Below are 288,358 nucleotides of genomic sequence, written 5' to 3'. Positions count from 1 at the left end.
ACTCCCCCAGACAGAATACCAACACAGATATGAACGAGGCCTTAGGTTTGCCTTTTGTTTGCTAGAGGGTGTGAGTGGTCTGGGTGAATCAGTGTCTAATATAAGTGGTAGGTGGAGGCAGCTAATTGTGTAGATGCTAGGGGTTCACTTTGCTCCTTTGTTTCCACACTGACCTATCACACTACAGAGTCCCTCTTTACAGTCACACATACTTGTGTAGTGAGTTCAGTTCCATGGCAGGTATACAGGTTTACCAACAAAAACTACATGATCAATATCAAAGCAGCAACCACTCAGAGTGCCTGTGATGAAAGGTCACCGATTGTCCATGAAATCTGTCTCAGTACTCTTCAGAGAGTCTAGATGTCAATGAAGCATTGGTAGAAGGAAAGATTGTTGCCAAAATTATAGGACAAAAGCATAGACATAGATTATTTACATGCTGCGCAAGAGATCAAAGTGCTTTTTCAAAAGTAAGCTACATTACTGATGACACACTCAGATATATGTTCAGGAAGAACATACTGCACAGAATCAATGTGTCTGGTTTTGTTTGCTACAGTAGTGGCTAGAAAAGGAATGGGAATTCTGCTCAATCTATTCCTGACTTTGGCTCAAAAAAAGCTAGCAACATCTGCAATAAAAAAAGCTGTTTTATTGCAATATGGGACCTGGATAACTCCTTTAAGATGTGACTCTTTACTACCCACCAAACACGGCACCATACATTGTTTAGTGACGGTGCTTGGTATTGCAATTCAGCCCTAGTCCTTTGAACAGGATTGAGCTGCTGCATGGTCATGTGACCAAAGGATATGATTTCACTAGTCTAAGAGGTAAGGGCACTTAATAAGAAAGACAAACATTTGTTAGGCAAGGAAGGAGGTAGAGATATAAAAAAAAGTAAATGGGAAAGAGAATTAAATGAGCAAATTATGAAAATTATACTTCTATTAAAGGTTGTCCAGAAAGTAGCAATTTTCTTGCCCTGTCCCAGAGGTTCTGGCAACGTCACCCCCGAGCCATGTGATCGAATGCAGTGTTTGCACCCCCACACAACTGATCTGAAAGGTATTCTATTATTTGTGTTATACTGGCTGAGTGACTATAGTAAAGTAATGAATTGCCATTGAGATCAGGGGAAGAAGGGCTGAAGGACCCGCAGAATGAGTGAGTGAGTGTGTGTGTCCCAGATCACATGACCCATCACCAGCAATCCCTGGGATCAGATAAGTAAACTACTACTCTGTGGACAACCCCTAAAAAATGGGTTGTCCTATAGCAATGAAAAGATGAATATCAAAGTAATTTTCAATTTTGGGTACAGGAGGTAGTTTGGAAAGTACACACTAAAAATAGCGCAAACAAACAAAATCTCTGGCACTCGGGGCAACACGGTGGCTCAGTGGTTAGCATTGCAGCGCTGGAGTCCTGGGTTCGTATCCCGCCAGGAACAACATCTGCGAGTTTCTATGCTCTCCCAGTGTTTGTGTGGATTTCCACTCATTCTGCAAAGACATACTAATAGGGTTAAAAAAAAAAAATAAAAAAAAAAAAAAAAGTGCATTGTGATCCCTATAGGGTTCACAATCTAAATAAAAAAAAAATCATCTCTGGCACTCAAAAATCTGTAGGTAAATTTAAAATTATGATGGGAGTATAATATCAGTAATATATCTTTTACTGCAAAAATCTAAACCAGGCTACCCTGTTGCAAGTTGCTCAAGATTGTTTACTGGAAATCTAAGGAAAAGAAGTCTCAATGCTCCTAAAAATAAAATCCCTGCACCTAAATATAGTCATGAATATATAGTAATGATTTAAGTTGTGAAAGGCTCAGGGATTCCATTAACATGAAAGTCTTTTCAAAAACCATAAACTATCCCATGAAATATTTGTTATCTGCAATAAAAACATTGACAGATATAGCACTGCCTTTATATATAGATTCGATAAACATCTCAATGTACATAAATAAGGAATAAATAGACTGGAGTGTAGGTTTATTTTGGACAGAACATAGTGTAAAAAGACTAAGACCTCATTTTACATACTAGCTGAATTTACAGCAACACATGCTCAATTCTTCCAACACATGATGACTTTAGGTGCACAGAAAGGATGAAATCGCTGACATCGCTACATGGGACTATGAGAAGCCACTGTAAACTAGTCTTGTGTTCAGATTCCTTTTTTTTTTTTTTTTTTTTTTTTTTTTTTTTTTTACTCTGCAAAAGCTGAAAAAAATATTTATTTTTAGAGCACCATTAATTCTATAGTGATATGCATTTGAGACGGGTTTACATTCAAAAAAAAACAAACACAAAAATACATAAAACAAATATAATGCCAACAGTGACCAACTGGGAAAGAGGTCCCGGCCTGCAAGTGCTTATAAGGGAAGGGGGATAAAGATAGCAAACTCTGTATACGCACCTCTTCATTTGGCCAGTGATTGAGTGTTCAGGTCCCTAGTGTTCCTGATCTTTGGGCCAAACAGGAGTGATACAGCCGATCAGTGGCTTAGTAGTGATGCACTATTCAGACAGAGTGCCGCTATTCAGTCAGTGATAGGCTGATGCAGTCATGTGTAAGTGCAATGTCATGAAAGACTGGGGATCGGACTCTTCACTGGCACCCCAGAAGAACAGAAAGGGGAGTAGGCAGAGTCTGTAATTTTAAGCCTCTGAAGGGGTTCAAAATGGAATTGGAATACCTCTTTTATGACAGTCTAAGTCTAGATATGCAGAAACAAAGAACTTGTGCACACTTACAGGAAAGACACTGCTTTTTTTTTTTTTTTTTTTTTTTACTATATCACTTATCTTGAAACAACACTAATGATAAGAATATGTTCAGTATGAATACAAGTGGAATATGAGGGATGCTCAATCGAATAAATAAAAACCTAAAAATAGTAACTACATCCCATTCATTACAGACAGTTCCTTCATTTGCCAAATGAGTTACAGAAAATGTGTAACTGGAAAATGATATAGCCCCTTTAAGACTGCTTAGTGTATGCAGATTGTCTTTAAGGGTTAACACAGACACTACAAAGTGAGTGAAATAGTTGTGTTAAATCGGTAAACTAGAACTATTCAAATGGTTTAGTTACAGAAATAAACTCCGCACACAATAACATGTAATAAGTTATTTCTGGATCAGCACGGGAGTCATGTAGAGCTAATGTTTCCATATCATGGCACAACAGATCATTTCTTTACTTTTCTTTATATTTATCTTGTGTCACTACTTTATCAAATGAACCGAAAACCTTCCCTCACTTCTGCTTAGGTGGGTGTTGTATGGGAAATACAATGTGACTTATTTCATATACACAGCAGGCATGAGCTGAACATGTGGCTTGTGCTTCTCATCTGGTAGAATTTGGTTTATTGTTCTTAAGAGAAAACAGAACATAACTGATGTTTCCATCTCATCATCTGAACTTATTTGATTTCTGTGACCCCTTCCATGTTATTCCTATATCTTTATGACAGTGTAGAAGTCACACACCTCTGCCGCATTCCCTGAATACATAGTTGTACTTTACTGTAACTCTGGAAAGAATATTTACTGAGACCGAACGGGTAATATAAATGGTTAACAACTTATTGTGCAAGATTTTTCATTTAGCCAATATAAGAATTGCATCACTTCTATTTCTTAACACACCTTCTATGGAATTATGTTGCTACACTGAATCCACTATTTCCAGTAAATTTTGTAACTCAGATTTTAGAACAAATATGTATATTAAGTTAATATTTTTTATAAAGAAATTATATTGTGTAATAATACTTGGTGGATTGAAAGACAACTGCACACTTGGTAAATGTCCAATAGCCAACAGGAAGAGCACATGGCTTCTATTCTAATTAATGGACATGACAATACTTTCCGGGTTACAGAGGCCTGTCTTATCCAGAATGGAGTTGTGTCTACCCACAGTGTCAGAATGGGAGAAGGAGTATGGCTGGATAGTTCTTTTAAGAAATCTACGCACTAAAGGAGGACATGCACAACAAATACGAGATCAGTCATAGTGGCATTACATGCTTCAAGGAATAAGTTTAAAAACCAAAAATATAAATATGCTGCATAGTCTACCGGACACTAGCTGTCCGGTAGGAGGTTCTCAGGTTGCCTTAGAGAGTTCAGACACACAGCACCCTGATATATTCACGGAAAAATACAAAATAAAATATTGGTCTTATGGTTTGATTTACTTTGAATGAGTTACAGAGTTGAGCGAGTACTCCCGTTTCGAATAGCACGCACCCATAGGAAAGAATGGAAGCGGCCGGCATGCAGTGGCAGCGGCTGGCTGCGTCCATTCATTCCTATGGGAGCATGCTATTCGAAACAGGAGTTTTGAATAGTACTCGCTCATCTCTATATAGGATTATATTATATGAGTGGTTAAAGAGCGACTATATTATTTGAAAGAAAATCAATAAAAAAAAAATATTGGTGTGGTCGGAAAATCATGGACTGGTTTGTGAAACGCATTTTTTTTTTTTTAAGTTTGGAAGTAGTTTGTGTGGAGGGATAAGGGTGTCCTGTCCCTTAGTCATATCCTAGATAACGGGATATTTAAGACCTTCAGAGTGATTTTTCTATACCCCAGGTGTGGTTCTATCAGTATCTTCAGCTTCATCATGCCTTCCATGTTCAGACTAGACGTACCCCCCTGACAGTTGGACTACACCCCGCACTGCAACATATGCTTATGGGATCTATTACTAAGGGAATGATATCTACACTGTACCGACAGTTATTAATGGCATACTTGGAGGATTTCCCGGACAAGACTAGGGAAAGGTGGGAGGGAGATGTTGGTGTGGTGGATGAGGAAACCTAGGGAAATGTGTTAGCCCTAACCCCAACACTGTCCCCTAGTGAAGCACAGAGACTGTCTTCTCTAGTGGAATTGATATCTAGAGTTAATAATACTATTAGGTTGGAGAGGGGCGTATATATACAGAGAAAGGCCCAAACTAAATTTGAAAAAATTTGGGGAGCATGGTTGGACACACCTGGCCTTCCCTCCCCGTCTCTGATTAGGAACAGATCTCTCACTTCAACTTTCTCTGTTTCCTTGATTCCCTGAGTGCTATTCTTTACATGGAAATCAAAGGAGGTTCGGGAGATTTAGCAGGGGGTCCTAATGGACTTCCCCCCCTCCCTCTTTATATGTCGGATTGTGTCTCCATATTTACTTTGAATTGTTATTGTGTTGCTGTTCTTTTGTCGATTGTTTGATTTTATGTAAAGAAAAATTTGTTAATAAAAATTATCTGATTAAAAAAAAAAAGGAAGTAGTTTGTGTGTATTGGAAAAGTTATAAGTAAAACCAAATGGTGATAAGTAGAGATGAGCGAGTACTGTTCGGATCAGCCGATCCGAACAGCACGCTCCATAGAAATGAATGGATGCACCTGGTACCTCCGCTTTGACGTCGGCCGGCCGCTTAACCCCCCGCGTGCCGGCTACGTCCATTCATTTCTATGAGAGCGTGCTGTTCGGATCGGCTGATCCGAACAGTACTCGCTCATCTCTAGTGATAAGTCCTCATTTCAAGCAGTAAATAACGGAAGCCCATAGCTTCTGTGACGTGACCGTGAATTCCAGTACTTGAATGGGGGGAAGGGGGGGGGGTAAGCAAAATAGCATGGTATAAGTCATGCACTATGGTGACCCTGTCATCTCTCTCCGAAGCAAAGGCCTGATGAATACGTTGCCTGAGGATGTATGAATCACCAACCTTGAAGGTCACACAACCTCAATATTGCTTCATCCAATTCCTCCAATTAATTCAAGCATCTCCATTTCTATCCCATTTATTTCAGTTTTCATGGTTTTTATTTTAATAACCTGATCCACAAGAAGATAAACATATTTCATAACAGGGGAAAATAGGATGAATTCAGATGTCTGGTGGTGTGATTGAAAAGAATTACCATCATATCCCATAGCTATATGTTGTCGAAATTAAACAGAACCAGGATGCAATGTAATTTAAAAGAGTTTTCCAGCTTCAGAATACAAATCCCCCAACCTCATAACATCCCTTTAGTGAGGGTAGATCCAGACAAACACTATTTACACAGTGTTTTACTGGGATGTCGGCCAAATTCCAAGAGAGGCCTGACACAGCTATTCTACAGCCCTTAGTTTCTCGGTCTCCTGCTATAGATACCGTATACATAACACTAAGGAATACAGAAATTACTTCTATTAATTGCATATTGATAACAATTGGCTTTTGAAAAAGAGAAAGAGTCCTGATCGTATACATTACATTTGATAACAAATGGAGTACTAAAGCTGCGCTGAAATACAGCATTACATGTATTCTAATGTATAAGCAAGGAGAAGTTATGTCTATGCCAATCCAGAAGAAAGGACTCCAGCACTTGTGACTTGCAAGGAACTCATATGGTGCCACTAATAAGTGCAACGTTCTGGCTTGTAAAAAGCCTTTATTGTCATATAATGGCTAGGGGTCAGAAACATGTGCTGTGTACTGTACAGTCATGTGAACAAGTAACGCTACCTCATGTATAGCGTTTAATCTACAGCATATACGGATATACTACTAACTGATCTTCATTAAAGCAAGAGATAAATATAAATTTGATGGATCGGTATAGCAAAAAAATAAAAATAAAAATTGGGGGGTGGGGGGGTGTCACCGCAGAAGAAGACAAGCAGGCAGTCCGATACCGGTGACATCACTCTTTCACCAGTTTCTGCCTGCCCAATCCATAGCAATGACCATGCTCATGTCTGAGATAAGGTTCCAGGTGGGAAACGGGGTGTCAGACTACCAGTACACTCATGTTATCACAGAAATGGGGCAGAGGTTTGAAGTCACATTGACTATAGTTACAATTGTGCTGGTGGCTTTTAGTGTCTGGATCAGTCATAAAGAAGAAAAAAAAATGTGAGGACTGGAAAAGCTATTCAGCCCTGACATCATATGTAAAATAATGCTCTGTCTGTATTATCCCTTTAATTTGACATAAGAAAATATAGACTTACATAAATATAAAAGGAGATTGAAAATAATGTATTAATATACACATATGCACGTGAATCTTTACTCAAGTGTGAAAATATTCCTCCCCTTGTTTTCACAGTTTCCATAGAGCCAGACCTATGTGACACTCACTGCTCTCACTGTTATCTACAGCTCTGCTTGACAATCAGTTCAGCTAATTGCATTTGCTGATAAAGTCCTCTCTGTTATCTCTCTATGTAAACACACAGATAACACAGAGTCTGTTCTCTACAAGCATCAGATTTCCACTAATCATAAGTATTGTAATACTTCATAGTGTCTTATTGAGCAAGCTGGGGGGGGGATACAGGAAGTGAGAAGAGGAGACAGCAGGCAAAGCTGCCGAAACAAGAGGTGTGAAAACGCCTTTAACATCCAAAAAAAAACAAAACAAAAAAAAACCCCACACCTTTAAAACCACATTACTTACCATTTTCGGGATGAGTTTTCTTAAGTGAGTCTATGAGAGTGCTTACAGCTTTTAAAACAAATATGATCTCTGTTACACGTTGCCTGAGAAGAAAAAATATAAAACCTACATTAAAAAATGAATAGTCCTAGAACACTACAGTGTATTACAATGCACAAACTGGGTAAGAATATTTTTTCTAGCACAAAGGTAACAGACTATTAATAGCTATACATTTTTTTTTTCCTTAACCATATCATTTTTATGTTTAGTGCTTCTTTAACCCAATTTACCATAGAAATTCTATTGCTGGAACTGCAAAATACAATGATTGCTGCGATTAAATAAAACCTTAAAGGGATTCAATCATTAAAATTCTATTTTTTCTCCCTAACACTTAGGAGTAGCCCTAAGTAGAGATGAGCGAGTACAGTTCGGATCAGCCGATCCGAACAGCACGCTCGCATAGAAATGAATGGACGTAGCCGGCACGCGGGGGTTAAGCGGCTGGCGTCAAAGCGAAGTACCAGGTGCATCCATTTATTTCTATGGAGCGTGGCTCATCTCTAGCCCTAAGAAAGGCTATTCTACTACTACCTTTAGATGTCTTCTCTGCGCCACCGTTTGGTAGAAATCCCGTTTTTCTTCTGTATGCAAAAGAGTTCTCTTGCAGCACTGGGGACGGTCCCCAGTGCTCAAACAGCACTGGAGGCGTCCTGACTGCTGTGAGAGAACTCTCCAGCGCCGCCTCCATCTTCAGGAATGGGCTCTTCACGCGTCTTCTTCCGGAGCTGGCTTCAAACTTCTAGGCATGTTCGGTTGGCTCTGCCGTCGGGCCTCAGGCAGGGCCGACTGCTCAAGCCTGCGGCCATTTTCTTGTGGCCGCTTACCCCAGCTTACTGTGTAAGTAGCCACAAGAAAATCGCTGCGGGCATACGCAGTCAGAGGCCCGACGGCACACCCGACTGCGCATGCCTAGAAGTTTGAAGCCAGTGCCGGAAGAAGCCGTTCCAGGTGAAGATAGAGGCGGTGCTGGAGAGTTCTCTCGCAGCATTAGGGATGCCCTCAGTGCTGTTTGAGCGCTAGGGAACGCCCCCAGTGCTGCAAGAGAACTCATTTGCATACCGACAAAAACTGTGATTTCTATCTAAAGGTAGGAAAAGAATAGCCTTTCTTAACTCCTTCCCGCCAATGGCAATTTTTCACTGTGCAGCCAAAATGACATGCCCCCTGTATTGTGTTTTGGTACAATTCCAGGGATTCTAAATTTATATGGTTTTATTTACATTTTGACCCCTTAGAAAAATCCAAAACTGTGTTAAAAAAAATTCTTTTCTAAAAGTCGCCATATTTTGACAGCCGTAACTTTTTTGTACTTCCGTGTACAGGGATGTATAGGGCGTCTTTTTTTGCGGGGCCGAGTGTACTTTTTAGTTCTACCATTTTCGGCAAATGCTATTGCTTTGATCACTTTTTATTCAAATTTTTATCAGAATCAAAACAGTGAAAAAACAGTGGTTTGGCACTTTTGACTATTTTTCCCGCTACGGTGTTTACCAAACGGGAAAAATATTTTTATAGATTTGTAGAGCGGGTAATTTCGGACACGGGGATACCTAACATGTACGTGTTTCACAGTTTTTAACTACTTTTATATGTGTTCTAGGGAAAGGGGGTGATTTGAATTTTTAATACTTTTTTAAAAATTTATATATATATATATATATATATATATATATATATATATATATATATATATATATATATATATATACAGTCCTATGAAAAAGTTTGGGCACCCCTATTAATTTTAATCATTTTTGGTTCTAAATATTTTGGTGTTTGCAGCAGCCATTTCAGTTTGATATATCTAATAACTGATGGACACAGTAATATTTCAGGATTGAAATGAGGTTTATTGTACTAACAGAAAATGTGTAATATGCATTAAACCAAAATTTGACCGGTGCAAAAGTATGGGCACCTCAACAGAAAAGTGACATTAATATTTAGTAGATCCTCCTTTTGCAGAGATAACAGCCTCTAGTCGCTTCCTGTAGCTTTTAATCAGTTCCTGGATCCTGGATGAAGGGATTTTGGACCATTCCTCTTTACAAAACAATTCAAGTTCAGTTAAGTTTGATGGTCACCGAGCATGGGCAGCCCGCTCTCAAATGATCTGAAAACAAAGATTGTTCAACATAGTTGTTCATGGGCAGAATACAAAAAGTTGTCTCAGAGATTTAACCTGTCAGTTTCAACTGTGAGGAACATAGTAAGGAGATGGAAGACCACAGGGACAGTTCTTGTTAAGCCCAGAAGTGGCAGGCCAAGAAAAATATCAGAAAGGCAGAGAAGAAGAATGGTGAGAACAGTCAAGGACAATCCACAGACCACCTCCAAAGAGCTGCAGCATCATCTTGCTGCAGATGGTGTCACTGTGCATCGGTCAACAATACAGTACACTTTGCACAAGGAGAAGCTGTATGGGAGATTGATGAGAAAGAAGCTGTTTCTGCAACCACGCCACAAACAGAGCCCCCTTAGGTATGTAAAAGCACATTTGAACAAGCCTGTGGACTGTTGAAACAAAGATTGAATTGTTTGATCATACAAAAAGGCGTTATGCATGGCGTCCAAAAAAAAAACAGCATTCCAAGAAAAACACTTGCTACCCACTGTAAAATTTGGTGGAGGTTCCATCATGCTTTGGGGCTGTGTGGCCAATGCCGGCACCGGGAATCTTGTTAAAGTTGAGGGCCGCATGGATTCCACTCAGTATCAGAAGATTCTTGAGAATAATGTTCAAGAATCAGTGACGAAGTTGAAGTTACACTGGGGATAGATATTTCAGCAAGACAATGATCCAAAACACCGCTCCAAATCCTCAGGCATTCATGCAGAGGAACAATTACAATGTTCTGGAATGGCCATCCCAGTCCCCAGACCTGAATATCATTGAACATCTGTGGGATGATTTGAAGCGGGCTGTCCATGCTCGGCGACCATCAAACTTAACTGAACTTGAATTGTTTTGTAAAGAGGAATGGTCCAAAATCCCTTCATCCAGGATCCAGGAACTGATTAAAAGCTACAGGAAGCGACTAGAGGCTGTTATCTTTGCAAAAGGAGGATCTACTAAATATTAATGTCACTTTTCTGTTGAGGTGCCCATACTTTTGCACTGGTCAAATTTTGGTTTAATGCATATTGCACATTTTCTGTTAGTACAATAAACCTCATTCCAATCCTGAAATATTACTGTGTCCAGCAGTTATTAGATATATCAGACTGAAATGGCTGCTGCAAACACCAAAATATTTAGAACTAAAAATGATTAAGATTAATAGGGGTGCCCAAACTTTTTCATAGGACTGTATATATATGAAGAGGCGCTAATCTTTCGGAGTGTGGAACTATGTGTAGACGCGCATACCTAATCCTACTGCATGTGGTACTGTGTGCAGACGCGTGTATCTAATCCTATGGCATGTACAACTGTGTGCAGACGCGCGTATCTAATCCTCTGGAGTGTGGAACTGTGTGTAGACACGCGTATCCAATCCCCCGGCATGTGGCACTGTGTGTAGACACGCGTATCCAATCCCCCGGCATGTGGCACTGTGTGCAGACGCGCGTGTCTAATCCTATGGCATGTGGTACTATGTGTAGACGCGCGTATCTAATCCTCCCCCGTGTGGTACTGTGTGCAGACGCGCGTATCTAATCCTCCCCCGTGTGATACTGTGTGCGGAGACACGTATCTAATTCTCTGGCTTGTGGTACTGTGTGCAGAGGCATGTATCTAATCCTATGGCGTGTACAACTGTGCGCACACACACGTATCTAATCCTCCCCTGTGTGGTATTGTGTAAAGAGGCGCGTATCTAATCCTTCGGCGTGTGTCACTGTGTGCAGACGCGCGTATCTAATCCTATGGCATGTGGTACTATGTGTAGACGCGCGTATCTAATCCTCCCCCGTGTGGTACTGTGTGCAGACGCGCGTATCTAATCCTCCCCCGTGTGATACTGTGTGCGGAGACGCGTATCTAATTCTCTGGCTTGTGGTACTCTGTGCAGACGCGCGTATCTAATCCTCTGGAGTGTGGTCACTCCTATTTTCTGTTGGCCAAACTGCAAGGTAAGATTTACAGATAGGCCTCAGGGTGAGGATCAGTAGATCACAATGTTAGGTTACCATTAAAGACCATCTAACCTGTCACCTAGTTTCAATGCAACAGCCTCACTGCACTCTTATATGGGGCTTGTATGAACCGTTCAGCACGACTAGTTGGTTCTTGTCTCGTGTTCTCTGACCACTAAGTAACTACCCTTGGCTGGCATGAGTGCAATGAGGGCTACTGCTGCATCTGAACAAAAGGGGATGCAAAATAATTTCATCTACAAAACTCTGCCCTGTAATGTACGTCTTGTATAGCACGTATGCTGTTGCTGCTTGGGGTGTTTTTTTTAGCCATCTGGAAGAATTGGGATCCTCCTAAATATTATGATAGAATAGTAAATAGATCACTTAAAGGATGAAATCCGGTACTGAAAACCTCTACCTGTGTGTGGTATATGGCCTCTATAATAAGGTCTTTGTAATACAAGAAAAGCTCAGTGTAGCACCTTCATTATATTTCAGGTCTCTAAAGTCTCCATTCTCTAAACCATTGGATTAACAAAACAAATGTATCTCATTATTAAGCTGTAATATTGTAATATTAGCTCACTGGTCTGAAGTGTTGAAAACTTTTTTTTGTGGATTCATATGTTACTTGCACAAGGGAATACATCAAGATGAAAATTTTTGCTGCATAATTTATTTTCCTGATACTCCTAGCAGGAATATATATTTATATACCTTGGCAGAGGACATTTCCCGCTTAGCCTTTCATCATCTATGTAGCGATGGAGGACATCTTGGGATCTCTTCAATAGCACAGAAAGTGCCATTCTGGAAATATATCCTTCCTGTGGTGTTGTTACTTTATTGCTAAATGAGAACTGAAGCAATGTCTCAAAGCACACTTTCGAAAACTCTTCTCGCATCCTAATGTCTATTTCAGCCTCTGTAAAACAGACACAAAGGATTTAGTGGCAATGAGAAAATAAAAGCAACTCACGACCTACAATTAGAAACAAAAATCAATTACTTTTGCACTACGGGCTCAGAGTACTAGAAAGGAATTGCAATGGAGTTATCATACTGTGAAAAGAATTCAGACAACCCAGCCCTTGGCAAACAGACAGAATGTGGCTGGAAATCAAACTTGCTTCAGATCAACATTTCTAAACATGTTTGCTACAAGGTATCGGGAAAAGAAGCCATTTATTTGTTTGTGTTTAGAAGGTTAATACAGGGAATGTCATATCCTTACACAAACTGAACAAAAAGAAAGATAAACCATTCATCACCTATCAACTAGACAGAGAGAAATGGGCCTGACTGCTAGAGTACGGGAACCTGGTTCACCATTTTCCTTAGCCATAGGATCAAACATGCGCCTTGCGGCATGGCCTAGCATTTGATGGTGGGGGGCATAGTGGTCTTATCCTTCCCAATACAACATTTATCATCCATCCAGTGGCTAGCTAATAAATATTTTGGGCTAGAATATCCCTTTAGACAATGTATGCTTACTGTATTTTATTGCTGTTCAGTAACAGCTAAAGATGATGCAACATTCCGAAAAAAGATCTATGCCCACAAGTGCAAGGACATGTAACCCTGTTTATATAGTATTTCCTAGCTAATATTAATGTATCCTAAGTTTTTATCCTAGACAGTGATATGTGAGATATATATATATATATATATATATATATATATATATATATATATATATATATATATATATATATATATATATATATATCCTACTAATATTATAAATGTGAAAGTTTGTGTGTTTGGATGTTTGTGAGTTTGGATGTTTGTTCCTCAATCACGCTAAAACGCCTGGACGGATTTGCGTGCAATTTTCCACAAACATAGTTTTCCCTCAGGATTGAGTCACAGGCTACTTTTGGTGCCACTAAACAACATGGCTTCCTAGCAGGAGACTCACAAAAGCAGGACTCCTAGCCCCAGCTATAGACTAAGGGCTAGTTCACACGTAAAAACCTCCTGGCTTATTTTGGTCCTGAAAAAAAAACGCTTCCTAATTAGGAAGCTTTTTTTTGACATTGCCAAGCTTTTTTTGGAGCTTTTTTTTGTAAAAACCGCTTCCAAAAAAAGCCAGGCTGTTTTCCCCTCCTATATGAGTGAATGGGCTGAAAAAACCGTAGCGTTGCTTATTTTTGCAAAAAACGGCGCGGGAAAAAAACCGCGCGGTTTTTGCCACCCATTCACTTCTATTGCTTTCTTCAGGCGGAAAACGCCTGAAGAAAGGTCATGTCGCTTCTTTTTTCTGCTAGCTGAAAAATAACTAGCAGAAAAAAAAAGGGTACTATTCCGTTATCGGGCCAGCAGCAGCGCATTTCAGCACCAGCTTTCGGGACAGCAGTTCAGTTCAGCAGCGGGAATTACAATGACATCCGAGGACTGCTGGCCCGATGCTTGTGCCCAGTAGCCAGTACATCAATGACCCCCCCTCCATCTCCTCCTCCTTCCAGTGCTGCCCCCCAGCTCTCCTTACATCTACCCCGTACCCTCTCCCCGCCACATGACTAAGCCGATGCTGGCCCGATGATAGAGGCCGTGCTTGTGTGTAGTAGGCAGTACATCGATCGATGCCCTCATCCTCCTCTTCCTTCCAGTGCTGCCCCCCAGCTCTTCTTACATCTGCCCCGTACCCTCTCCCTGTAATAGGCCTCACCGTAAATCTTGAGCAATGAATGCTACTAGATAGCCGCCGGACGCTGCAGAAAGTTTGTCCCTCCGGCTCGCTGTAGCTCACCGTTCCTATAGTCGGCGTGTTTCTTGTCAGGGCCTGGATTGAGCCCCGGTGTCTTTCCTTTCGGTCTCGGTACTAGCGCTGAGGTGAGGCCTAGTCGTGTGGCGGGGAGAGGGTACGGGGAAGATGTAAGGAGAGCTGGGGGGCAGCACTGGCAGGAGGAGAAGGATGGGGGAGGGGGGTCATCGATGTACTGGTTACTGGGCACAAGCATCGGGCCAGCAGTCCTCGGATGTCATTGTAATTCCCGCTGCTGAACTGCTGTCCCGAAAGCTGCTGCTGAACTGCGCTGCTGCTGGCCCGATAACGGAATAGTACCAAAAAAAGCTAGTGGAAAAAAAAAGCTAGCGGAAAAAAAAAGCTAGCTGTTCACATAGGGCTCCATTGTAAAGGGGCTGATTTTGAAGCGAAATCCGCTGTCAAAAAACTCCCCTTTGCCCACGTGTGAACTAGCCCTAACACACACTGCCTGGCATTTCCTGCCTCAACCTGCCTGCACACTCCTTACTGTCTCCTCAGGAGTAGCCCTCACTCTACTCACTCACATTTACATATAGCTTTCCACTATACATACACAATACAACACATCACATTGTAATTACATGTATCTCCTATCACTGCTATATACAGTACCTGATACATATATACTCCTGTACACAGGCTGTATATACTATATAATTACATGTATTACCTATCACTGCTATATACAGTGCCTGATACATATATACTCCTGGACACAGGCTGTATATACTATATAATTACATGTATCTCCTATCACTGCTATATACAGTACCTGATACATATATACTCCTGTACACAGGCTGTATATACTATATAATTACATGTATTACCTATCACTGCTATATACAGTGCCTGATACATATATACCCCTGTACACAGGCTGTATATACTATATAATTACATGTATCTCCTATCACTGCTATATACAGTACCTGATACATATATACTCCTGTACACAGGCTGTATAACACATCACATTGTCTGTATCACAACATACACAATATAACACATCAAATCACATTTGCTAGCCCCCCAAACTTTTTAAAGCACTTTTACAGTTTCACACGTCTGTGTCTGCCCAATACTCAACTCACCGCAGACGAAGTCGCGGGTAAAAGCTAGTATATATATATATATATATATATATATATATACACACACACACACACTCACCGGCCACTTTATTAGGTACACCATGCTAGTAACGGGTTGGACCCCCTTTTGCCTTCAGAACTGCCTCAATTCTTCGTGGCATAGATTCAACAAGGTGCTGGAAGCATTCCTCAGAGATTTTGGTCCATATTGACATGATGGCATCACACAGTTGCCGCAGATTTGTCGGCTGCACATCCATGATGCGAATCTCCCGTTCCACCACATCCCAAAGATGCTCTATTGGATTGAGATCTGGTGACTGTGGAGGCCACTGGAGTACAGTGAACTCATTGTCATGTTCAAGAAACCAGTCTGAGATGATTCCAGCTTTATGACATGGCGCATTATTCTGCTGAAAGTAGCCATCAGATGTTGGGTACATTGTGGTCATAAAGGGATGGACATGGTCAGCAATAATACTCAGGTAGGCTTTGGCGTTGCAACGATGCTCAATTGGTACCAAGGGGCCCAAAGAGTGCCAAGAAAATATTCCCCACACCATGACACCACCACCACCAGCCTGAACCGTTGATACAAGGCAGGATGGATCCATGCTTTCATGTTGTTGACGCCAAATTCTGACCCTACCATCCGAATGTCGCAGCAGAAATCGAGACTCATCAAACCAGACAACGTTTTTCCAATCTTCAATTGTCCAATTTTGATGAGCTTGTGCAAATTGTAGCCTCAGTTTCCTGTTCTTAGCTGAAAGGAGTGGCACCCGGTGTGGTCTTCTGCTGCTGTAGCCCATCTGCCTCAAAGTTCGACGTACTGTGCGTTCAGAGATGCTCTTCTGGCTACCTTGGTTGTAACGGGTGGCTATTTGAGTCACTGTTGCCTTTCTATCAGCTCGAACCAGTCTGGCCATTCTCCTCTGACCTCTGGCATCAACAACGCAATTCCGCCCACAGAACTGCCGCTCACTGGATGTTTTTTCTTTTTCGGACCATTCTCTGTAAACCCTAGAGATGGTTGTGCGTGAAAATCCCAGTAGATCAGCAGTTTCTGAAATACTCAGACCAGCCCTTCTGGCACCAACAACCATGCCACGTTCAAAGGCACTCAAATCACCTTTCTTCCCCATACTGATGCTCGGTTTGAACTGCAGGAGATTGTCTTGACCATGTCTACATGCCTAAATGCACTGAGTTGCCGCCATGTCTGTCTGTCTGTGCTCTAATGCGAACCAAACGACTGGACCGATCTTCACCAAATTTGGTACAGAGATACTTCAGATATCCGGGAAGGTTTAAGACGAGACTCCAACTCACTCGGACGTACCGTTGCTGAGATACAGCATTCCAAACACAGTGCCCCCCCTTAGCCAATACAAACCTGCAAGACTTTCACTCATATTCCAACTGCAATACACACGGTCACTCCACATAAACAATACAACACTGATATCCAAACTGAGATACACACATCACAGGATTAGATACACAGATCAGCACACAGTACCACATGTTAGAGGATTAGATACACGGGTCTGCACACAGTCCCACAGATCAGAGGATTAAATACGCACTTCTGCACACAGTTCCACACAGGGGAGGATTAGATACAGGTGTCTTCACACAGTTGTACACGCCATAGGATTAGATACACGCGTCTGCACACAGTACCATATGCCGTAGGATTCGATACGCGCCTCTTCACACAATACCACACAGGGGAGGATTAGATACATATGTCTTCACACAGTTGTACACGCCATAGGATTAGATACGTGCGTCTGCACACAGTACCACATGCCGTAGGATTAGATACGTGCCTTTTCACACAATACCATAAAGGGGAGGATTAGATACACGTGTCTTCACACAGTTGTACACGCCATAGGATTAGATACGCGCATCTACACATAGTTCCACATGCCGAAGGATTAGATATGCGCCTCTTCACACAATACCACACAGGGGAGGATTAGATACGTGTGTGTGCACACAGTACCACTCTTTGGAGGATTAGATACATGCCTCTGCAAACAGTACCACAAGTCAGAGAATTAGATACGCGTCTCCGCACACAGTACCACACGGGGGAGGATTAGATACGCGCGTCTGCACACAGTACCACACGGGGGAGGATTAGATACGCGCGTCTGCACACAGTACCACACGAGGGAGGATTAGATACAAGCGTCTGCACACAGTACCACACGGGGGAGGATTAGATACGAGCGTCTGCACACAGTGCCACACGGGGGAGGATTAGATACGCGCATCTACACACAGTACCACATGCCATAGGATTAGATACGCGCGTCTGCACACAGTACCACATGCCGGGGGATTGGATACGCGCGTCTCCACACAGTTCCACACGCCGTAGGATTAGATACGCGCCTCTTCACACAATACCACACAGGGGAGGATTAGATACACGTGTCTTCACACAGTTGTACACACCATAGGATTAGATACACACGTCTGCACACAGTACCACATGCCGTAGGATTAGATACTTGCATCTAAACACAGTACTACATGGGGAAGGATTAGATACAGCTTTACTCCAGGTATCCATAACAACTGATCACAGGTTTTTCACTGACATTCAAAATGAGATACACAATCACATGACGCTTATGGACATACACACAAACCACATACAAAATACACCAATGCAAAATTGGACAATTCTTATGGGGCCACTACACAAACATAACATGTAATATACCCGTGCGAAGCAGGGTCCTCCCTCTAATATATATATATATATATATATATATATATATATATATATATATATATAGCATATGCCATATCCATAGAAATTGCCCACCACTAGATTCCTTAATGATCAGTAAAATTAAGGTCCCCTATGAGGGCACAGTGGCTTGGTAGAAGTTGGATAATACAAAAACTTTTCATGGAAACTTTTACTTGCATGCATCAAGACAGCAGAAGTGGACACTGGGACCAGTGCTGTTTATCTGTGGGGGACTCTGCAGTTGAATTCATGCACAACTCCCTTCAGACCATACTAAACTATCCTTAGAACATGCCATAGAGGTTTTTCACCGAATTACTAGTTTAAAGAGGATGTCCATATGTCCTATCAGATGTCAGATGGACTCATTCTACAAGACACAGGGGAGAGAATATCTGTAAGGCTGAGTTCACACAGAGTTTTTCGGTCAGGATTTTGAGGCCGAACTCGCCTCAAAATCCTGACCAAAAAGACGGCTCCCATTGATTTCAATGGAAGCTGGTCATTTATTTTTTCCGGGAGCTGGAACAAACGACATGCTCAATCTTCAGGCGGATTGTGCCTCACGAATCCGCCTGAAGACACTCCCGACTAGGCCCATTCATTTGAGCCTAATCCAGATCACAGTGCTGCAACTGGATGCCGGTGCAGTCGCGGCTGCCCCGTACTTTCGACCGGAACCTGAGGCGGCCTCCGCGTCAAATTCCGATCCAAAATACTCCGTCTGAACTCAGCCTAAGAGTAGCTATAATTGTGACAAAATTAAACCGCCCTGCTTTATCTGGCTGCCCTATTTTTTTCCAGGATTGAGGAGATACAGATAAGCAACGATCAGCCGATTCCAGTTGTAACTAGTATACTATAAAAAGTGTTGTCTGTGACCCCATTCAGCAGTTATTGGGCACTGGCCATGTAATGAAAAAAAAAAAAACAGGCACAATTGTTTTTTATTGCCTTTTGGTCATTGAACCCAAAAAAGAGACTGTACAACTGTTTCCTGAGAACACAATATTAGGACATTAGCATCAGTTTAGAGGACAGGTTACTTTATTGGTACAAGTTTTACAAGCTCATTTACAAAATGTTTGCAATCAAAAAATGGCAACAATTTGGATGTTTGATTTTTACATTTAGGAGGTAAAGGAATGCATGTAATTCTACTTGGCAGTTGTGGAGGAACAAGGACATGGAGGAGACAATATCTGTCATGATTCTTTGGGGAAAAAGGGAAGTAAGTGGCACGAGAAAGATAAGTGGTAAGGGCAAAAGGGGCAGTGCAGTGGGATGATGTTACTAGGAAGGAGGTAAAGGAAATTATAATGTAGCAGCTCTCTGAGAGACAGCAGAAATAGAGAAATCGCTCAGTGGGGCAAGAAGAAGGGGACACAGTAAGTGGGTGATAGCTCTGCTGGAGAGGGGGCAAGGGGAAAAGGCAGAAGGCAGCCTGGACTCTGAGGTCAGAGGGCAAAGCATGACAGTTTGTGGCAGGGTTTCTGTTGAGAATTATGAAGGCCTACATTAAAAATCATTCCACGTTGCTGCTTGTATGCCACTTTCTTCCTCCATAGGCTACATGCACACAAATGTGCCAATCATTTCCTGAACAGGCAGGAATAGCCCCCATCGTGATTATATGCCCAGAGTTTACTCCACCTCCCATACACGAACGGCTACAGAAATTATTAGTTCAGTTTGACTGACAAAACACACGTTCATGGGCATGGAGGGTTAGTGGTGCCCTAACTTTAATCTGACCCTGTTTAGACAGTAAAAAAAAACCTTATAGATAAAAAATATGTATATAGAATTTAAGGCCAGTTGAGGAATTTATACTCTCGTTCTACCCTACTTCTCTACATTATTCATGCTGGATATATTTGATTAAAAATAACAGATTGATCATTGATGTCCCCACTATATTATAGTCAATACTTTACAAGCTCCTGAAAAAGGAAGATGTAAGAAAGATAACACCTCAAAGGAGATCTCTACATGGAATTTAAAAAAAAACACGCCAACTGATTCCACAGTTCCAAGTCTAAGAATACCACTACTGTTCATCCTTAGTCATTTTTAGATTTTGACATTTTTCCATCTTTAGTCATTTGTTCCTCTTAGAGAACAATGGTTTGTGTGATCACAGTTTCTAGGCTTGGAAAGATTTCTAACCTCTCTATGAGGAACATACTACAAAAACTCAGAATTAAACTAGATTATTTATGTAGCGATAGGACAGCTAGCTCTTTTGTGTCACCTCAATTTACTGAAAGAACATTTTGTAAAGCAGAAATAATATGCATGGTGTTTTCCCTAAGGGAAAATAAACCCGTTACAATCCTATAATGGTGAAAGTAGACGATTACTCATCTTTTTCCTTTGAATTATCAGAATCTAATAAACATTCTTTTGTATTATTTCCAGGGAAAAAAAAGATTAACCAAGTTTAATTTGAAGAAGAACTCCCATAAAACCACTTTTTCATAATGGCACGCACCATCCCATTGTCTATCATGTCAGACTTGTTTTACGTACATTGTACTCAATGCTATGCAGATCAGCCTCCTGCCTGCTTCCCATGAGATCACCTTGGTTTTAGATGGTACCTGTTTTATCTCCCTCAGCTGGAGCCAGTATCATCTCAGTCAGCTGGGACGACAATGTAAAACATCTTTCTCTTTATATTTTCCTATATCATCTAAGAGACCATAACTAGACGGCCTGCACTGTCATGTCCTTTATTTCAAGTGAGATGGGGGACGTCTGATTATTAGTAGTAACTGGCAAGAGTTTGCACCCACTTCTAACCCTGTGGAAAACCGGTGGGAACAGATACAGATGGTTTGTTAGGAATTACTATCTAGTCTTCTCCTGTTAGGAAGGACTCATTTAATGCTGTAGACAGCCTCATGACACCTTCCTTCTCTCCTTCCACCCGTCCATAGACTGTATTGTAAACTAATCTTTTTGTGTACAGAGTATTGACTAAAACTACTCAGTTAAGAAGTAAATGCAGAACTAATAACTAACACACAGGCATCTTTCTTTAGTGAATCATATTGCAAATTTGTTCCCTTCACTTCAAAGAAATGTGCAACAGATCTTCAGTCCAATTTAGTGAGTAGTTTTTTTTTTTTTTTTTATGAGTGATCGCAGATTTGGATACTTATTTTCCTGTAACAGAATGTGTATTTAATTTAGAATAAACTTTTGTCACAAACTAGACCAACTAATAAAGTGGTCTAAAGTGGTAATTTTTAGACAGCCAGTCTATGCCCAAGACTATACAACCTGGCTATAGTCATAAATCTGGTGCATCTTTTTCAAATAATGGCAAAAAAAAAAAAAAAATAGAGATAGATCGGCATCACTCCGGGAACAATATTTAAGATTTAACTTTTAATCCATATTATAGTAAAATACAAAAAAAAAAAAAAAGATACAGAAAGAGGTGAAAAAAAAATCCAACGCGTTTCAAACTAAAGAACAGTTCCAAAATGCGTTGGAGTTTTTTTAATATGTTTTTTTCACTCTGTTTTTTTCTTTGTATTTTACTATTAATATGGATTAAAAGTTAAATCTTAAATATTGTTCCCGGACTGATGCCGATCTATTTCTACTTTTTTTGCCATTGTTTCTACGCTCCTTGGTCCAGGAAGCTGATCGTGTACCCCGAAGAACGCATCACATTATTCACGGTGAACTCCAAACTTTTCGTTATGTATGGACATTTTTTCAAATGCCTAACTTTACATTGCCAATCACTGTGTGGCCCAATGTGTTTATTTCTATTTAAAATTAAGTTATTCACTTTTACTTGGGTGGCTCTAATGTGGAAAAAACACTTTTCTCCTATTTTATCTATACAGTCACTGCAGCTGCAGTGCGTTCTTTATGATAAAAATTATGTATTATTAAAGTTTTCAGGAAGTGATGCGGTATATCATTCTCCCTTCCCTAGTGAGTAAGTGGGGATGCACAGAGTGTTTTTTCTGTGTATAAAATGTTAGTGTTGGTATCCTGCCTCGCTCACGCCTCTAGCAGTACATTCAAATATATCCATACCCTTCCCCTCTGGTAAGGCCGGGTTCATACAGGGTTTTTTGGTCTGGAATGTGAGACAGAGGCCGCCTCAGGTTCCAGGTTCTCTCGCACTCTGCTCTGGATTAGGCCCAAATGAATGGGCCTAGTCGGGAGGAGAGATTGTCTTCAGGCGGATGTCCTGAGTCGACTCTGCTTGAAGAATGAGCATGTCCATTCTTTTTTTCCGGAAGCTGGAACAAACCGCTGCCGGAAAAAAGAACTGACCGGCTCCCATTGATTTCAATGGGAGTTGTCTTTTGGTCAGGATGTTGAAGCGAATTCAGCCTCAAAATCCTGACCAAAAAAACTCCATGTGAGCTCAGCCTAAAGTCTCCTACATTTACAAAGAATTGACAACAAGTGAGATGCAGAAATGGGAAACATTAACTTATTGCATCTGCTCTAGCAGCCAGTGTGAAAACTTGAATATCTAAAGATTTTTTTTTTCATGGATAGGCATAGAAAACCAAAAATAAAAAACAATTAAAAATGATGATAATAAAAATTTAACTTCTATAATATACTTCTGATCATACACGCCCCCTAAACAAGGCATTAAAGGGTTTTTTTTTGTTTGTTTTTTTACAACATGCTAAGGATAGGCCATAAGTATCTGACTAGTGGGGTCCCGACTAGAGGCACCACATGCATTAGCTGTTTGTGGCCGCTTCCAATGTCCATACTGTAACACAGCAGGAAGCTGGAAGTAGTTGGCTCCATGCTTTGTATAGTGGCTGGGCGCTGTCACTGCAACTCTGCTCACATTGGGATCTGAACCGCAGTGCTATTTGGCCACTATATAGGCACCGAAGCCAACTGCTTCTGGCTTTGTACTGTGTCTATTACATACATCAAAAACAGCCTTGAACAGCTGATCTGTTTAATCCTGTTGGCTCCACCAGAAACCAGATATGTATGGCCTACCCTAAGAGCAAACCATAAAAAATTCCAGCCCAGCTTCTTTAATAATGCAAAGTTGTGTAAGAAATTTACAATTTGTTTTCTATCATTTTGTTTTACAATATAAGAAACCAGTACATGTGAAAAGTGCGCAACTGAATCATTAGAAGGAGCAGAATATTTTAGTAAAGCTGTACAAGATATCTTATGCAGTAAAGTGGGTTCAGAAAGGCTGTGTCTTCAATGCATATAATAAAATACATGTATGTTTTGTTTTTTTTGCCCCCACTGAAAGCAGATATAATAATACCCTGTATAAAAAAAAGTTTCTGTAACTCTTACTAATTGAGTATCCATCATATAACCACAAAGGAAGTAAAACAGTAGTACATTTTGTGTAATTACCAAGTAACTATATTATAATCGAGTAATTATACTCGAGTATAAGCCAAATTTTTCAGTTTTTGTGCTGAAAAAGCCCCCCTCGGCCTATACTCGAGTCAGCAAAGAAATTTTTTTTTATTTTTTTTTTTAGGAGGTGGGGTCTATGACCAGCCACAATATTAATGTATAGAATCTCCCATAAAATAGTGCAAAAAAAAAAAAAGTTCTAAATCCCTCCTTTCCCTAGAATACTTATAAAAGTAGAAAATTACTGTGAAACACATTCACATTAGGACATTAGGTATTCCTGTGTCTGAAAGTGCTCGGTCTACTGAATATAGGGGATCTGCAGTGCTCCTGTTCCGTCGGGAAGGGGTTAATAGGAGCACTGCAGATACCCTATATTCAGCTACACTGAATTCCAAGTGGGAGGGGGGGGGGGAGAAAAACCCAGTCCTCAAGCTCAGGGAAGGGGCAGACAGACAACCAAGGCACCCCCTCCCCTTTCCCAGCACCTACTGCACCCAAAAATACCGACCATTTTAATTTTTGAAATTTTCCAGTAGCTGCTGCATTTCCCCCCTACCTAGGCTTATACTCGAGTATATACGGTAATATCATATTGAACAGTCATTTGGAGGTATGAAAAAGCAATGCTGGGAGACAATTTTATCTCATGGAATGGAATGTAGGAATGGAAGGTTTCTCTGGAAACATATGTGAATTCTCACAATTCAGACAGTTTATACCACTGCACACACAGATACATAACTCACAATAAGCACATAACACAAACATCCTCTTTGCAGTTTTGTCTGGGTAAGTTTAGCTGCACGAACACAGAATAAAATTCTAAACTAAACAAAAGCATGATCCACTTTGTAAATCTCAAATCTATATTAGTAATGGTTTGTTGTGGGTTATTTAATGTGTGTTCATTTGGTAGTATACAAGACTTATTTCACCTAGCGCCCAAAATGCTACAGCCATGTAAATATTACAATTTAGTAAATTATGCCAAACACTGCATTTTACTATTCCTGATAGTGGAGGTGGATTTTCTAAGGAAAAGAAGAATATTGTAACATACATTATTAGCTGGCATGTTTGATTTTTGAGTATCAGAATTGGAAGTTCATAAACTATATTTTCAGTATTATTGTGCCCTAAAGACACAAAAAACAGTGGCTGACAATGTACAAAACTGAAGTACCAGTCTTATAAAAGGATCTTACTATATTGCTCATCCCCCAAAACTGCCAGCATATTGTCCCTTCTTACCTCCTCAGCTGTTTCAGTGTGCAGTTTCATCAGAAAGCCAAGATGGTACATAAGCTGTAATATATGCCCAGTCTCACTGTTCATGTAAGTCTCTTTTCATGTGTATCAGCTTGGAAAGGCACTAGACACGGTGGCTCAGTGGTTAGCATTGCAGCTTTGCAGCGCTGTAGTCTTGGGTTCAAATTCTACATAGGACAACATCTGCAAGGAGTTTGTATGTTCTCCCCATGTTTGCGTGGGTTTCCTCCGGGTACTCCGGTTTCCTCCCACACACCAAAGACATACTGATAGGGAATATAGATTGTGAGCCCTATATGGGACAGTAACTGTCAATGTCTATAAAGCACTGTGGAATATGATGGCGCTATAAAAATAAGCATAATAAATAAATAAATAATAATAGGTATTACATCACTCTTAGGACAGTGGTCATTTTAAGTTCCCACGATGATTATTGCTTAGCGTCTTTTGCCAAGAATAAATATAGGATTTTCTTTTAATAATTTTTTTTTTTTAATGTATGTTGTACTCACACCTGGAGTACTCCTTTAAGAGGAAGCCAACACTAAATGTTGAAGATATACACAAATAAAAACCCAAGGAATTTATCTTTCAGCTTTCTACCCTTTTTGTCCCGCCACAGCAGACAAAACTATTAGAAACAGATAAAGAATTTGTATGTGTCCTTTCTCTCAACAAACTTCATATGGTCGCGTCCGCAGACTGTAAGGCAGCTGAATCTATATGAAGCCCCTCCACACAGATTTAATTTCTGCAGTAGGAGACAACACACAAACCTCCCCCTTACTGAAGCCCCAACCCTCAGCCTAAGTATGAAGAATATATACATTTTTATCCTGCAGTCTTAGGGCGGGTTCACACCAGCGCCCGGTCTCCACTTTCAGGTTTCCGTCTTCTGCCTGAGAAACTGGTCAGGAGACAGAAACCGGCAGTCACTTTTCAAACCCATTCATTTGAATGGGTTTCCAACGTGTCCTCCCATGAGTGTCTTCTGCCTCTCCGCGGCAAAACCGGTTTGTTTTTTTAACCCTACACAAAGTCCGACATGCAGGACTTTGTGTCCGGATATAAAAAAATAAAAATAAATAAAAGGTTTTGCCGCGGAGACCAGAAGGTGCTCACGGGCGAACACTAACTGCTTACCACTAGCTAAGGTTGTAGTAGTGCCACTCAGTATTTGTTTCTTTTCATATATACATTACAGATCTATCCTATTAGGGCTAGTTCACACGGGGCACAGGACCACATATTTTGGTCCCGATTTTGATGTGGGAAGCTGCGCCAGAATAGGACCAAAATGCGCCTGCCTCAACTGTCGTGGCTTCCCGATCCGGAGCAGGCCCAAATAAATGGGCCTAATCCGGAGGATGCTGTCACAAGGCGGATACCAGGGCTGAATCAGATGCAGAATCCACCTGAAGAAACGGCAGCTCACTTCTTTATTTCTGTGAACTGGAACATACTATTCACAGAGAAAAGGAAGCTAGTGGTCTACATACACCTCTATTGTGAGGAGGCGGATTCTGAGGTGGATTCGGCGTCAGAATTCGCAGCCTCTTGTCCGTTATGAACGAGCCCTAAGTCTACGGATAAATCCAATTAGTCTGTAGAGGGGGTTGAATTGTGTCTATGCAAGGACTCATAAATCCAGATGTGAGACTAACTCCTTTTTACAATGACCTGAAATTTATCATCAGATTTTTATAAATCAACCCCCTCCATCTTAGGACTCCAAAAGACACCAAACCACCCCCTCTGCAACTCCTCAGCAGTTCATCTGGACAGCGTGGCTCCTAGTATTGTTTACATGCCGGGGGTTGTGCTGTTGACTCACTAGAAAAACTGAAGTACCAATTTTAGGTACTGCAGCACTGCCCCATTGAACTCTATAAAGTCTAAACATTACCGGGAGCCATGCTATTCTGATGCAGATAATTTATTGGATTCCGGGGGTCAGACACTTGCAAATCTAATACTGATAAACCTATCTGGAAAGATGGGCCATCAAAATTTTAAAGTGAATAACTCCTGAGAATGTATAAATCTATTAATTCCAGACATAATCTACCGTACCTTTTGATCTGCAGTATAACTTAGGGCACCCACTTTCCATGCTGGACTGCTGCTTCCATAAAGGAGTTATCAGTGATGATAGCACACAGCACCATCAGACCTTAGTAGCTGCAGGGGTTTAGCGCCTGTGAACGCCATGCTCTCTAAGAAGCACAGAAAACTTGAGAGTCTTCAGTAGTCGATACCTTTTTTAATGGCTAACTAATAATGATGACAGATTACAATGTTTCAAAGCTCTCGGCTTCTTCTTCAGGTATATCTACAAACTATTTCTGAAGGATGCATATTTATGTACAGAGGGACAAATAGGAATAGAATTCTAGGGGGGGAGGGTGAAAGAAGGTTATTGTTACATACAACTAAACAATTCATCAGTTTGCAATGTTCTTATCAGTTGACAGTGTGTCTTTACGGCTGGCTGTCTCAGTTCAGTGATTTCTGTAGGATGCCATGAACCCATGTGACCAATGTTAGCCTTTAAAAAAGGTATCAACTACTGAAGACTCAAGTTTTTTGTTTTTATATTTCCTACCCACTGGCTAACACGGTACAAAACCATACATTTCCCTTATAGAAAGCACAGAGCAGCAAGTTCATAGGCACTAAATCACTGTAGCCTGGAAGCTTTGATAGTGCTGTGTCCCATCATTACTGCTCTGCTCTTATACATTGGGGAGTCCACTAGGGAGTGTTATACTGTGTGTAAGGATCATTAGGGTGTATCATACTGTGTAGAATCCATTAAGGGAGTATTATACAGTGTGGGGTCACAGTGGGACTGGTGGGGGCAAAAGGGACAAAATTAGGGGCCATGTATAAATTTGCCCATAAATAAAATATGGAGGGTGTGTGTAGCAATCCTTTGTAAAATATGTAGGGGTGTAGCCTAGAGAACTTTGCATTATACCAGATATACAAAAGGCTGCACTATTCTGTCTGGATTTTTGACCTGTAAATAGGTGGCACTGCATTTAAAAAGGGGCAAGAGAAGTAAAAAGGGCATGGCCTAGAAAATGTGACATGCACATTGTTCCAAATCTTACTTTCCAATTGCGTCTGAGAGGCTCCCAAAAATAGGGAAGACCTCCTGGGACAGCTAGCAAATCTCCTAGGTGTCATAAGAAGCCTCCTTGAGCCTTAGGGGGTCTTGTCTCTGTAAAAGAGGTTTAAAGACTGTTTGTCTACTAAAAAGAAAATAGCCGTGGGGTTTCTGAAGTGATGGGGTGCAGTGCTATGTTTGGGGAGTCTCTCCTGGTCCCCAGAATGAAAAACAAATCATGGACAAGTTTCCAAGTACACATAGCTAGACTAGTATAAAACTAGTGATAAGTCACTTCCTTTAGTTCTTTTCTACTTGATACTGAACTTATACTAGACAGGGAATTCTAAAATCCTTACACATATGCAGTATTATCGAAGTCTCATACATATACTGAGTCATCTAAAGTCACACCCTTGCCTGGAAAGCCAGTCTTGTGAAATCTGCTTGTTGAATTCCCTGAGTAGTTTGTTATTTTTTCAGTGGGGGAAGCAAATCAAGCTTACTTTATTTAAAGAGGACGGCCATAAGGTCCACAGCAATATTTATTTTTCTCTGCACTGTGCAGGTTAAACTAAGCAAAAACTGAAGTAGACCTGAATAACAGGGGTCTATGTGCCCAGCAGTAAAAATATTTCTTATTGGCAAGCTAGCAAGCTTTCCCATATATAATTTGAAGGGAAGGGAATGCCTAACTATAGTGAAATATCAATGTACATCTATCTATAGGAGAAGCCCAATCATATCACCCTCATTCTATCCTCCCTCTTTCCCGCAGCTATATAACCAAAAGATATTTTCCCATACTCCGTAAATAAAAGCGAATATGAGGACAGAGCAAAGTTAATGAATGCTGAAAATCTACTGACTGTACAAACTTCAAGCCCTGCTTTTCAAGGAGAAAAAGTTCCAGAATAACAAACTTTTAATCCTCTATTAATGGTGTCAAAAATGTTATTATTAGTGTCAAATAGATCACAGTGTGTTATCTGTGACAGTGCGGAAGAGGATACAGACCAGGAAATGTGATCAGAAAATGGCCAACCACTTCAAAGGCTGGCTATAGACATGTAATTGCCATATGAAGGGGCCGACAGCTATTTCTCTCAACCGCACTATAAACAAGCAATTTCGGCCAATATTTCAACAGGTGGTGGGGATTAAGAGATTACAAGACTCATCTGGCATCAACTTATCTACTGCATAGGATAATACTGTGTGGGGGCCATTGTGGAGTATATAATACTGTGTGGAGACCACTGTGGAGCGTATAATACTGTGTGGGGACCACTGTGGAGCGTATAATACTGTGCGGGGACCACTATGGAGCGTATAATACTGTGTGGGGAGCACTGTGGAGCGTATAATACTGTGTGGGGAACACTGTGTAGCACACTGTACAGCTTGAGGACCACTGTAGGGCAGATTGTACTTTGTGGGGTCCCTTCTCTATTTATCACATAGTATCTGTTTTATAGCAGACGTGATATTAGTACAGGCTGTAATAACATTGCACGGTCAGTATAAAACAGATCCTGTGTGATGTAAATAGTGAACATTAATTGTTCAAAAGTACCAAATGCAAACTATTACCTTTCAGTACAAAGTTGTTTGTATCAATGAAAGGTCTGTAGAGCGCCATTCACATATAACTGTATTTTAAGCATCCATAACTGTCCGCAATTGTGGATACACAAAGTATTTAAGGCTAAATTGCCGTGTTGGCACTTTGTGATAATTTAAAGAGTTGCAGTTTGGGCACTCCGTCTCTAAAAGTTTCGCTATCACTGATCTATAGGGAGGTACCTTCCAATAGGTGGCGCTAGGAGCAAATTCCTCTTTTTCACCAATAAGATCTTATTTGTATTTCTTACCCAGAATTCTTAGCAAGGAATACAAGGTCTAACAATACTGTCTTGGTTACTAGTCCAAGATCATGCCCTTCGGTTTCTTTGAAAACAATGTATTAATCTATAGATTAACCTTAAAATAGGTGGTGCTAGGAACAAAATCCTCTTCTTCACCAATGAGGAATGATTTGTATTCCTTACTCAGAATTCTTAGCAGGGCCTGCATGGTCTAATAAATCCTGTATCAGTCTTTTCCTAAAGAGAGACATTAACCCTTCTTTATGTAACACCTAAGTGCATTACTGTGCACCCCGAATATAGCTTGTTCAGAAACACTAACTTCAAACGGCTCTAACTTTAAAAAAAAAAAAAAAAAAAAAAAAAAGGCCAAAATCATGTCTGTAGCCCCCATAGATTTAGTGTTTTGATCAGTAAGCAGGAGAACACATGCACATGCACTGTCAGCACAGTGCAGGGAGAGGAGAAAAAGATTTTATTATTCTGAGAGTGTGAACAGCAGACTATATTGCATGCAAAAAAGAGGGACTTAAGAACACTGAAAAAAAAAATATGTATTTTCAAAAACATATATAATCAGTTACCTATGTGAACACTATTCCTTTGGTGGCATTGAAGTTTGTGCAAAACTCATTTAATAAAATATTCCAGGGCTTTTCGGTTGGTCAGCTTTCAATAGAGGTTTTTAGTAAACTTACCAGTAAACGAAGACGACTGTGAGTGTATAGAGCCTTTATTAAGCATGGTCATGATTTTACCAACAAAGTCCTTTGGGATAAAGTTGGCATATGGCAGTATCTCTGAACTGATCAACTGGACAACCTAAAAAGAAGAGTAACAATTTGTGACTTCAATCGATGCAGTGAATCCAGTAGCTGTAAGCCCTGAAGCACTTCTATGTTACATAGTTAACCTTAAGCAGGGTTCACACTAGCGTCGGTGTCTGACAGCTAGTGTCCAATGCTAATGTCCACGCAAAATCTTGCGTGGACATTAGCATTGGACACTAGCTGTGCCCGTTACATTTTGCATTATTTTAAATGGGACATCATGCAGTGTCGTTTACTGTCCATGTCTGTCCTTAAGTGTCCATTCACAAAGATGTCCGATTTTTCAAGTGAACAGCTAAATCCTACATGTAGGAAAATAATAGGGAAAAAAAAAGAACATTGTGAGCCCTATATCACGTTCACAATCTGCATAAAAAAAAATAAAAAAAAATAAAAGAAAAAAATGCCCAGCTATTCCTGTACTTGATGCTCAGGTCAATAAGAAATTTCTTTATGAGTTCTATAGTGATCATCATAATCCAGTACTTATGGTTATTGCAGGCATCGGCTTAATTCACTGAAGTTCTATATTTGCACATGAAATTTTGTAAGCGTTTGCTTGAGTTACCAGCAAGAGAATATTGGCATTTTTCCTTCCCCTGCTCACACAGATGCTATTACAAAGAGCTCTCTCTCCTTGCTCCACTCACCTCTACATCAATACTCTCATTTCTTTGAAACTCTTCAATTGAAAGATTATCTGGAGGTGAGCTAGAAAAAGAAAACAGGGGGAAAACAGTATTACTCTAGCGGCAGTTCCAGGAAGGAAAGCGATGCTTTGTGTAGAATAACATTTCAAAGTTATGCATACATAGAAAGTCTCCGGATTCCAATCCGAGCCTTTGTGTGAACATCATTTCACATGTCCCGGTTAAATACAAGATATTAAAATATTTTGCAGCCCAAATAAAAGGAAAGGTTAGTAATACAGGTCTGCAAAGGGACCGAATGCACCTAAGAAAGCAGTGTGTTCTTCTAACACGACACAGGCCACCTTGCAGAAAGCCACAGGTAACACAACTAGCTCTCTCTAAACACCGACACTTTTCTCTTTATTGTAGACGCTGCCCCTACTTCATAAGGAAATATAAGGAACTGTAGTATATACAAATAATGAAAAACATATGGAGATAAAAAAAAAAACATCTGCCAAGATCACAAAAGCCTTTAAAATGATATACACATGCAAAATGCTGAATAACTAAACCATCTTCTGTGCACCTTCGAGAACGGCATATAAAATTCTGACACATCTCAGGGCTCAAGTGCTGTTGGTCCCTAAAGACAGTTAAAAAGGGTTTATCATTACAGAAAGTGTTAGAATATTGCTAGGATATACCATCATGAACGTGGAGACCCACACCAATCATGAGAACACAACCCCCCACATAGCATGCACTGCTTGTGGCCACTGTCTATGCAGGAAACAGCAACACCACTCTAATCAAACCAGAGGTGAAGAAATTCACATAAATAGCTGTAAAATGCAAGTGTTGGAATGGATGGCATTAAAGTGGTTTTATGTGCAAAAAAAAAAAAAAAAATTGAAAAAAGGTCTGTTATTGATAGGTTGATAAGTGCAACCAAATAGCTTTAGGTGTGTTTTCAGTGATTTTGGGGTTTCTTCTGGAGCTCCTGGCATCTTCTGCATTTGTTTATATGGGTATCTTCCTGTTCAACTACCATGATGCTTTGTGCTTAAATCAGAGGTGACTCACACTACCCCCTTCCTTTTTCCCTAGCTACCCCGAGCACTACTAGTCTTAGTAGTTTGTATGGTAAGTATGAAGGGGTGGGGAGTTTAGTATAGGAGACGTTCTGTTTCCGGAAATAGGGAAAATCCGTTACCAGAAAATCTGAAAATGTGCGGTGGGTAAATATACATTTTTGTAAACTACGTAAGTTAGAAGGTTGGAGGGGGGAGAAGGTGAGGTGGTGTTTAGCTCATTGTAGAAATAGAATTTTATCCCAGACAACCCCTTTAAGTTAGTTGCACTAAAATAAGAACCCTCACTGTGTAAAGCTGTCTTAACCCTTTAATACAAACCAAATTTCAAATTTCAGGACAAGGCATACTTTTTCGCTTTTTTCATTCCTGCCTTCTAGAAGCCATAACTTTTTTTTTTTTTTTTCCCCACTGATGTAGCTGTATGACTGCTTAATTTTACCAAGACAAGTTGCAGTTTTAATGGAACCAGTTTGGATAAAAAATAAATTAATAATCTTTTAGACAACTTTTGATTCTCTGCCAGGATTTATGTCATTAATTATGTACTAACTTTATTAAAAAAATTTGGATCCTTTCTGTAAAATCCTACCTTTTTTGCCACTCTCTCTCTCACTGAATGTTAGGCTGCATTCACACTACGGAACGCCAGCGTGTATCACAGCCGTACACGCCGGCGTTACAGCAGGGCTGCCGGACACTTCCCATTCATTTCTATGGGGAGCGCTCGTATGCCGGCTCCCATAGAAATGAATGGGAAGTGTCCGGCAGCCCTGCTGTAACGCCGGCGTGTACGGCTGTGATACACGCTGGCGTTCCATAGTGTGAATGCACCCTTACTGTGTATGGAGTACAGGGCTGTGTAACATGTACAAAAAATGAGGGGAGGGTCACTTCAAACAACTATATTCCGGGCATTATAAAATGTACAAACTTGCTTTTGGGGTCATATGAAAGGAGATTCTCAACACAGTTGGGATTAGGATTTTTATATTACCTATATTTTCTACAGCTATATAAATATCCTGACTCTGACTGTGTTTTCAACCAGTGATATTTCTAGAAATAGCATTGTAACCTTAGTGTCATATGTGTCCCTGGAGATAGCAATGTACCCTTACTGTCACCCCAAAAGCAAGTTTGTATGTTTTATAATGTCCTACATTTAACCGTTTTAAGTTACCCTCCCACCCACCCTCATTACATAGTCCTGTACTCCATACACAGTAACTTTAAGTGAGAGGCAGAAACCGCTCTCAATACAGAATCAAGGGAACGAATGAAAAAATACTTTTTACAGATTTTACAGAAAAGATCCAAAATGTGTTAATATCTGATGCTTTCATTTCAAGATGGATGAGAGCAATGGACATTAATTAATGGTAGTATGAATATACCCCAATACTGACAATAACAAATACACATTCTACAAATGTACCAAAACCTACATACTGATAATGATACTTGCAGACTATACATTTATATTTGCATACTTTACCTTTTTGTAAATAAAAAGTCTTCAAATGTGTTCGCCAGTTCAGGCCACATGCTATCAAACTTTCCAGAAGACGCATGTTGTCGGGCGACTGGTAACCCAACTGAAAGCACCTTCAAGAGGGATGCGACAGCCAATTTCCATGTGCTTTCTGATGGGCAAGCATACTTTAGGCTCAATGGAACCCTTAGAGTCTGAAAAGTCAATAGGAAATGTATTTAAAACGTAAATAACACGTACTATGAAAATGAAAATATATAGGTTATAAAACCATAAAAGAGTATTTGTGGGCTTTTTTTTTTTTTGCTTGCATTGCTATGTTGCTCGTACAGTAAATAGTTTATCAAAGGTTTAAGCTGTAAAGTAACTTCATTTGGTGCTGTAGCATAGACTAAGATATCAAAGTTGCTTTTAGTGACATCTGGTGGTTAAAAGAGTTTTTACATCAAATACCATTTATTTTAGGAGTCAAATTTAGAGTTTGGAGAACAGAACTTCACTAATAGTGCCATCGTTTTACTATAACAATAGATCTCTTCACAAGTGATAGAGCCCTACATCGCTTCACTAAAGCAAACATTTAGTTAAAATATCTGCTATGTCACCTCCAGTGGGAAGACAGCATTGGAGATTTGCAAAATGAACTTGTCAGACAGCTACATAAGGCACAGGACTGGACAAATCTCCACAGCTATGTGGGCAATACTCCAAAAATATTGTTAATGAAGACAATACTGAGATTATTTTCTATAGCAGTCTATGAAAAGTTCTTATTTGTAGCTTCCAAAGAGTTGGTTACTCATAGACTGTAACCTCTTGCAATCGGGGCCCTCAATCCCATTGTGTGAATTGACTATTTCTCTGTAATATATCTTTTTATGTAGATTGTGAGCCCCATATAGGGATCACAATGTACATTTTTACCTATCAGTATGTCTTTGTAGAATGGGAGGAAATCCACACAAACATGGGGAGAACATACAAACTCCTTGCAGATGTTGCTCCTGGCGGGATTTGAACCCAGGACTCCAGTGCTGCAAGGCTGCAGTGCTAACCACTGAGCCACCATGTTGCCCCTCTGTAATATATCCTTTTGTCTGTACTTGAACCCTACATTTTGTAAAGTGTTGCAGAATATGTTGGTGCTATATAAATAAAATGTATTATTATTAATGTTACTGATGTAGTGTACCTGGATTCAAGATTTTACATTATTCTAGCCTCATAAAGAACCTTCTTTAGGGATTTTTTTTATTTGACACTCTCTCTACAGCTAAGGCCTCTCGTTGCGGAAACAGCTTTTTTTTGCTGCAGTTTATTTTTTTTAACCAAAGCCAGTAATGGCTACAAAAGGAATGGAAAATATATTGGAAACACTTGCACTTCTACCTTCTCTTCAATCCACTCCTGGTTCAAAAACCGCAGCAGAATGTGCAACAAAAAAAGCTTTCTCTCTGCAATGTGGGGCTTCAGTCTAAAGGGGTTTCCATGATTAACAAGCGATAGAGGTATATGTGATATTCTGACTGTTGGGAATCGGACCACTTGGATTTCTACTGAGTATTACAATAAAGGAGATCCCTTTATAACTTCCAGCCTGTAACAAACATAAAATCGTCCATACCCGAATGATATTTTGAAGAACCTTTTCATTCACTACAGCTTTATGACATGCGGTTTTCTGATACAGGTCAACCATGACTTCCAAGGATTTTTCAGCAAAAGGTACATAATTTAAGGCAACCCACTCTGCCTGGAAGAAATGAAACATTATACATGAGTGTTCAAAACTTAGAACTAAAATATCCACCTGCAGTGATAGGAACTAGGCATTATCTGCATGCTTGGTGATCTTGTTGGGAGTCATCCGAAGAGTTAAAAAGAAAGCAGAAACAAGCACATGCCCAAAGACAAAAAGTAGGAAAACCCTCCATACAAGGAAATACTATTTTCCAATGCACAGAGGGAGAAGTTTATGATTGTTACTAGTTCTATTATTTACTTTTTTTTTTATTTTTTTTTTTAAGGTTTGTCAGGACAGGGCAATTTTTAAGGAAATGTCACTCACCGGTGCAAAAAGTTGAATCTATTGTGATTCCATTTTGTTGCAGAATAAACAGAACGAGAGAAGTTAATTCAGATAGATTTACAGACATATGCATGTTAATTTTAGATGAGAGCATAATGCAAATACATTAAAGAGGACCCGTCAGCTCTCCTGACCTGTCTTGTTAAAAATGTATATTACGTATGAAACAAAAACCTGGAGCATCCCTACTCCTAAATCTGCATCGTATTGCTCCTATGTTATTCAGATTTTTTTTTTTTTTACTTTTAATATAGATTGTGAGTCCCATATAGGGCTCACAATGTACATCTTTTCCTATCAGTATGTCTTTGGAGTATGGGAGGAAATCCACACAAACACGGGGAGAACATACAATCTCCTTGCAGATGTTGTTTCTGGCAGGATTCGAACCCAGGACTCCAGCGCTGCAATGCTAACCACTGAGCCACCGTGTTGCCCCTGATTTTTTTCTTTTGTAACAAACTGATAACTGGGCTTTTCCATCTGCCCTGTCAATGGCATGGTCAACACTGACTGGGCAGTGCCAGAGTATATAGAGACACAGCCCAAATGGTAACCCCCATAAACAACTAGCAGTAGTAAATGAGAAATGGCAGAACAGACACTTTCTGGGTCAGACGCTCCAGAATTGATATTTACTAAAATACATGTCTAGGAGTGCCGTCAGGTCCAGTTTAAGGTCTTTAATTAAATTAACTAAATTAAAAATAAAATTATTTTTTCCTTTTATCAAGTAATTACTTTTAGTTACTAGAATTAACAAAGTCAAGACCAGGTTCGCTGGCTACACAAGAGTCAACCAAGTGGAACAACAGGATTGTCCATTTCTGGCGACCACAACTATTAATGAAGATGTGGCCCCTGAAATCCCTCCTAGCTCCACGTTGGTCTTTTTATAAGGATCTCCTCAGAAGTCTCAGACTAACTGCATCCTCCAGCATGCTAGATAATAATACGTTGGATTTAATGCCATGTGCAATTTATTCAATACAGCTATTATTATCACAACATCTGCTGCCTTCACAATGCAGGAGGCTTTGGACTGTAAATAGAGCTTATATGGGGTTTGCTGTGCAAACAAATCTAAATTTATAATATATAAGATACTGTAAGTCATATAAAGAAGATGTACTGAAATGGTGCTGCAATTAGAAAAAAAAATGCTATTTAATGGGTTGTTATACCAGGACACGCCATAGCCACCTATGACCCCCTTCTATGAGTCAAAATGAAAAGTGACTAACAAGCAGCGGCTTTCAATCTGGCAGAGCTGAGCCATCCATGTATTATATGGATAGCAGTTGTGCTGTACTACAGGTAGAAACAATGAGCAGCAAGTTGCATCTTCTAGCAAAGATCAGATGTTTGCTGGACAGCTCAGGACTGGCTCTCACATTCAAGGGGTTGTCTGCTTTGAAACAACCCATGTAATGAGAACTGCGAATGACAAACTATGCGGTGGTGACACAGAAGGTAAAAAGGGTGGTGTGATGGAAAAGGATGGGCAGAACATCTGCAGTTTGCAAAAGCGACTTGATTGTACATACCTGATTGTATTTGGCATTAGCAATGTGCTTTGTTTCTAGTTTGCCATACTGAGGAGGTTTACAAGAAAACTGTACAAATGCAGAGAGCTGGTCAAAAATTGCTGGATACATTATCTGCATATTTTCTGGTCCTACACAGATGGCCTAGAAGGAAGGAAGGAAAGAAAGAAATAAGAACGACGTACAAAAAAAAAAAAAAAACACAGGCAGCAGGCTTCTAGCACCATCAGATGGCAGTTAGATGTTTCAGGAGAGGCTTGCAGATTCAAAGGGTTGTTGCGAAATAATTCCTTTATTCCTTACTGGGCACTAGAATATTAAAGATCTGACTACTGTATAAGCAATGCTACCTCTGATGCCGCCCCTGCTACCTCTTGTGTCACCCCCTCTACCTCATAGATTGTAAGCTCTTGCGAGCAGGGCCTGACTATTTCTTTGTAATGTATCTTTTTGTCTGTATTTGAACCCTACAAATTGTACAGCGCTGCGGAATATGTTGGCACTATATAAATAAAATGTATTATTATTATTATAGGTGGTTATAGTTAGGATTAGAAAACATGGTTTCCTTCTTTCAGAAAAAGCTCCCCTTTCTCTTCTCTGGCAAGGAAACAAACAGATGGGACTGCCAATGTCATTGCTTAAGAAAAGGAAGTGGAGACCAGAAATAACGAAAAGAAGCCATGTTGTTTTCTAATCCTGGATATCCCCTTTAAATATTTCCTAGCTTCTGTATACACTTCTCATGCAAAAAAAAAAAGTTCTCCATGGTAACAGACTACAAACAAAAACTGTGCATTTTGAACCCTGCAATCATACTGCCTTCCCTGTCTCCCATTCTACTGGCTAAGCAATGTACTGAGGAAATAGGGGATGGGAAGGATGCATGACTTTAGCATCACACTCCACAACATTTGCTTGTTTTCTGCAACCATAGAGGTACACAGATCTGCAAAAGACATAATGAGTGGTAAATATTTGCTGAGAATTTGTGCTAAACTTTTATTTAAAAAATCATGAATAAATAGTACAGTGGAAAACAGGAAACTGTGTAATATATTTCAGCAAAGAAATATGCTTCACTCTTTCTTAGGCTGGTCTTAGGGGCCCTTCACACAGCGTAAGCGCGCTGCTCATTTAGACACGTGTCCGAGCGTGGCGCTTCAAAACAGAGCCCATTGATTTCAATGAGTGGCACACGTATATCTGCATATACACGCGCTACCCATTGAAATCAATAGGCTCTGTTTTGAAGCGCTGCGCTTGGACACGTGTATACGTATCTAAATGAGCGGCGCGCTTACGCCGTGTGAAGGGGCCCTTACACGACCGTATTGATTTTACGGTCCGCAAGTTGCTGATCAGCAACATAGACACTGCAGACGCCCGTGTCCTGCCACACACGCCCATAGAGTTCTATGGGCAAGTCCAGGCAATGCCATGAATTCACGGCCATTACGGACCTGCTCTATTCAGTGTGGAGGCCTGATGTAAGAGGCCGCACTGAGTATAATGTGTCTGCGAATGGTCCACAATTGAAAACCCTCAATTGCAGACCATTTGCGGACTTACATTACGGCTGTGTAAGAACAGCCTTAGTCCCTTTCCCCCACCCCTTAGCACTGATAATAGTTCCTGAATTTACTAATCTAATCTGTAATCAGCAAAAGTAAACATCTTACAGCTCTAGCCCATTGAAAGTCTAGGGAGGAGGGGAGGAGAAAAACAGACAGGCAGAGGGAAGACGGCTAACAAGATGTAGCTACCACATCTAGTGAGAGCTTTATCTCACAATAGAGTTGAATTATCAAATGAGTTTGTGTTCAAGTCTGTCATGAGAAAAACACTCGCTGGATGGATTAGCTGATTAGAGGCCATTGTGCTCCAGTGACTAATAAGTTAATCAGTCAATGGCAAACTCCCAGAAAAGTATAATAATTAATTAGTTTAAAGTTATTCATAGCATTACATAAGAATATATTTAGTTATGTAATTGTAATATTAATTTTAAATATTCCCAATTAGCTGTTTGTTAAAACATTGCGTTATTTGATTTAATGTTGGCTTTCAGACTTTGAATTACTGAAACTTTTCTGTGGCATCATGTAAAACTGAAAAAGCCAAAAATGTGCAAGTGAAGATGAGACTGACAGTCACCTTTTGTAGGACATCCAAAGCTGTAAGCACAGATTCTTGCAGGCTTGTCAACACTGCTTCAGTATAAGAGGGGAGGATGAAAGGAGAGGCATCCGAGCTTATAGGCACTGACACAGCCCCATGTAATATAACCCCAAGCTTTTGTAGGTCATCCATGTTAAAAGCAGTTTTGATGTGCTGATAAAGAGCTGGGAAAATCTGAATTAAAGCTGTCAGGAATGGCTGACTTGGGATAAAAGTCAGTTTGTCACATGTAGTTGGAGGCTTTGTACTTTCTGAACCAATCCTATACCAGGTGTTCCAGGCAGCCCACCACAGAGCTGAGTCTTCAATCTCATCTGTGGCTATGGGCTGCTCAGTGCTACTGTATCTGTTAAGTCTTTCTCCAGCAGAGTCCGCTCTTGTCAGCGGTCTACCTGGTCCAGCAGCTGTAACCGATGCAATAAGAGCAGGTACAGTTACTGAAATACCAGGCAGTGACTCTGGCCTATCCATTTCTCTGGTTGGACTAACAATCTGCAAAATTTCCTGCAAGCTTTTGAGTGCTGCTAAGGAAACTTCATTGTTCTTGCTGAGAGCTGCAGACTGAATGTGATCCAGAAGAACATCCCAGGCCTTTGAAAAGTCACCTACATTGAAAAACAATAGAAACAGAGGAAAGTAATGAAAATACATGTAAGACTTAAGGCACTGGAAAAAAAGATCATACAATGAAAGACAGACTTTCAGCCAGGTCTTTCATGTGAGGAACTATGAGAAGCAGTTTGCTCAACATTGGTCTATAAGCCAGACGTCTGGCTACAGGTGCTGCACTGACATCACAGCACCACTCTCAAAGGCTATCATGGCGCTTATCAAGACGACAATGGGCCTGAAATGGAGGTCTATCCTCTTTAGTGTTAGGCCCCACCAGTGTCTCTTGACGCAACAACAACTGTGGGCAACACCTTTCACAAGTGAATACCACACTGGTCTTACCCCCAGAATAATGGTGTGGGGTGACATAAGGTAGCCAAATCCTCTAGTCTTCATTTCAAGCACACTGACTTGGATGTGAAAACTGTGATACAGTCAATTCTTCCAAGTTTTGAAACCAAAAGCTGTTAAAATCAAAATGTGATCTTACCTAATGGCTGTAAGAGGTATCGTCTAGTGTTAAATATTCGGGCTACACCAGCTAGGGTTAATACCCAGGTTTCTGCCCACTGTTTCTCAGCTGTGTCCCTGGAGTGATGTATGAGGATGTTACCACCTCCCGATTCAATCTTCTCCTTATCAGCTGTTGTAGAAGACTCTCGAACTTGATCTAAAAGGTGAAACAGAACCTAGAGAAGGAAAAACAAAAATGTTGTTCTTGAATAACTAGATATGAAAGTATAAAGATAAAAATTTCATACATATACAACGCTGTATAAGCAGATTCTTAATGGATGGGAAAAAATATGTAGCAGCAAAATAATAGAGCTGTACAGTGAGGAAAAAAAAAAAAAGCCTGTAAGATAAGTGCCATGCTTCAAGGTAAAAGACCACTTGACCATATAATGTATAAATCCAATTGAAGAAGCAGCACGAAACAATCCAAACAGACACTTATTCATCCAATGTAAGCAACAGCATTTCACCTTCTCAATGAAGGCATTTTCAACAATGTTTTAACTTTCTCAAAGAAGACACTTTAATGCTTGAAAATGCCTTCTTGGAGAAGGTGAAACATTGCTGCTGTGAACATTGAGTGAATAAATCACTGCTGGATTGTTTCCTGTGGAGTGTGACTTCAAGTTATAGGAACATTATGTATGTAATAATATATATAAGACCTTCGTTTTTATGCTGTCGGGTAGCTTGAGTCTAATGGATTGCAGGCTAAACTGGTGAAAATATCAGTAATATCAGGCTGTCGACCACCTAGTACTCTTGCGAACAAGTCAAAATGTCAGCGGAAACACTGCAAAGGGATTAGGAATATTTTACTCCGGCCAAGATAAAAGCTGAACCGATGGACCTGATATAAAACTTATACTGGAATGGAAGTACTCTTTAGAAAACCATTCCCTAAAATCTGCACTGCCATACCTTCCAAATGACAGTATGCCATGTTTGATGCTGCAGTAACGTTCCATGTGCCCCAATTGTAGAGAATAACGTCTGGCCAGCGCTCTTCCTGACAGCAGGGCGCATGTCAACACAAAGTTCTCCCAATTTGGCATAGAGACAAAGCCACAAGCAATCGAATGGGGGTGCAGGGTGGAAGGGACGATTTAAAGTTACTCCTTTCTCTTTTGCCTGCATCTGAAGCAGATCTTCCTCTCGATTCAGTTCTTTTTCTATAGTTTCTCCTCGTTGAAAGAAGTAATCTGAGATATTCCACTGCAATACAGAAAAATAGGTTTACTATAGTAAGGAACAAACTATTTATTTACACTAAAGGTCTCTTTAAAGAGGACCTTTCACCTCCTGGGGCACATGCGGTTTAATAAAACGCTAGAAAGCCAACAGTGTGCTGAATTCAGTGCACATCAGCTTTCATGTTCTATGCCCCCTGGTGAAGAGCTATTGGTGCAGATACCGTAGCTCTTCACTGTCAGAAGGGTGCTTCTGACAGTCAGTCAAGTACGCCCTTCTTCACAGCAGCGCCTATAGCACTGTACTGTGATAAGGGGTGTTCCTTACCACCCAGCATGACGCTGAGCAGTGAGGAACGCCCCCAGTACTCATCTATGGTTCCTCACCACTCTCACAGTACAGCACTATAGGCGCAGCTGTGAGGAAGGGCATTGCTGACTGACTGTCATAAACACCCTTCTGACAGTGAAGAGCAATGGTACCAGCACCGATAGCTCTTCACCTGGGGCACAGAACATGAAAGCCGATAGTGCACTTAATTCAGCACACTGTCGTCTTTTTAGCGGTGTATTAAACCGCATGTGCCTCAAATGGTGAAAGGTCCTCTTTAAAACCATCTGGACATGTATAGCATATATAGCAAATGTTTTTCACATCATAGAGACATTTAATAACCCCTGAGATGTGTCCACCACCATTCTTTAGAATGAATGAGTTACTGAAATGCATTCCAATGGCCTGTCTTTATTAAGCCTCTTTTGATTTTACACATGATAGATACAATTTTTGTTAATGTCTGGCAAAGTTGTGCGAATTACAAGTTGCACAATATAACTGATTTACTAAACCTTTTCTGCCACTTTTCTTGCCATAACCCTTAAAAAGTTACATAGTGGAATAGTGTACATGAATTACAGTACCATTTTGTACTGCCATACCATGTAGTGGCACACTAGTGTTAGTAAATCACTACCCAGACTTTTATGAACAATTCTCTTTATTTCAGTCATAATGTCTGACCACAATGCTTAGATAACAGCAACCCAAATCCTGTGATCTAGTAGATCTTTAAGCATTGTGGTCAGTTAGTGATCACAAACATTATGTCGAAGTAAATTAAATGAAAGAAAAAAAAAAACGAAGAAAGTAATGTATCTATTTGGCAAAACATGTTTAACAGTGATAACACTGAATAAGTTCTATTCAACTAAACAGTAAGAAAGTAAATGTTTGGAGACCATCGGTGACATAGAATATACAAGGCTCACTCACCAGCAAACCAATAGATGTTAAACTAATATTTAACTCTTGATTCTGAAGTCCAAAACTTCCAGCCACTTCTACAACTATCTGCAGGCATGTGCAAGGCATTGTGGGAAGGAAGTCTGTCACAACCAACTGAAGGCACTGAAAAGCAGTCCGTATTAAAGACTCCCTTAAAAAGAATAGGTTTGTGTAAGAAAAGGGACAATGCAAGTGTGAAGACATATAGACTATTTCTTTGCATGCTCACCCCTGATCATTTCTTATTGCTCCGATAACACCTAAAACCAGCGGCCATCCAGGTCCAAGACTATCGCCCTGGTTCTGTAAAATCTGTAGCACACATTCCAGCTGCTTGTGGCGGATATCGTTGTGATTTATCGCAGAAAGCTCCTTTAAAGGGTTCAAGAGAAGTAACTGCAGCCTCTACAAGAGAAACAAGACTGCAATAGTACCTTAAATATACATTACAAAAAAACGCCAAAAGATATAATAAGCCACCTATCAGTTACATAAATGTAGTATAAGTGACTGGACCACACCAAAGATATAGGAGGGCAAAGCGATACCTGGTTTTGAGAGAGTTCTGGCTCATGCTTAAAGGCCAGCCCAGATTTGATTAGAGATGTTAAGGCTTCTGCTCCCCATTCTCTCATTCGACAGTTTGGATGCTGGCAAACCTGTGAAAGAAATTTATATTAAAGCTTTTTTTGTATCAACTGGAGAAAAGGAATTAAGGGATATCCCCATCCTGTAAAGTGACAGCATATTGGCAGGATATGTCAGGTAAAGATCTGATCTCCGAGACCCCACCAAGCTTGAAAATAAATGAGAATCCTTCACCGTCTGGCCACCCACTGTGCAAGGAACTCCACAGGTGAATGGAGCTAGCTTCAGTTTCTTTCACAGCTGGGTGACTGGGGGGGGGGGGGGGGTGTGAGTGTGTGTATATACACACACATACATATTATCGTGTGTGTGTGTGTGTGTGTGTGTGTGTGTGTGTGTGTATATATATGGGTGTCCTGAAACGCGTAAGCTGTGCTTCCTTTTTTCTTGTTCCTGGAGCATGTATATGTTTCTTTTTTTATATTTAATGAAGTAAAAGTTACATTTTAAATAATCTGATTGCCGGACGAAATCCTTTTTGAATTATATATATATATGGGTACTATGAAGTATTATATCCTAGCAGCATGTCATTGCTTTACAAAATGGGAGCAATCCATATTTAGAATGAAGCAAATTACGTAAATATACCACCATGATCAGTCACACTTTATGTATTCATAGCATAATCGATCAAATGGCTTTCATCCATTACTATACTGTGTTAAACCTAATCGTAAGCATATGGTGGCATTTAAGTCAGTCACTGATCTTGCAAGATTACACACATTACCTTCACCAAATCCTATTAGGACACTGCTGATCCACAGCTGGTTAGAGCTAATCTTGTCAAAGTATGGCAGAGCAATAACCAATATTTTCAAACTACACAAACATATAGCATTAAATTTGCCCATTATTTTCAACATGCCATAGAATGAAAAATCCCATTATATTAGTATAATCATTGAAACGAACACACTTACACATTCTGATGCTGTGGAGCAGCTTTTACTGCTCTAGAATGTCAATAAGCAATTACTATAAGCAATTGGGCTACATGTTATACAATCATGTATTCACCCAATTGGCTTGCATAGTGTGGATCAATAGCAAAATAAGTACCAATTATTCTTAGCACTCATGCATTATACTTCATTTAAAGGAATACTTAAGTGGTCACAAACCTTTCAACAGACTTTGCATAACCAAAAGTGCAGAGTGTGAACATGAGCACTGACACAGATTCTGGCAATTATAGAACTTGTATTTGACATTTTTGAGCCATTTTCTCTTGTGTACCGTATTTTCCGGACTATAAGGCGCACATAAAAACCTACGATTTCCTCAGAAATCGTAAGTGCGGCTTATAGTCCGGTGCGCCTTATATATGGATGGAAGCGGCGGCAAAGTCTGCGTGCCGCTTCCATACATACATAAAAGGCACCGTAAGGGGGCATTCACACTACGGAACGCCGGCGTGTATTACAGCCGTACACGCCAGCGTTACAGCAGGGCTGCCGGACACTTCCTATTCATTTCTATGGGAGCCGGCATGCGAGCGCTCCCCATAGAAACGAATGGACAGACACTTCCCATTCATTTCTATGGGAGCCGGCATGCGAGCGCTCCCCATAGAAATGAATGGAAAAAAGCAGTCCATTCATTTCTATGGGGAGCGCTCACATGCCGGCTCCCATAGAAATGAATGGGAAGTGTCCGGCAGCCCTGCTGTCACGCCGGCCTGAAACAGAACGTGAAACTTACCGAGCGGTGCAGGGCGGGCGGGCATTCAGGCCTCCTCTTCCTCCGATGTCCTGACCACTTCCTCCGGCGCTCGCGAACTGATAATGGCCTGGGCACATGCGCAATATCATAATGCTTCTACTACGGCTACTGCGCATGCGCCCAGGCCATTATCAGTTAGCGAGCGGCGGAGGAGGAGGACGGAACATCGGAGGAAGAGGAAGCCTGAATGCCCGCCCACCCTGCACCGCTCGGTAAGTTTCACATTCTGTTTCAGGCTTTTATTTTAAAACGGGGGGGGTAGTTTAATCTAACTTTTACGGTTGGGCTCTATCAGCATGATTTTGCTGATAGAGCCCCTCCTCGCCTGCCGAGCGCTTCCAATAGAAGCGGCTGGCACGCGGGGGGTTAAGCGGCCGCTGGCAAAGTCTGCCTGCCGCCGCTTTCAAGAACATATAATGCGAACCGGACTGCGGCTTATAGTCCGGTGCGCCTTATATATGAACCGAGACGGACTATAAGGCGCTCATGGGCAATGCGCCTTATAGTCCAGTGCGCCTTATAGTCCGTAAAATACGGTAAGTTCTCCATGAGCTGATGGGTGGAGAATCTGCCTTCTAATATTCACTATGTCACAAACAGCAGCAGGATCATGAAGGACATATACAAAGTAGTATAGACCTCTACAGAGGCAGCTAAAGAATATGCGGTGTGACAGAAAGTTCCTAATAGCTGCTGCTCTTCTTCCCCTTTTCAAAAACCTCTATTTACAGCTGTGATTTGATGCTTCTGTGAGTAGCAGTCTGTCTTGTGACGGATTCAGCAGATATTTCAGAGCGAATGTCAGTTCAGGAGGGAAAGAGGAGGAGAAAGTCTAATTGTAAGGCATTATTAGGATATATTGAAAACTTTCTAATGTTCTCGTCCACAATTATTTTATAGAGTTTGCTGAAAAGTTAGTGGCCATTTAATTATTTTGGCGTACATTTGGAATTGGTCCATCATACAGAAATGATATTGGTAGATAAAGTCCAGCTGTTAAAAATCCATGATTATTCATCAGTGTATATACCGCATAAATTTTTTTCACAGAGAGATTAGACACAGAGTAACGTAAACAACATCTTCCGGTCTTAAAGGGATTCAATCATTAAAATGCTATTTTTTCTGACTAACATGTAGGAATAGCCTTAAGAAAGGCTATTCTTCTCCTACCTTGAGATGTCTTCTCCGCGCCGTCATTCAGTTGAAATCCCAGTTTGCTTTGGTATGTAAATGAGTTCTTCTGCAGCACTGGGTGGTGTCCCCAATGCTGCGAGAGAAATCTCCAGTGCCACCTCTATCTTCTTCTGGAATGGCCTCTTCACACGTCTTCTTCCGGCGCTGGGGGTCAAACTCCTACGCATGCGCAAGTCGGCACTGCCATCGGGCAGAGCCGACTGCACATGCGGGCAGCCATTTTTTTGTGGCCGCTAACGCGAGCATACGCAGTACGCTCCTGTAGTTCAACGGAGCTATGAGAGAACTACTGAAGAAAACCAGGATTTCTACCAAACGGTGGCATGGAGAAGACATTTAAAGGTAGGAGAAGAATAGCCTTTCTTAAGGCTATTCCTACATGTTAGTCAGAAAAAATAGCATTTTAATGATCGGATCCCTTTAAGTAGTTGTATGCTGTTAAAATGGCTTACTTAAAATTCTAAGGGTCTAGATGGAATTAAACTTTTGCAACAGCAAGCCTTCAAAGTAACAAGCATGCAACATGAAAACAAGGAGACAAAAAAGTGTAGCACATTGTGCACACAAGATGCATGCAATGCAAACGTACCTTCTGAGCAGGACAAGAGCAAGCAAAGGAAAAAGACAGAACAGCTTAGAGAAACAGATAACAGGAAACAACACAAATACACAGTCCTAAGAAATTCATCTAAAAGTACTATGTTAGAACCACAAAATGAAGTGACACAACAAATGACTTTTTAGTTCATAAAATAAAAGCTGCATAGCCGCTTTCTTTTTTGACTTATTGGTGGGGGTCCTAAAAACTACTGCACTTGATAACTACAGTAAAAATCTATTTTTTACAATAAAATAACAATAAAGAGACAAATTATTGATTTGACTTCACATGTAGTGAAATAAAAAGTGAATACAAAAAACTCCAAATAAAACGAGAACAGAGGCAAAACTAAAAATTTGCTTAGAATTATCCCTAATGTAGGAATTTTCTATTACGTCTTAAGAGCTGGCAAAAGAATTGCAGGAAATGACACAGTAAACAATCCTGGAATTTAAAAAAAAACAAAAAACATTAATTGTTCACTGCCTGCAGGTAGATCTGGACAATCAATCGCAAAATAATGTCAGATTGGTGTGAACTTTCTCCCATTGCTTATTCTGCATCCATGCCTTCCTGTCTCACACGATATGTCACTAGCTGTATGCAAGTCAACCAGGACTGCTGATACGTGAACACCCGAAACCAAAATTCAGCGGCATGGCATGTAAAATAGGGGGTGGCATACAAAAACGTCCTAAAATAATTGCTTATTAATTGCAACTGAAGAAAAATTTTCAATTTATCATGATTTTGACTTAGAACCCATTAAAACCTATGTCATAAAACGGTAATGGAAAAAATTAAAATAGCAATACATTGTGATATCTATTTAAAGCTTTAAGGAAGACTTTACCTCAATTAGATGTCCTGTCAATGGCCGCCACAAGATTTCAATTCTGTGCATATTCACTAATCCAGTTTCCAGTAACTTAGCAACAGCAAAGAGAGATGGTTCCTATTACAGAAAGAAAATTCGGGAATGACATTTATATACATGCAAGGGAAGTTGGCAGTATATTCTCTGTCAGCTAATATGGAGGTCGCTACAGGGGCAACGTCCCTTCGAGGATATTTGACTCAATCACTATAACATGTTTTTCACATTTTACTTTGGAAACTACATAAAATAACTTCTATTTTAATGTGAAATTCTACCACCAATCTAAAGCAGGTTGATAAAGAAGATATATTTGGCAAGGATTTCACACTAAGAAAATGAAATTCTACAGTATGTGGGCAATCTATCTTCCTAGACAGTGCATTGGGTATAGATGGATTAGTAATTCTCAATATCAACATGCCCGTTTCTCAGTTCGCCAGAGACACAAACTATCTAATATCCTCAACTACAAAAGAGATGTGCACAAGTGAAATAAAGCTTCAGATCAATAGGATGTATCATGATGAAGTTACAACTTCATTTGTCACCATGTAGATCTTTTAGCCTGTAGATTATCACCAAGAAAGTGGCCTGAGCTTTCGGCAGCAGGGATCGCTTTAAAACAAAAGGAAACTTAACAGCTTTGATCTCAATACTAAAGCGACAGAATATTACAACACAAACCAATGCTTTGAACACAGGTAGTGTAATTCTAGCAAGACAAGATCTGAGCTGGTCGCAAAAAGTGACCATGATACGGTAAATGATTCCAAAATAAGCTGTCAAAAGAAGGAAAACCACTAGAAGATGTCTTACCTGTACCCTCAATCCCTGTAAAGTAAATCAGTAATTTCTGAAAGCTATATAAGATTTGTGCGCAATCGCAGGCCTGTCCAAAGTAATACTCAAAATATATAGAGCTTTACTGTATCCAGTGCATGGCTGGATACACCTTCGAAGGTATACATTGCATACCAATGAAGGATGACTCTAACATAAGCCACTGTACAGGCAACAGTAAACCATCCTTTGTAAAACACTATGCAAAAAGTGACCACAGACAATACCATGCATTCCCATAAAAAAAAAAAAAAAATAGATTTTTTTGTCATATGTGTTTTAATCTGTAATATAGATAATAAAATATCAGAACATGGCAGTTGAAAGACAAAACTTCTATTTGGGGTGCTTATTTTAACCGGTTAAGGACCAGGCCCAAAAGTATGTTAAAGACCAGGCCTCTTTTTTCAAAACTGACATGTGTCACTTTAAATGGCAATAACTTTGAGACGCTTTAACTTACACAAATTAATTTGAGATGGTTTTCTCGTAACACATTATACTTCATGTTAGTGGTAAACACTAATCAATATTTTTGCATTTATTTATAAAAAAACTAGGAAATTTGATGGAAATTTGAAAAAAATTGCAATTTTCAAAATGTGAAATTCTCTGCTTTTCAGGCGGATAGTCATACCATCCAAATACATGAATAAATATTATCTCCCATATCTCTGCTTTATATTGGCATCATCTTTTGATTGTCTTTTAATTTATTTTGGACGTCACAAGGCTTACAAGTGTAACAGCAATTTTCCAGATTTACAAGAAAATTCTCCAAACCAATTTTTTAGGGACCACTTCAGTTCTGAAAGTAATTATAAAGGCCTGTATAATAGAAACCCCCATAAATTACCCCATTTTCAAAACTGCACCCCTCAAATTATTCAAAACAGCATTTGGGATGTTTGTTAACCCTTTAAGCATTTCATAAGAATAAAAATAATATGGCAGTGAAATTTAGACATTTCATTTTTTTTCACTAATACATTCATTTAGACCCAAAATTAACACATTCACAAAGGGTTGAAGGAGAAAATGCATCTGACAGTTTATTGTGCAATTTCTCCCGTGCACAGAAATACCCCACATGTGGGTGTAAACTGATTTTTGGGCACACGGCAGTGCATGGAAGGGAAGGAGCGACACTGGGTGTTTGAACAGCAGATTTTGCTGGAATAATTTTCAGCGCCATGCCTTATTTGCAGAGACCCTAGAGTACCAAAACAATGGAAACCCCCCAAAAGTGACCCCATTTTAGAATCCACACCCCTCACAGAATTCATCAAGGGGTATAGTCAGCATTTAGACCCTACAGTTGTTTCACAGATTTTACTAACATTGGGATGTGTAAATGAAAAATTACTAAAATGTCACTTTATCTCCAAAGTTTTCATTTTCACAAGGGGTTAAAGGAGTAAAAGCCCCCCACAGTTTGTTAAACAATTTCTCCTGAACACGGCAATACCCCATATGTGGCTATAATCTGCTGTATGGGAACATGGCGGGGCTCAGAATGGAAGGAGCGCTATTTGGCTTTTGGATGGCAGATTTTGCTGGAATAATTTTAGGTGCCATGTCGCATTAGCAGAGCCCCTAGAGTACCAATACAGTGGAAACCCCCTAAAAGTGACCCCATTTGGGAAACTATACCCCCCACAGAACATATTAAAGGGTAGAGTGAGCATTTTGACCCTACAGCTGTTTCACAGATTTTATTAACATTGGGCCATGAAAATGAAAAATTACTTTTTTTCCAACAAACTGTCAATTTAGCCCCAAATTTTTAATTTTCACAAGAGGATAAAGGAGAAAAAGCTCCATAAAGTTCGTTACACAAATTCTGCTGAACACAGAAATGCCCCATATGTGGTCATAATCTGCTGTATGGGAACATGGCGGGGCTCAGAATGGAAAGAGGGCTATTTGGCTTTTGGAGGGCAGATTTTGCTGGAATATTTTTCAGGTCCCATGTCGCATTTGCAGAGCCCCTAAAGTACCAATACAGTGGAAACCCCCTATAAGTGACCCCATTTTGGAAACTACACCCCTCATAGAATTTGTCTAGGGGTAGAGTGAGTATTTTGGCCTCACAGGTGTTTCACAGATTTTATTAACATTGGGACGTGAAAATGAAAAATTACTTTTTTTCCCAATAAATCGTCCATTTAGCGCCATAGTTTTAATTTTGCAAATAGTTTAAGAATTAAAAGCCCCCCACAGTTTGTTACACAATTTCTTCTGAACACGGCAATACCCCATATGTGGCCAAAATCTGCTGTATGGGTACATGCTGGGGCTCAGAATGGAAAGAGTGCTATTTGGATTTTGGAGGGCATATATTGCTGGAATAGTTTTGAGGTGCCATGTCGCATTTGCAGAGCCCCTAAAGTATCAATACAATGGAAACCCCTCAAAAGTGACCCCATTTTAGAAACTACACCTGTCAAGGAATGTATCAAGGGGTATTATCATTTTGAGCCTAAAATGCTTCCCAAAAATTAATGTACAAAATGAAAATTGAAATTTTTAAAAATATGCCATTTCGGTGCCCAATACGTTGCACCCACTTTGTGTTGTCAGAGACCTGCACTCCTAAAACTATTAAGTGGGCCATCCCGGGGGTCAAAAAATTATATATGTGGGTGTAAACTGCTGCTTGGGCACACAGCAGGGCTCAGAAGGGAAGGACCACTGTGCGTTTTAGCTTTTGGGATACAGATTTAGAGGGACCCTCTGGGCGCCATGATGTTTTTGCAGAGCCCTGGAGGTTCCAGTAAACTGGAATTCGCCAAGAAGTGACCCCATTTTGTAGGGGCAATTTTAGGGTCTCTGCAAATGTGACGTGGTGTCCAAAAACGAAGAATCTAAATCTGCACTCCAAAAGCACATATTGCTCCTTCACATCTGCACCCTGCTGGGTACCCAAACAGCAGTGTATGCCCACATGTATGACACTGGTGTACCCCGGATAACGTACTTAATGCCATATGTGGGTAGAATCGGCTGTTTGGGCACAACCGGGGACAGAAGGGAAGGAGCGCTATTTTGGTTTTTGGAGCACAGTTTGGTTTTTTTTGCCACTTTTGCAAAGCCCCTGAATTGCCAATAAAGTGGAATCCGCAGACATGTCACCCTATTTTGGACACTACCCCACTGATGGGATTTATCAAGTGGTGTAGCGAGAATTTTTAACCCTTGAGTGTTGCATTTATTTAGTTTCCAGAAATGAAATCGCAACTGATAGAGAAGTTAAAAATGAAAATTTTACAGATTTGCCATTTCAGTGTGCAACATGTTGTGCCCGACTTATGTCAGCAGAGACACTCCAAAAACTGTTAAACGGGTATCCCAGGCACAACAGCTTTTAGAGCGTTCATCTCTGATACAAGGTGGGCACAACATATTACGCACTGAAAGGACGTATTCCTGGAAAAATGGTCATTTTCACCTCTCACAATCCACTACAGTTATAGTTATATATATATATATATATATATATAAAGTTATAGCAACACTTGGGGGTTAAAAATGCTGTCTGTACCCCTGGATAAATCCTTCAGGGGTGTAGTTTCCAAAATAAGGTAATTTATCAGGGGATTCCAAATTACTGGCGTTTCAGCTCTACAAAAGTGTCATGGCATCCAAAAACCAAACCGTCTGTGCTCCAAAAACCAAATGACCCTTCTTCCCTTCTGTGTCCGGCTGTGCCCTAATATCAGTTTATACCCACATATGACATTATGTCCGTTATCCGGGGGTACACCAGTGTCATACATGTGTCATACATGTGTCATAAACTGCAGTTTGGACGTACAGCAGGGTGCAGAAGGGAAGGAGCGCTATGCGGCTTTTGGAGTACAGATTCAGATGTTTGGTATCTGGACGCCATGTCATGTTTGTAGAGCCTGTAAGGTACCAGAAAAGTGGATTCCATGGGGTACCAGGAGTGACCCCATTTTGAAAACTGCACCCCTCAAAGAATTTATCAGGGGGTGTAGTGAGTATTAGTATCCCGGACGTGACTGCACAGCGGATGGCGAAGAGGGAATGTATAAGCTGTGCGGAGGACATTGCAAACACCAAATTCCCTACTATGTCCCCGTAGCTCCTATGATTGGGGGAGTCACTCTGGGGGTCACTTTAGGGGTCACTTCTGGTGTCTGTTCCCTCATAAGCTGTAAATCTGGGGTGTCCCCTGATATCCGCTCACACAGCTTATATATTCCCTACATGACGCACCCAGTTGTGTTCTAATAATTTGGCGATTTTTGAGGGTTTTTGTCTTCACATGGTGAGATGCTATATTTTCTTTATGTTTCTGGTGACGCGGCCATATAAGGGCTTATTCTTTGCGGGATGAGATGCATTTCGTAATGACACCATTTTTGGGTGTCTACATCTTATTGAATACATTTTATTAACCCTTTTTTGCTGGATTTAAAAAAAAAAAATCAATCCTGGCATTGAGTTTTACTTTTTTAATTTTGCGCCATGCAGCGTACAGTATAAGTAACATGTTCCCTTTATTCTGCGGGTCGGTACGGTTACGGCGATACCTCATTTATAGTATTTTTTTATGTGTTACTAGTTCTGCAGAGGAAAAACACATTTGGGGACATAAATCAATGTTTTTTGCATCGCATCTTCTAAGAGGCGTAACATTTTTATTTTTCGGTTGACAGAGTTGGTTGAGGGCTTATTTTTTGCGGGACAACCTGCGCTTTTTATTGGTACTGTTGTCGGATGCATATGACTTTTTGATCACTTTTTATAGCATATTTTGTATGGTGAGATGGCGAAAAATCATTACTTCCGGCGAGTTTTTTCCGTTTTTTTTTTCCGGCGTTCGCCGTGTACATTAAATATTATTTCAGTTTTATTGTACAGATTGTTACGGACGCGACAATACCAAATATGCATTGTTTTTATTACTTTTGAGTTCTTTTTTTATATAATTCATTTTCTATTGAGAAAAAGGGATTTTTGGGCTTTATAACTTTATTAATTTTTTTCATACACTTCATTTTATTTTTTTTACATTTTTTTTTACTTTTTCATGTGTCCATTTAGGACACTTCAATCAGCAATACTTTGCTGATATAGAATGCCATGTGAGACACAGCCTGCAGGTGTCCCACATGGCATTCCGTAGCAGGATGTCAGGCTGTGTAGACGCACAGCCTGACATCAGAAGGTCCTGGCAGGATCACCAGGTATGTGGGGGCTCCGGGCAGTCTGGGGTCACTGGCCAGACCCCAGACTACCTTTTACTGCTATCGGCACCCTCCGATCTCGCCGCGGGGGGTGCCGATCAGCTTCAATTGTCGGCGGATGCCTTTCGATCGCGCCGTGATGTTTCACGGCGCGATCGAAAGGGTTAAAACGTCCAGTCGGACTCAGTTCCGACTGGACGTTATTGAGGAAGGGGTTAGGTGTTAGTAACACCTAACCCCCGTCCTCCCCGCACCCCTCCCCCCGCGAAATAGGTACCTAAAGACAGGACGTATTTTTACAATAGTCCGGTCTTTAGGTACCTGGACCGCAGGCCGTAAATTTACGTACGGCGGTCCTTAACCGGTTAAGGACAAACAACATGTTAATTCCTTAATAGCGGAAACAGTTCTGAAAAATACCACCACAGGAATAGTCATTGGTTTAATGCAAAAAAATAATAAATCAATGGGCTAGTATAATGTATGCCAGCTATATAGGTAATCCTCCACACATAAGGAAATTTTGTCTCAGAGGGCAGCAAACATACATAGATGAAAGGAATGGGATATTATATCAGTGTACAGTCATGCATAGATCATATAAGATGGATGAATAATATATGCGGTTTAAACTTCGATATTGATTAAAAAAAAAAAAAAAAAATTTATATAAGTGCAATGTATCATCTCTGATCACTTTTTTTTTTTTTAATGTAGATCGTGAGCTCCATATAGGGATCACAACGCTGAGCTGATTCTGAACGTAAAACACGTTCAGAATGAGCGCGTACAAAGCAGATCCCATTCATTTCAATGGGAGCCGGCATACGAGCGCTCCCCATTGAAATGAATAGGCTGCTTTTTTCCCTATTGGTTTACGCACGTATCACATTGAAACCAATAGGGAAAAAAGCAGCCCATTTATTTCAATGGGGAGCGCACGTATGCTGGCTCCCATTGAAATGAATGGGATCTGCTTTGTACGCGCTGATTCTGAACATGTTTTACGTTCAGAATCAGTCAGCGTTTACTCAGTGTGAATGCACCCTTACTGTCATTTCAGAAAAAAAAAAAAAAAAAAAACTTACTGTCATTTCAGGATAGACTGTCACAAAGATGGAAGCAAACACTTGCAAGTAATTCACAGGTCTTCTGCACTTTTGTAAACCTACCCCTTCTCCAAATCTGTGTACAGTGGTGGTTAGGTACCCTGACATATGAGGGAGGAAGTTTTTTTTTTTTTTTGAATGAGGACTTTGAGACAAGATTGAGAAGACAGGGTATGTGGTAAGATCAGTCCTGATACCACTATATTACATCAGATTTATACTGGCATAGAGCTCAAATATAAGGTCTGTACTATACTATACTAAATCACACATTTATTCCAATACTGGTAATTAGAGATGAGCGAACACTAAAATGTTCGAGGTTCGAAATTCGATTCGAACAGCCGCTCACTGTTCGAGTGTTCGAATGGGTTTCGAACCCCATTATAGTCTATGGGGAACATAAACTCGTTAAGGGGGAAACCCAAATTCGTGTCTGGAGGGTCACCAAGTCCACTATGACACCCCAGGAAATGATACCAACACCCTGGAATGACACTGGGACAGCAGGGGAAGCATGTCTGGGGGCATAAAAGTCACTTTATTTCATGGAAATCCCTGTCAGTTTGCGATTTTCGCAAGCTAACTTTTCCCCATAGAAATGCATTGGCCAGTGCTGATTGGCCAGAGTACGGAACTCGACCAATCAGCGCTGGCTCTGCTGGAGGAGGCGGAGTCTAAGATAGCTCCACACCAGTCTCCATTCAGGTCCGACCTTAGACACCGCCTCCTCCGGCAGAGCCAGCGCTGATTGGCCGAAGGCTGGCCAATGCATTCCTATGCGAATGCAGACTTAGCAGTGCTGAGTCAGTTTTGCTCAACTACACATCTGATGCACACTCGGCACTGCTACATCAGATGTAGCAATCTGATGTAGCAGAGCCGAGGGTGCACTAGAACCCCTGTGCAAACTCAGTTCACGCTAATAGAATGCATTGGCCAGCGCTGATTGGCCAATGCATTCTATTAGCCCGATGAAGTAGAGCTGAATGTGTGTGCTAAGCACACACATTCAGCACTGCTTCATCAAGCCAATACAATGCATTAGCCAGTGCTGATTGGCCAGAGTACGGAATTCGGCCAATCAGCGCTGGCTCTGCTGGAGGAGGCGGAGTCTAAGATCGCTCCACAACAGTCTCCATTCAGGTCCGACCTTAGACTCCGCCTCCTCCGGCAGAGCCAGCGCTGATTGGCCGAAGGCTGGCCAATGCATTCCTATGCGAATGCAGACTTAGCAGTGCTGAGTCAGTTTTGCTCAACTACACATCTGATGCACACTCGGCACTGCTACATCAGATGTAGCAATCTGATGTAGCAGAGCCGAGGGTGCGCTAGAACCCCTGTGCAAACTCAGTTCACGCTAATAGAATGCATTGGCCAGCGCTGATTGGCCAATGCATTCTATTAGCCCGATGAAGTAGAGCTGAATGTGTGTGCTAAGCACACACATTCAGCACTGCTTCATCAAGCCAATACAATGCATTAGCCAGTGCTGATTGGCCAGAGTACGGAATTCGGCCAATCAGCGCTGGCCAATGCATTCTATTAGCCCGATGAAGTAGAGCTGAATGTGTGTGCTAAGCACACACATTCAGCACTGCTTCATCAAGCCAATACAATGCATTAGCCAGTGCTGATTGGCCAGAGTACGGAATTCGGCCAATCAGCGCTGGCTCTGCTGGAGGAGGCGGAGTCTAAGATCGCTCCACACCAGTCTCCATTCAGGTCCGACCTTAGACTCCGCCTCCTCCGGCAGAGCCAGCGCTGATTGGCCGAAGGCTGGCCAATGCATTCCTATGCGAATGCAGACTTAGCAGTGCTGAGTCAGTTTTGCTCAACTACACATCTGATGCACACTCGGCACTGCTACATCAGATGTAGCAATCTGATGTAGCAGAGCCGAGGGTGCACTAGAACCCCTGTGCAAACTCAGTTCACACTAATAGAATGCATTGGCCAGCGCTGATTGGCCAATGCATTCTATTAGCCCGATGAAGTAGAGCTGAATGTGTGTGCTAAGCACACACATTCAGCACTGCTTCATCAAGCCAATACAATGCATTAGCCAGTGCTGATTGGCCAGAGTACGGAATTCGGCCAATCAGCGCTGGCTCTGCTGGAGGAGGCGGAGTCTAAGGTCGGACCTGAATGGAGACTGGTGTGGAGCGATCTTAGACTCCGCCTCCTCCAGCAGAGCCAGCGCTGATTGGCCGAATTCCGTACTCTGGCCAATCAGCACTGGCTAATGCATTGTATTGGCGTGATGAAGCAGTGCTGAATGTGTGTGCTTAGCACACACATTCAGCTCTACTTCATCGGGCTAATAGAATGCATTGGCCAGCGCTGATTGGCCGAATTCCGTACTCTGGCCAATCAGTGCTGGCCAATGCATTCTATTAGCTTGATGAAGCAGAGTGTGCACAAGGGTTCAAGCGCACCCTCGGCTCTGATGTAGCAGAGCCGAGGCTGCACAAGGGTTCAAGCGCACCCTCGGCTCTGATGTAGGAGAGCCGAGGGTGCACTTGAACCCTTGTGCAGCCTCGGCTCTGCTACATCAGAGCCGAGGGTGCGCTTGAACCCTTGTGCACACTCTGCTTCATCAAGCTAATAGAATGCATTGGCCAGCGCTGATTGGCCAATGTATTCTATTAGCCTGATGAAGTAGAGCTGAATGTGTGTGCTAAGCACACACATTCAGCTCTACTTCATCGGGCTAATAGAATGCATTGGCCAGCGCTGATTGGCCAGAGTACGGAACTCGACCAATCAGCGCTGGCTCTGCTGGAGGAGGCGGAGTCTAAGATCGCTCCACACCAGTCTCCATTCAGGTCCGACCTTAGACTCCGCCTCCTCCAGCAGAGCCAGCGCTGATTGGCCGAATTCCGTACTCTGGCCAATCAGCACTGGCTAATGCATTGTATTGGCTTGATGAAGCAGTGCTGAATGTGTGTGCTTAGCACACACATTCAGCTCTACTTCATCGGGCTAATAGAATGCATTGGCCAATCAGCGCTGGCCAATGCATTCTATTAGTGTGAACTGAGTTTGCACAGGGGTTCTAGTGCACCCTCGGCTCTGCTACATCAGATTGCTACATCTGATGTAGCAGTGCCGAGTGTGCATCAGATGTGTAGTTGAGCAAAACTGACTCAGCACTGCTAAGTCTCTGCATTCGCATAGGAATGCATTGGCCAGCCTTCGGCCAATCAGCGCTGGCTCTGCCGGAGGAGGCGGAGTCTAAGGTCGGACCTGAATGGAGACTGGTGTGGAGCGATCTTAGACTCCGCCTCCTCCAGCAGAGCCAGCGCTGATTGGTCGAGTTCCGTACTCTGGCCAATCAGCGCTGGCCAATGCATTCTATTAGCCCGATGAAGTAGAGCTGAATGTGTGTGCTTAGCACACACATTCAGCTCTACTTCATCAGGCTAATAGAATACATTGGCCAATCAGCGCTGGCCAATGCATTCTATTAGCTTGATGAAGCAGAGTGTGCACAAGGGTTCAAGCGCACCCTCGGCTCTGATGTAGCAGAGCTGAGGGTGCACAAGGGTTCAAGTGCACCCTCGGCTCTCCTACATCAGAGCCGAGGGTGCGCTTGAACCCTTGTGCAGCCTCGGCTCTGCTACATCAGAGCCGAGGGTGCGCTTGAACCCTTGTGCACACTCTGCTTCATCAAGCTAATAGAATGCATTGGCCAGCGCTGATTGGCCAGAGTACGGAATTCGGCCAATCAGCGCTGGCCAATGCATCCCTATGGGAAAAAGTTTATCTCACAAAAATCACAATTACACACCCGATAGAGCCCCAAAAAGTTATTTTTAATAACATTCCCCCCTAAATAAAGGTTATCCCTAGCTATCCCTGCCTGTACAGCTATCCCTGTCTCATAGTCACAAAGTTCACATTCTCATATGACCCGGATTTGAAATCCACTATTCGTCTAAAATGGAGGTCACCTGATTTCGGCAGCCAATGACTTTTTCCAATTTTTTTCAATGCCCCCAGTGTCGTAGTTCCTGTCCCACCTCCCCTGCGCTGTTATTGGTGCAAAAAAGGCGCCAGGGAAGGTGGGAGGGGAATCGAATTTTGGCGCACTTTACCACGTGGTGTTCGATTCGATTCGAACATGGCGAACACCCTGATATCCGATCGAACATGTGTTCGATAGAACACTGTTCGCTCATCTCTACTGGTAATCTCTCTTTTTTCGTCATATGCCCTGACAGCTATAAATTTCACCCATTTTCATATAGTGACAAATCTTAACAGCCATGACTTGACTTACCTTGCTATTTCCATATGCCATGTCCATCGCTTCTAGAGATAATGAGCAAAGTGCATTAATGAGATGGTGCAGAGACACATCATCCAGGTATCTGAAATAAGAAGAAAATCTTAGAGAACCGAGGCTTGCCATCATGGGAAGCACACACAGGAAAACCTAAGAATATTGTGTTAAACATTTAGTCAATTTATGAATGTTACTTTTGGAAGCATATTCTTAAATGGTCACACAATTTTCAGACAATTTAGTTTCATTTCATGAAATATGGGATTCTGGACAAAAATGTAAGTGTGCTTTAATTTAAAAAAAAATGTAGTTTTCTGTATAAAAACCTCTTTAAAAGTTCCATGCCCTAGGTGTCTCCCTTCTAGCTAATCTGGAGTCACTTCCTGTTGCTAGTCAAAGTGCATCCATAGATACACTGGATAAGAAAGATGTTCACACAGTGAGTTGAGGGGGATGTTCTGTTCTGTCTTCATGGAGAGGGGAGGGGTTGATTTTCCTCACAACCTACACACACACATCTGTAAACTGCTTGCTTAGCCCTAAGGACTGGAATTTCTGAAACTCTCAGGTTACAAGTAAGAATAAGAGACTTCTAATTTACTTGTATCTACTTCTGTGTCCACTTTATCTTCTCAGGCAGTGACATTATGTCTATTGGTTACAAGGCCATGCTACAGCCCAAGTCCCATTAAACCCCTTTAAGAACTAAAAAATAAATAAAATAAAAAAAAACACCATATAACCGCTTGACTTCCAAGAATGTATGTTTTATTTGATGACTAAGAGTATACTGCAAATAGAAAATAAGTTTCCAAATAATGCCAAGATCAGATTGCAATTTTCACAATAGTGCAATTTTCACAATACAGGATGTAAAGGTTTTACTTCCTGGTTATGTATCTGTTGTGAAAGGTAGGGGCAAGAGATCGGATCCTGCCGGTAAACATTTAGGAGAAAGAGCACTATTATTGTCACCATTCTCCCTATGTATAGCCTTCCAGGAAGCTCTGGTAGTGCGATACTAAACCCTCATGTTATTAATAATAACATGATAACTTATAATACCATGATATAATAACTTATTATACCTTCTTACCAACCAGGAATGCTCTTTCATGCATTGTTTTGTCTATAGGCAGTTGCATATCTAATTTCCTCTTAGTCATACAAGTCTCCATCTCTTAGGCCTCTTGTAGGCAACCGTGATGTGGGTCAGTGTGCTATCTATGCATTTCAAAGATAGCACACTGACCCATTCTTTTCTATGGACCCGTACACATGACTGTGATTTTCATGGTCCCGTGTGCAGACTGACAGTCTAGGCCAAATCAGATAGGACAGGTCCTTTTCCTGTCCTATTTTGCTGCCTGCACTTTCGTGGCTCCTAATGAAAGGCATGAAGCATGGCCCGAGCACAGGCAGCACACAGGGATATCCCCGTGTCCCCCATGTGCAGCCTGTCATTTAATTCACAACAGGCCGGTTGCAGCACGGTCACCTGCAACTGTCCATACAGAGATTTTTCATTTCTTCAACTTTATTTTCTGGATCGCTAATGAACGGGTAGCAGTTGCAGCATCATTCCTATTCAAGTAATAGGAGCAATGCAACAGTTCTGGGTTATGGCAGGTATAATATGATTTTATTTTTAAAATACATATCTGAATTAGTGTCTTACTGGGAGCTTTCAAACAGTCGCGAAAGGATTGTGGAAATTACAGGCAAATCTGTCATGACTGCAGTGGTCAAAACCTAAAAGAATAAAATCAAGATTGTATTAGGAAATGCATCTTCCATTAACATTATACATAAATGCAAAAAATATAAAGCAGATACTTACTGTACTAGGCCCCTCAACTGCCCTCCCAGGTTTTAAAGCACCGCCACTGCTGGGTTTCAAGCCAAGGATCCACACCAAGTGCTAAAGAAATATAAAAATAAAAAAATTACACATTTACAAAGAAACATTGCAAAGTGACATACTAATAGAGACATAGATATATAAGTTTGAACAAGATACACATTACCAAGAGCAACAATAAAACGTTACAGTGCAGGTTCACATAGTATTACTATTACATACATACCTGAAGAGTTGCAAGTACAAGTTGCCAAGATGTTCCCAGATACCCTCCATGACAATGTGCCAAATTAAGTAATGTTCGCATACACTGTATGTTCTTAGCAGTAAGCTGAAAAACAAAAAAGGAAATAAATATGTAGCAAATAGATTCCAACATTACAATACAAAGTTTAGAACAAAAATTAATTCATTTACAGTACCATAACAGTTCCTTGTGGCTGAAGAGCAAGAGGTTGCCCGACTGCTACTACTTGCTGGTGAGAGTCACTTGATGGGCTGATCATCTGCACACTCTGCCCCTGAATTGAATAAGCTGCAAAAAATGAAGAATAACAAACAATTTAACAAAATCAAATAAAACTGAACATACTTTGTATTATACATTTAAAACTGTTCAATAAGTGCAGTCTGTAATGACCAATATAGTTGTCATTTTTCCAGAGCAGCGACATTGAAGTAAAAAAACTAAATAAATACCGGTAATATAAAAGCAGAAGGACCTTTCAAGCATCATAAAAAGAACATATTGGGTTTTTATAGAAAACATACATAGTTTCTACATAGAACCATTTTACAACCCATGGAAATTGACTTGAGACACCTGGACAGTCTACCTACTTTAAAGGGATATTCCCAACTCAAGGATCCTATCTACTGCTAGGTTATGTAAATTGAAGAGTTTTCTTAAATATATTGCTTTAGCAATTCTGATTTGTTTTCCTGCTACATGAAATTATTCCTTCCAGTGTTTACACCGCGTTTCCATAGAGCCGGACCTGTGTGATAAGCCAGGACAGATGACATCACTCACTGCTCTCACTGTTATTTACTGCTCTGCCATTCAGCAAATTGCAGTTTGTTGATAGAAAGACACTTCTATATCACTGTAAACACACAAATAACACCGAGTCTGTTCTTTAGAAGCATGTGCATATTTTCTGAATAGCATTTATGTTAGATTTCTATTTCTAGTAATCATAATAACTATTGTGATACTTCATACCGACCAGTTCAGTAAGCTGGCGGGGAAGGGGACTGTTTGATAACGAATACAGAAAGTGAGAAGAAGAGACAGCAGGCAAAGCTGCTGAAAGAGGGAGATGGGAAAATCCCTTTAAAGACAATACAGGATCTATTTCAACATGTTAAGATGAAGCTTTTCAGAGTTGAGATACAACGGCTTACTACTGACCAAGGCACTAAAACAACCTAGAGGTATTTAAACTTGTTAAGATGTAAAAGTTCTTACATTTGCTGCCCAGAGCAGCAGATGAACTGTTCAATACTGTGAGGGCGTAGTGTGGCGGTAAGGAGCCTTTACAAATGGCAGTAATGAAGGCATCCCTGGGAGTGACAAGTCCTAGTTTTCCACACAGAGCTGCCATGGTCATTTCAGCCTTCAGTATGTTTTCTGTTGCAGTTTCGTCAGTGCTGGAAGTGAAAAAAAACAATATATATATATCTCAAATAAAATAATCTTAAACATTTAATTCTAACCACATTGTCTATTATAAATTGATGTATTGAGTAATATGAGCAGTAATAGAATTATCTACCTGCAATCAGTCACAGCATTAAAAATTCAAGAAACGGCAGTCAAACTGTTTGCAAAAATACAGTCTGCTGTAAACTACATCAGGCTCCGACTGCCCTTTAAGCCAGGTATTGACAGACTGCTATGTACACATAGTAGCCAGTCAGTCACTGCAAATGTAGGGTTGGGGAGGGGGGGGGGAGTTTGGAGAGGCAAAGACAATCCCTTGTAAGTATGGAAGACTTATCAATAGGAGTCTGCTGTATCCTTTCAGCGCTTTCGCTTACACACAGTAGCAGATTTATCTGACAGATCCACTTAAAATTATTGTTTCCTAACTAATGGCTCTTTTACTTTCAATGAAAAAGCCATTAAAGGTGCTTTTACATCAAAGCATCGTATTCCCTATTCACAGGATATAGGATAAGTTGCAGATTGCTGGGTTCTTACTGCTGAGAGCCACTTCAATCAAAATAATGGGATGCCATATAACTCAGTCTGAATGGAGAACTGGTTGGGATGACATACCGCTGCTGCATTCATTTATATGAGACCATCAGAAACAATCAAGTACTGTGCTTCAACTAGGTCAAGTGGTCCCACTGAAATGAAGAGAGTGGCAGCTAGTCTGCCCTGCACCACACCAGGCTCTATACGGACACCTCCAAACATAAGTAACCAGATAGTAGGGCCTGAACCACTGTGCTTAGTGATAAACTGATATCTACTGCCTATACTACATCAATAGGGCTTGTTCCACTTTGTATCAAAACTTCCACATAATGGAAGTCAAAAGGGATGCTATAAATTCCACTCGGACTGAACTTTAATTCTTATTATTCTAGTTTAGGTAATTTAATGAAAACATCTAAAATGTCATGAGAGAACAATTATTCACATCGACAGGAGCATGTAAATAATTCACTTTTCTCCTTACCTTGCATCCAGAAGCAATGAGAGGGCTGCGAGAAGCCCGCACCAACAGGCATTGATCATCTCTTCCCAAACTGTTCTGCCAACTTAAATGAACAAATACAATTATTAACTGTGTAAAAGGAAATGCAAGGACGCTTGCTAAATACTTAAAGGAATTTTTCCTAACAATGTATAATGTAATATGCAAATACATATACCAGATATATACCTGTGATTGAAGCTATACAGTCTTCAATGTAAACTTTTTTTTTGCAGTAGGCCAAAAGATATTTGTCAACACAGACTAAAGTGACACTTTTTAAGCCTCTGTTGGGGCTTAAGGTGCATGACACTTAGAATGAGTGTCAGGAGCAAGCAGATGTGAACCTAACCATAGATGTACATAGTGTATATGTCATCGATATACATAGTATATAGTTCCGTGACTGTAAATATAAAACAGCACTGTCAGGGAATATTTGCATTTATATTGATGAAAGAACCAATTAACATTAAAATAAAATTAAAAATTACTACATAAAAGATGGCTGCATATGCAACGAAATATCACAGTTGAATTCTCTAAACAAAGTCTAGTATTAGAATATTTGAGAAATAACCTGGTTCCTCCTCGGGCGGATCTGACACAGCTCTAACATCTTTCTGTTCAATACTGTGTAATGGAGGCTCTTCTGCTGATATTTGCGAGTCAGTTTCAGCCTGGCCAATCTCTCCCTCAATCATGGTAGTGATGCCTCGCACCAAATCTAACAAGCAGTGAAATGCAACAGACATGGCATAGCCCTCTGGGATAGTAGGAGGTTCCACTTTGTCAAGCATTTCAAGACTACAAAAGAGAAGGAATTATGCAAGTCAAATGATGAAGAGTGACAGATGCTGTAAATATAAAAATCATCATCTTATCAAAGAAAGAGAGGAAAAGAAAAAAAAATTTCCCCATTGTAACAAACATTGCAAACATGGCTCACACTACTGCTCCTCACTAAGAACAGGCGAGGGCAACCTACCACCATCTCTATCAAAATCTGGACTTGGCACCAAAACGTTGGATGAGAGATTAGAGAGCACAACCAAGAGATAAAATATGTTGGCCCCACAGGCACCACACCACCAGCAAATTTCTGGGATAGTAGCATTAAAAGAGAGAAGCAAAGGCCGGGGTTTGATTCCAATGGAGAAGCTTCTTCTAAATAAGCTCCTTGAAAATAATACAGCGAGAAATCTTGGCAGCAAGTCTCCAAATGATGGTCCAAGAGAAATCCAACAGAATTTCTCTCAAGCAACCCTCCCATCACCTCATATACAGGTGTCACCTCATATACAGAGAGGAGAGATGGAAACGCAGAGCCCAGGCACCCCATACATTGCAAGTCAGCCATCGGGACCAAAAGAAAAAAGGAGGGAAATGAGATGTATCGGGACTAACCAAAGTTTCTCTATTTCCATCCACTAAACCTGGGTCCTCCAATAATAATACAAGGACTAAGTTAGGTGAGTGACAGACCACCTTTATGTTTCGGGGTCATCACAATCAATCTAGAAATTTTATGTCTCCCTTTAGCCCAGACAAAACACAGTACAGAGGAGGCTCTTTTTATTGATAGAGCGCCCCATATTTCCACCTCAGGGGGTCACTCTGATGACTCTAATGGTGAGAAGTAGTATTTTATTGTAGGGCCAGTATGAAGTTTCTTTGTGAACGGTGTCCAAGTTGTGGATAACTACAACGGTCCGGGCTCTTTAAAATAGCGCCTATACGCTTTGGTTATTTACAGTCTTGAAGACATTGTTTTATAGTTTACTATGAGACTCATGATTATCTTGTGCTAGGAAAGAGCCACTTCTGTTGGATAACTTGAACTGCAGCTAACGCATATGATAATTACGTTGTATTTATATTCAAGACATTATCTATGCTAAAAAAAAAAAAGTTTGTAACCTTTTATGTTCATTGTTTTTATTTAGAAAATGAAAATAACTATGTTAAAAAAAAAACCCATAGAACATAGAACTTACTAAGTTGCTTTAGCGCTGCCTTGAACAGAGATGGTCATGATCGGAATCCAGGTGCCCCGGTACTCAAAAGCAGGAAGCACACTTGTATTACCAGCTGCCGCTGCCATCCCTGATGCAGCCTGGTTTGTGGCAGGGGCACTGGCGCTAGATCCAGCTGGAAATCAAGCAAACATTTTAACACATTTCTAAAAGAAAGACGATACTGAGACATTTATTTCTATATATAATGCAGAAAGTATGACAATCTGACATTTATTTTCAACTTAGAACCAGAAAATCGGGCAGAAATAAAATAGGAGACACGTGTGAGTGGGAGAGACACAGATACAGAGCAGGACAGTCTAGGAAAAATTACCATTGGGGATGGAAGCTGTAGAGGCAATTCCAGTACTTGGTATGAGGAAAAGTGACTGAATAAAGGACCCCAAAGCATTGACAATGTCACGGAAAACTTTAGTGGAGTGTTGTTTCATATCATAAGACTGGCAGAAAGACCTGGATATTAAGATATAATTAATACTATTATCTTTAAATATAAATAGAATAAAAAATACAAAGACATTTGCCAATTACAGAAAAAAAAAAAAAAAGTTAAGTTTAAAAAACATACCTGAGCAGCTGGGGCTGCACGCAGAGTCTGTGTATAGACTCTACCGCCACAGCTCGGAGCCACTGTGGTTTATCAGCATCCAGAAATTTTACTAGTAGTGACAGAAAGATCTCACACTCCGTCACCTACAAAAGAAACAGGACTTCAATATTCTTGCACACAGCAGTGTCCCCCAAATCATACAGTACAGGGAGTGTGCATAAAATGCTCAACAGTAAGAATGCTTTGCAAAATACAAGTCTTAATAGTTTATTTTTGTCAATTAACAAAAGAGAAATCTATGTAAAATTAATATTTCGGGTAATCACACCCCTTTGCCTATCACTGCCAAACTGACGGTAGGGAGGCTAAAAAGCACATCAGGTACTGAAACTAACAGCACTTCTTGTTTAGGAATGGCGGGGGCTACAGAAAAATTCCAACTGCATTGCAATCAGTGGAGCAGAGCCTATTAAATAATGCAAAAATATGGACTTAGCGATGGTGGTGAAAGGTCCTCTTTAAATAAATTAAATGTAACTGTACAAGGCAATCCATCTTCAAAGGTCAGTGTAAAGCTACAAGAATTCAATTCAAAGGGCCTAATGAAGATGATACCCTTACATATGCTGAATGACTACATGTCCTACTCAAAAGGACAATAAGGACTGGCAGCACAGCTTTATTAACATTTCTAATCAGTCCCATTTGAGTATCAGATAGGTTATAGAGAAATATTGGCCCACATTGGTGAATGATCCAAATCTCAAAAAAAGAATACACTAACTAAACCCATTCCTCATGTTCTGCAGACTGAAGATATTTATTATACTTCCTTATCTCTACTCTGTTTACAATTTTCTACTTTTAATCCCCTTATCTGTCCTCTAGGGGACTGACAGCGTTTGCTATCAGCATAAAGAGGTGTCAGTATACAATCAGTATGTGCATCAGTCCGTTTTTAGTCTCAAACTGAATTCAAACAGATGGATGACATACCGATGTGTGAACCAAGCATAAGACTAGGTCATTAATACTTTAGTCCAGGAAAACCCCTTTAACAAGTAATGGTAAAAGTATTTCTACTTTTTCATAATCCAACAGAAAATTCTCTCATTTACTATACAGTATATTTAGATTTTTTTAAAAAAAAAAAAAATCTGTGGAAGGGGGAAAAAAAACCAAACCATATAAAAGGAGCATTTCTTTACAACGAAAGGAAATGGTAAAATTAATTTATCTTACCAAAAGGCCATAAAATTGCTTGATAAGTACAGACACAACCCGAAGAAGTCTCATACAGATTGGAAAATAAGGTTTCTCAACAGGAGCAGGAGAAGAATTACTAGTGGATCCTTGTCGGAATTTAATATTTGGCGAAAAGAGTTTAATCACAAGAGGACACACCCGTTCCTTTAGTAGGAAGCTAAATTCTTGGTGCTGAAAAACAATAATTAAATACATAAGTAAATAAAATAAAAACATAGACTTTCCTCAAAATTTTTGCGGCAGTTTTAGACACAGAATCCCTACAAAATATTTGCAGTTATTGCATTACCTGCAAGAATACTTGTGGGAAATCATTAAGGACCGATTCCAGAAGTTCCAATCCAAATGTCCTTGTCATCTCAGTCATTCCTACCAGCCAATAGGGAGCATCGGCATTAACCAGCTGACACAAATCCTAAGGAAATCAGGGTGACCCATTAACCAGCAGAAACTAAACTGAAGAATTACACTACATGCCAAAGCAAAAATTCTGTAAACTCTCCATCTACAGAGACGTGGCTAGAACATCATACCTGAAATAGCATATATGCATCTTTAGCGCATGGCTTCAAAGTACTGACAGATCTCCTATTACTGTTTCCGGTGACAGGCACAGGTTGCTCCACAACATCTGCATACAATAAAGTGATACACTGTAATCTTTCAAGATAACCGTGAAAAATCTCATGCTTTGATAATATTAACAGGCAACATATGGACACCATTAGAAGAAAACCACCAAATACATCACTTGACAAATAAAAATGAACATGATCTTAGAATCATCAAATAAGAAGCCATATATAATCACATGGTCATAAAGCCTTAAATAGCATGCCCTGTATTTCACATCATTAATAGATAATTAACGTTTACCTGCCCAGCTGTGCAGATAGAAATATATACAGATTTACTCACTAGCAAGTACTAAAAGTACAGTTTACGGTCCCACAACTTAGTTTTAGTTACTTTTTTAAATAGTAAAGGGGGTTGTTACACAATTAACTGTTACATTTCCATATATGTCAGCTCTCCGAGAAAGTCTGGGACTCCAGAAAAAAATAGGAAACCTACCAGGAACAACTGGCAAATTTCCCAAGAGCAGGGACAGTCTTCCACTAAGCAGCACTCCACATATATTTTATGCAAGTGAGGTCAGGTTGCTGCATCATTAGAAGCATCCTTGGATTGGTCATCAATAAAAGATCACTGGGGGTCCAACACCTGGGACCCTGCTGATCAGCTGTTTGAAGGGGCCATTGTGCTCCTTGGAGTGCTATCACCCCTTCACATCACATGCTAGTTGTTTCATAGAAGCTGTGCGATGTAATGACAGTCTTATTGCATTCACATCTTTTGGCTGCTATGAAACATAAAGGTGTGATAGTAAGGGCGGGTTCACACCTGGGCCCGGTCTCTGCTTTGCAGGTTTCAGTCTTCTGCCCGAGAAACTGGACAGGAGATGGAAACCCGGCAGTCACTTTTCAAACCCATTCACTTGAATGGGTTTGCAAAGTGACCGCCCGTGAGCGTATTGTGCCCGTCTGCGGCAAAACTGTTTCTTTTTAACCAGACACAAAGTCGGACATGCAGGACTTTGTGTCCGGTTTAAAAAAAACGGTTTCGCCGCAAGTGAGGCACAAGACGCTCATGGGCAGACATTGAGTGCCAGGTTTCTGTCTCCTGTCCAGTTTCTCGCACAGAAGAGGGAAACCCCAAAAGTGTAGACTGGGCACAGGTGTGAACCCGCCCTAAGATGAGATGTAAACAGTGAAAAGCTCACAGCATGTATATGTGCTGCAGCCCCTTCGTACATCTGATCTTCTAGGGTCTCAGGTGTCAGGTCTCAGGTTGATGACCTATCCTGAAGTCAGGTCACTAATAAAGGAACGGGAAAAGCTTGTTTAACTAAAAATAGATTTTGTCTCTAAATAATATATTTGTCTCTCTGGACACTAACTTTCTGTTGACCTGAAGTAGATGCCACTACGGCATTAAAATGCACTGTCTATTTATGTGTTCAATTGGAACAAATAAAACTTTAACCAGATGCCAATACTACAGTTGGTTATCACTAATCTTTTGAGCAGAACTCAAGCTTTTATCCCAGATTTAAAAAAAAAAAAAAAAAAAAAAACAAAACTTATTTTCAAAAATATAAACAGGAGGACCAAACAGATGATGAGGACAACCTTTATCCATGAAGTATATAACAATGTAATATACACAGCACGTTTACCTTTGTGCCTCTCATCTTCAGCCACCATTCTCTCAAACACCACAGTGACGACTTGCCGAACTGTTGCTGCTGCCGTATTATTTGTTATGTTGTCTTTAGTAAAGTGCAGCCTGAAGCATAGAACGATTGCCTGCAAAATAGAATCCAAGTAGGAAGAAATAGTAAATGCAAGAAAAGCTAGTCCTTAAAGAGGTTGATCCAAAAACTGGAAAAATACTACTTGAAGTGATGCACACCATTATGGTGTTGTTATTCTGCTAAACCGTGTCACTTTAGCCATTTACACCTCTTACTTTACCCTTCTACAGATCTGGCCCATTCATTTTCTGTAGACAGGCACAACTGCATCCCCTAAAACCTCATTGCAGTAGGGCTCTTGCCAGCTCCCCCTCCAATAGTGTGAGCTCTATATACTACTCTAGCATATAATCCTACATAGAAGAGATGAAAGTGAAAGTCAAACCAGGCAGCACTTCGAAGGGACTTGCAGTAGAATGGCGCAGAAGGGTGGACAAAGTGTGTGCACCATCTCACAGCTGTTGATGTTCATTACTATGGAAACCAGGAAGTATTTCACACCATGGGGGCATAGATGATCATAGATCTAGATTATATGAAATTACAATTCCCAATATGCTCCATTCACTTCCAAGGGAGCCCCAAGAATAGCTGAGCAAGTATGCATGCTGGGAGTTGTAGTTTTACAACAGCTGGAGTGGACGGTTGCCTATCCCAGTTCTACACAACATAAAGAGATGTGCAAAGTTGTTACCTGAATGCTGTGGTCTTATCAAACAGCTGATCTGTGAGGGTCTCAAGTATCATCAGATCCCCACTGATGTGATACTGATGAATTATCCTAAAATCCTAAGGATAGGTCATCAATATTATAAGCCTGGAAAACCCTTTCATCCGTTTCTGAAAATACATAAATTCATTCAATAAATAGAATCAATCGATCCGTACAGCACTATTACCTTTGATAAAGCATCATCATGAACCACGGTGTTAGTTGTTAGAAGCACCAAAACAGTCTGCAGAAGCTTCAGTTCTTCTAGTCCATTTTCCATCAGCTGCCATAACATGTTGATGATATTACCAGCAGCGGCCTTGTGAGATAAAGAAATTTTTTTTTAATAAAATGTGCAATATATGGACTATAAGTGCTCTACAGTACATTAAAGGGATTCTGCACATGCCCACAAGAAAATGGCCGCGTGGTTACCGTGTAAGCAGCCATTTTTTCTTGTGGCCCCAGGCACGCGCAGTCGGCTCTGCCCAAAGCCTACAAGTTTCACCGCCTGCGCCGGAAGAAGACACGTGAAGAGGAAGTTCCTGAAGAAGATGGCGGTGGCACTGGAGAGTTCTCTTGCATCATTGGGGAAGCCCCCAGTGCTGTTTGAGTGCTGGGGCCCGCCCCAAGTGCTGAGAGAGAACTCATTTGCATACCAGCGAAAACCAGGACTTCTACCAAACAGCGGCACGGAGAGGACATCTAAAGGTAGGAGAAAAATAGCCTTTCTTAAGGCTATTCCTACGTGTCAACAAAAAAAAAGGGTTTTAATGCTAGAATCCCTTTAAATGTAGATTGTGAGCCCCATATAGGGATCATAATGTACAATTTCATTTTTTTTTTCCTATCAGTATGTGTTTGTAGAATGGGAGGAAATCCACGCAAACACGGGAAGAACATACAACCTCCCTGCAGATGTTGTTCCTGGTGGGATTCAAACCCAGGACTCCAGCGGTGCAAGACTGCAGTGCTTACCACTGAGCCACCGCGTTGCCCCTATTCTTTTGCTACCTTTAGATGTCTTCTCTGCGCCAGCGTTCGGTATAAATCCTGGTTTTCTTCTGTATGCAAATGAGTTCTCTCGCAGCACTGGAGGTGGTCCCCAGTGCTCAAACAGCACTGGGTGCATCCCCAATGCTGCTAGAGAACTCTCCAGCACCGCCTCCATCTTCTTCAAGCTGGATTTAAACTTCAAAGCCTCGTGCAAAGCACACTGCGCATGCCCACAGGGCACAAGAAAATGGCTGCTTACAGAGTAAGTGTTTTCTCTCGCAGCATTGGGGACACCATCAGTGCTGCGAGAGAACTCATTTGTATACAGATGAAAACCAGGATTTCTACAGAACGGTGGCGTGGAGAAGACATCTAAAGGTAGGAGAAGAATAGCCTTTAAGGCTATTCCTACGTGTGAACAAGAAAAAAATGTGATTTTAATGGTAGAATCCCTTTAAAAGGTATGCCCAGCGCATCATAATTTTTTAATGACACAAATACTGCCAGAAAATCAAAAGCTGTCCGAAAGCTTAGTTACGTTTTAAGTTAATACATATAACTTAAATTACCAGCTTTTTTGGGAAAAAATTTTATTACTCTGCTGACACTTGACATTTGGACAACTCCTTTAAAAGAGAACTATCTCAAACTCTGCAGAATACAGACAGGTACTCCCAATTCGACCCGATCAGAGGCTGTACAAAGACTGGGTGAGCATAGTAAACTTTGCCGGAAGCCCACTACTGCTGGCCATAAAGGAAGGGGGGAGCAGCTGGGGTGCTTTTTTAATCTATATTAAATGTTTAGAAGTTTGTTAATTCTGAGGGTTGTTTTTTTTTTTTTAGAAGTATGGTTTATCACATAGTAAAAGGATAGGATCCCAGTAGATTGTAATTCACATACCTCCGAAACCACTTCATGTGACATGAGCCTCTGGATAGCAGCAAGACAAAGTTGGGTGATTTTCGGTTCTTTTGTTCCACAGCCCATAAGAAAAGGTTGGACAACGTCCAAACTGTTCTCCTTCAATGCTTCATGAAAGAAAAGAAGCAAAACAACGTTGTAATTTTTCAAAAATAGCCAATGCCCAGTTAATAACACTACCAATTACAAAACAGATTAACAGTGTATCTCAGTTTTTGAGAATTAAAATAATCTGGCGTCTTGAGAACTCTTAGAGAGCGTTCACACTACTGTCGGTGTCCGACAGCTAGGGTTCGATGCTAATGTCCGCACAAATTCTTGCACTAGCTGTGTCCGTTACATTTTGCATTGATTTAAATGGACATCGGGTGCGTTCTTTTACTGTCCGTGGTTGTCCTTAAGTGTCCGTTCACAAAGATGTCCGATTTTTCAAGCGGACAGCAAAAACCTACATGTAGGTTTTTGCTGTCTGCTTGAAAAATCGGACATCTTTGTGAACGGACAGTTAAGAACTTCCTTCAGGTGGATTTGCCTCGCGACATCTGCCTGAAGACACTCCCTCCCAACTAGGCCCATTCATTTGGGCCTAATCTGGAGCGGAGTGTGCGACTGGATGCCGATGCTTTGTATCGGCATCCTGTCACAGCTACCCATATTTTGTTCCAGAACATAATGCAGCCTCCACCTCAGGTTCCGGACCAAAAAAACCCTGTGTGAACTTACCCTTACTAACACAGTATTGCAGTCTGCATTTTCTCTCCCTCCACTTTTGTGTGAATTGACCTACTACTCTGTAATGCCTCATTTTTCTGTACTTGAACCCTACAAATTGTAAAGTGCTGCAGAATATGTCGGTACCATATAAATAAAATGTATTATTATTGTTGTTCTAATGAATAGGCTAGGTATTTATTTTTTTATGTTGTAAGATTTTTACTTACATGTAAAATTAGCTATTATAATATATCCTAACAGGGACTTATTCAGGACAGGCCAGAACTTCCACTTTAAAAACATACATATCACTGATCCTGACAATCCACAAGCTTATGATACCACAATGGCTAATGATCATGGCATCAGAAAAAGCACTGTGACCCGAGGATAACAATGTTGTAAATGAATAGCACTGGGACAACCCCCTACCACAGAATATATTTGGGTTTTGTAGATTTTAAGTAAATAAATGTCATTGATGTTCTATGTCCAAGATCTATGCTTCTTGTAAACGATAGGATTCATTGTCATACACTGACAATCCAGTGCATGCAAAGTACTAAATTTAGATACAAGATATACTCCATATAAAAATAAGATCTTTGTACGTATATCATTCTTATTTCTACAGTGACAAAAGTAAAATAAAACAAAAAAAGGAAAAAATTAGACATTTACTGACAATACAAGCAATGTTAGTCAAAGGTGGAGCAGCATTCTCTGTACGGCAGAGGTAAACATCAGCAGAATTACCTGTCAGTATATCAGTGTTCCGTGCAGCTATGTTTTTTACCTTCACTATCCCGGATTCTGCAGCCTGGAATATATAAAGCGAGAGATAAGACCTTAAACTGGTAAATTATTATACAGTCATGAAGAACATATTTCAAAGCAAGTTAAATCACTGATAACCCCTAGAACTTTATGTAGTGGTTCACACACACAGCAACAACAAAAAAAAAATGACAGCATATTAATCCAACATGCTATACATGTCTGATCGTTGGGAGTCTGACATTAGGTAACAACATGGATCATATTGGGTAGCCTAGCCTCTACCCCCAGCAGAGGGATGACCATCAATAAATGTAATCCTCCCCTACAGTATTTCAAAGTGTGTGAAGCAGCTAGAAAGGAACACCAACTTGCAGGGAAAAAAAGCAGGCCATTGGGGTACCTGAAGCAGGCCGCCACTCATTACAAAGGGATAGCATAGTCCATTAATATGTTATCACTTTATTAGATGGTAATAAACCTTAAACCTGAAGCACACTGACTGGACTGTCCAGTACTTCCAGCTTTTCAACCAGTTCAGTGCCTCATCCATGCAGACAAAGAGAGGTGTGTGCATTAAAAAAAAATGCAAGTCACACTATACTGATGGGATCGGCAAACTATTTAGGGACTACAATTTGATTCCCTTTGAAACACATTACGTAAATCATATACATCTCTAAGATATCATAAAGAAGGGATCCACAATGCTTGGACTAAATTGCATAACCAGACAGCGAACCTCTAGCTCAAACAATGAATATATAAAATACTTAGTAAAACTACCTGGGTGTCGTTCATATAATTCCTATTGCCCTCTCCATTTTTCTAAAAATCAACCACCTTCTCAGAATGCTCTATGTAAATGGTGCTTTGATCATTAAGGTATGAATTTTGTTCTACTTATCGATTTTTGATGGCAGACCTGGTAACCTGTTTCCCCGAAAATAAGTCAGCTCCCGAAAGTAAGACATAGCAGAGGTTTTGTTGAATTGCCTAATATAAGGCACCCCCCGAAAGTAAGACATCCCCCAATAATAATAAACTTTCTGAGCAAAGACTGTATGAAGAAAAACATTGCTGAACACTTTGTGCGATGTTCCGTGTGCACAGGTATGCCAGCTGCTGATGCCGCTGCGATACGGTGTATCCACTGTTCCTGCTGCTGTCGGATGAGCTGGGAGATGCCGCTGTGCATACACTAAGCATCATATGTAGTGTGTGGGGGGGGTCCAGTCTCCCAGCTCATCCTACAGCAGCAAGAACAGTGGATACAACGTACGGTATCACAGCATCTTTATGAGCAGTGGTGGCAGCAGCATACGGAAATAAAATAAGACATCCCCTGAAAATAAAACTTAGCATATCTTTAGGACCAAAATTTAATATAAGACACTGTCTTATTTTCGGGGAAACATGGTAGTTCTGGGCTAGGTCTGACCTCTGCTCATGTGATTGTAACCAGATCACTCAGCCTCTTCCCTCTTTAGTCACCTGTGCTATGGGAACTAACAGACCATAGAAAAGCAAACCAAAGCACAAGTAATTGTGAAAATTGGAGAGGAGGGAGGAGGCAGAGAAACATGGGGCCTAGGTGCTGGATCTAATTACGTGACGCAGGGTTGAAAACAGCCCGACACCCCAGTATAAAAAAAGAAAAAAAAATACTCCCTAGACAACCCCTGGTTACCGTATGTAGCGAACACATGGAGCTGGACATGGTCAATCACTATCCACTATTAAGAGGTGAAAGCAACACAGTGGTCAGAATGTAACGTCAACCACTATGAACTAAGGTGACACCAACTCTAAGCATAGATTGACAGAGGAATATGCAACAGGAACCCTCTACTGTGTTATGTGAAGTGCTAGGAGGAAGGTAATGGCAGTGTAACAAAAGGGTTAACTCATGTAAATGACCACATAAGCTTTACCTTAACGGGTTAAAAGGGCTATTGTCCAAGCTTTTCCATAGCTAGTATGCATTTTACTAACAGCAGAGACTATACCCATGCTACCAGTGTATTCCAATGATACAAAGGAGAAAAGTTACTCTCTATCTTTTTAAACTTTATCCCACTATGGTCTGGGATTGGTGCAGTATATACTGTATACTTCATTATGTATCGCAGGTCGATAGAGCGTGTATAAATCCATTAATGAATTGTATCCATACAGTAGAGTTACTGACAAAGTGGGATCATTCACATGAGGATAACCTGCAGACTCCATAATGCACATCAATAGAAGGGAATGCATTCAAATAAATGAGAAAAACTAACAATACGGGGAACAAAAAAAAAGCACATCGGAAATCTGGATATATTTCTCCAGGATCTTATAGCTCTGCTGATCAAGAAGTCACTGCAAGCACGAACTATTGCTAGCTTTCCATGGCAACTGGCGTGAAGGCTTTCAGCTTGGGAATTGCTTGTTTTCCCTGTCAGCAGAAGAATTGGGATGCTTGTTCTCTTTATTGAACATACAGGAGTCATGCCAAAATCATACAGCTCCTCAATGACTTGTACCAGTCTCTACAGCTATACACAAGTGGAGCCTCCCATATACTCTGAATGATGCTGCTCAGCGATATCCCGCAGTGTTCAATACTGGACTGTGGAAAAAGACTTTAGAAAGCCATTGTACTAAAAGTATTTCTGTCCTAGGCAGGGAGCAGAGTCTCAGGACTAGGCAGCATTCGTACACGCTTGGTTTTTGATCCATAGAAACGTAATGCATTTCATCCGTATTCACATGCACTTAAAAAAATGAAATCAATCTAAGCCATTGAAAAAGGGCAGAAGAATACACATATGCAATTGTCAAAGCCTGTAGATACAGTTGATGTAGATGCCATTCATGTGCTGCCCATGTTTTACTCAGACATGTTAAAGGGGTTGTTCGGCATAAAATAAAACTTTAACACTAAGCTAAACCCTCTTCCCCTCCTAACTTCTAATTTACTCCCTGTATATGTATATTTACCCATATGCCCGAGGCCGCCCCAGCTCCTCTCTCCCCATAATACTCACCAACACTCACTTCCTCTTCTTCTGCTGGGCGTCGCTTCCTTCACAAGAAAGCAGGAGTAACAGAACGCTGGCAGAAGCAAAGAGAAGCAGTGGTCTATTGCACATGCACGGTAGGCCCGCTGCTCCTCTTCTGCCGGCGTTCTATTACACAGGCGCCAGCTCCAGCTCCCAGGTACGGAAAGAAGAGGGGACAGTGGCACCTAAAAGTTATCTCCAGGACGAGAAGACAGTTAAGTATGATGGGGTGGGGGTTGGGGGACTGAGGTAGTTAGCTAGGTAGGGCTAGTAGCCTGCAGGCTAGCTAGGGAAACAGGGTGGGATGTGAGGGAAGAAGTGAGGGGGGGGGGGATCTGAGTGAACTGCAATGCATCATGGTAGTTGTAGGATAAGACAGCAGGAAGCTACTCATGTAAACAAATGCAGAGGATACCAAGAGCTCCCAGAGAAAGCCAGAAAACACTGCTAAAGGTATTTGGGTGCACTTATTAACCCATTACTAGTAAAAACAGACCTTTTTAAAAATATTTTTTGCCCCCAAAAAAACATTTTAAGGCTAGGTACACATCTGCATATGGGTCCAGAGATGTGAACCTAGTCTAACGTTCAAGGGTATTTAAAAAAAAAAAAAAAACAAAACAAAAAAAAAAACACAAAATCGGTTCTATCTTGCTGTGGAAAACACTAATAGCACAATACGAATCAGGGCTTTAGAGTCACCTGGACAAACCAATGACTCCGAATCCTCTATTTTACTGGAGCCCGACTCAGGCTGCCGCTGACTTCTTCATAAATGAATCCTTTACCAATTCATTAAAGAGCTAGTGACTGAATACCTAAGAAAGCAAATAAGTAACACACCAAGCTTCTAATTAATAATAATTGCATATTATTATTAAAATAGAATTCGTTCATTTATTATGAAACTGGAGTCAGTAACTCATACTTCACAGCCATAGGCCAAATACCACCGACGTGTGAATAAGTCCTTTCACGCACAGCAGTGTTTTGGTCAGTTTGCATCAATGACTGCAAGCCAAAACCAGAAGCAGTCTGAAAACACAGAACAGGAACAATTCTTTCTATTATGCCTTACCTCTGTGCAGTCTCTATTACTGGTTTTGGCTTTCAATCAGTGATGCAAAACACTGACCCGACATGTGAATAAGGCCCAAGCCCTTATGCTGACATCAGTGCTAAAGTTTTCCATTACTCTGATTCATCAGAGAAAGACTCACCCCATCTGTATATGTATTCTACGGGCTTTACTTTATGACCCCTTACATCTCTATTTTCTAATTTTTGTATTGTTTTATTATAAATTATTAGATAGGTGCTTAGCAATTTCCATTACACAGGTATATTTTTGTTTTATGATTCAGTGCCCTGTTCACTCCAATTATATCCCCCCCCCCCCCAGAGGCGACTACACTTCCTTTAGACTCGGTTCACATCTGCGTTCGGTATTCCGTTTGGGGAATTCCCCCCAATGTAAACCTACACTCATTAGAAAGCAATTAGCTAAGAAACCACATGGACCCCCATAGACTATAATGGGGTCTGTTTGGTTTCTGTACGAAACATGCGGAGAGAAAAGTGCTGCTTAATTTGCCATGTGATTTGTGCGGACACCAAGCGGAAACCACACAGACCCCATTACAGTCTATGGGGCTGTGTGGTTTCTTAGGTAACCGCTCTTTAATGCACTCCGATTTCCGTTTGGGGAGTCTGCTTGGGGAGATACCGAACGCAGAGGTGAACCAGGCCTTATTGTTTGATTTTTATTTGTTTGTTTGTTTTTTTAACAAGGAGGTTAGAAATCTAATTTAAAATAAATAAATTAAAAATAAATAAATAAATAAAGAAGATTCAACAAAAAACTTTAAAATGGTGCAAATTTGTACCAGTCTTTAATCAAATGTATAACTGTGTGAAGGAGGTGGTATTTAGGGGTATGGCTTAAAGGGGTTGTCTGGGATAAAATTAAATCCCTACACTAATCTAAACATCCTTCCCCGTCTACTTTCTAAATAACATTATTTATCAAAAAATGGATATTTACTGATATCCCTGAGCCGTCATGTTACTGCCACAGGGACACTTGCTGGTTATCCAGTGACGATCCATTTCCAGAAATAGAAAATCACTACTACTCCCTTCCCCATCCACTCCATCATACTTACCTATCTTCTTCCTGCAGGATGACAACTCCTCAATCTGTGATGTCTGCCCACGCTATAGTCCCAGCGCTGCTCGGTGCACCCAATAATCCACCTCTACTGCGCAGGTATGGGAGCAGCATCAGAGATCTGTGCAGTAGCTGGAGATCATTGGCTAGAGAGCAGCGCTTGGTCTATACACGCGCCAGCAGTCAGAAAAGGAGGAAAACTGGAAGGAAGAGGGGTAAGCATATAATGGAGTCGATGGTTGAGCTGAGTAGGTAGGGAAGGGCTATTAGATGTGAGTGGGATAGTTAGAGAGACAGGGAGGGGGTGTACGGGTGGGAAAGAGTGAGGTGACATGGTAGATAGCATGGAAGGTAAATAGCAGGAAGCTGAACCAAGTAAACAAATGCAGAAGATACCAGGAGCTCCTAGAGACACTCAGAAATCACTCAAACCACTGCTAAAGTTATATTGGTGCATTTATTAACCAATTAAGAGCAATAACAGACCTTTTTTTAAACAAAAAAAACACTTTTGTCTGGAAAGTCGTATTACACAGTCAGATCTCAGCCCCTGAGGTGCCGATCAATGACAAACAATTTGATATCTGTCATTTACATCAGCCTTATGCTAACTGAATGGGGGAGGAATAATCCCCATGGAGTATCGGTGTCACTGTCCTGAATACACAGAGCAATTTGCATGTATGATGCGATCAAGTGTTTGCTCACTAGTCAGCTGATCGGCAGCTATTATCGGCAACAAGCATTGCTAGGTGTGCTTATAGCCATGAGTACCGGTCTGTCTGATAGGGCCTTTTTGATGTGAGTGAGCTTAGCACTGCGTTGATGTAGCGCCAATCTCCAACAACTCCCCTGCTCTCCTCTCATGCATGTAGTAAGGTGACATTGTTCACCCCATAACAGCCAATAGTGGTGCTCAGAGGCTCCCAAAGGCAGGCTAAGAATTAGACTTGTCCATCATTGTAAACCAAGCTGGTGTGCTGCAGAAGGATGATACCCAAGGTAACCAGATCTCAAAACGAGAAGCTCAGTTTCTAATCAGACAGTATTAACTAGATCTGCAATAATAAAAGATTTTATTTAACAGGAAAATCCCTTTAACAGTTATATTAGTTACTTTCCATTGCTCTTTTACTCTTTAACAGTGCAGTATGTTGCGGTATTCTATTGAATGAAACAAATCAAACCTATTAAATGGTCATTGAATTTTCAGACAACTTAGTCTTATTTGATAGCCAAGTGTCTCTGGACCAAAATATAATGAACATGATTTAAAAAATGTTGTAGTTTTCTGCCAGAAAAACCTCTCTAAAGTTCTTGCCACTAGGTATCTGTCTTCTTGCTAATTTGCTGTTCACTTTCTGTAAGGCTCCATGTATATGAACGTGAGCATTGTCAGCGTGCTAGCCACATTTTTCACAGCTAGCCCACTGACCCATTATATTGTAATGGCCCCATACACATGACCATGTATTATCACAGGCCCTTGTATGGATCATAAACCTGAGACAAAATTCAGGACAGGTCCTATACCTGCATGTTTTGGGGTCCTGAAAAAAAAAGTGAACGAGTTTGTAGAGACATGGACAACACATGGACATCATCCATGCTTTGTCTGTGCTATTCAAACACGGACCCGACACATGGTCATGTACATGTAGCCTTACTAAGTAAACACCTTCTTTTGAATCCAGCAGGCTTAAGACAGTAAATAGTTAGTAGAGGTTCTCTTCATAACCTCTACATGTCTAAACAATGTTTTTTCTGCCTACACACTGCATAGAGAGGATTCTGCAGCTTCAAATAACAGTGAGTGTCAGGAAAGTCTATGTACTTCAGACTGGTTGCTTGTGTTATTAGGCCTGGTTCACATCTTTGTTCGGTATTCCGTTCAGGGAATCCACTTGGGGACCCCTTCCCGAACGGAATGAAAGCACACGGACCCCAAAGACTATAATAGGGTCTGTGTGTTTTCCACGCGGAACATGCGGAGAGAAAAGTACTTCAGGAACTACTTTCCTCTCCTCTCCTCTCTTCATGACTCGTGCGGACACCACACAGACCCCATTTTAGTGCTTTCATTGCTCACTGCTTGTCAATGCATTTGGTATTCCGTTCAAGGGGTCCCCAAGCGGACTCCCCGAATGGAAGACCGAACACAGATTTGAACCAGGCCTTACTAATGAGATGTTAGTCATAGACAACAAGTAGCTTACCTCATTGTGCTCAGATTTTTCTTTTTCTGTGTAAAGGATCTTTTTAGATGCACCATAACCTGGATTTTAAGTCCAATGTCCCTGGATCTCCTAAATTACTTGCCTTTTCTCAGCTAATTGATTACCATTTTACAGTTTCTTCTAGCAAAATTATGTGTGAAGCAAACAGCTGTAATAATAATGGATAGGGAAGGAACGACCACTGCTCTGTATTGTATATGCATCAGAGACTAAAACACAGTGTGCTACCGCCATAATGGAGCTATTAGCCTAGAGATGAGCGAGTACTGTTCGGATCAGCCGATCCGAACAGCACGCTCGCATAGAAATGAATGGACGTAGCCGGCACGCGGGTGGTTAAGCGGCCGGCCGCCGTCAAAGCGGAAGTACCAGGTGCATCCATTCATTTCTATGGAGCGTACTGTTCGGATCAGCTGATCCGAACAGTACTCGCTCATCTCTAGTTTACAGTCATAGATGAGAGTACCCTGCAAGAACCTGCAGATATTTCAACTTTTGCTTTTAATAGTAATTTTAATAGTTAATGGGGGGAGAGCGAGAACTGATTCTAATACATCATAAAGAGTCCATAAGTCAAATCGCTATTGATCCATAATTTTAGTTGAAGTGGAAGCCATGATGACAGTGTAACAGAGCTTTAGCTGCAAATGGAACCTTTTGTTACATCTAGCTCTATGTCTACTAGCAATAAAAAACAAGAACTCTCACACCTCCAGAGAGAAAACAATACTAGCTAAATTCTTTTTGTATTCATTACAAACAGGAAACAGGTTGAAGAACCAAATAGGCCGCCCTGAGGTAAATCCAACAATAACAATAGCAAGAAACCTTTTCAATGTTAGGCCTGAAACAAGAATACGGTAGTCATTGATACCATTTTTAACGTCAATGTTTTCAGAAATATGTTCAAAGTTTACTTCCCTATACAAGTTTCAATTTGAGAAGTTTACTGCTCTTTTTTTAAGTAGCATATAAGGATGGGTTCACATGTATGAAATTTGCTGTGGATTCTGCTCCTTAATTCGTGGCAGATTCCACCCTGAATCTGCCTCCTGTTGTTTTCAATGGGAGACAGAGATCACAGTGGGATGCATTAAAAAAAAGTCAGAAATGGCACATCTTTGTCATAAAAAAGGCTTTTGCACCAAAGATGTGCCACAATTATTTCCATCTACATCTAGTAGATTCACTCCATTGACCATAGGCTTAAGTAGTCTGCAGATGATTCATTGGGGTCAAATTATTAAGCCTGGGGTTTCAATACTGGCAACCTATCCTTAATCTGGCCATACACATTAGATTTTTGTCTGCCATGAAAATACTGCGAATGTCTTTGTAACAGCAGACTTTAGTCTGTCAAAAATAATTTGGCTGTGCTGAATATTTTAACAAGCGGTCACCAAACTGGACTAAATCATGTGGGTTTTTTTGTTGCAGATTTTATTGTCCAATTACAGTGAATGTGACACAAGAGTCACCCTATACGATGTGGAGAGTGAAATCAGGGGTGAAAATCCACAGCATAAAAGCGAATGCTGAGTTATCATCTGACTGCAGGTCAATTTCCACTCTGAATTTTATGGCTTGGTAAACTAATCCACTGTGCTATTACAGCAAATGCTATGGATTTGCCACACTCACTTGTGGTGGCCATAAACTAAATTCCAATACATTTTTGTCCCCATTGGAGGAGTTTAGTTATGTGCACCTGACATCTGTGCAGGGAGTGGTAATTACAATGTGGCTGACCCAATACTTGGCCTGCAATAACGTGTGTCATGACACTACCAGTCACTGAATACTAAAATGTCGAATGGTAGCAAATAACAGGGTGCACAAGATCTTTAAAATAAGGAACACTATGGCGTAGATTTCTCATTGTATTTACACTAGTGTCGCTGGTAGTGACTGATGCACTGTGTATACTTCACATCAGAAATAAATCTATACCAATGGTTATAGGGTGGTTCTGCTTTATTATAAATAATTCTTAAACTGTTCCCAAGTCTTAACCCCTCGAGAGAGACTTGAAACATCCAAAATGTGCTGCTCTATGCTATTCCTGTAAGGCCTGGTACACATCTGTGTTCGGTATTCCGTTCGGGGAATCCGCTTGGGGACCCCCGTACTGAAACCTATACGTATTAAAAAGTGGTTAGCTAAGACTCTACACAGACCCCATAGACTATAATGGGGGTCTGTGTTGTTTCTACACAAAAAATGCGAATAGAAAAGTGCTGCTTGCAGTACTTTTCTCTCCACATGATTTGTGCAGACACCAAATGGAAATCACATGGACCCCATTATAGTCTATTTTTTATAGGTTAGTTTCTTAGCTAAACACTTTTTAATATGTATAGGTTTCCATTTGCGGGGGTCACCAAGCAGACTCCCCAAATGCAGATGTGAACTGGGCCAAACTCCCAGAGAAGAATGGGAGACACAGAAACAACACAGAATAGTTGAGTTACATTGTTTCCATAGTTTCACAGTTACAGCAACACTGTAGCAAAATGTAGCATCTACCCCTCTTCTCTGCTCTACAGTGGAGGAGGGGACAGATGACTGTGGCCATATTGTATATACCAGACACAGTGATGGATATTCAGTGTTGCCATCAATACTAGTGACTGAAATACAAATTCTAAGAGCTAAGTCATCAGATTTCCTGAGAATACATGGATGATCTAACTTGTGGAATATTTTCTACTGACGTGTATAGGGGGGGTTTCCACAAAGGACAGATATGCTGCGCATTCTCTGGTCATAGACAGGTGGAAAATACAAAAAGTATTAAAACAGCTCATTCACACACTGATGGAAATGAAGAAAGAAAGCAGAAACTGACTTGGATTTCTGTAAATCCACAGAATATCACCTTAGTCTGCATTTTTCAATGTGGATTCCATCCTTTGTATTACACAGAATGGATTCTGCAACAAACACACAGAAAATCCTCAACAAATCCACACAGGTAATACAAGTGGATATTCCTGCAGATTTACCACATCATCCATTGGTACGTGGGCAAGGGTCCTGAAGCCTTCAATTGCTGGGCCTTCAGTGGTTTCTGCAGTGATGGACAAGACCTAAACTACATGTAAGGCCTAAGGAGCTCCAACACCTTGGGGAGCCCGGGGGCTTCCACCTCCCTGTTCAGGATGGTTCTCACAACTGATGTGACATGTGATACATGTGTATGGCTCTCTGTACTAAAGGAGTCGCTGACATAGCTATTCCCATAGGCTTTAGTGCACCATGCTAGGCACCTTCATTTAACTGGCTGCAATAAGAGGTGAGGGTCCTATAGTGAGGAAGAGACCCCCGCACTTTGTCTAGTGGGATAAACCCTGAATGGCTCCAAATCCCACAACACAGCTCCTGTCTGTAGAGTATCATTGGCTTCAGGTTTCACCGCCGTACAGGGCACACACAGGGGCACAGCCAAACTTCTGCCACAGATGGGAGGAGTTACCTCTCCTGGCTAGGCTTACCTCTTTGACAGGAGGGAACTTCTTCTTGCACTCCATGGAGAGCCCCCGCAGGTCACTCTGCATGTTCTCCAGGAGCTTCTTGATGGCCTCGGGGCTGCTGGTGGAGGAGGACATGTTTCCAGATTACTGCTGGGTACCGCTATGGAGAAGCGGGACTAGAAGCTATCGCTGGTGCGGAGCTGGCGGCCACCCTTCCGTTCAGGCTCCTAGAACATGTCCCCGGCTGAGCACGGAGCTGTCAGCCCTTCGGCTCGGCCATCAGCCGGACTCCCAGAATCCCTCGCTCTCCGCACTGACACGTAACAGCCGCTTCCGTAAACATAGGCTAGAAGCTGGGAGAACATCCGCGCAGGCGCAGTGTGACATTCCCAGAGCCTGGTTAGCGTCATCTCCCAGTCACTATAGCGCCGTGTAGTCCTTGTGAGGAGGAGAGTCCGCGGCTGTCTATGCAGGTGTTATCATGTCAGCTGTCTTATAGTGTACCTATAGGTCTGAGGAGTGTAGTGTATCCATCCTTATATAGATATCTAGTATACATTATACGTTCTGTATTCACATAGCCACGGATCGTTGTTATTTTTCTACCCCCAAAGACTGCAGGGCTAGCTGTTCCAGATGAGTAAAGAAATCCCAATTCTTCCTATTATAAGAATGCATCGGACGAAACATTGTTTAGCTATAAATGGAAGTCTTGATGCTAGTGTGAACAATGACTTGGGGATCACCACATGGCAGGCTGCAGCAAAAAAAAAAAAAAAAAAAAGCGCTGTGGGAAAAACCAGCATTGTTTTTCACAGAAAGGGTCCATTCACATGGAGTAACGTGCCGCGTGATGTGGCACGTATACGGCATGTGAGACGGCGCGCCGTATACGCTCCTATTGATTTCAATGGGAGCCTGGATCGTATACACCGCGTTATTTTGCGGCCGTGAGTTTCCTCCGCGGACTTCCTGCTTCTATTATTCCTATAGGGAAACCGACAGCATTTCTGTAGGTAGAATTGAAATGTTGAGATTCCCAAAAAGCGCAACGGTTTTGGAAATCTCAGCGTTTCCTCTGTGCATATTTTCCTGCAATGTGTGGGTGGGATTCGATGGTATGGGCATATACGCCATGCGGGGCATCACTAGTGTTGCACTGCCATAGTGGTGTCCGTTGTTTGATCTTATAACATCGCTGTTAAGGAGGATGGATACAAACATAAAGGGTTGTGACTAGAGATGAGCGAGTACTGTTCGGATCAGCCGATCCGAACAGCATGCACGCATTGAAATGAATGGAAGCACCTGGTACTTCCGCTTTGACGCCGGCCGCTTAACCGCGTGCCGGCTACGTCCATTCATTTCAATGCGTGCGTGCTGTTCGGATTGGCTGATCCGAACAGTACTCGCTCATCTCTAGTTGTGATAGATCTGAACAATGGACTTTGATGCCAGTGTGCAAGACTTACACTAGACATGTACAGTACTCTGTGAAATCCTTCTTTCAAGATATTTATAACGCACCAACATATTTATTGCACTGCACACATATTGTCATTACACACATCAGTCTATATTCCCAGTGGTGAATACCGCAGGAATAACTGCAAGGAAAGCCAATTCAGGCTAGGTTTATATCTGTGTTGGAGTCTCCGCAGGTAGATTCCTACACAGAGGACTATTCTCTCCACTGGTTTCAGAGAACGGGCTTGGAGTAGCACCTGTGTAAGGCCGAGTTCACATGAGGTTTTTTGGACTGGATTTTGACGTGGGAATCCACCTCAGAATCCGATCCAAAAAACACCACCCTCGGCTAGCGCAACTGTTGCGGCATTCTGCCCCGGATTAGACCCAAATGAATGGGCCTAGTCGGGAGGGAGTGTCACACCGCAGCCAGAAAGTACAGCTCATAGCGGTTTCTTTCTGCTCGCAGTAAAAGGAGGTGAACGACTCCCATTGAAGTCAATGAGAGGCGTTTTTTTGAGGCAGATTCCATGTCGAAATCCAGTCCAAAAAACCCAGTGTGAACCCAGCCTTACATGAAGAATACATGAGGGTAGGGAAGGGTCATTTTAAATAGTAAGGGTAAGTTCACACGGGGTATTTTGGACTGGAGGCCGCCTCAAGTTCCGATCCAAAATACGGGTACGAGCAAGAACAGCTCTCAATACTGAAGCAAAGAGAAGAAATAAAGAGATGCAGAAGTTCACAGAAAGGAGACATTTGTTAATAAACTATATTACACAATGTATGTTCCTATCACAAAATAGAAAATGGAAAGATAGGCGTAGAAGATGGCCGATATAGTTGTATCCAGTGACTCACAGGCGATGTGTTCTCTGATTAGAGCACTTCACATTGCTTTTCTTTTCCTTATGGCTCAGACCAGTATGACAACTTTTCCCAAACATGGTTAAACTTGCCTATGTCCACCTTAAGAAATAAAAAAGGTATTAGGGTCAGTTCACACGTGAACTGCCCATGCAGGTTTTGACACCGAGAGAGACGCATGAGCATGTCGTTTCTTTTCTCCGCTAGCGGCAGCCCGCCGCTAGCAGAAAAAAAAAGCCCGGTGGTCTACATAGACCACCATTGTAAAGGGGCGGATTTTGAAGCGAAATCCGCTGTCAAAATCCACCCCTTTGCCTACGTGTGAACTAGCCCTTAAAGAGGACACTACGTCCAACACATCCAGCATTTTACATAAATAATAGCTCCTGCACCACTGATTCTGGCACAGTTGGAATTTTTTCTCTACTTTCCACCATTCCTGAGTAATCAATACTGTTATTTTGGTCCCTGATACGCTACGTATTGTCAGGTGGGCAGAGTCAAATAGGAGCAGACATATGGTATGATTCTGAGCTCGGATACTGGATTGGAGCTCTGAATCTTACCCCTTACATGACTGCTTTTCTGACAATACAGAAACTAAATAGCACATCAGGCACAAGGAGGACTCTTCTCTCCATTATAGTCTATGGGGTGTCCTCAGTTAACTACTTTTAAAGAGCCGAAAGCTAGTATGAACCTAGCGCAGTGATGGCAAACCTTTTTGAGACCGAGTGCCCAAACTGCAACCCAAAACCCAATAAATTATCGCGGAGTGCCAACACGGCAATTTAATCTTAAAACTCTGTGGATCCACAATTGCAGACCCACACATTACAGTTGTGTGAATGGGGGAATGGGGCTTTACAGAGCTTGTACTAAAAGGTAAAGGTCTGTGCATTTGGTACTTTTGAACAATTAATGTTCACTACTTACATCGCACAGAATATGTTTTACTAGCTAGTACCCGCGACTTCGTCTGCGGTGATTGTAGAAGTGGGTAAATACAGGCGTGGGTAAGGTTTGCGTACTGTGTATAAGGTATGGGATATGAAATGTAAGTTTGTATCTTGTTTTTGCTGTAATTCAGAGAATACGTGAGACTTTTGTGTTGAAGTTAATTTGTATTTGAGCTGCTATACGGTGTTGTGAGAAACTTTACATAGTGACTTTGGGACAGAAGTATTTGAAGTTAACCCTTTCCCGCCGATGGCATTTTTTGATTTTCGTTTTTGACTCCCCTCCTTCTAAAACCCATAACTTTTTTATTTCTCCGCTCCCAGAGTCATATGAGGTCTTAATTTTTCCTGGGACAAATTTTTCTTCATGATGCCACCATTATTTATTCTATATAATGTACTGGGAAGCAGGGAAAAAATTCAGAATGGGGTGGATTTGAAGAAAAAATGCATTTCTGCGACTTTCTTACGGGCTTTGGTTTTACAGCGTTCACTGTTCAACCAAAATGACATGTCCCCTGTATTCTGTGTTTCGTTAAGATGCCGGGGATATCAAATTTATATGGTTTTATTTACATTTTGACCCCTTAAAAAAATCCAAAACTGTGTTAAAAAAATTTTTTTTTGAAAAGTAGTCATATTCTGACAGCCGTAACTTTTTTTTTACGTGCGTGTACGGGGATGTATAGGGCGTCTTTTTTTGCGGGACCGGGTGTACTTTGTAGTTCTACCATTTTCAGGAAATGTTATTGCTTTGATCACTTTTTATTCAAATTTTTATCAGAATCAAAACAGTGAAAAAACGGCGGTTTGGCACTTTTGACCATTTTTCCCGCTACGGCGTTTACCGAACAGGAAAAATATTTGTATAGCTTTGTAGAGCGGGCGATTTCGGACGCGGGGATACCTAACATGTATGTGTTTCACAGTTTTTAACTACTTTATACAGTCCTATGAAAAAGTTTGGGCACCCCTATTAATCTTAATCATTTTTAGTTCTAAATATTTTGGTGTTTATAACAGCCATTTCAGTTTGATATATCTAATAACTGATGGACACAGTAATATTTCAGGATTGAAATGAGGTTTATTGTACAGAAAATGTGCAATATGCATTAAACCAAAATTTGACCGGTGCAAAAGTATGGGCACCTCAACAGAAAAGTGACATTAATATTTAGTAGATCCTCCTTTTGCAAAGATAACAGCCTCTAGTCGCTTCCTGTAGCTTTTAATCAGTTCCTGGATCCTGGATAAAGGTATTTTGGACAAACAATTCAAGTTCAGTTAAGTTAGATGGTCGCCGAGCATGGACAGCCCGCTTCAAATCATCCCACAGATGTTCAATGATATTCAGGTCTGGGGACTGGGATGGCCATTCCAGAACATTGTAATTGTTCCTCTGCATGAATGCCTGAGGATTTGGAGCGGTGTTTTGGATCATTGTCTTGCTGAAATATCCATCCCCGGCGTAACTTCAACTTCGTCACTGATTCTTGAACATTATTCTCAAGAATCTGCTGATACTGAGTGGAATCCATGCGACTCTCAACTTTAACAAGATTCCCGATGCCGGCATTGGCCACACAGCCCCAAAGCATGATGGAACCTCCACCAAATTTTACAGTAGCATGTGTTTTTCTTGGAATGCTGTTTCTTTTTGGACGCCATGCATAACGCCTTTTTTTATAACCAAACAACTCAATTTTTGTTTCCAAAATGAAGCTGCCTTGTCCAAATGTGCTTTTTCATACCTCAGGCAACTCTATTTGTGGCGTACGTGCAGAAACGGCTTCTTTCTCATCACTCTCCCATACAGCTTCTATTTGTGCAAAGTGCGCTGTATAGTTGACCGATGCACAGTGACACCATCTGCAGCAAGATGATGCTGCAGCTCTTTGGAGGTGGTCTGTGGATTGTCCTTGACTGTTCTCACCATTCTTCTTCTCTGCCTTTCTGATATTTTTCTTGGCCTGCCACTTCTGGGCTTAACAAGAACTGTCCCTGTGGTCTTCCATTTCCTTACTATGTTCCTCACAGTGGAAACTGACAGGTTAAATCTCTGAGACAACTTTTTGTATCCTTCCCCTGAACAACTATGTTGAACAATCTTTGTTTTCAGATCATTTGAGAGTTGTTTTGAGTAGCCCATGATGCCACTCTTCAGAGGAGATTCAAATAGGAGATCAACTTGCAATTGGCCACCTTAAATACCTTTTCTCATGATTGGATACACCTGGCTATGAAGTTCAAAGCTCACTGAGGTTACAAAACCAATTTTGTGCTTCAGTAAGTCAGTAAAAAGTAGTTAGGGGAATTAAAATCAATAAAATGATAAGGGTGCCCATACTTTTGCACCGGTCAAATTTTGGTTTAATGCATATTGCACATTTTCTGTTAGTACAATAAACCTCATTTCAATCCTGAAATATTACTGTGTCCATCAGTTATTAGATATATCAAACTGAAATGGCTGTTGCAAACACCAAAATATTTAGAACAAAAAAATGATTAAGATTAATAGGGGTGCCCAAACTTTTTCATAGGACTGTATGTGTTCTAGGGAAAGGGGGGGTGATTTGAATTTTTAATCCTTTTTATTTTTTTTTAAACTTTTTTTTTTTGCATTTATTAGACCGCCTAGGGGTATTGACATGGGTGGGCGGTGTCCCGGATTGTCAGAGCGGTGGGGGTCGGCAAACATGGCTGCTCCGGAGCGTTAAAGAGAGCCTCCTGGAGTATCGTTAAGGTGAGGGGCAAAGTGGTAAAGTATATGTATATGAGATTGTGTGGGGTTAGGGGCTAGGCTGTAGAGGGCAATATGAATTTTGTGGCTTGCTATGGTCCAAAGTGTGTGAGATTGCAGAGATGGTGGTGTGAGTTCGGGTTTTGTGGGGGTCCTGGCACAAACGTATGTGCGCTATTGTGACAAAAAGTAGCCTATTGCGCAATCGGGTGTATTAACTATGTTTGTGGAAACTTTCAGCCAAATCGGTCGAGCGGGTTTTGCGTGATTGAGGAACAAACATCCAAACCCACAAACTCACAAACTTATTAATAGGATAGTAAATGTGCAATGTTATTACATCCTGTACTAATATCATGTCTGCTATAAAACAGATATTGTGTGATATAAATAGTAAGGGGACCACACACAGGACAATCTGCCCTGCAGTAGCCCCCACACACAGTGTAATCTCACCCGCAGTGGCCCCCACACACAGTACAATCTGCCCTGCAGTGGCCTCCACACAGTACAATCTGCCCCGCAGTGGCCTCCACACACAGTACAACCTGCCCCACAATGGCCCCCACACACAGTGTAATCTGCCCCGCAGTGGCCCCCACACACAGTACAATCTGCCCCACAATGGCCCCCACACATACAATCTGCCCCGCAGTGGCCCCCACAAAAGAGTATACACCTGTATATTCCACAGTAGCCCCCCTCCCCACACAGTATTAAATGCTCCACAGTATCCCTTCTCCCCACACAGTATTAAATCCTGCAAAGTAGTTCCCTCTCCCCACACAATATGAAATGGTCCACAGTAGTCCCTCTCCCCAAATAGTACACATGCAAATATACTTACCTGAAGAGCCACCGGGCATCCTTTCTCCTGTTCACTGCAGGCACTGATGACTTATGCTGTGTGGTTTTGAGTCTCCCGGATCCATCTTTGATAAGGGCAAGCAAGTATTAGGATTTGCCCTTTTGTCATAGACTATACGGAACAGGGATATTCTGATAGCACATGCGTTGCATGTTTGTTGTAAACCTGTGAGCCATCTTTGTTAAGGGTAGGTGGGCTCTTCCTTCTGCTCTTTTACTACATATTATGCTGTATGAATACAATCTTATAGACTATTAGCGGTTTTTCTCTTTTCAGGCGGAAATTTGCATTGAAGCATGTATAACAGTTATCTTCTTTCTTCCTTTCTTCAATGATGATTTTTTCCTATTGGAGTTTTATTTCAAAGTTGTTCCCATATAAAAAAAATTTCAATTGTAGCACTTATCTTTCTGGTGAATGCAAAATATATATATTTTTTTAATAAGATATGTACAACATCATTGTGGATTCTAAGATCACTCATATGGGTGAAAACATATATTTTATTGTTGTTTTTATTCATATTATCATCAGTTTAGTACATCTTTGTATTGCTCCATTTGGGGCTTCAGGTGTTTCTGATTTAATTCGGATAGCCTGAGGCCTTTATAATGGAGGTTTATGTGGTATTGTGTCAGGCTACGACTAAGAGGATCATTTATCCTCGAAACGTGTCAGTGGATAGTTCCTGATATGACTTGTACTAATGGAAAGATGCGATGATGTATGGCTTTTTAACGTCTGAAAATAAAAGCTAAGTTTTAAAGAAAACGTCACGTTTGGTGCTGGATACCGTTTGTATACTGATGACTTACGTCATCACACTCGCGCCGATGCAGAGGTCACACTCTACCGTAACACGTAGCCTACACTGACAGCTTTCTGTTATGTCAGTCCAGGTAGCTGCAACGGGGCTAAGGAATAGCAGTAGGGAATCTCGCCCTGCACTACTCCCACTAGCTATCCCGGTCCCTGCCTCACGGGTGTGGGTCGGCTGTTCTCAGGCTAAGCCTGACCCCGACAGCTCCTCTCTCACTGATACCGTAGGCCTAGAGGAAAGTGGGAGAAGGAATGCCCTATAAGAACTCTAGGGACTGGAGACTAAAGGGGGTCACCCCTAACGAACAAGTGAAGCTGCTACTGACAGGGACTGACAAGGGTGTGCGCTGACTAACAATACAAGCAGCACACAGGAAAAATGTGGGAAAGGATTCCCCCAAACCAATATGGGAAGGTACCTTACACTAGGAAACAAACACAGGGAAACGGAGTAGAAATCAAAGGATAAGGCAATTCACTCACACAGTCAATTATACACAGAGGGAGGATTGGTGAACACAGAAGGGAAAACTCACACACCAACTAGTTCACCAAACCTCCCAAAAACCAACCACGGAACTTCCTCTATCCCAGATCACCACCTACTCCTCCTGCTAAGGCCTAGCACTGTAAAAGAGACACTCAGCACAGAACCATGGGAGGCATGGGTTTAAATACAGAGTAGACCACTCCTCCCAGGTGCAAATGGGAGGACAGACTAATCAACCAGGAAATAAAGCTGCCTACCAGCAGTGCGCGCGTGCAAGTCAGAAGGTGTGCACCAATACCCACGACAGGACAACCCCGCAGCGCCAGGATGCCACCCCAGACACTGCGCAGCCAAAAACTCCCCAGGTAAGAAAAATAGAAAGCAATGAACCTAAATACTCCTAACACTTTCAGCTGAAAGCAGCGATCACTCACTAATGGGGAGTCCTGTACCGGATTTCCCGTTAGTACAGAAGGGGCTCTGCGTGCGCTCTCTGGCACGCATGCCATAGGTTCGCCATCACTGACCTAGCGTAAGAAATATTGAAACACAGAAAATATAGACTATTGTGAATTGCATTACTGCTGAATTTACCATACACATAAATATAGGGATTTTAGTATACATTTTGATTTAAATTGTATGTGTCCATCTGCCTTGTTAGAGGAGGCGTTAGGAATGCTTTTCCCCCCCCCCCCCCCAAGTACTCATCCATAGACTAATACTGGGGGGCATTCCTCACAGCTTGGTGTCATGGATAAGCGGTAAGGAATTTCCCCTTCGACAGTACATGGCTATTTATGGGTACTGGGTTCCTCACAGCTCAGCTAGACTGTCAGAGACGCCTTTCTGACAGTGGGCAGAAATTGATAATGGCATCTCTAGCCCCGGGGCACATAACAGGAAAGCCAACATTAATACGTTGGTGAGAATAACTACTCCCCTTCCTAGCATACATTTTAATGATATCCTTTAGTAAGTCTATTCACATTACAACTCTATGGTGGTCATGTTGGTTTATCGATAATCCTTCAAGGTAAGGTTGTGGCTACATTCAACACATCTTAAGTATGGTACATACTGTATGTTACTATAGTGAATGGTCTACTCACTATACAACTTTATGGTGCATAAGAATACCCTGCATCTGTAGATTTTGGATTTCTTAAATTCTATTTCCATCACCTGCAGTTTCTGAAACAACACTAAAATATTTTTTTAAGTGTCGTGTTTTTGTCTTTGTAGATGTGAAAGCTGAATGTACTGCATGAAGAACATCAAATAACCCTCTCCTTACCACCATTTAACATCCAGCTACAAGACCATAGGTAAGTTCTATTTGGCTTTTTCTGCAGCTGTTGTGAGCAAGGATGTAGTGCCTAAAGATGCCCTTTTCATTGTTATGTCGAGGTATATGGATTATATGTTCCGCCATTATGAATTCAAGCCATCGTGTGCTGATGGAGGGGTTGGTGGAGGGTACTAGTGGTAGATGGCTATGTACTCATTAGGTTTTGCCTTCATCCTCGATATGACCTTAAAGGGGCAAAACATTTTAAATTAAAATGTGTGTGTTAGTATTACTAATGGGTTAATAAATGCATCAATATACTTTTTAGCTTGTTTTGAATGATTTCTGGGTGTTTCTGGGGGCTGCTGGTATCTCTGCTTTTGTTTACATGCTCAGCTTCCTCCTATGTAACGTCCTCACTAATCCTTTCACCTTTCTCCCCCCTCCCATAGACCCCCTCCCTGTCTCTCTAACTATCCCGTCCTTCCCTACCTACTCAGCCCAAACCCCGACCCATATTGTATACTTTCTAGAGATGAGCGAGTACTATTCGAAACTCCTGTTTCAAATAGCAAGCACCGATAGGAATGAATGGAAGCGGCCGGCACGCAGGGGGTTCAGCTGCTTCCATTCATTCCTATGGGTGTGTGCTATTCGAAACAGCCGTTTTGAATAGTACTCGCTCATCTCTAATACTTACCCCTCCACCCTTCTTCCGGCAGGACGGCCCCTCCTCCTGTACTGCTCCCGTGCTCCTCATTCTCTGTATCGATGAGCCACCTCTACTGCACAAGCAAAATCTCTGCTGGTAGTCAAACCTCTTTTCATACAGTATTGGCAGTTTGCTGTCGGGTTAACACTAAGGATTGTCAGAAACTCAGTCATAGGTAACTACATAAGGTCCACATGGCTTTCGGGCAATCGGTAACAGACCCTGAACAATGTAGCTGCGTTCTTTCTGAGATGCAGTGTGGTGTATGTGCTTCAGTGACCCCTTAAGTGGAAATCCTGTCCAGATAACACCTGGAGGAAGATGGCAGTGACTTCTGTAGTATATAGGCAGAACATGTTTTTACAACTTTCAAAGGACCGAAAGAGGGTCATAATGTGTGGAAAATTTAGCTCCACCCACTTCTACATTGACTCCGCCAATTCTCACCCATTTTTCTTTGTGCCCCCACACAGTATAATGCTTCTACAGTTACCCTAGCATTATATGCCCCCACATTATAATGTTCCCCTCCAATTGCCCAAGTCCCTCTCTTCAAGCCCCACTTTAAACTAGGAGCAAATAGAGGGGGGGGGGACATTAAACTGGGGGCAAGTAGAGGCAGACATGTCCCCCTCCAGCTACCTCCATGGTTTAATATCCTCCTCCAGTTTACCCCAGTTTAATTTCCACTCCTCCATCTGTCCTTAGTTTAATGTCCCCCTCCATCTTTCCCCAGTTTAATGTTCCCCTTCACCTGCCCCAATTTAATTGTCCCTTTCATCTGCCACCAGCTTAAAAAACCCCTTTAACTGCCACCAGTTTAATATCCTTCTCTATCTGTTGTCAATTTAATGTCCCCCCTTCATCTGCCACCAATTTAATGTCCCCTCCTTCATCCGCCTCAAGTCTAATTGCCTCCCTACATCTTCCATTAGTTTTATGTCCCCCTTTATCTCTCCCCAGCCTAATGTTCCCCCAAAATTTAACATAATAAAATCACTGATACTCACCTTTTCTTGCTCCCCTGCTGCGCGGTCCTCAGTCTCTTGTCCCGAACTGTTCAGGGAGCAGTAGGCGCAATGTGAGTGACGTCATCACATCACACCTACAGCTACTGGAGCCGGACCACGAAAGGGAACAATGTTGAGGCAGGAGCTGTTCGATCCTGTCTCACCACTGTATTCAACTCATCTGCATCCTCCTCGGACACAAATTAGTTGAATCCGGGACACACCTTCTGCCAACCGGGACAGCAGGACACAACCCACGATGTGGGACAGTCCCGCAGAAACCGGGACAGTTGGGAGGAATGCTGTACAGTGCCATACAAGGCACCACATATTGTACGGTGTCATACAGGACCCACATACTGTACAGTGCCATACAGAGTCCCACATACAGTACAGTTTTATACAAGGCCCATATACTGTAATAGGATCCATATACTGTAAGAGGGTTATGCAATACTTAACTACTGCTAAGCAACACACAAATGACATCACATGGCATGAGTAAGGGAGGTACACTCCCGAAACGCATAGGCTGCTGTGAACTATGCCGCTGTACACACATGTATTTTAACTTCTAGCAATAAAAGCTGTGTTTTATTATAACTAATCTGTGGTTTTGGAGGGATGCTGGAAAAAAAAAAATTCTCTTGTTTAAAGTGTCTTCAGGCGGATGTCGCGAGGCGAATCCACCTGAAAGAATGAGCATGCCGCTTCTTTTTCTGGGAGCCGGAACAAACGGCCCCTGGAAAAAAGAACTAACCGGCTCCCATTGATTTCAAAATCCTCACCAAAAACCCTGTGTGAACTTACCCTTAGCGATCTGGCTCTTGATCGTTCGGGTCACCTGATGGATCTAAACAATGTGCGAGTAAACCTGGCGCACATGTGATCCTAGCTTTATTCTAGTAACCCCATCACATGAGGCGACAGTGGCTGGTTTATTCCATGAGAGCAGGTAATACTAGACCGGGACAGGTAAGTGGGTGGAAAGGGGTGGGATTTGATAACCAGTGTTTTAAAATAAATAAATAAATAAAATGGTTAATGAGGATTGTGTGGATGGTTTTAGTTCCATAAAATGTATATTTGTTTAGTAATATGACTGTAGGTGGAGCTTATTATAAGATATAGGCCCTATATTGACTAACCTGTACAGAATACACAGAGACTATGAACCTACCTGCAGCAATTCCATTCTAGTCAATTCTGTAGTGAGACAGCTAGAATTGAGTTGCTGTAAGGAGGACCTATCTATCGCAACTACAGAATATACCTAGACAATGAACCTACCGTATGATATATATATTTATTTTTGTATTGTTTCCTTTTGTTGCTGCACTACCTTTTTGAGTAAAAATAAATTCTACCTTTGTTTTGGACTAAAAGAAACTGGACTTGTGTGTTTTGTCTGCGGGTTGTTGGAATGGATGATCCGCCTATATTCAGCAAATTGCTGCCGTCAATGGTTTGCCTGCTCCAACGTTTTGGCAGCTCTTAAGCTGTCCTGCTGCTGAACTTGTTTCTCACAGCATGTCTGTGATTGTTCCGGCAACTCAGCAGCTCGCTGGGACGCCATATAATGAGCGTGTTTTTGGCGTTGATGATCCACCTGCTCCGGCATTTTGGCAAAGCACTCAAGTTGGCCTGGCACTGAAGTTATTCTTTGCACCGTGCCTGTAATTGTTCCGGCATCTCAGCAGCTCGCTAGGATGCCATATAATGAGTGTGTTGTTGGTATCAATGATCTCCCTCAGCTTTGCTTGAGGAGGTCTGTGACTTCTGGCTACTTTCATAGCTCTCGTTGTTTGCGACAAATTAGATTCTCTTTTTCCAGGCATATTTAAAATTGACAAACTGCCAATTTGGGTTAAAGCTGTTTGCCCATGTCAGTTTGTCTGCACTGCCTGGAGCAGATCAGTTAATATGCAAATGTCTGTACTGAGGGTTAGCATGTGTTTACACAGAGAGATAACAGACCTGGGACCTGAGATAAGGCTGCTGCAGGCGCAGTGTAATATAGTATGTGAACATTAAATTCATAACAGTCGTGTAGCCATGTCATTCACCAGGATAAAAAGTCACCTGTTTTAATACAGGTTACAATCTATCTATGTGCCAAATTTCATTCAAATCCGCTCAGCTGTTTTTGTTTGATTGAGGAACAAACATCCAAACACACAAACGTTCACATTTATAATATTATAATATATAATACTATAATAATACATCTTGTCTTGTCGAGCTATGAATCTTGCCGATAGAAACTCCACTCTAGCTGATCCTGTAGTGAGTTTCTGGCGGCAGCTCCTGTAAGCAACTCCAATGTAGTCACCTCAGTAATAAATTGACTAGACTGGAGTTGCTGGAGGGAGAGCCTATCAGGAGCAACTCCATTCTAGTCGCAACCGTATGCTACTGTACGTTGCTTTATGCTTCCGTTCCCACAAGTAAAATGGCGCCTCTAGGCAGACCTAGCATGTTCTTTAAACGCATTAGCGTATTACGTCACTGCACGTAGAGCACGCTAGCCCCTGATGAGTGGATGCGGAGAACCCGTACTTCCTTTTCTCGCTACTGCCCAGCACGGAGAGGTGAGGCTCTTGCGCTCCTAGGCCTAAATCTCCAGATAATATAGTTTGCTTCACCCGGTAACCGCCTGTTCTCCCGCTCTCTCCACAGGAACATGCCGGCGAAGGGTCCCCTGCAGTCCGTCCAGGTTTTCGGACGTAAGGTGAGTGTTTGTAGATGTCCGGGGTGAAACCTCGTGTGGTGCGCGGCCCTGCCTGATGTGCCGGCTGTATCGCCATAGCCGCTCCTCGGGTATTAGCGCTGTTGCTATCGGTGTGAGAAGCGATTAAAAGGCGGTAAAAGTTGTTCCAGACCTGGGTAGTTGTCCGGAGCTCTGACGCTGTGTAGTAGGGTTACCCATAACGTGGCCGGCTGCCGTGCTCGGCTACTCGTGCAGTCACTTCTCACCATAATGCATCTATGCTGCAGCGTGTGTGTGTGAGAGTGGCGGTAGCCATACTGTGAGTATACATCAGAAGCCCCAGCTATAAGGCATGTGCTATGTGTGTGAGTGGCGGTAGCCATACTGTGAGTATACACCAGGAGAAGCCCCAGCTATAAGGCATGTGCTATGTGTGTGAGTGGCGGTAGCCATACTGTGAGTATACACCAGGAGAAGCCCCAGCTATAAGGCATGTGCTATGTGTGTGAGTGGCGGTAGCCATACTGTGAGTATACACCAGGAGAAGCCCCAGCTATGAGGCATGTGCTGTGTGTGGTAGTAGCCATACTGTGAGTATACATCAGAAGCCCCAGCTATAAGGCATGTGCTATGTGTGTGAGTGAGCTCCTGCTGCACATGTATCTATGGGCCTGTGCATGTGTCCCTTTCTTCACACAGCTACTTTGGGCCTTGTGTAAAAGAAGGGTAGAGACTCGCCTAGACTGATCCATTTCTCAGTATACTGTCTGATATAGCTGCACAGGGATTGTTGTCCTATTTTTTGGACTCTTCCATGGTTCTTGGTGACTCAAATGGTTATGTGCATAAAGCCTGAGCTGGTAGGGATTGCCCAAGATTTTCAGTAATTGTAGGGAGCAGGTTAATGGGTGGTGTAATAACGACCCCTTTGCCAGTAGCTACCTGGCACTATTGCCACTGATCAGTACATCAAAATCTACCCCCTATTACCCTTCACCTCCACTGCTGGAGCTGTCCTATTTGTATGACAGCCAGCATTCTTTGAAAAATAAGAATACTTATCCCATATGACCACTGTAATGGTAACAAAGATCTAAATGGACAAATCACTGTTTTGCCTTCAAAATAAAAGTTAAGGAGTAAGATGTGATGACTATCCCCAAAATAGTATAAATAAAAACTACATTTTGTACAGCAAAAAAAAAAAAAGCAGTTTATAACCATTGTTTTAGCAGACTGCCTCTGTTGTCTTGGCCCACCGACTGACCCATATAAAATGAAAGTGAGCCAGTGAAGGTTATAGTAATGGTTTCACTGCTTAAACCGTGACCTCTTAGCTTTATTATCCCTACATATCATTTATTTCCATTACTGAAAACTTCATACACCTCTTTGGCTACAAATACTCCTCAAAAGTAACGGTACATTTACTCTTCTGGAAAAAAAATGTAGTATGACCTGTGAACAGCTGATCACTGGATTCAGTAGTAATGCCTTTACGGCATGTGACCGATGAGGCCAGCGATTGGCTTCAATCGGGAAGTGAATGATGTATGTGATGTCCTCTGCTGGACCAGTTGAGTATTAGGATTTCTTTGTATTACCTGCACTATTTTAGTGTTCCTAACGCCCTTTCTAATTCAATAGAACAGGACCACAACTTGCACAGCCAGCTTTGTCATATAGTTGCTGTTTTTTATTGTAGTCAGAGCTGTCATTGTATTGTACGTGTATTTATTTTGTATTTTTATACATAAAAAATGTAATTCTCTTTTCGGTGCAAACTTTGGTAACTGTTTTTTGCATCTGAACCACATTCCTGGTTTTTGATGTTTATAGTGGTGCAAAATTCTGCATCATCTATACTAACATTTCATGCAGTGGCTATTTGGTAGCATTCATGGGGCATAGTATTTTTTTTATTAAAGTATAAAGGACTGAGTGTCAAGGAATGGAGTATTGTGGTCACAAGTTAACACTCTCCACAGCCATAGGATATGGGGTAACAACTATCTGATTGGTGACGGTTTCATTGGCGGGGCCCTTAATAATCACAAGAATGAAAGTGTCTTGCACCCCAGTTTGTGTGGAGCATCAATTGCGTTCCAAAGTACAATGCATGGTGGTCTCCAGCAGTTCTGTGGATAGGGGCTAACTTGCTGTAATGAGAATACACCTTTAATTTGATAGTAAATACTATTCTTCTGACTTTATATGTATATTTGAGATGAAAAGCTTTAAGGAGGTTATCCTGATTACCAAAACTTCCACTATTGTAATACTGCAGGAGGGTCCGCTTGTATGTTTGCTTCATCCCAGTCAAACCTATGCCAAGCTCTCAAAGGATGTCTTGTGTGTCATCTCTTTCTGGTGCGCTGACCCTTGGTCACGTGACTGACTCTACTCTGAGGTGTACAGGAAGGGAAGTCACATGACCAGTAGTTCACACGTTGAAAGGTTGGGCCAAATTACAAGACTTCATTACCCAAGGCAGTCTAACAAGCTAGGTATCAGATATATATATGTAATTTGGACCTTCTGCATAATGCCATACAATGGTGGAAGTTTTAGTTTCCTGGCTAACCCCCTGAAGCCCCATCTATCTGCAGTGGCCTTCCTACCTTAGCGTCTACCTAGATTTGTAGTGGTATTTTATGAGCTTGAAGTTGGCATACAGTTTATAAATTGGCGGACCTGTGATGTTTTCACCCCAATCTTTAAAATGTTTAACTCTTTTGTTCGTTCTTTGTTTCCTTTCAGAAAACAGCCACTGCTGTTGCTCACTGCAAAAGAGGTAATGGCCTCATTAAAGTGAACGGAAGACCTCTGGAGATGATCGAACCCGCAACTCTGCAGTACAAGGTACAACCGCAAACAATACATGACCAGATCCTGCTGAAAGGCTCTTCAGGAGTGTTGTACTGTCTTGCATGACTATGAAAAGGTTGTTGAAGTCTTTCTAATACTGCTAGAACAGTTGTGTTTAAAGATTGAGATTCCAAATTGGGCTCCATTCAGATCACGTTTTCATCGGATGCAAAAAAACTTGTGCTAACGGATGGCCATCCATTCCCTTGGACGTCAGTGTTCTTTGTTTTTTTTTAAACTTCTTAAAAAAACTGAATGGACCCTTACTTGGGTTTGGAATTTTTCTGAATCTACAAAGCTGCCTCAATGTAAGAGTATGTTCTGGTATTAATGAAGACCACAGCTCAACATTGCATTTAAACGCCAATTGTAAAGTTAATGGTTGTGTGATCACTGAATGTAGTGAGATTTCCAGTGATCATACCTTTATTAATACTGTCGATAGGTGATACATTTATGGGGAACATCTAATAATCTCCCATATATATTAAAGCGACCCTGTCACCATGGAACCACATGATGATGTGAAGGAAGCAGAACTGGACAGGGATAGGACCCATCCTGAGTTTTGCGGCCTGGACTGTCAGCCCACACACAGAACCGTGTAATACGCAGTCATGTGCGTGGGCTGACGGAACGCTGACCCACTCATTTATATCTGGATTCTCTCTCTCCCCCCAAAAAAAAAAAAACAAACAAAAAAAACTGTAAATTGCTACATACTGCATGTAACTTTTTTGCTGTGTATACCAGACTATATATAAACAGTCTGAGTGAATGTAAGGAGGCTCGCAGCTTAATAAATGTAAAAGGAAACTTGTTTAAAACTTGCTCCCCCCCCCCCCCCCCTTATAATTGGAGTTACATTTTAATTCTTGGAAGCATCCAAACATGGGTCTACAGTGTTTCTTTGGAGCTATGGGTACAGTGTATCTAGTTGTGCTACTCTGCCTTGATAACTCTCAACCATCCTAGGGCGGTTGAAATGGGAATGACTTTTTTTTTTTCCTTTAAATACTTTATGTACTGTATCAGTATAACTCGTGTCATTTTTGTTTTTTAGCTGCTTGAGCCTGTTCTTCTCTTGGGTAAGGAGCGATTTGCTGGTGTTGATATCAGAGTCCGTGTGAAGGGTGGTGGACATGTTGCGCAAGTCTATGGTAAGCATAACATTACTTTATATAGAGGGGAAAAAAAGCTTTCAAACACACTTTTTTTGGTAAAATACACTAAAAGTGTTAAGAGCAGAGAGATCTACAATTGTTCATGTGCCTCAGTTTTGCAAAATATCCATATATCCAGCTGTTAGCAGTGTCCTAGATCATGAGCGGTCCATTTGACAGGGCTTTCCTGTCTTGGAATATCATCATTGCAATGTGTGGAGGGGACTGGCGTATTTCAGTAAGCTAAGCCAGCCCCTTCTCTCCACAATTGATGCATTGGGTTGAAGGCTTAAATTTTTCTTTTTTTAGGTAGTTGGACAACCCTTTAATGACACAGTCCTGCTAACATAGCCGTAAACGTATCTATTAAACAGGACATATAAGCCTTAAGTGTGGATTTAAACAGGTTCTTTATTAGGCTTTTTTACAGTAATAAATTTTTTTTTTTCTTTACAGCCATTCGTCAAGCCATTTCCAAATCTCTTGTGGCATACTACCAAAAGTGTAAGTGTTTATCACATAATACGATAGATGGCAAAGTACTTCAATTATGAGTCTGATAGTGGCTGTGTATTTATGTGGGGCTTTGTGGATCTGCATGTAATCCATCTGTGCTGCATTGAAAAGCTTTTAATTGAAACAAATTGTGGGGGGGGGGGGGGGGGAGAACTTCCTTGGAATGTGGCTTGTCACTTGAAAGATCTGTTTTAGGCTAAGGCCTCCACAGGAAGAACTGCAGTAATAAAGCGCTGTGGGAAAAACCACAGCGGGAACGCATCGCAGTTCTTCCCACAGCACTTTAAACAGAAAGTTCAGAGTTTTCCTCTGGACTTTGTTACAATTATATTGTATTATATGTTATTGTATATTATATGTTACTGTATATTGTATGCAGTTGGCATGCTGCGGTTTCCAAAACTGCGCCTCAGTTTTTACTGCAAAGTAGGCATGAGGTTCACAAGAATCCCATTCACTTTGCAGTTACTGTACAATACTGCGATTTTTCCCACTGCGTTTCTGGCCCATGGGGCCCTGGCCTTAAAGATAATTGACTAAATCCTTCTAATAAGTGCTACAATGGTGAGAACACTGCTACATTGGATTAAATCCACCTTTTGTAATGTGCTTCTACTTTTTATTTTAGATGTTGATGAGGCTTCCAAGAAGGAAATCAAGGATATTCTCATTCAGTATGACAGGACTCTTCTAGTTGCAGATCCTCGTCGTTGCGAGTCCAAAAAGTTCGGTGGACCTGGAGCCCGTGCTCGCTACCAGAAGTCTTACCGTTAATTGCATTGTACATTTTTCTTTCAATAAACCGTTGGAAAACTACAATCTTCGAGATTTATTTTCCTGAGCATTGGTTTATGACCAAGTCATTGTTCAAGGTTGTTTATTTAGGCATAATTTCCTTGATCATTGAGCTAATCTTCAAGGGAACCAGTCCTGTTGATAGAGAAGTTTGTGGGAAAAATATTATAACTTGTTTTATTTAGATCTGCGTACGTCCTATGTCTGCCTTGTGTATGAGTGCACATACTGTGACTGCTACTCCTATTACCAGAATGAGCAGAGGTTTAAATGAACTACTGCTCCTTTCACCTCCAAGTTATATATGATGTGCTAAGCTTCTCATGCTTTGTAACACACTGCCTGCAAATCGGACCCAATGTTTGACATGACGGTTTCCCTCTAAAATGTTGCCTAGGAGTGTACTACTTGATGTCACCAAAGAAAAATTCTTCAACAAACATCACATACAATAGAATGACCACAGGGGAAAAAAAAAAAAATGTGAAAACTTAGGGCTAGTTCACATGTAAAAACCTCCTGGCCTATTTTGTTCCTGTAAAAAAACTCTTCCTAATTAGGGAGCAGTTTTTTGACCTTGAGGCCTTTTTTGGAGTGTTTTCTGGAGCAGTTTTTGGTGAAAACTGCTTCAGAAAACGCCAGGCGGTTTTCCCCTCCCCTAAAGTGAATGGACTGTATAGAAAAAAAAAAAAGCTAGGCGTTTTCAGTCGCTGTTTTTTGCAAAAAAAAAAAAAAAGCTAGGCATTTTTTGCCTCCCATTCACTTCTATTGCTTTCCTCAGGCAGAATCCGCCTGAAGAAAGGTCATGTTGCTCTTTTTCTGCTAGCAGAAAAAAACTAGCAGAAAAAAAGGCTAGCAGTCTCCATAGACCACCATTGTACGGAGGCAGATTTTGAGGTGAAATCTGCTGTCAAAATCTGCCTCATTGCCCCTGTGTGAACTAGCCCAAAGCAGTTCAAAAATAACATTTTATTAATGCATATGAAATGTATATATTCAGACATCTTTCAGGTTACTTTGTGAAGTGTTGAATAGATATATTTGATCACTCACCATAATCTAATTTACCTAGCTCAGGTACAAACTAGGGCTAATTTCTTAGTAAGCCAATGACTGTATCAGTATGTTTTCAAAGTACAAGAAAACCCATACAAACACACTGAGAACCTAAAAAGACCACACAGCTCAGTGTCCCTTCAAGCCATTAATTTCATTAATCTATAACGCGTTGGCGTTTTTTCAGGTTTTTTTTATTTGTTTAATGGATTCGTATTAAAAGTTACATTTTATATTTGTCTTCGGAAGAGTAGCCGGCGTTTTTTGGTATTTTTGCAAAGTGTATAAAATAGTGGTTGCCTTTACTGTTGTAAAGATGAGCAAATAGTATTCGACACTATAGCCGCTCCATTTATTTTTTTTGGAACAGGGTAATTGAAAATAGTTTTGAATACTATTCGCTCATCAAAATAAGTTACCGTAAAGTTGAGCTTTATAGGTGACCAAGTACTTCTAAATGAGTACAGTGTTGCAGAAGAAAATGACACTAATACATTTTGGGAATTGCAAATAAAGGGATTCTACCATTAAAACAATTTTTTTTTTTTTTTTTTTCTTCTTGACACGTAGGAATAGCTTTAAAGAGGACCTTTCACCATTTTGCCCATAGGCAGTTCTATATACTGCCGGAAAGCTGACAGTGCGCTGAGTTCAGCGCACTGTCGGCTTTCCCGATGTGGGCCCGGTGTGAAGAGCTTACGGTCCCGGTACTGTAGCCCTTCTATGGTCAGAAGGGCGTTTCTGACAGTTAGCCAGAGACGTCCTTCTTCACAGCACAGCCAATCGCGCTGTGCTGTGAGAGCCGGGAGGAACGCCCCCTCCCTCTGCTCGCAGTACTCGTCCATAGACGAGCATTATCAGGGAGGGAGGGGGCGTTCCTCCCGGCTCTCACAGCACAGCGCGATTGGCTATGCTGTGAAGAAGGACGTCTCTGGCTAACTGTCAGAAACGCCCTTCTGACCATAGAAGAGCTACGGTTGACGTCGCTGTGGCGAAGCTGTCAAGGCGCACTGTCCTCCCGACAGAGGACGGGTCGAGTCTCAAGGATCCGATGGATCGTCAGGTGGAAGGATCTCTGAGACGAGTCTATTCGGCCTCCTCAGCCCAGGCCTCCCTGGGCATGGTTGCGAATGAGATGGCCACTGGTCTGCGGGTAGAGCTCTCGTCACTTGCCAAGGACATAGATTCTGGAGTGGATCGAGATGACCTCCTGGCAGCAATGTCGGACATCTCTCTGCTGGTGGATCATCTGACGGAGGCGACCCATTTTCAAACCCGTCTGGCCGCCAGATCTATGGCACTGGCTACTGCTGCTCGCCGGCCCTTGTGGCTGAAGCCCTGGAAGGCTGACCTCACCTCCAAGAATAGCCTGTGTGGTCTCCCCTGTGAGCCGGAACGGCTGTTCGAGAGGGAGCTCGACCGGATTATGGAATCTCTGGCTGACTCCAAAGGCAAGAATTTGCCACAGCCCCTTGAAGGTCAGAGTCCCTACTTTCGAGGAAGAGGCACCTCCAGAAGAGGAACTAGAGGCCAGCGACGATCCGGCAGAGGTAGAGGTCGGGGCTCCTCTCGTAAACATAAGGGCACCTCCTTCTAATCCTTCCACCTCCCCTCTCCTCACCCCCCCCCCCTCCCCCAGGGTGGGCGGTCGTCTTTCCCACTATGTGGATGCCTGGCGCCAGAATATTCGGGACCCCTGGGTCATCCAGATGATCCAGGAAGGCTATAAAATTAATTTTGTTTCCCAGCCGCCAGAGAAGATGGTAAGAACCCGCCCTTTTCAGGGCCCCAAACAACTTCATCTGGAGAAATTGATTCAGGAGTACGTGGACAAAGCCGCGCTGGAGGTGGTTCCTCGCGCAGATCAAGGCACAGGCATCTATTCTCCAGTCTTCTTGGTCCCCAAGTCATCAGGCGAGTGGCGTATGATCATCGATCTCAGGTATCTGAATCGCTTCATCCGCAGGCTGTGGTTTCGCATGGAGACCATCAGGTCAGTGCTACCTTTCATGCACCCTGGAGATCACTTTGTCACTCTGGACCTCAAGGATGCCTACCTCCACGTACCCATCTTTCCGGCACACCGAAAGTTCCTGAGGATTGCCGTATACATAGAAGGGAAAGAGGCGCACTTCCAGTTCGCAGCCCTCCCGTTCGGCATATCCTCTGCCCCCCACACCTTCACAAAGGTTATAGCTCCAGTCGCTGCCGCTCTGCGCCTTCAAGGCATATTCATAGTCCTGTACCTGGACGGCTGGCTTCTGAAGGCTCATTCAAAGGAGGTTCTTACCACGCAGGTGCAGACCGTCGTAGTTCTACTAGACAAGCTGGGGTGGCTGGTAAACTGGCAGAAGTCAGTAATGGTGCCATCAACACGAGTTCAGTTCCTGGGACTTATTCTAGACTCTCTCAACATGACTGTCTCTCTACCCTCTCCTCGCAAAAGGAAAATTGCTTGGGTAGCACATCATTTGTCTTCTACACGGAAGGTCACCATCAGGATGGCTATGAAGGTCCTTGGATTGATGTCCGCTACCCTAGATGCAGTTCCTTGGGCCCTATGGCATATGCGCTCTCTACAGAACGAGATCTTGAGAGTCTGAAATCACAGTCCTTCAGGTTTACAGAAGCCAATCCAGTTAACCATCAGCACCTGGCAAACCTTGCCCTGGTGGACCCATCTGCGAGATGGGAAGTCCTTGGTCCAGCCCGCCTGGACCCTGTTGACTACAGATGCCTCCCTCACAGGCTGGGGAGCTCATCTGGGGGAGACCCCGGTTCAAGGTACATGGAATCAGCGGGAGAGGACGCACTCATCCAACTGGCGCGAGCTTACCGCAGTTCATCAAGCCCTTCTGTCATTTGCACCACTTCTACGAGGGAAAGCTGTCAAAGTAAGATCAGACAATCTGACGACAGTCCACTATATCAACAAGCAGGGAGGAAGCAGGTCCCCCTCGCTCCTGCAAGTCACCAACCTGATCTTCTCCTGGGCAGAACGGAACTTCTCCCAGCTGGCCGCGGTACATATCCAGGGCCGCCTGAACATCCTAGCGGATCAACTCAGCAGAGGCCGCCCGACCGCAGGCGAATGGTCCTTGAATCAGGACATCTTCCACTACCTGACCAGGAGGTGGGGTCTCCCCGAGGTGGATCTGATGGCCACCCAACACAATGCCAAAGTAGAAAGGTTTTGCTCCCTGTACCGGGAAGACAACCCTTTGGCTGTGGATGCCCTGTCAATACCATGGAGGTTCGAACTGGCATACGTGTTCCCTCCCATCCCGATGATCCCAAGGACATAGTTTCGCATTGGCGAAACTCAGGCAGGACCAGACTTCAGCAATAGTGATCATGCCATTCTGGCCAAAAAGGGCATGGTTCACCGACCTTATCCTTATGAGTCGGGGGAACTACTGGAGGCTTCCACCAGTCAGGAACCTGGTGTCACTGAACAGTCAGCCGTGCCTGGGCCTAGACAAATTCAACCTCACTGCCTGGAGGTTAACCTCGCCATACGCGCAGACAGAGGATTGTCCCAGGGAGTGCTAAGTACCTTAGCCCATTCAAGAGCAGAGGCAACCAATCAGAGCTACCAAAGGATCGCCCGGATATTCCGAGATTGGTGTACAGGCAGCCACCGCGATCCAGACAGAGATGCAGTCCTAGAGTTCTTACAGAACGGCCTGGAGAGAGGACTAGCACCTGCCACCCTCAAGGTTCAAGTGTCAGCTCTATCTGCTCTCCTGGAGACACGGTTATCACAAGATCCTCTTGTCAAACAGTTCCTTAGGGGGCTGCCAGGCTCCGCCCCCAGGTACGGCCCCCTGTCCCCAAGTGGGACCTGGCCGCGGTTCTACAAGGGCTATGTGCGCCCCCCCTTCGAACCATTATCTGAAGTGAACTGGAAGTACCTGTCATTTAAAGTGACCTTTCTGCTGGCAATAACCCCCGCCAAGAAGGTTGGCGAATTGCAGGCTCTAGCAGCCTCCGAACCTTTCATAACCTTCTTCCCTGACAGGGTACAGCTAAGGTTCGTTCCGGGATTTTTGCCAAAGGTACCCACACTTCAGAACACCAATCAAGTGATCACCTTACCGGATTTCTTTCCCTCTCCTACCACGGAGCAGGAGGAGAAGCTACACACACTGGATCTGGTAAGAGCACTACATATTTACCTAGACCGTACAGCACCGTTCCGAAGATAAGAGAATCTTCTGGTTAATGTGTTTGGCCATAATAGAGGCTCTAAAGAATCAAAGGTAACCCTGTCTAGATGGATCAGAGAAGCCATCACCTGTTCCCTACGGGGCCAGAATCTTCCTGTTCCAGATTTCCTACGAGCCCATGCCACCCGAGCAGTGGCGACATCATGGGCAGAGACACGGTTCCTCTCTCTAGAGCAGATATGTGCTGCAGCCTCTTGGAGCTCACAGCTGACTTTTGCCAAACACTACAGATTGGACTGGCGTACGGCCGATGCTACAGCATTTGGGCACTCCGTCTTGGCATCAGCCTGCCAGGAGGACCCGCCCTAGGAGAAACAATACTTGCTAAATCCCCAGTTGTACTGCTGTTGGGCGTAGGGGGAAAGAGAGATTATGAATGATAATCTGTTTTCCCTTAGCCCAAACAGCAGCACAAGGCTCCCTCCCTAGGAGGTACTGTTGTACAGATTTTGTGTATGTGTGTGTAGCTCTTGGCATAAATTGCTCTCTGTATATCATACTTGTTACTAACACAAGGGAGGAGCATGTCTTCCGGCCTCTTATAGGGGAACAGCTCATAGGGGCAGAAATACCCCAGTTGTGCTACTGTTTGGGCTAAGGGAAAACAGATTATCATTCATAATCTTTCTTTCTTAAGGCTATTCCTACATGTCAAAAAGAAAAAAAATGTTTGGTAGAATCCCTTTAAATGTCTGTTTTATGTTTACAGCAGGTACTATGATATTTGCCGTTATATTCATTTTGAGACAGTAAGCTATACTTTAGAAAGGCTATTCCACACCTACCTTTTGTATGCTAATTTTTGAATGAGCCTGCTTTTATTCAAATGCTAATTAGCCTCCAGCGTGCACTGTCTGCTATGTTTGTGTGAGAGCAGGGAGGCTGATGCGTTAGCAGCAGCAGTCTGTGCTGTACACATACATAGAGAATAGCACAGAGGAGTGCACGCCGGAGGCTAATTAGCATATGGCTAAAAGCGGACTCATTCAAAAACTACTGAGGCGATTAGCATATAAAAGGTGTGCATGGAATAGCCTTTCTAAAGGCTGTGCAAGTATGTGCTTAGTTAAAAAGGTCTTTTCGCAATGATAGAGCCCCTTTAAAAAGAAGCCTTTAATAGGTACTTTCTGAAATTGGGTAACCTGGATACAGGACTAAAATTACAACTAACTTTATTTCCCCTTCACCATGACAAAACCACTAGAGAGAGGGCCTGCTACAGGGTCAGAAAACCTGGACCTAAAATAAAGCTGCCCCTCCTATACCTCAGTGGTTTCCTGCCCCTGCAGGAGACCTGGAGTAGGTCAAGTTATGTTTTATCTTGCTAAGTGTCCATTACCACTAAAGTGTGGAAGAAGTCCTAGTATCTGAAGGGAGAGGTGTAGTTACCTGACAGGATCCTGTATCTGCTGGGGGTGTGGATTGACCTAGACAGCATGGAAGCCCGCAGTACTTTCTGGAAGTTGGGGATGCTTACAACCAGTCAGTTATCGATTCTGTCAGATCATTAAAGAGATCAGTGGCTAGACCAGTGGTAGGGAACGTACGGCTCTCCAGCTGTTGCAAAACTACAACTCCCAGCATGTGTGCTTGCTCTGCTCTTCTTGGAACTCCCATGGAAGTGAATGGAGCATGCTGGGAGTTGTAGTTTCACAGCAGCTGGAGAGCCGAAGGTTCCCTACCCCTGGGCTAGACTAAGATAAGATAATCCTTTAATAGTCCCACATTGGGGAAATTTCAGCGTGTTAAAGCAGCATAGTAATACAGATACAGGATAATACAGAGTAATATATTACAGACGTAGACACAGATAAGCTGAGAAGAGAAGATATACTTAGGAGTCCATGGCAGCTAAGGAAAAACAGAAGAGAAAGAGGAAGACTTCATGGTCATCCTCATAATCATTAGTTCTCTGTGCGGAGTGATCTTCGTTTGGTCTGATGTAGATTATACAGCCTGGTCGTGGTTGGAAGGAAGGACCTGCGATAGCGCTCCTTCTCACACTTGGGGTGAAGCAGACGGTCACTTACAGTGCTGCCAAGTCCCATCAGAGTCCCATACATGGGGTGGGATTTGTTCTCCCGCATGGAGGTCACCACAGACAGTATCCTTCTGTCACCCACCACCTGTACTGGGTCCAAGGGGCTCCCCAGGACAGAGCTGGCCCTCCTGATCAGCCTGTCAAGTCTATTTCTGTCCCTGGTTGATATACTGCTTCCCCAGCAGGCCACACCGAAAAAGATGGCTGAGGCAACCACAGAGTTGAAGAAGGCCCTAAGAAGTGTCCCCCGGACTCCGAAGGCCCTCAGCCTCCTGAGCAGGTAGAGTCTGCTGTGGCCCTTTCTGTGCAGCGCCTCCAGGTGATCAGCCCAGTCTAGTTTATTATTGAGGAGCACGCCCAGGTACTTATAGGTCCAGACTAACAATGAGGGGTGAAGACTCTGGCTGGCATGAAGGTATTGGAAGGTGTTTTGTATATGTGTCTGGCAGTCAGACACCCCCTGAGGTGAGAAAACTCCATCTAAAGACCTCTTAATACTCTTCATAATAGCAAGAAGTCAGACCCATTCTACATACCTATATTTTTGTATCTGTAAAGGTTTTCTGGATTGGCAAAGGATAATTCTATAGATATTGATCAGCTTAACACATGTCCCTCGGACATGGACACCCTGGGTAAAACTGGAGTGAGGTGCTGTGAATTGTTGCGGTTATTCACTGATGTAACATAGTTTTTGGGATGTAAACAAAACAAAAACAGTCACTTGCTGCATAAAAATATTTCAATAAAAAGTGACTTATTGTCACTTGTCAATTATTGCTGCTGACTTTTCCTGTGGATTTCAACCTTTGCAATGTGAAGATTGAAAGTCGCAGAGAAATCTGCAGGTTAGCCACAGCAAAAAGAAAAAAAAAAAATCGCACAATTTCAGTTGGTTTTGCAATGGAAATTTGGGGCTAAGTGCCCACATAGTGAACTACAGTCGAAAAATGCTTCTAAAAAGACCACATTGTGTATTTTTCCGGAGCGTTTTTCACAGTCACTCAGTAGATTTTTCCGCTGCAGACTTTCTGCTTCTATTATACCTATATGGAAAATGCCAGCGTTTCCGCAGGTACAATTGACATCCTGAGATTTACAAAAACGCAAGTGTTTTTGAAATAGCAGCATTTCTGTTGTAGATTTTTTTCTGCAATGTATGGATGGGATTAGCCAGAATCCCATCCACTTTGCAGGTATTGTAAAATGTGGCGTTTCTGCCAAAAACACTGCGTATTCGCAACGTGGGGCTTGGCATTAGAAAGGAAAACGAGTTTCTCTACGGACATACAGCAGCATTTTTGTCGTGCATGGCTTTAGCTTTACCTAATATTCACACTACAGTGAATATTGACCCTGTGACGAATACTTTGTAACGGTGATCACACAACTCCATTCATTTCATTGGGAGCTATTCACATGATTAATAGTTTGATGGTCCGTAGTAATGGCTTGCTGAAATTCCAGTCACATTGGGTTTCAAACTTCTCTTGACTTGTGCAGTTGCTAGCTCCTCTCGACTCCTCTCCTCCCAGTAGGACATATGGCTTAAAGAGGATCATTCATAGTTTGGGGCACAGGCAGTTCTATATACTGCTGGAAAGCCGACAGTGCGCTGAATTCAGCGCACTGTCGGCTTTCCCGATCTGTGCCCCGGGTAAAGAACTATCGGTGCCGGAACCGTAGCTCTTTACAGTCAGAAGGGCGTTCCTGACAGTCTACAGGTACGTTCTTCTCCACAGCAGCGCCTATCGCACTGTACAGTGTGAGCAGGGAGGAACGCCCCCTCCCTCTGCTCACACAGCTAGTCCATAGACGAGTATTATCAGGAGGAGAGGGGTGTTCCTCCCCGCTCACACTGTACAGCGCTATTGGCGCTGCTTGTACAGAAGGACGTACCTGACTGACTGTCAGGAACGCCCTTCTGACTGTAAACAGCTATGGTACTGGGACCAAAAGCTGTTTACCCGGGGCACAGATCGGGAAAGCCGACAGTGCTCTGAATTCAGCACACTGTTGGCTTTCCAGCAGTATATAGAACTGCCTGTGCCCCAAACCATGAAAGGTCCTCTTTAACAGGACACAGGAGGAGCATCTCTACTACACAATGTGGTATAACAGACTCTGCGGAGCCTGAATCATCAGCAATAAACATGGACAAACATCCCCCAAAAAGGGGTATAGATGAAAGGGCAATCACTCCTGCATGAAGCGTACTATCCACTCATCCTACCCTTTCATTTTATTTGTAATAATAATGAGTTGTCTAATGTGAGGATGTATTGAGGCATTGCACTCCTGGCTAGTATGGTTTGGTGAAGGCCTTGTCAAGTGTACTACACGCCTTAAGTGTAGGGACACTCTTATACCACAGATCCCTGAGACATTATGAGCATAGGCAGCTATGAAGCTTAGATAGTGGTCTCGCTGCTACTTGGTAGCACAGCTCTGGCTAAAGCCTTAGATCAGGTGGACCCCACATTAGTGAGAGCCACCGTGGATAGGTCATCCGCTTTGGGTCTGTGGGGCTCCAAAACGTGAACCCCACGTCTTTTCCATCAGAGAATGAGTATGATATATTTTGATCAGTTGGCAATAAATGGTGATAGTCAGGACACTTCTACCTGCTCTGTCAAGTGTCCTCATGTAACTATCATCATACAGGGCCATTAGTATAGGTCCAGTGGTGTTTGGGATATAACTGGTTATTGGTACAGACTTGTAGAGCTATGCCACCGGACCACGGACATAAAACAACTTATGACCTTATAATATTTTAACAGTAGTCCTATCATTTTATAAAATGTGATATTTTTTTGTTATACAAAACACATATTATGAACATTTACTAAAAAAAAATTGCGAATACAGTTTTATTTCAGTTCCATTACACTAAGACGGTGGATTTATGCACCTGTCATATAGCATTACATATTATTTGGGTGGTCAAAACGCATTCCTTCAAGAATGTGTAAAAGAGACAGGACGACATTGTCAAAATCTCACAAGTCAGAAGCTGATCTGGGGTGCTTAAGATTTTTTGGAGGCTTAAAGGATAAGAGGCTTAACTGAAAGTATTGCTTCCAAGAAAACAAAGTATGCCAGGACGTGTGCTCTCTAAATCAATACGAAATTTGTCTCAACTTTCTACTGTAGGCCAGCATCTCTGGGGCTTTCTCTCTCACAAGATGTAAATGCAGCCATTGTGTACATATAGAGAGGACTTGTATTTCACTCACTACTCTCTTCTAGCATCCCAGTTTAAGGTTACATTTTAATTTATTCTTCATTAAAAATAGAAACAATCATCTATTATTACAGAAATAAACAAGTCTTCTTTTCTTGTATGCCAAGTTTCTGTGGAGGAGAGCAATTACTGTATATGTTGAATGATTTTGTGCCACTGTAAAGAGTCAATAGGCAGGAGAAAGCTGTTTCTAGAACCTATTGAGCTGGACAGGGCTATCACAATTACCAAGATTAGCATTGGATTCTTGGTAAAAATTGCTTTCATTTTGCCTTCACTTTAATACAGCTTATACAGAGGCCTATAAGTCACCATAAAGATAGTAGATAAAGCTGAAAACCTGAATTGTTAAAAGAATAATACTATCAAAATATGAAGTGTCTACAGCAAGACATATTAATTTTTTTTCCCTATCTTTGTAGAATGGGAAGAAATCCACGCAAACGCGGAGAGAAAATAGAAACCCCTTGCAGATGTTGTTCCTGGCAGGATTCAAGCCCAGGACTCCAGCGCTACAAGACTGCAGTGCTAACCACTGAGCCACCGTTTTACCCCCAGAAAGACATATGTTGATAAGTATTGGTAAAATTACAGAATATGCAAATTTATGATAAAAAAGCAAACAGTCCAATTAGTACTAATACAATATACAAAGGTGTATTAAGCAAGTAATTAAGTAAGGGCGGGTTCACACCAGCGCCCGATCTCCGTTATGCAGCTGTTTTCTTTCAGCTGAAGACGGAAACCTGTATTCAGTGTCCGCCCGTGAGCATCTTCTGCTCCCCACGGACACAAAGTCCTGCATGTCTGACTTTGTGTCCGGTTAAAAAAAAAACGGTTTCGCCGCGGAGAGCAGAAGACGCTCACAGGTGGACACTTTTCAAACCCATTCAAATGAATGGGTTTGAAAACTGACTGCCGGTTTCCGTCTCCTGTCCAGTTTCTCAGGTAGGAAACGGAAACCTGCATAACGGAGATCGGGCGCTGGTGTGAACCCTCCCTAAAAGAGACATTACAAAAACTGATGGATACAATAAGTCGCACCATGTCCATGTAACTTTACTATAACTATCATTTACCTTTTTTCTTGGATCTAACCAGGAGCTTTACTGCATACAGATTTGCTGATTTCACTGAGAGATTTCTCATTCAGTGAGCTCCCTCCAGAGGTGTTTGCAGGCAACCAGAATATTATCATTTAATTCTGTGGTATTTTGAAAGGAAAAGGAAAGTTTTTATGAAAAAAATGAACGCAACCCTCTTTAAGGAAATATCAAGCAGCACAAAATCTGCATTATATAGGGTACATTTAGTCTCAGACTGGCCAGTGGGAAGTTAGTGAATACTCCAATGGGAACCTGGACCAATCAATTGGACTCCCTTTACACCCCAGACATATTTCTGCATTTTGTGGTTTGTGTGAAAATTGGATAAATCTTTGTGAGAAAGAAATAGCATCAGGGAACAGTTTATATAAGTAATAGGAGAAATGGGAAGTAGTCTGTGTGAGAAATATGGGATCAAAGGGACCAGACTATCAGGGCATGCATTTGTCTGATCGGTGATCTGAATTTCTTTATAGGTTCTTGTGTGACATTTTAATTAACTATAGGGTCTACTGTCTGTATTTAGGAATCTAGTCTGGAGTCTGAAATAATGTAGGGGGCTGGTTGCTATATAAATATAATATTGTAAAAAGTATTAATATTAGTCTCCATTGTAACTGCATTGAGTCTGTGTTGTCAATGACTCCCCGCAGACACAAGCCGCATCTTCATTCAGTAGAAAGGACTCATCATGTAGTGAGAGCCGGAGCAGCTGCGGTGCAGACAGGAACCAGAATTCTGGCCTCCCCACAGCCCTCCACAAAAGTAATGCACGTGGTTCCAGGATACCTGTATATATACACATTAGTATTATAGCTTAACCAGTATTGCAAATAAGTTTTATTACTCCACCAATAACCCCTTAAGCTCACCGAGCATTGCCAGAACTGATACACTTGTATCCGACACATGTTTGCTGCCTCTGAATGTATATCTGAATACTCTACAAAAACATTGACTGCAGAACTTCAAAAACAGCAGGAAATTACAAAATTATATACAAGATGTTACCGTGTGAACTTCTAGATTTTCTTTTTGGTAGTCAATAAGAAATATATCCAAGAGTATTTGTTTGGAATCATTCACACAGTATACTTATTAATCTATATGATGAGAAAAAAAAATGAATGTGTTAACCTGATGGCAAACGTTTGTAACATATACATCAAATAGTTACAGAAATTGTGTGTTTATGACTTTTATGATAGTATACATTTGCTCGTTTGAACCACTTCAATACTGGGCCAATTTCTCTGACCCATTTTCAGGTTTTATTGTATGAGCGGTTTTGAGGGCTATAACATTTTTAGTATATGGGTTATTCAACTAATTTTTGCGTCTATGTTTCTGTGACACATAGGGCTTTATTTTTATATTATTTTTTATTCTTGCATGTTTTAATATTTAATTTTTTTTTAATGTGCTACTAAAAACTTCTTATAATATTTTTTCCCCTCTGTCACGGTAATTTTTATTTTGTATTGTCGTCGGAGGTGGGGCTAGAACCTGTGATATGGGTGTGGTATTGGCATATTATTTATTTTTATATATATTTTTTTTTTCATTGTGTCCCCATGAGGTCATAATATACCTTTGGGGGAAACTGAGCACTACTTTTCTGGTTGAGGAGGCTGATTTCCTCTGTAACTGGGGCTGATACCTTACCCCAGTTACAGGAAGAATATAGCCTGCTGCCCATGACTGCTGGGCTGATCTGGACCCAGCATCTCTAACAGTCTTTGATCCTGGTGGATCACATGACCGCCGGGCCAGAGAGGAGCTGTATTATAGCGGCTCCCATAGCTGTATATACAGTGCTCATTAAACACTGTGTACACAGCAATTAGGAAGGCTGGGATAGTAATAAGCCATCCCTGCCTTCTCTAGAGGAGCTCTGGCTGTAGTAATAGATAATGAGACAGATGGTTCTCTAGAGAGAGCCTTCAACTTCCTGGAGCACTGCTCTTGCCTCTCTGATCCCTACCATCTCCTACCTGAGGATAGATCTTCCCTCTGCTATGACATTACTCATCCTAGTTAAGCAGCAAGACCAGTGTTCCCAGGGCTGAAGACCCCCGCCCTGTGTAGCAGCTGCCTCATTTGCATAAGACATCAAAGATGCTTTTCTCCAAATTTGCAAAAGTGATATACATAACATTGGTATGATGTTTATCATGGTAATCGGTTATGGAAGTGACAGTTTAATATTCTTGGTCAGAAGCAGTAGATTCCTTTTAAACGATAGACTAAGTTCACATGGAGGAATTTTGAGCGGATTTTGAGCTGGATTTTGACTCAAAATTAGCTCCAAATTTGGCCAGAATCCACCTCTCATTGTTTTCATTGATAGACAGTGATGGACACTTCTGGTTTTCCCAGCAAGCTGAAAACTAGAAGAGTTCTGCTCAATTTGGTTGTGGATTCTGCAGCTGATTCAGTCACAGAACCTTCTGAATGAAGTTCACATTGATTCAACCCATTGTATCTGAGGATAATCAATATACAAATCTGTATCGGAAAGCTAAAACTCTTCTTTGGCTTTCCACCACAAGTTTCACAGGGATGGTATTTAGAGAGGAATTTGAGGCGGAAGACCATCTCATTTTCATGACACTACACCAACTTTGAGAGCTTTCCTCAAGTTCTTTATGTGTTCTTAAAACTTCAACTCCCAACTCCTACTGCTTCCATATTTCATAGGCTTGAAGAGACTTGGAACTCTCACTGGTTATTAGACTATTTTGTCCTGTTGCACCAAACTTCTACTAGTAAGCAATGTCTAAGACAAGCTTCAAAGTCCTGGTCACTTGGTATACGATCTAATTTCATGGTGGTTAACCACTTTTCATGCACTGCCACCACTTCTGCCCTATTGTTTGTTCACTTGGTAGATAAGCCTCAGTCGGAGGTGTCTGGCAGCAGGTTACTTCCCACTTCATATTGAAATGAAGATGTACATGAAGCTGAGCCAAGTATACTTCTTTAGGTCATATTTAAGTTCAACTGAATCAGCACTGGATTATTAACTTGGTGTTTTGCTCCTTAGCCCCTACCTAATGCCAGCTATGTCAACATCTCTAAACGCCTAAGGTTACTTCTGGTTGGTATTGGGGTTGACCTTTGAGTCGACACATTTTCTGACTACTTACTCTATAGTTACCTAAACTTTCTTGTCTTCTTTGTACTGTGTGATACAATTTATATGTATGTATATCTACATCTCTCTATAGCTCTCTTTAAGCCTATGATCATAATTCATTTACAGGTGTCCTATAATAATTATATTAAAATCTCATCCGAATTGCAACCAATTATTGGCCACTATCTCTATATAAATGAGTCTTGCAAGCCTAGCCCTGTCAGTACCAATAATCTCTTATGTCAAAAAGCTATTGTGTCCAGTAGACTACTCACATGATTTCTGTGCTCCCTGTTTCTTATGGGCATATCAAATACCAAATACACATGCCCATACATGTACAATAAAGGGGAAGGATAGAAAATGAAAAAAGTGGAAGAGGTACAGAAAGGTTACGTATATATACACATTAATAAAGAACACTGCACGGCTTAATACATAATTTGACATATTAGGAATGACGCATTAATCATTAAGTATTTTACAGGTTTTTTCTAACTAATTTCCTCACTCCTAGACCTTCAACATCTTTCCACCATTTCTTGATTTTCATTTTTGACTCCTGCCTTCCAAATCCCAAAACTATATTGTGTTTGTCATAGCCAGATGAGTCTGGCTGCCTTATAAAGGACCTTTCATCATCTGGGGCACATGTGGTTTAATACACCGATAGAAAGCTGACAGTGTGCTGAATTCAGTGTGCCCATGGTGAAGAGCTATCGGTGCCAATACCGTAGTTTTGGGTTGATTGAATGGTTTACTGATTGAACCTAATTTTGCTGTATTTTATATATTTCATGCTCTGAATATTTCCACTGACGCAGATATGGATGCAAATTCCTCTTTTTGACGAGTAATGGATTCATTATTCTTGTCTGCAGAAATGCAAATAGGGAACTTGCTAAATAAAGGATAAATGGAAATGTGCTAGGCAAACTTCCTTTTACCATATGTATAACTTCTATTTAAGTGTGAATATGATTGGTTAAGCTATAGCCTATAAAGGGCACAGCCTCAGGCCTGTACTATAAATAAACGCATGTCAGAAGCCTGGGGCCTGAGACTGCATCCTCATTGACAATACCTGAGTGTCAGTGTGTTGCTTTCTCCCTGGCCAGCCAGTGACTCTCCCTTGGCCAGAAGTCTCCAATATAAATAGATAGATAGAGGAGCAAAAAAAAAATGTTTGTAGGTCAGCATATGCAGATTCTTTGAAAACACAGTCCTTAGGGTGCACGAGGCTTCTCCGGACTTAGGGAGTAGTGTAGAAAACTTAGTATTGATGATAAAAAGCTGGCGTCTCTCCAAGGTAGTACTAAAATTTAACTTTTAATCCACGATACGAAAAATAAAAATATAAAGACATAGGAAAAAAGAAAAGAAAGAAGAAAAAGCCCTAAAAAACACTGAGCTTACGCGTTTCGAGACTATATGTCTCTTCCTCATAGCTTATCATCATCAATACTAAGTTTTATACAGATAGATAGATAGATAGATAGATAGATAGATAGATAGATAGATAGATAGATAGAGATATTTATGTATGAATAATGTTAGGGATATTCACACTAAATTTATTTATTTTTATTATTTTGCTGTTACACCCCAACTACAGGTGAAAAAAAACCTTGCCGCACAGTGACAACAGTCATTTGTAAATCTTATCTGGCTCTTCTAAGGCACAGCAGCTATGCCATGCCGAGGGCTACCTGGCAACCACCTGATCATCAGTACCAGAAGAAAACACACCACTTCTGTCTTCTCTTCTGCATCTCTGGCTGTCTCATCTCTCCTGCTGTATGGCTCAGGTTTAAAGCCCAGGATAAAGCACTATACATTAGGGCTAGTTCACACGTAGTTAATGCGCGCACATTCTGGCACGTATACACGTGTTAGAGTGTGAGCGCTCAAAACAGATCACATTCATTTCAATGTGTCGTTACGGGCGTATAACGCGTGCAAAATTACGCGCGTTAGACGTCCGTAACGACACATTGAAATAAATGTGATCTGTTTTGAGCGCTCATACTCTGACACGTGTATACGTGCCAGAATGCGTGCGCGTTAACTACGTGTGAACTAGCCCGTACAGTGTTTGGCCTTTATGAAGTTAAAGGGATATGTTATTTTCAGCAAAAAAAAAAAAAAAGTTATTCTATGTGTAAGTAAAATTGTCATTTTCTAATACACTTTAGGTATTGATACATTTCCATTTTAAGATCTCTGCTCGCAGTCATGGAAACTTCCATTAACCCTATTCATTTTCAGTGGATAAAAATCCATCTCAGCCAGGAGACCATTGCACAGGTGCAGGACTGTTACAGTTACAGTAACCAGAGCCGGGCATTGTAACAAACCATTCTCCTGTGTGTCCTATGTGCCATTTTATCATGATAGTTTCCTTAGGCAATGAATGTATTATACAGGAGGTACCCCATGGAAAAGATTGGTTCTGTTTCCTGGGAAAAAGAAGACTATAAGAATTATTTCTCATGTTCATTTAAAATCCTTGCACATTGACATGGTTTACTGATTTCAAAACTAGCTAAATGGCATAAAATCCAATTTTTTTCCATGTATTTTGTTGTGGACTTTTGGTGCAAAATTTACGCTAAAAATTTGCAACAAATCTCATACATCAAAATGTGTTTTTCCTTGAAAAACACAGAAAATATAACACAGTCATGAAATTCCTCTCTGTTGCTCTGAGTTCCCATCAGGTCCATTCAGCAGAACAGGTTTGAGTACCGTATTTTCCGGACTATAAGGCGCACATAAAAACCTACGATTTCCTCAGAAATCGTAAGTGCGGCTTATAGTCCAGTGCGCCTTATATATGGATGGAAGCGGCGGCAAAGTCTGCGTGCCGCTTCCATACATACATAAAAGGCACCGTAAGGGTGCATTCACACTACAGAATGCCGGCGTGTATCACAGCCGTACACGCCGGCGTTACAGCAGGGCTGCCGGACACTTCCTATTCATTTCTATGGGAGCCGACATGCGAGCGCTCCCCATAGAAATGAATGGACAGACACTTCCCATTCATTTCTATGGGAGCCGGCATGCGAGCGCTCCCCATAGAAATGAATGGAAAAAAGCAGTCCATTCATTTCTATGGGGAGCGCTCGCATGTCGGCTCCCATAGAAATGAATAGGAAGTGTCCGGCAGCCCTGCTGTCACGCTGAAACAGAACGTGAAACTTACCGAGCGGTGCAGGGCGGGCGGGCGGGCATTCAGGCCTTCTCTTCCTCCGATGTTCCGTCCCTCTCCTCCGGCGCTCGCTGATAATGGCCGGGGCGCATGCGCAATATCATAATGCTTCTACTACTGCACATGCGCCCAGGCCATTATCAGCGAGCGGCGGAGGAGGAGGACGGAACATCGGAGGAAGAGGAGGCCTGAATGCCCGCCCGCCCTGCACCGCTCGGTAAGTTTCACAACATTACGGTTGGGCTCTATCAGCATGATTTTGCTGATAGAGCCCCTCCTCGCCTGCCGAGCGCTTCCAATAGAAGCGGCTGGCACGCGGGGGGTTAAGCGGCCGCTGGCAAAGTCTGCCTGCCGCCGCTTTCAAGAACATATAATGCGCACCGGACTGCGGCTTATAGTCCGGTGCGCCTTATATATGAACCGAGACGGACTATAAGGCGCTCATGGGCAATGCGGCTTATAGTCCAGTGCGCCTTATAGTCCGTAAAATACGGTAGGTGTGAAATTAAAATATTTAGACCTAATATTTAGACCTATACTCAAAATCATCCAGAAAACCTACCAATAAGTTACTTACATTACATTGTCCAGTATTCCCTCTGAACTTTTGTAGTTTTGCATTTACAGTATTGCACTGTTTAAAGGGGTTGTCCCATCACAAGGATCCTATCTACACTGCTAGTTTATGTGGATTTAAGACTTTTCCTAAATACATTGCTTTATCAAAACTGCTTTGTTTGGCTGCTATCTTTATTTATTATTTTCATTGTTTACACTGCATTTCCATAACCACCAACCTGGGGATGAGCTTATCTCCTCGGCTAACAAGTGATGTAGCTCCCTGCTCTCAGTAGGGAGGGGGAGCTGAGTGCTTCATGCTTGTATTTATGAGCTGTTTATCTCCTGCTCTTCCAGTTATCAGTCGGTTAATTGAACTTGGCTGATAATGGCTGAAATAGGGAGTCCGTTACCTCTGTATGTAAACACAGACCTAAAACAGTTTATTGCAATCAAATCCAGCTCTGCTAAATTGGCTTCATATTGTGCATCTTCCAGTGATACTGTGGTAATTTATGTACAACCATCCCTCATTACTGACTGCAAACATGTACTGCTATGAAGAGAGCTGTGAGACAGCAAGTGAAGCCTCTCCCACCAATGTACCGAAAAAACTAGGAAGTGAACAGAGCACACAGCCTGCAGGTTGCTGAACAAGCCAGTTGGGAATACCCCTTTAATGCTTGGAAAGGTCTACATCAAATAAATATAATAGGCCAGGTGTATATAGGGCCACTCAGCATTCAGACATTATTAAACAGTATCTATGTTTAACATAGTGAAGCTTATTATCTGAATCCCTGTGGTTTATGTGAAGGGCTTAATGTTGGCATCCCTGGGTTGTTTGTTCATGTCAGCATCCTTGTTTATCCAGGTCATGGTGTTCCTGCTGGTCCAGGCCAGTGTAAGAGCTAATATCAATGTTCCTGGTAGTCTCTTGGGCACCAAAGAGGTATATATCAAAATCTCTGATGATCTAAGGAGGTGAATGATGGGGCTAGTATTAGTATTCATATAAATAGTAGTCATACTAAAGTAGTTTATGAGGGGATCTCTAGTGGTCTTAGGCAGTGACAGGAAACCAGTGGCATAATTTATACATATTCCCAGAAATGTCTGTGCGGGGTGTTGACTTTCCTGGGTAGGAATATCCTCTGAGTTGTGTGACTGAATAATAGGGCACTAAAATACACCTGTAATACATGTGCTGTACTACTCTTTACCTGTGCTAGTTGTACTGTATTGCTGTTTATGATACATTTTACTACAAAGTGCTGTACTGCTATCTATCTGTTGCTCTCTATCTCTGCCAGGACTAGCCATTCCTTTACATACCAGATTAGAGAAGCTCAATTTAATTTAATATTTATATGTGACATGAAAAATACGTCATGTATGGTAATGTTTTAAGTCAATTTTGAAAGGGAGTCTGTCACATCTAAAATACCTTTCAATCCCAAACCAATATTAGTGCGTAGAGAGGTCTTTCATAGCAGCAGAAACTTACCTTTCTGGCCAAAAAACATTGAGGCAACGCTGAGAAAATCATCATATTATGGATCTTCAAGGTGGGCCTGACTTGCTATATCTACTTACAGAGAGCTGCAAAGGCTCTTCTTTGGAATCACAACCCAATGATGCCCCTGCAGATCTCAATGACCTTACTTTAGCTTCTGCCCAAGTTATAGCTGTATGTAGGTAATCTCTCAAATTGGGACCCCCAATTCACTTTTTAATAATTCCTCTGGAACGCCCTCTCCGAGCGTACTGTGTAAGCGGTCACAAGAAAATGGCCGCAGGTATGTGTAGTCAACTGCGCATGCATGCCATTTAAAGCCAGAAGAAGCCATTGGAAGAACACGTCGCGGAGAGGGCGTTCCAGAGGAAGAAGAGGCCGTCGATGGAGAGTGCTGCAAGAAAACTCATTTGCATACCAATGAAAACCAGGATATCTACCCAACGGCAGCATGGAGAAGACATCTAAAGGTAGGAGAAGAATAGCCTTTCTTAAGGCAATTCCTACATGTTAGGGGGGAAAAAAACAGGTTAAATAATTGAATCTATTTAATTTTTGTACCACCCACATGGAGTGAGATTGACTAATTTCTGAATACAGTACACACAAAGTGTCCCTTATCAGATAATTAGGGGAAATTTATGATTAGAGGAATTGGAGTTTATTTTTGCAGTCTGCGTTGCTGTCTTTTGCTCCAGGTTTCATCTAAGTGTTCCAGAATGTTTGATAAATGTGGCACATTTAAAAAAGAAATAACATTAGTTTTTACACTTTCCTTACCAAGAATACACCATAATGTGCAACATTTTAAAAAGTCACCAATGATTATTTGGGAGGACATCTTCCTTGCCAGTCTATCCAACCTCACTAACCCACCCACTTTTCAAAAATGTCACCAGGTGTGTGCCAACTGTACAACTTTTTTTTGCCAGAATACTTGCATATGATAATTGCTAAATTCTTCCCATTATTTTTAGTAATGTGTGCCAAAAAAGTTTAAGAATATTGGTATATGATGACCATGTGGTTCTCAACATGTTGTACATGTAATCCCCCATGGGTCCGCACCACAGCGAGGCACTGTCCTCCCAATGATGAATGCCCATTGGTGCTAGGTTTACTTTACAGACGCAGTGAGTGTTTCCATTAGTACTGATAGAGGTGTTCATTGCAGTTACAAGCACCCAGGGAATGGGGCAACACGGTGACTCAGCGCTGGAGTCCTTGGTTCAAATCCCGCCAGGAACAACATCTGCAAGGAGTTTGTATGTTCTCCCCATTTTTGCGTGGATTGCCTCCCATACAAAGACATACTGATAGGACAAAAAAAGTACATTGTGAGCTCACAATCTACGTTAAGAAAAAAAAAAAGCACCCAGGGAGCGAGTGGTAAGCTGCATTCAGTACTCACCACTCTGCCCCCCACCTCCTCTCTGCTCTAGGTCCTGGTGTAACAGATTGGAGAGTACTGAATGCATCTTAATACTTCCTTATAATGGAAGGGTGGTGCCTGTGGTTGTTCAGAATAGCCATAGAGTTCAGCTTACCACTTGCTCTTTCAGCATCACTGTGTGTGAGAGCACTGTGGGGATCTTTATAAGTGAAGGCAGTGTGATGATAATTATGCCATATGTGGAGCACTGTAGGGGTTGTTATATTACATGCAGAGCATTGCGGGGGTTATTATATTACACACAGAGCACAGTTATGTCCATTATATTTCATAGTGGCAGTGTGGGGCCACTATATTATATGTTAGCTACTGTGGGGTCATTACATAACATCTGGGAGCACTGTGGGGCCATTATATTATACTTTGGGGTACTGTCGGGCTTTATATTGCATGTAGAGCACTGTGCGGGTTATTATATTACACACAGAGTACTGTTATGTCCATATAACATAGTGGCAGCGTCGGGATCAGCCACTGTGGGGGTCATTACATAACATCTGGGGGTATTATGGGGCTTTATATTACATGTGGGGCACTGTGAGGGGCTTCAAATTACAGGTGTGGCAATGTGGGGCCATTATATTACACTTTGGGGTCCTGTGGAGTTTTATATTACATGTGGGGCACTGTGGGGATCATTATATTACACTCTGGGGTCCTGTGGAGTTTTATATTACATGTGGGGTGTCATTATATTACAGGTGGGGCAGTGACAGCGTCATTGTACTTTATGTGGGGGCACTAAGAGACCATTACATAACTGTTGACTGAGGCTCCACCTGAAGCCTTATTTTGTTAGCATTTTTAAGTGATCACTACGAGTACTAGGGGTACTCAGTTGGGACATTTTCTGACTGGGGGGGGGGGGGAGTTACTTGAAAGGGTTGAAAAACACTGCTCTTGAGGACCTTAAAGAAGCTCCTACCCTCAATATAGAAAGTGTTCCTCCAGTTTTTATCTTCATATTATTTCAATGTACTGAATAGGAATAGGTAAGTAGATGAATAGTGTAGATACCACATAAAGTGAAGATAAAATTGAACTGTATTTTTTTTTTTTTTTACATATAGACATAAGTAGAATTTATCTATAGCAAAGGTGTTTTACCACAGCTTGTAATGAAAGGGTTAAAGAAGGATAGTGAAAAAATATAGAGTCATCTTAATATGACACCTTATCTTGTGTCATTCTCCACAATAGTTATAAAAGGATAAATCCGCCTTGAGCAGATGACAACGTGCCAGTCTGCGTGAGCATGTGCAACTGATACAGACAAGGCTTTATCATGCATCACTAATGAGGAAATCTCAGCCAAGGAAGTTGCTAGCAATTTTTCTAAAGCCCCCACAGCAACTGAAGATTAGACAGCTATGTTTTGTCCTTGCAGCCTTGAAATGGTAATAACTTGCATCCAATGAACAATCTAAAAAACCTCCAAAGAAACTTATTTCTAAGATGCCATAATAGTAAAGGTCAGTTATTTGGATGCAGTTCTGGATACAAAGTTACACTGAGATGAACATTGTGAGAAATCTCCAATTGATGAAACCTGGGAACACTTTCTTCTTGTACGCATTCCTGTTCTCCATTCTAGGTAAGTCATTGCTTTGTCTACATTCAATCACATATTAAGTAATTTGATATTAAGTGATTTCATTACATTGTATTACTACTCAAAATCGCAATGTATGAATTGTAATGAAGTGTAATGTTCATCCTTCTGCCTATCACATGAATATGAAATGCATGTAGACACGTCCAATTGTACATTATATGTAAGTAGAACTGTAGATGTATCAATATATTATTGCTATATCCCATATTACGTGTGCAGAGCTACATTGGGATTGTTAAATGTCCACTTTCATGGGTTGTTTTGCATCTACCGTTATCAGTCTTTGACTTGTGATCCTCTAATATCTGAGAATATTTCAGGCTTTTACATCAAGTGGTAAATCTAGGATGAAAACATTTATACATATAAACTAATATGAAAAAACATGTTATAAATAATGTAAATCAATGTTTAGATGAAGACTGACTTTTGTTTTACTTTATAGGATTTCTGTACTCATCATCTGGTCTAAAACCGAGAACATCCATGTGAGTTGAAATTTATAGTTAGGTAACATGACAAAATTGTATAGCAGGTTAATACATTGTTATTTGTCATTTGTGTTATTTCTAATGATGTCATTTATGAGAAAATTCTAGTGACTGTTCAGTGCAAAATCATTTATTATTATTATTATTATTATTATTATTATTATTAATTTATTATTATATTTATTTATTGTAAGTAGGTTAAAAGTGTGTTTTGTGAAGATACATTCAGTAGGGGTTAACTTAAAATATATTGTAGTACCCTTATGGACTTAACTACTGTAAGATGTAGAAAAAAATATCAGCTTTGACTCAGTATTTTACTAGATGAAGTTCTGATTGAAGGTAACAGTAGATCAGGTTTATTATATTGACAACTAAATATTAAACCATTCCTCTATTAAGAAGTCTATAGTTGCATTTGAGCATGTTCTAAAGTTCAGTCTTTGCAATGTTTTACAAATAGATACAGCATGGAGACCGGACTAATACATTAAAATGTGACATAACTATTAAGAGTATGTGTAGAAGATAATATGGAATGTTACAGTGATAGGCAGGAATTTATATATTTATTTATTTTTAAAAGGGAAATATATATATATATATATATATATATATATATATATATATATATGTATACTGCTGTTGCGTTATTTAAAAAAATTCACTTTAAACTAGAGAGAGACTCAGTCTCAATGAAATAAAACCTGCAGGGTACTTTCCAAAGGCAAGCAGTTCATTTTCAGGCACACAGATCTATAAAGCTCTCGTCAATTGTGTAAGATGAGATCACGCACATACAAGTTACCTTTTAAATGTTAACCCAAGAAAGGCCTCTTTGATAGGTGATGGAAATCAGAAAAAAACCTTTCCCCTAGGAATAGCTTATTCAGGTTGCTCCTGGACCTTTGCAAATACAAGATACTTTTTGTTTTCTTCCAGAAACGGGTTTAATGCAATTCGCCAGAAAAGAGATCTCTTAACAGCAGAGGTAGGTTATACCTTCGAGAGAAAAACTTGCCTCTGAAATGAGTCTTACACTGACAATGGAGTCTTTGTCATAAGAGAAAATGGTAAAAGCGCGGGTAGGATCAATCTCTCTTGTGATACCTACTTTCCTGTGATTCTGTAGCTTTGACTGTCTCACTTATCAGGCTTGCCTGAACTCATCTCATTCTCACACAGGCTCTGCATCATCAGATAGAAAGATATTCCTATTTATTTGCCAATGAACGTTAAACATCTCCAACAGATCCAATGTTTCTGTAAAATGCTAATTCTAGACTAGATAACACATTGGCTGCTTCATATGAAATGCTTCCATTTATGGTTTACTCTGGATACTGTACCTACAATGCTCGTATAAATTATTAGGGCGCAATGAGAAGTTTAGAGTATTTTGGGATTTAATGTGCAGGGTATAACATGAACAGCAGTGATTGAAATGAAGTGTTCACTTGGTATACTGAATTTTACTTTGGTTTTTGGACAGCCCATTTCATAATTTATATACCGTATTACAACATAATAGTGGCTATAAATTTCTGCCTATGGGAATTCCTTACTTTCCTGCTCTTTGCTTTGGTATCTTCTGCTCCAAGAGGGAGAAATTCCGTTATGAGAAATATAATATAATTTCTACAATCTCCTGATGATCTTCTAAACTAGATGTATTCTTCAAGGCTGTGTTCCCTCTAACAGGGGAGATCTTCCTCCCTTCTGTTTCCATTCACCAAAAGTGGGAATGGATAACAGCACAAGAAAGAAGGGAAACATTCCAGAAGTTTTCCTTTGGGAATGTTTATCTTAATCCATGTGCTGGGATCCATTTCTCTGTTAGGTGAATGGGGAGGATGCATCTCCTCAGTGCTAGTGAGAAAGCAACCTAAGATCAATGTCAATCTTTTAGCGCTTTTTAATCAATGTAAAGGTGGTAACAAAAAAGTCACTGTTAGGATAAAAAGCCTAAAAGCTGTGCAGATCGTCTACATTATGCATTATCGTAATTTCAGCTTAATACTTATTCATGTTTTACAGTTTGCTTATAATGAATACGACATATTAAATATAATCTATATGACTGTGTTATTCACGTATTGTACAGCTGCACAATGTAATTGAGAATCATGAACCATAAGGGGAATTTGTTAGAGATAAGCGCAATTTGCAACTCGATCAGGTTTTGCCATGATCCACTTGTGATACTGCTATTATGATGATTGAGACCAATTGAATAGAGAGTGTTTACATGTAGCGTGTGTCAATAGCATGACAATGATGTATTTATAACATTGATCTGACTGAGGAAGGCTATTGCTATACTGTTAACAAAAAGGATTCCTTTTTTTATGGGCTATCTCCGATTTGTCTTGACGGACGGTATAAATTGTTACCTTGTAAAAAATAATTATAAGTTGTTACTTCAAGTAATTTACAGGTTTTTATCATCTCTAGATATGGCTGAAATTAATAAAACTGTATACAACATCCTAATGTATAAAGTAGACAAGTACATGATACATTGGCACCATATGTGTAATTTTTTAACTTTTCATGAATTATTTTATTATCAGTAAAATATAGCTGAAATCCATATATTTTCATTCCTCTCTGAATCTTATTTTTTAATGTTTTGGCTCCTTATATACGTACTGTATATATTATTTTAGAAGGTCTCTTCAACCTATCCATAGATGCTTCTGTTTTTGTTCAGTTGCCCTTTAGGGTATAATAACACAGACCATTGGGGTGCTGGATGTTATACATTTTTTTACCTGTAAAAAATGATACGGCTCTAAACAGCATTGCAAAACTGTTAAAAAGAGGGCAATTCTGCTTCTTAATACCGGCCTCTGTAATTCCAGTGTAAATAGTCTATAATCATTAGAAGCCTGTTCAGACTTTCTGAATATTTATTGGGCACTGAGAATGGTGTGCAACTTTTTGTACAAATATTGTCACAGCCATTTACTGTTACATTTTCCATCAGAATAGTAATCCATTCTAAATCGGTGCTAGGCTTCAAAAGAGTTTTTCCAGAAAAAAAATAAAAATTCCATGTGAGCTGCCAATTGATTCTGCAAGTTGCCAATAAGTCTTTATGGTAGTGGGAAAAATTCATTCATGGATTCTGAAATGGCAATCAGATTGAATACCTGGATGAAACCTAATCTTCGAACTTCAGATAGTCTGTTTTCTAGAAGAGGTAGGCACCTTCATTGAATCCATTAGAGGAATACACCACCTTGGCAGTCTCATACTTTACTGTTCATACGGTGAGAGCACCCTTTCTTTGCTGGCATATTTGAAGGATGACAAATAGCCCTGTATAAAAAAGAGTGTTGGAAATATTGGCATATAGACCGTAGAAACAATTTTATTTTTTAAGATATAAGTTGCTCCCCTCATACTCGTCACACTCGCCATATCCTTTCCTGTTGATCTAATACAAGTGGTTCACTGCTTGAGGCCCTTTGAATATAGAGAATACAGATTCGTGTCAGTTCTTCGGAAAATTAAAGGACTTAATTGATATAAAGAAAGTCCATTGATTTCAGATTTCAGTGAGCTTCAGTCAATGCTATTAAAAAGGAAATAAAAAAAACATTCACTCAGTTCATATTCACAAGTCTTCATGAAATTTTCTGGAGACAAACAAGATATTAATGGTTGTCCAAAGCAGACGAATCACATTAACTGACTTAAATGATGTCCTTTATACATCTCAGGGGAGAAGGCAAATGTTCAAGGGGTGGCCAAATAGTCACCAACTGTTGGTTGATACTGTAAAAAGGGTATATGTGGGGAACATTGATATATGGGGCATCTGCAGCTTATACTGTATGTGAAGAAGAATCTGTGAATGACACACCATTCTAAAGGGCATCTGTGGATGACAGATTGGGAGACATTAGTGAAATTGTCAAAAAGAATAACGGACCACAGCAACCTTTCACAGCAAAGTCTTTTTTAGTTTTAGAGTGCTATGGCCAACAAAAAATGTTTCCCCCTACGCCCAAACAGCAGCACAAGATGGGGTATTCCTGCCCCTGTGTACTGTTAGGACAGGTGGAACTTTTAATAAACTAACAAGTTCCCTCCCATAAAAGGCCCAGGAGACCTCCCCCTCCCTGTGTTTTTTTCTGTCCTGTGGACCAGGACAGGTGGAGGGAGAGGTCTCCTTTCCTCTCCCACAATTTTATTTTTTTTTTAAAGATTTTTCCTCTCCTTTTGGATTTTATGTTTCCCCCTCCCCCTCTGGGTTTTACCTGGGGCAGGGGGATTCCTTGCGGCTCCTCTTGCTTCTGCTCCCCCCCCCGCCTGGGTAATGGTGCTCCGGCGGCCGGGGGGGGGGGAGTGAGTCTTGCGGCGCATCCTTCGGACTGCTGTCCTGTCCCGCCGCGCTTCCCCCGCCGCCTGGATGTGCAGGCTCTGGCGGCCGGGGGAGGAGGAACCTCGCGGCGCTCTACATGTTTCTGCCGCGGGCACTGTCTGGTGCGCCGCGGACTTCCGCTTCTCCGCGCATGCGCGGGGGAGTTTGCTTCGCGCATGCGCGGCTTTGCCGGTTCGCGCATGCGCAGTCCAGGGCGCTTCGTCTCTACGCTCTGTGCCTTCTTAGAAGGCCGTTTCAGGGGGACAGGTTCCCCCCCCCCTGCCTTAGTTTGCTATTAGGTTTGCTGGGGGAAGGTTTTGTAATCCCCAGCCATTCTGGGGGGCAAGAGGGTAGAGAGGGCGGAGTTAACTTAACTCCGCCCCCCCCCCCCCTTCTCCCTTATTTAGCTCTGGGTTGCCCAGTGTAGGTTGCCTGTCAGCTCTAGCTTGCAGGTTCCTACTGTTCCTGGACACCCAGAACCAGAAGGCTGAATTTCCCTACGTTGGAGATTTCTGAACCATAACCGAGGTGATGTATGCCCCCTGGTGGGGCCTGAGGGTAGAAGCTTTAAGGTAAGAGGAATAATGAGCAATATATTTCTCTTTAGATGTCATCTTCCTCCTCTATTGCGGAGAATCCTAGGAGGAAAGCTTCTAGCAAACGGCGTCACCTTGCTTGTGCTAAATGTGAGGTGCCTTTACCGGACGGCTACGCCTACCAGTGTTGTCGCGGATGCCGAGGTCCCCCTTCAGAAGACACTTCTGTCCGTGACGTGGTTGGTTGGGTGAGAGAATTTGTTGAGGAATCAATGAGAGAAATCAAGGTCTCAATCTCTCAGCTGTCTAAAAGACCGCGCATGGAGTCATCACCCCCTTCGCTTCCACCTATGGAGGCGCTGCAGATTTTGGACGAGGTTTCCTCAGAAGAGGACAACCTGGACCCAACTAAGCCGGTCTTCCCGGTGGATAGGATGCCTAAGTTGCTTAGGGTCTTACGGGCCAAGGACGCAGAGGAGGCCACGGAGGAGACTCCGTCCACCTCCCTCAAAACCTTTAAGGCCAACCCTGATATGGTCAAGAGGTTTGAAGCTGAATGGAGGTTCCCTGAGCGTCCATTCAATGCTTCTAGGCGCTTTAGGGCGCTCTTTCCCTTGGCCGAGGCCCAGTCCAGCTCCTGGGGCCCCCCGCCTAAGGTCGACATAGCGGTCTCCAAATTATCTAAACGCACGGTGGTGCCAGCGGAGGATGGCTCTAACCTCCAGGATGTGATGGATCGCAGGGTGGAGGGGTCCCTGAGGCGTATTTACGCCTCTTCCTCAGCTCAAGCTTCGGTGGGCATCGCGGCTAGTGAGGTAGTCGCTAAACTGCGATCGGAGGTCTCAAATCTGGAGAGGGACATCGACTCCGGTGTCCATCGGGACGATCTGTTAAAGGCTATGACAACCATTAGCCTCATGTCCGACTACCTCTCTGAGACCGCTTTCTATCAGACCAAGCTGGCAGCGAGAACCATGGCACTGTCTACCGCCGCGAGGCGCCCCCTCTGGCTCAAGCCCTGGAAGGCAGATAACGCCTCAAAATTCAATTTATGCGCCCTGCCCTTTGAGCCAGGCAGGCTATTCGGGAGTGAACTTGATCGGCTAATGGAGGGGTTGGCCGATTCGAAAGGTAAGAACCTACCTCAGTCTACAGGATCCAGGCAACGATCCTTTCGTGGCTACGCCCCCGCGAGAGGCATGTCAAGAGGCCAGTTTCGAGGGCGCCCCTCTGGCCCTAGAGGCGGTCGAGGTTCCTCCCGTGGTGGTGGAAAAAGATCCACCTTCTGACTATCACGATTCCCTCGCCTGCAGGGCCAAGGTGGGGGGTCGGCTTTCCTTACATCTAGCCGCCTGGCACCATCATATCCAGGATCCATGGGTTCTCCAGCTTTTGCGGGAAGGCTACAAAATAAGCTTCCTATCCCCCCCTCCAGACAGATACAGGAGGACCCGCCCTCTTCAGGGCACCAAACAACTTCATCTGCAAAGATCCGTGCAGGAGTATGTGGACAAGGCTGCGTTGGAACCCGTCCCTCCAGACGAACAGGGTCAAGGCGTTTATTCACCCGTGTTTCTAGTACCAAAGTCCACCGGAGGGTGGCGCATGATTATCGACCTGAGGTATGTAAATCAATTCATCCGCAAGGTCCGGTTCCGTATGGAGACCATAAGATCGGTTCTCCCCTTTCTGCAGCCAGGAGAACTATTCGTCACCTTGGATCTGAGGGACGCATACCTCCATATCCCCATTTATCCTCCACACAGGAAGTACTTAAGGATTGCCACGTATTTAAACGGAAGATTACATCACTTCCAGTTTACAGCTCTCCCGTTCGGTATATCCTCGGCCCCCCACACCTTCACAAAGGTAGTGGCTCCGGTCATAGCCGCCCTGCGCCTCCAGGGGATATTTAGTGTCCCTTATTTAGACGACTGGCTGATAAAAGCTCAGTCAAGGGAGGTCTTGGCCACACAGTTGGATATCACAGTGGCCTTTGTGAGCGAGCTGGGCTGGCTGGTAAACTGGCAAAAGTCGGTAGTGGTTCCATCAACCCGGATTCAGTTCCTGGGGTTCATGTTGGATTCTCTCAGTATGATGATCTCCCTGCCCTCTCCTCGGAAGGAGAAGATTGGTCGAGCGGTTCACTACCTATCCCGAACCAGGAAGGTTACAATCAGGACAGCGATGAAGGTCCTGGGTCTCATGTCCGCAACCATCGAGGCAGTTCCTTGGGCACTATGGCATATGCGCCCCTTACAACTCGAGATCCTGAGAGTATGGAACCACAGTCCTTCGGGACTTCAGAAGCCTATCCAGCTTTCCATCAGTACCCGTCGATCACTGGAATGGTGGTCTCAACTCAAGGACGGGAGGTCCACGGTCCAGACTTCCTGGACCCTGTTGACCACAGATGCCTCCCTTACAGGCTGGGGAGCGCATCTGGGGGAGACCCTAATACGAGGAGCCTGGAACCATCAAGAGAGAACTCGCTCCTCCAACTGGCGAGAGCTTATGGCAATTTATCTGGCACTACGGACTCTGACTCTCCATCTTCAGGGAAAGGCTGTCAGAATAAGGACAGACAATTCAACGGCCGTCCAATATATCAACAAACAGGGAGGCACCAGGTCTCCCTCCCTGATGAGGGTGACCAACCTGATATTCTCCTGGGCGGAGGAGAACTTGTCCCGGCTGTCAGCGGTGCATATCAAGGGCCACCTCAACGTCCTGGCAGACCAGTTAAGCAGGGGACTAATAACAACAGCCGAATGGTCTCTGTCCCCGGAAGTGTTCAAACAACTCACCAGGATGTGGGGTCTCCCCGAGGTGGATCTGATGGCCACCCAACACAACGCCAAGGTGGGACAATTCTGCTCCCTGTATCGGGACGGCAATCCCTTGGCGATCGATGCCCTGTCAATACCCTGGAGCTTCAAACTAGCATACGTTTTCCCTCCGATTCCAATGATTCCCAGGGTGTTGGCGAAACTCAGGCAGGACCAGACTTCGGCCATTGTCATTATGCCGTTCTGGCCGAAAAGGGCATGGTTTACCCACCTCATGGTAATGAGTCGAGGGACCTACTGGAGGCTTCCGTGTGTCCAAAACCTGGTAACTCTAAACAGTCAGCTCTGCCAGGATCTGGACAGGTTCAACCTCACTGCCTGGAGGTTGACCGCACCGTACGTGGAGACAGAGGATTGTCCCAGGCCGTCTTAAGAACATTGGCCCACTCTAGAGCGGATTCGACCAATCGCAGTTACCAGAGGATTGCTCGAGTATTTAAGGACTGGGGGGCCAGAAGACAGTGTGATACATCGTCCATTGAATCAGTCCTGGAGTTTTTACAAGAGGGATTGGACAAGGGATTGTCCCCGGCCACCTTGAGAGTGCATGTTTCGGCGCTATCCGCTCTATTGGGGACTAGATTGTCTCAGAATCCTCTCATAAGGCAATTCCAGAAAGGGGCCTCTAGGCTCCGACCCCCGGTACGGCCCCCGGCCCCCCAATGGGACCTAGGTGCGGTCCTACAAGGACTATGCGGCCCTCCATTTGAACCCTTAACAGAGGTGGAGCTCAAATACCTCTCATGGAAAGTAACCTTTCTTCTGGCAATCACATCTGCCAAGCGAGTGGGAGAACTCCAGGCTTTGGCGGCATCAGAGCCATACACGACCTTTTTTCCGGACCGAGTCCAGCTTAGGTTTATTCAAGGTTTTCTGCCTAAAGTTCCCTCAGTGGAAAACATAAACCAGGTTATAACCTTACCTACCTTCTTCCCCTCTCCTTCCTCGGAGTGGGAACAGAAAATGCATAGTTTGGATCTGGTGCGAACTCTGCGAATATATCTGGACCGGACAGGTCCATTCCGCAGGTCAGAAAACCTACTTGTCAATTTTTTTGGTCACAACAGGGGTAATAAGGCGTCCAAGACTACTCTGTCAAGGTGGATCAAAGAGGCCATCTCAGTGGCCCTTCAGACACAGGGGCTGCCGGTCCGAGAAATTTTGCGAGCCCATGCTACCAGGGCGGTAGGGGCGTCTTGGGCAGAGAGGCAGTCCCTCTCAGTAGACCAGATCTGTGCGGCTGCATCTTGGTCTTCCCACTTGACTTTCGCCAGGCACTATAGATTGGACTGGCATACCTCCAAGGCGAAGTCCTTTGGTTACTCAATCCTGACCTCGGCCTGTCAGGATCGCCCTCCCTAGAAAGGGCATTACTTGTTAAGTCCCCATCTTGTGCTGCTGTTTGGGCGTAGGGGGAATGGAAGATTATATAGATAATCTGTTTTCCCTTAGCCCAAACAGCAGCACAAAGCTCCCTCCCTTGGCTTGTTAAGATTATATGTGGTCTTATGCTATATGGTACTTGGAGACTAACACAGGGAGGGGGAGGTCTCCTGGGCCTTTTATGGGAGGGAACTTGTTAGTTTATTAAAAGTTCCACCTGTCCTAACAGTACACAGGGGCAGGAATACCCCATCTTGTGCTGCTGTTTGGGCTAAGGGAAAACAGATTATCTATATAATCTTCCATTCCTTTAGACATTTTAATAAACTTGCCCCATTAAATTCAGTGGGTCATATACTGGTAGGAGAAGGCATCTGCACTCAACACACTTTTTTCGAGGTCATATGTGGATAACCCTCCATCATACAGCATATCCACGGTGCTCAGAATGGTTTGGTTGCTTTGCTGCAAAGAAAAACATATCTGTATTATGAAACAGCTTTACACTTTAATTGTACTATGTATAGTATGAAACACAAGGCGAAGGACATGTCATATGCTATGTGAAGGTCTCATGTACTTGCATGCACCTTCTGGCTTCCTACTAAATAAAATTGCATGCATTTGATTTCCTTGTTGATATTTCAATCATAGGATAATGGAGATCCATTCTCTGGAGCACGCAGGCTTCTTACTGAAGCAAATATTCCAAAGGCAGGTAAGACATATTGCAAGGTATATTGAACTTAAAGGGCTTTTTTCTGGGCTCCTTTGGATAGGTTATTGGTTGAAGATTGGTGAGGGTCTGACACCTGGGACTAGTGGATCAGCTGTCTGTAAGCACCGCTGCTGCTCAGCAGGAATACTGACTGTTGGACCTTTGTTGATTTTCAGTTGATGACCTATGCAAAGCCTTTATTATATTTTATCTTTCATTAAAGCACCTATCACATAAGACAGAGACACGTTAAGCACAGATAACTAGAACATACCCATGAAAAGTGTACAAATCCAAAGTGACAAATCCAAACTCAGGGCCCCTTCACACGGCTTTACGCGCGCTCCCATTGAAGTGAATGGGAAGTGTTTAGAAGCGCTCACGTGTACGGCTCGGAATGAGCTGAGCGCTTACGCCGTGTGAAGGGGCCCTCAATTGTAGCTGACCATAGTTAGCAAATGGAATTTAACTTGATTTTGCCATTTTTGATAACTAAATTCCTGATAAATGTTTTTCATTCCTGGATTCACCAATAAATTAATAGATTTCTATACAAAATATCAATAGATAAGCACACGTTGTACAATCAGTAATATTAGGTATTTAACTTTATTTCTAGGTTCTTGCCCACAAGGATGTCTTAATGGAGCACTTTGTACAGAAGCTGGTTCTTGTGATTGTGAGACCTTTCAGGCACAAGGAGACCGATGCCAATATGGTATGACAGAGATTTTTATTTACGTAGTGAAGTCACTCCATTTGAGAACTGTATTTGTTATAAATTAATTTATAATACACCTTAGGAGAAAACTTATATTTTTGAAAATAGTGCCTAAACAGACTGGCATCTTTGATCACTAAATATGAGCTACTTCAACATTTTCCATAGCAAATAGGTGTCAGCAAATAGGTAATTTTTAGTAGAAGGTATGGTCCTAGAATAGCTGATTTGTCTATTATTATTACTACATTGGAATATGAATTCATACATTTACTATCAGTCCTTGCTTGGATAATACATGACAACATACTGTGAAATAGTCACTGGCCCCTTGTTCACTAATTCTACCTAATTTGTAGCCACAGTAAACATAGGGGCAGATCTGCTAAGTTTACTAAGTTCTAGACTGTCTAGTCTAACATTACACCACTTAGTTGACTTAAAGAAGACCTTTCATGTCCTCTGGCTCTGGCGGTATTATAAACCGCTAGAAAGCACCCAGGTGCAGGAGATATCGGTGCGGTTAATTGTGGCACCAATATCTCTCCACTGTCAGAAGTGTGAGCATTACTCCCTAGCATCATCACTGGGAGGAGAGGAACGTATAGCATTGTACTGTCAGCGGGAGCGTTCCTTACGACCCAGCGATGACGCTGCACATTAAGGTCCTGGTGCTGAAACTAAGGGCGTGCGCCTACCGTCAAAGCTGACAGTGTGCTGAATTCAGCTGTATGTAAAACCACCAGTGCCAGAGAACGTGAAAGATCCTCTTTAAAAAGGTTTGGATTATTTTTGGCGCAAAGAATTTAGGCCATGCCCTTTTTCACAAAAGGCCACACCCCTTCCCCATAGGCTCAGGCTCTATTTCATACAAGCTGTAAGAGCATCTAAAAAGTGTCCACAAAGCTTGATAAATGTGGTGCACAGCATGTAAGAGAGGTTTTTGTGCAAATTATGCCAGAATTCAGACACATTTTGATAAGTCTCCCTCATAGTTTTAAAAGTTACAATAAGTACAATACTAATAGAAACAGCGTGACATCACTGCTGTGTGTGCGTGTGTGTGTATGTTTGTGTATGTTTGGTGTGTGTGGGGAATCGCTCAGGTAGATGCTTGGTAGCAGTGCAGGAAACAGACACTGGGTTGCACACAAGTTCAGGCTTTATTCACTTGAAGTGCATTAACTGCCTTTGCAAAGGCACAAAATAACCAAAAACAAAAACCTTCTCAGCTGAAAACTCACTTAAACATAAGGAACTTTTCCCTGACTATACAAGAGACTGGTTACCAGACTCACACCTTGGCAACAACAATGGGTGGCACAGTACCTTCTCTATAGATTTGGTCTGGCCAGGTCAGTTCTGTCAGTGTGGTGCCACATTGCTAGTCTTCACACACAGACTATTATCAGGCCTTGAATAGTCAGCTGACCTCCCTGGTGTGGGCCTTTACCATACACCCTTTAGGTGCCTGGCTGGAATATACCTGTTTTCCCAGACCACACCCTTCACTCTCTCACAGTGGGTATATATATGTGTGTATGTGTGTGTGTTTGTAGCACTAGGGAAGGATTCTAAAACTATGGAGATAAACGAGTGTCTTATTCATGGAGGATTTTTATTATTGAAGTTCAAGGAAACAACACAAAAAAACAAGACACCCATCAGGGCTAGATGTGTTACTGCTATACCATACTTCATGATGTGATTTTTAAACTAAGTTATTACTTCTAACAGCCAAGTCTTTATTCTGTTGTATTATCAGTGCCAAACACTGGGAAAGAAAGAGATGCGATTTGCAAAAGCTGGGGTCAATACAACTTTGAAACATTTGATGGCATCTACTATTACTTCCCTGGAAACTGTTCATACATATTTGCCAGAGACTGCAGCAACCCAGTGCCTTTGTATACTATATGGGTAAGTAGCCTTGACTAGGAGACAAAAATATGAGATGTCACAATAAGAAAAAATTGTATCTTATGTTAACAGATGTTTGAAAGCCTTAACTTGTAGAAAAGTTACTAATTCTCCCAATTACTCTTTTTTTTATCCTATATACTACATATAATAGGGAGGTATTTAAAGGGTGTTTCCAGGGTGAAGCTGAATGTTTAAAAACAGTCTACACCACTTTATATACACTCCCTGCAGTGTCCCACATATCTGTTTTTTTTTTCCATTTTTATAGCCCCATGATTCCGTTAGATTCCCCTCCCCCACACAACACTTCCTGCAGTAGCTTACAACTAGATTTACGCTATTGCCATCCCATCCCCATATATTTATTCTGGGCAGTGTACTCTGGTATCAAATGTTGGGTATATTAGGTCAGGGATCAAGGTGGGCCAGGCCCGAGAAAGCTGGTTTAAGTTATACCTGAAATCTACACCAGTATCAATAAATTCTTGCTATTGTGTCATTGTTTATCATTTGCATACCTGTTTATTAATGTGAGTGCCATATTAATGAGTGCTGGGATCACAGATTTATATATCCACATGTGAATCCAATGCCATGCCTAGCTTTCATGTTGGTCAATGTCAGTAGACCTCCAAAGGGCTCATTTACATACATAATTATTTGGTTGTTCCATGAATATGTGATGTCCAATTCTATCATTATTCTGTGAGAGCTTGTTTATATAATGGCCAAAAGTCCCCTATCTCTAAATTTACAGAAGTTTGGCAACCTTGGTCATCTTATCTTATCATCCTTGTTTATGTCTTCATGTATGAGTGTAGAACCAACACTTAAACCATTTCCTCATGAATAAAGAGACCACGTATAAAGCAAACACCTGAACATACCATAGAAATAGTGGTCAAAAAATGAATCCAATACAATATCTATAAAATATATAAATGTTATTAAATAAATACTAAAAATTCATTTCAGCAGGGCAGATGGAAAAAGCAAATTGAACCATACAAACAAGAAAAGTACAACATAGTAATACAGTGTATGTACTAAATAATAGATCTAACAGAATATCTAGGATGAATGTACAGACACAAATATCTATGACTACACACCAGGTAACATGGCATATGAGTATATCAAAGGGTAACAGGTAATAATATGTCAGGGGGTATAATCAACAGTCAAAGTGACCTCTCTGACAATATCAATAATATATGTGCAATACTGAGCTAGAAATTGTACCACAAAATATGTGCTGGACCGAAGCAACAAATATATAAATGACCCACTGACTATGATAACCCACTGACTCGTAGCTAGTATAGACTACAACAAACCAATACAGGTATACAGCATATCCCACAACAATATATCAGCGCAACATAAATAGTCACTGCCACAAATTAAAGACAAGTGGTATACCTGTAGCCATGGTGCATAGAAAGCAAGATGCAGATCTCAAGTACTGTGTATGAGTGTAGGTCTTAAAGTAGCAATCAGATTAACAACTGAAATAATAATTTACTTTCTCCCATGGTTTCTTGTAAGGTTCACAACAGTCCTAAGTGCGAGGGATCTGTGTATACTTGTCCACGTTCCATCAGTATGTTTTTCTCAAGCCAAGAGGAAATCACCGTTTCAGGTTATGAAGTGAAGAAAGGAGATATGAGGTAAGACAGCAGAACCCTCGTCATTGAAGGTTTATGTCCATCCCAATTCATCACGAAAGGTCTTGAAATAAGAAATGGTGGCCTTCCATGGTCATACCGTATATACTCGAGTATAAGTCGAGTTTTTCAGCACATTTTTTTTTTTTTAGGGGGGAGGGGGTATGGGTTCTATAACCAGCTGCAATAGTAATGTATAGAATCTCCCATAAAATAGTGAAAAAAAAACAAGCTTTAAAAAAATATAATAAAAAAATAAATAAAAATTCTAAATCATCCCTTTCCCTAGAATACATATAAAAGTAGAAAGTGACTGTGAAACACATACACATTAGGTATCCCTGTGTCTGAAAGTGCCCGGTCTACTGAATATAGGGGATCTGCAATGCTCCTGTTCCGTTGGGAAGGGGTTAATAGGAGCACTGCAGATACCCTATATTCAGCCAGGCTGAATTCCAAGTGTGTGTGTGGGGGGGGAAACCCAGTCCTCAAGCTCAGGGAAGGGGCGGACAGACAACAAAAACACCCCCTCCCCCTTCCCAGAACCCAGCAACTACCTCACTCAAAAACTCCGGCCATTTTAATTTTTGAAATTGTCCAGTAGCTGCTGCATTTCCCCCCCTCGGCTTATACTCAAGTCAATAAGTTTTCCCAGTTTTTTTGTAGTAAAATTAGGGGCCTTGGCTTATATAAGGGTCGGCTTATACTCGAGTATAAAACTCGAGTATAAAAACTTTGTATGTCTACTAGTACTGTTGCATTCTGTAAATGTACATGTGTGTACTGAGTTCAGTAGGTTCTTTTTGGGTTGACAATAGGGCTGTTATGTGTGTCCTGTTATGTCTCTTCTGCTGATCTGCACCTGCTCACAATATCAGCAGACACATAGACAATGAAGCCATATCTCCCTCCTCCCTTTCTAATACTTCATGTATTAATATAAGACAGTTATTTGGTGATTGGGAAGTATTCTGAATATTTACAGAATCCACAGATAGACAAAGGGGAAGTACAGGGTCCTGGGAAGAGACCCCTAATATGACCTAATATGGCATATTGTAATGTTTTATGTATTCACATGTTTCAAGCAAAATTATAATGCTAGGTACACAATAACGTAGTCCTCTATCTATATTTAGTTGGAAAAAATATTTGACACTGTGTATTGCAAGGATGTAGCATTCCTTGTGAAACGTGAATTAGGTGTATGGTGGGTTTCATGTCTTATTTTTATTAGGGCCTGTTCCTTTTATTTCCATGTATAGTATGTTTCCCCATATGCTCTTATCTGGGGTTCTCAATTGGATTATTGTTCCATTGATGTGTGGTACTCTATTTCATTTGGTTAAATTGCACTTTAAACTTTTAATATACGATTTAAAAAAAAATATATATATATATTTATATATATCATTTTTACTTTTTGTATTTTCAGTCCTGCATTTTTTGTGTGTATTTCGCATGCACTTCATTCATCTAGGATGTGTTACGTACATACAGTAAGGTTTCTAATCCATGTCGATTACCCTTTTCAGGTTGTCGCTCCCACAGACAGTAGACAATGTATTTATTGAGAGACTAGCTGACTATATTTTGGTGAAGACAACCTTTGGATTTTCTCTTGCATGGGATGGAGGCTCTGGAATATATATCAAGCTAACAGAAGATCATAAAGGAAAACCCTGTGGCTTATGTGGTAACTTTAATGGGAACTGGTCAGATGATCTGATCATACAGCACAGTAAGTTTCCCAAACTCTATGTTTTTTTCTAAGCATATCTAGTTTGTGTGATATGGCATCCTATGGGTGCAATAGATATTGCATCCATGAAAACTGACAACTGTTGCTGTATAGCGATATTCTAATTAAAGTAAATATGTGTACAGAATGGCCAGAGTTATATTGAGACTGTATATGCCACGATTATATAGGCACCATGACTATCACTATGGCTACATTGGGAATTCTTATTTTACGCTGGAAGGTTCTGTTACTTTATGTGGGTACTGCTTTGGATTGTTATTTGAGGATATATTACTTGTTATCTGTATTGTGCTTGGTAGCATTATGGGAGTGATATTGTCATTATATAAGCCCTATATCGCAGCATTATGTTGTCATTCTATAGCTGTGTTTTTTGGGGGGGGGGGGTTGTATCAGCAACCATATACTTAGTTGCCTGTTATAGGCTTGTAAAAATCATATACTTGCATAAAGAAATTGATATATGTATTGTATTGAATTACTTTCCAGTTCTAGACGGTCACTTAATATAACAAACCTTCATCTCCTGTTCCAAAGCGTTTTTCATAATAAAATGGTTCAGCTTTGTTTGTATCAGACTGAACAACCCTGTTAACATTGTGCCTTTATATGCATAAGCTGTGCGGCTGACTGTGTTCATGGTATATCATCAGATACTTCAATAATATCTTCTAATACCTTTCTTCTTATGTAGTTTTGAGAGAAACCTGTTACTATTATTGATTTTGAGATGGTAAACTTCGGACAATACTGATATTACTACCTATTTGGAATTATTATAATGCAGTATGGCAGCTGGCATGTAGAGTAACACTCTCTGGTGTTACAATCCTCTGTGTTCATGTAGCATTATTGTCCAAGGAGGTTGTCCCTAACATGTGGCTTCCTAGGTGAAACTACCAGCCTATCTTGAGACCACTTGAACATGGCTGTACCTTAGTCAATATTTTGCATCAGCATTTGTTATTCAAAACAGAAGTTGGATAAAATAGAGAAAAGTATGATAGAAATATCTGCACCTTTTCTGTGTATGAACACCCCCTTACAAATACTGATACAAGTAACTGAAGCATATAACATAGAAACATGGAAAATTGATGGGAGAGAAAGACCACATGGTCCCTCCAGCCTGCCCTCATAGTATTATTATTATTATTATCTTAGAATTGATGTGCAACTTTGACTTGAGGCCTAGGAATACTTCTTCATAAATAACTATATTTAATAACACAGTAGTGAGGGGAAGTTTTCTTATTCTGACCAGATCTGCCAGGTCTAAATATTTGAATGTATTTTTTTTTGCTTTTTAAGAAACATAAGAAAGGCACTTGAGGGTCATTTAAAATATAAAACAAAAACAAAATATTGTTTAGCTTTGTGTAATTATAATACCATGTATGACACTTTTGGACACGCTTGTGGATATAATGTTTCCCTTTGACCAACAGGTGTCAGGATTGCTATAGGTGATCCCACAAAACAGCTTAAAGAGGTTATATACACTTTGATAAAATTCAGTTACAGAAATGTTTGCTACTCAAAATTTAGTTTCAGGAATTTCTGCAACTAAAAATAAATTTTATGTATATGAATGCAATAGTTCCTGCAGCATGTACATGGATTTCTGCCATATACAAATATATATGTATATCCAAATTATCATAAACGGAATGTTTATAAAAATGTGATTCATCCTTCAGAAAACGAATGGAATACAAAATTATGGCTTTTAAAATACAGAGGGGTACACAATGAAAAAAAAATAAATAAATCACCCCCTCTTAAAATCCATATTAGGATGTATCGTTAAAGGGAACTTGTCAGGTGTTTTTTCCCCCCATAATCTGGCCCCGGGAGATGCAACATCAAGTAATGCCCCTTGTCCTGAGAGGACACTGAGCCTAGGAGAGGTGAGTATATGTATTTATTATTTTAATTCACCTCCCCTGGTCTAGTATCTATTGAAAAGGGGCCTTACAACATGGCGGGGCCCCTTTTTCATTTACAATATATATAGCGGTCAGGGAACCAGGCTTTCCCCAACCGCTGTCATGGTGGTACTGGGCCCCGGCCATCTCCAGCAGGCCACGGACCCTGTACCTCGCCGGGCCTGGTCACACTCCCTGCGACCACGATCGTTACGCCTCTCGTCAGGAGATAGGTAGGGTATCAGACTAATGTCAGACACTGAACAATATGCCCATTGCGCCTCATAGGGTGTGATTTTGTATGGCAACTGCAAGGCTGGATGAATCTGCTCCTTGCCCCTTGTGACTAGTTTTGATGAATTTGGATATACCTATCTTAGGTCCTAGAAGCTATAACTTGACTTCTGCAATAAAAATAGTAGTGAGAGGCCCATAGGAAACATCATTACTTGATGTTACACATGTTGGGGTCAAAAAACACCTGATAAGTTCCCTTTAACAGGTTAAAATCAGTATATAATTTGAGAACATTTGCATTATAACTAGAGGTGTTCCTATCCTGTATGCTGCCTGAGGAAAAAAGCAAAGTCAGATGTGAACTCCAACCTTCAATTCTCATTTCATAACTATTAAACTATTCCTTCTCATAGCCAGATGGACATTGCTCCTAGTAGTACCTGCTCATAGTAGTGCCACTATAGTTATAACCATAGTTATGGCCTCATAGTATTCACTACAGTTCTTTCTAATGACCTATACTACTGCACTTAAAGAGATCTATATAATCCTTTTTGGGACTATTGATAGGATGAGATAAAATGCTCTTTTATAAAACCATTCTGCAGTTATTATTTTTAATCTGAAATATCTGGTGCATATACACAATGATAACTATATTATCTAAGTATATAAAATATCTGTATTACTTGCATTGCCTATACAGCTGAAGAAACTACAGAAGACATAGCTTTGTTTGCAAATAGCTGGTATATCCAAGTTCCAGACGAACCACTATGTGTACCCACAGTCTCTGAATACACAAACCCTTGTTCTCAGGAGTCTGTCCATGAGGTAGGTTCTTTCTGGAATACAATGGACTCATGCATAAAGTGAACTTCTTATTGTAAGCATCCTTTTAGTGCAGCCATAATTTTGGTACCTCCACTATAAGTATTATCTGTGATTTGGTGCTATGGGTAGGTAACTCTTCATGTGACCATAGATGTGTTAAATATCAAGTATTTTATAGCAGATTTCATCTTTTGCATTGTAAATTTTCTACCATAGAAGGAGCAGGCTGCAGAATCGAAACATTGTAGTATTCTCATATTTACTTGGGGATTTTTTCCACTATTTGTGGAAGGGGTTTTAACAGTTCATCTGCCTGCTGTGCTTTCTACTATGAATTTACATGAAAGCAATCTGCAGCAAATATCTACGGCCATCTCTGAATGTAACCTAGGGCCTTATTCACATAATAGTGAAAGACGACTGTTTTAATAAACATGAACTTCTATTAATCTATTCACATTTTTTTGACAAACTTCTTTTCATTCCATCAATAAAACTTACATGCTCTATCTTTGTCCATTTTGAAAGACATAAAGATAGCCATCTCAATAGATCTATAGGTATATATAGGTTTTAAGATGGCCATATGATGGCCATTCAAGAAATAGTCATCATATGTTAGTTATTGACAGACATGTGAATAAGCCCTTTCAATGGACTTTAACAGACTGACACAAATGTTAGCTCTGTTGTGTGAATAAGGCCTTGGTATTGATATACAAAAAAGGTGGAACACAGCAGTCGGCTCATGTTCTTTTAATATGTGAGATCTTGTAATTAGTAAAATCTGTTATACAAAGACCATAATAACTAGGCTACATGTGGAAAAAGCTTTTCTTGTGCTCAGATACGTCAGATAACATCTAAATATTCTGTCAGAAGCTGAACATCAACAGACTACACAGTGGCAGATTGCGTTACTTAAGGCTGGGGCCCCAAATTGTGAAAATACAGTGTTATGGCTGCCATGAAAACGCTGTGGCAAAAATGCTGCATTTTACAGTAGCTGCAAGAGTGAATGAGATTCTGGCTAATCCTATTCACACATTGCAGAAAAGAATCTGCAGCAGAAAAACTGTGTTTTCAAAAATGTCCATATTTTTGAAAATGGCAGCATGTCATTTATATCTGCGGAAACGCTGGCATTTTCTGTATAGCTATAATGGGGACAGAAAGTCCACGGAGGAAAGCTATGCAGACTTTCTGTGAAAAAGCTGCGGAAAAAAATGAGGCGTTTCCATGTTTTACATGCGGCCTTAGATTAAATGTCATGTGGCAGGCCCTAGCAAAAATAATAAAGTCTTGTAACCTTGTGAGATTATATTCTCTGTATATGTCGCATTCACTGTATATTGTTTGCTATCTATCTATCTATCTATCTATCTATCTATCTATCTATCTATCTATCTATCTACAGTATCTATCTATCTATCTATCTATCTATCTATCTATTTAATATACTTTATATTATTTGTAAACAGGCAATGTTTCTCAAGTGTCAAGTGCTGTTACAGTTCCCTTTTCTGAGCTGCCATGAGACTATCGACCCATATTCTTTCATTGCTAGCTGCATGAACGATCTTTGCAAGTAAGTGTTAATGAACTAAAACGATTCACCGCGCCATCTAGCAAATATAATGACTTTTCTGTTAAGAGTACTCTAAGTTCTTATCTGACATTAAGAGTGTGTTGATCCAGGTCAGAATGGGGAAATGGGGAGAAGGGGGACTTTAAGAAATCAATGTACATCCTACAAATACAACCCTATTTACTTGTATGGAATGGATTTTTATATTATATTCTGTAGCAAATTTGTCATGTGTGAATGTACCCTTAGAGTACACTGCAGAATTCACTGTAGAATCTATAACAAAATGTGTAGTAGTTTACAGTACAAAATCTCCATCCACATGTAGTGGACATTCAGATTTATAACCTTGTTCGCCAGAGTGTGATATACTCTTTCACAGGTTCCCACGCTCTGGCAGTGGACTTTACATTGGCCCGAGGAAAACACTAGACCAGCGTCGAAACACGTAGCCTTCTTTTACCTCTGTCTTTGGAACCAATAAAGTGATTTTATTAACCTACATCCACTCAGTGGCGCTCTCATACCCGGTTTTTACCATTTTCACTCTTTCACAGTGGCTTTCCACTCTGGCACACAAAGGAGTTCCCTAAGCAAGGGACATAGAAAACAAAGACAATACAAGTCTTACACTCCTTAACATTTAAAGTGTAACAGTGAGAAAGACAATCCTTAAGCTATATTCACATGACAGTGTGACAGCAGCATTAAATTCAAGTGTATGGGCCCATTCACATGACCGTTATTTTGATGGTCCATTATAGCAGACTGTCAAAATATAGGTCATATCCAATTTTTGTCTGTTTTCATGGTCCCCTCCATACACTAAAATGTATGGGGGATTTGTGAAAACTGATGTCCCTCAGTTGCAAGACATCCGTGAAAAATGTATGTTTTTCACAGCGGTTTTGCCCCTCGACTGTGTGAATGTAGCCTTAAGGTTTTAAGGTTTTAATTTTTAAGCTGTGAGCTCTAACCTGTGGCATGTGAAAAGGGTGTGAAAATCAGACTGAAAGCAGGATTATGTGGATGTGGGATGATTGTGTCATTCCTCCTGTTCGTGAATATTGAGTTAGCACCACTTGTCTTAAAATGAGAGGGACAGAATCCTTGAATTGAGAGACTGTGGTTTATCACTCTGTCGGGTGGCTACTAGGCCGAGATGTCATCATTATTCAATATTGCATGTTCTGGTAGTTGTGAGAACAAAGACGAGTGTTTGGAAGAATGGCGCATAGTGATTCTGTACAGCAATTGAAAATGGATGACATATCCAAATCTCATGGCAGCAAACAGTATTGACATAAACTATTGGAAGTTGTTTTTACATTGGGCTACAAGTCAAAGCTACAAAGGTTCCATTGACCTCCTGCTAGAGCTATTATAATGTGCAGTATGAACATAATGGAGACTGCAAAGGAGGCTTAGGGATATTGATGACCATGTGGGAAACACCATGAAAAGGCTTTCACAAAGGAACATCATACCAGGCTCCATTATGGAATTATGGTCTGGGGTGGAATACTATTTGGTAGCTGCCCCTTTTAGTCTTCATTTCAAGTACACTAACAGCTCAGCATTACACTGACTTGGCCATGGAACCAGTGACACAGCCATTTCTTGATAGTGTCCCAGGAGCCATTTTTCAACAGGATGAAGTCACGCTGCATGTTGCTTGTGCTATTATAAGCAGCCTGCCTGGCTCAAATGTACTACCATGGCCTGCAGAATCTCCCGACTTATCTGCGATTGAGGATACCTGGCAGGTCATTGCAGCCAGTCTTGATGATTTGCAAGTAATACTAAGAAGAATAATATGTTGGTACATGACGCTCTAGCTATCAGTAAATAACAAAAGACAAGTTTAACTAACTCAACTACTGTCTCTATCCCCCCTTTCCTCATACACTGTAAGCCCTTGCGGAAAGGACCATCCGTTCTGCCGTACCAGTTGGTCACTGTTAGTGTTGTACTTGTTTTGTGCATTGTATGTAAACCCTCAAATATACAGCATCATGAAATTAATGGTGCTCTGAAAATAAATAAATAAATAATAATAATTAACTTTAATCTAAACATATTTCCTTAGACAAGATGATGAAGAAACCTACTGTCGTACTGTAATGGAGTATGCGAGAGCGTGCTCTCATTCTGGCTTTCCCATACGAGACTGGCGAGATGACTTCCCTGCATGCAGTAAGTGTCTTATTATAGTAATAGTAGTATAAATGCTGTATTGTTATGAGTCTCCAAATACATATAACTGTAATCAAATATTACAATACAATAAAGAATTGTGAGCTGAAGTGTTACATGATAATGATTGTACAATGGGAGAGCACTAGTAAGTCTTGGAATATATGGTAGTAGCTCAGTGTAGCATTGTTTCTTTTCCAGCAGTCTTCTTCTCATCCCTCCCTTTTTCCATAGTCTTCTAGATAAGAAGTATTTCTCACATGTTTAAAGGAAAAACGATTTCTTTAAGATATATGACATGTACATGTGGATACAAGTTTTCTTGTATCCACATGTACTATTCATGTATGAAAAGTTGTATAATATGGTTTAGATATAGTACATTTTAAGGATATGTTATTAGTATTTAAGCTCAGGAAGACCTTCGTACACCAGTGCATGTCAGATCAAACGTGAAACAACTTTGTATAAGACCTTGAATAAAAATCTTCTACAGCTCCCATGCATATCTATGTGTCTCCATGATTACAGAATACAAACAACCACTATGTAGTCTGATCTGACACTCTTCCACCCTATGTGCATTTGGGAGCTTAGCAAGAAGGCTACAGAAAGTTTATCGATTACTGTATTAGTCTTCACAGGAGTCTTAGAAAAGCACAATAGGACATTTCTGTAAGCAGATTATCTGGTACTTACTTTATATATGTTATCTTACATACAAGTGATTCATTGTCTTTCAATGAAATACTTTAATTATGTAGGAAATATATGTAATATAAAAACAATGTAGAAAATTGTCACAGATCCCAGTGGGGGAAGGGGTTGGGGGGAGAAAACCTTCCTAATGAAATACTTTATCCTTCCTCATCTAATGGGGTCTCTCTTTCATTCTCTTGGAGTGATATTTAGATCAGTCTTCAAGCGACCCTGATAAGGAAATTTCATGGAGGGAATCAGTGAAGAATTTTTAGATATTTTGTAACTTTTTTTTTTTTAACTGTGTTTATCGTTATAAAAGAAGGAACAAATTGATAAATAAAATAATAATTATATTCTTTACTGATAAAATTCAGATTACCCAGCATTAATGAATTACAGGAAAACATAGGTAAGCAAATAACCTTGGTGGTGAGTCTCCTTAGTTACTGTCAATGGTTCACCAAAGGTCATCCGGGCACGTAGATATAATTAAGGATACCGTCAACCTTAAGTGGGTGCAGGTATCATAACAACCCCCATAAAGTTCACCTAAAAGTTATTGAGCCAGATTTTAAGTCCAAATAACTTCTTAACACAATATGAAATTCAATCAGAATGAAGAAATGGGTAAAACCAAACAAGAGAGAAGGGAAGTGGTATAAAGGAAAGGGCAAGGCGGGGGAATGGGGGTGCTGTGGTCCACTCCAGTGATCCCCAGGAGCTCCATGTCAACATCTTGGTATTTAATCTTAATAGGGGGTCTCCTGATATGTCTCTGTTCAAATATCAGGTAGTGTTACCAAATATATCTTTTAAAGTCTGTTAGTTGATACTGAAACAAATGACTCCAATATCTTACTTTACTGCAACTTTTTAAGCAGTCATGAAGTAGTACAGAGGCTGCATAATGTTCTAGGACACTGTGTATAAATTAGTATTGCATAGTGCAGTTACTGTATGAGCAATTTATCGAGAACAGTAAATGGCAGGATGACAAACATAAGACATGGCAAGCATCAGATTCTAACACTGAGTGTATTAATGTCATTTATTTTCTATTTCAGCTGAGAAATGTGAGAACAATTTTGTTCACCGAGATTGTATAAGCTGTTGTCCGCCAACATGTACTTATGAGAAAGAATGTCTGGGAAGTAATCTGCACTGCCTGGATGGATGTTACTGTCCAGATGGTAAGAGCCAAAAGAGAATGAGAGATTACAATGTAAAAAAAAATAAAGCTTCAACCATTGTAGTTTATATATACAAAAGTAAGCTTCAATGTAGTCAACCATTACATATAGTTGTACATACATAAACTGACAGTGATCAGAATGTCTTACCTTCTGGGTGTCTTCTCTACACACCTATAGTAGCTCTCCTGGTTCCTTATTGTATTTCCTAATAGCATGGTTTAGGATTCTATGACTGTACGTCCATGATTTATTTGATCTCCTTCTGTATCTCCTGCATAGTACAGTATATTTCTTGAAAGATGTACAGATATTTGCTGAATGTTATATGCATTGCCATTATAGCTTAATAGGTAATGGCTAAATAGCAATTGCTGCTCTTTAGTAACATTGCAATGGTTTATTGAGTTTCTAAAATGTCTGGAATGAGGGGACAAGGAAATCCTACCTGTGGTGTCACTTGTGAGCCTTAGCCTAAAATAGCTTCAGGTGACCCTAAACAACAATTTTCTTCTTCACTATGTGTGGCATGTAGAACAATTGGATGACTAGTAAGCACAGATTGTCCAATATAATATACAATAGATAAAATATAACATTTATTGAGTCTCAATAAAAAGTAGCCTCATAGTCAACAAAAAAGGTGTGTTAAAAATAATGGAAAATTCTTAACAGTTCCAGTAGGTAATGTAGCATCATACACTAGGATCACACAGCTTATTAGCAGCAAGGGGAACACATTGAGTGCTGGAGAACAATACTGAAACATCCTGTCACCCCAAAAATAGACCCCCCAAAACTGACCCTAAAAGCCCTATTTGTCTCCCACCCGACGTGTTTTGCATAAGTGCTCATCAGGGGTTATCTATAAGAAGGACCCGGAGATCCAAGCTGCAAAGCTGCAAGCCCTGAGAGGGGGAGCTCATAGTAACCTCACAGTGCAATGTGTTTCCCTTGCTGCTGATAAGGCACCTACTGGTAAGAATGTTCCATTATTTTTAATACACCTTTTTGTTGATTATGGGGTTGATTTTTCTATTGAGACTCAATAAATGTTATGTTGTATTTCCCCCTACGCCCAACAGCAGCACAACTGGGGTATTCCTGCCCCTAATGAGCTGTTAGGACAGGTGGAATTTTTAATTACCTAACAGCTTTTGACCCCTATAAGAGGCCGGAAGACATGCTCCTCCCTTGTGTTTTTTTCTGTCCTGTGGGACAGGACAGGTGGTGGGGGAGCAGGGGTTCTGACCTCTCATAGGGGTCTGCTACTCTCTCTCCCCCCTCCTTCTTACCTGACAAGCGGAAGACTTTGCTATATTTTTCCTTTCTTTTTGCTCTTCTGAGCCTCTGCTGCTTCCTCCCCCGCCGGGGGGAGCCCGCTGGCTCATGCGTGCGCCTGGAGTGCTGCCGCGCCGGAGCCGGGCTTCCCGGCACGGCTAGGACCCTTTCTCCTGGGAACCGTTTTTTTTTGGTTCCCCGGGTCCTTCGCCCTACTCGTCCGCCGTACAGGCACGGTATGCGGTTCGTGCGGCGGGCGAACGAAACCCCCTGGAGACGAGCGGATGCCGGGGTTCCTGAGGAGGGGGCCCCCTCTGTGAGTTTTTGCCTTTGCCCCCCCCACAAAAAAAAAAAAAGATTGCCCCAAAGAAGGAAGGGGCGTGCCCTTTTTTAATCCCGCCCCCTGGCCTATATATCCCCTCCAAAACCATGTTTCAGTGCCTGTTGCTCCGGTTACTGCCACCTCAACTAGAGAAGCTCCTTGGTCAATTTGTCCTAGAAAGCAGCTCCGTTGATTCAGGTTTGGGGGAGGCGGCCAGGGGGAAGGGGTGGTAGCGGTTCCCACTATGGGAGGGCAAAGGTTGTTAGTATTCATTTTCTTTGTTCCTTCTCAGAATGTCTTCTTCTTCCTCCTCTACTGTTCCTCCTCGGAGGAAGGCCGTGGCAAAGAGGAAACATCTTTCATGCGCTACTGCCTGACGACTCCCAGTTTCATTTTTGTCCAGGATGTAGAGCCCCCCCTTCTGAAGCAACCCCCATGCGGGAGATGGTATCCTGGGTGAAGGGCTTCGTCCAGGACTCCATGAAAAGGATGGAGTCCTCAGCCAAAAGACCACGGCTGGACTGCGAGTTGTCCCTTCCGCCTGGAGAACCTGCGCCTTAGGGACGTGGAGTCATCATCCGATTCTGAGGAGGAAAAGGAGATCTTCCCCTTAGAGAAGATGTCCAGGGTGTTCAAGACACTTAGGATCAGAGACCGGGAAGGTGGTGAAGGCCCAAGTCGAAGGTCTCGTACCTTCAGACCGTCCTCGGAAATGCTTCGCCTGATGGAGAGCGAATGGAGGCACCCGGAAAAACCCTTTGCGCCATCCAAGCGATTTAAGACCTTATTCCTGGTCCCTGAGGGTCAGCTACAGGCGTGGGGTCCTCCGCCGAAGGTTGACGTCGCTGTGGCGAAGCTGTCAAGGCGCACTGTCCTCCCGACAGAGGACAGGTCGAGTCTCAAGGATCCGATGGATCGTCGGGTGGAAGGATCACTGAGACGAGTCTATTCAGCCTCCTCGGCCCAGGCCTCCCTGGGCATGGTTGCGAACGAGGTGGCCACTGGTCTGCGGGCAGAGCTCTCGTCACTTGCCAAGGACATAGATTCTGGAGTGGATCGAGATGACCTCCTGGCAACAGTGTCGGACATCTCTCTGCTGGTGGATCATCTGGCGGAGGCGACCCATTTTCAGACCCGTCTGGCCGCCAGATCTATGGCACTGGCTACTGCTGCTCGCCGGCCCTTGTGGCTGAAGCCCTGGAAGGCTGACCTCACCTCCAAGAATAGCCTGTGTGGTCTCCCCTTTGAGCCGGGACGGCTGTTCGGGAGGGAGCTCGACCGGATTATGGAATCTCTGGCCGACTCCTAAGGCAAGAATTTGCCACAGCCCCTTGAAGGTCGGAGTCCCTCCTTTTGAGGAAGAGGCACCTCCAGAAGAGGAACTAGAGGCCAGCAACGATCCGGCAGAGGTAGAGGTCGGGGCTCCTCTCGTAAACGTAAGGGCACCTCCTTCTAATCCTTCCACCCTACCTCCCCTCTCCTCGCCCCCGGGGTGGGCGGCCGTCTTTCCCACTATGTGGATGCCTGGCACCAGAATATTCGGGACCCCTGGGTCATCCAGACGATCCAGGAAGGCTATAAAATTAATTTTGTTGCCCAGCCGCCAGAGAAGATGGTAAGAACCCGCCCTCTTCAGGGCCCCAAACAACTTCATCTGGAGAAATTGATTCAGGAGTACGTGGACAAAGCCGCGCTGGAGGTGGTTCCTCGCGCAGATCAAGGCACAGGCATCTATTCTCCAGTCTTCTTGGTCCCCAAGTCATCAGGCGAGTGGCGTATGATCATCGATCTCAGGTATCTGAATCGCTTTATCCGCAGGCTGCGGTTTCGCATGGAGACCATCAGGTCAGTGCTACCTTTCATGCGCCCTGGAGATCACTTCGTCACTCTGGACCTGAAGGATGCCTACCTCCACGTACCCATCTTTCCGGCACGCCGAAAGTTCCTAAGGATTGCCGTATACATAGAAGGGAAAGAGGCGCACTTCCAGTTCGCAGCCCTCCCGTTCGGCATATCCTCCGCCCCCCACACCTTCACAAAGGTCATAGCTCCGGTCGCTGCCGCCCTGCGCCTTCAAGGCATATTCATAGTCCCGTACCTGGACGACTGGCTTCTGAAGGCTCATTCAAAGGAGGTTCTTATCACGCAGGTGCAGACCGTCATAGCTCTACTAGACAAGCTGGGGTGGTTGGTAAACTGGCAGAAGTCAGTGATGGTGCCATCAACACGAGTTCAGTTCCTGGGACTTATTCTAGACTCTCTCAACATGACGGTCTCTCTACCCTCTCCTCGCAAAAGGAAAATTGCTCGGGCAGCACATCATTTGTTTTCTACACGGAAGGTCACCATCAGGACGGCTATGAAGGTCCTTGGATTGATGTCTCTATGGCATATGCGCCCTCTACAGAACGAGATCTTGAGAGTCTGGAATCACAGTCCTTCAGGTTTACAGAAGCCAATCCAGTTAACCATCAGCACCCGGCAAACCTTGCCCTGGTGGACCCATCTGCGAGATGGGAAGTCCTCGGTCCAGCCCGCCTGGACCCTGTTGACTACAGATGCCTCCCTCACAGGCTGGGGAGCTCATCTGGGGGAGACCCCGGTTCAAGGTACATGGAATCAGCGGGAGAGGACGCACTCATCCAACTGGCGCGAGCTTACCGCAGTTCATCGAGCCCTTCTGTCATTTGCACCACTTCTACGAGGGAAAGCGGTCAAAGTAAGATCAGACAATCTGACGACAGTCCACTATATCAACAAGCAGGGAGGAACCAGGTCCCCCTCGCTCCTGCAAGTCACCAACCGGATCTTCTCCTGGGCAGAACGGAACCTCTCCCAGCTGGCCGCGGTACATATCCAGGGCCGCCTGAACATCCTAGCGGATCAACTCAGCAGAGGCCGCCCAACCGCAGGCGAATGGTCCTTGAATCAGGACATCTTCCACTACCTGACCAGGAGGTGGGGTCTCCCCGAGGTGGATCTGATGGCCACCCAACACAATGCCAAAGTAGAAAGGTTTTGCTCCCTGTACCGGGAAGACAACCCTTTGGCTGTGGATGCCCTGTCAATACCATGGAGGTTCGAACTGGCATACGTGTTCCCTCCCATCCCGATGATCCCAAAGGTATTGGCGAAACTCAGGCAGGACCAGACTTCGGCAATAGTGATCATGCCGTTCTGGCCAAAAAGGGCATGGTTCACCGACCTTATCCTTATGAGTCGGGGAAACTACTGGAGGCTTCCACCAGTCAGGAACCTGGTGTCACTGAACAGTCGGCCGTGCCTGGGCCTAGACAAATTCAACCTCACTGCCTGGAGGTTAACCGCGCAATACGCGCAGACAGAGGATTGTCCCAGGGAGTGCTAAGTACCTTAGCCCATTCAAGAGCAGAGGCAACCAATCAGAGCTACCAAAGGATCGCCCGGATATTCCGAGATTGGTGTACAGGCAGCCACCACGATCCAGACAGAGATGCAGTCCTAGAGTTCTTACAGAACGGCCTGGAGAGAGGACTAGCACCTGCCACCCTCAAGGTTCAAGTGTCAGCTCTATCTGCTCTCCTGGAGACACGGTTATCACAAGATCCTCTTGTCAAACAGTTCCTTAGGGGGGCTGACAGGCTCCGCCCCCAGGTACGGTCCCCTGTCCCCAGGTGGGACCTGGCCGCGGTTCTACAAGGGCTATGTGCGCCCCCCTTCGAACCATTATCTGAAGTGGACTGGAAGTACCTGTCATTTAAGGTGACTTTTCTGCTGGCAATAACCTCCGCCAAGAGGGTTGGCGAACTGCAGGCCCTAGCGGCCTCCGAACCTTTCATAACCTTCTTCCCTGACAGGGTACAGCTAAGGTTCGTTCCGGGATTTTTGCCAAAGGTACCAACACTTCAGAACACCAACCAAGTGATCACCCTACCGGGCTTCTTTCCCTCTCCTGCTACGGAGCAGGAGGAGAAGCTACACACACTGGATCTGGTAAGAGCACTACGTATTTACCTAGACCGTACAGCACTGTTCCGAAGATCAAGAGAATCTTCTGGTTAATGTGTTTGGCCACAATAGAGGCGCTAAAGCATCAAAGGTAACCCTGTCTAGATGGATCAGAGAAGCCATCACCTGTTCCCTACGGGCCCAGAATCTTCCTGTTCCAGATTTCTTACGAGCCCATTACACCCGAGCAGTGGCAACATCATGGGCAGAGACACGGTTCCTCTCTCTAGACCAGATATGTGCTGCAGCCTCATGGAGCTCACAGCTGACTTTTGCCAAACATTACAGACTGGACTGGCGTACGGGCGATGCTACAGCATTTGGGCACTCCGTCTTGGCATCAGCCTGCCAGGAGGACCCGCCCTAGGGGAAACAATACTTGCTAAATCCCCAGTTGTGCTGCTGTTGGGCGTAGGGACAGCACAAGGCTCCCTCCCTAGGAGGTGCTGTTGTACAGATTTTGTGTATGTGTGTGTAGCTCTTGGCATAAATTGCTCTCTGTATATCATACTTGTTACTAACACAAGGGAGGAGCATGTCTTCCGGCCTCTTATATGGGTCAAAAGCTGTTAGGTAATTAAAAATTCCACCTGTCCTAACAGCTCATTAGGGGCAGGAATACCCCAGTTGTGCTGCTGTTTGGGCTAAGGGAAAACAGATTATCATTCATAATCTTTCTTTATTGTATATTATATTGGAGGACCTGAGGAAGTTAATGCTATTTTAATTTTTGCACTTTTTGATTTAAAACAAATGAATGCCATCGGAGATAAACCATATTCTAGCTTGGGAATTATTCTATGATTCCCTGATGGAGTGATACAGCTTGGAATTCAATGAAGAGATTTTCTAATATCAATCATCTAAAAGGACAGAACAACTGATAAACCGACTTAAAGGGAGCCTATCACCTCCTGCAAGCATATTCCACCTGCCATGAGGCAACCTGAGCCAATGGCCTAAGGTGGCACCTAATGGCATAAACTGGGAAGTGGCATTCTTTTTCAATCGGCAGCAACTTATTTGATTAATCTAATAGGTTGCAGTCGATGGTTTACTCACCCATCCATGCTCCTGTCCTGGCCAACCTCCATTGCGGCCTCTAAGCAGTGCTGCACATTACTTCACTGAAGAACATTAGGACGTAATGTCCTGGCACTCTTCAGAGTCAGGTACAACATAGAAAGGGGGGTATGTGAGCCAAAACAAATGGGGCCATATACTGTGTGGGGAGACCAAAGCAAAGGGGACTATATACTGTATGGTACCCCCCCAAAAAAAGGGGGGGGTATATACTGTGTGGAGGCCAAAAAAGGGGCCATAATATGTGTTGAAGGTCAGCAAAAGGAGGCAATATACTTTTTGGGCCTGTTAAAGAGGTGTTGTACAGTGTGGAGGCCAGTATATACAGGCACTTATAAAGGGTACAATAAGAGAATTTTTGATCTGTAAGTAGTGGACGTGGCTTAGAATTTTAATTAGGAGGGCACTATCATGCAACCAAAGATCGTCAAACACCTTTCTATAGTTCGCCTCAGGGAGCAGAGAAAAGCTAAGTTTGGAGGAAAACAGCTTTCAAGTCTTATATAATTGAGGCAGTTGGTTCACTTGGAGTGCACCTTCAGCTGTGGGAGCGCTACTCTTGCTGCTCAAGTAGGGTGGGTAATGTCATAGCTGTGGGAGGGTCAATGCACAGGTTTGAGCAGATAAAAGATGGTAAGCTTCTAAGTGGCAAGAACAGTGCTCCATTGATCTAAAGGTTCTGTAGGTATAATTGACATGCTGTGATTAACAAAAACGCAATGGTTTCTGAAATCTCAGCATGTCCATGCAAATGTTTTTCTGCGATGTTTGGATGGGATTAGCCAGAATCCCATCCAATTTGCAGGTAAAATTGCAACGTTTACGCTATTTTAAGCCCTTGGCCTTATAGCGGATTTCCAGGATTTTTTCTGGGGCCTATCCTTAAGACAAAATATCTGATCAGTGGATAACCAACAGCTGTCCCAGCATGGATCAGCTATTTAGGGCTATGTCCGATTGCCATACAATGTACTGAGCCGAAAGCATGTAGCTCCATACAGTGTATAGTGATTGGATAGCATTACTGCAGCTCAGCTACAATAGATGTAAGGAACAGGATATAACAGAAAATCTTGGTCAACACCCTTAACAAGTTCAATTATGTTAGCTGGTCATTTTGGCTATTTCCTGAAATGCTGTGTTGTAGCCATTTCACTATATATATATATATATATATATATATATATATATATATATATACACTCAACGGCCACTTTATTAGGTACACCTGTCCAACTGCTCGTTAACACTTAATTTCTAATCAGCCAATCACATGGCGGCAACTCAGTGCATTTAGGCATGTAGACATGGTCAAGACAATCTCCTGCAGTTCAAACCGAGCATCAGTACGGGGAAGAAAGGTGATTTGAGTGCCTTTGAACATGGCATGGTTGTTGGTGCCAGAAGGGCTGGTCTGAGTATTTCAGAAACTGCTGATCTACTGGGATTTTCACGCACAACCATCTCTAGGGTTTACAGAGAATGGTCCAAAAAAGAAAAAACATCCAGTGAGCGGCAGTTCTGTGGGCGGAAATGTGTTGTTGATGCCAGAGGTCAGAGGAGAATGGCCAGACTGGTTTGAGCTGATAGAAAGGCAACAGTGACTCAAATAGCCACCCGTTACAACCAAGGTAGCCAGAAGAGCATCTCTGAACGCACAGTACGTCGAACTTTGAGGCAGATGGGCTACAGCAGCAGAAGACCACACCGGGTGCCACTCCTTTCAGCTAAGAACAGGAAACTGAGGCTACAATTTGCACAAGCTCATCGAAATTGGACAATTGAAGATTGGAAAAACGTTGCCTGGTCTGATGAGTCTCGATTTCTGCTGCGACATTCGGATGGTAGGGTCAGAATTTGGCGTCAACAACATGAAAGCATGGATCCATCCTGCCTTGTATCAACGGTTCAGGCTGGTGGTGGTGGTGTCATGGTGTGGGGAATATTTTCTTGGCACTCTTTGGGCCCCTTGGTACCAATTGAGCATCGTTGCAACGCCAAAGCCTACCTGAGTATTGTTGCTGACCATGTCCATCCCTTTATGACCACAATGTACCCAACATCTGATGGCTACTTTCAGCAGGATAATGCGCCATGTCATAAAGCTGGAATCATCTCAGACTGGTTTCTTGAACATGACAATGAGTTCACTGTACTCCAATGGCCTCCACAGTCACCAGATCTCAATCCAATAGAGCATCTTTGGGATGTGGTGGAACGGGAGATTCGCATCATGGATGTGTAGCCGACAAATCTGCGGCAACTATGTGATGCCATCATGTCAATATGGACCAAAATCTCTGAGGAATGCTTCCAGCACCTTGTTGAATCTATGCCACGAAGAATTGAGACAGTTCTGAAGGCAAAAGGGGGTCCAACCCGTTACTAGCATGGTGTACCTAATAAAGTGGCCGGTGAGTGTATATGTTTCTAGAATAAATTTGACTGTATAAGGCTATATCCACATCTGTGGGGATTTTTGTTAGGGGACTCTGTTGGAGCAGGAAATTGTCAGACAAAAAAGTCCTGGACGTATTGCTCTTTTTTTTTCTTAGTATAAAAACAACTGACACCAAATGAACCCCATGATAGTCAATGGGTCCATTGGACATTGTATGTGACCAATATTTTAGTGGTCCAGTTGTCTTTTTTTCTGGTCCTCTGACAGAACAGAACAACAGACAGCTGACGCTATTGTGCGGCTATCGTAAGTTTGTGGTCTGAATGGCTCTACACTTTTATTCTCCTAGGACTTATCCTGGACAATGGCTCCTGTGTTTCTGTTACTAGCTGCCCTTGCATTTACCATGGGACAGCCTACCCAGTGGGGTCTAAAATAGAACAGGAGTGCAGCATGTGGTAAGAACATACTAAAATACTGTTACATATATTATATTAGTTTGTTTAATATTTCCTTTATATCACCAACATATTTCTTTCTTTTCTTTCTTTTAATTTTTTTTTAATTTTTGAACACCAAAAAAAAAGACAAGAAGAAAAAAATTTAATACATTACATAAATATATGAATATATTAAAAATATAATAATAATAGTGGCTGAGGCTTGAAAAAAGAACATATATCTTAATGATGTGTCTAGATATCACTTTCTGGCCCCCGTGTTGCTCACAGTCTAATTTTATTACACACAAGACCCAATGCCATACCTAGCCAGTTACATGTTAGTATGCCATTAGATATACAAATACATTTATATGTAAATTTTGCTATTTATGTTACTGATTGTTTTCTATATATCTTTTCATTGCAGTATTTGCACTGGTGGTGTATGGAATTGCACAGAACATGAATGTCCTGGTAAGTTTTAATGTGATTTAATATTTTAAGTGGTGTTATAAGACAATTGTATTGTCATGCAGATCTTCAGTTGTGTTCCAAAAAGTTTAGAAACATGCTAATTGTAAACTCACTAAATATCACCATTATTGCCATCTTATTGCACTTCTGTTACTTAGCTAGCTTCATATAGGTGTTGGCAGAACAAAGAAATGACACATACATATGTAAATTTCAGTTACAACGAGATAACATTTTAAAGTATCTGTGTGTAAAGCATCAGAAATAAAGTCAATGGGGCTGTATTTAGTTATAGGCAGAAGAGGCTCCTGCCTACAGGTGGCATTTACAGAGAGTGCTATGTGGAGTCAGCAAGAGATCCAATATCAACTACATGAGAAAGATCAGCCAAAGTACTGACAATTCAGGTGGTAGTGATGCAGGTACAACAAGCTTCTTTCTCAGATAGGAAATATGTTTGGCATTTGTTTCCCATAGCATAAACAATACCAGCAGGTATAGGCAGGACATCTGCTGGTACCAGAATGCAATAAAAGTTACCATATTAATGGAAAGCCCATGAGATGCCTAAGAACTCTTAAAGGGATCCTATCATCAAAACTCAATTTTATTCCCATCATGCTTGTTCAGCAGCCTACATATTGTGTGCTCTGTTCACTTCCTGGATTTCTCGGCACACTGGTGGGTGAAGTTTCACTTGCTCTCCTATCTGCTATGTTTGCAGTCAGTAATGAGGGATTGGTTGTAAATGAATTACCACAGTATGAAGCTGATGCAGAGGCTGATATAGCAGAGCTGGATTTGAGTCAGTTTGTAATACATACAGAGGCAATGGACTCCCTTTCTCAGCCCTTATCATCCAAATTCAATTAAACTGACTGATAAGTGGAAGAGCAGGAGATAAGAGATCAAAAATCCTGAGCTCTCAGCTCAGAGCTGCTTCCAGTAATCAGCCCCTCCCTCCCCCTGAAAGCAGGTAGCTACATCACTTGGGACTGAGCAGATAAGCCCATGGTCCAGGGCCTGTGGTCATAGAAACGCATGTAAACAATGAAGTGAATAAATTAAGATAGCGGCCAAACAAAGCAGTTTTGATAAAGCAATGTATTTAGAAAAAGTCTTATATCCACATAAACTAGCAGTATACATAGGATCCTTGTTATGGGACAACCACTTTAATGATAGGATCCCTGTAAGACATAAGTCCAGTACTGGTGCCAATGACACTGGTAGCAAAATAAATTGCATTTAAGATTATTTTAATCTTATTCTAATATAACAATGATGTGTCCTTTCTACAAAAAGTTCTTTCCTTTTACAGCTGAGTGCTCTGTGGTTGGTGATTCTCATTTCACAACTTTTGATGGACGTTATTTCACATTTCTGGGCTTGTGTCAGTACATTCTGGTGAAGGGAATTGGAAAAGATAAGTTTACAATCACATTACAGAAATCTTCCTGTGAACAGGTAAGAGGAACCATAGTGTAGTATATAATGAAATATAAAAAGTACTTGCCTACTGTATGGTAAATTAAGGAGAATGGATTAATAGAATGATCCTACAATAGAAATATGTCATATCTTAAGAATACTTCCTAAATATTAGATCAGTGGATGCTTGGCACCCCAGACTTCTATCAATCAGCTGTTTTTAGCCACTAATGCACAGAGAATGGAGCAGGAAGATCTCTGTGTATTTATTTATTTATTTATTTATTTATTATGCCTACTTAAATAGCGCCATCATATTCCGCAGCGCTTTACAGATATTGTTGGTCACTGTCCCATATAGGGCTCACAATCTACATTCCCTATCAGTATGTCTTTGGTGTGGTGTAGTGGCTGAACCAAGTTTAGCTCCCATTCAGGTGAATGAAAGGGGATCTGCAGTAACCTGGCCTGACCACTACACAGAAAATGGCGCTGTCTGCTTCCTGCTTCATTCTCTGTGTGTAAGCTGCTGAGAACAAGCTGATGTAAGCTGATAGGGGTGTTGGACTTCCACCAATATGATATTGAATACTCAACCTCCCGAATAGCTCGTCAATATTTTTAGCCTAAAAAAATCCTTTAAGGCTGGGGCTCCACGTGGCATATATGTGCTGTTTAGCGAATCCAGTCCACACATTGCGGAAAAATACCAGCATGTCAGTTGTACTTACAGAAACACCAGCGGTTTCCCTATAGGTATAATTGAAGCTGAAAGTCCGCAGAGCAAAAGCGATGTTGGGAAAAAAGCAATGCCTTGCTGTCGCAGCTTTTCCCGCGGGGAATTTACTCTAAATTCCTCCATCTGAACTTTGAATGAATTTTAATACAGCCGTTCGACAGTCATTTTACTGACCTGTAAATATAGCTTATGTCTATCGGGACTCTCTGTAGTCAGCGCTAAGTTGTGTGCTAATGGAAAAGAGCAATAAAAATATAAGCAGATAACATCATAGAAAATACAGGACAAGTAAGCACAACTCCTAAGTAGCAACCAACATATAGTGTGATTTTAAGACAATGGCTGGTATTTACTTAAAGAAAGCTAAATAAATGATTTATCTACCGCGTCCTGAGAATTACAAACCATCCGAACAAAGGTAGAGCACTGCTAAATATTTTACTTCACGTTCATAGGCGATATGACACATTTTAAAAAAAGCAAATGTCACATGTCTTTTGTATTATTGCTTTGTCATTCCTTGAATATCTTGTGCATGGTTGATCATGAATCGGTTTCTTCTACAACACAAGCAGGTGTCTTAATAGCGCACATCAATCTTCTGACTGGCAGGGAGAACTCCAGTTTACTGCACAGGAGATGAATGAAGCTTCTCAGTTGACTAGCTGTACTCAAGACATTGTCTGAGTCGAGCATTGATAGAACATACAAATTTTAGGATGTCATCCAGCTGAAGAGCCACGCTAAAACCAACAAATAGTTCTACACAAATGGTTCTTTGTGTAGGACTAGATTGCCTTCAAAGTCGTGGAAACTAAGCCCAAACAGCAGGTATTTGCTTTTTAGACCCAGCGAGGCACTTATGCTGTGGATAGATAAACAGATAGATAGATAGAGATTACACTTTATCTCCCTGAGAATGCCCTTTAGATAAATATTGTAACTAGTCCTTTATCAATTTGTATCCCATAATCTTTCCATTTAGATTGGATAGCTCATAATAAAATATTTCAGTATACTGTCATTTATTGATTGCTGTCGTGGCAATATTAGGGTATGTTGACATGGAGTTTTTTGAAGGCCAATTTTGATATAGAATCCGCCTGGAAAAATGTCTCCCAGTCATGTCAATGAGAGTCCCTCGCTTTTTTTCCTTGCTAGCGATTTTTTTCAGCTAGTGGGAAAAAGACGCAACATGCCCTATCTTCCTGCGGATTCCGCTGCTGAGTCAGCCACGGTGTCAGCGGATCAAGACTCCCTCCTAATTAGGCCCGAATGAATGGATGCCACAATGGGATGCTGATGCAGTGCAGCCGTAGTGCGGTGCAGTCCAGCCGCGTGGAAACGTCACACGATGGAAAAGGTTTCCACCATGTGAACTTACCCTTATTCTTAGAATCAATCCTGGGGCATAGCTATAATAGGTGTAGAAGTAATAAAGACACTGTGACACGCAGTAGTGACATTATGAACAGCAACCATTCTATTAATTATTAATTTATCGATTATTACTCATGGTATACTCATTTACATAGGAACAATGTTGTAGAAAATTGTCTCATGTAAACATATATTACAATTTACTGCTGTATTTCAGATGTCATGCAATACTGGGGCTACTAGCAACCTACATGAGTGCTTTTTCCACAGGATAGAACATCAGTATTAGATCAATCCAAATTTGATCCCCTTACCCTGCAGCAATCATCAGATGCAGTGGCCAGAAGCCGTATATAAGGTATATAGCCAGAGACAGGCCTGTTACTATTTAAGTGGATGGGAATCAGGAAGCATTTCGCCATTGCCATCACTACAGTGTACGGAGCTCAGCTGTGTCCAGCTTCCAGTCCATATACTGTAGTGTTGGTGCCTGGACCTGAAGCCCCTCTACCATTCACCTGAAAAAGCTGCTTCTGGCTATATACCTAACAAACAGCCTCCGGTGGCCATAATAGCTCATTGTTGGACCATTCTGATGTTGATGACCTATCCTTGTGGATATGTCATCAGCATCAATTCTCTTTAGGTCTTGGACAACCCCATTAATATGTTACTATATTTATGATGGTGTCAGTAAGTACTAGAAAGACAAGCCTATCTCTGTATTATTTATGACCTGCAATATGACATTTCCTACTATAACTAACAAAAAAAGAAAGACACCTATAGTACAAATAATATAGATAACATAAGATTGTTGTCACCATGCTTAACAGAAATATCTTAAATAATATGTTAGTATATCTCTGGCACAGACGGGGAATCTCAGTATAGTTGAAGACAAATAAGACAGTATATGTTCAGTATGTTGCAATGATATTATTCCTCTTTTTCAGTATTCTGACCATACATGCATTCAGTCAATCACTCTTGTGCTAGATGAGGATATTAATAAACAGGTCACTATATTGAGGAATGGAGATGTTCATTTTGGTCTTAACCAAGGCCTTATCCTGAATGGTATGTATTCTATAACAATATTATACAACTAACAGATACTGTATATAACTACTGGTTGATTAAGCCCCATAATATGAAGGGGATACATACGTCAAAGAAATGATTTTACATAATAGTTGTACAAGTCCATGATTAGAAATCTAATAGAATATTGTTAAGAAAATAATTTGTTAAAAGAATTAGAAGAACAAATGTTATAGTAATTGTTTGGTGTTCCAAGTCAGTCTCAGCTTCACCACTAGGGGGCACATTGTCCCATAAACATAGTATGTAAAGTAAAATAAAATGCAGATTCCTAGTAGTCCTAATTGTTATCTACATTCTATTTTTCTACAGGTGACGTTGAGGTTCGAAATTTGTCCTCAATGTTTGTGCAACTGAAGACAAAATTTGGAATAAGAATTCAGTTTGCTAAAGGAGGTGACAGACTTTATATTCAAGCCAGTAGTTCCTGGAAGAGGAGAACATTGGGTCTATGCGGAACATTTAATGGGAATCTAAGAGATGACTTTCTGTAAGATAGAGATTTACTTTAATATTTATCGAACATTGTGAAGAAAACAATTAGCTAGAGCTGCTTTATTAGAAGGCACAAGAGCTGAGAAATATATCACATTAAAAAATTGTATTAAAGAGTTAAAAATCTTTGCAAACAGTAAAAAAAGCAAAAGAAAATTCTTAGTGTCCAGTAAAATTATAACACTGTGGAGTTTATTTATTAAAACTGCCACAATACAGAACCAATCAGAGCCCAGTTTACATTTCTTAAATATTTATGAAAAAATTAAAGCAGGACCCCGAGTTATTATCCCTAAAATATTAACCCAGTCCATGTGTGAATAAGTGTACTGGTCAACTTTCTTAGGCTCTCCAAAAAGGGGTGACCTCCCAGATTCCCAGAAGATAGGGTAAATCCACTGGGGTAGCGGTCACTTTATGGGCCACATCTTAAAAAGAGGGCATAGCCAGCACATTTAGTGCTCATGTCATAAGAAAGTGTTATGGTTATTGGTTTGCCCCAAAATTTTTGCAACATGATCTACTCAGAGTTCTCTTGAACACCATCAGCCAAATGTTGGCAAGTATGATATTAAGTTGTTGCCCCTTCCTTTATCAATGTATACATGAAGTTTAAGACCTTTCTATAATGGGCAATCCCATTCTTCAGCACATCTTACTTAGTAGTTTTCAGTAATTTCATACCTATATAAAGCTGCTATAATGCTTCCAGAAAACTAAAGAATTCCTCAGAATCTTCAAAGGAGACATATCCTCAATGCACTTGACCTACAAAAATTTACTGCTATTTTACAGCCTAGATTTAGTATACCAGTCTTAAATATGTAATGAACCATTTCTTCGCAGACAGTTCTTAGGCCGGGGCCCAAGGGGCTGGAAACGTTGCGATTTTCCAGCAGCGGAAACTCCGTGGGAAAAATCACGGCGTTATACAGTACTTGCAAAGTGGATGGGATTCATGCAAATCCCATGCCCACTTTGCAGAAAAAATCGCAGCATGTCAATTATATTTACGGAAACGCCAGCAGCTTGCCCATAGATATAATTGTAACAGAAAGTCCACGGAGGAAAACTCTGTAAACTTTCTGTTCACTGTAAACACTCTGTAAACTTTCTGTTCAAAGTACTTTAGCACTGGGTTTCCGGCCCGTGGGGTCTCAGCCTTAAATGGTGTATTACTTAGGAACAATGGGTATGGTTTCAAATGGAAAATGGAAGTTACTAGAGATGAGCGAACAGTGAAATATTTGAGATTCGATATTCGTTTCGAGTAGAGCCTCAATATTCGACTACTCAATAGAATATCGAATTCCATTATAGTCTATGGGAAAAAATGCTCGTTTCGCGGGAAACTACTATTCGACTAAAGGAGAGTCACCAAGTCCATGAGTAGCAGAAGGAGAGTGTTTAGGAGGAGCGCTGTGCAGTTAAAGCGCGTGGACCCCATTATAGTCTATGGGGTACGTGCGCTTTAACTGCACAGCGCTTGCAGTTGCGCTGATAAAAAGTAAGCTCCCTCGTAACCGCAAGCTGCCAGCTCTCCCGACTAGCAAAGACGAGCCTTCAGCAAATCATCACTGGTTCTGCAGTAGGCTCGTCCTTGCTAGTTGGGAGAGCTGGCAGCTTGCTGTTACGAGGGAGCTTACTTTTTCTCATAGGAATGAATTGACCAGTGTTGATCGGCCAGCGTTGATTGGTCAATGCATTCCTATGAGGAAAAAGTCAGCTCCCTCGTAACAGCAAGCTGCCAGCTCTCCCGACTAGCATGCACGAGCCTGCTGCAGAACCAGCGTTGATTTGCCGAATGCTGTACACTGTATAGCATTCGGCCAATCAACGCTGGTTCTGAATCGAATATTTACTGCGAATAGCTAGTAGTATTCGATCGAGTATGAATATTTCGAATACCGTAGTATTTGATTGAATACCTACTCAATCGAATACTACTAGCTCATCTCTAAAAGTGACTTAAATGCACTATATTGTTCCAAGATTTTTATATAAAATTTGGCCCAAAGTAAGCCAACCAAAAGTGGTACCTTTGATACATGTTAGGACTGCCTATATCAGTTTATGCTGCCTCACTATTAGTAAATCTGAGTCAGTTTGTCTACCAGCATACAATGACTATCATGTGCAATCCTTGATTTGTGACTCTTTTATAATGGCCATCAGTTCTTTTCTAAAGTCCTTCCATTTCTTTTCAGTTCTCCAGCGGGTATGATAGAAGGAACTCCACAACTTCATGCCAATGCCTGGAAAATCTCATCAGCCTGCTTAACTCCAGTAAACATCCCTGTAATAGATCCTTGTGATACTAATCTTGAGAATGGTAAGTTCATAGATCATGTAGTCAGCTGGTGACAAAGATCATTTGCAGAGATCTATGCAGGAAAAAGAAAGCTTAAAGGAATTTTTTTCACCAAGCACATTTATCATAAATGAATAGGGGTAACTGTGAGCATGGGGACCAAACAAGTGAACCAACAGGGTCTTAAGAATGGGAATTCTGAGCTCGTCCCCTTCTTCCTCACTTATACATGACTGTGATAAAGAGAAGTTTGTAAGGTTTATGTAAAAAAATTGTGGATATCTAAAAGCTACAGAAAAGGAAAATGTGTAGAATAGAAACAAGAGATGTGTTTTGAGTGAAAGGCCTCAGTTTGTTGCAATGTTCATTTGAGAGGGTTGTCCATAGGTTTTCTAGCATCAAATTTTAATAAATTCCTATAAATGGGGGAAACATCAACATATAAGAAGTTAAAGGTGCAATAAGTGTTATTCTTATTTAATGATTTATTTAATTTATTAATTTATTTAGTGCACATTTATAGTGTGCCGCTTAATGTATTCCCAAAATGTATGCAACTCTGCCTATAGGACTCTGTATGGCTACCACTGTAAAAAATGCTAGTCATACAGCATCCCTATGTTCTTAAAGCTTTAGTCAACGAAGCTGGTCAATATATTTAAAAAGAAAGATATACTGGTGTAAACTAACTAAATGTATACCAAATGAACACTCTTGTAGAATACATTTGGCAATTGCTATCTATGGGTACAATGGCATATACATTGTGATGGGCTCCAAATGCATGGAGCCTTAGAAGACGTAAAATACATCTAACAATTGTATTTTTCAGTTGGATATGCAGCCCACTGTGATGTTATCAATCAGGAATTGTTTGCGCCATGTCATGCCTATGTGAGTCCAGGATTGTATTACCAGTTGTGCCGTTTTGATGCGTGTAAATGTGGAAGTAACTGTCTGTGCAATTCATTGGCTCACTATGCCTACATTTGCAACAAACATGGTGTTTCCATCAACTTCAGATCACAAGTTTCATTTTGTGGTGAGTACTTCAATCAAGAAGAATTTTGTGATATGATAGATAATTGCTCCTAGCATATCTGTCATATATCTATGACATTTTGCTAGGTGAGGTGAGCCTTTGGCCTATGGCGGTGCTTTCCCAGGACTGCAGGGGGCGGTAGTTGAGCCTTCTAGCCTGCGCTCCTGTGCAGCCCTACATATCTGCATAAGCATTATCTATAGCAATCCCTACATACACTGATGTGTGCAGGAGCCTCCTGTCTGGAAGCTGCACAGTACCACTTCTCTAGTCTGGGCCTGGGTGTAACTATCTGGTCTTATTCTGCATGTAGAGTTACTGTACAATACCACTTTTCTAGTCCTATTTACTGGGTATAATTCTCAGTGTTTGCTCTAATTCAACATATATGGATGGTTCGCAGTATCTCGTCTTGTTCTTTATACTGGGTGCAATTCTCAATATCTGCTCTTATTCTGTATATATGGACAATATTACCTGTCTTCTCCTGTATACTGGTATAATTCTCAGTATCTTCTCCTATTCTATAGATGGACAATACACAGTACCACCTATCTTGTCCTGTAGCTGGGTGTAATTCTTAGTATCTGCTGTAATTTTGCATAAATGGACACTACATAATATAACTTCTGTTGTACTGTATTCTCAGTTTCTGCCCTTACTCAAGATATATGAATGGTGCACAGTAATTACTCTCTTATTCTGTATATATGGAAACTGCACAGTACAACTTCTATAGTCCTGTATGTTGGGTATAATTGTCATTATCAGCCCTTATTCTCTATAGATGGATGGTATATGAGAAAACCTAAATCTTCACAGTGATCCCAGCTTTTCAATATAAATTTCAGCCTTAAATAGAATTCCTAATTACATATCAAATAGGGGGACAAAGTACAAGTTTTTCACAATAGCTGTTTTACAGGGTATCTAAGAATAATATAGTGCCGGTCTTTGTAGTATTCAAAAATAGTATTATTTAAAGTGGAACTAAACTTCACAATAACTTCCTTATACTAGAGTTCAAGCATCCCATATAGCCAAAGCAGTGTATAGATTTCAGCTCTCAATAGAGAAATAAGGGAAATAATAAAAAAGTTAAAATCTCTTTATAAGATAAGATAATCCTTTAATAGTCCCGCAATGGGGAAATTTCAGTGAAACAGTATCATGGATGGTACAGAAGTATATAGCAAGAGAGAAACACATACAAGCTCATGGCTGATAGAGAAATACTAGGAATCTGTAAGGGAATTGCAATAGGAGCAATTCCCCAGTAGCTGCTGGAAACCCTGGGAAAGGGGCACAAGAGACAGTGAGTCCTAAGCTGAAGCCCCCCACTGTCCCTTCCTGCTTGCCTGGTCCTATCCTATGTAATAGGCGGCAACTGGACGACGGGCCCTTCCCATATATGTGAAACACAAAACGCAGACAAGACAAACAACGACAAAGGGAGATCAGCCAGCCGAGGGTCCAGAACAGTCGAGCAATGCAGTGTCAAAATCGATATCCAAAAGAGTAGTCAATAGGTAAAGCCAGAGGTCAAGAATAGGAATACAAGAATAAACAGCGAGAGAAAAGCCAGCACGCACAAGGCAATAGCAAGCACCAATGTGAATGAGAACCAAGAATAAATAGGGAGGAAGAACCCGCCCTGGAGTTGATAAGCGGATAGGCTGTCAACCACAGGGCAAGGCTAAACTTAACTATTAGAGGAACAGAGGGAAATGAAGATGCAGGAGACGAGTGTGGTGGAAAATCAATTACAGAAATAGAGCCAGTGCAACCAAAAACTCTAAGCAAGGAATGAACCTGCACACGCCTGCTGCACCACAGCATGTGAGCAGAGGGCGGCGCAGTGACCAGAACAGGCAGAGACGTTACAGAATCATAGCAACTAAAAAGAAAGAAACAAAGACATACTGCAGGATCATTTACTTCTCTGTGTGAAGTGATTTATCAATTTATTACAAAAAGTATGACTCAAATGGTTACAGAAAATTTAAAAGTTTTAATATTTTATTTAAATTTTAACACTAACAGAGAGTCTAATAGGTAAATAAATCTGGCAGATGTTTGTCAGGACCATGGCTTCTATGGAATCCCAATGGCAGACCATAATGACAATAGAGCTTGGCTGTCAATCATCAACTGGCTCTTCCTATTGATTGCATGGGCACACAGGTCAATAACAGCATTCTGTGTTGTATAAGTACAAAATAAACCACTGATCAAACTTGACACCCAGGGGTAAGGTAGGTCATAGACAGTAGATAGGTGTTGGCTTAATGCTGGCTATTATAGAAATGTATTCTGGGCTCTGTTATATGTGTTTTTAATGTGGAGAGGAAAGAAAGTCGCTGACAGACACCTCTTGCAATTATTTATATTCAGAGTCCAAAAATATCAGGCATGTTAAAATCCAACTACTAAAACTTATTTTCTCTGATATCTGCCGTCAGGGACGAGCCAAAAGCACCCATTCACTTTGCATAGTAAAACAGTCCTGTTGAAATTGACAGAGTTGGCCAATATGCATCTAATGTATATGACCAGTTTACGTTTCAGCTACTTGTAAAGTTCTCTTGTAGAATTCTAACAATATGTCTATGTATCTGAATTGTGGTCTGTAGGAGTGATATGTCGATATGGAATGTTGTACCACCAATGCTCCTCTTATTGTGGACGTACTTGCTTTTCGCTTTCTCTGGGGGAAGTCTGCACTGATGAATGTATTGAAGGATGTAACTGTCCTGATGGAAAATACTTTGATGAGTCTCTTAGCTTTTGTGTTCCAATGTAAGTATTGGATTTTGCATGATCATAAAGTGAATGTCAGTCTCTAAAGTAGTTTTTATTGTGGTACATTAATATATGCTAATGATATCTATAATGTCTTAAAGCTTTTCTCGATTTAGGTTCATTCAGGCAAATAATTGGTTAGTGTATTGACTGGATTTACAGGCTCAAACGTAGCTTCAGTTCAGTTCCACCCGACTATATTTGGGCCAGTAAGTCTGGACAATGCAAGGCCAAATGGCTATTTGAGCTCTAAATGCCTTGTGTTCCTTCAACTAAACATAGAGTGAATTGATAAGATTTTAGTGGAGAACTAGAGATGAGCGAGTAGTATTCGATGGAGTAGGTGTTCGATCGAATACTACGGTATTCAAAATACTCGTACTCGATCGAGTACCACTCGCTATTCGAATGGAAAAGTTTGATGCAGAACCAGCATTGATTGGCCGAATGCTATACAGTCGGCCAATCAACGCTGGTTCTTCTCCTACCTTTAGAAGTCTTCTCCCTGCAGCTTCCCCGCGGCGTCTTCCGGCTCTGAATTCACTCTGCCAGGCATCGGCAGCCATTGTAGTGCGGGCATGCGCAGTCGGCTCTGCCCAGGCCCGATGCCTGGCTGAGTGAATTCAGAGCCGGAAGACGCCGCGGGGACGCTGCACGGAGAAGACTTCTCGGAGGATCCAGCCCGACCCTCACTCGTGGACTTGGTAAGTGTAATTTGATTGAACGTTGCCTACCCCTGAAATGAGCATTTTCCCCCCATAGACTATAATAGGGTTCGATATTCGATTCGAGTAGTCGAATATTGAGGGGCTACTCGAAACGAATATCGAATCTCGAACATTTTACTGTTCGCTCAACTCCATGGAGAATGTTTACCGTTTACAGATATATACAGCCCCTATTATGCTCAAATATAGTATTGAATGTAGTATTACCTCCATATTGGGATTGCTCTTTAAAATCTTGTGTTAAAAAAAGTAGAATTCCCTCTTGTGACATCTATATGTCCTGCTTTGTCTGTAAAACTGTATCTAAAATGGCATTCCTTATATGTATGGGGATGAGCGGCCAAAATGGTTTACATAGTTTGTACTGCTTAGACAATTTAGTAAGAGATTTGGTATATGGTTCTGTGCCAGTCATAGTATTTCCACCAGGACATAGTTTTAAGGAGTGCAGCTGTAGCAGTTATTCCCACCCCTAAGGCCAGAGAGGGTCTAAAGGGAACCTTGGTCACATAAGAAGTTTCCAGTATAATAAATTGTACGTGGTGAATTAGGGACCAATTAGAGATTATGGGGCTTTAGAGCTTCAAGTTATACTTCTATAGCTGATTTTATTATTATCATTTAAACTGTAGAAAGTGTCAGAAGTGGATGAAAGGGACAAGTTCTGCTATGCAATCCCGACTTGATAGACAGGAGCCACCTCCTATTAAAAATGGTTGCATTGAAATATACAACTCAACGTACAAAAAACAAGCCTGCACATGGCTTTTTAAATGGAAAAATAAAAAAGTTATGTCTCTTGGGTTGCAGTGGTGAAAACACAAAAAAAAACTTGGTGATTAATTGGCACAAAGGCCTGGTCAAGCAAGATCATTCAGGGGTTAAGATCCCTAACTTTTTATATGTTGAGCTAAGTTACATGTTTTAGTTGTCCTTTCCTAATTTAATGTCTGTTCTCATCCTGTTCTCTTGGGATCCAGTATATCAGCAGTATTTTTAGCTTTTTTCTATCTACATGATTTCTATGGTTTGACCTGCACACATTTGCAATATATATATATATATTAGTCTAACATTATAACATTATATATGTTAGTCTCAATAGTAAATTAAGCATGTGTTTTCTGTATTTTTATTGTCCTGTTGTTTTTTACCATTTAGATCAAGCTGTCGTTGCTATTATAAGGGTAGAATCTATCATCCAGGGGAAGTGATCTTGAGACAATCTGGTTCCTGGTAAGATGAAATCCTATAAATAACCAAATAATACAATTCTGGGCAGAATGGCCAATGTTCACCTGAATCTATTGGGACAGAATGGGGTAACCGTCATTGCTTATGCTTTGTGTGCCTTATTGCAGAAGTAATGATGCTTTTCTTTTTTTGCTAGCCAGTGTTTGAATGGGACAATGAGATGTAGTGAAACTTCTACAACCATCACAGGTATTGCATTATATCATATATCTTCAGATCACATTGTATATTAGACAATGCATTTTACCTGATACTTGTATGCAAATTTCCATGGACTTGAGAAAGTAAATTGAAGTGAATGACATACAGTAGCCTTATACCAGAGAGCTGAATTGCACAATAAAGACTCTTACAGGTGGGCACATACAGACCCTTTGCTCCCTCTTTTGAGTCATAACACTCATTGGTTCAGTCTCTTATATCAAACATACAAGTAAGATTCTGCTTCTAAGGTATCTGCAAACCCTGTACGTATTTGTTGTACATATAGTATATCTCTTATATATAGTATATAGTATATCTCTTAAACGGGTTTTCTAAGCCTTTAATATTGATGGCTTGTCCCTAGGCCATCCACATCAGAGCAGTGGGGATACAACTCTTAGTACACCCACAATAAACTTCTTGAAAGGGTAAGTCCTGCACCCTCTTCATTACCAGACACAATGGTGTACATTTTTAGTAGCTATACATGGTGCTACAAATTGCTCTGTCTTATTCAATAAACTGCAGTACCATACATAGTTGGCACAACATATATGGCACTGAGCCTGGTAAACTATGAAGAGGCAATGGTGCTTCACAACCCCTTTAGACAGCCAGAGCTGGAACCCCTTTGATCTGATATTAATGGCTTGTCACATGTATAAATCATCAGTATTAAAGTCTTGGAAAAACTCTTTAATATATAGAACAAAAAAGAATCAAAAAGGTGGAAAGACTGGTGAGATAATAGGGTAGATCATTAACACAGGGCGTATCGTATGCCAGTTTTATACAGCCCCCGACAGGCGCAGGAAACCAGGGATTTATGAAGAGTCTTGGCCTCTTCACAAATCACATGCATGTGCCAGAACTTGTTGGCTCAAGAAAGGGCCTTGCGATAATGGTGTGCTGCAGTATCATCCCTTTATGCTAGAAATCTGGTGTGGAGGGATTGGTAACTCTCCCCCATTGTTTTTGTAAAAAGTTATATTCAGATAATATCTTATTCTATGCCTTTTATAATGATAACTTTATATATTTTTGGGATACTGTATAATTTTTACATTGTTTAAAACCTTTAGAATGTATAATATATGGCAAATTCTATACAATATAAGGTCATTTGGAAGGTGTCTGCTTAAAACCTACGTGAAAGACATTCTTTTAATATTGGATACATCTTTTTGGTTTCCTAGATTGTCTTACCCTTGGTTCACATCTACTTTCAGTAATCTGTTCGGGAAGTCCACATGTGGACCTCCCGAACGGACTACTGAACGCACTTGCAAGCAGTGTGCAGTGAAAGCACACGGACCCCATAGACTATAATGGGGTCCATGTGCTTGCCGCGAGATCTCCGCACGAGTCATGTGGACAGGAAAGTATATTGTGAAGTACTTTCCAGTCCACATGTTCCCTGTGGAGATCTCGTGGCAAGCACATGGACCCCATTATAGTCTATGGGGTCCATTTGCTTTCACTGGCACACCGCTTGCCAGTGCGTTTGGTATTCCATTTGGGGGGGTCCCCATGCGGACTCCCCCGAATGGAATACCATCGCAGATGTGAAAGAGGCCTTAGAAGGTTTTCATCATCACAGCAACACACCTGCTCATCCACCACTTCATTCACACTCCTCCTAACTGCAGACGTGCGATAAAGAGGAATGGGGAGTACGTGACCACCATTGTCGGGGACAGTAGGGTCCGAGCGGTGGGGCATCCAGTGTTCAGATACTTATCGCATCTCCTGTAGATAGGTGATGAACCCCCATAAATTTGGAAGTGTCATTTTGTAAACTAAATGACAGAGCTGATTTAACCCTTTGATACTTGACTCATTTGCAATGTAATATAAGGCGTCATACTTTCTATATTATTATTATATTTATATTAAAGGTCACACATGTCCAGAAGGAAAAATATACTTCGACTGCAGAAACCCTGTACTGGGTTTACCATCTGCTGGTGTCAATTGTGAAGTTACATGTGCGAACCTGGCTATGAATTTTACATGTGTCCCATCACCACCATGTTCCAGTGGTTGCATTTGTCCACCAGGGTAAGCAGTATGTTTAATAGCTATGTGCTCACGCAATGGCAGTTTTACTTTTCTCATTTTTATAAAGTGTAAATTTGGACTAGACAGTTTTAAAATGTGCCAGATTTATCACATTGAGTAATGCAGGATGATACATCTGGAGCATATATAGAGTATCTATTATAAGCTTATGTTACCTATAAGGATATTCACTTTGCAACAGAAATTTCTGCCAGTACAAGGCTAAAGCCCCATGTATGAGCCAGCCTAATAGCGCTGCAGAAAAGACTGTGGCATAGACGCATTTTCCGCTGTTTCCTTTGGTTTTCTGTCTATATTATACCTATACAGAAAACACCTGCGGTTCTCTAGGTATAATTGACATTCGCAAATCGCAGCATTTCTGCTGTGGATATATCATGGAATTTTTGCAATGTAGCGATCTGGCTTATTGAATAATTCTGGTGCACCTTATCACATCTTAAGCATTGCCCCTTTGCCAATAAGTCCATACACTTTTTCTAAGTGCCACCCCCTAGTTGGATAAGGTTGAAAAACTATCCAAAACATGTAACAAATGTGCAGCATGTGCTCCAGTTTTTGGCACAGATTAAGCAAGAACTCTGACACAGTTATCTCAGTAAATTTATCTCAGTAACTATTGTTCTTCAACACAGATTTATCCCTTTGTGTTGTTTTTATCTATTTTTGTAGCATGGCAGAGCATAAAGGGAAATGCTATGTACCAGATAGCTGTCCATGTACCTGGAAGGATTGGGAATATTTGTCTGGAGAGGTGATATCGACACCATGTTACACATGGTAGGTAGAAAATGTAATAATGAAAATAATTATCTGTCCTTTATGTTAATAAGCACTGTTTATATGGACTATTACTATAGCAAAAATCTATTGTATTTATTGTATTTTTTATTGTATTGTAAATATATGGTACCTGTGTTTTATTCCAAAATAATAATAATAATAATAATAATAATAATAATAATAATAATAATAACAACCCTCAAATGACATGTTCTAAGAATCTACAAGAATTTGCACTTTTGATAATAATGACTTATCCTTAAATCATCAATAACAGATTGAGATTTAGCAACTGTCACCCCCACTGATCAGCTGCAATGGGGTGTTTCTGGCACCATAACAATACAGACAAGCGAATCAAGAGCAGAAGACTTTATAAACTAGGTGGTGGTTATTCTGGATTACTAGAATTAATTCCCAGCTGATTGCTGGGGGGAAGGGGGTGCCAAATATTAGAGCCCCATTAATTTGATATTGATGACTTTTTATATAGGTCATCAATGTCAACAGTCTGAAAAAAGCCTTTAGGCTAAGGCCCCACGGGACGTCCCGCAGCATAAAAGCGCTGCGGGAAAAACTGCGACAGCAATGCATCGCAGTTCTTCCTGCAGTGCTTTAGACAGAGTTTTCCTCTGTGGACACTCACTTACATTTATACCTATGGGGATACTGCTGGTGTTTCCGTAAGTATAATTGATATGCTGCGACTTTCAAAACCGCTGCAGTTTTGGAAATCACGGCATATCTGCACCAAGGTTTTTACTGCAAAGTGGTCACGGGATTCGTTAGAATACCATCCACTTTGCCTTCACTGTAAACTATCGCGTTTTTTTACTTCGGCAGTTCCGCCCTGGGCAAGTCATGGCTGTTCCATCCTTTGTGGCCCTGGCCTTAAAAGTGGTCAGCAATTAAAACAAGGGACAGAGTGGAGCATAACTGAGAGCATAGTTTGGTATTATGTTAAGGGGGTCAAGGGAAGCCTTACTTTCTATGATGCCCTATCTTGTATGGTGTATTGAAACCTTTAAATATGTGGAAATAATAAATCAGATTCTGAAAGGATGTGTTAATTAAAAAATAAAAAAAAATAAGAACAAGTGGTAACAATCTAAAATTAGTTAGGGGAAATTCACAGACAAAGTAATTATTTCAGTGAAATAGTTGAGGCTTAGAACAAACTTCCATCAGATGTGATTGGGAAATCTACAGTAAAAGAATGTAAGCATGCCAGAGATAAAAGCATTTACACAGGATTATATAGGACATTATAAAGCAGTACTAACCAGCAGAATTATACAGGACATTATAGAGCAGTACTAACCAGCAGGATCATATAGGACATTATAGAGCAGTACTAACCAGCAGGATAATATAGGACATTGTAGAGCAGTACTAACCAGCAGGATCATATAGGACATTATAGAGCAGTACTAACCAGCAGGATCATATAGGACATTATAGAGCAGTACTAACCAGCAGGATAATATAGGACATTGTAGAGCAGTACTAACCAGCAGGATCATATAGGACATTATAGAGCAGTACTAACCAGCAGAATTATATAGGACCTTATACAACAGTACTAACTATCAGACTCATATAGGACATTATAGAGCAGTACTAACCAGCAGAATTATACAGGACATTATAGAGCAGTACTAACCAGCAGAATTATATAGGATAATATAGAACAATACTAACTTTCAGAATCATATAGGACATTATAGAGCAGTACTAACCAGCAGAATTATACAGGACATTATAGAGCAGTACTAACCAGCAGGATCATATAGGACATTATAGAGCAGTACTAACCAGCAGGATCATATAGGACATTATAGAGCAGTACTAACCAGCAGAATTATATAGGACATTATAGAACAGTACTAACTATCAGAATCATATAGGACATTATAGAGCAGTACTAACTATCAGAATCATATAGGACATTAAAGAGCAGTACTAACCAGCAGGATCATAATAGGACATTATAGAGCAGTGAAGTGAATAATGCATGTGGATTGAAATAGAAACTTCCCATATAGTTCCAAGATGTTTGTTGAAATATTCTTGACCGTTTAAGTTTGTTTATGTTACTTAATTGTCTCTCTTCTAATATCTTGTTCTGTGCAGTATTTGTAAAAGAGGAATATTTAACTGTACCAGCTATCCCTGTCCTTCGGTGTGTACTGTATATGGTGATCGTCATTATTACACATTTGATGGTTTGGAATATGATTATGCTAGTGACTGTCAGACATTTTTACTAAAGGTAAGGATGCAATGTATTAATTTAGCTGCATTTACCGTATATTTCATTCTCTATTCTGCTATGGAAAGGGTGAAATCCTTAAAGGGGCTGTGGTATCAATACAAGTGACAATAACTTTGTAAAATATTATCATTAAAAAAAACTTGATGAAATATTGTAGTTATCTAATTTTATTAGCACTCCTGGTGATCAAAGTGCATAAGTCTCTGCAAGTTATTCTAGTGTGGCTCTGTTAGACATTCATGCATGTTAGAATATGGCACAGCTTCTGCTCTGCAGCAAGGGAGAAGCGATTAGATAACCTGCTCACAAGTTTGTGTTACTCTTGTCCTTATTAGAACAGAGATAAGAATGAACATTCAGAATAGAGCAACAAAGAGTGGTGAGGAGTAGGGTTGAGCTGATTTTGAGATTTCAGGATCGTTTTTAAAATCCGATTTCCGATCATTTTCCTTTCGAACCTGATCCTGATCCCAATTCCGATCCTAATGCAAGTCAATGGGATTTTTTTTAATGATCAAAGATCAGATTTTAAAAACGATCCTATTCACTACACAGCATGAAGTCCAAAAATTGAATGCTTTAATTTTTGGACTCCACGCTGTGTAGTGATTAAAAAAAGTCCGCCAGCTACTTAGTCCCCCCTTGTGTCCGCTTACCTGCACAGATCTGCTGCCGCTCCCCATTCTTCTGGCTCCTCTTCTCTCACATTCACATGCCTTCAGAGCGCTGTGTGCGCCCCCACCTCCCTAGACTAGTGTTAGAGATGCTGGCAGTAGGCGGGGCTTGTTGTGGCTTAGGAGAATGTGGGCGGGTTCCAGGGAGGAGAGATGTGAGTGCATCACTCACGTCTCCCCTCCCAGTACCCACCCACATTCTTCTAAGCTACAAGCGCCACCTTCTCCCAGCATCTCTAACACTAGCCTAGGGAGGCGGGGGCGCGCATGACGCTCTTAAGACATGTGAATGAGAGAGAAGAGGAGCAAAAAGAATGGGAAGCGGCAGTGAGAGTGGATCTGTGCAGGTAAGTTGAGCGATCGGGATCGGAATTCCGTTCCTGATCTTTTTTAGGCGGGTTCGGAACCCAGTCGCGACCATGAAATTTACTTGATCGCCGATCGGGATCTGATCTTTTCCGATCTTGATCGCTCAACCCTAGTGAGGAAGTTATTTAAGGCTATAGTATGGTCATCCTTAAAGGTACTGCATGTCTGTTTTTTCACTTAGGATGCAGCAGAAGCTGTACTGTATTCTAGTGGTCCTCACTAGAATGATATGCAGAGACCTATAAATATTGACCACTGAGAGTGCTATAACAAGCAGATAATTGTAATATTTTTAGTAATAATAATTTACTCTATAATACATATTGGGTGTACTTATTGCCAGTTGTATTGTTGGCACAATTTTTAAATAAAATCTTGTATCTATGCACAGCAAATTCTGCTCCTGTGTGAACATTGTCCTTCTACATCTTTTATGATCCATTTCTGGATATGGTAAAATGCTTACAAACAAGCACTTAAAGGCACACACTGGGTATATATAAATAACTCTTAATGCAACAAATGAACAGAATAAAATGAAATTTGCTCAGTACCCATTTTCTGTATAAAGTACACTTTTCAATACTCATGGGGTCTACAGTATCCAAACAAAGACAACTGGATAATATCACACCGGGTGATCAGCAGCTACAGTGCCAAGCTTTGCTTTGAAGGTGAAGCCATGTTTTGCTATTCATGACACCATTTTCAAAATCAAAAAATGCACAAAAATGCAAGATTAATCTTGGCTTTTTATTAGCTTGTTCCCGAGCCAACATGCCGTCCTGCTGCAAGTAATTGAAATGTCAGAACTTTTCAATCATTGCTGCTTAATAAAAAAATAATGCTTGTATCAAATAACTCAGACAATGCAATGAAATAATGGAGCCATTTTCCCCGCTGTGAGCAATCAGACTTTCATTTTCTTAAGGTAAAAAGTCATCCGTGGAAGCGTAAGTGATTAAGGAAAGAAAGACATAAAGCATTAACAATTCAATAGTGAATTTGCCGCTGAAATTGTAACCAGTGATGAGTGAGCAGCGCCTTTCACAACATTTTCAATTTTAATGATAGACATTTTATATGTGCTGCCTGAAACCTTCACTATATACAGTATCTGTAAATGGCAGGATTAGTGGTAATCCACCAAAAGGGAAAACATGAGTTCAATAGGAACTGACATACTATAGGCATTCATTGTATAAGCATAAAAGACAAATGAAAGGGACAGGGCTGTAACCTCTTATACTTGTAATATATAGGGATCTTTGGAGGACCAGAATACTAAAATATTGAATTACTTTTAATCTATTCAGGTATTTAATGCATGCTTTCTACTATTAGCAGGGGCCCACTATGCATAGTACCTTAAACATTAAGATTGTAGGGCATAAGCAGACTTGACCTATGGCCCTTTTTGCACAGTAAAAGAGTTAAAGTGTTAACCCCTTAAGGTCTTACCTATTTTGAGCCATAACATTTTCATTTTTATCAATGTACCTGTATAACGGATTGTTTTCTTGCTCAATTATTTAGATTTTTGTTATTATTATGGAAATGTATTATATGCATTTTTTTTGTTATTTTTTCCATTTATTGATGTCATTGATGTATTTTGCTAAACTAAATTCATCTTTTTTCCACTATATTCAAAGTTCCAATTGGAAGCTTCATTTTACTACAAATGCAAAACATAACAAGGAATTATTGCCTGTGAATGTTACACTGATAGGAAATCTATTAGGTCACTTATATGGTATGACTGAATGGTCTTAAAGGGATCCTATCATTAAAATATAATTTTTTTGTGACTAACACGTAGGAATAGCCTTAAGAAAGGCTATTCTTCTCCTACCTTTAGATGTCTTCTTCGCGCCGCCGTTCGGTATAAATCCCGGTTTTCATCGGTATGCAAATGAGTTCTCTCACAGCACTGGGGGCGGCCGCATCACTCAAACAGCACTGGGGGCGTCCCCAATGCTGCAAGAGAACTCTCCATTGCTGCCTCCATCTTTTTCAGGAACAGGCATTTCACGCGTCTTCCTCCCACGCTGTTGGTCAAACTTCTAGGCCTCGGGCCTCTGGCAGAGCCGACTGTGCTTGTCCACAGGCCAAAAGAAAATGGCCGCTTACTTACTGTGTATACGGCCATTTCTCTTGTGGCCGCAGGCATGCGCAGTCTGCTCTGCCTGAGGCCTAGAAGTTTGACCCTCAGCGCCGGAAGAAGGTACGTGAAGAGCCCGTTCCTGAAGAAGATGGAGGCGCGCTGGAAAGTTCACTCGCAGTATTGGGGACACCCCCAGTGCTGTTTGAGTGCTGGGGACCACCCCCAGTGCTGCAAAAGAACTTATTTTCATACTGCCGAAAACCGGGATTTATACCGAACAGCGGCACGGAGAAGACATCTAAAGGTAGGAGAAGAATAGCCTTTCTTAAGGGTATTCCTACATGTTAGTCACAAAAAATTGTGTTTTAATGATAGGATCCCTTTAAGAAAAACCTAGGAGTCCTTGCCTGGCATCTAAATGGTTTAATAGCCTTAGCTAGAAGGTTCTGTGACCCTGACTGTTGACGCCAGCTTCCGTTGATCACAAGGGGAACAGACTCCGTGTCGGTGCAATCTCTGTAACGTATCCGTACGTCATGGAGCCTCTATGTAAGGTAATTCATGATCACTAGGTACTTTATTGTCCCTTTAGGGTTTAAAGAACTCACAAGATAAATAGAACAACTATTGACTCAATTGCTACAGGGTCTAAGTATCTTTCTTGTTCTTCACACTTATTCCTATCACAGAGATAAGCTACATCCCAATGGTGCAGGCCACAGAGTTTTTTCTGTATAGTGTCAGAAGTGTAGTGACATAGCTAAGGTCAATAATGGCAAGATAACTGAAACTGACTGCAGAGACATAGACATGAACCTGTTAACCTGAAACCCGGCCAGGGAATACAAGGAGGTGGATAAATCCAATGGGAGCACAAGAGTAAAGTCAGGTAGGCTCAGGTAGTCTCTGAGAAGACAAGGACCTATCTATAGTAATGTCATTGTGATAAGATTTGGGGTAGTGAGGCATCAGTGTGGCAATGAGGGCAGTGGTGTTGGGACACAGGGAGATAAATAGAAACACTTGTCACCGGGACAATGGGAAGCCAACCTGATAGCAGTGAGCAGAGGAGCAGCAATAGATGGTGAGTACAAGAAAGGCGTTGTAGCAACGTATCACTGTCTAACTAGTCATTGACAAAAAAAAATACACCAAGAAGGAGTTGTTGGAATTGAAAGAAACTTTATGTGTGTGAATGTAATTAGATGTTGATATTGTATATGTAAGGGCTTACAATATTAGATTAGATTAGAGAAAAATGATAAGTTTATTGGGGAAAACCTTACAAGTAAATGGGAGTTCTTGTACCATCTTGAGCCACCTTTAGCTTAGATATTAGATAAAAGTGAAGTACAGTATGGAGGCATACAGATTCTATATGGTATCCTGTAGCACATTTGCCCACAGATGTTGCAGCTGAGCCTGGTGATCTGGTGATCGGAAAGGTCAAGGAAGTCTTGTAATCTGGCAAGACATTCCTGGGAATCCCTTACTAGGTGTGGTTAAACAATATATTGAAGAAATGTACCAAATGTAACCCTGCCAAGACAGGCAACATGTGTGGCAGTAGTATTTCTTGCACATATCACTGAGCTGTAAGTGGTTCTTGGTTCACGACTAGCGGTGACTAGCTGTCATATGTCATGGCTCCTCAGATCATCACTAGCAGTTAGCTTAATGTGTAGCTCCACCATAAAGGCAGGATTCAAGCCCTCACCATGAGTTCCCATTCTCAAACCCGACCATCGTTGAATCCCAATTAGAACCTGTATTTGTTGCTAAATACAATATGGTTTCAATCTGTAGCAGTCCAGGTTTCTTGTTCATGACTGCCCCTGCAAACAAAGGCAACATTGACTGGCTGTCAATGGCTGGACATGTAATGGCTATGTAACATACCAAATTTCTGCTTGTGCTATTTGGCAGAATAAAGAATCCTCTCTACTGGTGATCTGTCTGGGCTGTCCGATGCCTCTCCGCTATGTCTGCTGGCCTTATGTAATCACTGCTCCCGACTCCTAATAGCTAGAACAGAACAGCAGTAACTTGTAAATAAGCAATGAAAAAGGAACGGCACAAAAGAGAATTTTAAGAAAAGATCACCCAAAATTATTATTTCATGGGAAATACAAGTCTTCACTAAAATAGAAGATTGGCCAGTCCTCCTCAAGCTCTTGAGTGTGAAATTTGTGTAATAGCTAGAGAATTTCTTTCACAATATGTTTAATGTGTAGAACTTTTGACCTTGATCATATGTGGTCTTACCATAGAATACCCATAACCAGTGTTATTTTAATTCCATGCTATAGTGAAGGAAACCTTGAGAGGTATTTTGAGTTCTAAAGTTCATGGGCAAAGCCAGCAGAAATCCAATCAGCTATTATGGCAGTCTGCCTGCAGCCTTCTCATCTGTTGAGTGTTGTGATGCTGGTGATGAAAACCAGGCCTGTGTGGGTTTTGTCATATTAAAACTAGACTTATTGTGTGAAAGACAGGTGCTGCAGAACTTGCTTGGGCTTCTGGCCTTTGGGTTCTGACTCTTAAATGAAACAGAGTGACTTACAAAGGCTAATTTGTTCATGTCTGGTGAGCTGCATTTAGCTATTGATGAAGGATTGGACGTAGTCTGAACTGCTGAAACTAATTAGTAATTAAGAAACTGATAGTGCCCGCTGCTCACATGCCCATGAGACTGGAGAAAAATGCCAGACTCTTCATTGTACTGCACAATACATATTTGACATAACATTAAACATGTATATTGTATATATATTTGGGAAGACTTTTAAAGTTTATTATTATTATTATTATTGTTTATTTATATAGCTCCATTAATTCCATGGTGCTTTACATTAGGGAGTTCATCATACTAAATGGGGCACTATTTATAATGTAATTTTATCTGCCAGTGCAAAAAAACTATACCCCAACATCCAGTATTCCCTATGTTATATATATACACCCTATAATATAGCTCCCTATCTCAAATAGAAAATTAACCTCTCATAATTCCATCCGACCTTCTATGTGATATATTGCTTGTAGAGATCACTCTGGTCAACCACAGTAGGGAGCCCAGATATCAGCATTGCTTGGACCTCAACTGTGAGTCCAATGGGGTGTCTATTGGTTAGGTAGATGCCATGGTGATGATAATCTCCAGTTGGGACCTGATGTACACTCACCGGCCACTTTATTAGGTACACCATGCTAGTAACGGGTTGGACCCCCTTTTGCCTTCAGAACTGCCTCAATTCTTCGTGGCATAGATTCAACAAGGTGCTGGAAGCATTCCTCAGAGATTTTGGTCCATATTGACATGATGGCATCACACAGTTGCCGCAGATTTGTCGGCTGCACATCCATGATGCGAATCTCCCGTTCCACCACATCCCAAAGATGCTCTATTGGATTGAGATCTGGTGACTGTGGAGGCCATTGGAGTACAGTGAACTCATTGTCATGTTCAAGAAACCAGTCTGAGATGATTCCAGCTTTATGACATGGCGCATTATCCTGCTGAAAGTAGCCATCAGATGTTGGGTACATTGTGGTCATAAAGGGATGGACATGGTCAGTAGAGATGAGCGAACAGTGTTCTATCGAACACATGTTCGATCGGATATCAGGGTGTTCGCCATGTTCGAATCGAATCGAACACCACGTGGTAAAGTGCGCCAAAATTCGATTCCCCTCCCACCTTCCCTGGCGCCTTTTTTGCACCAATAACAGCGCAGGGGAGGTGGGACAGGAACTACGACACTGGGGGCATTGAAAAAAATTGGAAAAAGTCATTGGCTGCCGAAATCAGGTGACCTCCATTTTAGACGAATAGTGGATTTCAAATCCGGGTCATATGAGAATGTGAACTTTGTGACTATGAGACAGGGATAGCTGTACAGGCAGGGATAGCTAGGGATAACCTTTATTTAGGGGGGAATGTTATTAAAAATAACTTTTTGGGGCTCTATCGGGTGTGTAATTGTGATTTTTGTGAGATAAACTTTTTCCCATAGGGATGCATTGGCCAGCGCTGATTGGCCGAATTCCGTACTCTGGCCAATCAGTGCTGGCCAATGCATTCTATTAGCTTGATGAAGCAGAGTGTGCACAAGGGTTCAAGCGCACCCTCGGCTCTGATGTAGCAGAGCCGAGGCTGCACAAGGGTTCAAGCGCACCCTCGGCTCTGATGTAGGAGAGCCGAGGGTGCACTTGAACCCTTGTGCACCCTCAGCTCTGCTACATCAGAGCCGAGGGTGCGCTTGAACCCTTGTGCACACTCTGCTTCATCAAGCTAATAGAATGCATTGGCCAGCGCTGATTGGCCAATGTATTCTATTAGCCTGATGAAGTAGAGCTGAATGTGTGTGCTAAGCACACACATTCAGCTCTACTTCATCGGGCTAATAGAATGCATTGGCCAGCGCTGATTGGCCAGAGTACGGAACTCGACCAATCAGCGCTGGCTCTGCTGGAGGAGGCGGAGTCTAAGATCGCTCCACACCAGTCTCCATTCAGGTCCGACCTTAGACTCCGCCTCCTCCGGCAGAGCCAGCGCTGATTGGCCGAATTCCGTACTCTGGCCAATCAGCACTGGCTAATGCATTGTATTGGCTTGATGAAGCAGTGCTGAATGTGTGTGCTTAGCACACACATTCAGCTCTACTTCATCGGGCTAATAGAATGCATTGGCCAGCGCTGATTGGCCGAATTCCGTACTCTGGCCAATCAGCACTGGCTAATGCATTGTATTGGCTTGATGAAGCAGTGCTGAATGTGTGTGCTTAGCACACACATTCAGCTCTACTTCATCGGGCTAATAGAATGCATTGGCCAATCAGCGCTGGCCAATGCATTCTATTAGCGTGAACTGAGTTTGCACAGGGGTTCTAGTGCACCCTCGGCTCTGCTACATCAGATTGCTACATCTGATGTAGCAGTGCCGAGTGTGCATCAGATGTGTAGTTGAGCAAAACTGACTCAGCACTGCTAAGTCTGCATTCGCATAGGAATGCATTGGCCAGCCTTCGGCCAATCAGCGCTGGCTCTGCCGGAGGAGGCGGAGTCTAAGGTCGGACCTGAATGGAGACTGGTGTGGAGCGATCTTAGACTCCGCCTCCTCCAGCAGAGCCAGCGCTGATTGGCCGAATTCCGTACTCTGGCCAATCAGCACTGGCTAATGCATTGTATTGGCTTGATGAAGCAGTGCTGAATGTGTGTGCTTAGCACACACATTCAGCTCTACTTCATCGGGCTAATAGAATGCATTGGCCAGCGCTGATTGGCCGAATTCCGTACTCTGGCCAATCAGCACTGGCTAATGCATTGTATTGGCTTGATGAAGCAGTGCTGAATGTGTGTGCTTAGCACACACATTCAGCTCTACTTCATCGGGCTAATAGAATGCATTGGCCAATCAGCGCTGGCCAATGCATTCTATTAGCGTGAACTGAGTTTGCACAGGGGTTCTAGTGCACCCTCGGCTCTGCTACATCAGATTGCTACATCTGATGTAGCAGTGCCGAGTGTGCATCAGATGTGTAGTTGAGCAAAACTGACTCAGCACTGCTAAGTCTGCATTCGCATAGGAATGCATTGGCCAGCCTTCGGCCAATCAGCGCTGGCTCTGCCGGAGGAGGCGGAGTCTAAGGTCGGACCTGAATGGAGACTGGTGTGGAGCTATCTTAGACTCCGCCTCCTCCAGCAGAGCCAGCGCTGATTGGTCGAGTTCCGTACTCTGGCCAATCAGCACTGGCCAATGCATTTCTATGGGGAAAAGTTAGCTTGCGAAAATCGCAAACTGACAGGGATTTCCATGAAATAAAGTGACTTTTATGCCCCCAGACATGCTTCCGCTGCTGTCCCAGTGTCATTCCAGGGTGTTGGTATCATTTCCTGGGGTGTCATAGTGGACTTGGTGACCCTCCAGACACGAATTTGGGTTTCCCCCTTAACGAGTTTATGTTCCCCATAGACTATAATGGGGTTCGAAACCCATTCGAACACTCGAACAGTGAGCGGCTGTTCGAATCGAATTTCGAACCTCGAACATTTTAGTGTTCGCTCATCTCTAATGGTCAGCAACAATACTCAGGTAGGCTTTGGCGTTGCAACGATGCTCAATTGGTACCAAGGGGCCCAAAGAGTGCCAAGAAAATATTCCCCACACCATGACACCACCACCACCAGCCTGAACCGTTGATACAAGGCAGGATGGATCCATGCTTTCATGTTGTTGACGCCAAATTCTGACCCTACCATCCGAATGTCGCAGCAGAAATCGAGACTCATCAGACCAGGCAACGTTTTTCCAATCTTCAATTGTCCAATTTCGATGAGCTTTGCAAATTGTAGCCTCAGTTTCCTGTTCTTAGCTGAAAGGAGTGGCACCCGGTGTGGTCTTCTGCTGCTGTAGCCCATCTGCCTCAAAGTTCGACGTACTGTGCGTTCAGAGATGCTCTTCTGGCTACCTTGGTTGTAACGGGTGGCTATTTGAGTCACTGTTGCCTTTCTATCAGCTTAAACCAGTCTGGCCATTCTCCTCTGACCTCTGGCATCAACAACGCATTTCCGCCCACAGAACTGCCGCTCACAGGATGTTTTTTCTTTTTCGGACCATTCTCTGTAAACCCTAGAGATGGTTGTGCGTGAAAATCCCAGTAGATCAGCAGTTTCTGAAATACTCAGACCAACCCTTCTGGCACCAACAACCATGCCACGTTCAAAGGCACTCAAATCACCTTTCTTCCCCATACTGATGCTCGGTTTGAACTGCAGGAGATTGTCTTGACCATGTCTACATGCCTAAATGCACTGAGTTGCCGCCATGTGATTGGCTGATTAGAAATTAAGTGTTAACGAGCAGTTGGACAGGTGTACCTAATAAAGTGGCCGGTGAGTGTATATGTTACCGGCAATGTATGAAATCTGACATTCTATAGAATGCCTAAAACTAGCCAGCAATTTATGAAACAATTCGTTATTTCACACATTGCCTAGGCATTCTATACAATGCCGAATGAGAAATCGGCAAAGTATGAAATAATAGGTAACCTTCGTTCTCACTTCACTTCTTCGGCTCCTCGGCAAGGCACTAGCACTATCATCATCATCATTATCATCATGATTGTGTGCACTCTTCGCTTCTAGTATGAACTAATAGATGACCTTTATTTGGCTCCTCGCAAGGCACTACTAGCAGAATCTTCATCATCATCATCATCATCATCAACAGCAGCAGCATCTCCGATGATGATCGCACGCTTCGCTTCTAGCGTGAAGCTGCTTCCGCGCACGCATGATACAAGACGGTCTCTCTCTGTCTTTGCCTTAGGCGTACACGTCGTTCAGCAGCATCTCCGATTATCTCTCTTCGCGCTGATAAATCTGGCTGGCTCCCCTAAGATTGATTTAGCTATATTTCACACCAAAGTATTATTTAACTGTAAATCAATACATGTTTTTTTCACACTACACCACACTGTCATTAAATATTCACAAATCCAGCCCTAGATCCGGCAATGGAGGACATTGAGCTGTACAATATGGACAGAGATGTTCTCTAGGTATCTAAGTCTCTATCAGAACTGCGGGGATGACTTATCATCCCTTGGACACTAATTTTCTGGCATACAAGGCATGAAAATTCACAATTTTGTTACACAGATATATTGTTATACCTGTTTTTGTGCAAAAGGTGTGACTTTTCCCATTTTGTTCCTCACTTGACAGTTTTCTAAAAAGTTTCCAAATGTGCCTAGGGAGGGTCTGCCTCGGCTCATAGATTTACTATAACGCCCCCTCCCCAGAAAGCTGACACGAGTTGCATCATAAATCTACACCAGTTCCTGACTTACCTAGATTGAATTTCTGGTGCTCCAATGAACCCAGGGTGTGCCGGAATGACTAAGAGGCTGTAGCTCATCTTGCCCCAATGCACAAATAGATTAAAACTAGTGCACAAGCATCGGTCTTAAGGTATAATTTCCTGTCTTTTTATTACGTTGACAAAGTACAGATCATGATGAGTTAGTACACCAAAAAAAAGTCATATTATGGGACATAATCTGTGTCTGTAAAGGTCACCCTGTGTATATTTCCTGTGGTTAATACCAGCACAATACCACCTACTGCACTATTTTGTTAATCTGCAGTAGTGTAACTTGTAGTTGATATCCTTGAGCCAAGTCTTGTAAAATGGAAGAATTGTTCCTCTATCTATTCATGTAATATACCAGGTTACGCATGCCAGTCCCAGCAGACTTTGCCAGTCACGATTTGGCAGTGAACAAACACACTCAATCATTTATCAATACTACCAAGCTGCTTCCTTGCTTTAGCGTAGAGTTCTGCTTCACTGAACTAGAAAACATTGTTGATGAGAGTCAGAGATAGTGCCAGAAACAGCTGTAATACTGTGATATGAAAAAAGAAGTGCATGACCGCTTGTTATAGCGCTCCTTTCCAACTGTCATATTTCTCCAAGTCCAATCTGATAACCATTTATCAAACCAATTTTTTCCTGGATCTGGACATAATATAATCATGTTTTAACATCTATTTGGCCCAGTAGCTACACCCTTTCGAGTTCTGGTTCTGCCATAATACACATGAAGAGTCAGACTGAAGAATACTCAAGGTCCAAAAACGTAAATTTTAAGTAAAGTCAGTTTTAATATTTGGAGATATATAGCTACTTCTTATCAAAATTGCTTGTTGAAACTTTTATATATTGTCACAAAACATTCAAAAATGTTGTTTTTAAAATTTTTATGCTTCATCCTCAGAACTGCTATCCTTAACCTAGTCACCAGAGGGAAGTTTGCTGAAGAAGTCCTGTGCAGCCTGACCACAGAATTTCTTCAAAACTTCAGCATATTTGACTTTGCTTATGGGCAAAAAGGAATTGTATTTTTTCCCCAAGCTTGTGCCTGTGCATGCAGCTGACTTTCTTCCTCTTGTAGGTTTCTTAAGGCCTGCTCTCTTTTTTGCCAGAACAGGACTTGTTGTCCAAGGACTAGAGATGAGCGAACACTGTTTGGATCAGCCGAGCCGAACAGTACGCACCCATAGAAATGAATGGAAGCACCTGTGACGCCGGCCGGCCGCCGGCAAAGTGTACGTGCCAGGTGCTTCCATTCATTTCTATGGGAGCGTGCTGTTCGGATCGGCTCATCCGAACAGTGTTCGCTTATCCCTACCAAGGACCATTGTAGGAAGTGCGGACTCTGATCGCTTTACCATCTTGCACTATATTTGCAAGCCTAATATAAACATGGACTTTGATCACTTTTCCAACTTTTAACTGGCAGCCTATAGGATCAAGTGCCATACACTACGGGGTGCCATCATCTCAATTTGACAAATTTTAGGACCTTGATTGTTCTTCCATCTGATTCTTCACATGTTAAAATCTGGATAAACATTGCAGCCATCTAAAACAAGCCTGAGGGTTGGTTCACAGTAGCATTCGGGGACTCCATCCACCATTCCGCTTAAAATAGGAGTTGGAATTTTCTCTCCAACAATTTTTTACTGAATAATCTATGGGGTCCACAGGCTTCTGTGGGTAACTGCTTTTTAAACTGATAGAGTTTTTGCTTTTTGGGTCTCCAAGCAGACCCAAAGAACAGAAACTCGAATGCTAGTGTGAACCTAGCGTAAGCGGGAGATCATAAATGTTATGGTCGTTAAATTATTGCTGTTACATCAAGTTGTTGATTTTTTTTTCTGAATTAATACAAATTCACACCTTGGATTTTTCTGAAAGTAAGGTACACAAGTACTGTATGTATGAGGGTTTGGTTCCCCTTGTTCCTCCGACGTAGGAGCACCTAAAGGCTAGACTCGAGCTGTTGCTACAGAATAACAATTTTATTGGAATCTCCATGTTCAGAGAATGGTGACTATCCTATAATTTGGCTTCAGGAGAAACATCTCAGTTATTTATACTGCAATTTTCTCTTGATGGCTCTAACATTAGCCTTAAAGGATAACTAAACTTTTAGAAAACTTTTGATTTTCCGGCAGTATTTGTGTCATCAAATAAATTTTGTAATATGCTTTATTAATACATCTTATCTCTTTTCTGTGAAATCCTGCATCTCTTTATTCTTTCTCTTGCTTCTGTATTTGTTTGATGCTCGAAAGCTGATTCTTCTCACTGTGTACAGGACTTCAGTCTATGAAGGGTATTTCAAACACATTCAGACATAGAAAATGTTCTATTGACTCCATGACTCTCGAAAAAACGGACATGTGAAATCACTGAGGGGTATTTATCAAGACCGGCACTTAGTATTCCTGTCTTGATATTTAATGCACTACCATTTATTACAAGGTGCATGCCTCCTCATAAATTAGGATCACCACTGGTCTAATGGGACCAGTGTGGCATAAAACCATAATAAATATACCGTACTCAAGTATGTTTTGAACATAGCTATGTGCATGTAGCAGTTGTGTGAATAAATGTATGCCTAAATATATTGCATCAGGATACCATATTTAATACAACAGTCCTACTTAAGACTCTACATCCCGATAGCAGAGAGTGGGGGGTGAAGGAGAAAATTTAGTACATATTTTACCACATGGACTATTATTGGTCACTGACCCACAGAACGACTCAAATTAAAAAGCTTGCTTGAGTCTAAGGGCATGTGTTCTAGAAACACAAGGGAAAAAAAAGGCAAAATTTTACAATTGCAGCAAAGTGAATGAGATTTCATTTAATCTTACCCAATGCTCTCGTGTTTGTTTTTGAAAAACACAATATGTTACCTTTAGCTGGTGAAAAAGTTACATTTTTACCCCATAGAAGTCTATAAGGAAAATGCAGTGTTTCCGTAACCGAGAAATGGCAAAACATTTGAGTGCAGGGCACATTTTTTGTTGTATTTTTTCTGCAGTGGTTTATTGTGTGATCTTAGCCTAAGGATTCCTGTCCACAACTGAGTTAAAGGGGTTATCTAACTCTTCACATGAGAGGGTATATATTTGTTTACAGATAGTCTGACCGCTGGGATCTCCAGCAATCTTAGGAATAGGGATCTAACAGTGCTCCCAAGTGCCCCATGTGAATATGTGACCATTGCTCCATTTACTTTTATGGTTCTGCATAAGATCGCTGTTGTAGAAGTTCCATAGAAGAAAAGAGAGCACTACCACTCCATTCACATTGGGTACTTGTGACCTCCAGCGATCAAACACTTACCGTGTGAAAAAGTGATATTCTCTCATAGATACAATGCTCCATCAAAAGACAGTTGACTCTGTTGACAATGCTAAAAGTAAATTGGAGTTGGGGAGATTTATCATGAACAAAATTTTCAAAGCCAGTTTTGCTGGAATCTGTGTTGCTGTAATGTTTGCCAAATTTCATCAAATGTCACAGACCTAACATCCATGAAATAGGGCCATGGTGGTCCATTGAAGCACGTTGAAGAAGCTTGTTCAAATGACAGTGAATAACGTATGCGCTATGGCCTTTCACATGGATATTTAAAACTGAGTAATGTCTATAGGTCTATTTACATGGCTATATCTATGTCTCCTAAAATTGACAAAGAGCATGTCAGTTTTTTTTTTAAAATGCATGTGTGAATAGACCCATAGACATTCATCCTTTGCGTGATGGCCATTCCAATAATAACTGTTGCAGGACCATTTTTCATTGTCGTGTGATTAAGGCCTAACACTTATGTCCTGACATGTTATTCCACTTTCCACTATTCCAATGAGATGATATCAAATTTTGATGATTTTATCAAATGTAGCATTTGATAAAACTGGTTTATTCCAGCTTAACAGGCTAGTCACACTCACTTTCCCACCCACTTTGGAGTAAGCAGCACACAAATGCAAGAACTACAAGATTTTGCATTGAAAAGACCTAATTCACACAACATTGCCATTTTTATGGAATCTAATGTCTGTTAGGACGGGGACCCATAGGACAGAAACGTCGTGAATTGGCCGTGGTGGAAAAGCCGCGGGAAAAATCATGGTGTTTTACAGTACAGACAAAGTGGATGGGATTCTAGCGAATCCCATGCCCACTTTGCGGTAAAAACCGCTGTGCAGACACGCTGCCATTTCCTCATAGATATAAATGTAACAGAAAGTCCGCAGAGAAAACCTCCGTAAACTTACAGAAGAACGGCAATGCATTGCCACCGTGTTTTTTTCCTGCAGCACTTTTTGGCTGCGGGACATTCCATGGGACCTTAGTAGAGATGAGCGAGTAGTATTCGTAGTAGTACTCGTATCGGTCGAATACCACGCGGGAAAATTCCATTGAATTCAATTCAAAAACCTCCTTGTGCTCCTCGTCCTGCTACTTCCGGAACTTGGAGGATCCAATGTGTCGAACTTTGGTTTCCATGGAAACTGGAACAACATTCCTGTTTGTTCCCATAGACTATAATGTTATTCGATATTCGATCGAATACTACTCGCTCATCTCTAGACCTTAGCCTTAAAGATGTTCGTGAATGACTGCTTTTGACGGCTGCTTTGCATCATTCATTTTTTTTTCATTTTTGTTGGCTGAGAATTATCCATATCTATATCTATCTCACAATGGGTGTAATCTTAGCCTTACTGGAGTTTTTCTTTGAAAGCTGAAGTTCTGATTTCATTTCACATGTCTTTTTTAAAATTTGTTTTATGGAAAACATAAAATCTCACACTTGATCTCCATGACTTCCTATTGATGTTACACGCCATCCTTCCTCTGTTTATGCCGTGTATTCCACAAGCACTTTGACTGTTATCATTGGGAAATAGATACTTGCACATTTGCAAAGAGTAATCTTGGGAAAATCAGAGGCATTTTTAATTAGAACAGGATTGCTGAAATGTAATCCGAGGAAATGCCAAATCCGTTAGATAAACAAGGTCCGACGAACAAAGAATACAATGGTCAACTTGTCTGAAATAATTTTATGCATTTTTCGAAAGAAAAAGCTGAAAACAATGGTGGTCATTTCATGCAGCTGGAACGTAATAGTTCACCATTATAGGCTATGCAATTTCACCTGATCAGAAATTTCATTGTTTGTTTCTAGTTATTGCAGTTCTACTTGTCATTTTCGGGTCTTTCAAGTACCCAGTTTCAGCATTCTTCAGATCTTCATCTGTTTAGGAGATAAAGTGATGGTTTTGCAGAATATAAACACAATATCTAGATTAATATCCAGGCATGTGTAATGGTGCTAGCCAGGTACAAAGTATTCCTGTGTGAAACAGGCTTTAGGGCTATTTCACACGGCCACGTCCAAGCTGGGAAATATGTTCTGTGTGATGGCTTTATCTCACGGACCAATCATGGTTAGCCTGAGCTGAACTCACAGCATCCTAACTCAACTGTGGTTCTTCTGTGATGTTTTGAGTACAGGATAGTAAAGCTACCATTGTTCGGGAACTCATAGCTTCATAAATCAGTATCATGCCAATTACACGTCTCGATGGTGACCTATTCACAAACAGCACCTTACTGCTGAGGTCTGTCTGACCCTGCCAGAAAGAAGTGCAGATGAGAAGTAATGGCATCTAATACTATATATTAATATATGTCATTCTCCATTTTTATTACAGAGCATTGACAATTCCAACGTGTCTATCATTGCCCAGAATAAGAAGTGCTTCGATAATGACATCATTTGCTCTAAAAACCTCATCATTTCTGTGGGCGGCAGAGAAATATATTTTTCTGATACATCTGAGAAACAGGTCAGTCTGATCTTATGTTATATCTATCTATGCATATTTAAGTTTGTCTATGTAAGATACCTTACAGTGTTTCATGTTATCTGTTTAGAAGCAGTTTCGATTACAATATGGCCCTTATAGGTATCAGCATTGGAAGGCTGGGTTCTATACAGTGGTTCACTTTCCAGAACTGGATATTACAATTCTTTGGGATAAGAAAACGACAATACATGTCAAAGTGGGACCTCGGTGGAAAGTAAGTTCTATAATACAGCTGCCTATATAAGACAATATATACAGTTTTTACAGTTTTTTTTATTTTTTACAATGACCGCTATCCTTAGACCTCATGCACATGGTGGAGTAATGAGTCTTCTGCAGGGCCATGCTGTGGAGCTCCATAGTCTTTGTGTACCATATGTTGAATGTATGTTCCCCTAGAAGCATTGCATTGGCTATATATCTTTTTCACATGACGTCCTATGGGACAGCTCACAATTCTGTACAGAATCTGCAACAGTTATAATTAAAGTGCATTTTGGTCCAAAATTACATACTCTATTAAATGAGACTAAGTTGTCTGAAAAATTAGTGACTAAACAGTTATTCTTGGAAAATCGCTCTCCTACACCCAGGGTGGAACTTACCGGACTAACTAAAGTTGTTAACAGTTGTGTTGGATTTTTTCGACTATAATTTTTTGTGTATGGGGTAGAATGACAGACCTCTGGGCAATTTATGTATTGAGGGCTTGTTTTTGTTTTTTTTCAAAATATTGGCTGGCTAGAAAGTTTGTAATAAAAGTTTGCTTAGTATACCAAACGTTCATTATAATGCTCTATGTTGTTTGTGTGTTTGGAATAGTTGTCTGTACAAATGATTGACAGATGTTTGTTTTGAACAAGTGATGGCAGTCTAAAATCTAATGTGTATGGCCAACTTTGGGGCAATTATTTCCATCTCAGGGATGGGTAATGCCAAGATGTGAATAAGCCTACAATGTACAAGCAGTTTTTTTTTTTTTTTTTTTTTTTAGTTTTTTTCATCATTTCCTTTCAAGAGTCATGATGTTTTTATTTCTCTATTTATATAACTTTTGAATGCAATTTTTGAGGGGCAAATTATATTTTTAATGCTCCCATTTTGGTCTACTATATAACTTATTGATTAACTATTATATTAGCGTAGTATTATGTTTCTGTAGAGTTTACAGGTAGTACAGAGACTTTTTTTTTTATATGTAATCTCTAAAGATGAAGTATGCCTTTACTTGTCTACCTCTTTTACTGCTATACGAGTAATTCACAATCTCTTTTCCTTTGGTAAAGTGGAAATGTACCTTAAAAAGTTACATTTTGTAACAAAATACACTAACATGGTCATTCTAGCATCCATTTTAGTTCCATGGTCTCTTTCTTACAAAATATACATGGCCTTAAATGGGCCTACAACTGACTGACAGGTGCCAGGTGTCAGGACCCCGCCAATGTAATAACGAGGACCTATCCTATGGAGAAGTTACCAATGTTAGGGTGCATTCACACTACGTAACGCCGGGCGTGTATGAGAGCCGTACACGCCGGCATTACGGCAGACTGCCGAACACTTCCCATTCACTTCAATGGGAGCGCTTGTAACAGCGGCGTTTATGAGCGCTCCCATTGAAGTGAATGGGAAGTGTTCGGCAGTCTGCCGTAATGCCGGCGTGTACGGCTCTCATACACGCCCGGCGTTACGTAGTGTGAATGCACCCTTATAGTCCTTGAAAATCTCATTAAGATTGCTGTAGTCCATGTCAAAATTGCTGAAAAATTAACTTACTTTATTGTAAAATGTATCTCCTAAACAAAGAAGACCAATAAAGACTGAAGTGATCACAAGAGGAGGCAGTTATATTCCTGAACTAGAGAATGGTTCACCTTTATAAAAGGCTTCTACAGTATCACTTCAGTATCACTACAGTAAAGTCACTTCTGTCAAAACTGCTTCTCCAGTTGCACCTAAACCTTAACTAGTGGGAGTCTCGCAGTTTAAAATTCCCGTTCAAGTGTTATATTAGTGTGTAGGCAAGAGCTAATGTCTTGGAGTCCAGTACAGAAGAGAGATTTGTGCTATAGTTACTTTGAATGAATACTGAGCCCTGAGATGTGCGAGGAGGTGGCCAAAATGGTTTCATTAACAGCAAGCATTGTGAAAAGGATGAGGAATTTAACCAACAGATATAGCAAAGTAGCATCCATTTTTATTGTTTCCTGCATTTTTATTGAATTTAGTAAAATGTGATATTTTTAAGGGCAAACTGTCAGGTTTATGTGGAAACTTTGACAAGTACACTTCAAATGATCTAACTACATCAAATAACATGGAAGTAAGAAACGCTCAAGTGTTTGGAGACAGCTGGACAATTGGCCAGGTATTACAATATTCATGTTAATATCACTTACAATAGCATTGTGCAGTATACATCTCATTGTTTTTGCCACATCCATTATTGACTATTGTTTTATTTTTTTTTAATAAAATCTCCACTGCAATTGTGTATTATATATATACATACTTATATTTACACACACACATATCTATATGTATACCGTAAAGGATTATCTTATCTATCTTATATAAAAAAAAAAGTTTGGACACACCTTCTTATTCAAAGAGTTTTCTGTATTTTCATGACTATGAAAATTGTAGATTCACACTGAAGGCATCACAACTATGAATTAACACATGTGGAATTATATACTAACAAAAAAGTGTGAAACCTGAAAATATGTCTTACATTCTAGGTTCTTCAAAGTAGCCACCTTTTGCTTTGATTCCTGCTTTGCACACTATTGGCATTCTCTTGATGAGCTTCAAGAGGTAGTCGCCGGAAATGGTTTTCACTTCACAGGTGTGCCCTGTCAGGTTTAATAAGTGGGATTTCTTGCCCTATAAATGGAGTTGGGACCATCAGTTGTATTGTGCAGAAGTCAGGTGGATACACAGCTGATAGTCCTACTGAATAGACCATTAGAATTTGTATTATGGCAAGAAAAAAGCATCTAAGTAAAGAAAAACGAGTGGCCATCATTACTTTAAGAAATGAAGGTCAGTCTGTCCGAAAAAATTCGGAAAACTTTGAAAGTGTCCCCAGGTGCAGTTGCAAAAACCATCAAGCGCTACAAAGAAACTGGCTCACATGAGGACCGCCCCAGGAAAGGAAGACCAAGAGTCACCTCTGCTGCAGAGGATAAGTTCATCCGAGTCACCAGCCTCAGAAATCGCAGGTTAACAGCAACTCAGATTAGAGACCAGGTCAATGCCACACAGAGTTCTAGCAGCAGACACATCTCTACAACAACTGTTAAGAGAAGACTTTGTGCAGCAGGCCTTCATGGTAAAATAGCTTCTCGAAAACCATTGCTAAGGACAGGCAACAAACAGAAGAGACTTGTTTGAGCTAAAGAACACAAGGAATTGACATTAGACCAGTGGAAATCTGTGCTTTGGTCTGATGAGTCCAAATTTGAGATCTTTGGCTCCAACCACCGTGTCTTTGTGCGATGCAGAAAAGGTGAACAGATGGACTCTACATGCCTGGTTCCCACCGTGAAGCATGGGGGAGGAGGTGTGATGGTGTGGGGGTGCTTTGCTGGTGACACTGTTGAGGATTTATTTCAAAATTGAAGGCATACTGAACCGACATTGCTACCACAACATCTTGCAGTGGCATGCTATTCCAGGCTGTGTAAGGGCTATTTGACCAAGAAGGAGAGTGATGGGGTGCTACACCATATGACCTAGCCTCCACAGTCACCAGACCAGAACCCAATAGAGATGGTTTGGGGTGAGCTGGACCGCAGAGGAAAGGCAAAAGGGCCAACAAGTGTTAAGCATCTCTGGGAACTCCTTCAAGTCTGTTGGATGACCATTTCCGGTGACTACCTCTTGAAGCTCATCAAGAGCATGCCAAGAGTGTGCAAAGCAGGAATCAAAGCAAAAGGTGGATACTTTGAAGAACCTAGACTATAAGACATATTTTCAGTAGAGATGAGCGAACACTAAAATGTTCGAGGTTCGAAATTCGATTCGAACAGCCGCTCAATGTTCGTGTGTTCGAACGGGTTTCGAACCCCATTATAGTCTATGGGGAACAGATACTCGTTAAGGGGGAAACCCAAATCCGTGTCTGGAGGGTCACCAAGTCCACTATGACACCCCAGGAAATGATGCCAACACCTCTGGAATGACACTGGGACAGCAGGGGAAGCATGTCTGGGGGCATCTAACACACCAAAGACCCTCTATTACCCCAACATCACAGCCTAACAACTACACACTTTACACACTCAATACCACCTCTCTGACAGTAGGAAAACACCTTGAAACATGTGTATTTGGCACTTGCAGTGAGGAGAGCTTGTCACCAGCAGTGAATTTGGCCCTTGTAGTAAGTTGAGGTTGGCACCAACATTTGTTTTGAAAATCAGGGTGGATTGAGCCTCTAACCAGCAGAGTTTGGGCAAATTCATGGTGGAGGGAGCCTCTAAAAACCCCAGTTTGGACCAATTCATGGTGGAGGGAGCCTCTAACCAGCCCAGTTTGGGCAAATTCATGGTGGAGGGAGCCTCTAAAAAACCCAGTTTGGACCAATTCATGGTGGAGGGAGCCTCTAACCAGCCCAGTTTGGGCAAATTCATGGTGGAGGGAGCCTCTAACCAGCCCAGTTTGGACCAATTAATGGTGGAGGGAGCCTCTAACCAGCCCAGTTTGGACCAATTAATGGTGGAGGGAGCCTCTAACCACCCCAGTTTGGACCAATTCATGGTGGAGGGAGCCTCTAAACAGCCCAGTTTGGGCAAATTCATGGTGGAGGGAGCCTCTAAAAAACCCAGTTTGGACCAATTCATGGTGGAGGGAGCCTCTAACCAGCCCAGTTTGGACCAATTAATGGTGGAGGGAGCCTCTAAACAGCCAAGTTTGGACCAATTCATGGTGGAGGAAGCCTCTAAAAACCCCAGTTTGGACCAATTCATGGTGGAGGGAGCCTCTAACCAGCCCAGTTTGGACCAATTAATGGTGGAGGGAGCCTCTAACCAGCCCAGTTTGGACCAATTAATGGTGGAGGGAGCCTCTAACCACCCCAGTTTGGACCAATTCATGGTGGAGGGAGCCTCTAACCAGCCCAGTTTGGACCAATTCATGGTGGAGGGAGCCTCTAAAAAACCCAGTTTGGACCAATTCATGGTGGAGGGAGCCTCTAAACAGCCCAGTTTGGGCAAATTCATGGTGGAGGGAGCCTCTAAAAACCCCAGTTTGGACCAATTCATGGTGGAGGGAGCCTCTAACCAGCCCAGTTTGGGCAAATTCATGGTGGAGGGAGCCTCTAAAAAACCCAGTTTGGACCAATTCATGGTGGAGGGAGCCTCTAACCAGCCCAGTTTGGGCAAATTCATGGTGGAGGGAGCCTCTAACCAGCCCAGTTTGGACCAATTAATGGTGGAGGGAGCCTCTAACCAGCCCAGTTTGGACCAATTAATGGTGGAGGGAGCCTCTAACCACCCCAGTTTGGACCAATTCATGGTGGAGGGAGCCTCTAAACAGCCCAGTTTGGGCAAATTCATGGTGGAGGGAGCCTCTAAAAAACCCAGTTTGGACCAATTCATGGTGGAGGGAGCCTCTAACCAGCCCAGTTTGGACCAATTAATGGTGGAGGGAGCCTCTAAACAGCCAAGTTTGGACCAATTCATGGTGGAGGGAGCCTCTAAAAACCCCAGTTTGGACCAATTCATGGTGGAGGGAGCCTCTAACCAGCCCAGTTTGGGCAAATTCATGGTGGAGGGAGCCTCTAAACAGCCCAGTTTGGGCAAATTCATGGTGGAGGGAGCCTCTAACCAGCCCAGTTTGGACCAATTAATGGTGGAGGGAGCCTCTAACCAGCCCAGTTTGGACCAATTAATGGTGGAGGGAGCCTCTAACCAGCCCAGTTTGGACCAATTAATGGTGGAGGGAGCCTCTAACCACCCCAGTTTGGACCAATTCATGGTGGAGGGAGCCTCTAACCAGCCCAGTTTGGACCAATTCATGGTGGAGGGAGCCTCTAAAAAACCCAGTTTGGACCAATTCATGGTGGAGGGAGCCTCTAAACAGCCCAGTTTGGGCAAATTCATGGTGGAGGGAGCCTCTAAAAAACCCAGTTTGGACCAATTCATGGTGGAGGGAGCCTCTAACCAGCCCAGTTTGGACCAATTAATGGTGGAGGGAGCCTCTAAACAGCCAAGTTTGGACCAATTCATGGTGGAGGGAGCCTCTAAAAACCCCAGTTTGGACCAATTCATGGTGGAGGGAGCCTCTAACCAGCCCAGTTTGGACCAATTAATGGTGGAGGGAGCCTCTAACCAGCCCAGTTTGGACCAATTAATGGTGGAGGGAGCCTCTAACCACCCCAGTTTGGACCAATTCATGGTGGAGGGAGCCTCTAAACAGCCCAGTTTGGGCAAATTCATGGTGGAGGGAGCCTCTAAAAAACCCAGTTTGGACCAATTCATGGTGGAGGGAGCCTCTAACCAGCCCAGTTTGGACCAATTAATGGTGGAGGGAGCCTCTAAACAGCCAAGTTTGGACCAATTCATGGTGGAGGAAGCCTCTAAAAACCCCAGTTTGGACCAATTCATGGTGGAGGGAGCCTCTAACCAGCCCAGTTTGGACCAATTAATGGTGGAGGGAGCCTCTAACCAGCCCAGTTTGGACCAATTAATGGTGGAGGGAGCCTCTAACCACCCCAGTTTGGACCAATTCATGGTGGAGGGAGCCTCTAAACAGCCCAGTTTGGGCAAATTCATGGTGGATGGAGCCTCTAAAAAACCCAGTTTGGACCAATTCATGGTGGAGGGAGCCTCTAACCAGCCCAGTTTGGACCAATTAATGGTGGAGGGAGCCTCTAACCACCCCAGTTTGGACCAATTCATGGTGGAGGGAGCCTCTAACCAGCCCAGTTTGGACCAATTCATGGTGGAGGGAGCCTCTAAAAAACCCAGTTTGGACCAATTCATGGTGGAGGGAGCCTCTAAACAGCCCAGTTTGGGCAAATTCATGGTGGAGGGAGCCTCTAAAAAACCCAGTTTGGACCAATTCATGGTGGAGGGAGCCTCTAACCAGCCCAGTTTGGACCAATTAATGGTGGAGGGAGCCTCTAAACAGCCAAGTTTGGACCAATTCATGGTGGAGGGAGCCTCTAAAAACCCCAGTTTGGACCAATTCATGGTGGAGGGAGCCTCTAACCAGCCCAGTTTGGACCAATTAATGGTGGAGGGAGCCTCTAACCAGCCCAGTTTGGACCAATTAATGGTGGAGGGAGCCTCTAACCACCCCAGTTTGGACCAATTCATGGTGAAGGGAGCCTCTAAAAACCCGTTTGGACCAATTCATGGTGGAGGGAGCCTCTAACCAGCCCAGTTTGGGCAAATTCATGGTGGAGGGAGCCTCTAAACAGCCCAGTTTGGGCAAATTCATGGTGGAGGGAGCCTCTAACCAGCCCAGTTTGGACCAATTAATGGTGGAGGGAGCCTCTAACCAGCCCAGTTTGGACCAATTAATGGTGGAGGGAGCCTCTAACCAGCCCAGTTTGGACCAATTAATGGTGGAGGGAGCCTCTAACCACCCCAGTTTGGACCAATTCATGGTGGAGGGAGCCTCTAAACAGCCCAGTTTGGGCAAATTCATGGTGGAGGGAGCCTCTTACCAGCCCAGTTTGGACCAATTAATGGTGGAGGGAGCCTCTAAACAGCCAAGTTTGGACCAATTCATGGTGGAGGGAGCCTCTAAAAACCCCAGTTTGGACCAATTCATGGTGGAGGGAGCCTCTAACCAGCCCAGTTTGGACCAATTAATGGTGGAGGGAGCCTCTAACCAGCCCAGTTTGGACCAATTAATGGTGGAGGGAGCCTCTAACCACCCCAGTTTGGACCAATTCATGGTGGAGGGAGCCTCTAAACAGCCCAGTTTGGGCAAATTCATGGTGGAGGGAGCCTCTAAAAAACCCAGTTTGGACCAATTCATGGTGGAGGGAGCCTCTAACCAGCCCAGTTTGGACCAATTAATGGTGGAGGGAGCCTCTAAACAGCCAAGTTTGGACCAATTCATGGTGGAGGAAGCCTCTAAAAACCCCAGTTTGGACCAATTCATGGTGGAGGGAGCCTCTAACCAGCCCAGTTTGGACCAATTAATGGTGGAGGGAGCCTCTAACCACCCCAGTTTGGACCAATTCATGGTGGAGGGAGCCTCTAAACAGCCCAGTTTGGGCAAATTCATGGTGGATGGAGCCTCTAAAAAACCCAGTTTGGACCAATTCATGGTGGAGGGAGCCTCTAACCAGCCCAGTTTGGACCAATTAATGGTGGAGGGAGCCTCTAACCACCCCAGTTTGGACCAATTCATGGTGGAGGGAGCCTCTAACCAGCCCAGTTTGGACCAATTCATGGTGGAGGGAGCCTCTAAAAAACCCAGTTTGGACCAATTCATGGTGGAGGGAGCCTCTAAACAGCCCAGTTTGGGCAAATTCATGGTGGAGGGAGCCTCTAAAAAACCCAGTTTGGACCAATTCATGGTGGAGGGAGCCTCTAACCAGCCCAGTTTGGACCAATTAATGGTGGAGGGAGCCTCTAAACAGCCAAGTTTGGACCAATTCATGGTGGAGGGAGCCTCTAAAAACCCCAGTTTGGACCAATTCATGGTGGAGGGAGCCTCTAACCAGCCCAGTTTGGACCAATTAATGGTGGAGGGAGCCTCTAACCAGCCCAGTTTGGACCAATTAATGGTGGAGGGAGCCTCTAACCACCCCAGTTTGGACCAATTCATGGTGAAGGGAGCCTCTAAAAACCCGTTTGGACCAATTCATGGTGGAGGGAGCCTCTAACCAGCCCAGTTTGGGCAAATTCATGGTGGAGGGAGCCTCTAAACAGCCCAGTTTGGGCAAATTCATGGTGGAGGGAGCCTCTAACCAGCCCAGTTTGGACCAATTAATGGTGGAGGGAGCCTCTAACCAGCCCAGTTTGGACCAATTAATGGTGGAGGGAGCCTCTAACCAGCCCAGTTTGGACCAATTAATGGTGGAGGGAGCCTCTAACCACCCCAGTTTGGACCAATTCATGGTGGAGGGAGCCTCTAAACAGCCCAGTTTGGGCAAATTCATGGTGGATGGAGCCTCTAAAAAACCCAGTTTGGACCAATTCATGGTGGAGGGAGCCTCTAACCAGCCCAGTTTGGACCAATTAATGGTGGAGGGAGCCTCTAAACAGCCAAGTTTGGACCAATTCATGGTGGAGGGAGCCTCTAAAAACCCCAGTTTGGACCAATTCATGGTGGAGGGAGCCTCTAACCAGCCCAGTTTGGGCAAATTCATGGTGGAGGGAGCCTCTAAACAGCCCAGTTTGGGCAAATTCATGGTGGAGGGAGCCTCTAACCAGCCCAGTTTGGACCAATTAATGGTGGAGGGAGCCTCTAACCAGCCCAGTTTGGACCAATTCATGGTGGAGGGAGCCTCTAACCAGCCCAGTTTGGACCAATTAATGGTGGAGGGAGCCTCTAACCACCCCAGTTTGGACCAATTCATGGTGGAGGGAGCCTCTAACCAGCCCAGTTTGGACCAATTCATGGTGGAGGGAGCCTCTAAAAAACCCAGTTTGGACCAATTCATGGTGGAGGGAGCCTCTAAACAGCCCAGTTTGGGCAAATTCATGGTGGAGGGAGCCTCTAAAAAACCCAGTTTGGACCAATTCATGGTGGAGGGAGCCTCTAACCAGCCCAGTTTGGACCAATTAATGGTGGAGGGAGCCTCTAAACAGCCAAGTTTGGACCAATTCATGGTGGAGGGAGCCTCTAAAAACCCCAGTTTGGACCAATTCATGGTGGAGGGAGCCTCTAACCAGCCCAGTTTGGACCAATTAATGGTGGAGGGAGCCTCTAACCAGCCCAGTTTGGACCAATTAATGGTGGAGGGAGCCTCTAACCACCCCAGTTTGGACCAATTCATGGTGGAGGGAGCCTCTAAACAGCCAAGTTTGGACCAATTCATGGTGAAGGGAGCCTCTAAAAACCCGTTTGGACCAATTCATGGTGGAGGGAGCCTCTAACCAGCCCAGTTTGGGCAAATTCATGGTGGAGGGAGCCTCTAAACAGCCCAGTTTGGGCAAATTCATGGTGGAGGGAGCCTCTAACCAGCCCAGTTTGGACCAATTAATGGTGGAGGGAGCCTCTAACCAGCCCAGTTTGGACCAATTAATGGTGGAGGGAGCCTCTAACCACACCAGTTTGGATCAATTCATGGTGGAGGGAGCCTCTAACCAGCCCAGTTTGGACCAATTCATGGTGGAGGGAGCCTCTAAAAAACCCAGTTTGGACCAATTCATGGTGGAGGGAGCCTCTAAACAGCCCAGTTTGGGCAAATTCATGGTGGAGGGAGCCTCTAAACAGCCCAGTTTGGGCAAATTCATGGTGGAGGGAGCCTCTAACCAGCCCAGTTTGGACCAATTAATGGTGGAGGGAGCCTCTAACCAGCCCAGTTTGGACCAATTAATGGTGGAGGGAGCCTCTAACCAGCCCAGTTTGGACCAATTAATGGTGGAGGGAGCCTCTAACCACCCCAGTTTGGACCAATTCATGGTGGAGGGAGCCTCTAAACAGCCCAGTTTGGGCAAATTCATGGTGGATGGAGCCTCTAAAAAACCCAGTTTGGACCAATTCATGGTGGAGGGAGCCTCTAACCAGCCCAGTTTGGACCAATTAATGGTGGAGGGAGCCTCTAAACAGCCAAGTTTGGACCAATTCATGGTGGAGGGAGCCTCTAAAAACCCCAGTTTGGACCAATTCATGGTGGAGGGAGCCTCTAACCAGCCCAGTTTGGGCAAATTCATGGTGGAGGGAGCCTCTAAACAGCCCAGTTTGGGCAAATTCATGGTGGAGGGAGCCTCTAACCAGCCCAGTTTGGACCAATTAATGGTGGAGGGAGCCTCTAACCAGCCCAGTTTGGACCAATTCATGGTGGAGGGAGCCTCTAACCAGCCCAGTTTGGACCAATTAATGGTGGAGGGAGCCTCTAAACAGCCAAGTTTGGACCAATTCATGGTGGAGGGAGCCTCTAAAAACCCCAGTTTGGACCAATTCATGGTGGAGGGAGCCTCTAACCAGCCCAGTTTGGACCAATTAATGGTGGAGGGAGCCTCTAACCAGCCCAGTTTGGACCAATTAATGGTGGAGGGAGCCTCTAACCACCCCAGTTTGGACCAATTCATGGTGGAGGGAGCCTCTAAACAGCCAAGTTTGGACCAATTCATGGTGAAGGGAGCCTCTAAAAACCCGTTTGGACCAATTCATGGTGGAGGGAGCCTCTAACCAGCCCAGTTTGGGCAAATTCATGGTGGAGGGAGCCTCTAAACAGCCCAGTTTGGGCAAATTCATGGTGGAGGGAGCCTCTAACCAGCCCAGTTTGGACCAATTAATGGTGGAGGGAGCCTCTAACCAGCCCAGTTTGGACCAATTAATGGTGGAGGGAGCCTCTAACCACCCCAGTTTGGATCAATTCATGGTGGAGGGAGCCTCTAACCAGCCCAGTTTGGACCAATTCATGGTGGAGGGAGCCTCTAAAAAACCCAGTTTGGACCAATTCATGGTGGAGGGAGCCTCTAAACAGCCCAGTTTGGGCAAATTCATGGTGGAGGGAGCCTCTAAACAGCCCAGTTTGGGCAAATTCATGGTGGAGGGAGCCTCTAACCAGCCCAGTTTGGACCAATTAATGGTGGAGGGAGCCTCTAACCAGCCCAGTTTGGACCAATTAATGGTGGAGGGAGCCTCTAACCAGCCCAGTTTGGACCAATTAATGGTGGAGGGAGCCTCTAACCACCCCAGTTTGGACCAATTCATGGTGGAGGGAGCCTCTAAACAGCCCAGTTTGGGCAAATTCATGGTGGATGGAGCCTCTAAAAAACCCAGTTTGGACCAATTCATGGTGGAGGGAGCCTCTAACCAGCCCAGTTTGGACCAATTAATGGTGGAGGGAGCCTCTAAACAGCCAAGTTTGGACCAATTCATGGTGGAGGGAGCCTCTAAAAACCCCAGTTTGGACCAATTCATGGTGGAGGGAGCCTCTAACCAGCCCAGTTTGGGCAAATTCATGGTGGAGGGAGCCTCTAAACAGCCCAGTTTGGGCAAATTCATGGTGGAGGGAGCCTCTAACCAGCCCAGTTTGGACCAATTAATGGTGGAGGGAGCCTCTAACCAGCCCAGTTTGGACCAATTCATGGTGGAGGGAGCCTCTAACCAGCCCAGTTTGGACCAATTAATGGTGGAGGGAGCCTCTAACCACCCCAGTTTGGACCAATTCATGGTGGAGGGAGCCTCTAACCAGCCCAGTTTGGACCAATTCATGGTGGAGGGAGCCTCTAAAAAACCCAGTTTGGACCAATTCATGGTGGAGGGAGCCTCTAAACAGCCCAGTTTGGGCAAATTCATGGTGGAGGGAGCCTCTAAAAAACCCAGTTTGGACCAATTCATGGTGGAGGGAGCCTCTAACCAGCCCAGTTTGGGCAAATTCATGGTGGAGGGAGCCTCTAAACAGCCCAGTTTGGGCAAATTCATGGTGGAGGGAGCCTCTAACCAGCCCAGTTTGGACCAATTAATGGTGGAGGGAGCCTCTAACCAGCCCAGTTTGGACCAATTAATGGTGGAGGGAGCCTCTAACCACCCCAGTTTGGATCAATTCATGGTGGAGGGAGCCTCTAACCAGCCCAGTTTGGACCAATTCATGGTGGAGGGAGCCTCTAAAAAACCCAGTTTGGACCAATTCATGGTGGAGGGAGCCTCTAAACAGCCCAGTTTGGGCAAATTCATGGTGGAGGGAGCCTCTAAACAGCCCAGTTTGGGCAAATTCATGGTGGAGGGAGCCTCTAACCAGCCCAGTTTGGACCAATTAATGGTGGAGGGAGCCTCTAACCAGCCCAGTTTGGACCAATTCATGGTGGAGGGAGCCTCTAAACAGCCCAGTTTTGGCAAATTCATGGTGGAAGGAGCCTCTAACCAGCAGAGTTGTGGGAAAGCAGGGTGGAGGGAGCCTCTAACCAGCAGAGTTGGTGGAAATCAGGGTGGAGGGAGCCTCTAACCAGCAGAGTTGGGGGAAATCATGTTGGAGGGAGCCTAGTATTAGCAGAATTGTGCAACGCTTATGGTGGATGAGTATGAGGATGCGGAGGAATTGGAGAGGTTGAGTACAGACATGGAGTTTCATGTTGGGGTGCTTTACACAGGTGGGCACAAAAATGAAGGCTCTATCCAGTGGTGGTTCATTTTTATCAAAGTGAGCCGGTCGGCACTCTCAGCTGACAGACGGGTGCGCTTGTCAGTGATGATGCCACCGGCTGCACTGAACACCCTCTCAGATAGGACGCTGGCGGCAGGACAGGACAGCACCTCCAAGGCATATAGGGCAAGTTCAAGCCACAGGTCCAACTTCGACACCCAATACGTGTAGGGCGCAGAGGGGTCGGAGAGGACAGGGCTGTGGTCGGAAAGGTATTCCCGCAACATGCGCCTATACTTCTCACGCCTGGTGACACTAGGACCCTCCGTGGCGGCACTTTGGCGAGGGGGTGCCATCAAGGTGTCCCAGACCTTAGACAGTGTGCCCCTCGTTTGTGTGGACCGGTGAGAACTTGGTTGCCTACTGGAGGAACTGCCCTCCCTGCCGCCACTGTCACATGCTGGAAACATCTCCATCATATTCTGCACCAATTGCCTGTGGCAAGCATTGATGCGATTGGCCCTCCCCTCTACCGGAATAAAAGACGAGATGTTGTTTTTATACCGGGGGTCAAGGATAGCAAAGATCCAGTACTGGTTGTCCTCCATGATTTTGACAATACGCTTGTCGGTTGTAAAGCACCCCAACATGAACTCAGCCATGTCTGCCACAGTGTTAGTTGGCATGACTCCTCTGGCCCCACCGGAAAGTTCAATCTCCATTTCCTCCTCATCCTCCATGTCTACCCATCCGCGCTGCAACAATGGGACGATTCGAAGTTGCCCGGAAGCCTCCTGTATCACCATCACATCATCGGACAACTCTTCTTCCTCCTCCTCCTCCTCCTCCTCCTCCATTAAACGCAGTGAAGCGGACAGATGTGTGGACCTACTCTCCAGCTGTGACGGATCGGATGCTATCCCTAACTCCTCTGTGTGATCTGAGTTATCCCTGATGTCAATCAGGGATTCTCTCAGAACACACAAGAGCGGGATTGTAAGGCTCACCATCGCATCCTCCGAGCTCACCCTCCTTGTGGACTCCTCAAAGACCCGTAGGATGTCACAAAGGTCTCTCATCCATGGCCACTCATGGATGTGAAACTGAGGCAGCTGACTTTGTGGCACCCTAGGGTTTTGTAGCTGGTATTCCATCAAAGGTCTCTGCTGCTCAACCACTCTATTCAACATCTGAAACGTTGAGTTCCAGCGTGTGGGGACGTCGCACAAAAGCCGGTGTTGTGGCACATGCAGGCGTTGCTGGAGAGATTTTAAGCTAGCAGCGGCTACTGTCGACTTGCGAAAGTGGGCGCACATGCGCCGCACTTTCACCAGTAGCTCTGGAACATTGGGGTAGCTCTTTAGGAAACGTTGCACCACTAGGTTGAAGACGTGGGCCAGGCATGGAACATGTTGGAGTCCGGCAAGCTCCAGAGCTGCTACCAGGTTCCGGCCGTTATCACAAACGACCATGCCTGGGCCCAGGTGCAGCGGCTCAAACCATATTGCCGTCTCATCGAGGAGGGCATCCCTCACCTCGGAGGCAGTGTGCTGTCTGTCCCCCAAGCTGATCAGCTTCAGCACAGCCTGCTGACGTCTACCAACGCCAGTGCTGCAACGTTTCCAACTCGTAGCTGGGGTCAATCTAACAGCGGAGGAGGAGGCGGTGGCGGAGGAGGAGGCGGTGGCGGAGGAGGAGGCGGTAGAGGAGGAGGAGGAGGGGGGTGTTCTTCTCGTGTCCCTGCCAGGAATGTTAGGCGGGGAGACGAGGTACACCGGGCCAGTTTGGGAAGCAGTCCCAGCCTCAACTACATTCACCCAGTGTGCCGTCAGTGAAATGTAGCGTCCCTGTCCGCATGCACTTGTCCACGCGTCGGTGGTCAAGTGGACCTTTGTGCAAAGCGCGGAACTAAGGGCCCGCCTGATGTTGAGTGACACGTGCTGGTGCAAGGCGGGGACGGCACACCGGGAGAAGTAGTGACGGCTAGGGACGGCATAGCGAGGTGCCGCAGTTGCCATCAGGTCCAGGAAGGCGGGAGTTTCAACAAGCCGGAACGCCAACATCTCCTGGGCCAGCAGTTTAGCGATGTTGGCGTTCAAGGCTTGCGCGTGTGGGTGGTTAGCAGTGTATTTCTGCCGCCGCTCCAATGTCTGAGAGATGGTGGGTTGTTGTAAAGAAACGCCTGATGGTGCCTTTGATGGTGCAGGAGAAGGAGATAAGACAGGACCAGGGGAGGATGAGGTAGAAGTCAACAAAGTGGCGGAGGCAGATGAAGTGGTGTCCTGGCTCGTCCTCTGGAGTGCATCGCCAGCACAGTCAGCAGTGGCAGTGGCAGAGGCAGAGGCAGTGGCAGAGACAGTGGCAGTGGCGTGAACGGCAGGCGGCCTTTGTCCTGCCGTTGCTGCCTGCCACTGATTCCAGTGCTTGGATTCCAAATGACGGCGCATTGAAGTGGTGGACAGGTTGCTCTTCTCAGAGCCCCTAATCAATTTCGAGAGGCAAATTGTGCAGACAACACTATATCTGTCCTCGGCGCATTCCTTGAAAAAACTCCACACCTTCGAGAAACGTGCCCTCGAGGTGGGAGTTTTTCGGGGCTGGGTACGAACTGGAACATCTTGGGAGATTCCGGGTGTGGCCTGGCTTCGCCTAAGCTGCTGACCTCTGCCTCTGCCTCTAGCTACCCTTTTTGGTGCTGCACCTGCCTCAACATCCACACTACTTTCCCCGCTTGACATCCCCCCTGTCCAGGTCGGGTCAGTGTCCTCATCATCCACCACTTCCTCTTCCAACTCCTGTCTCATCTCCTCCTCCCGCACAATGCGCCGGTCAACTGGATGCCCTGACGGCAACTGCGTCACATCATCGTCGATGAGGGTGGGTTGCTGGTCATCCACCACCAAATCGAACGGAGATGGAGGAGACTCTAGTGTTTGAGCATCTGGACACAGATGCTCCTCTGTTAGGTTCGTGGAATCGTGACGTGGAGAGGCAGGTTGAGGGACAATGAAAGGAGCGGAGAACAGCTCTGGGGAGCAGGGACAGTTTGGGTTATTGTTCTGTAAAGCTTCGGAATTTTGGGAGGAAGGAAGACAAGACTGTTGGGTAATAGGAGGAGAGGAGGCAGAGTCTGACTGGCTGCTGGACAATGTGCTGTAAGCGTTCTCTGACAGCCATTGCAAGACCTGTTCCTGGTTCTCGGGCCTACTAAGGTTTGTACCCTGCAGTTTAGTTAATGTGGCAAGCAACCCTGGCACTGTGGAGTGGCGCAATGCTTGCTGCCCCACAGGAGTAGGCACGGGACGCCCTGTGGCTTCACTGCTACCTTGCTCCCCAGAACCATTCCCCCGACCTCGCCCACGGCCTCGTCCACGTCCCTTTCCGGGAGCCTTGCGCATTTTGAATTCCTAGTTAGAAATTGGCACTGTATACCAGTAGTAAAAATTGTGGGTGCACGTAACCCCAATATATTCTTTGAATTACCAGTCAGAAACTGGCACTATATGGCAGTAGCAAGAAATGAGGGTATTTATAACCCCAATATATTCTTTGAATTCCCAGTCAGACAATGGCACTGTATACCAGTAGTAAAAATTGTGGGTGCACGTAACCCCAATATATTCTTTGAATTCCCAGTCAGAAACTGGCACTATATGGCAGTAGCAAGAAATGAGGGTATTTGTATTCCCAATATACTCTTTAAATTCCCAGTCAGACAATGGCACTGTATACCAGTAGTAAAAATTGTGGGTGCACGTAACCCCAATATATTCTTTGAATTCCCAGTCAGACACTGGCACTATATGGCAGTAGCAAGAAATGAGGGTATTTGTATTCCCAATATACTCTTTAAATTCCCAGTCAGACAATGGCACTGTATACCAGTAGTAAAAATTGTGGGTGCACGTAACCCCAATATATTCTTTGAATTCCCAGTCAGAAACTGGCACTATATGGCAGTAGCAAGAAATGAGGGTATTTGTATTCCCAATATACTCTTTGAATTCCCAGTCAGACAATGGCACTGTATACCAGTAGTAAAAATTGTGGGTGCACGTAACCCCAATATATTCTTTGAATTCCCAGTCAGAAACTGGCACTATATGGCAGTAGCAAGAAATGAGGGTATTTGTATTCCCAATATACTCTTTGAATTCCCAGTCAGACAATGGCACTGTATACCAGTAGTAAAAATTGTGGGTGCACGTAACCCCAATATATTCTTTGAATTACCAGTCAGAAACTGGCACTATATGGCAGTAGCAAGAAATGAGGGTATTTATAACCCCAATATATTCTTTGAATTCCCAGTCAGACAATGGCACTGTATACCAGTAGTAAAAATTGTGGGTGCACGTAACCCCAATATATTCTTTGAATTCCCAGTCAGAAACTGGCACTATATGGCAGTAGCAAGAAATGAGGGTATTTGTATTCCCAATATACTCTTTGAATTCCCAGTCAGACAATGGCACTGTATACCAGTAGTAAAAATTGTGGGTGCACGTAACCCCAATATATTCTTTGAATTACCAGTCAGAAACTGGCACTATATGGCAGTAGCAAGAAATGAGGGTATTTATAACCCCAATATATTCTTTGAATTCCCAGTCAGACAATGGCACTGTATACCAGTAGTAAAAATTGTGGGTGCACGTAACCCCAATATATTCTTTGAATTCCCAGTCAGAAACTGGCACTATATGGCAGTAGCAAGAAATGAGGGTATTTGTATTCCCAATATACTCTTTGAATTCCCAGTCAGACAATGGCACTGTATACCAGTAGTAAAAATTGTGGGTGCACGTAACCCCAATATATTCTTTGAATTACCAGTCAGAAACTGGCACTATATGGCAGTAGCAAGAAATGAGGGTATTTATAACCCCAATATATTCTTTGAATTCCCAGTCAGACAATGGCACTGTATACCAGTAGTAAAAATTGTGGGTGCACGTAACCCCAATATATTCTTTGAATTCCCAGTCAGAAACTGGCACTATATGGCAGTAGCAAGAAATGAGGGTATTTGTATTCCCAATATACTCTTTGAATTCCCAGTCAGACAATGGCACTGTATACCAGTAGTAAAAATTGTGGGTGCACGTAACCCCAATATATTCTTTGAATTACCAGTCAGAAACTGGCACTATATGGCAGTAGCAAGAAATGAGGGTATTTATAACCCCAATATATTCTTTGAATTCCCAGTCAGACAATGGCACTGTATACCAGTAGTAAAAATTGTGGGTGCACGTAACCCCAATATATTCTTTGAATTCCCAGTCAGAAACTGGCACTATATGGCAGTAGCAAGAAATGAGGGTATTTGTATTCCCAATATACTCTTTGAATTCCCAGTCAGACAATGGCACTGTATACCAGTAGTAAAAATTGTGGGTGCACGTAACCCCAATATATTCTTTGAATTACCAGTCAGAAACTGGCACTATATGGCAGTAGCAAGAAATGAGGGTATTTATAACCCCAATATATTCTTTGAATTCCCAGTCAGACAATGGCACTGTATACCAGTAGTAAAAATTGTGGGTGCACGTAACCCCAATATATTCTTTGAATTCCCAGTCAGAAACTGGCACTATATGGCAGTAGCAAGAAATGAGGGTATTTGTATTCCCAATATACTCTTTGAATTCCCAGTCAGACAATGGCACTGTATACCAGTAGTAAAAATTGTGGGTGCACGTAACCCCAATATATTCTTTGAATTACCAGTCAGAAACTGGCACTATATGGCAGTAGCAAGAAATGAGGGTATTTATAACCCCAATATATTCTTTGAATTCCCAGTCAGACAATGGCACTGTATACCAGTAGTAAAAATTGTGGGTGCACGTAACCCCAATATATTCTTTGAATTCCCAGTCAGAAACTGGCACTATATGGCAGTAGCAAGAAATGAGGGTATTTGTATTCCCAATATACTCTTTAAATTCCCAGTCAGACAATGGCACTGTATACCAGTAGTAAAAATTGTGGGTGCACGTAACCCCAATATATTCTTTGAATTCCCAGTCAGACACTGGCACTATATGGCAGTAGCAAGAAATGAGGGTATTTGTATTCCCAATATACTCTTTAAATTCCCAGTCAGACAATGGCACTGTATACCAGTAGTAAAAATTGTGGGTGCACGTAACCCCAATATATTCTTTGAATTCCCAGTCAGAAACTGGCACTATATGGCAGTAGCAAGAAATGAGGGTATTTGTATTCCCAATATACTCTTTGAATTCCCAGTCAGACAATGGCACTGTATACCAGTAGTAAAAATTGTGGGTGCACGTAACCCCAATATATTCTTTGAATTCCCAGTCAGAAACTGGCACTATATGGCAGTAGCAAGAAATGAGGGTATTTGTATTCCCAATATACTCTTTGAATTCCCAGTCAGACAATGGCACTGTATACCAGTAGTAAAAATTGTGGGTGCACGTAACCCCAATATATTCTTTGAATTACCAGTCAGAAACTGGCACTATATGGCAGTAGCAAGAAATGAGGGTATTTATAACCCCAATATATTCTTTGAATTCCCAGTCAGACAATGGCACTGTATACCAGTAGTAAAAATTGTGGGTGCACGTAACCCCAATATATTCTTTGAATTCCCAGTCAGAAACTGGCACTATATGGCAGTAGCAAGAAATGAGGGTATTTGTATTCCCAATATACTCTTTGAATTCCCAGTCAGACAATGGCACTGTATACCAGTAGTAAAAATTGTGGGTGCACGTAACCCCAATATATTCTTTGAATTACCAGTCAGAAACTGGCACTATATGGCAGTAGCAAGAAATGAGGGTATTTATAACCCCAATATATTCTTTGAATTCCCAGTCAGACAATGGCACTGTATACCAGTAGTAAAAATTGTGGGTGCACGTAACCCCAATATATTCTTTGAATTCCCAGTCAGAAACTGGCACTATATGGCAGTAGCAAGAAATGAGGGTATTTGTATTCCCAATATACTCTTTGAATTCCCAGTCAGACAATGGCACTGTATACCAGTAGTAAAAATTGTGGGTGCACGTAACCCCAATATATTCTTTGAATTACCAGTCAGAAACTGGCACTATATGGCAGTAGCAAGAAATGAGGGTATTTATAACCCCAATATATTCTTTGAATTCCCAGTCAGACAATGGCACTGTATACCAGTAGTAAAAATTGTGGGTGCACGTAACCCCAATATATTCTTTGAATTCCCAGTCAGAATCTGGCACTATATGGCAGTAGCAAGAAATGAGGGTATTTGTATTCCCAATATACTCTTTGAATTCCCAGTCAGACAATGGCACTGTATACCAGTAGTAAAAATTGTGGGTGCACGTAACCCCAATATATTCTTTGAATTACCAGTCAGAAACTGGCACTATATGGCAGTAGCAAGAAATGAGGGTATTTGTATTCCCAATATACTCTTTGAATTCCCAGTCAGACAATGGCACTGTATACCAGTAGTAAAAATTGTGGGTGCACGTAACCCCAATATATTCTTTGAATTACCAGTCAGAAACTGGCACTATATGGCAGTAGCAAGAAATGAGGGTATTTATAACCCCAATATATTCTTTGAATTCCCAGTCAGACAATGGCACTGTATACCAGTAGTAAAAATTGTGGGTGCACGTAACCCCAATATATTCTTTGAATTCCCAGTCAGACACTGGCACTATATGGCAGTAGCAAGAAATGAGGGTATTTGTATTCCCAATATATTCTTTGAATTCCCAGTCAGACAATGGCACTGTATACCAGTAGTAAAAATTGTGGGTGCACGTAACCCCAATATATTCTTTGAATTCCCAGTCAGACACTGGCACTATATGGCAGTAGCAAGAAATGAGGGTATTTGTATTCCCAATATATTCTTTGAATTCCCAGTCAGACAATGGCACTGTATACCAGTAGTAAAAATTGTGGGTGCACGTAACCCCAATATATTCTTTGAATTACCAGTCAGAAACTGGCACTATATGGCAGTAGCAAGAAATGAGGGTATTTGTATTCCCAATATATTCTTTGAATTCCCAGTCAGACAATGGCACTGTATACCAGTAGTAAAAATTGTGGGTGCACGTAACCCCAATATATTCTTTGAATTCCCAGTCAGACACTGGCACTATATGGCAGTAGCAAGAAATGAGGGTATTTGTATTCCCAATATATTCTTTGAATTCCCAGTCAGACAATGGCACTGTATACCAGTAGTAAAAATTGTGGGTGTATATAGCCCCAATTCTATTGCTAGGGGACTTGCAGGGTATTTCTGGGGTGAAGGTGGGGGGGCACACCGTTGGAACGGGTATCGGGGTATATATCGGGTATACGGGAATACACTGACAGTGTATTCCATTCAGGATCCTGGGAAAGCTGGGTTGCGGCGATTGAGCCCGTCAGTGCCACGTTACACTGACAAGCTTCTCCCTGGAATTTAGCTCTTACAAGAGCTGTTGGTTGTCTTCTCCTTCCTATCCTAGCCTGTCCCTGCCTACCCAGAATCTAAGCCCTAGCTAGCTGGACGGAAACCTCCGTCCTCGGTGAATTGCAAGCTCAGAATGACGCGAACCTGGGCGGCGCTGTTCTTTTAAATTAGAGGTCACATGTATTCGGCAGCCAATGGGTTTTGCCTACTTTTTTCAACGTCACCGGTGTCGTAGTTCCTGTCCCTGGGAGGGGAATCGAGTAATGGCGCACTTTACCACGCGGTGTTCGATTCGATTCGAACATGCCGAACAGCCTAATATCCGATCGAACATGAGTTCGATAGAACACTGTTCGCTCATCTCTAATTTTCAGTTGTTTCACATTTTTTGTTAAGTATATAATTCCACATGTGTTAATTCATAGTTTTGATGCCTTCAGTGTGAATCTACAATTTTCATAGTCATGCAAATACAGAAAACTCTTTGAATGAGATGGTGTGTCCAAACTTTTGGTCTGTACTGTATATATATTTATATATATCTCACTCCTCCATGCTTACTAGTTTTGCTTGTGAAGAGCTTATCTACATTACAGAAAGTACAGAATGACTCTACTAAAGGTTTTAGCTTCAATAATATGCTATTGCTGGAAATCCACTTGAAACTAGGAAGCCTGAAGAATAGTTGTTGTTGTTATTATGTTATTACTGTTTTTATTCATTAATGTGTTTTTAATGTAGTGTAAAAGTGCAAATGAAACAATGAGACCCTGTGAAGTTCATCAAAGTAAATTTCCTTATGCAAAAAAGGAGTGCTCTATTCTTTACAGTGATGTGTTTGCCCCTTGCCGTAACGTGGTGAGTTTTCAGTCATTAATTTGCAGCACAATGTCAATTTGGCTCATTGTTTGAACTAGAAAATGTTCTGTAAATTTTGATAATTTTTTTGTCAAATCTTTATGTAACGTGTAACGTATAAGTGGCAATTACAGATGTACAAGAAACAGCTGGTAAACAATAGCCAATGAATGAATGACTTGCCACTGAACCAAATGCAGCGGCGTGAAAAACAGAGTAAACCTATACATAATTTTCAGTTTTAGGGAGTATGATGGGGGAAAGGAAAGCGAAAAATAAAGAGGGGGAGATGAAAGGGTGGGTGGGGGGAGGACAGGGTAAGTGGCTCAGATCAACGTCAGTGATTTAGTAACTCAAGGGATGGGTGGTGAGGGGGCAGCAATGAGAGGCTGCAGCGGCGCCTCCCAGCGCCAAGTGGGAAGGGGTACGATACATGTTATAAAGTAAAGAATCAGTAAAGGGGGTACAAAGTATTACAGAGTAGTAGCAGCAGGGTCATCAGGCTATGAGGCTACAGATGGTCAGGGAGGTACAAGTTGTCAGATAAGCAGATGATACCTTGGCTTGACAAGAGTAAACAGAGCATAAATACGACATAAATTTGTGATACATATATTCGTCACATAATGAACCAGTACACAAATATCTGAGGAAGGCCTCTGAAACAGGAGCTCACCAGAGGGCACGTAGAACACTGGGTGTGAGAGAGGGCCTATGATCATCAACAATATTCTAAAAATATATTTAATGTAAAGACTTGGTTTAAAGACTAAGTGACACGTTCCTTTTAAAATGTAAGTATACTTTTATTTATGTTTCAAAGATCAGTAATGCAGGTGAAGGGAACAAACTTTGCAATATACTGCAATAAAGAAAAGTGCCTGTGTCTTAAAGTATTACACCTGTCTTTACTTATTGTTTGAGTGATTTATGTCTGTACTCCATACATAAACAGATTCATTTACAATGAAGTCTATGGGGAGGGAGGGGGAGGAGAAACAAAGATGTGAAGTCATCTTCAGCATTAAATGAGTCATTCATGTCAGAAATCTGGATAGTAATTCCTGATAACTAAGTTGTGTTGTGAAAGAGAACTGCCTCTCTATACTGTGGAAATCTCTCTTTACTTTGGAGAGCTCTCCTTATATCCCCCTCTCCATAGACATCTATTGTACATATTTAATCAGTGGCAGCAAGGGGCAAATAATTGAAGAAACAAGAACTTTTCCTTCATAAAGTTTATTACATAGTTTGTTCCCTTCATCTGCGCTATTGATGTATGATAAAATAAATAAATGCATTTTTACACTTTAAGATAATTCTCTGCTATTGACATTCTGACTTCATTTATCCCATATAGAAATCTGAGCAGAATTTCTTGTGCATCATTTTTTTCTTGTTGATTTTAAACTATTACCCTATAGCCATATAGACAAAAAGACAAACTGTGTGGGAAAATTGCACCACTGTAAGAAAAACACTAGATGGCAATAATTTCATAATTCATTGTTACTGAAGATTATTTTTAATGGATTCTTCCAAAGTCACTTACTTCAAATTTCTTTATGCAAAAATGATGTATTTTGAACAGTTAAAACATATCTTTGCCTAAAGTATCAGAGGACTAGTGAATTTGCAATTCTCTGTTATATCGATTATTTGCTCTCAGTGTCCTCATCAAAGTGATCGGAAAAAACAGAAGTGATTTTAATATATTTTTATATCAAGTCAGAAGTTCACTGTAAAGTCTGTTTTTTAATAGATGGTTTGTGGTATCGACTTTCTATATATATGTTTTTTTTTACAGATTGATGTGACATCATTTGTTAAGAACTGCCATACAGACACATGTAATTGTAATCTTGGTGGAGACTGTGAATGTCTGTGCACCAGTATAGCGGCATATGCTCACAAATGTTGTCAACAAGGTGTAGCTGTGCACTGGAGATCACCAAATATGTGCCGTAAGTAACTGATGAGGAACGAAGCAAACAAAACCGAGCGCACAACAATGTCATTACTGAAAATACACTCATTACATAGATATCGGGAAGAGCATCACTGTGAGCCAAATCATATTCTGAACATTAGTTTATCCACAACCCTTTAAATGAATTGAATGGCACCCATAACTTAAAGGGGTTTTCTGAGACTTTTCTATTGATGGCCTATTCTTAGGATAGGCCATTGATATTAAACTGAAGAAGGTACAACTTCCGGATCCTATACTGATACAGCTGTATGAAGAAGCCTCTTGGGTTCCAAAGGCCATTTTCTGCCATTTAAGAACAATGTTAGAAATTGTATTTTTTGTGGGACCCTGGTACTAATTTAGTATCAGGATCTTTAAGGCTGGATTCACATCTATGCTCGTTGCCCGTTCGGGCACCCCATCCATCATTCCACTTTAACAATGTGGAGAGAAAAGTCTTGCAAGTCTTGAAAAGTCTTGAATTTTCTGTCTGCATTTTTCTGGCAGAAACAGTGTGGAACCTATTATAGTCTATGGGGTCTGCAGGTCTCTGCAGGTAACCTCTTTTTTTAAGCAGATTAGGTTTCCGTTCGTGGGGTCCCTAATTGGACCCCATGAATGGAAACCCAAACACAGGTGTGAACCTAGAGTAAGCTACACTTCTGTATTTAGGTAACAGGTCACTATAGAATATACTTCACTCCTCAACTACCTACACTACAGGAATTAAGCTGTCAACCACTTAGAATATATTAATAACTAACCAGTGCAATAGAAATTAGCTCCAGAATGAAAGGAAACAATCCCTCTTGTAATCACAAATGTATACAGTGTGAAGGGTCAAGGAGGGAAAGCCTGGAGGTTCAGGTCTAAAATGAACCCTTGTTTTCCCCCAACATGTTTGGCTGACATTCATCTAAAGTATACAAGCATCTTTTAAAACTGCTTAACCATTATTATGCTAAAGAACGTTGAGATGAGCGAGTACTATTCGAAACTGCCATTTTGAATAGCACACTCCCATAGGAGTGAATGGATGCAGCCGGCACACAGCCTGTACTGGCGTCCAGCCGCTTAACCCCCTGTGCGCCGGCTGTGTCCATTCATTCTAATAAGAGCGTGCTATTCGAAAAACAGCAGTTTCGAATATTACTCGCTCATCTCTATAAAGACCTCACTGGACTATACATTACCTTAAAGCCCCATTCCAGAGATTTTTTTTTTTTTAATGTTTAGCCATGTAGGACTGATGTGTAAATCATATCACTCACCCAATGGGTCCCTCATTTTATCTTGCCACAGAATGGGTTGCCTGGCTCATATGATCGGCTGGTCAGTGACCTGCTTATGTATTATTGCTATGGGGTTTACCAGTGGATTTTATTTATTATACTTATTTATATAGCGCCATCATATTGCACAGTTCTTTACATAGATGTTGTCAATCACTGTCCCAATTAGGTCTTGCAATCTAAATTTCCTATCAAGTTATTGTAATAAAGAAATCGATTTAATACCAAGAAGATGCTGCGCATGCAACTATATATTCTGATGTTTACAATGTTGTATATAACATACATTCCCTTATATTTTACAGCTTACGATTGTGAATATTATAATCAAGGTAAGATATGATTTACATAAACTCAGATAAGTTTAACATATATCAAGCACTTATATTTAGTTTTTGTACAATTTTCTTTCAATAACATTTCTTTTCTTTACCCTTAACAATATACAGTAAATGGGATCCAGACTACTGTCAGACATTGTGTTTTATGTGTTTTTATAGTGTATTTTGCTTTTTTCTCTTACAGGACTAGGGGAAGGTCCCTTTATCCTCTCTAGCTGTGGCAACAGTGAAATTGTATTAGGTGTGAATGTTACCAGCAAATACATCTTCCCATTGCCAAGAATGAGTGCACATGGAAATGTTTTGTTTAACTTCATGATAACACCTGGACTTTTCAGAGATAAAGACCTATGTGAGTTTTCTAAATCTAAATATTTAAATAATATTGTCACAAAAAAATTCAGGAAATTCTGTTGAAATTAACTTCATTCAATGAATGTGGTGTTAACTGATCACAGAAGAAGTGATTAACACAGAAACACGTGATATATTGTAGCGATTTATTGGGAACTTATCTACATACATTTGTATAAACATGACGTCATTGGGGTATTATCTAGTACAGAAAATGTAGCATGTTATATTTCAGAATACTAAGCAGATGCTTTGGGCAATGGAACTATATAGAATAGCTCTGGATATCTGTCCATGAGCCAGAGCATGTAAAAGAGTCTTCAGTGGACTCGGCACATCCATGCCTGGATTTTATGCCACATACTTGCTGATAATATTCTCTGGGAAACCTTAATAGTCAAATAAAAATAACATACCTAAGAATATTGAATTGTATTTGTACAGGGTATATTGTATATTATGCTAAGTCTATTCAACTCACCCCCCTACCTTAGCATATTCAGCCTCTACTATGTCACAGGGCACATTACAATAATAAACTGCATATTTTGTGTGTTATTTATATAGATTTACAGAAAAAATAACTTTGAAGTGTTATGCAATTGAGGCAGCAGGTACAATGGGGACAGGCCCAGAACACTGCTCTTGCTGCTCGATTCTCACTGCACAGGCAGAAGATGGTAGTGGTCGGAGTAGGCCCATCCCCAGGCCCAAGCCAATTGCTTCAGCTGCATAAGACCTCAAAGTTGTTATTCTCCAAACCTGTAAAAGTGACATATATAAGAAAGGTATGTTGTTTATCACTGTAATGTGTTCTTTACTTCATGTGATAGTGACAATTACCATATTTTTTGCTTTATAAAATGCGCCTAATGATAAAACACACCTACGTTTTGGAGGAGGAAAATAGAAAAAAAACAATTCCTGGACAAATTTTTAAGAGTGGCCTCCATATAGTATATTGTCCCATAGTGGCTCCTTCACACACTGTAATGCCCTGAATGACGTCAGACCGTTGAGGCCTTTAATTGGGGTCTCAGCAGTCATGTCCGCATCATGACACAAAATGATGGCAGCATAAACTCACGTGACAATACACCGATGACCTCAGAGTGTAATAAGGGTGGAGATCGTATAATAGTGCCAGCTTTATTTTCAACACCTTTGCATTATAAGACCACTTTGGATGAAAAAAAATGCATCGTATAAAGCGAAAAATATGGTAAATATGCATGGGGAATTGGAATGCTCCCTTTAAAGTGAGTCTGTTCCCAGGAAACTCAACATCAACAATATTGTAATGAATAGTATGCGGTGTATCATCATACTTTTAGATAGTCCAATGGGGCATGCCATCTTTTACCACAGTCTTGGAAACTAAAGAAAAAATACATATTTATATATTGAATGGTGGCATTATAGAGCAGAGTAAAGCAATAAGTATACAGCATTGATATAAAAATAATCTAACAATAAATTCACAAATTATAGGTATTTGGAGAAGGGATGAGTAACATCTCCATTAAAATTATTTTTATTCTTACAACTTTATTTATACATGGCCTATTGACAAGTCATAAACCTCAGTGTTAAAGAGAATAGTGCTGAAAACTCTTACGCTAGGTTCACACTAGGGTCCGCTGGGTGTCTGCCAATCTTATACTGAAACCGGTGAAGAGAAAAAACCTCCTTGCAGGACTTTTCTCTCTGCTGACTTTGGCTGTATTCACACTGAGTAATGCTGGCGTTTTTTGTGCTTATTTTTGCACATAGCGCCGCGTTAACGCCGCGTATACGCTGTGTTAACGCCGGTCAACGCCACTGCAAAATAGCGCGGCGTTAACGCGGCGTTATCGCGGCGCTATGTGCAAAAATAAGCACAAAAAATGCCAGCGTTACTCAGTGTGAATACAGCCTTTAAGTGGATTTTTTGTTGGAGTTTTCTAAAGGCACGCCAACACCAGTGTGAATTCAGAGTAAGTTGTAAAAATGATTTTAGCATTTTGTATGTTGTTGAGTTAAAACTAATGTTTGAAATTATGGAGGTGAGAAAATGTGATTTGATTGAATTAAAAACAATAAAGGTACTGCATACTCTCATCCATGTATATTTAGGAGGGTTGTAGTGGCTTAAGTACTATATACTGCCAAATTTAAAAAAAGTATTGAATACATCTACAAATATTTAGGATTCAATTTTGCCGACCATTAGAAAAATAATAACATGTACAGAATTTTTCTCATTCACTACAGCGCTATCACTGGTATCTTTGGAGTCAGCAGAAAGACCAAATTACTTTCTATCTGTACAAGAAAATGACAGTGTACGACTGGAGCAATGGGAAGCCAGTCCTATGTTTCAAAGAAGGGCCACTTTTTTCCACCACCAGGGCCTTTGGGTTCCAGGCTACAGCGCCTTTGAATTACACAGCAAAAAAGGGTTCTTTATTGTTCTTACTGTTACAGAGGTTAAAGTTTCCAAATATGACAATTCTGAAGAATTTAAACTGTCTAGTGGTTTCAAGATTGAAGGTAAGCTAGAAAGTGCTAATAAGTGTCAACAGTAGAACAGAAAACTTTTTGATATCAAAATGTTTAAAAATTACATGTGTCCACACTTAACTTATCATGAATCTGGTTGGGGACTCCAATTTCTCAATTCAACACACTACCAAAAATCTTATCAAGGTACAACCCAAAGCACAACCACTGGGTGTCCATGCAGACACATTTAGAAGGATAAACATCTTATAACACAAATGCATCACAAAATCATGTTGTTTTGAAAAATTTGTCTTCTTGCGACACACATATCTGAACAAGCCAGGGAAAGAAGTTAAGAAAGGTTGGTATTCTCTAACTCTTCAATATCACCCAACATACTTATGCAATGGGTAAGCAGAAAGGGAATATGACACAGGCTTCAGGGCTGTCAAGCCAACACCTGATAGTACTGTTAACCCTTTAGATGCTGGCCATGTGGCTATTCTGTTATCAATTGGAGACCCTGCGATATCATGGACTATATTCATATGTCATGACAGCCAGGAACCTATTATAGGTTCCAAGGCCTGTCATTGTATTAGATCTATTACAGACAGCTTTAGGCAATATGTAATAAATAGAGATGAGCGAACACTAAAATGTTCGAGGTTCGAAATTCGATTCGAACAGCCGCTCACTGTTCGAGTGTTCGAATGGGTTTCGAACCCCATTATAGTCTATGGGGAACATAAACTCGTTAAGGGGGAAACCCAAATTCGTGTCTGGAGGGTCACCAAGTCCACTATGACACCCCAGGAAATGATACCAACACCCTGGAATGACACTGGGACAGCAGGGGAAGCATGTCTGGGGGCATAAAAGTCACTTTATTTCATGGAAATCCCTGTCAGTTTGCGATTTTCGCAAGCTAACTTTTCCCCATAGAAATGCATTGGCCAGTGCTGATTGGCCAGAGTACGGAACTCGACCAATCAGCGCTGGCTCTGCTGGAGGAGGCGGAGTCTAAGATAGCTCCACACCAGTCTCCATTCAGGTCCGACCTTAGACTCCGCCTCCTCCGGCAGAGCCAGCGCTGATTGGCCGAAGGCTGGCCAATGCATTCCTATGCGAATGCAGACTTAGCAGTGCTGAGTCAGTTTTGCTCAACTACACATCTGATGCACACTCGGCACTGCTACATCAGATGTAGCAATCTGATGTAGCAGAGCCGAGGGTGCACTAGAACCCCTGTGCAAACTCAGTTCACGCTAATAGAATGCATTGGCCAGCGCTGATTGGCCAATGCATTCTATTAGCCCGATGAAGTAGAGCTGAATGTGTGTGCTAAGCACACACATTCAGCACTGCTTCATCAAGCCAATACAATGCATTAGCCAGTGCTGATTGGCCAGAGTACGGAATTCGGCCAATCAGCGCTGGCTCTGCTGGAGGAGGCGGAGTCTAAGGTCGGACCTGAATGGAGACTGGTGTGGAGCGATCTTAGACTCCGCCTCCTCCAGCAGAGCCAGCGCTGATTGGCCGAATTCCGTACTCTGGCCAATCAGCACTGGCTAATGCATTGTATTGGCGTGATGAAGCAGTGCTGAATGTGTGTGCTTAGCACACACATTCAGCTCTACTTCATCGGGCTAATAGAATGCATTGGCCAGCGCTGATTGGCCGAATTCCGTACTCTGGCCAATCAGTGCTGGCCAATGCATTCTATTAGCTTGATGAAGCAGAGTGTGCACAAGGGTTCAAGCGCACCCTCGGCTCTGATGTAGCAGAGCCGAGGCTGCACAAGGGTTCAAGCGCACCCTCGGCTCTGATGTAGGAGAGCCGAGGGTGCACTTGAACCCTTGTGCAGCCTCGGCTCTGCTACATCAGAGCCGAGGGTGCGCTTGAACCCTTGTGCACACTCTGCTTCATCAAGCTAATAGAATGCATTGGCCAGCGCTGATTGGCCAATGTATTCTATTAGCCTGATGAAGTAGAGCTGAATGTGTGTGCTAAGCACACACATTCAGCTCTACTTCATCGGGCTAATAGAATGCATTGGCCAGCGCTGATTGGCCAGAGTACGGAACTCGACCAATCAGCGCTGGCTCTGCTGGAGGAGGCGGAGTCTAAGATCGCTCCACACCAGTCTCCATTCAGGTCCGACCTTAGACTCCGCCTCCTCCAGCAGAGCCAGCGCTGATTGGCCGAATTCCGTACTCTGGCCAATCAGCACTGGCTAATGCATTGTATTGGCGTGATGAAGCAGTGCTGAATGTGTGTGCTTAGCACACACATTCAGCTCTACTTCATCGGGCTAATAGAATGCATTGGCCAATCAGCGCTGGCCAATGCATTCTATTAGCGTGAACTGAGTTTGCACAGGGGTTCTAGTGCACCCTCGGCTCTGCTACATCAGATTGCTACATCTGATGTAGCAGTGCCGAGTGTGCATCAGATGTGTAGTTGAGCAAAACTGACTCAGCACTGCTAAGTCTCTGCATTCGCATAGGAATGCATTGGCCAGCCTTCGGCCAATCAGCGCTGGCTCTGCCGGAGGAGGCGGAGTCTAAGGTCGGACCTGAATGGAGACTGGTGTGGAGCGATCTTAGACTCCGCCTCCTCCAGCAGAGCCAGTGCTGATTGGTCGAGTTCCGTACTCTGGCCAATCAGCGCTGGCCAATGCATTCTATTAGCCCGATGAAGTAGAGCTGAATGTGTGTGCTTAGCACACACATTCAGCTCTACTTCATCAGGCTAATAGAATACATTGGCCAATCAGCGCTGGCCAATGCATTCTATTAGCTTGATGAAGCAGAGTGTGCACAAGGGTTCAAGCGCACCCTCGGCTCTGATGTAGCAGAGCTGAGGGTGCACAAGGGTTCAAGTGCACCCTCGGCTCTCCTACATCAGAGCCGAGGGTGCGCTTGAACCCTTGTGCAGCCTCGGCTCTGCTACATCAGAGCCGAGGGTGCGCTTGAACCCTTGTGCACACTCTGCTTCATCAAGCTAATAGAATGCATTGGCCAGCACTGATTGGCCAGAGTACGGAATTCGGCCAATCAGCGCTGGCCAATGCATCCCTATGGGAAAAAGTTTATCTCACAAAAATCACAATTACACACCCGATAGAGCCCCAAAAAGTTATTTTTAATAACATTCCCCCCTAAATAAAGGTTATCCCTAGCTATCCCTGCCTGTACAGCTATCCCTGTCTCATAGTCACAAAGTTCACATTCTCATATGACCCGGATTTGAAATCCACTATTCGTCTAAAATGGAGGTCACCTGATTTCGGCAGCCAATGACTTTTTCCAATTTTTTTCAATGCCCCCAGTGTCGTAGTTCCTGTCCCACCTCCCCTGCGCTGTTATTGGTGCAAAAAAGGCGCCAGGGAAGGTGGGAGGGGAATCGAATTTTGGCGCACTTTACCACGTGGTGTTCGATTCGATTCGAACATGGCGAACACCCTGATATCCGATCGAACATGTGTTCGATAGAACACTGTTCGCTCATCTCTAGTAATAAACAACAATGCTCAAGTCCCCTAGGACGGTGATGGCTAACCTTTTAAGCTCGGTGTGTCAAAATTCGTAAAAAAAAAATACTGGCTTAATTCGGGTGGCGTGTCATATCTAGAAATATCTATGATTTTGTGATATTTGTAGTTCTAGTAACAATAGTTATATTCTTGATATATATATATATACTTATATGTGTTTCTGGCCCACCACACAGTATATGACCTCCTTGTTTTGGCCCAACACATGGTATATGACCCCCTTTTCCTTGCCCATCACATGGTATATGACCCCTTTTTCTGGCCATTCACATGGCATATAACCCCCTTTTTTTAGTCCTCACATGTTGACTCAATTTTTGACCTTTTTTTTGCCCCCCCCCCAATATAGGAAACCCTCCCCCCCCCTCAGCATATGATCCCCTATGGCCCTCACACAGTTCATTACACTTTTTATACTCCCCACAGTATGTGACCCCCTGTTATCTCTCCACCCCCATACAGAGTAGTGGCCAATACTTTTTACTCACCTGTCCACACTCCAAACCTGGACATTCTTTGCTGCCAGGGTGCACTGTTACCAATGCTGAAGAAAACTGGGACACTGTACGTAGTGTCCTGGCCCTCTTCAGCATCGTGACATCAATGTAGCACCGCCTAGAGTAGGCAGCGGAGGGTGGCTAGGACATGAGCATGGACAGGTAATTAAAGTATTGACAGCTGCTTATTGCAATAACACAATAAGTAGCTGCTGATGCGTGTAACCCAAAATGTCTTGGTGTGTCAGCTGTGACACTTGTTTTACAGGTTCGCCATCACCGCCCTAGGAGGACTAAAAATCTAATTTTAAAACAGTCTTTAAATGTATAACAAAAATCTCAAAAAATGTGTATTCTAGAGATTGCTGCAGCAGTTCCATACAGGAGAATGTGTGAATGGAGATATGAACCATGTGCCAGTCCTTGTGTTAAAACCTGCAGTGACCCAGAAGCCACCCTTTGTTCTTTCCTTCCACCGTAAGTTAATTTCATGGTACCCAACCCCCAATAATTCACTGAGAATATAAGGAAAGTTTTTTTTTATATGTTTTAAATGTGTAAATCTATTGTTAATAGGAAAGGTTTTTTTTCCCGTATTATGTTACTTAGCTATTTTACAATGTTTTCATTTATCTCTACAGAGTGGAAGGTTGCATTCCATACTGCCCAAACCATATGATTCTTGATGAAATTACTCTTAAATGTGTTTATCCAGAAGACTGTAAGTATCCCAGTGTATTGGAATACTAGACAATGTAATTTTATAGTGTTAGAAATTTTATGTTGACTTTTAAGTGTTTTTATTTTTTTTCAAATAATTTTTTTTAAAAGTTTAATTCCGTCTCTTTAGATTGGATAATGTTAGCTTTAACTTCTGAGAGTTTTATATCATCTGAACTTTACCAATTTAAGGCGATCACACTTCTTTCTTCCAAATTTATATGTGATCCATCTGTTTATTATTTCCGACAAGTTCTTGGATTTTGTTCGATGCTGTGAAGATCTTGGACCAAAAGGGTTTTCAAAGAGGCAATTCCACCATATGTGGAAATATGTAACCTTTTGGCCTCCAACTTTTATCAGAGTTGTTAATTCTTGTTTTGGCAATTCTCGAGGGAGTTCGGTGTCATCTTTAATTTCCGTGATAGTTCAAAGTGATATGTACCTTTAGATATTGAGTTGGTCCAGTTGAAAGCCTTGAGCTAACTGTTGTAGGGATAGGATTTCCCAAAATCTTTCTCCCATTGTAGAATGTGTTTTTGTTTTTTTTGAAGATAGGACTTCTTCAATTACTTGCAAATTAGGCATGCATTTTCTTGAGAGTTGATAACTTATTTCAGAAAAGGGAAGAAGAGTGTTGTCATAAAGATCTTTTATATTCCTTAAACCTTTTTCTTCTCAATTTATGAGATCAATATGTGGTATAAATGTAAATATATATTTCAAGTGTAGTAAACTTAGTGGTATTTGTTCATTGGATATGAGTACGCCGGTGTCATTTTCCAAAGCTTTACATGTAGCCTTAATACTATTTAGAGAAGGGATTCGCGAAAGGGAAGTTTTCTCTGACGTTTGGAATAACGATACAGAGTTACCATTTGCATAGTAATTTTCAATCTGTGCCCAATCTTTGGAGGCCCTACGTTTCCACCATGCTTTGGATAAGTCCAATAAAGAGGCTTCATGATATTTTTTAATGTCTGATAAACCCAGTTGGTTGTCATAATTGTAGATTTGATTCTGAGATGTTTGCTTACCCATATGAAACTATTTATTTCTTTTTGAATATTTTGGAAAAAGAGTTAGGAATGCTTAATGGAATAGTATAGAGGATGTATAGGATGGAAGGCAGAACTGTCATTTTTCATTATGCTATTTTATCAGTCTGTGATAATAGTATTTTAGGCAGGTTTGGCAATTACCTGTGATTAGTTTCTAACAGTAATGTGAAGTTTTCTTTGTAGAGGAGTGAGCTTCGTGAGGTTAACATAATGCCTCACTATTTAATTTTTTTGTCGCTCAAAAATTTCACCAAATGTTTGAAGAATAGACAGTATTTTTGATAGAGATTGTCTAGGGTTTGTGATGGCTAATATGATGTCATCAGTGTATAGAACAATTTTTGGTCCACTTGGCCAGTTTCTAGGTTTTTAATTTTATTATATTGGCAACTGAAAAGCCCCAATGCACTCTATCGAGCATCTTCTCTGTGTTCAGGGAAAGAAGCAGAGAAGGAGACCAAGTAATCTCAGCATGCTGTATCAGATTTATGAATCTTCTTGTGCCATCTGTGACCTGCTTGCTTGCCATAAATACCACTTGATTTGGGTGAATAATGTTAGATAAGATTTGAAGTAATTTTCAGGCAATAATTTTATCATATATTTTAACATCGGTGTACAACAGATAGAGCGGAAGTTTGCTGGAAGCATGGGTTTTTTCCCCGGTTTCTGGTGGAAATATGGCTTGTAGGGTTTCTTTTAGTGTGATAGGGAATGAAATGTTTTCCAATTGTTTTACCTTTATTTGAGGTAATCTAAGTTTATCATAAAAAAGCTAAAATTTGTGAATCGTTTTGTTGAATTGTGCTGGAATTTTTTTTGCAAGTTGAACATTGCATTATTGCAAACAGATCATATATTCCTTGGAATTCAAATAAACATTCTCTTTTGTGAATTTTCAGAAACTGGACAATCAGATGTGTTGGGGTTGTTTATGAGTCCATTCACACGGAGTAACATGCCACGTGACCTGGCACGTATACGGCGTGTGATTTTGAGGCCGCAAAATCACGGCCGCAAAATAATGTGGCATATACAATGCAGGCTCCCACTGAAATCAATGGGAGCGTATACGGCACTCAAAATCTCACACGCCATATACATGCCAGGTCAAGCGGCACGTTACTCCGTGTGAATGGACCCTAAGTCTTATACATCTATTTTAAAAGAAAAGATGACAAAAGATTCACTAGCTTTAGAGTTAGCCATGTTAACTGATTGGGGATTTTTTTTTTATTGACTAGCCCTTTAATAGAGGGAAAAGCTTTCACTATTTTTATGCTTCCCTTTCATCATAACTTGTTCCGCTATAGTTTCTGCAGCAATTGTTCAGTTCAGATGCTGTATCGGACCCTTCAGTGCTGAAGGGGCTGGTGTGCAGTATGGAAAAGTGTTGGGGCTCCAAGATTAAGCAGCCATACTAGCACGTGGCCAAGCGTGGCCCATTAAATGTTTATATTTTATGGCTTACTCAGTGCAACCCTTTTTTCTGTTTCACCTATATTAAATGCACAATTTAATGAAAGCAAATCATTCCATCATTGGCCAAATAATGTAATAAAATGTAATATTTAAATGTATAGAATTGCATTGGTTCACATGTACAATATAATTTTACCGAGAGCATACATTTTCGTTTTCCTTTTAAAGGTGTTCCAGTAAAATCAACAGTATTACCTTCTACAACAAAGCCAATAAAAACCAGCCCAGCTCCAACTATTTCTAGCACTACACTAAAAAATGCAACAATGACATCTTCGACTCCATCGGATATTTATGACATTCCAACGTCTTCTACAATACAGTCTTATGTTGATAGAAAAACAACCATTGAAGCACATATAAGATCCTCAATTCCAAGTACATCAGACAAGCATGAGTCACCTTTTGAAGTACTTACTGGTGACTATGACAATACAACTCTAAGTACGTATTCTACTGGCCCTGTAGCAAAGACAGCAAAAAAGACTAGTCCTGAAATAGATGAAGTATCTTCGACAACTTTTGAAAAATTCACATCTTCATTTAAAGACATAACCTCACCACAGACAGTAACATCCTTTGCATCTTTGAAAACAATACCTCCAAAAGAAGCTGCAGACACAACTAAGACACCAACAAGAATGTTGGGCCAGTTTTCACAAGGTCTATTCCAGTTGACAACAAAGGCAGTTACGGTGTTGCCATATTCATCCATGACAGAGAGCACTGTTTCATCAGTAGCCACAGATGTATCAGGAGTACCAAAACTATCAAGTTTAACATCTCCAATGGAAACAAGAATGCCATCTGTGTCACTTACCTCAAATGTAGTCACTACTCCTTTAATTACATCAGTGAAACAAGTCCCTTTTACATCTAGTACAACTATTTCTGAAGACCTGCAAAGCAGTCAGTCACCCCAAACAACTTTCAAGACAACTTATGGAAAACAGCTAACCACCATGTTGCTACATACATCAGCATTTAAGGAAACAGCTACAGTGTTGCCTACTTATACAATGCACCCAAGTACATTTGGAAGTCAAACAAGCCCATTGACATCAACGTTGATTCATCTGTCTCCAGCACTTACTCGAATTCTTACCACTTCTATTCCTACTTCAACATCTATTCAGGATCTCCACCAAACAACAGAATCAGTAACACAAACAAAAAGTAAAGAAGAACTTTCAACATTCTCAACAAATGTAATTACATCTGAAAAAGTTCTAGTAACTTCAGCTTCTGAAACTACCTTGAGTGTGTCTACATCCCCATCAACAGTGGGTCTAACAACTACACCAATTTTAAGCACACTTTCAGATGTTACTCTACCTCTACAAACTACAACATCTGCTACAGATATGGGGGCTACAGTAAGCTACTTAGAGTCAACTAGACCAACATTGTCAGCTAAAACAAAGGACTTTACAAAAACTGCTATAAAACACACAATTTTGTCTACTACTAATGCAACACTAATTCTAACTCCACCTGGAACTCTGAGTACTAAAAAATTCCCCAAAACTACAGAGCCCTCTTTAAAGACTTTAACTACTTTTAAAGAACATTTGGGTACCAGCTTTCCAACACAAGAATCTCCAACTAGTAGTATAGAAAGTGAATCTACACAACATGCAATTTCAACCACACATGCATTTGGTGCAAGTTCATCCACTACTCCATTTACAAAACCAGAAGGAACTATTAAAGTAACTTTAACACATTCAAGTGAATCTTCTACTTCCTTGGCTACAGAGAGTTTTACTACTTTGCTGCCTTCTGTAACTTTTGACACTTCATCACATCTGTATGGAACAGTCACAGAGTCAACAACTAGTTATATAGAAAAGTATACAACTGGTGTGTCAAGTGCTAAGCATCTGGAAACGCCTGCAGAACTTGCAACAAAGAGTGTAACTACAGAACCACTGTCCACGGTTTCTACACTTGGGACCACCAATGGGACAACTTTGGGTGTTGCGGCTTTTAATGAAACTTCCCAAACAGTCTATGTCACGCACAGTATGTTAAGTACTATAAAAGAAAAGCCATCAACACTAGCTATAGAATCTGTTAAACAAAGCACAGTGGACATTACACAAGCAGCATATACTTCTTTAGTAACTAATAAGACGTTGACTGAAAAGACATTGCCTCATTCTGACCTTCCACCTCTGGAAACTTCAAGACCTGTATCTAACTTTACAGAACCTAGACAATTAGGAACCACAGTGTCTGTATATACATTATCTGAGTCATCTGCTTTGCCCCCTACCACTGAATCCATTATCTCAGAAACAGTAACTGGGTCACTGGGGAATCTTACAGCATCAGCAGATTACTATTCATTTGGAACCATGGTACAAACTAGTAGTTCTTCAGAATGTATGGTGAGTGATATATTCTACTTTAATTATATACTATCCCATGATTAAAGGATGGTAGCTGAACTGCAGTAACCAGAAATAGCCAATACACAGTATACAGAGTTGTCTCTGTCTGGCTCAGTACACTGTTTCTAGCAGCAGTGGCTCCTAATATCAGCTGATCAGAGGGGGTGCCAGACATTGTATCCCTACCAATCTGGTGTCAATGGCATCTCCTTAATGTATCACAATGTTTCTCCTCAGTGTATCACAATCTTGTTTTCTTGAACTCAGCACTTAAAGCAGCACAAAGTATAGGTTACAAAGCATTCAGTGTATACATTGGGAACCACATCAAAGACACAAGGCATGATACAGCCAGGATAAACATAATGTACTGGTAGGGCTATCAGAGTAATGCACACATCCTAAATCAACTAAACAAGCATGACTAATACAGTATATTATATTGGAGGAGCTGCAATATGTTCCTAAATCAGCTTAGGTACCTTTGTATCAAATTAGCTGTGGTCAATCACGTCAGGATCCCCAAACCTTCTAGAGTTTTCCTATTCTCATATACTACATCTTCATATGGAATAGATTAAGGACTTAAAGGGGTATTCACATGAACATAACGATTTTTAAATTTGTAGATAATTAAAACTTAAACATTTTTGTAAATATAAATAATTAAACATTTTGCAGAGTTTTGAAGAAATTTCTCTAAATATCTTGTTGTCACAAGTTGTTGTCTTAAGTGGTTGCCAGTGGATACGACCATCCTAAGGTCAGAAAATCAGCCATGATTTCCATGTAGTGTTCCTGCCTGATAACCAAGATACAATAAGAAAATAATAGCTAGGTTCCTAACAAGTCCCAGACCATAGAAAGTTTCTTCATTTGTGGTTGTATCATTGTATCCACCGATCAAGACAACAGACTGTCATCACTAACATGGTTAGGGAAAATCTTTAAAGAGGACCTTTCACCATTTTGCCCACAGGCAGTTCTATATACTGCCGGAAAGCTGACAGTGCGCTGAGTTCAGCACACTGTCGGCTTTCCCAATCTGGGCCCGGTGTGAAGGGCTGTGTGAGGTCAAGAAACTGTATTTCTGGTTGTATCTCTCTCTGTTCCTGCTCATTCCTCCTCATCCCCTCTGCATAGATTTCTATGAGTGATCTGAGCTATGTGAGCTGTAATCTGTCTCCACACAGATAGAACAGTGATTTTCACAGTGATAGTAGCTTAACGCCAAATTTGTTGCAATGGCAGTGCCTACTAAATTTTCTTTATTTCCTAAAGAATCTGAAAATATCAGTTTTGACAGTGGGCTGGCTATTTCATTAACTTCCTATGTATAGTGAATCATACAGTTAATGACCGCAAAATAATGTCTTACGCCATTCAAAAGAGAAAATTGTTCTAAGTTATATTTTCTTTTATAGCCGAGGTATATTGAACCATTGGATCCATGCAGCCAGTATGTTTGCATCAACATGGGATGGATGTTGTATAATGTATCAAGCAATTGTCATAAAAATGTGGAGAAACCTGATTGTGGATTTCGTGGGATGCCTGTTCAAGTTAACAGTGACAGCTGCTGCCCAGAATGGGAATGTCCTTGTAAGCTCTTTTTTCATTAGATACATCCTTATGCATATTGGAACATGTATGTAGTTGTGGTGCAATAGGGTGAGGGTGCCCTTCTCGGCAGAGATTTGCACACCTTACTATATTATAATAGTTGTTTTGTTACATTATGCTTCCTCATAAAAATAAATGGATTCCCTAGGAGAGAGACTACATTTCTATTTGAAATGTTTGTGTATATTTGTAGTTGGTTACATAACTGGATCACTGAAATTCAGTACTCAATAGTCTCCAAGATGGCTGCCAACTGCTTTAACTTTCATTTCCTAGGTATAGTAGGAAGAGCAGCTTTAAATGCAGCTCTCTCCTCATATTACCAGGTAAATGATATAATGTACAAACATTAATAGGGATTTGCAAACTGTGGACCCAACAAGGGTCCAAAATGGAGAACTCAGTAATTGAGTAAAATGGTTTGATACTTTTTGGAATAAATTTGTAAAATGTGTAAAAGACAGAAGTTCACACATTTTTGTGATTTTTTTTTTTTTTTTGTGACTATTGCCCTCTCCAATTTGATTGGGGTAAAATACACAATTAATAATAAATGTTGGCCAATAACACATAGGCTAGATTCACATCTGCACACAGGTCACCCGGTGGACTGGAACGACAAAGAGCCAGACCGCTAAAACAGTGGTTACCGCCGTTTTTATACTATAACTGGTGAAGAGAAAAATCCTCCATGCACGACTTTTCTCTCGCTGATTTTCAGCGGTTTTTTCAGCGGTCTCCAACTGAGATTCTGGCACAAACGTGAATTTAGTCTAAGTCAATGATTTTTTTTGTTATCAAGGGGAGCCTTCACACACGTATCACATTGAAAGCAATAGGTAAAAAAGCCTCCCATTGATTTCAATGGGGAACGCTCGTATGCCGGCACCCATTCAAGTCAATGGGAGCTGGTTTTTTCGTCCTCATTCTGAACGACTTTTACGTTCAGAATGAGCAGAGCGTATACTCCGTGTGAAGGCTCCCAAACAAGAATTGTGTTGGCATAAAATATTTTAGACTTCCTCAAGAAGTGAGCATGGCTTTATGAGTGGCTTAAACACAATTTTACAAAACGTGAAGTAAAATTCTGTCCAAAAGTAAGTGAGCTATCGAGTACCCAAGTAACAACTTGGACTGAACAGTCTAAAGGTTCACCAGTCTTATCATCTAGCATCATCCACTGTGATACATCTGGGGCTGTTTCAAACTCTGTCGAAAATTTTTTAGTTTATTAGAAATTTGTAGTCCATTGTGTGATTTCATATTAAGTGCAACTTTTGATTTTTACTAATGTGATAAATCAGATGCTTGCATTCTATCGACCTTCATAGCCCCCTGATGGTCCTGAAGGTATCCTGCTCAGGTTTTGAGCAAAGTACATTACAGCAGTAGCAATCACCTAAACGGCTCTAACTCTGGAGTCATGGTAGCTAGAATCGTAATCTTGGTCTTGTTTTTAAGCCATGAATCTTGCATCTCCAGTAGATTCCAAGATATCAATGGTTGGTTTGGAGGTGCATATACACATATCACAACTTTCACTTTAACCAGTGTGCAGATAACATGTGAAGCTGCAGGGAGAGGAGAATAATTCCTCATTCTCCTGTATCTGACTTCATTTAATACTAGGGGAGGGGGCGCCATAGACTTTTGTTCATGATATCAACCCCACCATCAATTAGAGCATCCCCTCACAATTGGTATAGCCTCATCCAAACTAATTTATTCTTCATGATAAATGCCATAAACCTTACGATTCAGATCCCAGAATTGATGTCTTCTGATCATCTCACCTTTCAAAAACAAAAAAAGTAATAAAAACTTATCTCAAAGTCTTATGTACCCACAAAATACAAGGTCCAATAAAGTTACATTTAAATAAAATGTTAAATGTTATGAAAGCGGGAATGCAGAAAGGGATAAAATGTTACTGGTTTAAGGCTAAAATGCTTTAGCTTAATAAAGAGTTTAAATGCACATAAGGTACCTGAGTTTAGTGCCAGTAATATTTACTTAAGCTATGGTGTCAAAATCTGTAATAAGAAAGTGAATTTTTAATGTGACTATTAGGGGGTTAAAATAATCACATTTAACCATATGAAATATTGTTTGGCATTAAAAGGCTGTATATTTTTACACAATATTTGTGTACACAACTCTTAATAAATGATATATATGTCTTCTTGTAGGCCAGTGCTCTGTGTTATCAGAGCTAAGCATCATAACATTTGATGGAAATAATATTGCACTATATAATGCTGCGCCGTATATCTTGGTCAGACTTCCAAAAGAAACTATTGTTGCTCATATAGAAAAATGTCCCCCAAGTCTGGTGAGTTGTGAACTTGTGACAATATACTGTATATCTTAAATCTGCATTTCAAACGTCAACATTTAACAACTGTAGATAGACATTGTTTCTATTATTATCGTTTTTAACCCCTTGCGCCACAGGCATTTTTCATTTTACATTTTTTTACTCACATGGGATGGGAGCTATTCTCCAGCATGGAGCTCATCACGGACAGTATTCTTCTGTCATCCACCACCTGTACTGGATTCAGGGGGCTTCTTAGGACAGAGCTGGCCTTTCTAACCAGCCTGTCAAGTTTATTTATTTCCCTGGCTGCTATGCTACTCCCCCAGCAAGCCACTCTGTATAAGATGGCTGATGCTACCACAGAGTTGAAAAAGGCCCTAAGAAGTGCCCCCTGGACTCCAGAGGCTCTCAGCCTCCTGAACTGGTAGAGCCTGCTGTGAAGCACATCCAGATGATCAGTCCAGTCCAGCTTATTATTGAGGAGCACACCCAGGTACTTCTAGGTCTTGACTATCTCAATGCCTGTCCCCTGGATGTCCACTGGATTCGGGGCACTCCTCTGATAAATAAAGGCCCCTGCCATGTCCTTGGCATTCCCAGCTTTAATCCTGAGGTGGTTCCACTGACACCATTTCACAAAGTCCCAGTTTAAGTCTCTGTACTCCCTATACTTACTATTGCAGAGTCATCGGAGTACTTTAGTAAGTAGCAGCTAGACGAGTTGTATCTAAAATTAGCAGTGGACAGTGTGAAGAACGAAGGGGCAAGAACTGTACTTTGTGGTGCAGATCACAGTGTCTGACACAGCCCTGGGCTCTCACATACTGAGGTCCGTTTGTGAGGTATTCTATGTTCCAGTTGGACGGTCCACTCCAACAAGGTCCAACTCGTCTCTCAGTAGCCCTAGCTAAATGGTGTTAAAAGCACTGTAGAAATCCAAGAACATTATTCTCACAGTGTTCCCTGGTTTCTCCGGGTGAGAAAGAGCTCTGTGAACTAGGTGGATGATGGTATCATCCACTACAATGCCCAGCCGATAGGCAAACTGAAGGGGGTCCTTAACAGAACTCACTAGAGATTGGAGATGTGTCAGGACCAGTCTTTCTAGGAAAGTGGGATGTCAGTATTACAGGTCTGTAGCCGTTGAAGTCTGTCAAATGAGGTGTCTTTGAAACTGGTACCACACAAGATGTTTTCTACAGTTGTGGTACCACTCCCAGCATCAGGCTCATATTGTATATGTGTGTAATAACACCAGAAAGCTGGTCTCCAGACATTTTTAGAACTCTCATGCTTATCCCATCGGGTCCTCCAGCCTTGTCTGCTTTTATCTTCCTAATTTCCCTACACACTTGGGACTCTGTAAAGATCAGATTGTAACCAGATGGCAGTTGAGTTCAAGCAGGTGAGGGTGAGGCCCTGGTGTGTGCGTGTGCGTATGGGGGAGGTATTGAATGACATGCTGCGGTGGAAGGAACTGGTATGTGATCAAATCTGTTAAATAATAGGTTTAGTTAATTAAGCCACTTTGTGTCTCTTTCTACCTGGGAGACTGGCTGAGTCCAGATATTGCCTAAAGACTAGAGATGAGCGAACAGTAAAATGTTCGAGGTTCGATATTCGTTTCGAGTAGCCCCTCAATATTCGACTACTCGAATCGAATATCGAACCCTATTATACTTACCAAGTGCACGAGTAAGGGTTGGGCTGGATCCTCCGAGCAGTCTTCTCCTTGCAGCATCCCCGTGACATCTTCCGGCTCTTCATTCACTCTGCCAGGCATCGGGCCTGGGCAGAGCCGATTGCGCATGCCCGCACTACAAGCGGACATGCGCAGTCGGCTCTGCCCAGGCCTGATGCCTGGCAGAGTGAATGAAGAGCTGGAAGACGCCGCGGGGAAGCTGCACGGAGAAGACTTCTAAAGGTAGGAGAAGAACCAGCGTTGATTGGCCGACTGTATAGCATTCGGCCAATCAATGCTGGTTCTGCATCAAACTTTTACATTCGAATAGCGAGTAGTACTCGATCGAGTACGAGTATTTCGAACACCGTAGTATTCGATCGAATACCTACTCGATCGAGTACTACTCGCTCATCTCTACTACAGACTATTCCAAACTTTACTGACACATCTGTCAGCCATTTGCTGCTTCATCTTCCTCCTGTAATTGGCTTTCCCCTCCCTAATCCGTCACCTCAGCTTTTTCTGCACATCCCCCAGGCATTCCTTATCTCAAAATCTGAAGGCTCTCTTTTTCTCCTTGAGAAGAGCTTTTATATGAGAGTTAATCCATGGCTTGTTATTAGAGAAACACCTCACCAATTTTGTGGGTACTGTGTTGTCTACACAGAAATTAATGTAGTCTGTTATGCAGTGTGTAAGCCCCTCAATGTCATTCAGATGGGAATCCTGCAACACTTCCCACACGGCTATGTCAAAACAGTTGCTCAGAGCCCCCACAAACTCTTTTGACCAGATCCTCACTGTGTGAGTAAAAGCTGGTTCTCTGTGTACAAGTGGCTTGTACACAGGTCGCAGTTGCACCAGGTTATGATCCGACCTACTTAGTGATGGTAGGGCTGATGAATTATATGCTTCCTTTACATTGACAAAGAGAAAGTCCAGTATTTTATTATCCACTGTGGGAAACTAGGCAGTGTGGATGCTGGAGAGACATGGTTGAAATCTCCAGACACAAGGAGGAGGGCATGGTGGTGTAATGATTGCAGCTGGCTCACCACAGCATGTATAACATAACAGACAGATTCAGCTTTTGCCGTGGGGGGAGGGGCATATGTAGCTATCATGATAACATGTGATAATTCCCTTGGTAGATAATAAGGTCTCATGGTCACAGCTAATATCTCAATATCTTTGCAGCACGATTCCTTTACTATAATATTCTCCAAATTACACCATCTTTCATTCACAAATATCTCAAGCCCTCCACCTTTCTTCTTACCACTGTCATACGTACTATCCACACAAAGAAGTTTGAAGTTAGGGTGCATGCACACTGAGTAACGCCGCGCGTGTATGAGAGCCGTACACGCCGGCGTTACAGCAGGGCTGCCGAACACTTCCCATTCACTTCAATGGGAGTGCTCGTAAATGCCGCTGTTACGAGCGCTCCCATTGAAGTGAATGGGAAGTGTTCGGCAGTCTGCCGTAATGCCGGCGTGTACGGCTCTCATACACGCCCGGCGTTACGTAGTGTGCATGCACCCTTATACAGGTAAACAAGAGCATCCGGGGTGACTTCAGTAAGCCAAGTCTCTGTAAACAGCATCATGCTGCACTCATGAAACTCCTGATGATGCCTGGTTAGCGCCATCAGTTCATCCATCTTATTCGCAATTGATCTCACTTTGCCCATAATGATGGCGGGTATCACAGGTCTGTGTCTATTTCCGTTTCCCTATTATTTTTCTGTAATTTGCCAGATCTGCACCCTTTACTTCTATGTTTTCTCCTTAACTCACGAGGATGGTTGTTTTCAGAGTGTGCATTCCAGCTGGGTTCCTAAGCTGTAACAAAGCTTCCCTTGTATACACAAAAGTTCCCTGGCTGCCGGCTGCAGGCATCTTCCAGCATTAACAAGAGACACAAAGAATTCCTTTGAAAAAGTACAGCAAGTTTTTTCAAGCCCATAATAAGTAGTTATTCATGGTGCAATGATCCTTGTAGTGGAGTATTGGAGTGATAGACAAAGAGTGAAAAAGGAAGGATAAAGATCATTCTTAGCTTGGAGCTGCAGTAACAGGCTGCCACTCAAGTGGCGCCATCTTGGAAAAAAAAGTGAGAGTTATTTTATGTGGGGCTAAATATAGTTTGTTATGGTACATTTTAATATTCCATATGATGTACTGGAAAGCTGGAATAAAAATTCAAAATGGGTAGAATAAGAAAAAAACTGACTTTGCGCCATATTCTTATGGGTTTTATTTTGTTAGATTCACTGTGCAGAAGAAATGACATTTTACTATATGTTACATACAGTAGTACAGACCAAAAGTTTGGACACACCTTCACATTCAAAGAGTTTTCTGTATTTTCATGACTATGAAAATTGTAGATTCACACTGAAGGCATCAAAACTATGAATTAACACATGTGGGATTATATACTTATCAAAAAGTGTGAAACAACTGAAAATATGTCTTATATTCTAGGTTCTTCAAAGTAGCCACCTTTTGCTTTGATTCCTGCTTTGCACACTCTTGGCATTCTCTTGATGAGCTTCAAGAGGTAGTCACCAGAAATGGTCTTCCAACAGTTTTGAAGGAGTTCCCAGAGATGCTTAGCACTTGTTGGCCCTTTTGACTTCACTCTGCAGTCCAGCTCACCCCAAACCATCTCGATTGAGTTCAGGTCTGATGACTGTGGAGGCCAGGTCATCTGGTGTAGCACCTCATCACTCTCCTTCTTGGTCAAATAGCCCTTACACAGCCTGGTGGTATGTTTGGGGTCATTGCCCTGTTGAAAAATAAATAATGGTCCAACTAAACGCAAACCGGATGGAATAGCATGCCACTGCAAGATGCTGTAGTAGCCATGCTGGTTCAGTATGCCTTCAATTTTGAATAAATTCCCAACAATGTCACCAGAAAAGCACCCCCACACCATCACACCTTCTCCTCCATGCTTCACGGTGGGAACCAGGCATGTAGAGTCCATCCGTTCACCTTTTCTGCATCGCACAAAGACACGGTGGTTGGAACCAAAGATCTCAAATTTGGACTCATCAGACCAAAGCACAGATTTCCACTGGTCTAATGTCCATTCCTTGTGTTCTTTAGCCCAAACAAGTCTCTTCTGCTTGTTGCCTGTCCTTAGCAGTGGTTTTCTAGCAGCTATTTTACCACAAAGGCCTGCTGCACAAAGTCTCCTCTTAACAGTTGTTGTAGAGATGTGTCTGCTGCTAGAACTTTGTGTGGCATTGACCTGGTCTCTAATCTGAGCTGCTGTTAACCTGCAATTTATGAGGCTGGTGACTTGGATGAACTTATCCTCCGCAGCAGAGGTGACTCTTGGTCTTCCTTTCCTGGGGAGGTCCTCATGTGAGCCAGTTTCTTTGTAGCCCAAGTGCAACTACACTTGGGGACACTTTCAAAGTTTTCCAAATTTTTCAGACTAACTGACCTTCATTTCTTAAAGTAATGATGGCCACTCGTTTTTCTTTACTTAGATGCTTTTTCTTGCCATAATACAAATTCTAACAGTCTATTCTGTAGGACTATCAGCTGTGTATCCACCTGACTTCTGCACAACACAACTGATGGTCCCATTTATAAGGCAAAAAATCCCACTTATTAAACCTGACAGGGCACACCTGTGAAGTGAAAACTATCTCCAGTGACTACCTCTTGAAGCTCATCAAGAGAATGCCAAGAATGTGCAAAGCAGGAATCAAAGCAAAAGATGGCTACTTTGAAGAACCTAGAATCTAAGACATATTTTCAGTTGTTTCACACTTTTTTGTTAAGTATATAATTCCACATGTGCTAATTCATAGTTTTGATGCCTTCAGTGTGAATCTACAAGTTTCATAGTCATGAAAATACAGAAAACTCTTTGAATGAGAAGGTGTGTCCAAACCTTTGGTCTGTACTGTAGGTAACTTTTTTTAAAAAAAATATTTTTGTATATGGAGCTATGTGAGGTTTCTTTTCTTGTACAGAAAGTTGTAGTTTTTGTTTATACCTTTTTGTGGATTGTTTGGTGCTTTGATCACATTTTTCCATTTTTTCATGGGAGGTCAAATGGCAGAAAAAGGCGATTTAGAATATTTTTTTCTTTTACAGTTCATTGTATGGGATAAATATTGTAACATTTTTTTATTTTTGGTTACAGGGATACCTAATGTATTTATTGTTTATTTATCTAATGTGTTTGCTTTTGTTTATTTCATTTTGTGTGATGTAGGGAAAGAGGGGTGATTGGAAATATAACATTTTAACATTAAACATTATCATAAATGTGGCACAGTTTGAAGCTGTCTGGTCTAACTTTGCACTGTCTAACATTTAGTCAGTAATAGTAAATCTGCCAGTGTAGTTTTAGTTAAGTGCATAATTTCATCTACCATTTTAAATTCTGTCCACGCTCGGGAGGAGGTCAGTGTCACAAGTATTAACTGTGTGTATGTAACAAGTACTGACTTGAGGAAAAAATATCTTTTCAAATGAAAAGTAAGGAACCTACAGTAGATTATGGAAAATTACTACTATATGATGGCTGATTTTAATATAATTTTAATTAGTTTTCTGATGATTTTTTTTAATTTTCTCTTATTATTCCATACTGCAAACATACCTTTGTGTATAATACCAATATATTACATTCACATATTTTACTCACTAATACATACTGTTAGGAGTAAAGTTTTTCTAACCTATATTTTTATGTTTTTTTATAGAGTGTAAATTCTATACGAAAGTTGGTGAGTAATCATAATAAATATCTAAATGCTTAGCATTGCCATTTTAGTTTGTCATACCTTTGACAGTATTTTCACATTGCGCTTTTGAAAATTGTAGCATGCTATTTTGTAAAATATACAATATTTGGTGAAATCTGTGACCACGTGTTGAGAGGCCTTAAGAGAGAGGACTAAGCTTTTTATATATATATATATATATATATATATATATATATATATATATATATATAAAACATGTAGATTTATTAATGTCTTCAAGGAAGAAAAACAGGAACAGGGGAAAATGTCCAAAATAACAGAAATATCAGTCAATATCTGAATAGCTTACATCTTCAGAGAAGTTGAGTTTCTTCGTCTGGATATCTTGTAGAGTTACAGCTTGGTTCATGCTTGATCATCTGGTCGATGACTCTGGGATATATACAACATCTTGTCCAGGATGACAGAGAGGGATAGCAGACAGACTTTCCATAGATTCCCCATGGATCCCCCCATGGATGACCCCGACGTGTGTCTGTCACTCATTTATGTTCATGAGAGTGGGTGTTACCCAATATTCTGAGTTTGTTTCTTCTATATTAGGATAACTCTAAAATAGTGTACTCTTATCACACCCATGTAGCATGAAGTCAGCAGACTGGAATGTTAACCTTATATATGCCAGGAATATTGTAATATCATACTATTTAACACCTTTACACGCTGCTGTTTTCCATATAGGTATAATAGGGGCAGAAAGTCCACAGAGGAAAACTCTGTGGACTTTCTATGAAAAACTCGGCAGAAAAAAATGTGATATGTTACCGCCACGGTCTTTTCCACATTGTTTTTTTTTTTTTTGCTGCAGCTCGCTACGTAGGTCCCTAGCCTAAAGGAGTTGTTATATCAGCGTCTGCCATATCCTCAGTGAAAAAGGCAGAAATACCATTAAGGCTGCACATAAGCTTTTTTTTTTTTTTTTTGCTTTAAATAGAAAAAATTGACCAATAAATAGTATACATCCTAGTACAGACTCTAAAGCCTGGGGGAAATAAATGAAATAAACATCTCACAACTCTGTGCAGCCATCTTCTTTATCAGGGAAAGAGCTAAGAATGCTTGTTCAGGATGGTGCAGAACAGAGTTGCGCTGCCCATGCTTGGTTTTGTCTTTGAAAAGCAGAAAAAGTTGGTGTCCAACCTAAAGTGATATCCTTTCTCCTTATACTGAGAATAGAACAAGAGCTCCACATTATGTTACTGGACTTGTGTGACCAACAGATCCTCACTAGAATGGCATACATACAGCTACACACAATGGCGTAACTAAAGTCTTCTGAGTCCTGGTGCAGTCTTTTGTCCAGGGATCCCTACCTCACCCCTACAGTGAATTCTTGATAGTGATGGTTACATGTGCTAAGGAGTTTAATCCACCTTAGTGTGGTTAGGGTAATCTGTGGGTCTCCTTGGTTTATGGGCCAGATAGAAACTGCAATCTCAATACTGATGTTAGTGCTTTTGGGCCCCATAAGGCTCCTGGGCCCCGGTGCGACTGCCCCTTCTGCACCCCTTCAAGTTATGCCCCTTTTTTGCACATTTTGCACACCAGGGGTTACAAAGGAGATAACTGTGTTATTTCTGAGAGGAAACATTACTTTACAATACAAATACAATACAAAATTTCTCTGAAATGCAAACACAATTGACGCTTTGCCTTTTATATTCATTAAGGATAGCACAAGTCCTTTAGATTTTTATTATTATATAGTTACAATTAGAAATAAGAAATACCACTAATACTATTTTTATTACTGCAATTATTTGTAAAAATCAGTGTACCTACAAAGACGTTACATCTTAACTGCCAAAAGTACAATCCTATTAGTTATCACATTTGAATTATCTATTAACTCAGCTCTCATTGTTAGCATTATTCACAGCTAGAAAGCAATATAGTGGGTTTTTTGTCACTTCTATAAAAATTCTGCCTAATAATTACAGATAATGCTAATTTCACCTTATACATATCATTCATTGGAATCAATTGCTACCTATTTTGTGCTTTCCTTTATCCTATTCCCAGGTTGCAGCTGGAGGTACTTCAGGGTTATGTTTTAAGAAACTCAATGTGACAACAGCAAATTTTCAAGTGCTTATAAATCGTTTGGACAGAAGGGTGAGCATCAATTCAGTAAATCATAGATTAACAACTTTATTTGGTGAATCTACATCCGCAATGTAATTTACAGAATAATTAGATGCAATTACATACAATACATGTTTAACATGGTATAATAATACATTTTAATAAAAGTTGTTAAAGTTGTAATATAAGGCTACATACATACATTGCAAACACTCTGCCCAATTTCTGCAGTGTGTTCTCCTTCAACCACGGGTTCAGGTGATTTGAGCAGTGGCTTACAGAAATGCTGCAGGTTGAGTGACGCAGATAAAACCCACAGCAATAATTGAGATGCTGCGGGTTTACTACCCACAGCACAAGTCACACTGCGGTATGGGATTTAGTTGCAACACGTGTTTAGGGATTGTTTAAATCTACTCTATTGTACATGTAGTGGCTTAGCCACTGGCAAGGTTGGGGCTGCCCCCATGCTGCTATCTCTGTGTCCCCAGACAATGAATCTATCTAATAGAAATTTGGAATTTACCTTAAAGGGGTTGTCCCATAACAAGGATCCTATCTATACTGCTAGTTCATGTGGATATAAGACTTTTTCTAAATACATTGCTTTATCAAAACTGCTTTGTTTGGCCACTATCTTAATTTATTCACTTCATTGTTTACATGCGTTTCTATGACCACGGGCCCCGGACCACAGGCTTATCTGCTCAGTCCCCAAGTGACGTAGGTGCCTTCTCTCAGGGAGGAGGGAGGGGCTGAATGCTGGGAGCAGGTCTGAGCTGTGTATGTCTCTGCCACAGACAAGTAACAGAGCTCCTCAGATAGGGGAGGGGGGAGGTGAGAGCTCTGGTATTTCTGAGCTTTTATCTCCTGCTCTTCCACTTATCAGTAGGTTTAATTGAATTTGGCTGATAAGGGCTGAGATAGGGAGTCTATATGTATCACAAAACGACTCAAATCCAGCTCTGCTACATCAGCCTCTACATCAGCTTCATACTGTGGTAATTCATTTACAACCAATCCCTCATTACTGACTGCAAACATAGCAGCAGATAGCAGAGCAAGTGAAACCCCACCCACCAATGTGCTCAGAAAACCAGGAAGTGAAGAGAGCACACAGCCTGCAGGTTGGTGAACAAGCGTGATGGGAATAACCCTTTAATCTTTCAAAACTGATATTTTTATGTTGGTACTTCTGTTGTTTCAGGTAGAAGTGAATTCAGTACTTCAACCGTTACCTTTTTCCAAGCAAGGTCTATGTATTCAAGATACTGGAGCAATGTATGTTATTAATACACCAGCAGGCATTAGCATTAAATGGACCCATGTTACTGGAATTATAGATATACAGTATGGCCTTCATTCCAACCAGTCCACCAAGACCGAAGGCCTTTGTGGTAAGTAGTACTTGCAGGAACCCATACATACTAGATGCCACAGTTTACATATGTAGAAATTTATACAGTTTATGTAATATAGCAATGTAAAATAGAAGTATTAATAGTTTATTTTTGTCAAATAACAAAATGAAGTGAATGAACAAAAGAGAAATCTAAATCACATCAATATTTGGTGTGACCACCCTTTGGAGGAAGAGTCCTGGAAGTGATATTGTGGCCCTTGCAGAGCCATCTCAGTATCATCAAGTCTGTCTGGGATACATAGGGAAGGAATTAGCAAACTTGCACCCACAGAGGATCTGTGGTTAGTGTAAGGCTATGTTTGCACGGAGGAAAATGAGAAGGAATTCCTCTTCTTTTTCAGCCGCTGGCATTTTCGCCCACGGTCATGCAGTGCATTGGCATTCTGTCGCAGCTTCCCACTGCTGATTAGTCCTAGATTAATGGACACAATCAGCAGGGAATCTCAAACTGCGGATACCGTGGTTTAATCAGCAGCAGACTCCGCACTAAGATCGATCAGGGCGCTTCTTTTTTCCGCATCCTGCTGCGATCTCTGCCTCCAATTGAAAACAATAGGGGCGGATTCTGGGAGGAATCTGCCCCAGATTTGGGGTGAGTAATTGATGCTGTTTTGAAGAAAAAGTGTGGTCACATCGAATATTGATTTTATCTATATTTCTTTGTTGTTCATTCACTTCATTTTTTTGAATTGGCAAAAATAAACTATTAACTCCGCACCTATCTAAAACTTTTGCACATCACTGTATACTTAGAAACTGTATGTTGCTGTACATTCCGAACAATGTTTTGTATAAAAATATTTTCACACCTAGTCCCATGCTCTTGCTCCAATGAACCTGTATCACTTGTTTTCGCCATTTTAAGTTATCTTCATGGCTGGCTGGTTGGATGAAGTCAGGTGATGTTGAAGTGATCTATTATTTGAAGTGAAGGTTGAACATAATCAATTATTCAGTATATATACATCATCCCATAAACATGCATTTACAGTATACCCACTCATTGCACAGCACTGTAATGCAGGTACATTTTCGGGATAAGAAGATCTTAATCCAGACATCATGTGTGAAGAACTGCAGAGCACTCAAAGTCTTCTAATGTTTGTCATTTTTATCCCAGTAATAAATCTCAGCAATATTACTTAAGGAGTGTCCTGCAGTGCTTTATATAACTGTGAAGATGTCTTGCATTATGGGCACTGGAACAAGATAGATGATGTTGAGGCGCAGCCTTTGTAAAGATGATGGAAAAGTATTTTATTATATGTCATGTCTGTTCTAGGAATATGCAACGGTGATCCAAGTGATGATTTAAAGATGCAAAACAGAACTATAATAACCAATAAAGAAGATATAGAAGCATTTATTAAAAGCTGGGAAATTGAGAAATCTGTCGATGTTACCACAAGACGTCCAGTGAGAAACTGCACAGAAGATAACTGTACTTATTGCATGGAATTACTCAATAGAAAAGTATTTGTTCCCTGTCATAGGAAGGTACGTGCTCACGTGAATAAAGAGCAGCCACATCTCCTTGCTTTGATCTCCACCGGTAGTCCTGAGTTAAATGGCCAGTAGGCTTCAGATGAAGCGTCAAAGTGGAACCCCAAAAATTATTGCTTTATTGAAATGTCAAAAAATAAAAAATTATTTTTCATTAACATAGGATCATGTTTGGCTTTTTTGTTAACCTTTACCATTCTTAGATGTGATTATTGGCCTTTCGTAAGCTGCGCAGGACATAAACTGTATTTAAAACACCCTTTTGGGAAATGTATTTAGTTGCTTCTTGAAGGTTGTGTTCTTTAAAATGATGTAAAGTAAACTGTCTGGCTAAAGTTCAGCTTATATTATGACTTATATGGGTCAGTGATTGACAATGTGTGTAAAAGGGCTGCGGAATATGATCATGCTATATAAGAAGAATAATAAATAATTATCTAATTTGTAGGTTTCGCCACAAGATTTCTGTGAGAAGATGTGGATCAACAGTACATACTTCTTAAATTATGAATGTGACGCTCTTTCTGCATATGTGGCACTATGCAATAAACACAATATCTGCATTAGGTGGAGGACTCCAGATTACTGCTGTAAGTTATACAGTGCCATTATATAGGAAATAGATCTGTTTCCTTATTTTATCACAAATACCCCATTCTATTTTCTGTTCACTCTGCATTGTTTTACTCTTCGAGGAAACCAGGTGCTGCTGTATTTCATTGCATACCAAACTATGCTTCCAAGCCTCTAGTCAGAAAACTAAACAGGTTATGTGATTTTTTTTTTATCCCCCATAGTGGTACTTTTCAGAACCCAGAGTATAATAATCGGAGACCCGGGGGAATAAAAACTTAAAAAACTACTGTTTCTTACCTGTCCCCTGGCTCCTACGCTGTCGGCCTCCGCTGCCGTCCTTCTTCAATGACGTTGGACGTCACATGACCCGGGACGCAGGCCGGGTTCATGTGACGTCAGAGACATCAGACGACTAGGAAGGAGGCCTGGCAGGATCGTGGAGAGGTAAGTAACAGTGTTTTTTATGTTTCTTACCTCTCCCGGGCCTCCGATCATTATACTCGGGGGTCTGAAAAGACCCCCCGAGTATAATGATAGCAGCGGTAGCGGCTGTCACCAGGCCCCTAATGTCCCAGGTCCTGTGGCAGCTGCCTCTGCTGCTATGGCGGGTGTTACGCCACTGCTGTGAATACGCTTTTATCTGAGAAGCAAAAATATGATTACTATTTTGACTAAGTGTATATTCTGAGAACGGAGCTCCTTTATTGTGGTCATCTTATGTATATTATTACTTAGTATACTATATTCAGTATCATCTAAATAATCACCTACCAATCTTTACAATGTTTGCCGTAGCTTTGCCATGTCCAGAGGGAAAGGAATATCAGGCTTGTGTCCAGCCGTGTGCCGCTAAGACTTGCTTAAACAAATGGTATTATGAGGAGTCTCCCTGTTCCTACTTGAGGGAAGATTGTGTGTGCAAAAAAGGAACCATTCTTCACAGGACAGATTCAGAGCTGTGCATTGCTGAAAATAAATGTGGTATGTATTTTTACAATGTAATGTCATATAATTGAATAGTAACATGTATATCTGTCAAGTGTCAAAAATGGCAATTCTATTTTTAGCAGAATATGAATATTTTAGATTAAAAAAGCCCAGTTTTATATTGCTCTGTCTAAAAAATATGTTCAATGAAAGAATGGTTTGTCGAGTTTGGTCTAGATACAGGCTTGCGGCCCTGACTTAATATCTATTGATTCAATTTGGGGTGAATTAAACTACTACATTAAAGATAGACCTTACCATCTAACATCAGTGCCCAAATGCTCTCAAGTGTGGGGGAGGTCACATGTTCATCTAATTATATAATACATTACTTTATTTCATTAATTATATATATAAAATGGTCTATCAATGGTTAAATATGGTCTCTGATATGAAGAAGCCATAAAGGCACATCTGGCCATCAGGGGGTACCTTGGCTTCCCACTGATATTCAGTTTTGTCTGAATATAGAAAAATGAATCTACTGTAATATTATAATTCTTTTTTATAATTTAGCTTGCACTGACAACGAAGGACATCCCCACTCACCAGGAGAGATCTGGCATTCATCCGCCAATAAATGTTGTCTGTCAAAATGTCTGGAGAATGGAACGGTTGTGTCCATAGAACCTGACTGCAGTGAACAGCCAGACCCAGTTTGTAATCGGGACGGTGAAATGCTTATCCGTGTTATTGAAGAAGGGACTTGCTGTCCAAAAAAAGTGTGTGGTATGTAAGTCCACCAAACTAGTATTTATTACATTTTAACTTATTCTACATCTCTAACGCCCGGTTCACATCTGCGCATGGATTTCCGTTTAGGAAGTCCGCTTGGACCACCCCCGAATGGAAACCTTAGGAAACCCATGGACCCCATAGACTATAATGGGACCCGTGTGGTTTCTGCTCAGCTTCCGCACAAAAAATGTGGAGAGAGAAGTACTGCTTGCAGTGCTTTACTCTCTGCATTTTTTATGTGGAGAGGGGAACGGAATGGCCCAAATGCAAATGTGAACCGGGCCTAACTTCAGTTAATATATTGTATATTTTATATGTATGAATACCCTAAATTTAGTTGATTGTATTACATGATCATTGATATACCTTAATTTTTTAATTCCGTCTTTCATTTTATTCTCATTTAACTGAATTGTAAAAAACAAAGATGTCGGCACTGACTGACCATGTACGAGATTTCTATTGAATCAGAGAGAATCACATTTTGGAGAAAATTATTTTTAAAATTTGCTAATCTGCGCCTAAAATATCTGCACTGTATCCTGTATAGAGAGACAATGTTCACTTTATCTACTCTAAACCAGTATCATCTTATAATAAGTCTATAGCAGTGATGGCGAACTTATGGCACGCGTGCCAGAGAAGGCACGCAGAGCCCTTCATGCTGGCACACATGCGGTCGCCCAGATCGCTCACCAACGGGGTATCCGGTACAGGATTCCCCGTTGGTGCGCGATTGCTGACTTCAGCTGTATGTGCAAATGCACATACAGCTAAAGGTCGTCAGTGTAGGCCGCGGATCGCGCGACCGCGGCCTACACTGGCTGCAGAGTTTGACCTCTGCTCTGACGTGGGCGTGATGACGTCATCAGCGCCCACAGTGAAAAGGAGGTGGACGCCGGCGGCTCTTCATGGGTGAGTATGAGAGTGTGTGGCTGAGTGTGACTGACTGTGTGTGACTGACTGTGTGTGGCTGACTGTGTGTGTCTATATGATACTGAAGAGCATATAATACTGGGGGAGGGAGGAGGGGGGGGCGTATTAAAGAGCATATAATACTGAGAGGGGCGTATTAAAGAGCATATAATACTGGGGGGAACTAAAGAGCTTATAATACTGGGGGGCGTACTAAAGAGCTTATAATATTGAGGGGTGTATTAGAGAGTATATAATACTGAGGGGATACATACGGAGGAACATATACGATGGGGAGGATGTGTATTGAGGAGCATATAATACTGTGTGGGAGGGAGCGTACTGAGGAGCATATAATACTTGGGGGGGGGTGTATTTATGAGCATATAATACTGTGTGTGGGTGCCACTGTGGAGCATATAATCCTGTGGAGGGCTACTATGGAGCGTATAATACTGTGTGGGGGGGGGGGCTACTGTGGAACATATAACACTGTAGGGGGGCCACTGCAGAGCATATAATTCTGTCTGGGGTCTCCTTACTATTTATATCACACAGTATTTGTTTTATAGCAGACGTGATATTAGTACAGGATGTAATAACATTGCACGGTCACTATAAAACAGATCCTGTGCAATGTAAATAGTGAAAATTAATTGTTCAAAGTACAAAATGCAAATAGCTTTACATTTCAGTACAGTTGTTTGTATTATTGAAAGCTCTGTAAAGCCTCATTCACATGACTGCAATTTGTGGTCCGTAACTGTCCGCAATTGTGAATTTTCACAGTATTAAGTTTAAATTGCTGTGTTGGCACTCCGCGAAAATTTAGTGGGTTTTGGGTTTCAGTTTGGGCACTTGGTAACTAAAAGGTTCACCATTAGAGATGAGCGAACACTAAAATGTTCGGAGTTCGAAATCTGATTCGAACAGCCGCACACTGTCCGACTGTTCGAACGGGTTTCGAACCCCATTATAGTCTATGGGGGGAAATGCTCGTTTCAGTGGTAGGCAACATTCGATCAAATTCTACTTAACAAGTCCATGAGTGAGGGTCTGTCTGGATTCTTCTCCCTGCACAGCTTCCCCGCGTCCTCTTCCGGCCTTGAATTCACTCTGCTAGGCATCGGGCCTGGGCAGAGCCGACTGCGCATGCCCGCACTACAAGCGGACATGCTCAGAGCCGGAAGAGGACGCAGGACGCTGCGCAGGGAGAAGACTTCTAAAGGTAAGAGAAGAACCAGCGTTGATTGGCAATGTATAGCATTCTGCCAATCAACGCTGGTTCTGCATCGAATCTTAACTTCGAACAGATAGTAGTACTCTATCAAGTACGAGTATTTCGAATACCGTAGTATTCGATCGAACACCTACTCGATCGAGTACTACTCGCTCATCTCTATTCACCATCACTGGTCTATAGTACAGCTTGTTTGTATACTATGTTGTGTGTAGCTGTAATTTATACAGTATAATTTATTCTCAGACTGTAATACAGCGTCCTGTGATAAAGCTGTAACATGTAAAAGCGGAGAGAGATTGGTTGCCGAATACAGTCCAGTGAGCTGCTGCCCGCAACTACGTTGCGGTAAGTATTATCTACTAGGAAAACATAAGTAATAAAGTTAAATGTATTTCTCCTATTATCTGTTTTCAAACTTTGTACAAGACTCACATATATACTGTATATTCTACAACAGTTTTTGTACTCGGTGCTATGTACTAGATGTGTTCTTGGGAGTGGAATTTGTCATTTCTAGAGATGAGCGAACACTAAAATGTTCGAGGTTCGAAATTCGATTCGAACAGCCGCTCACTGTTCGAGTGTTCGAATGGGTTTCGAACCCCATTATAGTCTATGGGGAACATAAACTCGTTAAGGGGGAAACCCAAATTCGTGTCTGGAGGGTCACCAAGTCCACTATGACACCCCAGGAAATGATACCAACACCCTGGAATGACACTGGGACAGCAGGGGAAGCATGTCTGGGGGCATAAAAGTCACTTTATTTCATGGAAATCCCTGTCAGTTTGCGATTTTCGCAAGCTAACTTTTCCCCATAGAAATGCATTGGCCAGTGCTGATTGGCCAGAGTACGGAACTCGACCAATCAGCGCTGGCTCTGCTGGAGGAGGCGGAGTCTAAGATCGCTCCACACCAGTCTCCATTCAGGTCCGACCTTAGACTCCGCCTCCTCCGGCAGAGCCAGCGCTGATTGGCCGAAGGCTGGCCAATGCATTCCTATGCGAATGCAGAGACTTAGCAGTGCTGAGTCAGTTTTGCTCAACTACACATCTGATGCACACTCGGCACTGCTACATCAGATGTAGCAATCTGATGTAGCAGAGCCGAGGGTGCACTAGAACCCCTGTGCAAACTCAGTTCACGCTAATAGAATGCATAGGCCAGCGCTGATTGGCCAATGCATTCTATTAGCCCGATGAAGTAGAGCTGAATGTGTGTGCTAAGCACACACATTCAGCACTGCTTCATCACGCCAATACAATGCATTAGCCAGTGCTGATTGGCCAGAGTACGGAATTCGGCCAATCAGCGCTGGCTCTGCTGGAGGAGGCGGAGTCTAAGGTCGGACCTGAATGGAGACTGGTGTGGAGCGATCTTAGACTCCGCCTCCTCCAGCAGAGCCAGCGCTGATTGGCCGAATTCCGTACTCTGGCCAATCAGCGCTGGCCAATGCATTCTATTAGCCCGATGAAGTAGAGCTGAATGTGTGTGCTAAGCACACACATTCAGCACTGCTTCATCACGCCAATACAATGCATTAGCCAGTGCTGATTGGCCAGAGTACGGAATTCGGCCAATCAGCGCTGGCTCTGCTGGAGGAGGCGGAGTCTAAGGTCGGACCTGAATGGAGACTGGTGTGGAGCGATCTTAGACTCCGCCTCCTCCAGCAGAGCCAGCGCTGATTGGCCGAATTCCGTACTCTGGCCAATCAGCGCTGGCCAATGCATTCTATTAGCCCGATGAAGTAGAGCTGAATGTGTGTGCTAAGCACACACATTCAGCACTGCTTCATCACGCCAATACAATGCATTAGCCAGTGCTGATTGGCCAGAGTACGGAATTCGGCCAATCAGCGCTGGCTCTGCTGGAGGAGGCGGAGTCTAAGGTCGGACCTGAATGGAGACTGGTGTGGAGCGATCTTAGACTCCGCCTCCTCCAGCAGAGCCAGCGCTGATTGGCCGAATTCCGTACTCTGGCCAATCAGCGCTGGCCAATGCATTCTATTAGCCCGATGAAGTAGAGCTGAATGTGTGTGCTTAGCACACACATTCAGCTCTACTTCATCGGGCTAATAGAATGCATTGGCCAATCAGCGCTGGCCAATGCATTCTATTAGCTTGATGAAGCAGAGTGTGCACAAGGGTTCAAGCGCACCCTCGGCTCTGATGTAGCAGAGCCGAGGGTGCACAAGGGTTCAAGTGCACCCTCGGCTCTCCTACATCAGAGCCGAGGGTGCGCTTGAACCCTTGTGCAGCCTCGGCTCTGCTACATCAGAGCCGAGGGTGCGCTTGAACCCTTGTGCACACTCTGCTTCATCAAGCTAATAGAATGCATTGGCCAGAGTACGGAATTCGGCCAATCAGCGCTGGCCAATGCATCCCTATGGGAAAAAGTTTATCTCACAAAAATCACAATTACACACCCGATAGAGCCCCAAAAAGTTATTTTTAATAACATTCCCCCCTAAATAAAGGTTATCCCTAGCTATCCCTGCCTGTACAGCTATCCCTGTCTCATAGTCACAAAGTTCACATTCTCATATGACCCGGATTTGAAATCCACTATTCGTCTAAAATGGAGGTCACCTGATTTCGGCAGCCAATGACTTTTTCCAATTTTTTTCAATGCCCCCGGTGTCGTAGTTCCTGTCCCACCTCCCCTGCGCTGTTATTGGTGCAAAAAAGGCGCCAGGGAAGGTGGGAGGGGAATCGAATTTTGGCGCACTTTACCACGCGGTGTTCGATTCGATTCGAACATGGCGAACACCCTGATATCCGATCGAACATGTGTTCGATAGAACACTGTTCGCTCATCTCTAGTCATTTCCCTTGAAAAACTGCAAAAATGCCATAAAGAACATATCTCACACTACGATAACACTGAGTATCCGGGTGATTTCATCCACACCACAACCACCAGCAGAGAGGGCGTAATGAACATCTAGTGACCATAATCATTAGACTGTTGCCTCCAGATGTTGTCATTTTATTTTGATAAAAATTTAATAAAAACCTATAAAGGCTGTCATATACCTGAGGATGCCATATCCTAGGGGAAAACACAATGTACCCACAATAAAACATAACCTTTATTACAATAAATTAAAAATGATTTTATTAGAAACCAATGAAATGTATTAATTCCAGCTTTTGAGAGGAATTAGATTTATGTAGTGGAGATATACAGTTGCCTCTGGATCGAAATATCCATAACTCGTCCTAAATTCTCACTACCTTGCTAGGCAGTGACTGTCCTGAGAAAGGTAACCCTGTGTAGAAACTACAATCTAAATGCCCAAACAGGTAAAAATATTATAATACCATTTTATGTTTTCATCTGCATTCTTTTTTTTTTTACTATATGTTAGAGGTATAAAAGGGTGCACAGGCTGGTGGCATTTGGTTCCATGTCCAATATTGTTGTCCACTAATAGTATCTACATCAGTACCGTGCAATGGGGATAAATAGCAGAAACTGGCGACACACTGCTTACCATTTACACCCAGCTCAACAATTGAGTCCTTATTGGAACCGTCTATGCTCAGCTATGAAGCGCACCTAGGAATGTTGTATTTTCATTGAAGCGGTTATCTGCTTATATTTTATCAAAACAAGCTAAGAAAGCTGCAGTGTTGAATATGATAGCTATGTGTTTTCCAACCTAACTAATTTAATTTACATTATTACATTACTAATATATACAAATTTTATTATATTACAGAAATACATAATCTACTGAGATTAATAACTCGTAAAAAAATCTAAATTCCCTTTCTAGTCTGTGACCCATCTGCTTGTCCAGCAGTAACACACCCAGAATGCAGACAGGACCAGATTTCAGTTCAGGTTAGACAAGAGGACTCCTGCTGCTTCTCCTACATCTGTGGTAAGTTGATATTCACATCAGTACCATTTATGCATTGTTTTTATTAGCTGTGATCATGCATATCTCAGTATGGATATCAGTGAAAAACCTGCGATCGGTTCTTATGGATGCCTGGAGTAAAGCTGTGTGAATGTGACTTTGTGTAACAGTGTCATCCACAGCGCTCTGTCCCTTTAAAGCTGTAATACAGAAGTGAAGAAAAATGGCTGGGTTGCTATGGAAACCTGGAGCAAAGCTTTGATGTGTGGTACTGTGTGCAGAGGCATGTATCTAATCCTCTGACGTTTGGTACTGTGTACTGAGCTGCATATCTAATCCTCTGATGCATTTGGATATTAGTGTTGGATTGTGCATATGTATGGCAGTGTGACTATGAGTTAAAGACTTGCAGGTTTGTACTGGCTAATGCAGGTCATTGTTTTGGGAATACTGTATCTCCGGAACGGTACGTCCAAGAAAGTTGGGTCCTGGTCTAAAACTTACTTGCATGTAGCCTAAGGGTGCACCTTTTGATGGCGTAGTGAGCACTCACCCAGTATTAATAAGGTGTGTTATACAATGACCACTGAATTTTGTGAAAAGTAAATTCCATTATGCAACAAAATGAGACCCAACAAACACAACTTCTCACAAAACAACAACCCATTGTATGAAAAAACTGATTTGGTCCCTTAAGCGTAACAACTTCTGGATGATGATTTTCTGGCAGTATTTGTGTCATAAATACATTTTGTACTATAGTTTATTAAACAATTTTGGATCCTTTCTGTGAAATCCTGCATTTTTCACTCTTTCCCTTGCTTTTGTTACAGGCTGTAGGTTGTCTAAATTTTCTGTGAAAACAGACTGTTGAAAAAACAGTCAGGAATGGGATTGTTATATTATATATATTGCACAGCTGCATATAAATATCCTCATCCCGACTATGTTTTCAACTAGTGATATATTTGGAAATAATTTACATGGGGTCATGTTTCATATGACCCCAAAAGCAAGTTTTTATGTTTTATAATGTTTGCCATGTAACTGTTTGCAGTGACCCTCCTCTACCCCCGTACACAATAACATTAAGTGAGAGGAAGAAGCAGCTCTTAATACAGAAACAAGGAAAAGAGTGAAAAATGCAGGATTTCACAGAAAGGATCCAAAATTTGTTTTAAAAAGTATATTATAAAATTTATTTATGACACAAAGGGCTTGTTCACACGGAGAAAACGGCACGCAATGTAAACGTGCGTTAACGCGGCGCTAACGTGACCGCAAACATGCACCGTCAAAATCGCGGCACAAACGTCCCGTACATGCGGCACATTGTGTGCCGCGTTTACTCCGTGTGAACAAGCCCAAATACTACCAGAAAATCAAAAGTCTGAAAATTTAGTTTTCAACTTTACAACTATGTACTTTTTTCTATCCTTTATGCTGTGGTGTTTCCAGGGATTATTCACTCTGAAATGGTCTGGTGTTTATATTGGCTGTAATGTGCAAGGAAGCCCAGAATATAACTGATGGGCTTCTGTGTAGTAAAAATGTTGAGCAGATAATATTCTCGTGCTATGTGGTCATTAATAAGAATTAGTATCAATAATCTCTGAGATGGGATAGTTTTAGGTTTGCTAACCTCCAAGTTCCAAGATGTAACATAACAGTGAAAAACATTGCACTTGTGCTCACTAATGTTTGCTAAAATAGTGCAAAAAAGTAATAATAGTTTATTTTATACATGTAGTTTGTGAATCCTGTATAGAACCTGTTCCTGTTTGCAGAGATGGAGAAATACTTACAGTAGATTTGAACACTACTAAACAATGCTGTCCCCGATACACATGTGGTAAGTATTTTTATGTTATTTTTCTAACTATTATCACTCAAAAACAAAAGTGTTAAATTTTGCTATCTGAAACAATCTATTATGTGAAAAAAAGCCTATTAAATGAAAAAAAAAATAAAAAAAATAAATCTAAATCAATATTTGGTGAGGCAACCCTTTGGAGGAGCAGTCTTGGAAGTGAGGATATGGTCCTCACGGAGCCCTTATCTCAAACTCACCTCTATAAAAGCAGATGATCAGTTAGCCATGGGCATTTGAATATCATCACCTTACTGTACTTAGACTATGGAAGCTGGAAGCAGTATGGGTGTAATTAATTCTTCACATGCTCCTTGTGCATTTTAACCTAGTTAATTTGTGACATAAATAATAAGATCATAGTATGTAATAATAAGATCTATGTAATAATAAGATGATAGATTATCTCATAGACCATATAATGCAAAGATTGTGTACTCCTTTTATTTTCTCATGACTGTATATGTACATATGTAGGTAAGAAACTGTGTGTGTGTGTGTGTGTATATATATATATATATATATATATATATATATATATATATATATACACATATACAGTGTCTCACATTTTTGTGATTATTTCATTATATATTTTCATGGGACTGTATAATTTGTGTATGGTATGTAACCCTCAAATGTAAAGCACCATGGAATTAATGTTGCTATATAAATAAACAATAATAATAATAATAATAATAATAATAATGGGACAACAGTAAAGACATGATAATTTGATACAATCTAAAGTAGCCAGTGTATAGCTTGTATAACAGTGTAAATTTGGTGTTCCATTAAAATCATTCAACACACAACCATTAATGTCTAAAACTGGCAACAGATATGAGTACACCCCTAAGTGAAACTGGACAAATTCTGCCTATTTAGCTATTATCTACTATGTCGTCAGGAGACTGGTTAGTAACACAAATTCTCAGGTGTGAATTGGGAGCAGATGTCTTACATTTGGTGTTATTGCTCTCATACTGGTCAACAAGGCACCTCATGGCAAAGAACTCTCTGAGGATCTTTAAAAAAGAATAAAAAAAAAAAAAAAAAAAAAAAAAAAAAAAAAAAGAATTGTTGCTCTACATAAAGATGACCTCAGGTATAAGAAGATTGCCACCTCCCTGAATTTGAGCTGCAGCATGGTGGCCAAGACCTTACAGAGTTTAACAAGACAGGTTCCACTCTAAACAGGCCTCACCATGCTATACCAAGAAGTTGAGTGTCTGTGCTCAGCCTCATATCCAGAGGTTGTCTTTGGAAAATAGACATATATGTTCTACCAGCATTGCTGCAGTGGTTAAAGGGATGGGGGGGTTATCCTGTCAGTGTTCAGACCATAATCCACACACTTCATCAAATTGGACTGCATGGCTGTCGTCCCAGAAGAAGCCTCTTCTAAAGATGGTGAATAAAAACAGTTTGCTGAAGACAAGCAGACTAAGGACATTCATTACTGGAATCATGTCATGCGCTCTGATGAGACCAAGATAAACTTATTTGGTTCAGATGGTGTCAATCATGTATGGTGGCAACCAGGTGAGGAGTACAAAGACAAGTATGTCTTGCCTACAGGCAAGCATGGTGGTGGGAGTCTCATGGTTTGGGGCTGCATGTGTGCTGCTGGCTGTGGGGAGCTACAGTTCATTGAGGGATCCATGAATGCCACCATGTACTGTGACACACTGAAACAGAGCATCATCCCTTCCCTTTTGGAAAATGGGACACAGCGCAGTATTCCAACATGATAATGACCCCAAACACACCTCCAAGATGACCACCTGTATCCAGACCTAAACACTATTGAGCATCTATGAGGCATTCTGAAACGGAAGATGGAGGAGTGCAAGGTCTCTAACATCCACTAACGCCATACTGTCATCATAGAGGAGTGGAAGAGGATTCCAGTGGCAACCTGTGATGCTCTAGTGAGGGTTAAGGCAGTGCTGAAAAATAATGATGGCCACACAAAATATTGACCCCCTTGGGCACAATTTGTCCATTTTCACTTAGGGGTGTACTGACTTTTGTTGCCAGGGGTTTAGACCTTATTAGCTGTGTGTTGAGTGATTTTGATGGTACACCAAATTTACACTGTTATACAAGATGTACACTGACTACTTTAGATTGGATCAAAGTATCATATCTTCATTTTTGTCCCATGAAAATATATAATGAAATAATTACAAAAACATGAGGGGTGTACTCACTTTTGGGAGATAATGACTATAAATAAATATATATACAGTAACAATATTACTTTTTAAACCTACTATCATTTTTTATTTAGTATGTGATGAGAAACTTTGCACTGCACCACAGTTGACCTGTTCTCCTGAGTCCCAGTTGGTCAGAAAAGCATCAGATGGAAATTGCTGTCCAGACTGGTACTGTGGTTAGTATGGATATCTGTATTGTGTTATTTCAGATGTGATGTAGTCTAATTACATACGTGGCTCTTTTCTCACTAGTAGCATGACTTCCATTCTTATGGGATCCATTATGCATATAACCAAGCATTTTGGTGCTTTGAAAGGTCCATTATGATATTTTATCCGCTGGTGACTTGAGGAATAGTATAGTATTTAATACTGTCCAGTGTCAACAAGCAAACAAAATATGATGAAAAAGAATTAATATTAGTGTGAACATACCCTTAGATTGGGCATACTAGGTAAATGTGAGAAAGTACATTATAGAACTGCCTAATACGTAGCATATTTTACTTGTCTTTATGATAAATATAGATATTATGAGACTTCCAATCTGTAATTTTTCATCTTATGTAGTTTTATGCATCTTTAAATAACTCATTATACACATAGCAATGCAGACTACTAATTTAGACATGCTGCATTTCGCCAAGACCATTTATTCATATTGATGAGAGTTTTCTTGTCTGCCATAGAATGTAGCTGTGGAAATGACACAACCCTGGACTGTGCACTGGTAAGTATATACTGATAATTGATATTATATTGGAAAGTTTATGGTAACAGCTTTAAAACCCATGGCAACCTGGCTAGCTACTAATGGCTAAAAACAATGATGAGGGCATTACACATTAATTCTCCAAACTCCCACAACCTTATATTATAGTAGGAGGAAGGAGAGGGGAAAATACCAGGAATGATAATGTATCCAATTTATCTCTCAGTGGAACTTAAGTATAAACCCTTCAGATAAAAGCAATTACTAAAAGTACCAATATAGAAAACCTATTTGCTATTGTTAGTATACACACTGAAACAAAGCATGATCCCTTACTTTTTGGAAAATAGGACGCAGGGCAGTACTGTGCAAAATGTTTTAGGCAGGTGAAAATGCTACAAAGTTAGAATGCCTTCATTAAATACAAATGTTAATATTTAATCAAGTCAATATTTGGTGTGACCAACCGTTGAAAGAAGAGTCCTGGAATTGATGATGTGGCCCCCACAGACCCCTAATCTTAACATCATTTGGTCTATCTGGGATTCCATGAAGAGACAGAAAGATCTGAGCACAGAAGATCTGTTCAAAAACTGTTTGCAAATGTACCTAGGAGAATTGTTGCTGTCTTGAAGGCAAAGGGCGGTCACATCAAATATCCATCTGATTTAGACTTCTCTTTTGTTCATTCACTTCATTTTGTTAAATGACTAAAATAAACGATTAACACTATTTTTGAGCACGTTCTTACTTTGCAGTTTTTTCCACACTTGCCTAAAATGTTTGCACATTACTGTATATTTATGTCCAGTTATTATAAAATAAATGTATATGTGAAAGGGGCAGCAACTATGTTATACTATCGATATGGAGTAAAGTTAGACTCAGGTTGGACAGACTCCAATTAATGTCTGGTGTACATTGGAGAGCACTTTAATGATGCATGACACTTTTGTTTAATATAGGGGGAGCTTCAGAGGATTGATACTGACCGACACAGTCCGTGTGGATGCACTCATTACATATGTGGTAAGAAATCCTCTATGGCTATATAATCTATTTATACTATATAACATACTGTAATTCAGTCATCTCATACACATATCTAAAAGTAATTCTTGTTGTGTGTATTCCTGATAATTGTGTTTATCGATTTCCCACAGTCACCTTTGGAACAAATAATATTGTGTGCCTGAAAATCTTTTGTTGAAGATTTCAATGCACACTAAATAGAAAGGTAACCATCTATTCTAGCAACAGGCATGTTACTCTGATCATGAAATGGCCTGTTCGTGGAGGAGACACTAGTTAAAGGAATCATTGGAATTTCATGTCTGACATATACTTAGGAGTCCCCTTTAATTTAAACTAAAGTCAATATTAATAATGGTGTTAAAAGGGATTGATCCAAAATGATATAAGCACTCTAAGTCACTATGGTAGTGACCTGGTTTATGTGGGTTCGGTTACTAAAATGCCCAACACAAGTTGTGGCTGGCTCAAAATTTCTCCACCAACAACTGTTGCAAAAGAAATATGACTTTTAATACAAGCTAAGAAAGCTGGTCTTCAACAGGGCACATTGCGCTCTTACTTTAATAGGATAATAGCAAAAATAAATAGTGACCACCCTTGCTAACTCAGTAAGTTATGACGGTAGTGAAGTATTCCCTACTAACTATAATGGGTGTATTGTGATTATACAGTTCACTTCATTTGTTGCCTATGAACACATACTATGTTTTCTTTTCTAGAAAAGGAAGAAGTGTGCGTATATCAGGGAATCACTGTGCTGCACCCTGGTCAGTCACTTGTTGAGTATTTGAATGGGGAGCCTTGCTACACTGTAAAATGCTTAAATGAGAAAGATCCTGCAACTGGATTTTATGCAATGGAAACATTGACTGTAAACTGTTCCAAGAACTGTTCACCTGTAAGTACTGTCACTATCAAACTACTTGAAGCAAAATATTTATCATTTAACTGTTTCTTCATATTTGTCTGCAATCTTATAGAAAATTGTATGGAAATTAGGTGAAAAAGGATTTTGGGGTGTGCTATAGAATATCTCCCCTCCTGAAAATCCTCATGACATTGCATTGTTGCTTTGGCATTTGCGCCCAAAGAATTAAACAATTTTTTTTTTTAAATTCCCTTTTCAACTGGCAGGCAGTCCAGACTGCTACATATTCTGTAGATGCCACTGCCACACTGTTGGCATAATAAGGACAAAATGAAACAACAAAACACCAATGCTCCTTCCACTAGGAATGCTGTGTCGGTGTGGCATTCTGCTCCCATAAGGAATAACTTTATGGTCATTTGTTTTGGAAAGTCACTTCTTCATCATCATTGTTTTAAAGCAGGAATGCTACCACAAATTTTTCTTCAAGATAACAAACCTGATTAAAAAAAAATAAATTCCAATATAAAACTCATGTACATGGGCAGGTATCTGTTTTCCCATAGACATACAAGTTACTGTGACTTTGATGTTACTTTTACTGTGTTTGCCTTAGAGAGATAGAAATGGGCTAGATAGAGTCCTTCAGGGCTTGTCAGTGTCATTCGCTGTGTTTTAAGCCTATTAAACTCTAATTTGTGACAAATTTTATGGACCTGAAACGACTCGTTTGACTGAACCACCCAAACCTAAGATCTTCAGAGATCTGTCTATCTGTAAAAAGCTCAATCATCCCATTTCATCCGAATATGGGTGCAAAATTGGGCAAAAATGCTTGAGTGAAGCTGACCTTGTACTTACTCCAGTTTCCATCACTTTCAGTTAGTGTTTTCTATCACCTGGAATGTTGAATTTCAACAACCTGATATTTTGTTCTTCTGGTATGGATAGCATTACCAGTAGTGTATTTCAATAGTTTTTATTCTAAAAACTATAAAATCAAGGGCACATAGAACTGAATGGGTCCATATAATATGTGGTCCTCAATAATAAACTAGGTAAACAAAAAACAGAGACAGCACCGAGCTGCATATGGTGAGGTACCGTATGGTAAGCGGAAGTGTGTGTTAAGAGAGCTTCTCACCTTGAAAGGTTGTATCAAACAACCAATTGTTAGGCTTTTGAACCACTTAAGGAAGGGGGGGTTCCACCCCAGGTACTGAGACAGCAGGATCCGTACCACCCTTGGTGTCAACAATGTTGGATATGGACCGGAACTCAGAGAGGATCACCGCGCTCAACCAATTGACATTCGGATAACTCTTTATTTCAGAAAAGTTCTACTTTTCTGAAATAAAGAGTTATCTGAATGTCAATTGGTTGAGCGCGGTGATCCTCTCTGAGTTCCGGTCCATATCCATCAATAATAAACTAGACTGGTCTGATCACTTGGAGGCGCTGCACGGAGGGGGTCACAGCAGACTCTACCTGCTCAGGAGGATGAGGGCCTTTGGAGTCCAGGGGCCACTTCTTAGGGCCTTTTTCAACTCTGTGGTTGCTTCAGCCATCTTTTTTGGTGTGTCCTGCTGGGGGAGCAGTATATCAACCAGGGACAGAAATAGACTTGACAGGCTGATTAGAAAGGCCAGCTCTGTCCCGGGGAGCCCCCTGGACTCAGTACAGGTGGTGGGTGACAGAAGGATACTGTCCGTGGTGACCTCCATGCGGGAGAACAAATCCCACCCTATGTATGGGACCTTGATGGGACTTGGCAGCACTGTAAGTGACCGTCTGCTTCACCCCAACTGTTAGAAGGAGCGCTATCGCAAGTCCTTCCTTCCAACCGCGATCAGACTGTATAATCTACATCAGACCAAGCGAAGATCACTCCGCACAGAAAACTAATAATTATGACTATGAAGTCTTCCTTCTTTCTTCTTCTGTTCCTTAACTGCTATGGACTCCTAGTATATCTTCTTTTCTCAGCATATGTGTATCTACTTCCATAATATATTACTGTGTATTATCCTGTATCTGTATTACTATGCTACTGTAACATGCTGAAATTTCCCCACTGTGGGACTATTAAAGGATTATTTTATCGTATCTTATCTTACTGTTGTAAGGCTTTGGCCAAAACATGAATACTTAGTATTTCACAGAGTTACATGTCGGTAGGAGGAGGAGAATCCTACCGTATTTATCATTACACTGTGTGTCTACTGTCTATTCAGTAATGTGACAAGAAGATATCATAGTATATAGATTGTACATAAAACGGACAAAGGAAAGGATGCGAGAAATTAGGACTATAGATTGTTTTTGATCCGAAACACAATTGTAGTACAAAATACTTTGTGTATACCAGTTTAATGAGAGTGACATTTTCATGTTCTGATTCCATAGAATCAAGTTTACGTCCCATCATCAAACCATCAAATGTGTTGTGGAACCTGCAAAAATGTGTCTTGCACTTTTTACAGCGACAATGGAACATTCACTATATATGAGGTAAACCTACTTCTAATCTAGGTGAAGAGAACATTCTTTTTTTCTTTCAACACAGGTACAGTGCGCACAACACAAGAAAAGATCAGTAACACTAGGAGGTTTAACACAAAAAATAGTACTAAAGCAATAATACAGTACATTATTACACCATCAATAGCCGAATATTGTAAGGGAACTAAGACCCTGCACTTTTGACACTGGTAAATTATAGCACTACATGGCGAGTTTTTCCATGGAGAGTGTCACGGACTGGTCTACAGATGGACAAGTGAATCTCTGGTGAGCCCCTGAGCTTGGTGGGTTCCTAAATTACACATGCTCATTGTACAGCATCTCGATCAGGCTATACATCAAAGTGCTTTCGCACAAGCTATCTGTTTTGCGGAATACAATACTACAGACATTGTACATCCTAGTGTATTTCCAAGTGTACTCTGTGCATTGTGTGCCATGCATGTGTCATCCATTTTTTTGTGCCCACAAAAAAGGGGATGCTGTCTATTTTTAATATTTCAGCAATCATGTATCTGTGAAAAAAGGACAGCACACAGATTTTTTTTCCCCCATGGACTCATAGACTTGAATGGCCAAGATAAGTAGAGTAAAAATAGTGTGCGCCACTATTCTTTTCTCAGTACATCTCGGTTTATGAAAAACAAAGTACGTGTGGATGGCTCCATTGACCATTTCACTGACAAATAGTATAATATACTGAGTAGATTATTTAAGAAGCTACTCAGTTTATTTTTATATACTGCAGACACCTTGTTTGGCTGAGATGACTTTTAGGTGCAGTCAGGCCAACCAGAATCCTTGGGCCCCATCTTCCCAATCACACTGCAGAGACCCCAATCGCCAGTCTCCTTGCAGTTTCTGTTGCTTCCTTAGGCTGGTACGTTCTCCCTGTGTTTGTATGGGTTTCCTCCAACGCTTCAAAGACGGAAGTGAAATTTAGATTGTGAGCCCTACTTGGGTCAGTGAATCATCACAATATTTGCCAAGAACTATGAAATATGTGGGCGCTATATAAGCAAGAAAATAAATGACTAACAAAAATGAGACAAATGTAAAAGCACCCTAAGGCAGGGTTCACATCTCTGCCAGGTATCTCTTTGGTGCAAATCCTTCTAAAATTGCCAAGTCCATGTCTAGTGGTGACTAGAGAAAATGCAGGAATGGTTGTCCCATAATCAAAAAATGGAGCTTGAATTTCTATGTATGAATAAATTAACCAGTACAGAATGAAATAGCCAGAAAAACAACATGGTGTAAAAAGGTGGGCATTCATTTTTCACTCGCATATTATACATACTTATATGTGATATATAATGTCAACTCAAGTTCGCAAAATCAATTATGAAAATCAACTAAAACATTTAACCAACATTTTTTGTTTTATAGGTGGGCGATTCATGGATTTCCAATTGCACTAAGTATGAGTGCACAAAGACTGCTGTAGGTGCCATGATTCTGGGCTCTAGTGTTGTCTGCCCTCCTTTTAATAGCAGTGAATGTCTAAAGGTTTGTGTTGTCAGTATTAAAGGCATGCATGGTTTAATCTATTATACTAGTAAATGTACTGTGAAGATCCACAGTAAAATCATTCTCTGCATGGATTTCATTAGTTTTGGCAAAGTACTGGGCTCTAGTTTAGGTGAAAGACTTTTAACACTCAATAAGAACCTACAGGTGGGTCCAAGGTTTGTCCAAATGTTTTTCTCTTTCTTTAACTTTAAGAGATGATTTGCCCTGCAAATTTTAGTCCTCACATACCTCTGTCTAGTCACATTTAGGATTTGACACCATATTGATGTACGAATACTCATTAAAACGCATGTGTTATATTAAAGCGCATATTTTCCTGAAAATTCTATAGGTTATTTTTTCCACTGAATTCAATTAAGGTACCAGTTACAGCAGCCATTTTGAGCAGTGATTGAGTTTTACATCTGTTATGGGGCCACAGATTTATCTAATAGGAAAATATAACCCTTGGTTTTACCTACCTTTTAGGGTTAGATCACACGGCGGAAACCTTTTCCGCGATGTTGCTTTTTTGCGCGGCTAGTCATGACAGGATGCTGATACAGTGCATCGGCATCTCGTCGTGGTATCCCGCTCCTGATTAGGCCTGGATGAATTGGTCTAAGCAGGAGGGTGTCTCGAACCGCGGACAGCATGGCTGACTCAGCAGGAGATTCCGCGTGAAGATAGGGCATGACGCTTTTTATTCCCACTAGCTTCAAAAAATCGCTAGCGGAAAATAGATGCAAATGACTCCCATTGAAATGAAAGGGAGACGTTTATGCAGGCAGTACTTTACATAGTCTGTTACTGTAACAACTCACAAACATTTAGCAATAGATTTTAGAAGTATTATTAGACTTACTTATCAAATTTTATAAATTCTTTTTTCTTTATTTTTGTGAATAATATCTAAGAATGACAACTGTGATATGGCTTATTCAAAGAGCCTCTCACAGAATCACAAGAGCAGATTTATGAATAACATTGCATGAACATTTTTTGTTTTATAGGTGGGTGATTCATGTTAACATCAGTGATAACTATTAGAGATGAGCGAATAGTATTCGAAACTGCAGTTTCGAATACCTCGCTCCATAGGAATGAATGGGAGCGGCTGTGTACCGGTGGCCGGCGCTTAACCCCTTGCAGTTCTCCCGCTCCAATTCATTCCTATGGGAGCGAGGTATTCGAAATTAGAGTTTCGAATAGTATTCGCTGATCTCTAATAACTATGACATATTCTTTAAAATGTATTGCTGCCTTAAAAGTCTCTGGTATCATAGCATTCAGCTGGTCAGCATTCTATACTAGATCTGAACTGACCTGATGCTTGCTCCTATTTCGTCACAAAAACAAATTACTAGATATGCAGGCAACATTGGAGTCATAACTTGTCCTATGCCCTAGTACAGGGGTCCTCAAACTACGGCCCGCGGGCCACATGCGGCCCGTCGAGGACATTTATCCGGCCCGCCGCATGTGTCCCGCACGTAATTGCCTGGATCGCTCACTAACGGGGAATCCGATTCCCCGATACTGAGCGGATCGCTGCACAAGCAATTGAAAGCTTGTCATTGTAAGCTGCGGTTGCACGGCCTACACTGACTGCTGAGACTGACCTCTGCCCCGACGCAATCGTGGTGACACTCGCGCTTACGCAAGCGCGATGACGTCATCGCGCTTGCAGTCTGAAGGAGAAGGACGCTTTTATGGGTAAGTATAATAGAGTGAGTGTGTGATTGTATGTCTGTGTTTGTTGTACTGAGGAGCATATAATACTGTAGGGTGGGGGATCGTACTGAGGAGCATATAATACAGTGGGCGGTTGTATTGAGGAGCATATAAAACAGTGTGGGGGGGTTGTACTGAGGAGCATATAATACAGTGGGGTGGGGGGGCATAATGAGCATATAATACAGTGTGGTGGGGGGCGTAATGAGGAGCATATAATACAGTGGGGTGGGGGTTGTACTGAGGAGCATATAATACAGTGGGGGGTTGTACTGAGGAGCATGTAATACTGTGGGGGGGGGTAATGAGGGACATATAATACAGTGGGGTTGGGGGGGGCGTAATGAGGAGCATATAACACAGTGGGGGGGGCGTACTGAGGAGCATATATTACAGTGGGGTGGGGGATCGTACTGAGGAGCATATAATACAGTGGGGTGGGGGTGTAATGAGGAGCATATAATACTATGGGGGGGCGCTACTGTGGAGTATATAATCTTAATTTTTTTAAAGTATATTTCGGCCCTCCACTGGTTTGAGGGACAATGAACTGGCCCCCTGTTTGAAAAGTTTGAGGACCCCTGCCCTAGTACCTCCACCTACCAGTGTCATCACGGTGGCATAAGGACATCTATGGACTTCCTTGACTGCCAGTCAAGAGCCTTTTTAACCCCAAATCAAAGTACAATAGCTTTCAGGACATTCATGTACCTACCTTAAAGCTGCAAATCATTGCTAAATCTGCTTCAGAGTTTAGTGGATCAAAAATGTTGAGCACATTATTTTTTGATTTGCCTTTTTAATTTCCTTTTAGAATGGAGGAGCTATACAGACATATAACGATGGCTGCTGCAAGATATGTAAGTGCGCTAAGCTGCATTGTATGCTAGTTTATGCTTTATATTGGAGAGCTGTGGTTTATTTAACTCACTTGCTGGGACATAAGAAAGGGAAGAAGCATGCAATGGCCACCCCAATCAAGTTTTATTTCTTTAACCTCTAGCACTCACAGGCCTTGCTTTTTCATGGCTTACTACATGGTGAATGATTTAACCTTACTGTTCTGGAGTATAACTTTTTACATGAAATAAAGGCAATGAGGTGAAATGATGCATATCTTAGCCACGCTAAAGCTCAACCGATTCAAAAATTGCAGAAAAAAATTCTGAATCGAGATCTGAACTAATATCCACAATTATTGACGTTCCATGTAAAATTCCAAAGTTGTCAGTCAACATATCTCAAATAATATTCCCGAAGACGTATTAGATATTTTATAGACGCTCACAAAGCCCAAACCTAACTTTATTACTATTGTATAATAATCATTGAGCAAATGGAGAAAACATTCACTTGTAACAACCTGAGACTGTTTCATTAGATATCCAAAGAGGAAGAAACATATATTTCTATATAAAGAAACTGTTTGGCTTCTCCAATAAATTATAGATGTCATCAATATAACCATTATGCAAATAATTTGAATTCTACAACCTTGAGACAGGCTTACAGTATATCTGAAATTTATTCTATAAGGACAGTAAAAATAAAATAGTGCTACAATACAGTTGTAACAAAACTAAATTGTGTCTAGAAAAGTATACCAAAATCATGTTCAAACTAGTACTTTTAGATGTGTTCACACTAGCATTGTTTTAGATGTATGACCTCACATATCACACTGCAAAAATTGTATGCTATTTTTATGTTCTTTTCAACATTGAAGCACACCTCCAATTATAAAACAATATTTCATAAATGAATAGTGCTAAGAGATAACACTAAGATATTTTTTACATATTAGTCTATGGAGAGGGGAGGAGGAGAGGGAGGCACCTGAAAACACACATAGCTGCTTCTGCTACACTCTGTTCTACTTTGTGAGTCAGGTATTTTTTTTTTTTAACTGTAATGCTTTAAGATAAAAGGCTACTTGTGCACAGAATGAGGCGATAAATCAATGAACAGCTTTCTCACCCCTCCTCTCTCCATAGAGTTCTATGTGTGAGTTGGATACAGTTACCTAATAAGGAGGAAAGCAATAAGTGAAACAGATTTATTTAATAAAATATATCCCAAAGGTTCTTATATTCATGTGTGCTATTCATTTATGAAAATTTGTTTTGTAATTGGAGATATGCTTTAAGACTGTCCCCTAAAGGATGAATTTGAGAAAGGATTCAGAGGAAGTGATCAGTGCAGGGGCAGGAGGAGGCAAATAAAAGAAGAACCAGTCATTATACTCTAAATCTAGTATGTTACCATTGCCATTTCTGCTAATCAGACCTCACTGATATTTAATGGGGTCCACCTAGTTTCCATTTAGTAATGCAGTAATTTGAAAATCTGCAAGCAACAAGATAAAGAGCAGTAGGAGATGAGCATATATATATATATATATATATATATATATATATATATATATTCCAGTATAACATTTATAGATTTATATTTTTGCTTCTTATTTGATAAGAAATAGTAGTTGAGTCATGTAGAATGGTCCTATCGTATGACTGTACATATGCAAATAGATGTTAGTCTCTAATACAAAAAGTAAGGCTAAGGCCCCATGGGACGGTGCGCAGCACTAAATGGTGCAGGAAAAAACGCAATGGGAATGAATCATGGTTCTTCCCGAAGTGCTTTGAACCGAAAGTTCATGGAGTTCCTCTTTCGCTTACCATTATATCTACGGGAAAGCCGCTTGCATTTCCATAGATATAATTGACATGCTGCGTCAGTTTCCAGTTTTGGAAATTGCAGCGTTTCCGCACTGTGGTTTGAAACATAAAGTGGGCATGGGATTCACATGAATCTCCTCCGCTTTGCAGATACTGTAAAATGCTACAATTTTTCCCACAGCATTTCTGGCCCGTGGGGCCCCAGCCTAACTCAGTAAAGAAGGCAGTCCTAAGTATAGAAAAAGCATATATAGAAATGAATAAATAACAAGATACACTGAATCTTTTAGCACAAATTTGTATATTATTATTCTCAGCTACTCCTGCTCTATGACTGCTGCCTGCAAATTATACTGTATTTTTATGATGACAAGTTCCCTTTAATCGAATTAATTAGCTAAACTAGATTTATGTTATACTGTTGTTTTCCATACAAAACTATATATCAGTCTACTCGGCTCCTTCTGCTGTATAACATGCTGCCTGCAGAATGCACTCTATTTTTAATGTAACAGATTCCTTCTCCCATCTTGACAAATACAGGAATAAAGATTAGCACAATGAGCTACACTGTTTCTGTAACTGTGAAACTATGGAAACAATGGAGCTCAGCTATGCTGCACTATTTTTGCACTCCCATTTGTCTCTATTGGAGCTACGTAAACAGTGTAGAGCAATGACACTGAGCTGTTTCCATAAAGAGGTTAGTACTTACGGACTGTTATTCCCACCCTGGCAGCAATTTAGAATAACCTTTTAAGACTAAAGTATTCTTGATAAAAAAATACCTGAGTCCAAATGGCAAAAGATTAATCAGATGAATGCAGATGAATAATGAAATCTTCTTTTAATGTGTCATTTCATAAAGAAAGTTATTTCTAAAACAATTCTAGTGTGAACTATTGCAAATGATATTTCTTACATTTCTAAAAAAAAAAAACTATACTTTTTGCACTGTAACAAATACTTGAAATAGTAATAAATAATAACATAGCTTATTTTGTCTTTATTATCTGATTTTATGCTAAGACCAGTTTCAGTGATGTAGCGTTATTTTACCTTGCTCCACTATTATAGAAAAATGTCATCATTTTATAAAGGATATTTCGTTATTAAAGTTGCTAATATATCTTTGTAGGCCTGACCACCCCGTATTCATATATCCGATTATAGTACGGGACAGTATGTAGCTGGGAGGTTGGCACTCCTACCAGTATAGAGAACTGTATTGTCAGGAGTCCCTCTCCCAGCATATTGTTCAGGCTGGTAAATCCGGCCAAAACACAGACTTAAACTTGGTCATGCCGGGTTATAAGGTAGTCCAGCATTAGAAAAAGAATCTGCTTTTTTCCCATTAAAAGCACCACTCTGGTCTTTGGGTTCTGCCTAGTATTGCAGCCCAGTGCCGTTCAAGGGAATGGGCTGAGTTGCAATATCAGATATAGCCAATGGACAAGTGTGACTCTAATAATGGAAAAGGAGGTTCGATTTTTTCCTCCGCAGCTTTTCATGTTCATTCTATATAGTGGCGTAGCACAATTCATTCAATTTATAGCCAATGTAGCTTCACTACTTCCAATAAAAGTGAAAACAGCACAGGATCATCCCTATATTGGAAAAAAAAAACAACCAAAAACCCCTAACAATTGAAAAATGTTAAAAATAACAGTCCATAACACAAATATACTAATAACACCAATATTAATACAATGTTGTCATGACTTTGTAGCTATCTTTTGAACTTGGTTTTAAAAAAATGACCCAAAAAGTCAATGTTATACTTCAGAAAAAGAATCTACTTGTAAAACTAAACCAATATTTGTAACATGCTACTTTATTTGCTAATAAAACAATAACTAAAAGCATGTGCTCTGTGGGTAGGACCATATACTTAAGAATGTGGCTTGCAAATGTAAGGGTTGTAATGGGCAAGACTAAATAAAGCTTGATTAAATGCATGCAGAGTGAGTCCATGTATTTAATTCTTACCTTGCCATAACCTCTTTGCAATTGAACTAGTAAATATTTCCATGGCTGCAGCTGTAAGTCAGGAACTTCTGGTGTGATATGCTATGCTACATTGTAAATTGTAAAATGTCTTGAATTTGATTTGGCGTTTGATAACAGGAAATCTCACTTGGCAGTGTAAGAATTAATGAACATGTTATTTGTGTAAAAATGTTTAATTTTACAAAAATCTTATATTCCTAACAATTCTGCCAGGTTCTGGAATGGGTGTATTACCCTTTACCATTACCCCCGTAGTTCCTACTGCTAAAATAAATTGTGAACCAGGTACTATTATTATTTCATGCATTTCACTGTACTTTTCTGACTGTAATGGCTAACTGATGGCAATTTATGATATGAGCTTTGTGGGGCTGTATTAAGCATATTATACCAATCTTGCACTGCATATAAATCAGAAATCCTGCAAAGGGTAATAGAAATCCGCATGCAGTTAACAAACGTAAAACTCTGCATGTATTTGTTTTCTATGTATTAATGCATGTTCTTTCTACAATATCTTCTTCAAATACACAATTAGAAATCTTGTCATGTACTAAGAGATAAATATGTTGGCTGCAAAAAATGGACACTGTCATGATGTCCATATGCTTAAACAGATGTAACAAGATGGCTCAATATTTGAATTCTCTCTTTTTGCTAACTAGCTTGTTTTGTTTAAAATTTTAACATTTACAAACTGTTTGCTTTTATTTAAAAAAAAAGACATTTTTTTTGTATAGCTCATCTAATTTTAAGGACTTGTACTAACAAAGACATAACACATGTCCACCGGATGTGCTATAATATGCCGAAAGTGGGGTACCATCTCTGGGATCCTCACTGATCGGGAGAATCATGGCTGCCATGTCCAAGTAGCGACAGAATGGAGAAGTGGCTGCATAGTTCTCTCCATTCAAGTCTATGGCGTAATTCAAACAGAATGAAAAGAAGACAGCCACACACATGTGCAGTCAACTCCCAATAGTTTCCCATTCTTCCAATAGTTAGGGGCCTAGAGATGGTTTCTCTATCTTATTGCATATCTTCTACATATGTCATAAATGTCTTAGCTTTGGTACAATACACTAAGAATACATTTTCAGGACTGCTACAAATATTGTGTTAGATGTTGCCTTCATAGTGTAAGATTTCAATTTTCGTAAATATAACTTTTGAATATTTCGACCACATTAAGCTCAAAATGTTGAAGATGAAAAGTTCATTTTAGATACAGTGAATATATGATTTTTTTTTTTTTAAGTCTAGGATAATATATTTATTTACATGAATTTAGCTTTCATCTGGACATAATGAACCCTTGTCTTCAACCTGTTTAACTGAAGAACACTAATGTATCTAACTAAAATGTAATGTTATATCTTTGATAGTACGTCAGTGCTGCTTTATTGTTTCTATTGAGCTGGGTTTGACATATTACATGTGGATTCTAGATAACACATTGTCATTTTATTACGGATTCAATTAGATGTATCTTTTATAATCATAATGACTTCCATACTCAGTACACTTGAAGGATATATTTTTTTTTTTTTTTACCATGGTTGGAGTTTTATATCTTGGTATATTAAAGAGGACCTTTCACCATTTTCATAAAGTTTAGCTCTTTGCATCTTTTAATAGGTGCTGCTGCACGGTTTCCGGTAATTTATTCTGTAGCTCCCTTTGTTCCCTAACAATTGCAGTTTGCTTTGGTGACTGATATGTTTCTTAGGCTCTCTACTGTCAGGTGGGCAGTGTCAGGCAGGAGCAGGATTCAGTGCAACCAATAGAGGTGGACAGTGTCAGAATCATGCTCCTTACCTGCTCCTGCCTATCAGTCCCCAACTGACTATACAGAGCCTATATAGCATATGAGGTATCACAACTAACTGCATTGATTGTTCTGGAATGATGGGGGTATGAGAAAAGTGGAGCAGAATCTGTTAAAGGGATTCAATAATTAAAATTAAATGTTTTCTCTCTTAAGAAAGGCTATTCTTCTCCTTCCTTTCAATGTCTTTTCCGCGCCGCCATTCGGTAGAAATCCCGGTTTTCTTCTGTGTGCAAATGAGTTCTCTCGCAGGAATGGGGGCGTCCCCAATGATGCGAGAGAAATCTCCAGCGCTGCCTCTATCTTTGCCAGGAATGGCCTCTCCCTGCGTCTTTTTCTGGCGCTGGCTTCAAACTTCTAGGCATGCACAGTTGGCTCTGCCGTCAGGCCTCGGGCAGAGCCAACTGCGCTTGTCCGCGGCAATTTTCCTGTAAAAACCGCTACAGTCTTCTGCAGGAGTCCTAACAGATGTTAAAAACTGGTGTTAGTGGAGGTGGTGAAAGGTTTTCTTCAAAGCTTGTTTAAATTAACATATTGGCAATTGATGTTCACAACTTTGTTGGAAGTGCTGATGTTCATTGCTATATGGAAGCTTGTAAGAAAAGACATAGACAACTGGCCACAATGGTAATAGTAATTTCTCTAATGCATTGTTTCACAGAAATTTTTTAGTCAATTAATAGTGTTGAAGATAAGACCAAGATAAAATGCTGGCTGCACATTCATGGAGCAGAATTCTGTCAGTCACAACTAACAATATTAACATTTCTTACTAATATTTTCTTCAGTAGCTCTACAGACCTTTATACAAGTGGAGAGAATTGGGCTGAATGGAAGCACCTGTGACGCTGACTTTGCCGGCGGCCGGCCGGCGTCACAGGTGCTTCCATTCATTTCTATGGGTGCGTGCTGTTCGGATCGGTTGATCCGAACAGTGTTCGCTCATCTCTATTGGGCTCATGTGTTTCTAACACTGCCCTGTAATTTTGATAGGATCTGTTAAAATCTCATTCGCAGTACTTTGACTGTTTGCAGCAGGTTTGCTGGTGACAAGTTCATGGAGGTTACGTACTGCAGTCACATATTGCATGGTCCCAGCCTATATCTGTACATGTTTAGCAATTTTCATGCAATTTTGAAGCACAAAAAATGTTTTCTCCCTTATTACCTTGTTTTAGCTTATATTTTTGTGGTGTCATATTTGATGATGTCACATGGGTTTCCCCTTTATATTCAGCTGTTGTAGTTTACCTTGCATTAGGAGCACTATCTGTCCTTCACATCCTTTTTATTTGTAATGCTTTTGTGAACTTCTTTAATTAAAAAAACAATAAATCCATTAACATTGCTGCATGCATCAATGGGCTAGGTATTTTGTACTGAGCAAAAATCTGACCTGTAAATGACCGTCAAGGTTATGAACTGTCCAGCCCACACTAGTAAGGGAGGGTATAATATGGTAGAAACCACTGTGGCACTGTGTCTGGAATTCACAAGGGAGGTGTTTATTCAGTTAATGTCACTGTATTCTCTAGAAAAACACTTTGCTGGCAGCTTCAATGTAAATCCAATAAATTCTCTAATATTTTAGAGCATTGTGTGTGAAAGTGTACACTCACATCATATTGCCGGCAAATTATATAACACCTACATGTATTAACTAGAAGCAGCTACCGTATGTTCTCCAGTTAAGGGTGCATTCACACAGAGGAAAATGGTGAGGAATTTGGTGTGGAATTTCAGCGCTGAAAAAAAAAGCCTCCCATTGACTATAATGAGATCTTTTTTCTGCTAGCAGAAAAAGGAACTCATTGAAGTCCATGAGAGGCTCTTTTTTTCAGCGCTGAAATTCCACACCAAATTCCTCACCATTTTCCTCCGTGTGAATGGACCCTAAGGGAGTCTGTCAGCAGTAAATTGGTTATATACCTAATCCCAGTATATTACACAGATTCTATTGTTTACAAATTTACCTTTGTTATTGCTCTGGAGCCCTATTTTTCACGTAAATCAACATTTTATTTATATACAAGTTAGGGGAAGTGCTTTGGGGAAGTTTGCCTGGTTTTTGGTCTTAGCTTTAGGTTCTCAGTCTAAACAATTCTACAACTTTTTTTCTGCCAATACATGAGAAATACCCCCACCACTGTCTATTACAAGATGTTTCGCTGTATTCCAATTTCGTGGTGCCAATAAACTATGGCATGCTTGTCTATAGGATCAGATATATCCCTGATAAGCAAAGTTATATTACGTGTTACCCATGTAATAAAGTTAATATTTGTGTCCACAAGTGGAAAATTTTGTAGTAATTTCTTAAAAAATACCAAAAATTCCCCCCCAAATTATTTCAGGATCAGGGTTATCATGACCACTTTCAGAAGTGAATTTAAAGCACAAAAGCTTACAAATAGTTTGGTCTCTATATTTTGCCATGTTTTTTTTTAACACAGTGCTGCCACCGTAGATTGATAATGCACACAGTGATGTCTACAGTGCTCAGTAAAAACATCTTACCCCTGTGGAGATGATCTCCTTCAGTTCTGACGCCATTTTACAGCTGCCAATTGCTTCCCTGGTAGTTGTGCCCACATTCCAGATCATGTTGTTAGGTCTTTTTTTAAACCATGTATTAAGAATATTAAATCTGTTAACCCAAATGTAAAATTCAGAATTCTTAGACAAGATAGATTCTAAAAGTGATCAAATCAAAGAGTGATCTATTATAATGATCCCCTAATATATATTATATAGATCACTAAATAATAATGTCACTTAGATATAGGAAAATTTGTACAGACTAAAATGAAAGGTAGGAAACAATTTAGCCAAACTATCCTACATTAATACTTCTTTATAGCCTATATTTCTATTTTTGTCTGTGGTATTTTATGTTTGCCCATTGAAATGTACCTAATGTAAATGATTAAATTATATCAAATGTATGGAAATACTACATTATGTTGCATGCTAAACCAATGCATCCTCAATGCACTATTATAGTAATAATGATAAAGAATCATCACTATTGCATGAACAAGAAGTGAGATGTTACTGTTTATTTCAGAAATAAGTATGTCAAGTTCAACTTAAGTTTTTAAATTTCTTTTAGGCTCAAAAGAAGAAAAGATCTGTCAGAAAGTGTCAGTCAGAACCACTATACGAAAGAGTGATTGCTTTAGTCAATATCCTGTAAGTAGGTCATTACCTTGAAGCACTGATTTTTTGGTAAAGTATATGTAATATGCCCAGATACAAATAAGAAAGTAAACAGGAAAATAGGTAAGAAAAATAAAGAAGTGAGATTATTGGGATAACCCAAAAATACTCACTATACAATCACAATGTGACGTGATCAATCTGTTCTATAGATTGATAGTCCTGTTCCAGAGAACCCCTTTAAGACCAGGTTGCCATTTTCTTGGAAACTGTAAGGAAACAGGATTCTTATTATACACTGAAATACTTACTGTGAAAACACTAAAATACTAATTCATTGAATAAGATCAATTTTTAATTTATTAGTGAATATATATATATATATATATATATATATATATATACAGTCCTATGAAAAAGTTTGGGCACCCCTATTAATCTTAATTATTTTTAGTTCTAAACTAAAGTTTAGTTTGCAACAGACATTTCAGTTTGATATATCTAATAACTGATGGACACAGTAATATTTCAGGATTGAAATGAGGTTTATTGTACGAACAGAAAATGTGCCAAAATTTGACCGATGCAAAAGTATGGGCACCTCAACAGAAAAGTGACATTAATATTTAGTAGATCCTCCTTTTGTAAAGATAACAGCCTCTAGTCGCTTCCTGTAGCTTTTAATCAGTTCCTGGATCCTGGATGAAGGTATTTTGGAACATTCCTCTTTACAAAACAATTCAAGTTCAGTTACGTTTGATGGTCGCCGAGCATGGACAGCCCGCTCTCAAATGATCTGAAAACAAAGATTGTTCAACATAGTTGTTCAGGGGAAGGATACAAAAAGTTGTCTCAGAGATTTAACCTGTCAGTTTCCACTGTGAGGAACATAGTAAGGAAATGGAAGACCACAGGGACAGTTCTTGTTAAGCCCAGAAGTGGCAGGCCAAGAAAAATATCAGAAAGACAGAGAAGAAGAATGGTGAGAACAGTCAAGGACAATCCACAGACCACCTCCAAAGAGTTGCAGCATCATCTTGCTGCAAATGGTGTCACTGTGCATCGGTCAAAAATACAGCGCACTTTGCCCAAGGAGAAGCTGTATGGCAGAGTGATGAGAAAGAAGCCGTTTCTGCAAGCACGCCACAAACAGAGTCGCCTGAGGTATGCAAAAGCACATTTGGACAAGCCAGCTTCATTTTGGAAGAAGGTCCTGTGGACTGATGAAACAAAGATTGAGTTGTTTGGTCATACCAAAAGGCGTTATGCATGGCGTTCAAAAAAATCAGCATTCCAAGAAAAACATTTGCTACCCACTGTAAAATTTGGTGGAGGTTCCATCATGCTTTGGGGCTGTGTAGCCAATGCTGGCACCGGGAATCTTGTTAAAGTTGAGAGTCACATGGATTCCACTCAGTATCAGCAGATTCTTGAGAATAATGTTCAAGAATCAGTGACAAAGTTGAAGTTACGCTGGGGATGGATGTTTCAGCAAGACAATGATCCAAAACACCGCTCCAAATCGACTCAGGCATTCATGCAGAGGAACAATTCCAATGTTCTGAAATGGCCATCCCAGTCCCCAGATCTGAATATCATTGAACATCTGTGGGATGATTTGAAGCGGGCAGTCCATGCTCGGTGACCATCAAACTTAACTGAACTTGAATTGTTTTGTAAAGAGGAATGGTCCAAAGTACCTTCATCCAGGATCCAGGAACTGAGTAAAAGCTACAGGAAGCGACTAGAGGCTGTTATCTTTGCAAAAGGAGGATCTACTAAATATTAATGTCACTTTTCTGTTGAGGTGCCCATACTTTTGCACCAGTCAAATTTTGGTTTAATGCATATTGCAAATGTTCTGTTAGTACAATAAACCTCATTTCAATCCTGAAATATTACTGTGTCCATCAATTATTAAATATATCAAACTGAAATGGCTGTTGCAAACACCAAAATATTTAGAACTAAAAATGATTAAGATTAATAGGGGTGCCCAAACTTTTTCATAGGACTGTATATATATATATATATATATATATATATATATATATATATATATATATATATATATATATATATATATATATCTTGGATTAAATAAACTGGCATGCAGACTCACCATGACCTAAGCATTGATAACTAAATAAATAGGTAATGGCACAAAAGTTGAAATATTTTTTGGAATTGGGGGTTGACCACAGATTTGATAAAATTTTGAGTGGAAAAGCCTTAAAACCTACAATTTAAACAGATAAAGAATCCATTCTGCATGTAAGTTTACCACATCACAGTGGACATGGCGCTGATGTTCAAACACATGGGGGCTCATAGCAACCAATGACAATACAGCTTTGATTTGTCAGAACCTGAATATAAAATGAAAGCTGCCCCATGATTGGTTGCTGTGTGCAACTTGGGCAGTTTTACTTTTAGGCCAGGGCCCCACATTGCAATAACACAGTGTTTTATACTATTTGCAAATGGACGGATTCTTGCTAATCTGCAGACTTTTTCACATAAAAACGCAAACCATTTTCACTGTGGTCTTTTCTGCAGGGTTTTTCTTTGCTGTGGCTCGCTGCATAAAGCCTTAGCCTTAGGGTATGTTCACACAGAGTTTTTTGCAGGCCTCAAAATCCGCCTGCAAAAAAGCCTCCCATTCATTTCAATGGGAGTCATTTGTTTTTTTTTTCCCACTAGTGATTTTTTCAGCTAGTGGGAGAAAGAAGCGGCATGCCCTATCTTCCCTCAGATTCGGCGGCTGAGTCAGCCGCGGCGTCTGCTACTGGAAACACACTCTTGCTTAAGCCCATTCATTCGGGCCTAATCAGGAGTGGGATGCCGCAACAGGATGTATGTCTATGTCATCATTGTCATTGATGGTGGTTGCAGAGGTGGAAATCCCCATAATCATCAAATATTGGCATATCCTAGTGGAATTAATAATTACTGTTGCACATTTGCAATGATTCAAGGGAACCTGTCACAAAAATTTGTGGTGGTAAACCATCAATAAGTCCTTATGGTTCATTTTAGATATGTACATTGACAGCCTGTCATGTTGCTTTCTAATGAATATACTCTTATGTTAACAGATCACTGTGGCTTCCTGTGATGGAAAATGTCCCTCAGCAACAATCTTTAATGTTAACATTGATAGCCATATAAGATTCTGTAAATGTTGTCGGGAAAATGGAGTACAGAATCTGACTGTGCCACTCTACTGCTCAGGAAACGGGACAGAAGTGATGTATGTGATTCAAGAACCGCTGGACTGCTCATGCCAGTGGAATTAAAGACTGTGCATGGAATCCAGCACAATGACTTCCTCCTTCCAACCATCCTGTCCAAAGCACTCTATGCACTGAAAGCACACACTGTATTTATGCGGTGTCACCGACCATCCAGCAGAGATGTACAGTATACACATTTTGCCTATTTAAATCACACAGTGTAGACTGTTTTATATCTTCACTCCAAATTATTTCCAAAGGTTTAAGTAAGTTTAATAAACCGTCATATATTTCCAGGCAAAACTAAAGCAAATGTAATTTGTAATCTGCAAAGATGGATCATTATATTAAATCTTTGCATGTGTAACATCATTCAGATGTATACTTGACTTATGGTGCATAATGCCGATTTGTACAATACACCTTTTTAAGTACTGATCCCTAATGTGCCATGATTTTTGTACCTTCAATGAATCTTAATATGTTGTTTAGAGATCTCATCATATTATATCTGTAAGCCCAGCGGTATGTTTATGACTAATGACATGCAATACCCATAAAAACATAAAAAATAATACATGTACCATTGCAATCTTTGTGTCTGTATATACTCAAAGAACATTGTATTATAATAAATGTAAATCTAAAATCAAAGATCAGATTAGTTTTTAGTCTTTATATATAAAACCACCATAGATAAAACAGTTTAACCCCAGGATGTCATCACTACAGCCAGGTAAACAAACACTGGTGGGGAGCTGTGGAGCTTCAGGGCTGGAATAAAAGGGGAGTAAAAAGTACATTATTTTTATCTTTGATTGTTTTATATGTTTTCCTCCTCTTAGGGTGGTTTCATACCTGCACCCGGTCTAGGTTTCTGTCTTCTGCCTGAGAAACTGGACAGGACACAGAAATCGACAATCAGTTTTCAAACTCATTCACTTAAATGGGTCTGCAAAGTGACCACCCGTGAGCGTCTTCTACCTCTTATACCTTTTAACTGTACAGAAAGTTGGACAGGACTTTGTGTCTGGTTAAAAAAAAACAACAAAAAACGGTTTTGCCCCAGAGACCAGAAGACGCTCACGGGTGGACAATGACTGCTGGGTTTTCGTCTCCTATTCAGTTTCTCAGGCAGAAGATGGAAACCCACAAAGCGGAGACCGGGCGCAGATGTGAACCCGCCCTTAGGCTCAGGCTCCAAGTTGCAGAAAAAGTACTTTTTTTTTTTTTTTTTTTTGGGGGGGGGGTTTGAAAACAGTTTTTTCTTTATTAAAGAATTAACACCATATATAACATACAAAGTAGCCATAATGTACATCAAAAACAATATGATATGTAATAAATAGAGATGAGTGAACACTAATCGAAACAGCCGTTTCGAATAGCACGCTCCCATAGAAATGAATTTCTATGGGCGTGTGCTATTTGAAACGGCTGTTTCGAATAGTGTTCACTCATCTCTAGTAATAAACAATCGGCTTCATAAAGTATCGAATAACCATCGATAAAGAAGTAAACAATCAAAAGAGGAAATTAGGTAGTCACGATGAGACAAGTGAAATATGCAGAGTAACGGTGAGCAAGAAGGTAAATAAGATAAGACAAATAAACGCTAGAAGAAAGGCTAAAGTAGTTTTGAACCTGATATTGAGAGGAGTGAGAGGAACCGATCTAAGAGAGTCTATTAATCCAGGGTAGCCACGTGGATCTGTACTTGGAATGCGACCA

At 41.4% G+C, this 288,358-nt stretch overlaps 3 protein-coding genes across 4 annotated transcripts in view; 2 read left to right on the top strand and 1 right to left on the bottom strand.

Moving 5' to 3' along the window:
* Positions 1 to 86,013, bottom strand: part of MON2 (MON2 regulator of endosome-to-Golgi trafficking) — an 88,558-nt gene extending 2,545 nt beyond the window's left edge. Inside the window, exons 1-34 of one of the 2 annotated variants that reach the window (XM_075274512.1) lie at positions 85,713 to 86,013; positions 74,744 to 74,807; positions 73,253 to 73,380; positions 71,541 to 71,672; positions 70,564 to 70,693; positions 68,858 to 68,955; positions 68,614 to 68,739; positions 68,301 to 68,495; positions 67,077 to 67,201; positions 66,822 to 66,961; positions 66,467 to 66,620; positions 65,050 to 65,276; positions 64,452 to 64,533; positions 63,230 to 63,411; positions 62,181 to 62,293; positions 61,985 to 62,089; positions 61,738 to 61,818; positions 61,576 to 61,649; positions 59,892 to 59,982; positions 48,415 to 48,516; positions 43,936 to 44,046; positions 43,617 to 43,792; positions 43,376 to 43,538; positions 41,834 to 42,127; positions 40,887 to 41,085; positions 39,761 to 40,389; positions 37,604 to 37,747; positions 36,036 to 36,053; positions 35,592 to 35,720; positions 33,971 to 34,161; positions 31,397 to 31,457; positions 30,615 to 30,738; positions 12,345 to 12,552; positions 7,500 to 7,582 (exon numbers count right to left, since the gene is read on the bottom strand). In XM_075274512.1, the coding sequence (XP_075130613.1) occupies positions 7,500 to 7,582; positions 12,345 to 12,552; positions 30,615 to 30,738; positions 31,397 to 31,457; positions 33,971 to 34,161; positions 35,592 to 35,720; positions 36,036 to 36,053; positions 37,604 to 37,747; positions 39,761 to 40,389; positions 40,887 to 41,085; positions 41,834 to 42,127; positions 43,376 to 43,538; positions 43,617 to 43,792; positions 43,936 to 44,046; positions 48,415 to 48,516; positions 59,892 to 59,982; positions 61,576 to 61,649; positions 61,738 to 61,818; positions 61,985 to 62,089; positions 62,181 to 62,293; positions 63,230 to 63,411; positions 64,452 to 64,533; positions 65,050 to 65,276; positions 66,467 to 66,620; positions 66,822 to 66,961; positions 67,077 to 67,201; positions 68,301 to 68,495; positions 68,614 to 68,739; positions 68,858 to 68,955; positions 70,564 to 70,693; positions 71,541 to 71,672; positions 73,253 to 73,380; positions 74,744 to 74,807; positions 85,713 to 85,826 (4,993 nt within the window). In that variant the 5' untranslated portion in view covers positions 85,827 to 86,013. The remainder of the gene's footprint in view (positions 1 to 7,499; positions 7,583 to 12,344; positions 12,553 to 30,614; positions 30,739 to 31,396; positions 31,458 to 33,970; positions 34,162 to 35,591; positions 35,721 to 36,035; positions 36,054 to 37,603; positions 37,748 to 39,760; positions 40,390 to 40,886; positions 41,086 to 41,833; positions 42,128 to 43,375; positions 43,539 to 43,616; positions 43,793 to 43,935; positions 44,047 to 48,414; positions 48,517 to 59,891; positions 59,983 to 61,575; positions 61,650 to 61,737; positions 61,819 to 61,984; positions 62,090 to 62,180; positions 62,294 to 63,229; positions 63,412 to 64,451; positions 64,534 to 65,049; positions 65,277 to 66,466; positions 66,621 to 66,821; positions 66,962 to 67,076; positions 67,202 to 68,300; positions 68,496 to 68,613; positions 68,740 to 68,857; positions 68,956 to 70,563; positions 70,694 to 71,540; positions 71,673 to 73,252; positions 73,381 to 74,743; positions 74,808 to 85,712) is intronic. The other variant, XM_075274513.1, reaches the window with a different exon arrangement.
* A 13,492-nt stretch (positions 86,014 to 99,505) lies between these two features.
* Positions 99,506 to 104,996, top strand: RPS16 (ribosomal protein S16). The gene is made up of 5 exons (XM_075276333.1): positions 99,506 to 99,651; positions 102,391 to 102,492; positions 103,562 to 103,658; positions 104,118 to 104,165; positions 104,806 to 104,996. The coding sequence occupies exons 1-5, from the start codon at positions 99,604 to 99,606 to the stop codon at positions 104,949 to 104,951; spliced, it is 441 nt and encodes a 146-aa protein (XP_075132434.1). The 5' UTR covers positions 99,506 to 99,603; the 3' UTR covers positions 104,952 to 104,996.
* A 22,978-nt stretch (positions 104,997 to 127,974) lies between these two features.
* OTOGL (otogelin like) lies at positions 127,975 to 286,762 on the top strand. The gene is made up of 57 exons (XM_075274539.1): positions 127,975 to 128,125; positions 128,592 to 128,634; positions 129,580 to 129,628; positions 138,432 to 138,495; positions 139,115 to 139,213; positions 140,982 to 141,136; positions 142,688 to 142,809; positions 144,342 to 144,547; positions 147,443 to 147,570; positions 149,052 to 149,158; positions 151,248 to 151,354; positions 153,121 to 153,246; positions 162,670 to 162,778; positions 163,191 to 163,237; positions 164,559 to 164,704; positions 167,744 to 167,867; positions 168,204 to 168,381; positions 170,594 to 170,718; positions 171,530 to 171,739; positions 174,373 to 174,538; positions 176,431 to 176,505; positions 176,660 to 176,712; positions 178,626 to 178,788; positions 179,482 to 179,589; positions 181,726 to 181,864; positions 198,617 to 198,751; positions 198,840 to 198,986; positions 201,024 to 201,143; positions 221,194 to 221,310; positions 223,118 to 223,274; positions 224,880 to 224,906; positions 225,100 to 225,267; positions 227,523 to 227,801; positions 232,169 to 232,286; positions 232,451 to 232,530; positions 235,241 to 237,465; positions 238,893 to 239,070; positions 241,281 to 241,423; positions 247,831 to 247,854; positions 249,916 to 250,008; positions 251,186 to 251,375; positions 252,684 to 252,898; positions 253,353 to 253,494; positions 254,276 to 254,461; positions 254,984 to 255,196; positions 257,607 to 257,708; positions 261,145 to 261,252; positions 262,982 to 263,083; positions 265,398 to 265,502; positions 266,016 to 266,056; positions 267,004 to 267,067; positions 267,793 to 267,971; positions 270,348 to 270,452; positions 271,854 to 271,973; positions 274,525 to 274,570; positions 283,345 to 283,424; positions 286,490 to 286,762. Exons 1-57 carry the CDS (start codon positions 128,017 to 128,019, stop codon positions 286,688 to 286,690), a joined length of 9,168 nt encoding a protein of 3,055 aa, XP_075130640.1. The 5' UTR covers positions 127,975 to 128,016; the 3' UTR covers positions 286,691 to 286,762.
* Positions 286,763 to 288,358: the final 1,596 nt, after the last annotated feature.

Source organism: Leptodactylus fuscus, chromosome 5 (assembly GCF_031893055.1).
Source record: "Leptodactylus fuscus isolate aLepFus1 chromosome 5, aLepFus1.hap2, whole genome shotgun sequence".
Classification (NCBI taxonomy): Eukaryota; Metazoa; Chordata; class Amphibia; order Anura; family Leptodactylidae; genus Leptodactylus; species Leptodactylus fuscus.
The sequence above is the reverse complement of the archived record's forward strand: the minus strand, read 5'-3'. Positions and strand labels throughout refer to the sequence as shown.

Coding starts and splice junctions, on each gene's coding strand:
- RPS16 (XM_075276333.1), top strand. CDS start 99,604: ATGCCGGCGAAGGGTCCCCTGCAGTCCGTCCAGGTTTTCGGACGTAAG. Junction 99,652..102,390: donor TCCAGGTTTTCGGACGTAAG/GTGAGTGTTTGT, acceptor GTTTCCTTTCAG/AAAACAGCCACTGCTGTTGC. Junction 103,659..104,117: donor ACATGTTGCGCAAGTCTATG/GTAAGCATAACA, acceptor TTTTCTTTACAG/CCATTCGTCAAGCCATTTCC.
- OTOGL (XM_075274539.1), top strand. CDS start 128,017: ATGCAGTTCTGGATACAAAGTTACACTGAGATGAACATTGTGAGAAAT. Junction 142,810..144,341: donor GTGAAGAAAGGAGATATGAG/GTAAGACAGCAG, acceptor TACCCTTTTCAG/GTTGTCGCTCCCACAGACAG. Junction 255,197..257,606: donor CTGTCCAAAAAAAGTGTGTG/GTATGTAAGTCC, acceptor ATTTATTCTCAG/ACTGTAATACAGCGTCCTGT.